A 288,358-nucleotide genomic window follows, 5' to 3' on the forward strand; every position below is an offset into this window, starting at 1 on the left:
CCTTATCCTCCTCCTCCGTCGTCCTACTGTAACTCACACTCCCTCCACCGCGACAGACGATCTTCTTTCACCCGTACCTTTTATTTGCTCTTGAAAATAGGCTGATGAAAATAATACCGGCAAGCACAAGTGCCTATACATACACCCTTGTACGGCGCGTTTACGCTAGTGGTATGGGCGTCTTGGAACAAAAAAAGGTGCCCGTGGATTTCTCGTCCTTTTTTTTCGCGTCTCGGTGGGAGAGCTGAATTAATGCCCGATGAGTTTCGTTGGCCGATGAAAAGAACGCCTCTGGGGACTTTTCTGGCCATATAGGTGGCGAAACTTGGCTAACCCGCGAGCACATTACTTATACACTATTTTATTTTTCTCCTTGTTGCTACCGTCGGCGGTTCGGAAAGTTAAAGGCGTTAAAAGCACATAACGGCCGTTGCACAAGGGAGCTTTCGAAAGTTGCGTTCCAGCTAAAGGTGTGCGTACCCGGTAATTTTGTTTAATTTTTTTTTTTTGTTTTTTTTTTTTCAGAGACGCGCTTTTTAATTACTAGTATAGATAAGAGGGACGCGGTGTCGAGGATAAATCGTGTGTTTTGACGGCGCCTTGCACGTGGTATATAAATCATTTTGTAACAAGTGCTGATGATCATTGAACGGGTAATAGAATATAATTGTACGGAGGGTCATGGGAGAAAAAAAAAAGTTTTTTATTGTATGGAAAATTGTTTTCTCTCTGAATTTTCATTGGGATGTCAATAATTGCCGGTGTTAGATGCAGGAGATCGTCTGGGACAACGTTGTTCGTCAGTGGTCTTTCTACCCTGCTTTAAATCAATTTCGTTCAATTACAATGGATAAGACGTATAGCCTTTCGATTTCTCTCGAAGAATAAATAAATAAAACATCGTTTCGCGCTAAAATTGCCGATTCCATTTCTCAGCAGTTGGCTGGTGCAAACCATCAGCCGGATCGAGGCTCGATCGGCGAGGGATGCTGTTAAAACAATATTTTTCACTCGTGATTGCCGTTGAATTTTCGCTCGCTCGCACGCTCGAGTAAAACAATAAGTATACAATGTGTACGGGAGCGTTTCGTAACTCGCACAGTGTGTACTTATGCTTGCTTACAGTGTTGCGAAATGAGCAGCTAACGCCCGACAAGCGCGTAGCCACTATGGTACATTATATGTATTTTTTTTTTTCTCTTTCTTTCTTTATTATTGCCAATGAACTCATTTGAGAAGCGCAGCGCAGTTTACGCGTTACCAGTGCTGTGGCTGTGTGTGTATTGTATTATCTATCTGAGAGACCTTGCGCGTGTGTACGTATGCCGTGCTTACGTGACTAAGAGCTGGTGCTCCGCTGTGCGCGCAGTTACAAGGAAATTGCGTCTCGGTGTTGTCCGCCTCTGTGTATCAAAGCTGAAACTTTAACAATTCCTTGAGGAATTTTTATTTTGTCTTGACAGAAATCGTTCGGTCGCCGAGTCATTGCTTGGGCAAAATTTTTTTTCTGTCGCAGATTTTGTACATTTTGTTTGTTACTGTACAATTTTGTTAAATTTATTTTTATTGAAACAACCAAAGACTGTTATTTTTTCTATGAATGTACAGATTTATTGAAAAAAAAGCATGTGCCAAAAAAAACCGAGCAGTTCTTGAAATTTCAAACGAGTTACCTTAACTGAATGAACTACTGTGTCAATTATCACGATTAACAGCGTCCATCGCCCTCAGCCGAGAGAAAGAAAGAAAAAACAGAAAAAACAGTGGTACATATCTACTCGATGTACGCGAAAAAAAACAGAGAGAGAGAGACCCGCAAAAAAAAGCCTAGCCCATAAGCTATATTGAAATTTTTAGAGCCTCGGGGCACCCACTCTCTCTCCGAACAAACGTTTGCACGCGAGAAAAAAAAATACTACATCGAACCCCGAGTCAATATCCATACCGTCGTTATAGAGCGCGAGTGAAAAAAAAAAAAAAAATGAAAATACGCGAATGCGCGAAAAAAGGGCGCACGAGACCATACACCATACGAATGAAAGGAAGAAAAAAAAACAGGAACAAAAATTGGAAAAAAAAAGGGAAAAAACAATATTTGTCGAGACGCAATGCGCTAAAAGCCAGAGAGAAAGGGAAGGGGATGAGGGAGCGCCGGGCGAATTAATAGTCCTAAAATGACCTAGAAAAATCTCACGGAGCTGCGCTTGCGCGCCCCACCCCCCTCCCTCTTATACGATAACGTCTGGCACCCTCTCCGGATCGACGCGCAAAGCTCCAACCACCACCACCAGGATCAAACGGGCCCATCCCCTTTAAACCCCATACAGAGAGGGAGAGGTCCTGTACGCGTCCCAGTCTCCAGAGATATTCCCCGGCTCTCTTTCATCACGGTATTATTCCAGAGCGCGTCGCCAAGCGAGTGCGGCGACGACGCCGATAATGCCGGCACAGAGGAGGAGAAGGAGGATAAAAAAAGAAAAAAAAGAAAAGACCGAGCGAGCTCTACTCCTATCGTTTTACAATCGCTGAAACGCAGCTCACGCGTGCGCGCCCCCTCGGCAAGCGAGCGACCTTACGGCGCGCGGGTTTTCAGGCTTTTAAAACGAGCTCTTAATTTTTGCGCTGCACACATACTGTACACCGCCAGCGGCGACTACTCGGCCGCGACTGCATTCCGCGTCCTCGCCACCACCTATACTTTCCGTTCCTTGCACTCTCTCTCTCTCTCGTCGCGCACGCACTCGAGTACGTATATCCTTACCCGCGCATTATACGTCACAAAGTAGGCATAAAATCACCGCGGCACCTACACACACGCACACATGTATGTTAAAACCAAGAGAGCGGGGTTACACGCGTGCAGCGACACATCACACGGTGCACAAGGGCGCGCTTCATTCGTTCAAATCGACAGTGTATTGTAGCTGGTGCAGGATGATACCACGTTATATACATATACATGGAGCGCGTTATTCAATGACAACAAGCGGGCGATGTAGCCTTTTCTTCTCCCCCCACCCCCCTCCCCTGGTCTCTAGCGCTTGCGAGCGCTAATATATGACGTAATCCAGGCCATCGTAGTCTATTAGCGCGACGCGCTCGTTATGGGTAAACATCAGCCGCGTTGAAGCTGCCCCCGACCGACCGCGTATATTATATATATACACGGCGACGAGTGTGTTTGTATACGCGGGCTGAAGCACATACGCGTCGACGGCGCGTGTAACGCGGCTTTCGCCGGTGGAGAGAGGGGGAGGGGGGGGGAGAGCGAGTCGGAGAATCATATACACAGCGGGCCAATCTGAAAACTGTTGTTTCAAAAGCCGGTGGCGGCGGACGCGCGCGCATAAGCTCGGCCATGCTGGGGGGGTTGCGGAGGGTTGGCCTACCTAATGTGTGTTTGCCAAAGTGTCACAGAGGGGTGATCGCGGTGGTGGTGACAGAGTACCAATACACCAATGCCACATTATACACCATGTCTGTATACGCGTATGATACGCTCCGGTTGGCGCGCTCTGTCCCGTAAGGTTGTGACGTATGCACTGGTGTATATATATATGTACACACGAGCGCGCGTGACACAAAGAGGGACGCCTACATTACAATATAAGCTCGGGCACAAAGAGACGCGCGTGTATACACACGGAGATCAAGCATATACATGTATATATATTATATGGCCAGCCAAGGGCTTGGAGTTCTGTAACCTATCACTAAACGAGCCGAAAAGGTGCTTGTAGCCTTGTCTAACGCGTAAAACCTTCTTTTTTTTTTGTGCCGTCTCTTTTGCTCCCGTGTATAGCCTGTTGATCGTTGGCGAGGGTGGTAAAATGCTGGAAGGGAGAAACGGAGCACCGGAGGGGTATTGGATTTTGTACGATGTATATGGTTGGCGACCAATGGACGGGCCGAGAGAAAGAGATATTTGATTTGACATTTGTTTATGCATGGGTAAATTGATAGGGCGACACGGGCAACAACATTTTGGCACGCCGGCACGTGCATTTACAAGGAATACATGGTATCACATGAGTTTTTGAGCTTGCAAGCACGAGAGCCTTTCTTTTAATACCTCGTGTGTGTGTGTGTGTGTGTGTGTGTGTGTGTGTGTGTGTGTGTAGGGCATACGAAAGTGTTGTACCTCATACTGCGGCAGGGTCATGATTAATGTTTCCGAATGGACCACTACGCGTATGCTTTTGTTAGAGCAATCTAAAAATTTTACGGCCACCGTACGTTGGATTTATTGTTTCTTTAGTCTTGATAAACTTTTTTTTTTTTCCTATATAATAATTTGTTAGGAATGAAATGAAAAATATTTTTGAATCGATACGTCAAAGCTATTCATGATTTTTCAGTCTCGATAAAATCATTCATTAAAGAGGACTAAAGTGTCACTAAAAATAAGGCCTCTAAATGTTCATCTGGATTCAGAATAACAAAGCACCCAAGAGTATTTCTCTAAAAGCACAACATTTTTAGATTCAGTCATTTAACAACTTTATGTTTAAAACCATCAAGTCAGTACCCTGAGGTTTTGTCTTATGACCTTAGAATCAACAAATGCAACCTCAACATTAACCAATGATAAGGTCTTATAATTTACCTCAAAAGACATACATAACCTCATAATGTAAGCTCTTACCTCTAGGAGCCATTAAATTTATAAATCCAAGTCCTTATTACCCCAACCACTTGGTACCCTTAAAACCTTTTCAAATCTATCACTCTAAGATATAAGATTATTAATTTCAGTAAGCTTTAAAAATATTACCACCCATGTCTAAAATCCAACCCTTTGTTGTAAGATTGTCAAATACCTTAACTTCGTTACATAAGTAATTAACGGTCAGAACCCATAGGTTGTTTCCTATTAAAAAAAACATCGGAATGAGTGAATATAAGCTCCTAAAACCTATCGACTCTTCATAGAGCTTGCAGAAAGATGTTTAACTTTGAAGAGCACACATTGATTCCAAGGGTTTTAAGCGTTTAGGAGAAAACAGAGTGAGGTTAAAAAGCTTGAACGGTGAGGTTTTGAGATTTAAAGGATTTCTGTTTGTAATGGATTTCTGGATTCAACAAGCGGTATATTCATTAAATGTTGTTTCGAGCCAATTGAGTAATTTGTTTAGTTCTACAGAAAGAATTTTCAGGTGCTACATAGATCCTGACGCTAGGGTTTCAATTGATACAGGCTAATATCGCCCAACGTGCAATTTCTGGAGTCTGTGTAATTAATCGTACCACCTAAATTCATACAAATTAATGTATTACACTTGATTGGACTCTTGCAAATTATTCCGTATGAACAACGTGCAAACAATGCAAAAAAAAAAAAAAAAAAAAAAACCTATTACAGACAAAAAAAAGTAGCAAATCTACGATGAGCGTGATAATTAAAACGAGCAGGGTTAATTACTCCCCGACAATACCCCGTCGCGTTCGGGAAGACCGCCACGTTACGTTATCCATCACACTTCAAATCGTTAATCTGCGCGCGCTCAACATTGCGCACGTTTCATTTGTCCCTCCTTCTCTCGCGATAAAAACTCGGGCAGCCACCCCCCCCCCTTAAGTACGTATACATTGTGCGGTGTGATCGCACACAATGCGTGCACATACATTTATAACCCAGTGCGCATATGATTTTTAATACAGAGCTTTTCGATTAGCTGTACATCGAGTCCGTAGCATACGTACCAGGGAACTCACATGGACGCGCACTCGGATCGGGTGGTAGGCGCGCATGGATAATCAATAATTTCGACTTAAATTATTATCATCATCATCTGATCGAGCGCCGGAGCCAAAACGAGTAGTAAATCGAAATTGCTAGAAACACTACGTATAATAGTAGAGGGGAGTTGAGTATGGTACCATCACCACCACCACCACCATTGCTACTACCAAAGGGTAGATGGAGGAGGGTAAGGGGGTTGGGAAATACAATGCGCGTGTGTTACGTACGTATACACAAGTACGTATATAGGAAGGCAAGCATACTGTAGACGGCGTGTATTCGGGTCTCGTGGTGTTGGTACGTATTGATCCACTGCGGGGGTCTCCCGGGTGTTACGCGCACCGCGGTACTGCGCCTCTGCCATACACGTATACCCCATTACTACTGATGGTGTATATATACATATATACACACTTGTATACCTATATACGCACACGGAAAGCGGAGCAGAGTGTGTATGTATGGTAGTCGGTACGGTGTGTATATGATGTATATATATAGCGCTAGAGCTGTACACACGTTCGCTTGCTCTCTTGTATGTACATCTCGTCACACCACCGACTGACCGACCATCCATCCATCCATCCATCCCCCCTAATACACGCTGGTAGCGCGAGAAGTGACTCTCGGACTACGGATCAAGGGTATGCTTGTGTGTGTGTGTGTGGACGTATATACTATATACATATGGTATTAGCAGGCAGAGGCTAAGCACGGGGTGGAGGAGAGAGAGAGATAGAGAGAGAGAACGGGCCGTGGTTGGTCCACACGGGGCGAGAATCACGTTGTATATAGCCTACAAGGGAGATGCGACTGCTGTGGCGCGCTTCACGAGCTCATAGGTGGGGGCGGACTGAAGGGAAGGGTGACGCCGAGTGGGAGTAGTCCGTAAATTCGGAAGGGATGATGTTGTGTGTTGCGTTGCTTCTGTATACCACCGGAGTAGCGGGAGAGGGGGGTCGTCCGCCGTAGAGAAAAGTAGAGTAAAGTGTATATATATGTATGGGGTGGTAGAGAGGGGTGGGGTGGGGGGAGGAAGGGTGGACGGAGTCGATGACGAAATGAGACGAGGGCGAGAGCCGCGTATTATATTGTTAGCGGGCCACGCTGCGCGTACATACGCGCTCGCTCGCCGGGAGACAGATGTGCACTTACACGCGCCGATCTGATATAATTGATATGCTTTCCATCCCCCGTATACTCTATCGCTCTCTCCCCGTATAACCTTCTTTTTTTCCTCTCTCTCTATCACTTCTCTATGCCTCTATAAATACATATACATATATCCCAATGCGTAAGCACACAAGTGTACGTGTGTACCCCACCGCCGCTTATTGGAGATTTATTTGATAAAGCTCTTTCTTTGCTCCTTTTCTTCTTCTCCTCTTTATTTTTAACATACAGAGCCAAAGAGACGACGAGGGGTAGCACGAGCTACTCTACTTTGGGCGATCGATTTGGCCGGTAATTAACGTCGCTATATTATATGCTCACCAGTCATCAGCCAGTCAACGCAACATCACTGCTGCCTCTCGGGCTTGTAATGCGGTTTGTGCTTTCGTTTGCACTCGAATTTATTAAAGCGATTTGCGTAATCAATAGGCAGGCCAAGGAGGAGGGTAGTCCTGGATATATATACACATGTATGTATATACGTATTTGTACGTGAGTACGGGGGGGAGAGAGCTCCGCGATGGAAATTTGTACATCAAAACTCGATTCGCGCTGCTCTCTCCCTTCCTCGCGTTGGGTGTAGTTGGGTGCCGTTGAGTCGAGAGAGGGTTAGAGCACGCGGGGCGCGGATGCCCGATTAATTTGCAATAGGAATTACTTTTCTACGAGGAGGAGACGGCCCAACATCCGCCGCCCCGGTATCTTTCCCTGCTTTTGGCTGATGGCGTTTTGGCCGAGCGTGAAATATGACTTGATTGCTCGTTTTGTTCTACAATTGTTTGCGTGCGTGCATGTGTTGTGGGGATGTTTTGGACGAGTGATGGGATTTCTTTCACAACTTTTTTTTTTTTTTTTTTTTTTTTCTTTTTCTTGATTCTATCGTACAAGGTTTAGATTGTTTATATGAGTATGATGTTAAAGTTTCAAATGAAAAATAAAGTTACACGTACCGGAAGATGATGCAGGATTTTGAAATGTAGCGATGTTGATCATTCTTGTTTCACCAATTATAAGTAGCACTAACCTGAAAATTATATCATTTATTGTTGTATTTTATTTTAATAAGTAAAGCATGCTTCTTTTTTTTCAAATCATTGCAATTGAAGAATTTTGTTGTCGAGAGTAGCAATATGTAATAATTCGAAAAAAAGCATTTAAATAGTAAAAATAAAAGCTTAAAAAAATCTATACACAATAAAAAATGTAGGAGCTTTCAGCTGATAATCAAGAATATTCTACTATCTCGAATAATATTAATTTGTGTAATAATATATTGAGCTCATACTATGGTACATTTATACAGCACCAACGTGGCTCTATCGATTTCGGTTTTTCATTTAATTGAGTCAAAGTAACTATAGTTTCGAGGCAGCTTTTTGTTTTCATTGAAATTTATATGACTATGCAGAAATAGTTAATAAACTTGTGCCCCACTTTCTGATTGTATTTGGCAAAATATCTCATGCGGTCCACTATAGGTTTACTTGTAAATTAGTTTACACATTTAAAACAACGCCATATAAACTCGAGCATACTATTCAATATGAATCAATGTGAAATTCATAGTAATCAAAATTATTATTGTCATAAGTACTATATGTTTGACTGAAATTGTTGTTTGAATTACATGTTCAGATTAAACAGTAACCACACACACAAAGTTTCGTTTTATATCTATTGTTACAAATAAGAAATGCTTGTACATGTATTGAAATCGGTGTAAAAAATTTTCATCTCATTGTGCGTGCAAGTCGCAAAGAGATATTAAATACATGTGCACACATGTACACAAATATATTAATTATAGTGCTTATTTTCTAATAAATACGTATATATCACGTTATCTTGATCACGAGAACAACTAAACAATCTCTTGGTTGGTACATAATTTCGAAATCATGCATCATCAGAATACAGGCTTTTAAAAAAAAAATCAGTTGAAGTTATTTCATAAACGTTTTCATTATTTAATTATGGTGGTGAGCAAGCTTGGGAAATTTACTCATATTAAAACAATAATTAAACGAATAGTGATCTTCCACTCAGCAGTTGCCAATTTTTTTCATTCACGTTTCATAACTACACCGCACCTAAGCTACATCAATTTTATGTACATATATTAAATACATTAAAAATATGTATGCTATCAATAATGATAACAGAAAAGATACAATAAACGTTGGTTTTTCATTATGAGCAAAGCTGTCGGGATGACGCAGGATGTTATTTTTAATCGAACGACTCTCACTGTAACGCATTTGGTTAATTGGAAAATTAATAGAGCGGCAATACAGCCAAACAATTGAGTACACACTTCTCTCATTCGCATACAACTCTCATTAGTATTTTATTAACCAGAGAGGATTTCGTACATAGACGTGTAATCACAATAATGATAGAAAAAATAACAAATAGTGGTATAGTGTGTGCCAAAACTTTTACTTTTGCATTTAAGATATCACGGAACATTTCATAACAACAAAAGTATGATAATTTTACATGATACTGCCAATTTTTTACAAATCTAGTTTGATTCCCTAATACTAGTTCCAAATGTTTTTAACAATTTTTAGACTTTTTGCATTAAGGTCATAAAAAATAACTACTAAAAAAAAATTTATACAATTTTCTTTTTTACTTTTACCTTACTATACAATGTTAATACCAGAAAAAATTTTATAAAACTCTATGAAAAAATTTTTTGCAGCTAAAAAATCATTAGATTTTGTTATCACCATTAGTTTTGTGATCATTAGTTTTATATTTAATGAAATTTATGAAATTAATAAAATAGTGACACAATTATTTACTCTCAATAAGTTTATAAATAAAAAAAAAGTATAAAGAGATTTATCCTTTTTTCTTTTATTGAGCTGCAAATTATAGCTTCTTTACCTAAAGCATCTAAAACACATAATTTTTTCCATTTTTTAATGGCTATTGATGGCTTAGCAAAAAAAACTAATTTTAAAAATTATAAATTCACAAAAGCTGTAGGTTAACTTTATTGTGAGAATGTTTGTTCATTTATTATTCATACAAAAATACGTCATAATTTCAATAAAATTTATTTTTTATCATAATGATTTCTGTAATTGCATGATGGTGTTTGTACAAAAACATTTTAAAACAAGTGGCCAGATTTATTTATTACATTAAACTTATAGACGATTTTATCATAACAAAAATAATTATTTAATATTGCAAAGTTAATGATTTTTTTTACAAATTAAATTAAATTTCATACATAAAATTGTACAAAATGTTTTTGTTATTAATTTATTTTGTAGTTTTTTGACTTTTTGTATTTTAAGGAATAAAAGTAATTATGCTGTTAAAGTAAAAATATTCATAAAATTATCATCCTTTAAAGTTCTAAAACTTATTGACTCTATGTGTACCTTTATGTTAAATAAGAACATGACCGGAAATAAATTCCTTTCATTAGCTCAATTGTGATATTTTTTCACGTATAATTAAAATTTTTATGTTATAACGAAAAAAAACTGCTTTCTTCCGCATTATAAATATTTTTTTCTGACTACTATAGGACTCTACTACTACAAAAACAATTTTTTTTCGATAATAAATATTTTTGTCTGACTACTTTAGGACTATACTACTACCAAAATAATTTTTTTTTCATTATAAATATTTTTGTCTGACTATTATAGGACTATACTATTACCAAAATAATTTTTCTTTATAATTATGTTTGTCTGACTACTAGAGGACTATACTACTACCAACATGTTTTTTTCATCATAAATGTTTTTGTCTGACTATTGTAGGACTATACTACTACCAAAATAATTTTTTCTTTGTAAATATTTTTGTCTGACTACTAGAGGACTGTACTACTACCAAATTTTTTTTTTTTTTTAAAGGGAGGGTTTTTATTTGTTCAAAATTGGATACACACAAACTACTGTGATGTTAATTTTAAATATCATATCTAAAAATCTGACATTCCCCCTTAAAAAAAAAAAAAAAAAAATAAGTTCACGATTAATACGTAATTATACTTTACACCCAAATGAAAGGTTTAAATGCTCCGGTAGAGCAATTGTACGCAAAAATAAAACATATACAGCAGAAAAACTGACTTGTCATAATCATTAATGTTATATTAGATAAATTTTTCCATCCCTATGTTCACGCAGCCCATCAGATCCATTACGCTACCTATGCATAAAATCTACAACCCACACCGTCTCAATTATACCATTGCGCGCATGTGAACTCATCAAAGTTAATCATTAAACAAAACTCAAGAGAGTGAGAGAGAGAGAGAGATTCAGCCCTGGCCTGCGGCTCGAAAATAGTACATGCATACCCTCGGTGGGGAGTGCGCTGTGTATAGCGCGCATGCAGTCGAGAGAGAATCTAGGTACTGCAGCAGCAGCAGCTCTCGATATCATTCGCTATTCAGCTCGCGCGAGAGGAAAGATCGTGCAAGAACAGCTAGCCTCGAGCTGCCTCTCCCCCCCCCCCTCACGAACTGCAGCAGAACAGGTACTTGCGCTTTGCACTCGCGTACTCCGCGGCAAAGCAAGGCGCTTCTAATATTTAGTATCGAATGAATTTTGAGTGCCCCTTTCCCCCTTTGTCTCGGGAAAATTTTCGTGTTTTTCAAGGAGAACAGCGGGTCACTTTCGCCCAAGGCTCTTCGCACGGACTCCTATACGAGATATTAAAATTTCGTCCTAATTCACAAGCAAAGCGCTGCTCTCGCAAGCTCGCCACGACTCTGCTTTACCCGTGCTATTTTTGAAATGAAAATCGAGCCGGAAAATCAACTGGTACAGTGGCTACCTTCTTGCGCAATAGTCCGCGGTCGTCGCGTTCCGCGTCCCCCTTTCCCCCCGCCGGTGATTGCCAAGACATTAATAAAAGATATTAATAAATACCATTACGGCCGATCTCGCCAAGTTATTAATAAATTCTATTATTGCCGAGATGTTTGTTTGCAAAATAAGACGCAAGTGCGACTTTAAGTGATTTCCAAACTCGAGTGGACGCGGGCTGGCCGATGATATTTGTGTCAGTGGTGGATTAACTCGCGCGAGCGCGCTGCACTTTGGGGGAAGCCTCGTAACGCGAATCGCTTAAAGTTGCACTTTTCCCACGGAACGATTTAATATTTAATATCATCGGCGCTCCATCCGCTTTAACAAATTTAAAGAGAAGGGGCTCGGATGGTATTTAAATCACACGCGAAAACACCCTCGATTTTCCCCGCACCCATGCAGTATATATACGCGCTCCGTTTCAACTTTCAATAATTATAAATATTATCAAAGGGATGAAAAATTTTCAGCAAAGAGTCACTACTCGCCTTTTCCAAACGTCAAGCTGAATCATCAGCGATCCACAATTTTTAACTTTATTAGCAAATCACAACGGCCCAACTTTTGGTTTTTAATTGAACGCTTTTGCGATGAATATGTTCTTGGTAGAAGTTTTTTTTTCCCCCTCTCGCCCAGCAAGAAGCGTTGGGCCGAGAAAATATAAAAACTTCCGAGCAGGCTTCCAACAAGTTTCGAGAGTACGCACCCTACATTACAAGTGCACGGACAGCAAGGCACGGTGGAAGGGGAAAAAAAGCCGGACGATAAGGAAGAGAGGAGAAAAAAAAAGGGAGTAAGAAAAATAATGAAACAAGTTTGCGATAAAGTTGGAAACGACAATTAGCAGGGAAAAAACGATATCGCGCCAAGTCGTACACACCCGAGCGGACCCTCGTTTCTGCGTCTACCCCAATACTTACCTAAACCACTTGCTATCGAAAGCCAAACCCTTTCGCATTCCAGAGCGTAAAAGTTGGCGACTCGTTTTTTCTGGCACAAATCAAAACATTGCATCCTCATTCACTGCAGGGAGCAATTCCTTTGTTTAGGCTCTCGCGGAAGAAAAGCGCGGCGCAACCTGTATAGTCGCAGGTCGGAGTCGAAATAAGTATCAAAAAGAGAGGCCGCAAGTATAAGTACCCGTAGGTATATAATATGCATGAAAAGCATGCAAGGCAACAGCTATAAAGAGAGACGAGGCGAGGAGGAGCACAGAGTGTTTCGGTGCGCAGGAGGAAGGAGAGGAGAGTCAGCGCAGCCTCCGGTACGGGTCAAGCGAGCGCATCGTTGCAGCCGGAGTGGAACGTGCACCTCTCTGCTCCTTGCCTCTCTCTCCGTTGGATATGGTAGCAGGCGCGCGTGTCATAATTCAGCGGGGAGAGCAAGAGGAGGAGGAGGAAGAGGGCGTCGAAGGCCTCTTCGCAGGTCATCGATACACAAACGCGAAGCACTGAATATGCGCCCGCGGCCGTCGCCCGTTATCGACCGATAGATCGATAATCCAGAAGAGGAGGGGAAGGACAACAGGCCCACGTCTTCGGGCGCGCGCTTGCGCCTTTCGAGAGGAGGAAGTGGAAGAGGAGTGGGGCGCGAGGCGCACGCGCCCAACAACCGTTTTTCTGCCTCCTCCTCCCATTACTCCTCTTTCTCTCTCTCTCTCTCTCTCCTCCTCCTCCTGTTCGCTGATGCCTGCCAAATAAGTGCCACACTTGCTCTTTTGCCCCTCTTTCTCCATCTGCCAGTTTGCTCGCTCCGTTCCTCCACGTTATTATTTCCTTGTCCTCACGATCGAGGACCTCTCGACGCTTAAATTCATCCTCTCAAAATTCTCGATTACGGATGCGCCTGCGACTGACCATTCAACCCCGCAGCAATGGTTTCGTCCCTTATAGTGCCGTAACTGTACGCAAATACGCATCTCATCTGTATACACAGGATACTCCGTGACACTTGTGCAGCTTTTGACTTTCGAGTCCATGTATCCATCGCTGCAACCTCGTATAGGTGTGCACACGCCACCCCCGCTGCCGGGGATGCCGAGCGCGCCCCGACGACGCGACACCAATGGGCCAACACCATAAGGTCAAATTAACTCGAGCGTCTCCATGACAACAACGAGCCTGCACCTACACCCACCAGTTTATACATACACACGTACAGGCAAACACCCCGTCCCTCCGGCAGAGTAACCCCGCGGGTCGATACCGCAGCGAACTTGAATTACGCAGTCATTGGGCCTCCTCCTCTCTCGGCTCCTTTCTTCGAAACCAAGCCACCCCCGCGCTTGGGCTTTTCTATTATTCCCTCCTTCTTCTGGAAAATCCGCTCGTCATCGCACCGTATATCGCTTGTATCACCCACGCACACAGACTCAGTTCACCCAGATATCCATTCGGAAGAGAGGGGCGCGCGCGCACACACGCCAATACCGCGGGAGCTGTATATATATATACCCACAGCCGCAAACTCATCTCATTATGTCCACGTACACACACATACGTATGTAGGTGAGTCCAAAGGACTCGAGCGCGATGCTGCAGCGCGCAGGCTCGCGAAGCGCCCGAGTACTTTGTACACGTATAGCATGTTCAAGGAATAAGAAGAAGGAGAAAAAAGCACGGAGCGGTGCAGCGTGTCTATATATACATGCGGCGAGGAACGAGGAAGAGAAAGGAGAGAGAGAGAGAGAGGAACGCGTGGCACGCCGCGAAGGAGGGACAGAGAGGGACGGATCGCAGGTGTATTTGTGTGTAGGTATATATATATATAATGCGCGTGCATCGGTGTGACGGGGCACGACGCTATCGGGGGCGCCGAAAGGGCACGCGGCGCCGCCGGCTGCACGTATCACCGGCCGGCTACAACAACGACGCTAATATGCGCCGAGGGCCAGTTTTTTTTTTCTTCGCCGTGCAGCCTGCACGAAGCTCCTTTTTTTTCCCTTCCTCCTCCTCCTCCTCCTTCTTTTCGTTCATAGAGGATTATACGCCGAAAAAAGACAGCGGGCAGGTGTATGTATAGGCGCGTGCCCCGAGTGGATGCATCTGCATTACGTGTTTGCTTTAAAACGCGTACGTGGGCACAGGTGTAAAACGTGCACTCGTATGTATACATGTATATACATATATGAGCGTTCGGCAAAAGGAAACCGGACGTCGTCGACGTAGCTGCGGCCAGACGTCTTTCTCTCCTCGTACACACACGCGCGCGCGCTCTCGGAAATTATGACACGAGGCTCTCCTCTTTCTCGTTGGCGAGGCGCGCGCGACTTTCTCGGGACGAAATTTGTCTCGGGCGCGCGCCAAACCGAGTATATAGCCACTCCAGCTGGCCGGGGGAGGAGGAGGAGATTGTTACGAGATATAGCCGTTTGTTTGTGTATGCGGGGGCCTTGTTTCTCTCTCTCTCTCTCTCTCTCGGACACGCGTATTGAGCGCGCTGAGAAAGTCATTTTGTATTTCACCGTGTATATATATACCTGTACACCGGGGAATGGAATGCTTTTGTAATGTGCCCCCCTCCCCCCTCCCTATATTTTTCTCTCGCTCGTTTAACGCTACGTTGCGTTTTTCAGCTCCTTTTCTTTTTTCGTCCGTATATACCGGTGCCGTTGTCCTTTGGGTTTTTAAAAGGTTGCCGGATGATCGATCGGCCGGACCGCGAAATTTTCGCTCGCTTTCTTTGTGTACAACGCGGTGTTTGCAAATTAAACGCGAATTGGAAACCAGAGGGGTGGGGAGTTTTATTATTTAGAGCGAATCTTAATACGTTTCGAAAGAGCGAAATCGACCTCGTTAAGCCGAGCGGGAACTCCTCCTTGCCATCGGCGGCTGGTGCCGCTGAAAAAGTAACAACGCCGCCGGATCGATCATTGTTTCGGGCTGTTAAATGTTGATGATCTTTTGTTTGCGGGCCGCTCCGTAGCTCGACTTTGGTGAAAATCCCACTTTGTTTCTCTTGTGGGTTCGTGCATGGGTCGTCGGAGTGGGCATTTTTCGCCATTTATTCCGTTAAAATTACTGGTACAGGCCTCATATCGATTGAAAAGGGAGGAAAAGTAATCAAGTTGGTCGCTCGTCGTAAATAACAAAGCCAAAATTAGGGAGAAACAAATGACGTGCGAGGCGAATCGAGAGGAGAATCAATTTAAAAGGGTCACGCTCGATTTGACGGGTTTTTCAATTAACCGACTCCATTTCTCACGGGGACTCGTTTCTTGGATTACTTATTAGCTCTCTTTGCGTTACTCGCGTCATTGAGGTCACAACAGAGGAAAATAAGAAAAGAAAAAAAAGATGTTTCTCTTCTCTCTCCCCCTCTTACTCTCGAGTAAGCATCGATGTGTGTAGGTAAATTAAAATTACCATTTTACATTTTTTTTTTATACTTTGAAAATGAAAATATTTTACGCTGTTTTGCTTGGCTAAAGATGTTCTAAAACTGCACAAAGAAGCATTATTTTTAACAAAATAAAACGTTCTTTCTTATTTATTCATTGATTTTATTACGATATGAGCATAAATCAACGAATACACCCATTGTAATATAGTTAAAGCTTCACAATGCGGCCATCACAGGTGATAATTAGCTCTCCGGGGGGGGGGAAATAAATTTACGGCGCACTCCGGAAACTAATTTCCCAAAGTAAGTCGAGGCGCACATCACTCCCACCGCGTCTGGATAAACGTATGGTAGTGGATTCGCAAAATTCGCTCGTAAAACATTGAAATATTTAAGCAAAGGCATCGCGTCGTCTTTACAAGGATTCTCTTAAAGGGATGGTACCATCACCCGAGCCTTTAAGAGCTATCTCCCTACCGTACGCGGAGCAGACGCTGATGCGCAATCCGATCTGCGCAAGTATTGACGTTACCCTTTAGCTGATTGGTTTTTTTTGGACGCGATCATTTAGAACGAGTCTCTTACCCTATACTTGAAGCTTTCATGATAAAACTTTATTAACGACTGACGAAGGATCGGACCCGCGAGGACCTTTTTGCTCTGCTCGCTGTGCTATATAGTCGTCGTTTGCAGGTTCATGGAAGTTTATCATTTTATGCCTTATATAATGATTAATTAAATTTTCACGGATCCAAGGCTAATTGTATTGAGCACCGATACATTTATCTTGGATAATTTTCTTTTCTCTGAAAGTAACAATTTTTTTCGGTTGATAATCAATGATTACATTTTGAAGAAAGTTAAGCTTGCTTTCACGTGAAACCAACATTGTTAATCAGGTAAATTTTAATACCACCTCGGTATACCCAATCGCTAGATATTGAGCAAACGAAATCAATTTATCGATGAATTTTATAAATCCAACATAACGTAAAAAAACAACAAATTAACTAAATTTAACTCTTAGCCCATAGTATGACGATCAAACGCAGCCCCAAAGAGCCCATCGATAACAAGAATAAAAAAAAAAATAGAAAAGAAAAGAGGCTCAAACGAGCATTCGTCTCTGATTGTGTACCCAAATCACAAAGCTGTAAGGGGCTACGGGGAGCAAATGAAATTACAATAGCGACAAAGGCATCATACACACACGTATACATACACGCGGCCATCAAAAGCAAACTGTACAGCAAGGAGGAAAAGAAAAGGCCGCACAAACGAATTTTCACTTATTACGTCATTCTGGTGCTCAGCTACCCTAAAATCATGATCCCCCCCTTCCCTATGGCTACGCTCGTCCCGAGCCCATCGCCCCTGTCTCTCATCCCGCCCACCGCCGCCCATCTGCGTGTGTTGTTTCTCTCTCGAGAGCCCGCGCGCGCGAAACTCGGCCAACACCAACGCCAGACAAGTACCGAGTTAGCGGAGATGCGAAGGAGCAGTGGGATGGGGTGGAGATACTCCAAGGCACAAAACAACCCCCCAACCACCCACTCCGTACAGTAGTAGTAGTTTTCACCCCCACCCCCACCTCTCTCGAGCGCCCATCTGATTTGGCCGAGGCTCCTTTACGGGTAACCTAAGCTCCCGAAGGATGTGTTGCTCGGGTCGCGCCATCCCTTCTATACCTCGCCTTCCTTATTCAACAACCCCCCCCCCCACCGAGTATACATAAAACAGGCGCGCGCGTGTGGGAGAGGGTCTCCTTCTGGTGTTATTACTACCCCCTCGCGGCGACTACTAGTTCCGTTGAAAGTATACGGACGGGGCCATGCACAAAGGTGGCCGCGGAAAATCTGTATGTGGATAGACAGAGAGGGTTGCACCCTCTTGGACGAGAAATGTAAGGAAAGCTTTCCTCGGAGGTGAGTGGGTGGGCGCACAGGCTGGGTGGATGGTTGGTTGAGGTAGCCAGGGAAAACCCGATGAAGCGAGAGTAAGATATGCCAGTGGATGTGTGCGCGTGTGTATATTTATGCACCATACAGGTATATAGGCAGGCTGTCCATACAACGGTATAGAGGCCAGAATACCTCAGCTCGATAGGTATATATGTGTAATATACGCAGTGAGGAGGAGAAGGGCGGCTGGAGGAGAGAAAAGGACGACTCCGAACGCGAGGACATTGGCCAGGAGAGGTCGAGCGCGCGTGGGTGCTCTCGTACTTTGTACACATGTATACATGCATACGTATATATAATATATAAATATATGTATTATGTACACACGTGTACGTACGAGGAGTATCAGCAGCCCCAGCAACCTCTCCTCTTTCCCTCCTTCTCCTACCTATACACGGTGCCAGACGCACGAGACTCCCTATACCATATCCTCCTCCTCCCGCCCTTTCCTTTACCACCTTCCAGCACGGCTCGCTCATATAAATACACACATACGCTAATGGCATAATATACACATGCAACATACCTACGTGTGTATACGCATATATATGTATCTCATTTGATATTCCCTTGTACTACCACCACCACCGCGTCGATCTTTCGTCTCCCTCGCTTCGTTTCGATCCTCTCCAACAGTTCTCTCTCACTCCTCCTGCGGGAGTGATAGTGGTACTGGATATACAGGTATACACCACTTCCTTACATATCCTTCGTGCCGTTCGTCCTCCTCCCACCCCCTTGGCAGGCAGCTTCTTATTCCCTAATGCTCCTTCCTCTCGTTCGCTCTCCTTTGCTTCTTCCTTTCTCACCTCACGGCGATTCATACCCCTGCGCCCACCCCGCGGAGTTTCGTCCTTTGGCCATCTCTATCTGCTCACCCACTGGAAGTATATATACCGATACTATCGCTACAACAACGGCAACTACTACTCTCTCTCTATATATATATATATATATATATATATATATATATATATACCTACGCTGCTGTTGCTGCAGCCACTACGCGCAACCCTGCTCTGTACCTACAGGCACATACTTACAACCTCGGCCTCGCTAGGATAACGATCGGGTAATAGGAGCGTGTATTGGTGGCGGTAGCGGCAGAGTGCAAGGTGGGATGCTCTCTTTCTCTCTCTCTCTCTCTCTCTGCTTATACGCACAGGTACACGATAGTGTTTGTGTGTGCTCAACCTCCTCCTGTTTCTCATCCCCTTGTCGCTCTTCTGTCTCGCGTATGGACACTCTCCGGGTGCATGTGGAGCGTCGACCGAACGAACTAAGGAGCAAAAGGGAAAGAGAGCGAGAGAGAGCGTGTATATATATATATATATACACATACACACACATATATAGTAGTAGTAGAGAGAGAGAAGAGAGCGAGATGGATCGCAAAGCGAGAGAGGTGGCGTGTGTGCGCGCGCCCGTCCGCCCGCCTGCCCACCCGCTCGCCTCATGTATGTATATACATATACGACCTACATATATCACAAATCGAGGGCACTATGCCGACGACGTTGTATGGATGGAGAGAGAGGCTGCTCTCTCTCCCGCTCGCACTCGTTTGCGCTGATGCGACTGTATGGTAGAATTATTATTATTATTATTTTTTTTTTATTATTATTGTATATGAGGCTGATGATGCCGAGGCAAAGAGGGGCGGGAGGCTGGTATTTAGTGTATGTGTATATTCCGTGCACGCATATTATGTGTACATAATAGAGCACAATCGGCACGAGCTCTTCTCTTCTCTTTCTCTCTCGCGGTTCCGATCATGTTATTATATTGTACGTATGTGTTGGAGCGCGAGGGTGCCATTATTGTGGCCGGGGCGAAACTTGGACACTGTCCGTCTGTATATGTCTGTTTTTGCCTCTGTGTATATAAATACACGAAAACAGCAGAGAAGATATTGTAGACTCTTTGGTAAATGCTCGTAATTTTTTTTTTTTTTTTCCTCGAGCGACCGTCTGACTTTCAGTGATGGAGAATACCAGTGTCCCACCTCTCCGCCTCAGGGGCCTTCGGCAGCCTTCTATCTTTCGCTCGTTCGTTCCTCCTTGGCTCCTTTTTTTTTCTTTTTTTTTTCTTTTCTCTCACTTTATTCGCTTTGACCCTTTCTTTCTCTTTCTCTCGAGGGGTGAGTTGGCTGCCCAACGCCACGCTATACCGTCCTCCCCCCCCTGACACCCTTGGTTACTCGTCGGCTATGGTCGTCAGTTTGGAGACGAAGGGTGTCCCTTCTCCGTCTCACTTTCCGAGACCTATCTTCGCAGACGACTTCGCGGCTATATGCTGATCGATATTACAAGCATTGGCTGTATACCCTCTAAGCCCTTGTGTACTCTCGGTCCCTCTCTTAGGGCTATACACGCACTCTCTCTCTCTCTCTCTCTCTCTCTCAGACTCCCTTCACTCTAGAGAATACAAGCTATTCTCCGTCTTACTACCGCTATTACTCTTCCTTCTCTCTCTCTCTCTTTCTCAGCTTCTCTTCTTTTGGCTTAATTCTCGGCGCGCGCTGATGCTCATACTCTATAACTTTAACTTTGCAAAGAACATTTCGAGCCGGCTGGCTGGCTGGCTCTTCTGGCTGTTTTAAGCCGGCGTTGTTTAATTACCAACGACTTCGGGGGATGTTTAAATATTTTTTGCTCGTACCATCATTTTCAAATGAAGATATATGTTTTGTAAGATATTTTGTATATTAACGGCAAAATGATTAATTGAAAAATAAATAAATAAATGAAATTTCATTTGCATACACTGTTACATATTACTGAAATAAAAAGTGTAACTAAACATCAGTCATTTTCACAATTTTATTTTGATTACCTGAAACATCTTATATTAATAATCAAAGTAATGGACAGCTCCAAGAAACTGAAACGTCATAAAATTTTTTTTTGCTGCTATTCTTTATTTATTTCTTTTTTTTTTTTTTTTATAATAATAATCAATTAGAAATGTATCATAAACAATAATGTTTCGAATGAAAAAAGATTATGCTTTCATATGATCTAAAAAGTTTTTAAGATGCATATATGAATCCAAAATGTTTATTTATAATGAAATAAAAATGAAAATATGATATGATTCTTTTTTTTAACATCTCCAGTTTTGTTGTATTCACATGTCTATTATTAGTATATTTTCAAATTTTTTAATAGTAACATAAAATACATTTATATTAAAATTTTCAAGTAAAAGAATGCTGTGCACATTAAAATTTATAAAATAAAATACATTCACAAAATATTGGTGTTACAAAAAACTATCAAAAAATTATTTAATAAAATTATTAAAATATACAGTTTAATCATATAAGAATAATTTTATACAATTCTTTTAACTATTAACGAATGAAATGGTTTTAGCGGTACGAATAAAATAAACGTGTTTCTACGAAATAAAATAGAGATAATAAAAAAACTCTTTAAAAAATTAAATATTTCTTATTATAATTTAACTACCTATTCTTCAAATTAGTTTGAATCACTTATTCTTTAGTGAAGATGAATAAAAACAGATACTTTTTTAAATTTCGTAAAATCTAAATATTAACCAATTATTTATAATTAAGGAAAAATAAAACTTTATTATTTACACATTTTTTTATATAATTCATGTAATATAATTTTATGTGTAATGCTCGATATAAAATTTATACGTTACAACATTACCATTAATATTGAAATATTAATATTGATATAATATTTTATTATATTAAATGTTAATATAATTTAGTAATTAAATCATAAATTTGTATTACTTTTTTTTTATCCAGTATAAATAAATTCGCGTTTATTTTTTAATTCACGGACTGAAAAATTAAAAAGATTAAAAATGTTGTAAACATCGAATAACACTTGAAATTATTTTAAGTTAATTTTTCATGTTAAGAAGCAGCATAAAATTAAGTTATTGTGAACAAAATATTAACATAATTTTAGAGTAATGTACTTTCATTATGAAATAAAGAAAACTTATTCACATCATGTTATCTTAATATTCGAATCTTTTATCCATTGCAAAAGATCCCAAATAAATATTACAACAAAAATAAATTATTTTTCTTTAAGCTCAGTATTTTTTTTTTTTTTTTTTTTTTTTTTTCAATAAAACTCAACCACCAGAAAGACAGATTCTCAAATTCAGTTATAAAGATAATATTCTCAAGGGTTGAACCCCATATAGACAAATCTTTGAGATCGTTGAAATATGAAGATATTTTGTGCGTTTAAAAATTTTCCCACATTCTCAATGGCAATTTGATTTAATGTACCGTTTTTTTTTCTATTCAAAATGTTAAGCACTCTTGTGAAACAGGCAAGCCTACAAAGTAAAAAAGTGGTGTCTGGTAAGTGTACACCGAATCAATGAACCGGGCGACTTAATGTGACCTTCCAAGTGTGACATTCTTCAAGAAATGCCAGCCCACGTATATTATATTATACACTAGCCTCTACGAAAATTTTTTAACCTTCCATCAGTTCAGTACCATGAGATAATTAAAATTTTGCAATTCAACTATAGATCGATGTCAAAAGCTTCAATCGAATTCGTAAAGCTAAATTCAGCTCACTTGCTAAGCCCAACACGTAAAATTAAGACACATAGGTATCATTACTTGAAAGGGAAGCTGTACTCGATGACAAGTTAATAGAATATTAATTATCAAACAATGGAAACATGAAAAAAAAAAAGAAAAGAAAAGAAAATTAACAAAAGAAGGATGCAAGCTTCATTAAGAAGATTAAAACCCACGAAAGCCTTTGGAGCTCGATTTTGTTCTCCTTCCACGGGGGATACGTCTGAAAGAGCTTCCAGCGAATCCGAGCTTTCTCTCGACCCGCGAGCTCTCATCACGAGAGAGTACACACGTACGCGCAGCCACGAAAAAATTTCCATTCCATCAGGGATAAAAATTGTGCTTCGCGGAAGGGTCCCCGCATAAAAGCGCGCGTGTATATACATATAGCAGCGGAGGACTGAAAAATTACCGTATACGGACAGAGAGGAGGAGGAGGAGGAGGAGTGAGGGAAAGAGCTTGCACGTGGCGCGACTTTTTGAGCATCATCGCTCGAGCCTGCACGCATATAAACGCCTATTTTCAACCTCTCGGCGCCAAAGTCGACGTCGGCTCGTCGGTCGGGCTGCGGATCGACAGGCTGGTGATGCTACGTTCCGTTGTTATGTGCGTGAGTCCCGAGCACAGACGAGAATACAAAGACGGGGAGGGGGTGAAAAAAATATAGCGCGCGGGGTGAAAAAAGGACACGGCGCGCCGGTGGCTGGCGAAAAAAAGTATTATGGAAAAAGAAAAGGCAAGACTCGAGGAGAGAGAAAGACAGCCTGGTACACGTACATGATACCCGGTGTATACTGCATGGATATCTCTGCAGCTGCATCGAGTGTGTGTGTGTGTGTGTGTGCACATTAGGTCCGAAAGGCGAATTCCGGCTTTGCACGGCCCCCGTCGCCCCATCGCAGAATAAAAGAAACGAGAGCGTCAAGGTGAAGAACACAAGACGACTAAGTGTGTGTCCCACGCACGTATATAAGCTGCTGGTGCTGCTACTCTCTTCCCTTCTTTTCTCCTCATATCGTCCGCTCGTTCTTCTTTTTTTTTTTTTTTTCTTTTTTTTTCTTTCCGTCTCTTTCTGCCGCTGTATATCGCTCGCGCGCTTTCGTGTATTATATTATTATACATATAACAACAGGCGTGTATATATAATAATTGAGAGCACGCGCGCGTGCGCACCTCGCCGGCTGAATTGAATTTCGTTGGCGCGAGCTGCTGCAGGTGAGTCCAGGTGCGCGAGAGCTGCAATCATATATTTTTATATACCTATATATACATTAGCGTGTCTCCCTTTTCTTCTCCTCCTCTTCTTCTTCTTCTTCTTCCCGTACTTTGTTCGCAAGAAGAACCAATGCACTATTACACACGCACGCGCGCAACCAAACGGCTCGTGTTGCCGTGTAGTTATATGCGTGACGTTAAATGAAGATTTCTCCCTCCTGCTCCTCCGTTCTTCCTTCGATGCCTCTTCTGTGTGCTAACCGTGACTATACATGCATATATTGCTCGGTATAATATATAGCCCCCACTGTCGCACAATATGTATACGTGCATGCCGGAGTGTGGTCACTTACATGCACTCCCTTTTCCATCTCTCTTTCGTGTCTGCATCATGCATATACATGTGTATATAAATGTAGGGGCGGTAACGCGGCGTATGTATACATACACACTATGTATATGTTGTTGGCTTGGCTCCCTTTCTTTTCGCTCCTTCTCTCTCTTTCTGTCGAGACTCGTCGTCTTTGAACTTGACTGCACCCAAAAACCGGCTTGACGAATTTTGCCTGTAACAATGCCCGTTCCACCTTTTACGAGGCACAAAACTCTCGCGTTTTGACTTTTTTTTCTTCCTTCTCCTTCTTCTTTTGCACACTACTTATACGTGCTTCTGATGCAAAGGCGAGGAGAGAGAGAGAGAGAGAGAGAGAGGACTAAAAGGCCGTACAATGCAGCGTCGAGTTTTTAAAATCATCAGCGCAGATTATTATTCTTTGGATAGAGATTTACTAAGATTAACTGGTCTATGCTGCGTGTACCGGTCGCATTAACAGGGATGAGAGGTAAGTCGAACGATTTGTTAAGATCTCTTATCTGAAAGCAACACAATTTCGAGGATTTCGAGGACTTAGCCTTATAAACTCGTGTGTTTACACGTGTGTTTGAGTATGTGGCACGTGTGTTAACAAAGCAATAATTATAAACAGAGATTTGAATCTGTATACACGGATACCAAGCTGTCAATAAGTGGACTTTATTGTCTGGTGTATAGTTATTACTTTTCTTTTCTTTTTCTTTTTTTTTTTACTTAATGAAGATATTAACTTGAAAAAAAAATTCAATGAAAACAAGAATTTGACACATATATACGTTAGGTGAGCTTTTCAAGTACAACAACTTCGTAAAATGAACATTTAAAATGCATTAACTCAGCCTGGCAAGCCCAGTATTTAAAAATCCTATAACCTTATGACATAAAAACTACAATTGGATACATAGTATACTTTTAAAAACAAATCACGCTTCTAAAACCTTTGAATAGATATTAACTTGTTAAAAAATAAGTTTTTTAACCTTATAACCCTAAAAAAATGTTACAACTGGATAACCCGAGTTATAAGAAACTTTTTGTTCAACAAAAAATATTCGTTGATAATCAATGGCGAACAAATTTTGTATGCTATCTCACAGTAAGTATTCCTCTTTAAAATGTTCCAGGATTAGTGTGAGTTAACAATGAGTTAACGATGACGTAGACTCTTAACTAACCAAGTTGGAACATCGACGCTAATACTTATCGTCAAGTCAATAACGTACAAAATAGTGTTAATTGTAAGATCGAAGTGGGTAATAGAAAATTATTGATTATGGATTTGTCTCAGTCTAATCCATGCTGATGAATGTCAGTATAAAACAAAATTAAGATATAGAGGAGACTATGTATTACAGAACATCAAAACTATTTAGGGTACTAATTGTAATTAGATGGTATAAAGTGACTAGTTAGCGATAGCTAAATTTATGAATAAGATATATACTCAAAGACTTCCAGTTAAGAACAATACATTTTCGGAAGGCATGGAAAAAGGCGTAAAATATGATGTGCAAGACATGTGGCACAATTGAGGAATAAAGAGGAACACATTAACACTGGAAGCCATTCGAAGAAACAAGAAAACAGATACAAAAAACGGATTAAATACAGATTTGAGCGCTACTAAATTATTTACAACGTCTAGGATTTAAAAAAAAAGTATTCTACTTACGGTCCTTCGAAGTGAACATATTCGTTTATGTTGACAATATAATTATGAAAACTACTATAACTGGACGAAATAACGAATAACATGCATAGAAGATTATGGTGACACAATCGCATAATCAGTTCCTTTATATTGCAAAGCTCAATAATAGCATTGGGGATGTGGGAGTTACCAACTGTTGTTCAGAGGTAAATAGGAAAAAAATTTGCAACACCAACTCTGCGTATAGCCGTACTCGTAGCACATGGACATATAGTTATGGAATAAGTCAAAAAATGATTTATCTATGATTCAACAGACTAAAATAAAGTCCCTGCAAATTATGAGTTTGGAATCGTAGTACAATACATAGCAGCTTTAATAGTTTGCAAGTCCCTTCCACGCTGGTTACTGATACAAACAGTCACTTAGTGGTAACATAGATAGGAATTATGGATAAATGCGGACTCCCTTTTGCTACCACAATATCGTCACCCCTTTGTATGAAACCGTCAGATTATCTCCCGTGAAGTCTATAAATACTAGCTATTATTAACGTTAGTTTCGAGTCAGTTGTGTGTTTCCTTAACCATATTTCAGCAAAGATAACTATCTTTGGAATATGGTTCCAACTACATAGATTGACGATCAATATCATTTACTATTTGGACACTGATCTTAAGTTTAAATGATACCTACAACGATTATTCTTATATTTTCTTGATGACAGAAAATAATATCAGATTCCTCCTTACTAATAGTGAACTTGCACTGTTATAATTTTTAGTGTTTTCATTAAAATAACCATTCTCACTATGTTAATGAACAGCTGCAATAAACTTGGCTACATTCTCCTACTGTATCTTAGTTTTATCAGAAGTTACCTTACAATCTATGGCTATTAACTATGGTTTTCAAGTTGTACAAGTTAAATTAAATAATTTTAATAGTAGATGAAGCCGTAGTTACTTTTCTAATTGAACCGGCTACTTACTCTAATCCAACATGTATGTAAGGAATAGTCAACTTTTATATTTCATTCTTCTCTGCCCACTTGGCGTCAGGAAACAACTGTATACGAATCTTGAAAATGCAGACTTTACCTTGATCATAGTTCCATAGAGTTTACATTTTGACTTACGTACTTTGATGTTATCAACTGGCTTTTGTTATCCTGGCTACTATGGAGAAATGATTACGCTTTATGATTCAGTTATCCAGAAACTTAAGTTGGTCATCATGTTCCATTATAATATTAATTTAGTAATTGTACTAGTTCAACTGTGCTGGAATACGCCATTTTGAATCAAATAGCAATAAAGGTAATCAAACCAGTTCTGACAATCTGAGGATCAAAGACACGAAGGCATTTCTCTTTCCATACTCGTCTTTCTTCCAATTTTCAAATGTTTTTAAACGCATACATATAAAAAAAAATTATTTTCAATAATATAGAGAATGGAGAAATCGTCTTGAAGTGGTGGTACTTATGTAACCAGAATTAGATGGTATTACACGACAAGTCAATATTTCTTTGCATCAATTGAATTGTAAGAGCTTCTATAACACAGTTTAGAGTCTGTAATGTTATCACAAATCCAAATATTATTAATATTCCATCCATATATTTTAACTAAATAAAACACGTTTTATGGGTGCGTAGCTTAAGGTCTGAAAAATCTATTGCCAATTAACTAATTAATTCTACACGCTACTACAAAAACCGGTTTCCATTGTAACACGTACAAAAAAGGGAAGCGGCACATAATATACACAGTGTATAAAGTTAAACGCTTGTGGCAGATGAGAAAGTAATGTTTCAAAAACCCTCAACCCACAGAGAGATACCATCATCATCGCTGTGTAACTATGAAATGGAACAATGAAGAAGGAGAAAGGGAGGATTAATTGTTCCTTTCGAATGCATTGGTTGCTTTACACGCTTGTGACAACGTTGATTTAAATGTGTGCAAACGTAAAGACACCTCGGTACGGTATTATCGTCATTTCGGCATTACACATGAGTACGCAAACGTATTTATAACCGTGCAATATAGTTCTAATTTTTGCCACCATCTTCCAACCGTAATTAATTAAAATCTCGAAGCCAAGTATAGCTGCTAGACGGGGAGACCTATTTAAAATTCAGCCGATCTCGATGGATTTGGCGCACGCCTGCGCAGCAATGACAAATGCTCATCCGACTAATCGCCACCTTTCAGTGTTTGCTTTTTTTTTTTTTTTTTCTTTGTAGATAGATGGTTGTCACTACGCACATTCATGTATAGACATTAGTTCGTATGAATAACACAACTGCTGCTACGGCTGTGCTTGCAAGCACACGGTACGCAAGATACGTGATGCACCAAGAAGAAGAGTACGTATGAAGTAGTGAGGGAAGGGGGGAGTGAAATTCAAAGGAGAGAGAGAGAGAGAGAGAGCATTCTCTTATCTAAAGGAGTTTCTGTAAATCAGGTACGCAGGGCCGTGTGTGGACTAACCAAGCCGGCGCAGACAGACAGGAGAACGGAGCTATACAGCAGAGAAGACACGAGTATGAGAAAAGTAAGGGAGAAGGAGAGAAAAGGTAAGCGACAGATCGTAACAAGGACGACCGATACTTATCTTTCTCTCTTATTCGCGTGCACCCTGTGTGTGTGTGTGTGTCCCGACTACTATATAACAACGGAAGAGCCCGACTGCTGGCTGAGCATTGGTGACTATTTTACATTTATACCTGTACATACGTCCCTGTACTATACACATGCCATTATTATCTGGCAACGTCGCAGCTGCGGTAGCGGCTCTCGGAGGAGAGCTCCATGTCTGGGTGGCTGCAGCCATGCTATTGCCATGCTCTGCTCCGCGCGCCAGCCAGTAGCCTGTCCCTTTGCAGTTCTGTCTTTCTCCCTCCATCCGCAGACAGACTGCCTGCTGACTCGCACGCGCACCGGCACCGAGGAGGGGATATCGCGCACGAGGCGCGACGGAGACGGATCCCGCCTGAGGACGCGCGCCAAAGCAGGACAAACAGGTAGAGTGGAAGAGGGGAAATGGTCGACGAGGACGGCGTGGGTTTCGAGGTCTGGTGGTGGGGGTGAGGTCGGCCGCGAGAAGGAGCGAAAATTAGAGGCTGCAGGCACGAGAGCTGAGTGAGATAGGGATGGAGCGAGGAAGGGAGGGAGGAGGGTGACCGATCGACTGTACGTGCAAAAGAGGAAGAGGGGGAAAAAAAAGGAATAGCTGGATAGGTATATACGTTCGCTCGGAGATGAAAGACAGAGAGGGAAAGAGGAAGAAGTAGGAGAGTAGGGGAAGCAAAACGAGCGAAAAAGAGCGCGGACGAGGAAGAAGAGAGAACGAAAAGAGCGAGGTAGGGGGGGGGGGGTGGAGAAAACTGACTGCTCCTTGTACATGCGGAAAGTGTATCGCGGGATACGGGAGTGGGTATACCCATAAGTATAAGAGAGGCCAAGAAGAGGATGCCAAAGGAGCGGCAGTAAAGGAGCAGAGGAAGAGGAGGTGGAGGGCGAGATGTGTACATACATAATGCACGTACGGGTCGGGTGTATACGTGCTCATAGTTCGTGTACGCTCCCACGGGCATGTCTTGTGGTAGTGTTGGTGATAGTATTAGTAATATTAATAGTAGTAGGTAGCATATCCACTCCTCCCTTCTTCCTCTAGCACCCACTATACGACTCCTACGCAGAGCAGCGTAATATATGTGTATACGCGCTGTCGTTTCACCTCCTCCAACTCTTGCTTCTGCCAACGTTGCTGCAATGCACGCAAGTATATCGCCACTATACGGTATATATAGTGCGCCGAGCGTACTACTTAACTTAATTATCGGCAATGATCTCTTTCTCACTCTCTTGCCCCCTCTCTCTCTCTCTCTATATATTTTTTTTTCTTACCATATACACAGTGGCCACGGCCACCGATGTACTAGGGTGAGCGCATGCAGAGGACCTGAGAGCGGAGGAGCGCGTGCGCCTTGCGAGAGCGAGCGCGTGGCCTTTTTCGATTATACGTGTTTTTTGACGTCGCACACGCGCGAGATTTTCGATCCGCTCCCTCTCTCTCCCTCCCTATGCTGCCTTTTTCTTCCCTTTTGTCGCCCGGTGGCAACGACAACCAAAGCCTAAACGCAGGAAGAGTACGAACGTGGGTTTTGAATAAGAGTAATGAGTAGCTTTTTTTTTTTTTTTTTTTTTTTTTTCCTTTGAAAAATTGAAAACAATGTTTCAGAGGCACGCACACATGGTAATTTAATTTATTTTCAGAGCAAAGCAGGTAATAACGAAGTAAGCTCTCGTGTTGTTTCGAGTAATGCGAAAATCGTTAATTGGGCTCGAGCAGGAGGAAAAGGGCGAGAGAATTGCTGGCATAAAATACGTCCACGCCAACACGTTCCGCAAGTCTTTCGCATAGCCAAGTACCCATGCACACGCGCATAAACATGGTACACTTTGGTTAGCACAATATGCAGCAACGGACCATACACATATACTACTGTAGTAACGTTATAGTAACTGTATATACGTGTAGACGCTTGCACCGAGAAAAAGACGGACGAACTGATAAAAAAAGGCAAGAGCAAAGGATCCAAGGGGTTGCTGCTGCTGCCGTGCAAGTAAACTGAAAGTGGGATAGGGATGGAAAAAGAGTCACGGCAGCGGCATATATATATAATAAAAAAAAAAAAAAAAAAAAAAAAAAAAAAAAAAAAAAAAAAGCAACGAGCCAGCAAAGTTAGGGGGATGGTGTAAGGCAAAAGGGGTAAAACGAAGCGGCTTCCCCCGAATAAGAGATAGAGGTGAGAGCGAGAAAGCAAAAGAGCGCAAAAAAAAGAGCCAAAAGAGTAAGAGATCCAGACGCGGGGGTGGGTGGCCCAGAGGAAAGGGAGAGGGTGGGAGTAGGAGGGGTGGGAAAAAAAGGAGCAGCGGAAAGAAATAAGAAAGAAATGGGGGGAAAAGCCAAAAGAGAAAGAGAGAGAGACGCGAGTTACATAGACCCCAGGAGGGCGAAAAGAGAGAGAGAGAGAGAGTCGAGTGGTCCTTCACCCACACGAAAAGGGCGCTACGACCTCCCTCGCTCCCTCCTTTATACCACCGACGCAATGTGTCTCGGGGTTCTGTCTATGGGCACCGTGCCACGCTCCCTCCAACCCACCCCTTCTATGCAAATACACGCATACGTACACCTTCTACTCTTTCTATCTGTCCCTCATCCTCCCTTGGGCGCACAGTCGTCGTCCTCGCAATCATCTCTCTCTCTCTCTCTCTCTCTATCCTGTATCTCACTCCTCCGCATAAACTTTGTTCTCTTTCTCTCCCCCGCGCTCCTTGCCTTGCCCCCCACCACACCACCGCCATTACCACCACCAGAGCTCCTCTTCCCTTCCCCTCCTCCTCTTCCACAGGAGCAGCAGAGTAGCAGCAGCCACGCCGGCGGCAGCGTTATATAGCTCTCGTAGCCGTCGTCGTCGTCGGTGGCGGCAGCGTGCGCTCTTTTACCTCCTCTCCTCCACGCTCTTATATCCTACATTGCTTGCGTTTTGCAGTCCTCCACGGATATCATCATCGTATACACTTTACCTTCGCATATACATACAAACACATAAACACGCAAAAGTGTATCGTAAAGGAGAGAATTCGCGAGCGAGACCACCCCCCCCCTTTTCTCTCTCTCTTGCTCGCTTACGCAGACTACTTACTTGCTTTCTTTCTTTCTCGGGCTCCTCTCGTTCGTTATTCTTTTTTTTTTCCCACTCCTTGTCTCTCTCTCTCTCTCACTTGAGCCCCTTTTCGTTCCAGAAAGCCGCTATACGCCGAGCGACGATCAAACGTCGGATTCTTTGTCAGTCGGGACGAGGAAGGCCGGAGGAGAGGCAGGGTATATCTCTCCCGGAGAGCTACAAATGTTGAAATGTGCTCGCGCGATCTCCTCCTCCTCCTTCTTTTCTCTTTTCACTCGTACGTATATATATACACTTTTACGCGCTCCTCCCGGCCTCTCGCGTATACTCTGCGCATTCGGAGAATTTTCTGGATGCCTGCACCGATGCTCGTGCGTGGTTTTTCATTTTTTTCCCCTCCTCGGCCCCTTCCTCTGTTCTCGTACTTTTTTTTTTTTTTTTTTTTTATTGGGAAAAAAAATTTTCACTCCCTAATGATCCTTTGTACGGGAGTAGCACACGGTCCGGGGATCGGTTGTTGGCTTCTTTTACAGGCTCTTGAGAGACGCGTTAAGCGATGCTTCACAGATGACTGGAGCGTTTAAATGTCCTGAACACTCGTGGAGCATAAAAGCAAACACACTCATCCTCTTTCCCTTCTGTTTTTACATTTTTTTCAATAAACGTTCCTTACGCATCATCTTATATACACGGTCTCGTAAACAATTACAGGAAAATATACGCGTTTCCATAATTACAATGCACGCGTGTAACCGGTTCATTGCGCCATAACGATCGATCGATCGAGGGCTTTGGATGATAATAGTTTCGTCATCAGTATATATTAGCGTAACAACCGCATTATTATCCACCAAGTGAGTATGCATAATGTTATCGGTAAAACGAATCGTTCGTTCATCGTCGTGTCTGTACTGCGGACAGCGTTTTTCTTTCGGTTGGATAAGGTAGAAACCTTCAAGTTGGTGCTCCTGGTCACCTCAAACTGTTACTCAGTCTTAATACGCGAAGCAAAGTCAAAGACATAAATTTCAATATTTAGTAAACAGACAAAAAAAATGTTACCAAAAGGCAATAAAAAAAAAAACTCATGTTGTGACAAAATCTGCATTTGCAATAATAATAATAATAATAATAATCATCATCATCATCATCATCATCGTCGTCGAAACAAGCATAAAAACATACAAAATGCGCAAAGATAACGTCAACAAGAGCCCGTCTTTGGTACCGTATCTGTTTATTTTTTTTTATTTTTATGTTCCGTCCTCCGAAAAAAGAAAAAAAAAAAATCAATTTACATTTTTCAACAGTAGTAACGACGAGTCCTATACCAGCGGACACAAAAAAACCTCCACTTCGATTTGTTTAATATACCCATTTAAAGAGAGCTCCTTCTCCCCATAAATACCAAAGATTAAAATCTTGAACACACTTACATACGGACACACACACATACATGTCGGTACACAAGAGCGTGTGTAAAACATAACAGGACAGCAAGGAAAGAAAAAGAAAGAAAAAAAGAAAATACCAAAGAGGGCAATATATATAATACACGTATATATACGTATGTATGGTAGAAAGAGAGAGAGAGAGAGAGAGGACGTATAAACGTATATACGCAGAAAGAGCGCGCGGACAGCGGAACAATCGCATTTTCAAATTAGAATACGTTTCCAGCGACTTGTGTGTATGTGTGTGTACGTGTACAGCCACCTACTATCCTCGAAATCTCTCCTCCGTTTGCCCTCACCGTTCGTTCATCCGTCCGTCTCTGCTTTATTCTCACACTCGTTCTCCCATCGGTTTCTCCGTGCGTTTCACCCTCCCTCCTCTCTGTCTCTCTCTCTCTCTCTCTCTCTCTCTCTCTCTCTCTCTCTCTCTCTCGGTGTACCTCAATTTTTCTGTTGATACATCCTTTGCTCCTCTCTTGGAGTTTGTTCGCCCCCGCGCGAGGCGCGCGTCGTCGGGCTTTTTATCCGCTCTTTCACCAAGTACATACATACATGGAGACAACCTCAGGAGAGAAGAAGAGGACACACACAGACACACACACACGAGGAAGGGAAAGGGAGATGGCGAGCGCGGATTTATTTAGAAATTATGCAGCTCCCCGCGTCCCGGGGACATTCCTTCGATCCTTTTTCCCTTCGCGTTTAGTTATCCAGAGCCAGGATGGGAAAAAGAACCTGTATAAAAGAGCACACACTGGGAGAGAGAGAGAGAGAGAGATGGTAGGTGGGGGAGGAGAGCCCGTTGTTTTCCATTTGAATTTCTGAGAGAGCGCGCCCGCCGCCGAGTTATATTCGAGATTATCTTCCGTGTATGGAAGTCCCTCTCTCTCTCTCTCTCTCTCCCTTCGTATCTCGGACGGTGGTTGAGTTACCTAGCTCTTTCTCTCCTCGCGGGGTTACGGGAGTTTTCTTCCTTGGGAGAATTGGTTAATGACAAGAGAGTGGTGGTACACGTGTGTGTGTGTGTACATGCACACCTACTGCCTGGCGCGCATAACGTGTACTACTTTGTTTTGTATAGAGAGAGAGAGAGAGAGAGAGAGAGAACGGCGGCACAGAATTGTCAGGCGAAAGTTCTACAAATAATTTCCTCCTACTCCTCAAGCTGTATGTATATCTATACGTGTACCGATATACTCCTTGTGCTCCTATATATACACGACACGGAGTCGGTACAGACGTGTACTTACAGCCAGCCGGAGAGCGATCGCCTATTTTACTCTCGCGCGGTAAAAGTTTTTTCGTTTTACTGCCCGTTTCCCCAACCCCCACCCTTGTAACTCTCTCTCTCTCTCTCTCTGTGTATAGATCTGTCTGTCTGTCTGTCTGTCCGTCTCGGTGTGCGAGCTGGACGCGCGTAAGTAGGTGTACACGTAAGCCTGGAAAATGGGTGGGATGTAGCGCCAAAGTGTATATATATGTATTTTACCAGTCGCTCCGGCGCGAACGGGTGAGAGGAAAATTTTTGCGGCGCTCGGTCTCTCGTGGGAAAAGTCATCGGCTCGCCCGAAAAATCTCGGGGCCCCTGCCAAACGCGACGACGCCGACGTAAAAACGAGCACACGCTGCACATGTATATATATATATAGGTCCGGGGTGAAGCGAGGGTGCCCGACTCTCGTATCCGCTTTTCCTTCCCCCTGAGGAATTTTCAGCTCCTCTTTCCCAGAAAGGTCTTCCTTCTTCCTTCCGTTCTTTGCCCATTTTTTTTTCTCTCTCTCTCTCTCTTTTTTTCCATTTTTATTTTTTCTCCCGTCTTTTATTGCGTTTCGTGTTTTTGCGCGACTATAAAACATCTGCGACGCAGACTTTTTCTAAAAAAAAAAAAAAATCGATGGGCTTTCTTCGTCGCAGCTGATTTTTTCCCTATGGTTTTAAAGACAGAGGCTGTCCCATAACCATCACTGCCATTGAAATTTCAGATAAGGAAAACTGTTGCGAAATGAATCAAGATTTCCGCTAAACTTTGCGCTACGGGAACGTCGAAAAATTGCCGCAGCAGCAGCCGGAAAAGAAAACCGGGTGGGAGGTAGATACGGAGGAGGGCTCTCCCCTCAACTTTCGATTCATGCGATGGATGAAAGTTTAGACCCGAGATCAAAAATAATTATCCCCTTGGCAAAAGCCAATGCGACGTATAAGTGTATGATTGCCTACTGTATGCTAAAAAAAAAAAAAAAAAAGGTCGAAGAAAAAAGAAGAAAAGATAGATTACCAGGAAAAATTAAAGGATTTGTCGCTGTGCATGCGATGCACAAGTGTATACACATATTTATAGACTATAGTGAGCGAGCAGAGAAGAGAGAGAGTAGAGAGGCATTATTAACTATGCAGTTACAATTTGAAGTTTCGAGAACGCGCGCGGCGCTCTCTGACCGTGGCGCCATCAGGACATTCGGGATCGACTTTGCAGAGCCTCCCCCTCCGTATCCTCCGACCCTCCGCCACCCTTGTCTATGTACACGTTGCACACTTGTACACGGATATGCCCACGCGAGCATATATAATATGCACCTTCTCGCTCTGATCGTCGATAAGCAAGGACCCGCTGCTGCGCAAAGTGCGTCGTTCTCTCCCTCTACAGCTATATGCAACACTCCCCTGTGTGTGTGTGTACGAACAGCGCGGCAGAGGATCTCATTTGAATTTTTCGCCGTCGTGCGCTTGTATCACTTTCAACTCCGCGTCACCGACATAAGAATGAATTTTCGGACGTGATGCGATTTTTTCTTTCCCTGCTGCCTCGTAAGAAAGGCAAGTATATTATAATATACTCCTTATTCCACACACCCTCTGCACCATCAAGGAAATAAAATATAACACATGCGGTGATGTACGACTGTATGGGGGTTGAAAAATTGATGCGTCGTGATATTGCGCGATAATTTTTAATATTTTTCTTCTTTTCATCCAACTTTTGTTGTTCAATGGATGTAAAGGATCGGTATTGCCTCAGAAATGTGGTTCTCTTGGGGTACGACATAAGTTGAGAATGTTACGAAACTGACACACATTGATCTTTGTTTCTCCAGGAACACGTCTACATTTTTTCAGATTTTTCGACCATCCAGTTTTTTCACAACTAAGCATCGAGAGTTTAATTTTGAGGAAAGCAAAGATAGAGATTTTTATATGAAATCTTGTATATTATGGAATATATCGTTTTTATGAAATTTCTCGTGCAGAAGGTAAAAATACTTGATTGCAAACAGCCCCAAACAAATTACCAAAAATACTGACTATCATAAAAATTTAATAGATATAATAACTAAAGAAGTAGAATTAAAATGAAATTAGTAATTTTTAGCCTGCGTCTGCTGATAAAAATAATTATTACCACATTCGTACACATAATTTGGAAGGATGTTGTATCCAAATGCTAAAAAAAAATCTTATACTAATGATAGAAATAGCTTGAAAAATTGGCAAATCTGTACTGTAAATTTTTTTAAATAATTTAAGTAAAAATGAAACCGTGCAAAAATCAGGTGTATACCTACATGTATAATTAACAGTACAGTTCATGTAAAGCAGTATAGATTGGAAAAATGTAGATCTTTCGTTAATAAGTTATCATAAACAAAATATTCTTAAATAAAACAAGTAAAACTAACGCTATGTCTTATATTTATTTGAATGCAATTGAGTGTTTGATACTATGGTCTTCAAATTTTACACGACGCTACTGAAGGTAAATAAAAAGTCCCATCAGAAACAGTAAAAGTCAATAATAGTGTATAGTAATATCGTTAAGTCAAATATGTTTCAGTTGGTAAACCTCTTCGTCTGAGAAAGGTACAATGTAAAGGTACGATTGAAAAGTGAGAGCGTAAATATTAAATATAACACCTGTGACGTTCATTTTGTTAATTTTTTAAATTGACATTAACTTCAAGAAACTTCAACGAAAAGTAGGAATCTTACTAATAACATAACATAATTTTTTTTCCAGGTATTTTCAAATAATTGATTGGAACTGCAATGAACAAAATGGAAATCAACATTTTGAATGCAAAAAAAGTGCTACCAATGAAATTTCTATTCCGTGTTGTTATTTACCAATAACAATAAAGTTTATGATATTTATTTAACCACGATACAAATAGTCATGTAACTCAATAGCTGTAACAATTGTATAGGTCAAGTAGCACAATATTTTAGTGCCTTCGAGGAAAAAATACGTAAAATACAAGAATATATGATGTTCTCGCATGTAGGTATCGGATTGAGCAGTGAAACTGATTTATTAATACATTGGTTAGCAAACAGTTTCAGTGAGAAATTTCATCAAGTAGAGAGATAGTTGTTAGTTTTTAAAATTTTGGGGTCCAAGGCAAAGGTGTTAAAAATTGATTATAATTTGAAAAGAATATAAGGGAGCTTTACAGTTTGATTTTGCCGTAAAAAAGCTTTTGCAATTAAATTTTTATCTTAAAACTTTTGTATTGCGACGACAGGTTCGGTAAAACATTATGAAACATAAAGCCAATGTTCGTCTTGTTGTGGTGGCTTTTGCGACGCAAAAACAGAGGAGAAAGTGCGTCTTCGTTTGTGGAAACGCCTAGATTAGAATTTGAAAGTTTCTTTTCTTTTCAGGTTTATTGTTAAACCACGTGAGGCGCATTTTATGAAACATCATATATACTACGAAGTTTATTATTAAGAAAATAAGAATATCGTTTTATATATTATATCGGCAGTGCTTATATTTTTAATCATGAATGTAATGATCGACGAATTGAAACAAACAAGTTCAATCATGAGAAATTGTCGTATTTTTTTCTCACAAAGTAATGTAAGCATAAAACGTAGTAAAATTACAATAAATTGCCATCTTTCGATTAAACTTGATTGAAAATTACAAACATTACTCTTCAAACCACCCCCTTCTAAATGAGAAAAAAATAATAATATCCTTACTCTTTTAACTGCTATCGAAAAAAACCACGTACTTTTCCACGAACCCAAAATAAAATCAAGATAACGTGGTACAATAACCGATAGGAACACACTAAATCGCCCACCCACAAGAGCTGCGCCGTACTCCGAAGCACTTGCTTCCCAGATCCAAAGCCGATTTTTCTTATGCATTACAGCGCCCGTGCGTCACACGCTCGACACGGTACATGAATTTTATAAAACAAATTTGAAGGACGCGCACGGAACTTTGCCGTCTTCCCCCCCTCCAACGTTAATCCATTCGCAAACGTACTCAATCCTCACTCGCGCTCGCCGCTTGACCTCCATTTCAATTAAATCCCATAATTTTTCGCAAAATCACCAAACGTGAAAAAAAAAAAAAAAAAAAAAAAAAACAAATCCTTTCTTTGATCCTCATCGAATTCGATCCTCGTTTGCGCTACGACAAAATCCCCAAGACCGTAAATTATCATCGACAGGGCGTTTTTTTCCTTCATTCCTGTAATGGATGTATACGTGCAAAAATAACAAAATGAGTCAGTCGCTGACACGAGGAGGTAGAGAGGAGGCGCGCATGCATACCTTGGCGCTAATGGTATCATCCTAAGAGGACGACAACGTCGACGTAGAAGGTGCGAGAGAGGCAAGTGGCCTCGTATGGAAATCCTGCGTCGTTGTCGCACTCCGCTGAGGGCATCGTACAGTACGTGCATATAATAATATACGTACGTATGTGTATGAAACACACGAGAGAAACAGACAATGCCGTTCGAAGGCGCAAATCACCTCGCGAAACGGTACATATGCGAGAGAGAGAGAGAGAGAGAGAAAGAGCGCCTCGTCCTCGAAATCACCCGAGCCCGTCAAAACGAAAACGACCAAGAAGAGCAAAAAACAACGACAACAACAACAACAAACCAAGAAATGAGAGAAAGAGAGAGAGAGAGAGAGAAAAAAAAAAAGACGGAACGAAAAAATGATTTCAGCGCACCTACATATTACGGCTTGCGCGCGTACACGTTATACCCATACACAGGAGGAGGAGGAGGAGGAGGAGGAGGAGGAGAGTATAGTAGCAAGTATACACGCGCATCTGACCCAGTTAGCCGAGCGTAAAAAATCTCTCGAAACTCGGTTCTCCGCTGTATACTCTACTACTCTCTGCTACACTATACTTACTATGTATGAGGGAAAAAAAAAAAAAACAGAGATAGCACACACATATATACAAAGTAGGCTCTTTCTGTCTCTGTACCTACGTAAGTACATACGTACGTATGTGTATACGTATATTATTCTTTTTTCGCTTGGCGAAAAGTTCCAAGAGAAACAAAGTCCTTTGGCCTCCGTTGTCGTCGTCGCGTATACATGTACATACTTACTCGCTGCACCCGCACTCTCGCGAGAGGAGCCTTACAACATCAGCAGCATCTCGCAGTATTTACACATACAGATGCATACTTATCTCTCTTTCTGTGTGACTCTCCCATGTATTTTTTAAAGTCAGTATGTAAGTATAGTAGCCTGAACTGCTACGACAATGACAATACGATCGGCACTCCGGTATGTGTACTGGATACATAATTATTTATATTTATATATATACGTATGTATGTACATCTAGCTCAACCGTATATACGTTCTCGGTGTATACATCCATTTGGGTGCTCATATATATACACGCGTGCAAATAAATACACCTACACGCACCGGCAGCATCGGCAGCATCAGGAGCTTCTCTTACAACGTGTGCACGCGGAGGCAGAAAACGACTTTAAGTATTAACGAAGAGGAGGCGTCGCAGGGGGGTGGGGTAGGCAAAAGATGCGGTGGAAGAGAGGTGGAACGGGAGGCGGAGGAGAGGAAGAATAAGAGCAAGAGCAAATTGAGGAGGTCGACCTCAGTGCCGTTTGTGTATATGTACGTGTGTAAGCAACTCTGTGCAGCATGCACGTGTAGGGTATGTATGTATGTATGCGTATATGTATTATCTGATATCTCTCCGCAAGCTTACGGTGTCTCCTTCGTCTCTTTCTCTCGGCGAGTGTGGCTCTGTGCGAGCAATGTGTACACACACACACAAGCCTATATGGTATGGGTATGTATGTTCTCTCTCTCTCTCTCTCTCTCTCTCTCTCTCTCTCTCGTGCTCTTGCGAGTCAACTCGAGTCACAATAATGTGCTCGGGACTCGGAGCAAAGTACAGCAACAGGATCAGCAGAAGCGGAGTGAGTGTAAGTGTATATAAGAGACAACGACTCGTGAGGAATCCGCGAAGAGTAGGAGGAGAAGGGGAGGCCTGGCAAAAGGAGGAAGAGCAGGAGAGAAAAGGAGGAACAAGTGGCTGCTCGCGAGTAAAGAGGAGGAGAAGGAGGGAATCTCCGCAGAGAGAGAGACTAGTGCTGCTTATGCGCTTACCTTTCTCTCTCTCTCTCGTCGCGAGCGGCTGATCTAGCAGTACCTACACTATACACACACGTGAGCGCGCGCGGAGAAGGAGGCAGAGAGAGAGAGAGAGAGAGAGCAACGAGCAAAGAACGCAAGAGAATGAGTGGAAGGATGAGCAGGAGGATAAGGATAAAAGAAGGAGGATGCTCTCTCTCTCGCATTACCTCACTATGGTGCGCGAGGTCAATGCCACTGCGGAGAGCAGCAGAACGGCAGCGTGCCCTCCGCCGCGAGGCGTTTCTGTCGCGCTCTGCATCTCCGGTGCAACGTGTCCTTATACTCATACTTTTTCTCCTCCACCTCCTGCTCCTTTGCACGACATGGACGGGGAGAGAGAGCCTCGTCTCCTCCCGTACACCCTCACCCGGGGGGAGGGGGGCTGATCCGAAAGACTCGAATTTTCGCGCTCCCTGTATACCTGCAGCGCGCAGGCTCCCTTTACCCTTGGCACACGCGAGTTCAGCCCGCCTGCCGGGGGAGAGAAGATCCTCGGAGGGAGAGAGAACTTGGCTCCGGTGCAGGCGCTTCCTATGTACATGGGATACACTTGCAGAGCCGTGGCAGCACACCACCTCCTCGTCTCTCTCCCCCTGTCATCGGCTCGTGGGAGAACGAGGGGGAGAGAGAGAGATACTTTAACGATTTGCGTACGGCGGCGCGCCGGCACGCGGAGGCCTCCTTTGCTCTCTCTCTCTCTCTCTCTCTCCTCCGCACTTGGCTCCACGGCTTCTCTTATCGGGCTTCCTTCACCCTCGCGTTCCTTCTCCTCTTGGCGGCGTCGCTGCGACCGCCGCAGACGACGACGTTGTCGTCGTTCTTGTTGTTATGCTCATGTACACGTCCCCCCCCCCTCTCTCTACTGCACGGCACTTGCACGCCTTTGGGGGAGAGATAACCCGTATATATACACATGTATACCTATGTACGGTCTTGAATGTATACACACATGCAGGGACTGATGGGAGCAAAGTGCGGGGGAGAGAGAGAAAGAGATAGTTTGTACAACGTAGCCTCTTGAGGGAGGAATCGATCGGTTTTTTCGCATTTACAAAATGTACGCGGCATTAGTTTATTATTGGGCCCGTCTTGCATTGGCTGCGGGTGTTTGGCAAGAGGATGGAAAACATCGGCTCGTCGGAGTGGCTAATTTGTGGGAAAAAAAAATATATATATATATATATATATATATATATATATATATATACATATGTGTACATGAGAATAAAAGGCATCGAGTATTGAGAGGTGGGTCGCGGGAGGGAGGATGAATGTATATATTAAAACGTGCCGCAATCGCGGCCTGGTGTTGCGCAAGTGGGGCAAGGTGAGCTCACTTGATTGCGCTTTGATTTTTTTTTTTTTTTTTCTTTTTTTCTTATATCTCTCTGTCTTTCTTTCTTGCTGTCTGATTTTCGAGCCTTTTGCGTATCGAAAAGCCTTCGAGTGAAACTAATCGGCTTTGTTGTACGTGTTTCGATGCAAAAATCAAGCTCGTTTAAAAAAAAAAATCGAGAAGGTTCACGATACAAGTACCGCGGGACCCTCGCAAAGAGGATCTTTTTCTGTACTATTATTAGGCCCGGAGTGTCGAGTGCCGACGACGACGAAAAATTCATCTGGAAGCGAGAGTGGTCGACTTGAAAGAAACGCAGCTCAAGGGAGGGAAGAAAAAAAAAAAAAAAAAAAAACCACGCGCGGGGAGAAGAAAGTACGAAATAAATACGCGCATATGAGAATATGTTTCAAGTGGAAATAGAACATTGCTATGGGCGCGGAGGACTGCATGAGTAAGAAAACAGAGAGTTTATGGCCAACGGAGATGGATACGCAGCAGGCAGCCGGGGATCTTTTTTTTTTTTTTTTTTTTTTTCTTTCCCTCCTTCCCTGCCTTCGGTTATTCTGAAATAGAGGCAACGAGGGACTATTTATACCACGTTTTATTCGGCACGTAGCCTCTGCACACGTGTGATTTCGTGAAATTAACCGGGGGCCCATGCGGTAATGGAGCCTTTACTTGACGGGCAAGTGCGATCGTAACATTGGCGAGCTGGACGCGCGGGATGGAGTTGCCAAAGGGGAGGGGGGAGGTATAGGGAACGATGTTTTCAAAGCACAAAGTGGAGAACCGATGTTGTACTCGCGTTGTTCGAATCAACATTGGTTGAGTGGTTGTGCATGTGTGTGTGTGTGTAGGGGTTGTTAAATAATTCAATGAGACGACGATGACGAGGGAAGCGAACGAGTTTGTTTTTTTGTTTTGTACATTGATTACTCGCAGAAGGGTCGAATTAGCCTTTATCTCTCACAAAAAATCTCTCCTGTTCATGCTCGTTTGGAAGGGTTTTTTTGTTTTCGAACTGGACTTCCGATGCCTAGTAATGCCTCCAATATGCATACATTTCGAGGTAAGATCTTATCTGGGCAAGTGTCTATTAGGACTCCCTTGTTTAGCATCCAAAATAGATTTTGATGGAAAAACAAGGATTTCGTGTGGACGACTTGGAAACAAAACGAGAGTAAATAAAATTGCGATGTTTATTATTGTGCGGTTCACCAGCCAAAGGTACATTACGTTCGCAGGTAAGTGTACAACGTGATCATAATAATTGTGAAACAAGTCAGGAATTTTATCGACAAATATTTACTTAGAAAGTGAACGGCCCAACTGTGGGGAACGTAAAAGTGCGCCGGCGGTGGTGGTGGTGGTGGTGGTATTGGCCATCGGTAAGGGTATACGGCTGGAGCTCCGTTTGGAAAATTATATCCTTTAAAGCGCGACGTATAAAATAATTTCACCAACTCGTGCATGTACACACGTATACATATAATATAAGTTTGTGAAACGAGGAACTACTTATTCTCCGGGATGCTTGATTCGGACAACGGCACATGCGCTTACGTGCATGTACACACACACACACACACACACACACACACACACACACAAACACAGAGAGAAAAGAGAGCGAGCGCGGGTCGGCGATTAGCTTTCCTCGCGAGCAGCGCGGAGGGAGCCCATGCTCGCGAGCGAGCGAGAGAGACCACTTTTCTTATCAGCGACTCCAGCTTGGAATGGGAAAAGAAACGCGTCAACTACTCCGATATGTACGTGTGTACGTATAAAAGGAGCTAATACAGTCTTTACAAATAGTCCACTGTCTCTGGCTGCTTATGATACACACAGAGTTATGTGTGCCCCCGTATGTATATATATATATTTCCCTTCCTTCTCCGTTTGCCTGCACGACAGTGCGGCGTGTCAAAATGGTAATGATTCATTTTGTTCTTGAAAATTTTCTTTGTTTCGTAACACGTGTATTTCGTAATGGATTGTGTTACGTGTTATACTCCAAAGTGAATTGAACTCTTGGATTGCACGATTTCTTGTTTTTTAAAACTAATTGTTGTTATTATTATTTTTTTTAATATAAACAATATGTATCAGAGTAAAAAACAATAAAATTCCAAACGTGCAGATGGACAGAAAAAATGCGACTCCAACGAGGAAGATGATAATAACACCGTGTCTGTGTATGTGCAGACCAGTAGATACAGACCCGTCTTACCACACTCGGCATGTATCTACTTGGTGGACGCGCGGCGTCACATCGGCTTGCTGGCTTGGAATCGCAGTATTTTTACGTACTTTTTGAAACATTGCTGGACTAAAACTATTTTAGAAACCAGTTAACCGTAGTATAAGTTAGAAAAAAAGCCTTTATTTATTTTATATTATATCAATAAAACGAAACGAAAAAAAAAAAAAAAAAAACAAACAAACAAACATGCCTTGTCTTTTGAAATCAACAAAAAAGTATTAATATATCTTTGCTCAGTTATAAACTTATTAGTTTTTAACTATAAAAATCATAATATGACTGTGTTATTTGTAAAATTATACAACCAATTGGTTCGGGTATTTCTTCGTTACAACAAAAAAACAAAAAAAGGGTATGAATGAAGTGCAAAATATCGCAAGTAAAAATAAAGTCGCAAATAAATATCTGTAGAAGGTGCAGAATCCAAATGTTTATACAAGATTTATAACTTTACGAAATTTTTATCGCAATGATCTTCAATAATTTTCCTCGTGTTATCGAAAATAAAAATCAAAATGAAAAAAAAAAAAAAAAAAAAATTCCCTAATTAATTTTCTCATCAATTGTTGCCTTGTTGTGCATACATTTTTGGGAAAAAGTACAAAACACTCGGCAAGACAATTGAGGTAATGACACACGTGATAATCAGCCCGAAGAAAATCAATACGCACATTTTCTGTGCTTTACTCGAGTATAAGCTGAAAAAATAATGAGCTCTCGTCGACATGCAAGTCGATAAAAATAATTTTTCGAAGGTGAAAAATCAATGACGCGCTCACTAGAGGCCGATAAGGAGACCGTGTTTCCGCTATGGGTCGATACGGAAAAAAAAAATTTTTTATTTGACTTCTGATAACGTGAGTTAAATTTCTAGATAATATTCGAGTCACACATGTGTACTGGAAGCAGTGCACGATTTTTTTTTTTTTTTTGTTAATCCGAACAACGAAATCACCACATTCTCCGAAAAAGGAAAAATTATTTTTCACCAAAGAATGTGATAAGTATGGTGATTAAGCCTTTCCCCGTATCGTAACAGCTTGTTGATATTTGCCAATGATTTACAGTCAATTGCCGTGAAAAAAGTCAACTGCACGGGCGATTACGGAGAGCTTTTCTGTGTATATACCCAGAGCTTTGTGCACACAGCGCGATCCGATAATGCCGAAGCGCATGCGTCTTGGCTTCCATTGTACGTATACCTATGTAGTAGGTGGATAACATATATACACACACGTGTATTTACATATAGTACAATGCTCACTCCGCTTGACTCTTGTAAGCGGCGATCGATGTGATTTCGCGACTTGTTATGATTTTTTAATCATGTTGGAAAAGTGCTGGAAAAAATTTTTTCTTACACCAGGCACGTACGGGTGCCAGTTTGTCTTCACAGCGAAGGGTTATTCTTACGTACGGACTGTACTTTATATTTATAGAAGCTATATAGCCCGCGCGCGTCACAAAAGGCTCGGGAGATTTCGAGACGCAGTTTTGTCTCTTCCTGTTTGGATTTGTATTTCTCGTTTGGCTTGGGGGAAAGTACGCATTATGTTTATCATCACTCGAATTTATATCATCGCATCTTTTGTTTACACACCACGCTTTATTTACGACTCGCACAAAAAAAAATTACGGTCTTTGGTCGTATTTTTTGTGGTTTTTTCTCATTCAATCATACAGTATGATGGCAAAGAGCACTGAATTCGAGAAATTCATGATGTTTACTTTAAGGTCAAATACGATTATTATGTGATAGTATCAATAATAATATGAATTATAATAATAACAATAATGACGATGATAATAATGAAAGTGAACTGGTATTTTATGCGTTAATTAAATAATAATATGATCTGTCAAAGATAACAATTGCCATCTACTACACTGCACTTCCTTGAAAACTATACTTCTTTAGGAGCACAAAAAAAAACTACTGTACAGCATCAAACAATGATAATTTTATCAAAACAATAATCATTTTGTTGATTATAGTACAAAATATGAATTCTGAAACATTACCCGGTTTCTCGATGAGTCACACAAATTTTTTTTAATCCAACCAACCTTTGATATCGAAAATGTGACCGACATGAGGCAAGCGACGAACACCCCCACTTTACCGCGTCCGTCGATGTATCTACATATTTTATATCAGCTTTATTTTCTTTATCTGCATTCGTGAACGTGTTTCTTAAACTTGCGCAAGAACTTCCGCATTGCTGCAACAGCTCCAAAAGTGTTAATCAAGTGTAAAATATCTTGACTGAATTTTACAAGACCACCTAATTACGAACATTTTTCTCTTCTTCTGTAACCTATTCTCTGATTATTCAACGTTTTACCAACATAATAATAAAATTTTCCATTATCTACATGCCCATCAGCGAGAAATAAAATCAATGCGTGGCTGTTTGGTAATAAATTAATTGTTATGTGCTGTTGCCGTGTTCTTTTTTCTTTGAATACAATTTTTTAGAAAAATCAAAAATTTTTAAACTTTGAGAATCTAAATTTTTCAATTTTATTTTTTAAGCTATAATCGCAAGAAAAAAAATTTAAAAAAAACCTTTACGTTCGAGATAACACTCACCACATGACTAAAACCAGAATTGAGCTTTGAATAAGTAATCGTTTTGTATATGAGCAATTCCACAAAAATTATTCGTTTTATGATTCTAAAAAAAAAAAAAATAATTAACATTTTTTATGCTTTTATGATTGATCTTATTGACTTTTACTATAACTTTATACTTAATCATAAACAATGTCTGACCTAAAATGACAGCTTAGGTGCAACTTTTGATCTAAATACTATTTTTCGACTCTAAAAAGCTCATTTGTAAGCACTTTTTGCACATTTTGTTTGAATTTTTTAAATATGTTCAACAAGCCTTTTTCAAAAAATTATTTTTAACAAGCAAGATTTCGTATCAATAATCAATTAGCTCTTACAGGTGGATTATCAGTAAAAAACATTAGATACGTCTTTTATTAGCCTTCCCATGGACACATTGGCACCGATAAAGCACATTAAAGTCAAGGAGTAGGGAATGCATGACGTCACGGTTGCTGGAAATTTCTATCAGCACAATGACAATCGTGAAGTTACGCATTCTCCACACCCGAACTTTTTATCTGTTCTATTTTCGTCAATTTTTATCCTAAGAAAAAAAAAAAAAAATGCGTGTACAATATTTTTTGGTTATCCGCCACGCCTTATAAACCCAAAGAAAGTAAAAAAATCTTGTTTACGTATCAAGCAAATTTAAAAAGGGTCCTAGAAGTATGTGTCACGGGGCTGTTTAGGATACAACCACGATTATTTTTATTCATCACATTGTATCAGGAGCAAAATAAAATTCGTTCTCGAGACATAAAAAAAATCAATTTAAGTTTTGAATAGATTTTAGACTACGTCCCAAAATAAACATTCAATATATTTTTCTTACTCAAACTATAAGCGAAATAAGCAAACTCACAGACGAAATTTAAAATTGGGTCACGTTGTACGTATCCCGATTAATTGCCAGAAAGACCCGCTCGTGTTTGGAATGAAACGCATGATAATGAAAATTTTCCGATCGATGTAAAAATGATAACGGAATGACGAAACGGCGCAGAATATGCTCGAATTTCAATTGCAGACGAGTTTTACAGAGAAATTGTTCATTTGACTGCTACTTCAATATCGATTTTGGGAACGCGTATTTTTAGGTACACTCAAGGATGACGTTTAGAAGACTTGAACTTTGAAGCTTTTAATCAAATTTTTACATAACTATGAAAAAAAAAAAAAAATATATATATATATATATATATATATATATATATATATATATATCAATTGACAACAAAGACGTTCACGAGTTACAATTTAGCTTTCCCTTGAAACTAGGTCACACACAAAAATCAAAGCGAAAAATGCTGGCCGATCGAATCGAGAGAGCAGAGGTAAGTGGATTTTCCGACTCGGCAAAAACAAAGCCCACGGCAAAAATTTCTCCACCTCGGAGGGAGGGAAACAAGGATAAAAGTCAATAAACCATTGGTGGTCATATCATGTACGTTCTCCGGGCCCATTGCAAAGCGGCATAAGCAGCGGGAACAGAGGCGAGCCTCCCCCCCCCGTTTCAGACCTACAAACACCGTACGGCGAGCGACAAAAATCAATGCTCCTCGCGACGAGGAGGAGGTTGCTGCACACAAACCCGTGCACGGAGGAGGCGCGCCTTTAGAACTTTCTCGCATTATTAAACACACACACACACACACACGAGAAAGACGGAGAATGAGAGAGAACACGAGGCGAGTCCCACGACTCACTCACTCGCGGGAGAGTTGAGCAGGTAGAGAAAGATACTTGCATCGGCATCCGCAGTAGCGTATACACACACACACACTCACACACACACATATATGTATATCAGATACTTTATCGGCAGCAGTATACGTACACTACCGATTCTCGATCGGCGCGTTCCTTCCGCATACGTATACATTATACGAGCGTACCCCTTTGCTCTCACGACGTATGCACGTACATGCGACGAGGTGAAATATACACACATATACACACACGAAGAGGCAAAAGGGGTGTTGGTGGTTAATATTATTAGGCGTAGAGGTGATGGCCTTTAAAATAAGTTGCTACTCAGGGGGGGGGGGCGGGTGGGGAGGGCGTCATTGGCGCGCTTGAATTCTTAAAATAATGCGTACCAGCGGCAGTGCGCGCGCGCTCGTTGCTTCGGGGAAATATAGGTGCCCCCAGATCATTGGCCTCCGCGGGCGATTTCTCTCGCTCTCCTCCTCCTCCTCCTCCTCTGTTTTATCCTCACACGCGCGCACGTACACACGTATACGTGAGCCTCCTCCTCCTCCTCCTCCTCCTCTCTTACTCATGAACGAACGGGTACACCCGAGTGTAAGCACACACACGAGATATAGAGAGGCGTAAGAGATCAACGCTATACATGGGTAGCGCGCGAACGCGCGTACTTATATACGCGTACGGCACATCAGCGGTCGAGCAAAGCGCTCATGTATATATATATACATATACGTGTACATATATTTATCCAATAATACACACGTATACGTACGCGCACCCGGCTATTTTCGAAGTTATTTCGCGGCCTCTCGTGCACTTACCCGAAATACACCATGCGCGGCATAGCCGGGCGTCCAAGCGACGACGGCCGAGAGTACACACATGGAAATTACAGGCACCCACGGCGCCGTTATTGTAACGCTACTGTAAGGTACACCCATGCTCTCTCTCTCTCTCTCTCTCTCTATCTCCTCTTACTCTGTCAACATTGTGTATACAAACTCATCGTTTCTTCGCCTATAGGTACATGTACATTTATCTCGTTCCACCAGCCAAGTATACGTTGCCTCTCGATCTCCGCGCTATCGTGCTTTTCGGCGCTACACCCGCGACGCCCCTTATCCAAGAGAAATCGAGGGTTGCTCACAGCTCTCTTTTTCACCCCCCACGCAATGGACACGTGGATGAGCCTCCCCGACGCTAAAGGACGTGGCGGAGGAATAAGAAGAAAAAACCATATATAGAAGCCAAAGGCGCTGTACACTCGTGTGTATACCTTGTGTACGGACCGAGTGGAAGGCAAGGGAGGGGGGTGGGGGAGAAAGTGAGACATTGAAAGATAGCGGGAGGAAGCGGGAAGTGGAAAGGCAAGCCAGCGGCGTACAGAGGGGTTGATATGTATTTATAGCCAACCCCAAATAGAGCCGTCGATGCTTACGCACAGCTTCCAGCGGACCAACTTGACTCTCGCTCTCCCCCCACCCCCCTCCTGCTAAGATCGGCCGTATGTATTATATACACGTATATGTGTGTCTGCGGAGGGGGTGAGGGACTGTCCTCCTCGTCGTCGTTGTTTGGAATTTTCTATGATTAGAACGGACCGAGTATTTTCTTCCTTCCTCTCCATCCTTTTTCTCTTTATTTTACATTATCTTTTTTTTTTTTTTTTTTTTTTTCCCCACATCTCTCCCGATTTCTCGGTACACATGTACACGTGTAGACTAGCGAGCTTCCAGACGTACCCACATACACAAGACAATAACGCGCGATTCCTCTCCTTCTCTTTGTGCTCCGTTTTCCGCGCGGCGATGTTTGCGCATGTAGAAGTCGACGCACCGCGCGTCGAAGATATAATTGTAGCGCTGATTAAACACTTTGTAAAAATAAGTTGGCTCGGCCGAGCTCCGGGTGTTGATAAATCTTTGTCGCGACCCGTGACTGGTTTATAATTAATAACCTCCCCCTCACAACTCAGTGAGATGCTGTTTTTCCGATGATGACAGGACTCCTGTTTAGTTGTTGTTGTTCAATTTTTCAGTGCTTTTAGAAAGTCGGGAAATTTTTCGAGGGAGTCTTTCGCCTTATGATGAATATTCATGCCTTTCGGAAAATCTGCAGAGATACGAGACAATTAAAGAGCTGCTTTTTACCCCCTACCGTTCCCTCAAATCTCTCTTTCTCTCGCGAGAAAGAATCAGAGTTGAGTAACACAACTTTCCATCAAAATCTTCAAACTATTTCATTGCGTGTGCGAAAGCAGTCTTGTAACTGCTGCTGATTCGAATTTTTTTTTTTTTTTCCGGTGCGAGTAAACATTCGGTGCTTGTGAGAAAAATCTTGTATTCAGCATTTCAAAAGTATACGTATAAGTGCATCCATGATATCCTAAGTTTTCCTTTGCAGTGAAAGAGCTTGCAAGCTCATTTTTGTGAAATCCGCTTTAGAGGCTTTAGGTTTGAGTATAAAAATAGTATTTGGCACCTTGAGAGGTATCAACTACGAAATTAAATATACATTCGCTCATGCACGTATGGATTCTTTTGCGTGTTCACAAAAGTGACGGATTATTGTTATTTGTCGGCGAATTCCAACTGATCTGATGTTTACATTTATCGAGGCGAATTTTGAATTAATTTCCCGGACTTTTTAATAATTTAACGAGCCTGTCAGCATCGACTAATTTTACCCCGTCGTAATGAGAAATGGCCACGACACGGCGATACACAAACATACACGCTAAGAAGCCCCCGGCAGCAAAAGAGCGGTATTTAAAGAATTACGCGTGTCAAAATATGGATCGTACAATTTCTTAAAAAGCTCGAGGAAAAATTTGCCAAAAGTTTCCCCCGGTTACTTTCCAACTCGGGACGGTATATTATTTTCCAGCGCGCGCGCATAAATACTCCTTAGCCGCGTTGCTGTTGAAATTTATGAAGTAATACCTCGAGGATGTTGGCAATGCAGAAAATTCAGCTGCCACTTCCCCCCCCCCTTCCACCCCCGAGCGGAATCGTGATCGATGGAGCTTATCGTAAATAAAATTTCTGATTATTTCAAGTGAAAAAAGTATCTTTCCATTATACTTATGCTCTCGACAAAGCGACCGCTGCTGTAGGTCTCGTACGCGTGTACGTGGTCGTTTCACACGTACACGCGCGCTGGCACGGCTTTAAAATTCTTCGAATTGGTAAGTGATTTTTCAACAGATGTGTTCGAGTACTGTGTAATGCGTTTGTGTGACGAGGCGCGCCGGAACTCGTAATGATCTAAACAGCCATGGTGTGGCTTTGCCTTCAGCTCGAACCCAAATACTTTATTAAGTCCGACAAGAGGGACATATATAGATGGATGAGCTGATAAGCTTGTACGTTATACTATGGCGCACTGTGCATGTACACACAGTCCATCAGAAAATACTGAAATTTCGTGCCTCCACTGTACACGTATGTATGCGAGTGTGCTCTATACTACCTATTTATGTAGAACTCGGGCTAAATGAGGTCAAACGCTATCTTCATTTGCACATAAATTTCGCGTCTCCGTGAGCTTCCTCCTCCTCTATACCTTTAACGTGTATTGGTGGCAGAGATTGTAAAGAGCCTAGAGTGTGTTCGTTGTGAGCCTAAAAAAAGAACGCGATAGCCTGGCCGTACTTATCGGGGAACTACATTTTTGTGTTTTATTAATCATTCGAAGCGCGTTTTTGTTCAAAAAGGATAAGGCTAAATATTGTACATCCTTTTATTTTTATTACTACAAAAAGTCATGCTGGGTAGAGGAAAAAAAAAAAAAAAAGAAAAGCCAATTCAAATGAAACATTAATACGATGACAATGGGTATTATGTTCTATGGACAGATCGACGGAAATCAAGCGGGAGTCAAGTACGAGAAGCCCACAAAAAGAAGTCACGAAGATAGAGGGGCAGGGAGAAAAGGACGGAATTTCCACGTGCGATCGATCAGCTCGGTAATGGCTCGCGTCAATCTTCAAATTAACCGGCAAATGAAACCCAAACTTTTCTCCCCCCGCCCCTCACCTCCACGCATCGATGATGTACACACACAGAAAGTGAGAGAGGGACGACCCACAAAAACACGCGAGAAAATCAGCCCCCCGAGAGATAGCGGCGAATACACGTTTAGGAGCAGGGAACGAGAGAGAAAAATCGAATCCTTTGTCTCTTGCCCCTCTCGACTTTTTCCATCGACTGTATAATAAACACACGCATATTCTTTCTTTCACACACACACGCGCGCGACACGTCACCCTTTGTCACCATGAGCATCTTTTTCCCTTTCTCCCCTAAATGTGTACGATGTATATATATACACACACTATACGTGTAGGGTTCCTTGCTCCATCTCGAGCTTTAACTCTCGCGCGCACGTATACATGTATACCCACAAGCAGAGTCATCATAAGTTGCCGTCATCTTTTTTTCCCTTCCTCCTCTTACACGGAGTCGGAGGGGTTTCGGTGCATCGTTTACATTCGTGAAAATGCTTTGAATAAATTACATTGAGCGCTCCATGTGTGCCCCCTACCTATACACGAGCTCTCGAGAAAGCGAGAGAGAGAGAGAGAGAGAGAGAGAGAGAGAGAGAGAGACAGACAGAGAGGAAAGAAAGCTCATTCGCTCGCTCGCAAGTACTATATAACATTGCGCAGGTAGGCAGGCAAGTATATATATATATGCCTTGACGATGGAATGCATCAGAGAGCTGCGAGAGAGTGCTGCTGTGCGGGTGGGGTGTTCTCTACACACGTACGGACGGTCTGTCGGTCGCTCGGTGGACTGTCTGCTGGCCGACACCGAAAACGGGTGTGGTGGGGGGATAAGGCACGCGAGGGGAAGTAGCGAGCTGCAAGTTTATAGACAGAGATATATACGTGTATACATGCAAGTAGACAGACATATACGGAGGAGTGGGGGGTGCAGGTGGGAGAAAGAGAGAGAAGGAGGGGAGGGCGACATCATTGTAGAAATTCCTTGCCGAAGTGGAGAGAGAGAGAGAGAGAGAGAGAGAGAGAGAGAGCACAGGCACGGAAACGCGCGAGGTTATATAGCTCGCTCGCGCTCACTTGGTGCAGCAGCTAACTGCTTCTGCGTGTGTGGGTGTCAGGCTTGACTCTCTCACTGTGCTCGCTCGCGCTTAGTCGTACGTGCGCCTCGTTATAGGTATATATGCGCTTGCGTGCCTCTGTAGAAGCGTATGCACGCGTATATATATGTATGTATGTATGTATGTATGTATGTTACACACAGAGTGAGAAAGCTTTCGCGTATGCGAAATCCTTTTTCCTCTTTACTGTTCCTTCTACCATTCGTCGGCTTCTCTTATACCTACTTGCCCTTCTCGGTATACATAATGCTTCTACATGCTTGCACGGCTGTGTGTTAATACGTATCTGTATGCGCACTTAAAGGACCGTGCTCCGATGGTCGGGGGCCGACAACAGCCGAGCGTTACCGAAAGCTTCTCGTGTTACATTATAGGTATAATGTCAGACACACGTATACACGTATACGTACACCACCCGGTGCGTGTTTTCTTTCTTATTTTTCGTTCTACCCTACACCCATCTGTCCGCACGGACACTACCCCACCCCCACCCTACCTACGCGACCTCGGTGCGCTATATAGAGTACAGCGACGACGGCGACGTCGACAGCACCCACAGGCAAGTAGTAGGAGGCACCGTCTACGTCATCATCGTTGTCGCGGCGTCTTTCGCCTATATAGACCCGAAGGGAGCTTTCCGTCGATGACGACAGACGCGAAGAGGCAAAAAGGAGAGCGCGGCGGTATAGAGCTTGCGCTCCTCCGGAGCAACATATATAATACATGTTTTCGTCGTGTACACTATACGCCTACATACACGTGCATAATACATACACATTATATCCGCTCGCAAATGAGTATAAGGTATTATAAACACAAGTAAAATGGACAGAGAGAGAGAGAGAGAGAGAGAAAGAGAGAGAGAGATGATGCGATAGCGCAATCTGGCAACAGTGGCGGCTGCCGTTGCACACAGGCTATATAACCGATATATATTGTGGCCATGGTGGATTGAATGGAGGGGAACTCGCTCAGGTCAAACTTTTCTCCCCCACCCACCTCGCCTGTTTGCTGCCTCTCTCGTGTGTTGTGTCGGTTTCGACGTGACCCCTCTCTCTATCCGCCGCTCTCACCCCACGTCTGCCATTTCTCTCTCTCTCTCTCTCTTTGCGCGTGCAACCAGCCTATATATATGTATAAACACTCTCTGTCCTGATCCCCCCCCCAACCCCCACCCTGTTTCTCCTTTGATCCCCACCAGCCCGTTTTCTCGGTGCGCGCTAGCTGCACTGTAGCTGGCTCTCTTGCTCCCGTCACACGTATGTATGTATGTATGTGTACAAGCTGGTGTGTGCCGCTGTGTGTTACTGCACTCGGGAGCGAGTAAAGCGAGCGAGAGCGGTGTATAAACGCGCAAACGAGGAAGACCGAGAGGAGATAAAAGTAACACACGACGACGACGACGAAGACTACGAGGCAAAAGAGTTACTGCTGCAGAGGGTACTCGGGGGAGGAGAGGGGAGGGAAACGGTACCTCTATTACTACTACTAGCTACGACTACTATTGCTGCTACACTACCCAACAGATGAGAAAGAAAAAAAAGCGACCAAGTAAACAGCATAGTGGTAGATGTGGGGGTGGGGAGTTTTAAAAAGATGAATATAACTGGAGGGGAGAGAGGGAGACATTTCTGGCCCAAAATCAGAAAATCTCTCTCTGCCCCCCATTCACTGCGCCATGCAACTACACCTCCTCTCTTAACTTCCTTCCTCTCTTTCTAAAGAAAATGCGGACAATAAGCTGCACAGAGTAAAGCATACACTAAAAGTATCCTAAGTAGGTATACGGATACACAAGGTACAGCAACACGGACAGTTTGAGCGAGAGAGAGAAGGGTGGTGAAGGGAGCGTGTTGAGGCGCACGTCGGTCTCGCAGCGCAGCAACTGTATGCCAGCCATGCTCTTCTCACCCCCTGGTAGTCCTCACCACCACGATGTTGCCACCGCCATCTTCTCCTCTCCCTCTCTCTCGACTCCTTACAAGGGGTATAGGTATACATGAGTATATGCAACAAACAACCCCCGACCCCGTACAATAGTCGCTCACCCTTTCGTCGCGATCGCTGTTGTACGAATTATATGGATGAGAGGGAGAGAGAGAGAGATATATATAGTAAAGCCATAAAACATATAGAGGGAGGGAGAGGGAGATTGATAAAAAGGGGAGGGGGTGTATAGCGTGCCGCGAAAGACTCTGTCGCGACTTTGTCAGCGCGCGAGTAATGCGCGTTTGGACTGTCTATAGTGCGTGCGTGGTACGAGTAAGAAAAGGAGGAGAAAGGAGGGAGGGAGAGAGAGAAGAAACCAATGCGTGCGTCTTTACTCCTACGCGTGACTGGCAGCTTTTTCTCTCCTTCTCCATCCGTTCTTTTGTTGGCGCGTATATATTATGTACGCGCTGTTTACGCGCATTAAGTATAAGTTATTTCAATTCGTTGATTCGATTGTACTAAAGAGCGCGTGATAAGACTCAAAGAGTAGGCTAATTTGACGACTATTTCTTCTGCTTCTCCTCTTTGGTGTTTTTTTTTCTTTTTTTTTCGTTTTGTTTGTTTTTGTGACTCATCGTGATTGATGATGATGATGATAAGAATTTTCTTTTTGGGAAATCATTAGATTCAAATGTATCTTTATGAGTGTACTGTCTATTAAAGAAAAAAACCTTTACTTCAATAAAAATTCTCTCACTGAATTCTAGCTATTTTACACTATTTGGATTGTGGCTGAATTCTACAAACCAAAATATAAATCTGTCTTGGATATCGCAGGAAAGTTAATAAACTACGAAAACCCAAAAAATTAAAGAAATATACTGAAAAAAAAAAGTTGTATTGCCTTCTACTTTAATAATCTATAGTTCACTTGTTACGTTGGTCGGGTGCTCGAAGATAACTTGACCCTTGACCGCAATCCATTAGAGTGAGCAGAATTCAAATTATGAACTAGTTTTATTGGTAAGCATGAAATCACGCTGTGTTTAGTAATGTGATCACTTATTTGTTTATGTATAATTACAACTTAAAAATATTAACACAATATTGTTACGCATATTTAAAAAATCAAGTATTGTCAACACAGAATTAGTTTTTTACGTTTCGAAAATACAAATATTCATCGTCATACTTTAATGCCTACTGTAAAAAATTCTCAGAGCAATTTTGAAAAAATGTGTAGCATCGCGTAAAACATGCATCTATTATAGGCTGTTAGCTTACAGTTTAGTAAACATATTTTATAAATGATCAACAATATAACTAACCACGGCACCATTATAAATATTTTGATTTAAACTGATTAAATGCTATTGGATCAATCGTGTCATCAGATAACCCGGGTTGAAAGTTATATCGTTGGTAACATTATTTTAGGTCAGTCATACACTTGTATCGATAATGTTGGCATTTAAAACCTTATAACCCTGCAAAGTAAGTTTTCGCATTAGTATCTCACAATACAAGCTTAACATTTTTATAACCCAAGTTGGTAACCCAATCTAAAAAATCGGTAATCCTCAAGTAAATAAACTTAAAAATTACCAGAAGCCCTAATGATAGCCTTAAAAACATACTTTGTATTGTCAACTGTTGCTAATAAAACCCCACAACTCTACCTTCGCAATAAATAATCTAAAATCTAATAACATGAGCTATAAAAAACCTTAAAAATTCATAACTTTAACTAAGAAATGTCATAAACCTTGTGATATATGGATTCAGAATTTGTAAATACTCATTACATCACTTTCCGGAATCCTTAAAACATAAAACCTGTAAAATTAAATAGTTTTGTTGTTGTATCAGTTTTTCAATTTTACGATGTGACATATGTAGATATCATACATCAACGACGAAAAATTTTATAACCTAGCTTTGTTATAATACAAGCATTTTTAACATTTTCTCGTTTTAACAAAAGTTTTCAATTCGTACAACATGATCATCTAAAGTATAGAATTAAAGGTGCTTTGTATCATGAATTTTAAAATACCACAAGATTGAATATGATCTAAAAATATTTCGTGTCCACACGCTCTTTACCTACGTTAATGTAAACTCTGAAACTTAATCCATTTGCACTAAGCTACAAAATTGTCAATCATCAACCTTAATAATATAAACTTTAAAACGTCACAAAACTGTAGTATGATACACTTTTGATCGAAATGTAATCTTTCAATATTTTTAAATATCTTATAATCTTACAACTGTACCCAATGAGATCCCATTTCTATCTCAATTGATTAAATGTTCATTTTACTTGTAGTAATTTTCTGAGATATAGAAAAGAATGTTGAAAGTACTAGTCACTGATGCCCAAAAGTTCAATGAAGTTCTTTTAGCTGTCAATAAATTTTATGATGTTTAATGTGTAGAAAGTTGCAGATTAATCTTCTATAACTTATTACCACTTTTCTTATTCCTTGCACTCGGCTCGCCTCGGTTACCCTCTGTCAAATTATTCCAATTCAGTGAAGCTGTATTAGGATTACCTCAGCCAAACCATCATTATATCATAGCAATCCATCATCAGATTTGATTTTAACACATCTCTGCTCAGAGCTACTAGATATATTTGCTCTCCAAGTAGCAGAGCACATAATCACCATTTTTATAAAAAAGAACTTCTTGTATGTGGGATTTAAATTTAAATAAAACTTTGTACTAGGGTTCATGCATTAACCTTTCGTATTATATTATTAAAATAATTATAATAAAAGACAAGCAAAGTCTATGATATTAACAAAATATTTTTTAAGATTAGCTTAAAATTATACACTGTTTTATTTAAACTTTGGGATTCAACTTTAACTTCCATATACCAATGGATAATTTTATATTATTGGAGATGGTCAAGATACAAGAACTAGAAGTACATTAGATATATTGGGCAATAATTCAATAGACCAGTTCAAACTTTTCTAAGGTGCATCTTTTTATGATGCATTCTATCCTTCTGCGATATAAAAACGCTATAATACTGCTTCTACAGGTTGTGCAACATAACCTATATTTATTCTCAAATTTAATCTTCTTTTTAATACTTGTAACCATAGTTAACATGTGTATGGACCAAATAAAATAAATAAATTTTAAATTATACATAATTATTCAGACATAAATCCAAACCACATTAATAGAGCTGTAAAAAGATTATTTAAACATAAAAATGTATAACACTGATTTTATTTTTTCAAAACCCTTATGGAAGAAATGCGTTGAAATGAATTACATAAAAATAATTCCACAGGATGGTGAATTAATTTTGTTGGAATTCTTCATTTTTAATGAACAAAATTCATTTAAATGAAAATCAGGCCGTAAAAATTATGAAACCTCTGCTACAACATTGATATTAAATGGAGTAGGCAAACAATAGCGGACCAAGAAGCAGTACACAGCAGAGGTGAAAAAACTCCTTGGAAGACATGAGCCCAAGAGGGCCCATTGACTAAGGAGGACCCATCGTTTTAGGCAACGGTGGCAGCAGATGTGTGTTTTCAAAGTTTCCTGGCAAGCGACAAATTGAAAAGAAAGGAAAATTTGTCTGCTCTCCTGCGCAACTCAACAACGGGCCCCTTCTTTTTTTTTTATTTTCCGTTCTCTGCTACACACATGGAGAAGCCTCGCGTGGTAGAATCGCCGGTCGAATGACTACGTTAGGCATAGAGACCTTCGGTCCGTATAAAACGGCTTATGGGTATATATGGCGTGTGCATATACCCACAGGGTCATCATCTCTTTCTATACAGGCTGTATGTTTGTCGAAAAGTGGTCTGGCACGCGTGTGTGTGCCGGGGCCTTATACGTCTCTAATACCAAGAAGGACGCTGATGTTGCCTCTCTTTAAATGGACTACCTTATGCTCGCAGGTAGGGAGAAGCAATATATAATATGTATACACTGCGTGTCTTGCTAAAGCGAAGGAGAGCATCGTCGTTGCCACCGACGCAGATCGTTCCTCTATATTATTCTATGTACCGATCCTTTCTTAGACGCATCTTCTTTATTCTTTTTTTTTCTTCTCTCTCTCTCTCTCTCTCTCTCTCTTTCCTCTCTGTCTTTCTTTTTCTCCAGCCTTTTTCTTTTGCTATAACATACCATTAGCTACCCCTGCCCTGAAATGTGGCCTGTTAGATGGGCTCGTCTTTCCATTCGCTCTTCCAAGTTTTTATCGAAATATGTGTTCTAGAAAATACACAGGAGAGAAAAAAAGGAGAGGAATCTACAAGCTACAACTGCATACACATGCAGAATACACTAAATCTTTCTAGCGGTGACGAAGGAGAATGAAACGTCACCCAACAATGGACGTTTTCTCGTATTAATAGGCATTTTAAGAAGCTAGACCGACTACCGAGATATGGATTACTTTTGGTCGATTTTCATCAGTCGCAGATTGAAACTAGATTTGTGTATTATTATAACTATTATTCGTGTTACACGATTCTCATCGCTATGTAGATTTTCTTTCCGAACAAAAAAGTTCCAGTTTCTCTTGTACCAAAAGAGTATAAGCCGTGAAATAATAATGTGTATTTTCTGTTTGCCTATAGGCTTTACTGTAATGGTATGTAGTTATGATTATTGTACCCTTTTTTTCCTTAGGTACACTTATTAACTCTCCTTCATATGAAGCTTCTTATTTGCTTTGCAGACAATAAAACAGCCGTAAAATTTAGTAGCACCATAATTACCGCATAAAGAAACACATCGATCAGTTTATTTTGTTTGTTTGCTTTGTTTTCAATACGAATTAGAAATGAGCAAGAACAATGTCAAGCAGTATATGACATTTGTTGACAGACGATTGCAAGATAGTGTTATCAGCAAATTAATAAGTAAAGATTTGCACCCTTTTCCACCCCTTGAGAGAATCCAGCTCACTTTCGAAAATCCCGACAAAAGTGCATTCCAACAGGTGAACAATCGATGCTTTCCGCTGCTACAGCTCACGAAATCCGAATTATCTTTTGAAGCTTCCAGAAAAGCTCATCGAGAGCTTTTTCGGATGTGCTCGCGTACACGTAGGCGCGCACACGCACAAACACACATACAACCCCCATCAGACAAAAAAGGGGGAAAGAAAGGAACATCCTGCCCCTCCAATCTCTCTTCGACTCCATCAAGGAGAGAAGAAGAAAAAAAAGCGAAGCCGACCCGCTTTCGTCAACTGCGACGCGCGGATGGCTTATAATACTACTGCGCACTTTGAACAAGAGAACGAGAAAGAAAAAAAAAAGAGGGTGCGACTGGAGAAAGAAAATGAGACTGACGAGCAGAGGGAGGGAGAGAGAGCGATTTTCGTGCCCAATACGCGTTGTCTCGTTGTATGTATGTATAAACCACTGCTACGCGAGAGGCCAAATTCTAAATCGATCTATCCCCATGTACACGTATACAAGAAAAGATAGAAAGAAAGAGAGTGTTTTTTTTCTCTCTTTCTCTCTCTGTCTGTCGGTGTGTGGCGCTCACGCGATAATAGAGCCGTGTTGTGGGTGCGATAGCCAGGCGACGAGCCAGACTTTTCGCCAGTACACGTGTACACACACGTATGTACACTTATATGCACAAACTCTCTATCTCGCTCTCTTGTGTAGTGAGTCAGAAGCGTGGGAGGGGTGTATATACACATAGAGGGAGAGAGTGAGTGAGTGAGAGAAAATGCAATGATTTCGGAAATTCCCCTATCGTTTGTAGCAGCAGAGTCACCCAAAGCCTTCGATGGAACTGCTATAATACGTACAAACATGGTAGCACTGTATTTTAGAAGACATAATGAATCTTTAAATGTTAATTATATTTTTTACCAGAATCTTTACCAGAATTCGTTTTAATATCTAAAAGTGGAGTGGGATTTGATTACATTCGAGTACAGGTTATGTAAGATTTTAATCTGGACTGTTCAGACTTGTTCGAACCTGTTCGAACAACTCCGGGAGCATGGATATTCATTTTTAGCGAGTACTACATTGGACAATTGCAGAAATAATCTATTTTACCACAACTACTGAGGATAACTGGACGAAAAAAATATTTCCGCATCAAAAAAACGTTCTGGCTCTGATATCTTATAAATTTCAACAGCTAGACCATGAGAAACATATATCACAACCCACAATAGGGTAAAATGTCATAGTTTTGAAAAACGTCATGAAAGACTGAAAATTCATCTACGAAGCGTAAATAAATTTCACATATTCTCCTTGTGTAACATACTTTTATTTTCAAGTCACTTTTACCAATAAATCGGTGTATGTATCCTCGATAATAATAATAATAAAAACAAATAAATAATAATGATAATAATAAAAACAGTACATCGTAGATAAATGCATAATAGAAGTCATGGAGGAGAGCGGCACGCGATTGTGGAACATATGTATACAATACAAAGGTAGTAAGTAAGTATTATAGTATTAACGAAATCGGGAGAGGTGGGAGGGGGGGGAGAAGAGAGTGGACGGACGGTGGTCGATTGGTTAGAGGGGGGTGGAGGAGGTAAAATAATTTCGATCGTAGGAGTGAGGGGGGGAGGGAGAGACACGAGAGAAAGAGAGCAAAACAGCTAGACACGGTGGTGGCGGAGCAGCGACGCGCTGGCGGCGGCCGACTCCTCGACAATAAGTCTCGGGGCTTGTTGCTGCTGCCAAATGATGGACTAAAGGACGCGAGCGTTCGCACTTTATATATGTATATTCTCCTCTCTTTACTTGGTTCAGCATCAGTAGCCGATGCCGGCACAAGCGACCGACCGTTGGGGTATAAATAAAGGTCTGCTCTCTCTCTCTCTCTCTCTCTCTCTTTCCGTGCGTGTGAGTCGTACGTACGTACATGGACGGACGGATGGATGGATGTACGAAACACACACAGCCAAACCCAAGGAAGGAAGGGAAGAGGAAGAAGGGTGGACGAGAAAAGAGAGGCAGGGAGGAGAGGCGAGGTCGAGAAAGAGAGAAGGAGCCTTCTGTATTATAAAGAGGGGAAGAAAATACTTGAGCAAAGCTGGTAAAGAGAGTGCGAGAGAGAGGGGATGGGGGGGGGGGGCCGGATTCCACCCAAGAGAGGAAAGAAACACCGCCGCCAGCGGCACCGCCACCACCGCCGCCGTCGTGTCGTGCCGAGAGCGCGAGCGCGTGTGCCTACGGAGAAAGAGGATATACCGTATATAACGCACACCTTCTGCTGCTGCCTGCACCACCGACGAGGATAGCAGAGGACCTTTCGCGCCGCTCTCTTTCTACGTGTACCCCCATAGACATGTATGCATACGCGCCCCCAAACTCGCCACACTCACAGCCACATCGACCATACATATGGACGTGTCCACATGCATCTGGGCGTCCGTCTCCCTCGTGCGGTTCGTGTTACACACGTCTCTCTCTCTCTTTCTCCTTCCCTCTTGTTCTTTGCTTCTCGCTCGTTTTGCTCGTCTCGTCTCTTTTAACTTGTGGAGCGCGCATCTGTCTCTGTTCGCTCCCTTTGGTGGGTAGCCCACTGCGACCAGCCCCCATTAGCTCATCCCTCTCTTATGGCCGTGCAGCGCTATACACTGCTCCGTTTTGGAGCACACTATATATACCCCCTCTGTCTCTGGCTGGCTTGCACGTGCGCCCGCGCACACGTCACACGACGAACAGCAGTGCCAGCAGTGGAGCAAGAGAGAGAGAGAGAGAGATAAACGCCAAGCGTGGGATCGAAACAAGGAAGGTTGTCGCCGACGACGTCCCCGTCATTGGCGTGTGCCTGAGCGAGATGGATGCTCAAAAGGTGGTGGTACAATGTGGCCGAGGGAGGGAGAAACGGAGCGGCAGAGAAAAAGGAGAGCGAGGGCGAGAGAGACAGGCGGAGCTGGTGAAATAGCGGGTGCGACGAGGAGGCCGACGATGCCACCTATACCTATACCGCACTCAACACTGCCGTGGCACACGGCTACACGTATACGTGTCTGTGTCTCTCAGCCGATGCCCGTTCTCTCTCTCTCTCTCTCTCTCTCTCTCTCTCTTGTTTCCACTATACATGCCAAACATACGCTACTTATACCCACACTCCGAGAGAGTGTATACCTATATCCTTTACGACGCAGGGAGAAAGAGAGGGTGACGAGGGGGTTACAGAGTCCAAGTAGTGCAAGCGAGATAGAGTCGTACAGCCGGTGGGGGTAGTGGTGTACACAGAGAGGAATATATAAGTGAGGGAGAGAGAGAGAGAGAAGTGAAACGCGCGCGTTTTGACGTTTCTTCCGGCCACCAGTCCGATGAAGCGCCGCACGTTCATCCGCGGAGAGCAAAGCGGTAGGCCGTCAATCGGCCTGCGAATCCGACGACGGCCGAGCGCGCGGAGCCAGAGCAAGCCAGCCAGCTAGCGGCTCACACGCTGCTCGTCGCTCAGCCGAGACGGGACGCACGAGGAGACGCGCATCGCGTACTCTCTGTCCGTGTGTATGCTAACGCGTCCAACTCCAACGCGTATTATACATCCCCGAGTACACGCGACTCGATTTTTCGTTGCACGTGATACATTTTTTTCCGATTGGTAAATCAACCACTCATTCTTTGTACTTTTTTTGTTTTTTTGTTTTTCGTTTTTTTCATTGAAAAGAAGAAGGAAAGAAAAAAACCAATTATATATATTGTTTTTTTCCTCTTCCCATACAATTTTCAAGTGCCGCGAAAGTTTGCAAGATTTTTTGGGGTGCAAAGGTATTGTTTGTCCACGTGATATCGCCACCCTTGTTTTGGCCGACTCCAAAACGCGTGATGACAATTGTGTACTTGTGTGATTGTTTTGTTTTGTTCCACCTTGTTTCCCTCATGTGAAGCACATAGACGGCAAACTTGATTGTACGAGTACTGTGCGGTGAATTAAAAGGTTCCAACAAAGTGACAGTTTTCATCAGTTAGTTGATCGTTCCTTCGATAGCAAGGACTAGTGCTACGGATGTACACGGTACAAATTGTGTGCACGAGGGATGAAACCAAGTGTGCGATGATTGTTCGGTCCGATGAAACGTGACATTGTGAGTTAAGAGCCCGTGAGTTCCGCGAGTAGGTGAAAGAAGGAAAGGCAGAAAAGAGAGATTGGCGCGCGATTGGTGTTGAAATAATAAGGTGACCGTGGGCACATACGTATACATGTGTACACACGTATGTACGTACGTTGTATTTATAATGTAATGCAAAGCAGCGGTAATGGACAGACAGACGGAGCTGTGAGGCATTATCATCGGGGCCGGCGTGTGCGTGCGTGTGTTACAGCCACACGATTTCTCCTTTTTTTGGTGCGCGTAAAAAAGACGCGACAACGTCGATTGTAGAAAAAAAAAAAAAAAAAAAAAAAGAAGAAGAGGAGAAGAAGAAGGAAACAACGCGACGATGATCATGACGACGACGATGACGATCGCCAGTAGTACCTTTACCACCTCCGTCAACTTATTAAGTAGAAGTAGCAGCCGCGGCAGAAGTAACGCGCAGACGGCGGCCTCGCTGCTGTATTAGTAAAGAGAGAGAGACACGCTCTCTCTCTCTCTCTCTCGCTTGGCCTTTTTTTTTCTCTCCTCGTATATTTTATAATACACACCATAACTACTCATCGTAGTCGTGTGTATAGCGCACTACAAGGAAAAAAAGAAGAAAAAAAAGGAAAGAAAAATCTTGAAGCATCCTTCTTTTGAATTCTCTCCCCATCTCTCCTCGGTCTACAAGTGTACATATACATATACATACATATAAGACACATAAAAGCGTGGTGGCCGCGACTAGGCTGGCTCTCTTTTGTGTCAATGACTTTTGGATTACGAGAGAGGAGCGGCTCCGCGGCTGCCGCATCTAGGCATCATCATCATCATCATCGGCTAATACAACAACAGCAGGAGCAACTACACCTACTATTACCATTACTACATCGCTTCGCCGTTGTCGTCTTTGACATTATTGCAGACGAGAGAAAGGAACGAGCTGTTGACGACAAACTCGCCGCAAGTTGATTTCACCGGTAAGTACCTTGTTTGCACACACTCCTCTTTCATTATTATTTACAATCGTTTACAAAGGACTGGTGCAACTTTTTTTTTTTTTTTTTTTTTTCCCCATTTTTTTCGCTGCTCGAGACTGGGTCGGGAGTTTAAGTTTCCCGCGAGAGCAGAGCACCGCGGCCTGCGTGTATAATGTGCATGTAGGGGAACCGGAGGCTGGTTGTATGTGAGCGCTGCTGCTGCGGAGAGATGCGTTGACCCCTCAGTCAGATGTTTCGACTTGCTATTTATATGTATGAGGCGCTGTGCCTGATACTCGCTTGATCTTATTGCCTCTGGGTTTTTTTGTTTTTTAATTTTTTTTTTTTTTTTTTTTTTTTTTTTTTTTTCTTTTGAAATTTCCCTTTTTGGGGGATTTTTTGTTGTTTCGTTTAATTTTGCACTCGAACGTGCATATTGTTTTTGAGAACAAGGTCACAGGTGATAGTGTTGTTTTTCCGATTTTTGCACAATAAAGCGTTATTTGGTTGACTTTGTTTATTTTTTATTATTTTTTTTTTTTCATTATTTCAATTTTTACCATTAATACCCAATATGGAGGTGGACTTGGTTGACCGGCACCACAAGTAATTTATTTTTTACGAGAATAGCAGGGGGAACTAGAAATATTGTAACAATTTTGCTCCGAAATAGCTTTTACGAGATTATTCCACAAGCAAAATGCCCCCGAGACTTTCTATTCTATATTCGGCTTTTGCCAAAATCCAATGGTTGATCATTCTATTATCCCTTTCCAACGTGCGAGCATCAGCAGTAGCGCGTACTCGTATACACTTGATGGGTCGGTTTTTACGATTGGTAAATTAGAAAAGAAAAAAAAATTTCGAAAGTTTATGTAGATTCATTTGGCCTTTTTTTTTTCTTTTGCTTTTCGTTTGATTTCAAAATAAGTGAGGTCAATACCTGTACGCTCTACGCAGCTCTTTTTCGTTTGTACCCGGCATAAATCATCGCATCGGGAAACGGTTATTAATACACCTTCGAGGAGCGCGATAAAACTGTGTTTCGCTCATTTGAATTAGTAAAATCAAACGATGGAATTACAAAATTAAGCCTTTTACACACAAAAAACTGTTATTAAAATAATCGAGAAAACTATAAACACGTACTTACGCATGTTTATACTAAAACAATCTGTCAAAACAGTATAAACATGGTAATTCAACAGAAAAGAGCGATACAAATTACTTCTAAATTATTATCCGTATTGTCAACATATAAGTAGGGAAGCGCAAATGCAGTGAGACGGTCGTAAAATCGGGCGTTCGTAAAGTGCGACGTTGGCGGCTTTATCTCTAGGAAAAAAATTTACAATATCTCCTCTTTATCTGAGAGAGAGAGAGAGAGAAAAAAATTCGTGGTGTACGCGCTGCGAGTTGCGCAAACAGAAGAAAACTTAATTTCTACCCAGAGAGAGAGAGCCGAAACTTTTTCCCTCGTTCCATGTGCATCGGAGAGCGCACTGCGCAACGCCGTCATAAAAATCTCGGTGCCAGTCGGGCGCAAAAATTAACGTCATGTGCAAGTGTACATCAGCAGATAAAGCGAAAACAATGAGGAAGGAGAAAAAAAAACAACAAAAGATAAAATTGAAAAATACGTGAATCGATCGTGCAAAAGCATCGACTCTTTTCTCCGTTTTAACAAGTAAACATGCAAAAGTCCTTGCGAATTCTCTCTGCTTGCTCGCCACATTGGCCTCAACGTACACCATATTAAATTTATGTGCGCGCGTATAATATACGTGTGCACGCGAACGAGAGCTCAAAAACTCAATGACGAGGCTACTATACGACGACTACAATACACACTCTCGACTACGACAACAAACACTCGATTCTTGGGTAACCCCGGGTTAAAAGAGCGGCCGATACTTAACAAATGCGTGCTCGCTGCTACAGCCGAAATTGCGCTTCGTTAAAAAGCCTTCGATACCCAAGTACATATATATCCACACAAGTCGCCGAAAAAAAGCGTAAACTCGTGTACATACCTACCTACTCGCGTACGCATACCTACATGTACACGCTTGAAAAGAAAAAAAAAAAAAAAAAAAAAAAAAGAGACACATGGACGCCCGTACACCCGTTCGCTTTTATAAACCTTGATTGCGAAACTTTGGCTCGCGGCTTTTGCTACATTACAACGTGCTAAAGATTGTATACAAGAGGGCGAGAGAAAGAAGGAAAAGCCGTCGTCGTCGCCTGAACTACTACAACACACATTACGCAGAGACTCTTGCAGTTTTTCCTCCTCTCCTCTCTAGGGGGGGGGGGGGGCATCAACCGCGTCAAGCCAGCTTTCTTGACACCAGACACGTAATATAACAAGCCAAAGACACCTAAAATCGCCGCGCATTAGAAACAGGAGGAGGGGGGGTACAGCCAATAGTGATGGCCTATAATGGTCTTTAAATCGTAGCACATAAAGCTTATACCAGGGGGTAGGGGGGGGGGGTTCTTATGCAACACATCAGCTTGGCTAACTCTCGGGGGAGGGGGGAGATGTATAATACTCGCGAGAGGTCTCTCGCGGAAATGCTGCTGGTGCGCTGCCGTGTACTCGACGCTGCAACTATTGTAATGGTCAGTGGGCGAGCGAGCGGGTTACCTGATAACGCGCGCGTGCCACGCGCGTCATTTCGCGGCTGTAGCGCGCGAGCTAAGAAACAAATGCGTAAAAAGAGGTATAGGTACGTTAAAGCTGTTTTGTTGGCGGCAGAAGCACCGCGGTGATACGGCCGCTCGTTGGTGCTCTCTTACATGATTTTTCGTCCCCTTCTACTCCTCTGTTTTTTGTTTTTGTCGCTCGGTTGTTTGCCGGAAAGAAAAAATGAGACGTTGTTTTTTTTGTTGGCAAAATTGTTGGGTTATTAATTTTGTTTTACGCGCACCGTTGAGACGACGTATACCAGAGTACGGAGAACTGTCAGCGGTTTTTGTTTTTTTACTTTTCAGCACTCGAGTCGATGGTCCAACCATTAAAAAGTTAATTCTGTTGCCATAGATTTTATTTATTAAGAAAAAAGATACTTTTGGTAAATTGGTACAGTAGTCTTTTGATGTTGACTGCCATAAAAATCTTACAAGTCACACACGAGACACATCGGAATCTGATGCTGTACGTAAATTCATTTGAATGACGTTGGTCCAACGGACTCGTCATTAATGAGTACTACAAGTTAAATTTAAATGGTTAAAAGATCGGTTGAAATATGAAATAGTTAGAAATTGGTACGCAAAATCTATGAAATTATTGTTGATTTAAAAAATTGTAAAACATATACTCGCAGTAACGCACACGACTAAATACCTCAGAAAAATACGGATATTGGACTAGGTCAATTTGCAAGATTGAAATCGTGAGTTTTTAAAACAGTACCTGCAGTTGCTTTTTTGCAAAATTTTGTAAATTTCATGGAGTAACCTTTTCTGATTAATTCTAAATTGTCAATTCATCTGATAAACACGAAATTAATTATTGTTGAAAAAAAAAATGTATTACTCTATTCTACATGTAGATTGGTTGTTTTTAATAAAAATTCTAAAAAGCTAAAAAAATATATTTCAAAAATTAGTCTTAGAAGAAAAACAATTGAAAATATAAGAAAAATATGAAAACTTGATGAGTAGAAAGATAAATAGAGAATATTAAAATGGATTTAATGTGTTACAAAAAATATAGTGGTATTTTTAGTTTGTGTATTTTCCCATTTTTTGTATGGAATTTTATTTTTGACCTTTCAAACGTCCGTAATAAATTTTTTAGAATATTCTTTTTTTTATAGTGCAAGTTTTGAGTTGACGTTTGTTATGATTCAGAAGCGATCAAAAAACTGATGTTAAAATTGTCACTGAATAATAAATTTTATTTTATTTATTGATTTTTTTTGCAATTCAAAATAATAACTTTCATACAAGGTTTTTATCTTGATGGATCAACTTCAGAATTTTTTTAACATAGAATAGTTAGTCAATTACAGTAGTTTGCGAATACTCACTGAAGGTGGCTACATAACATTTAAGAATGAGAAAAATGACAGCAGATAAACTGATGACAGCTTAGCGAACGCACGTGTATGACGCATGAGCAGGTATTACGTATTGGCAGTGTTGTCAAGTTTACTGTCTCAGTATCGTACATAACTAATAAATTAATAAATTTTAATGAGATAGTCAGGAAAAGATACTTTTTTTTCTTATGTATATTGTTTAGAGATTTTTTTGCTACTTATTACGTAAAGTTGTTTAAGAATTCTTTGCAAAAGAAAAAAAAAAAAATAGGCTAGTCCTCATTGAACGTTGAAAAAATTACATTGTAATCTCTTTGTAATTTATATTAATTAAATAATTCTGGACCACTTTAATTATTATGAGAATTTTTCAACTTTAATTTATTTAGTTAATTTTTTCTTCTAAACAAGAGATTCTCTAACGAAAGATATTAACAAAATTTATAAATATACTAAAAACGTATTCTATCATAGCTGAAAACATTGATAAATGTACCTCAATACGAACAGGAATGTGGAGTAAGAACAAGAGCTTAAGAATTTAAGGTGTGTACACAACTTAGTGGAAAGCGTTCTTCTCGAATTTAATGGCACATTTACAGGCCCTGATACATTTGACGCTGTATCGTAAATATTGATATACATTGAAAATTCAGTATCCACTGGAAGATAATAAATAATATGTTTTGTAAATTACAGTCTATTTGTGAGGAATTTTCTGAAATTAAATCAAATATGTACATAAATCGTGATTTTTTTACGATCAGCCTTTGTTATAGTATAAATCTATTTTTGCAAAATACGTCAATTATTCATTGTAGGCAGCAGATTTGATAAAAAAGGTAAATATCTGCAATTACCTTGCAGTATTTGTCAAACGTAATAATACCTATTGCAATATTTAGAATAATTCTTACTCTATAAAATCTTAATGAAATACACGTCAAAAGGATGCAATAAATATATCGTAGGCGCACAGTATTTTTTATATGGTGATTCGAAGAAATCCAACTTTTGTAATGCTTTCATCACGTTTGATTTATGTGCATTAGAAACATTTTCAAATAAATTAAATGCGTATAATAGGATGATAAGCATGTAAGTGTAGGTCTAAGGCTGCATACTTTCGTTCTTTTGCATAACACTTCTTTAATTGTTTTAGAATAATCTTTAGAGCAGTTTTGCGTAACCCAATAACGTTTTTATATATTAAAGGAAAATAATATACAACTTAAATTTAATAGTTAATATTGTTGATGAGTGACTCTGAGATCAACATTGTTGATATTGATATTCATTTAACCTTACCAAATTCGTAAATACAGATGTGTTGATGATGCGAAGAGCCGTACGTTGTTTGTATTATTTATAATAATAATTAGTAAATATTAACTACGGGTGCAAGTAAACAGTATTATACTGAAATTTTACAAGATAATATTAATATATTATAATAATACTCAGAATACTCATAAAAACATATAATTAAGTGTTTGTAAAAATATGTTGTATGAGATGATTATATGGACATATTTAAATTTTGATCCATATCTGTAAATTTCCATGAATATTCATAACTTTCGCTAAAAAAAAATTAATCAACAAGTTTGTCACCTTAGTTTTTGAGAATATTGGTTTTTATAAAAAATTATCGTATGACTACCAGCGAGACTATCAGTATCAAAGTGATGTACGTCCATAAAGATCCACATTAAATAATGATTTTCCTACTGCTAGTTATCGTGATTAATATTGATTTCTGTCGTAAAATGAATTTTCTAGACCAGGACATGAAACAAAATTTTTAATTTACTTTTACCAAAGACCTTTTTTTCCTTACAAAAGTGTTTTCAGTCTTGTACACCCGCAAAATAAAACGAAGAAAAATATTCATCATACGCGATAGTTCAATACATCACATATACATTATGCTAATTTGTGTAGAGAATTTTTCAGAAGTGAATAATCCTTTAACCTTGTAACATTTTATAAAAAAAAAAATAAAAAAAAAAAAAAAAAACTTATAGATCGTATCTGCATGCTGGTAATATATTTCTCGAGTGCATGTACGCGTATACATGTATCTGTTTGTATTCATCGTAACTCATATTATTTTCTCCCTCCGTTGGCAAAATACTTAATCTGAAAAACCACCGAAAGTACATTAAATATTTGATGATGAAAAAAAAAAAAAAAAAAAAAAAACAAAGATCAAGGTTAAGAAAAAGCAGTATGTAAGAGATAAAAACAAATCATTAAATAAACAAAGAAGAATCGAGACAGACCTTGCGTCGATATGTCGTTACGTATCCTGCGGAGAGAAGGTCTCCTATAAAAATCAGCACAAACTTTTCAGCGCCTCGAATTACGTAACGATTATTCTCATTGTTCTCGCCGCTTGTGAGCAACATACATATAGTTTATAATTTTTTTCTTTTCCGTCGTCAATGTTCCAATGAGGATCGATTATTCGTGATTTTTTTTTTTTTCGAGAGGTCGCAGTGGTGAAAATATAAAATAAATCATCAAAGCGAGCCCATGCGCGGCACAAGTGCTTCGGAAGTACAAGTTCAAGAGAGACAGCGAAGCGAGAGAGGGAAGTGAACAGGGGGGGGGGGAACGTGGAATAAGAATGAGAGAAAAAAAAGGCAGGAACGGAAGAAGGTAAAAAAGAGAACGCCGGGTGAGAGAGGAAGGACGAGGCGCAGGTAAAAATGGAGTGCACATATGTATATATATATATATATATTAAATGGGAGAAGGAAGAAGGAGAGCCCGTCGATGTATCGGTACACGAAAGCGTGAGAAATCCGAGCGAGCTCATATATACCTCTACTCCTGTATATTATTACACGTATAGCGTACACGACCGAGTCCACAGTAGTGGCGACTACATGTGCCTTATAACGTATATATACACACGGAGGCTGTCGGCGCGATATAGAGAAGAAAAAAAAATCGAGTACGCGCGTTCAAGTGTGTATGGGAACACACGTATAGTTACAAGCACGAAAACGACGCGACACTGGCTCTCCTCTTGTTCATAAGGGCGATATTGTTCCTCTCCCATCGGAACTGTATACGGTCGGCGTCCAGGATACCGTTATCGCTTAACGGGCGATAAGATTACAGTTTTGCGTAATGCCAGCGCGCTGACATCATTACTAATACACGCGTGACTGTATATAATATACGGTTTCTCTCTCTCTCTCTCTCTCTATCCCCCTCTCTGGAGATGTACGTAGGATTCACTCGTTTTCAATTTGTACACCAGCGCGAGAGACGTCGGAAAAATTCAAGGTGAAAGGCGAACGTTTTTTTTTGTCACTGCTGATAAAAAAAAAACATAATTGTCTTGCGATAAACGTCCATTACTATTTCGACTCGTGTACTTCACGCATATGTACGTGCACTCGTGGGTGCATATGCTTCTCGCATCCGATCGCCGCGAGGCACGCGCGAGCGCACGAGCGTTTCGGCCTTTTTTTTTTTTTTTTTGCTTTTACACGTACGATGGACACGAGTGTGTGTGCAAGTCTGTATACATCGAGCGAAAAGTATGACGGGGAGAGAATTGGTGTCTGGCTGACGAACGAGGACGAAAAAACGAGAGGAGGAAAGAAAGAAATTAACGGATCGTCTGCGACGACGGCGACCTGATAATTTTCTATTTCCAACGCGATGGTGTGTAGAAAAAGTCTGGGAGGCCTCGATCGAGGTTGCCCAAAAGACAAAGCGCAGCTACAACACGACACGGGATTTTTTTTTTTTTTTAAATGATGAGCGCAGGCAACCGAGCGAGCGAGAAGAGGCGTTCCGGTTCTCCTTTTCTCTCTCTCTCTCTCTCTCGAATAAGAATGCAGACTGAAACATTCGATGATGAAGTTTTTTCAAGGCTGAGCGCGCCTCGAGCCACACTATATAGTGCTGCTGTCTGCGTATATGTATATACTTGTGTGTATGTGCGAGTGCGCACACATACCCGTTGCTTGCCACACGCAAGTGTCTGCGGACGTAGTGTGTACCTGTGGTGGTGGCGGTCCGTCCGTCTGTATAATATGCAAATGGCGAGCGAGAACACAACAATAGCTCTCTCGCAATCGTGCGAAATTCACTACTCATGAGTCTCTCCGCTGCCGAAGGAACGATCTTTTCATAAACTCTTTTTTCTCTCCCCCTCTCTCCCTCCCTATGTACACGGCTTATTACTCGTTTTTTCGCTTCGATTTGTATCACACGTACACGTATACGTCGAAGGGTATGATTTTTTTTTTTTTTTTTTCCCCTGGCGCGATTGATTTACGGGAACGGGTATTCGGCCGAGGAAAGAGTGCCGATAAAACTACACTCAACTCGGAAGGAGTTTTTTCAATTCTTTTTTTTTTTTTGTTTTATTTTTTTATATATAAAAAAAAAAAAGCAGCTCCCACTGAAATTAATTCATCACTCGTCAACAACAACAACAACAACTAGCGAATAACAAAGAGGGAGGAGACGAAAAAAAAGAAAAAAAGAAGAGTCTCGCTTCTTCGCGTTCTTGACGAAAGTCCTCCGGACGACCTCGCGGGGAGCCGAGATAAATTTTTTTCCAAAGAAACCAGCAGCAGCCGCGGACGCAGAAGTAAGCAAACAGACACCCAGACGGACAATACTTGCACAAATAAACGTATCCGTGAACACTAAGCACCCAAAGATCGGATGAAAAACATTTTTACACGTATATTTGCTTTAAAATGGGTGAATCGGCCGTACGATTTGGTGTAACCGTGATGATACCTAGTCGTCCCATCCCGCAACGAGTATATATATGTATGTATGGACATACGAGAGATAAGCAGCAGCGGCGGGGCGAATGGAACGAAAAAGAGAAAAAGAAAAGCTCGCTCGCATCATTCGAGAGCATCAATTAAACCCAATCAATCCGGATTATCCTCGGGTCCGAGTCCCCGAGCTTCATTGTTTATTTCCTCATTAGCCTCGACGCGCGGGCGCAGCTATTAACTATACACAACACACATTATACACTCGAATCATGGCGATGGCTGTCGTATTGTTTTTATATAATCATCGTCATGTTCCGCTGTCGCGGACGCGTATATGTATTAAAACATGTCTTTTTTTTCTCCGCACAAGATAATAATATTACTTTGGCTGTTGGACGTATTAACGAGAGATACATTTTCCTGAGCTCGCAATTCGTTACGCGATATAGCGAGTACCTATATACACGGCTGATCGCTAAGAGTCATACTTTGAGGAAAACATTGATTCTCGATTGCATACAAGCTCTTTTCTTTTTTTTCCTTTTATTTTTCTTTTTTTTTTCGTTCCGATGTACGCGTGTGAGCGTGTACGTACATTGATGTATGTATAATGCATGAGCCTCTATCTTGGCCTCGAGCTCCGCGCGACATTCAGGCGCTCGCCGGACTTGCGCGAAAGAAGTTTACGAGCGAGGAGGAGGATACGCGCTTTAAGCCGATATGGTGATGCTTGCATGGTGCCTATGGAAGGAAGGAAGGAAGGAAGGAAAGAACGAGGGAGACGCAGAAGAAATAGGGATAAAACTTTTGCCCGTGTTATATAAGCGTCGCGAAACCATTTTGCTGCTGTAATATGTATGATGCGCTACTGCTACTGTTGTTGTTGCTGCTGCTCGTGTCCCTTTTTTCGACTATAGACAGGACGATGCAATCATTTTACGAGCGATTATGATTTGCAAACACTTGGCCTTTCATTGTAGAATGTCATCGTACACGCGATGTGTTGGCTGGAAATCAATACGATGGCAAGCACTTTGATTGATAAGCCAAGTTTACCTTGGTACTTGTGTGTTGTATTATAGGTATAATTTTTTTTTTTTTTTTTTTCCAAAATAACGAAATTATTTTTTTCAACATCATTAACTGTTGGCAATTAGATTCAATTGTTACGTTAAGCACAGTTTTATAGTAATGATAATTGGCAGGAGAAGTGGGCATATATATAAGGTGTGGAAATACGCTCAGTCATTATTGTACGCTCTGTAAAGTCTACCTATCGTTCAAAACGTTAAATGCGCCTTCGACGATCGCACTCTGTATGTGTTATTGCCGTGAACCTGCACTGCTATTACACTGGTATACTTTACTACCACCACCACCACCACCACCACTACTACTACTTCTACAACCTGTTGTTTTTCTGCGCCTTTTTTGTACCGCCTGTGTATATAATCGGCTTTGAGACGGTGCTTGAGCACGAGCACCCACAAAAGGACATGATACTTTCCTGTTTTACCGACGCTAATGAGATATCTTTATATTTAAATTATCCAGCAAACGTGAGCTTCGTGTTTTTTCTTCGTATTTTTCACTTCAGCGAATCTTTTTCAGTTTTTTTTTCTTTTCATTTCTTTTTTTTATTTTTTTTTTTTTAATTTTTTATTTATTTTGTATGTTACAAACAAACTGTTACCTTTGCGAAAAATCGTATGTTTTCAGTATATACTACATAAATTATGCATTTTTCAACTTGGCCTTGAGACGTCAAATAAAGTAGCAAGATGCTATAAAAATGATTTTTATCTCGCTTTTTATAGTTTGAAACATTAGAACAACGTTGCAGCATGGTATAAAAATTGCAATTTTTCAAACCACTACAACTAATGTACGTTTTTAAAAAAATGTACTTAAAAAACTACGATTACTTATTTTCAAAAGTTTAAACGAATGTAATCATTATTATTTATTACTAAAAAAGAGTGTATTTTAAAAACAATTCATAAAAAAAATTGGATAAGAGTTAATGCAAGTATAAATTTGTTTTTTGAAAAACAACTGTAAATTATTAATAAAATTACTTGGAATTAAAAAGTACTTTCTTTCATTTATATTTTATAAAAATTTTATTCATACAGATTAGTTGTTTGGTTAATTATTGTCAGGTACTTATTAAGCAGTATCTTTTTCTTTTTTCAAAACTTGCAATCAACAAACAATTTTCATGGAAACGTCTTAGAAATACGTTTTACGGTATAAAGTATCGAGATATGCTATTTAAAAAGTTAACGCTTTGTTCTATTGTGTATATTTTTACTGACATACGTTATTCAAAATTTATCGAAAATATTAAACACGGAAATTTTTTTTTACATTTTACTTATTCTTAACGATACTTATTTATTTTTAAAATAAAATATAGTTCAATTACTAATTTTAGTATTAGTTAACAATATTGATACGAAAATTTTAAAAGTAATCTAAACTATTTCATGGTAAAAGACTAAAAAAATGCATGCGATTCCGATGATATCTAGTTAAAATACTTTAAAATAACTTGTATTTAAAAAATAAATATTTAAAAAACAAATAGGTTCTGTAAGTAAAGAAAAAAAATTCTTCATGTATGTATATACATGTACATGTACGTTAAAATTGTAGTTAAAATGAATGATTCAAAGGATTATTGGATGAAGCTTAATGCATCTTCAAGAGAGCAAAAAACAATATCGAGAATAAAAAAAAAAAAAAAGAAAAAAAAAAGAAAGTAAAGCCACCAGCGCTTTCACAATCGTACACGATTCCGGTGAAGCTTAATTTACTTATCGCGATAATGGAAAATCACGTGATGGCTCGTCAGTGTGCGATTGCGTGTATACAAACGAGCCAACACACGCGCAGCAAAAAGTCAGCCAGTCAATAATTTTTTCGCGATACGATTCGGAATCCCTTCGTGTTCAACGATTTTCACGAAGCACATTGAATGACATCATCGTGTGCTAACAACATCAGCAGTGGATTCAAGTAGGTATATGCTAACTTGGGTATCGTCACGAATCGCGCTGCTGGTTTCGTTTGAAATAAAAATTAAAAAAAAAGGAGAGAAAAAAAGAGCCTTAAAACCAACTGACGCAACTGACAGTAGTATAGTCCTTATCTCATGAGTGTTGCTTTTATCGAAAAGCTCGTCCATATACACGTATTCTTGGCTGACGTGGATGAAAAGAAAAAAAAATCCCCAGCTACTTAAAACCGTATACTATTTGACGCAGGAAAGAAAAAAAAAAAAAAAAAAAAAAAAAGAAGTAATGAAAAATTACACGTATCGAACGCCACACGGATAGAGACTATATACGAGTGAAAATCGCTTGAATTTTATTTATCCAGACACGCTGCCATGCTTTTCTGCACTGCTTACGGTATAACGTGTATAAACGATCAAGCCTGATGATTGTCGCTGCATAACTTAATGAATGGGCTCCCTATATCCTTCGTCCCCCTCTTCACTCTCTCTCTCTCTCTCTCTTCTTCTTTTGGTGCGTTCATTTATGCAAATATACATGCGCACACAGACACGTGCAGTAGGTTTACACAAACACACAGAACAGAGCTTTCGAGAAGAAAAATCGAGTGCGTGGAAGTAAGTACAGACACACACGCGCACACGAATATGCTGCAAGCCAAAGTGGAAACGCGCACACGCACATGTACTGTCATTTACGCCACAGCGTATACGCACTTGGCTAAACAGGCAAGCAAAAAAAAAAAAAAAAAAAAAAAAGATAGACAGAGAGAGAGAGAGAGAGAGAGGTGGCGTACATACACCATTGTTGCGTGCTGGGCGGGCTTGTATAGTTGACGAAATATTGACATCTAAGAATAGAAAGCTATACATCGTATATGGGGTCGGTGCTGCACCGCTGCGTATATGTATGTATGTATGTATGTATGTATGTATGTATGTATGTATGTGTACGTGAATCAGAGTACGAGCGACACACAGTAAAGAGAGAACGCGTGTAAGAAGGGACGAGAAGAAGAAGAAAAAAAAAAAGTCGAGCGGGATGAATATTGAGAGGGAGAGAAGAGAACGAACGAGGGAACATTTATGCATGTACATAATATACCCTTACAGCCCAAGTTTGCAAGAGAGAGAGAGAGAGAGAAAGGTTTTTCTAACCGAGCAGTAAGGGGGATGATGCCAGGCTAGGACGACGACGAGGACGGGGGATGGATGGATGGATGTGTGTGTGTAATTTACGCGGTGCGAAGGTTAGGTCGATTGTCGATGGGAATCGTGAAGCATATATATTACATTATACACATGTACGCTGCCGCATGTCAAGGGGTACACACACATAGGAAGTCTCATTCTCTCTTCGTACACTGTGAAGATGACGTCAGCCCGTTTGGGGTGAATTTCTCCCTGTCTCTCCTTATGCACACACGTATACGATCTTTCTCTCGTGTCGATTCTCTATAAGTATATGCCTCATATAGTTGGCTTTTGGTACGCGCGTACAAGCGTTAAATGAATCTTCCTTGATGGTGATAAAAAACACTTTGACCCTACACGTGTACAATATAATACATTCGTACAAAGGACTGTACATACAATACATACTGTGACACGTCGAGTGGTGTATATAGTGTCGTATGTATACAGTGGACGCGCCGAAGGGAGTCAATACTCATCCGCGTTATTGCTCCTCCTCGTCCTATACACCATTCTATCGTTTCTTTCTTTTATTGCCGTTGTTATTATCATCAACGTCACTCTCGACGCACGAGGACTCGAGCGCGTGGGCGTCGGTCTATAATATTATAGTACAGCGGCAGCAACGTGCAGGGGGGGCCGAGGGTTGAGATCCGCCACGCAGCAACGAAGTGTATAATACTTGCGTCACGACTACCGGGGGAGGCAACGCGTATACGTAAAACACCACCTATACCCCGACCGTAGCGCGTCATCCTTGTATTACGTGGTGGGTTGGAGATCCTCGTGAGTCCTTTTACATGTATACAGGGTGATAGTGTTTCGAGGCTTGCCAACTGTTGTGTATAAGAAAGTTATGGATTGTGTGTACCTTCCGTGGGAGGATCATACTCTGGTAAAATCGAGAAATCGGTGTATGGAAATTCCAAGTGATGCAAGCAAAGATTTTTAATATTTGTGACCCGAGAGGGGTCCAATGATGGTCCAACCAAAGCGACCGACAACAGAAAGAATATTTTCACGAACTGTGTATACGGTTTGGCATGTGTGAGTTGCACTATGCGATTAAATAATGTCAGCTATCGAAAACTATTTCGTGCGTTTCGTCAGGCAGTTATTTGCTTTTTTATTTTATTTAACGAGATGAAAAATTGCCGAGCAAAAATAGAATACCTGATGAAGTGACAAAAAACGAAAACAAGATAAATCGATTGACAATCATGTATTTCAATTTTTATTTCATTTTCAATGGGCACCTGTGCTTTTTGTACTTAAAAAATCAAACCCTTTTCAGCTGTAAGGCCAACATGCACCTGAATTTTGGTAAAAAATCTCATTTTTGGTTTTTTTTGTTCAATCAAGGTAAATTTCGATTAAGAAAAATAAAATAAAATTGAAGACTAACTGACAAGCGACGAATATCTCGGCACAGTTTCATAAAAGACAGCCTAAGTAAACACAGATACCACAAAACGGGTACTGTAAGCATCGGTACTACACACACAGAAAAAAAAAAAAAAAAAAAAAAAAAAAGAGTGATTCTTTTGTAACCCTTTTGATCCCATCCACGAATCCTTTCACGCTCGATGCACATTAAGCAAGCCGTGGTAACAACTAGGTATATACCAACAACGTATACGTATGCAATGCTTTCAATATAATACATGTATATGTATGCCTGTGTAATAAGACATAAGCGCCGAATCTTAACTTTCTATTAATACACCGCTGCTCAGTGTTTCTCATGGCAAACATTTCCTATTGTGCTTTTGAAAATTTTTCGGGAGGCTTTCCCATCCAGGGATTTTCCTTTGACTCTTTCTCTCACACAACGTTTTCTCGAATCTTCGGTGTGCCCTCTATTAGCCTTCCGTATTATATATACCAGCACCACACGTTTAACACGCCAGTCATTGCAACGGAAGTAGAGAAGGTTTTTTTTTCCTTCACAGAAAGAGAGAGAGAGAGAGAAAAAAAAAAGATTCAATACTCAACAAAAGACGCACAAAACGGATATCCCATCAACGGAATGAAGAATCGAGGGGTTCAGTAAGAGGAAGCAAAAAAAAAAAGAAAGAAATTCTTTCAACGTATGTCGGTCATTTACTTTGTTTAATAAAAGTGTGTGCTTAAACAAATTTTTTTTTTTTTTTTTTTAAATCAATTTATCGAATCGAGAGGCGCAACAAAAGGCAGAACAATCATACAAATAGCACCATCGGATCTCGCGGCTAATTTATATGGGAGCACGCGATGAATTCCTCTTGTGTTGACAGTAGCAATATTTGGTTAGTCGGGAAGGTCAAACTCGAGAGATTTGCCGGGGATTCCTCACTTGCGGACTTGCAAATAAGCACCCCTCCTTTTTCCGACTCGATCGTGCTCGATCCCCTTTAATGCAAACCATCCCCTCTTTCTGTTTAAAACTACTTCAATTTATACGAATCATTCGCACAATGAAGAGAAAAAAAAAAAAAAAAAAAAAAAAGACAGAATCGACACGAAAATCCACTTTTCCCGCAAAACGCAGATCAAAAAATTTCCGAAAAAAAAGCTCTTCACTCGAACGAAAAACCTTTTAACAATTCCATCCAACCCCCTTTTTTTCATTTGCAACAAAAAAAAAAAAAATAATAATAAAATAAAATAAAATTCGACGTATCATAAATACCGCACGTATCCACCTCTCTCACTTCGAAACGTCAATGTCGAAAAAGCTAGGGGGGGGGAGTGAGGTGGGGAGATGCTCGCGATTCCCATAAACGCCCGTGTCCGCATATATGATTATACGCAAAACACAAGAGATTTTTCGTGTACGCGTTTCGACCTACACAAGTACATAAAAGCGCGTTACACGGTATATACATATGGTGTGAGATACGTCGTCACAAAAAAAAAAAAAAAAAAAAAAAAAATACACATGGAGAGAAGAGGTGGAAGAATGGGGTGTGGGGTGAGGAGAGTTTCGATCGTCATATTACATATACATAAAAGCATTGTGCGGGAGCAGAGGCAAGGCAGTACAGTGGTGCAGAGCGTGCAACGACGGCGACGACGAAGTATAAATATAAATATATATACACACACACATATAAGCTGCAGCAAGGAGTCTCGAAGCAAGCGAACGAACGAACGAACGAGCGAGCAAAAGCATCAGCGCGCCCGTGTGTGTGAATAGCGAGCACGTGCTTTTCCCACAGAAAGGCAATGAGGGCTTCGATGAGCGTTAGACTAACTCTCTCTCGCTCGCTCTTTGGCTACCTTTTGCTCTCTCCCTCTCTCGTTATGTCTGTGTGTATGGGTACGTTGGTGCCATATTCACCGCAGGTACCATATAATACGTAAGTATATATAGGTACAAATGGTACGATATGCATTGTGCACACTTGAACAGGTATAAACACACATTAGCCGCGACTACGTTGCCCCGAGAGTTTGGCGCGATGGCTGCAGTAGCGACGCGCTAATATTCGAGGGATGGAGTCGGCTCCTTGAGCCGATATATGTACGGTGCAGGGACACGTAAACGGCGAAGTTACTGCACACGCTGCGGGAGAGAAGGAGGGAAAAAAAAAAAAAAAAAAATGAGAGTGAAAATCGGGAGAGATCGGCGACGCCACCGATGCTGGTTCGGCCCCAGCCAGGGAGAGAGCGAGAAAGTGAGCCAGGCTGTACCTTATATACCACGCCGTGCATGTATATTGGTATACCAACACGCAAACACACGGAGAGCGCCTTTGGTTTTGAAAGTAATTTTCTAGTGGCATTCTTATGAAATGGAGCTCTCTCGCGTACCTATACGTGTCCTCTCCTCTTTTTTTTTTTTTTTTTTTTTTTTTTTTTCCTTTCCAGGTCTCTCTTTTTCTACTCCCGCAGCGATCTCCGTTGTTGCCACGGTCGCGTCGCTGCTTTTGTCGTCTAGGTATGATTTTTCGGGTCCCTCGCCGGATACATGTATACATCGCGTTAAAAATCATCTACCAGCGCCGTTGTTTGTACAGATTCAACGTATACCGGATGGTCGTTATCCTCTAATAAACCGAGCGTTTGTATATCCCCACACCCACACACCCGCAAGACGATATAGATGAGCGAGTGACAGAGTTTTCATTCTAATTAAACATGGACTTTCTCCACCGGCGAATAAAATATTGTGTGTGTGTGTGTATGTGGCGCGTGTTTCTGCGGAATTGTAACAGATTTCTACCTCGGCCCCCTTGTCTCTCTGCCTATACATGTATACATGCACCCGGGGCGCTCCGCCTTTATTATCAAGTGGCACGGTGTATCGTGAATTTTAATTCATTTCGTTTGGCGGATCTTTGCTTTTACCTCTTTTTTTTTTTTTTTTTTCTACCAAAGGCTCTTTTTTACCGTGTCAGGCCGGTGAAAGCTACCGGGCAAATTGACGGCAGTGCATTTATCATCATCATTATTATTACACGAATCGATGTAACGGCGGTTAAACATATTTGCTAAGTGTAAGTGTATGGTATAGATACGCGAAAAACGAGCGTGACGAGTGACGAGTGTGTTGCAGGCGAGAGGACACCGAGGAAGCAAAGAAGCCGGCGCGCGTGCACGTGCGAAAAGGGAGAAAGAGAGAGAGAGGGGGGGTAGTAGAGTGGGGAGAAAAGGGTCGAATGAACGAAGGGAGCCTTTGAAGAGGGAGAGAGAGAGAGAGAGAGAGAGGCGGAAACGGAGCGTAAGGGCTGAAAAGTTGCGGGTAGGAAGGGAGAACAGCCGAGCAAAAGAGAACGCATCGTATATACGAGTAGTGTATGAGGGATCGAGACGTGTACGCGATGTATATAGGTGCAGATATCGCACCGCAGGGGGGCTCCTTTTCTCACATGTATACGTACAGTATATATTATAAGGGGTACATGTATACCTGCATGCATGGGTACGTGTACACTTACCTTATAACGGTAATTCCCAACAGCGTTTACAAATCCAGTGAGGCCCTTTACGTGGTTTATGTGAGCGAGCGCTCGCCGAAACGGCCCAAAATTTGCGTTCGAAAGAGAAAGTCCGAAAATCTCACGCATTTCAGTGTTACATATATTTTATGTACGCCTACCTATGTTCATGTTCCCTCGAATATGAATTGTATGGGCCGTTTGGCTTGGGTGTAAAAGAAGCGGGTTTTCCACTTTGTATATATTTCGCGCATTGCCGTCACAATGGGTCCCGAGAAGGAGAAGAGATCATTGTGGTCGCGGTGCGTGATAATCGAGCGAATGAAAGGAAATCGCGCACGGGGACATCACCTGGGGCTTTATTTTAAGGGGGCTCCTACGACTACTGCTGAGGTCAAAGACAAACAAAAAATAAAGTTTTGCTTTTCAATAAACAAATGTGTCTGAAAATCATTATGATATTTTTAATAACGTATGAAGTGGGAAAAATGATATTTATGTGTGTAGTTTAACTTTGTACGAAAAATTAATTATTGTTTTGACCAGTCTAGTGCATACGAGGGTACACCACCAGACCAGACCACCTGTGTTGGTGTAGTATAGCGATGTAATATATAGGTATATGGTATATATATATGTCATAAACAAGTACGTCTGCTACTGACCTCCCGGACACTATTTATTTATTTCCATCACAAATATCTCGCTAAAATGGTCCTTTATCCACAATTTTTAATACAGCATATTACAGAGGAAGACTTCATCTACAAAACGTATATATTCAGTCTGCTGGGACATTTAATTTAGGTTTATTATAAACGAAAACAAATTATTTTTCACGCTGCCCCATAGGAACACGTGCTAATAGTTACAACTTTGAGCTCGGATTTCTCAAAATTTTGACCCATTCGAAATATAATTTAGACCACCATTAAATTCAGTAGACTTTTATTTACAAGAAATAACATATCTCTGTTTGGGGACTTTCGTGAAGGAGCCCCCTTAAGAAAGTTAAAAGGTGCATTTTTCACTGTTCGCGTATGTGCAGAAACCAATATTTGACTTCTGCACATGTGCAGATGACCAAAATACGGTTAAAAGTGCACGCTTGACTTTTCCAAGATAAAGCCCCTGGTCGTAAATTTCCGGGGGGATCGGTGAAATCGAGTGATGTACATTGGAGGGAAAGAGCTGGTTAGCCGTTGTTTGTATATTGAAGCCCAATGGGTGTGATGTACTTGTGGTCGATGTCAACAGTAAACACGGGAATAAAGGAGGCCTCTCTGGTCTGGAAAGACCTCTCACCTCGTTAGAGGAACAAAAGAGAAACGGCACTTTGTAAAGACTGGCATACATTCCTCCTCCCCCCCCTAAAAGTATGAGTAGGAACGAAACCGATTTTCATTTCTTTCTTTTTTTGTCTTTTTTTTTACATATTGTATAAATTAATGACATTTAAAATGTCAATGCAGGAGCAATGATGTGGTTTTCAAGGGAAAACAACAAGGGGGGGGGGGAAGCAAAACGATCCATCTTTCTTTCTCGCCAAAAGGTGAAATTACAATTTTAACGGTGTATCCGCCACATAATGCGCACAATACGTATGTATATATTGTAATGTACTCGCGGATAGCTAAGGAGAAAGAGAGGAGGCAGCATTGGTATATGTGTGGTGTCTCACATCTCTCGCGCTTCAGGCTCAACTCGCCAGGTGGCCAAGCCCCTCATAGTTCGCTCCCGTCAAGTGGCGAAATTCCCGCACGATTAGTATATAAGCGCGATCGAGATAGTCTAAGCCCACACCCCTTCTGTGTCAGTTTCTAAAGACTAAGGCAGGGAGCACGTCATCAGCCTTACTGATGAGTCCTGGCGTGCTCTCGGGACGAAACACCTTTTTTCTCTCTTATAGACGACCTCTTCGATCTCTATATTGATGTGGTGTCTCACATCTCTCGCGCTTCAGGCTCAACTCGCCAGGTGGCCAAGCCCCTCATAGTTCGCTCCCGTCAAGTGGCGAAATTCCCGCACGATTAGTATATAAGCGCGATCGAGATAGTCTAAGCCCACACCCCTTCTGTGTCAGTTTCTAAAGACTAAGGCAGGGAGCACGTCATCAGCCTTACTGATGAGTCCTGGCGTGCTCTCGGGACGAAACACCTTTTTTCTCTCTTATAGACGACCTCTTCGATCTCTATATTGGCGATCCTACCCTTTGAACCTACACTCTCGCGCATCTCCGCATCTTCCACGCCGGGTACACGCTAACGCAGCTAATCCCCACACGATTCGCTCATCGCACGAACCCATTCACGCACGACGGCAACTTGCCCCGCACCACACGATTGCACTCATCGCACGAACTCGTTTACGCACGGCGGCAACGCGCCCCGCATCTCTCGCAACGGAGCGTGGAAGACCCGGAGATCCAACGAGACTTTCTTCTCAACATCTTTCTCCCTCTCATGCCTTCACACCCTCGACTTTCATATCGTCACTTCCTCCCGGTTACACCATCGTCGTGACTAGGCGGGGAGTGATGTGGTGTCTCACATCTCTCGCGCTTCAGGCTCAACTCGCCAGGTGGCCAAGCCCCTCATAGTTCGCTCCCGTCAAGTGGCGAAATTCCCGCACGATTAGTATATAAGCGCGATCGAGATAGTCTAAGCCCACACCCCTTCTGTGTCAGTTTCTAAAGACTAAGGCAGGGAGCACGTCATCAGCCTTACTGATGAGTCCTGGCGTGCTCTCGGGACGAAACACCTTTTTTCTCTCTTATAGACGACCTCTTCGATCTCTATATATGTATATGGTACTTACGCGCGTCGTGGAGCTTAAAAAAGAAAAAGGGGGGGAGGAGGAGAGGCTATGCGCATGCATGGATACATACTTTGCAACAGAGAGAGAGAGAGATACATTGAATACATGTGAGCAGCAGAGAGGGGGAGAGATCAGACCCCGGAATACCACAAGGCATACACGTATATACCATATACAAAAGACACGGACAAATGCGAGGCAAGTTGCGCCGCGGCCTTCTCAGGAACTGCGCGCGGGGGCCCTATGATACCATGCACTACTCGTTCGGGTAGGTGCTTGACACCCCCCCCCCCCTTCCCTATTCGCAATTCGCGGAGTCGCGTGTGCACAAGCACAGTGAACACACACACGCACACACACACAGGGGGAGAGAGAGATAAGTTACGAGAGAGTGAAGGGAAAGCCTCGCTAAAGTCCGCGAGTCGGCTCTCTTGTTCCTAATATACATGTGCTCGGTTTGCTTGCTTACCGCGGAAAAGAGATGCCGATTGATTCTAGGAATTTCGGACGAGTCAATAACCATCTATTATCATCTTGGTTTCTTTTTTTTTCATGATTTTTGATTCAAACTCCCCTTGGATATATTGGGCCTTATGCTTGTCTCAAAGCTCTACAGACCTCGTTGCCTTGGAATCCAAAGACATGCACTATTCGAATTGAATACTCTACTGGTATACACTTGTTGGTAAAATGTGAGGGTGTAGCTTAGTCGCAAGCATAAAATGTACAGACCAAATATATTTGTCAGAGAAAACTCGATACTAGAGAGTATCAATTAATTTTTTCAAGAAATCTAGGGTGACTTTCTAGAAATCAAGCTTATGAACTAATTTTTATCCAAAGCTAGAAAATCAGCAATCTAACCATAATGACTTACATCTAACTAATTACGTAACATATCGTAAGGAAAACATATTTCAGCACAATATATAAGTTAGAGGAAGTAATAAGTGGGCGCATTTGTTTTTGTGTTTCCAGATAAAAATGGCACACCAAACGTACATGGGTTACAACCCGCGCGGCCCAATGGCGGGCATGAGCCCCATGGGAATGGGCACAAACTACCCGAGCATGGGTCCAGTAAATCCTATGGTTTCGTCCATGACGTCTTCTATAAACACCATGCAAAACCAAACAATGATGGGCATGAGCGGTGGAGCTGGGACAGCTCCGTCCGCTAATATCACAGGCATGAGCGGCATGCCGGGCGTTGCTCCTCTCAACTCCATGAATTCCAGTTTAAACATGATGTCGTCCATGTCTACGGCTGGTCACAAAATGACCATGCAGGTCAGTACGCATACATTATAGGCAAAAAATCAACGGCTAATCAAATTAACAACTGACACTTTGGTTTTCCTAAACAACAGCAATTTTTTATTTAAACGCATTTATATACACACAAATATGTATCTACATTAACACTAAACAAACAGTTGTACAGTGATGGCGAAAAAAAAAAAAAAAAAAAAAATCCCCGATACCTCAATTTCCAGTCACAGCAACAAGCGTACACCAGTCACGGGAGACGAGCCTCCCCTTACCCGAACGCCTCGATGCACATGTCGCAGAGACGCATGCAACAGCAAACCAGCCAGCAACAAATGCCGTACGGCACCGTGAACCCTGCATCGGCGATGGGCCACACGGGCTACGGCGCCATGACCGCTGCTGGGCAACAGTATGCCACGACTGCCTACTCGGCGACCCCGGCTGGCCGGCCCAGTCCCTACCAGACGGCCCAGCCCCAGCAAATGACGCAGCACTCGGTGGAGTTACAGCGTCAGCAACAACAACAGTACCAGCAACAGCAGCAGCATCTCGCGATGCAGCAGCAACAGCAGATGGGGGTCGGCATGCCCGCGACGGGCTACGGGGCGACCACGGCCTCGACGATGATGCGCAACGTCGGTGGGGTCAGGCATCAGCAGCAGCAGCAGCAGCCGCAGCAGCAACAGCCGTCCCAGTCCCAGATGCTGACGCACCAGCAGCAGTTGCAGCAACAGACGATGGCCCCAGGTTACGGGGCCATGTCCAACCAGGCTAGTCAGTACTACGGCGGTCAGGCGCCCACGATCAACCCTGGCAGTAACGTGAACAGTATCGCCGGCAACGTGACGAGTAACATGAGCGCCCTTAGCGGTAACATTAACGTCAACGTCAACGTCAACATGGGCAGCCAGCACATGCACCACCAGCAAGGCATGGCTGGTATGCAGCACCAACAGCAGCAGCAAGTCATCGGCAGCATGCCATCCCAGCAGCAGGGTATCGTGACGATGCAACCTCAGCAGCAGACCCTCGCGAGTAGCATCCAGCAACAGCAGCAGCAACTGACGGGAGTCGTACCGCAGAACAATCCGGCAGTGATGGCGGCAAGCGCAGTGGCACAGTACCACCAGCAGCAACAGCAACAGCCGCAGCAGCAACAGCAGCAGCAGCAACAACAACAACAACAGCAGCAGCAGCAGCAGCAGCAACAGACCCCGGGCACAGCTGGGGGTTACGGGCAGGGCGCCTCGCCCTACGCGATGAACAACGGGCAGTATCAGCCCGACAACTCGCCATTGAGATCTGCCGCCAATGTTCAGGCCAGTGGCAACCAGATGAACTATCAGCACAGTCCGATACCTGGGAACCCGACGCCCCCGTTGACACCCGCCTCCAACATGCCACCCTACGTCAGTCCGAACGGCGACGGCAAGCACGGCTTCAACGACATTAAGCCCATAATGCCAAGTGAGTAGTCCATTATACGCGCACCTTTTTCCGTCCACATTGTAGTCTACGTGCGGTATAATGGGTGCAGTTTTGTCAGGAAAGTAAAAAATATTTTTGTCCAGGCGTGGTTGAGGTTGTCGTCGCAACGGGTGCGTTAAAGGTCCACACAAATTGCACCAGCGGACGTATAATGTTGCCCTGTGTAAACCTAACGCCCCGAGTGTGTTTTCTTTCTTCCCTTTCTTCCTTTGGAAGTTATTCGCAAGCGAACGAGCTGCACGGGGATCGCTAATAAATCATCCGTTTTGTCGGGCCCGTCATTAACGTGGACAATACATCAACGCTCGGGTGGGTGCCGACACAACGCGCGTTTTCGATATTTATGACCACCGAAGGACGACTTTCTCTTCTGCGTTTTTTTTTCTTCTTCTTCTTCCTTCCTTCCTCGTTGGAGATTTTTTTTTCCCCCCGGAACGTCACTTGAAACGAATTGTTTGAAAATTTCGTCTAGCAACGTTTTTGTCCATTCTCGGAAGGACAAATATGGTAGCGTTTCTCCCGAGCGTTTTCGTGAGTCGTCCCTCGAGTGCGGAGTCTGGCTCTTCGGAAGGGAATATTTTAAGAATTTTCCTGCTACTATATTTAACGCTGCCGGCGCACGTGTGGATACTATTCTATATAAAGAATTTTTACGGAGATTCCGGAGATCGTGGGCCGGGGATGTATTAGTCATGACTCTGTTTAAAGAGGAAACCGAAAAACCGGCTTACCCCCTTCCAAGTATCGCGAGCATTATTCGATACAGTATTGTTTCCAAAATGTTATATCAACGTGTTTTGGACTCGTCTTTGTTTAAATCAATTGGGTTTGATCGGATTGACAGCAAAAGAGTCAACCGAACTGGAAAAGAAAAAGATCCTCCCTCTACACCCACTTGTCAACTCTGTCGCCAAGAACTTGAATGTCATCATTTTCAAAAAGCCGAGATGTTCACGCCCAAAAATTTGAGCGTCGCCTTATGCAGCATTTGTGACACTTTTTTCCCCGAAATGATGAATTCTTCAAATTTCGAAGATTTTACAAGGTTTCTCGGTTTTCAACTCTCAAGTAATCTCGAACGCGTAAAGAATAAAACGATCCGAAAAAAATCAAATACAACCATGATAAATATCATTAATCAAAAACCCCACTGACACATGACGATAAAAAAAGTGTCGAAAGTATAAAAAAAAATCCCGTATTCCCATTCGCAGAAGAGGACGAGCTGCGACTAACATTCCCCGTGCGAGACGGCATCCTCCTGCAGCCGTTCCGCCTCGAGCACAACCTGGCCGTGAGCAACCACGTGTTCCACCTGAAGCAGATGGTCCACCACACCCTCACTTGGCGGTCGGACCTCGAGCTCCAGCTGAAGTGTTTCCACCACGAGGACCGAACGATGAACACGAATTGGCCAGCGAGCGTGCAGATATCGGTCAACGCGACGCCCCTTGTCATCGACCGCGGCGAGAACAAGACATCCCACAAACCACTGTACCTGAAAGACATCTGCACGCCCGGGCGCAACACCATACAGATCACCGTTGCCGCGTGCTGTTGCGTGAGTACATCACAACCCTTACGTGGATCTCATTCCAAATCGTCCCTCATTCTTCGACTCGACAATAACAACTGCGATGCTTTCCAAAAAAACAGTCGCACCTCTTCGTCCTACAACTGGTTCACCGACCCACGGTGCACAGTGTACTGCAGGGACTGTTGCGCAAACGCTTGCTCCCGGCCGACGTTAGCGTGGCTAAGATCAAGAGGAACTTCAACAGCTCTCTGACCGTCAACGGAATCCCGGCGGAAAAGGACGTTGTCGAGCAAACCTCCATCAAGGTAAGTTCACGTTGGTACAAGATCCCACGATCGTCATCCCCTTTTTTTTTTGCCGGTACCCCAAAAAGAGCTTTCGTGGAGAATAAGATGGAGATGAAGAGGTGCTGTTTACGTATTTTTCAGATATCGCTCAAGTGCCCGATCACGTACAAGCGAATCTCGCTGCCGGCGAGGGGCCAGGACTGCAAGCACATACAGTGCTTCGATCTGGAATCGTATCTCCAGCTAAACTGCGATCGAGGCAGCTGGAGGTGTCCAGTGTGCTCGTGAGTACACCATCACTAATCGAATAGCTTATACCTCAATGAGACAATAGTTAAGATGAAACGATGATTTTTTTTTTCCCCCAATGACAGTAAACCCGCCCAGTTGGAGGGTCTCGAGATAGACCAGTACATATGGGGCATACTGAGCAACACGAACACGCCAGACATCGAGGAAATAACGATAGACTCCTCAGCCAATTGGAAGCCGAAAAAGGTGGACGAGGAAAATGGCAACGAGTGCAAGTCGCGATTGACGAAGGCCATGTCACCAGGCAGTACGAATCTGCCGCCCATGAACAGCTGGATCGACGCGAACCAAATGAGCCCTTACATGGTACCCGACATGAATAGCATCGTCAGTGGCTCGATGGTCAACGGAAGTACGTCGCAGCAGCAACAGCAACAGCAACAACAACAACAACAACAACAACAACAACAACAAAGCCAACAACAGCAGCAACAACAACAAGCATACGCGCACAGGAATCCAGGAACGCCTTCGTCGGGGCAAGGAACCAACAGCGGTAGCATGAGCGGTGACCTCGCAAGCTTGACCGGACAGCCCGGACAGAACGACTTTGGGACGAACAGCGGGATGCAGCACCTCGGCGAGCACAGCTCGCTCGACCATCTAGCCGGCATCGATAAATCGCTCCACGATCAGGTGTGTATTTTGCCGTCACTGCTCTGGTCTGTTTCAATGTTAGGCGATAATGTATGGCCGAGAAGTGGGACAAGGATTCGCATCGGTTTCTTCATCATCTCCTCCACCGCTTCTTCTCGATCGCGTTTATTTTCGACGCGCTTGTATTTTTGCTCTATTTATCTTCGATCCGAGCTTTTCGACTTTTCACTTTACTGAGGTGTCGGGACTTGAAATCGACCGCTGTGCTGCACATCCTCGGTATTTCGTTGACGATCGGCTTCATTCGTCACAAATAATCTAAATTAACATTCCCTCGAAGTTCGAAGCTCGATGTAATATTAAACGCTTAGCTGCTAGTGCGCTAAAACGATCTTACAAATCGAGCAACCTCTCTCTCTCTCTCTCTCTCTCTATAAATATACATATAGATATGGACTTGTATGTCGAGCTCGAGTTGGATAGAGAGGGAGAGAGAGATAAAACTAGGTTTATTAGAGTTTTCATCGGAATCGCACGTTCCCTACGAGAATAACCCGATATAATAATAGAGACGAGAGGAGGAGGAGGAGCGGCTTCGAGTGCGTCTCGTTTCGGACTCGCGCGAATAGACGCACACTGCATGTGCGAGGGTAGAGGGGGGTGGTGTGGTCTTTCTAAAATTGCACGTCTGCTAATGCACGCCTCGGCTTTTCTCTCTGCCCGCAACAACCAACAGATGCCCCACACGCCGCACACGCCCCACACGCCGGGCAACACGGGCGGCAACAGCGGGCCCCCAAGCGTCGCGGCCTCCTCGGTGGCGCAAGACACGAGTGGCAACAACCTAAACACGTCGACGGGCAGCAGTGCCGTCAACACGACCGGGGCCTCGGTACCCGACGCCTCCGACATCATCGGCACCGAGCTCAGCTTCGACCCCACAACGGTCATTGGCGACGGGGATGCCGGCCAGGAGGCCCTTAACGTACGTATTTCATTACACACACAACCCAATATCGATATCTCGATCGATTGCGATTATCGAAAATCGAATGACCATTCGTTTTTTCATCCTGCAGCTCTTGCCAGACAACGTTGTCGACCCGATGGAGCTGCTTTCGTACTTGGATCCGCCCGACTTGAACACACCGCCGAGCAGCGGCGCGAGCAGCGGCAATCCACCCTCGAACGACGACTTTTTCAACCTCTTCGAGTAAGACACCTCGATTGGGCGACGATCGATAGATCGATCGAGCAATCACACGAGAGAGCCAATCATAAACGGTCACAACGATACTACGATGCAGTCGACGTTGTGATCTTGATGCGGTATCACGTAAAAATATCTGCATGTATGCGCTGAGCGCGCAAGTGCACGTGTACGTGTATATTTATGCACACGTTTCGAATCGATGCGACAAGGGCGCATCGGGCGAATAAAGTCCCCGCGAAGGCCTCGCACCTCGGCCCGTCGTCGCAGCTGCGACACACGAGTACACGTATAACATGTTTATATCGTACACTACGGCAGGGGAGCGAGACAAACGCCCTCTTACAAGTATACATGTATATCTAATCGTAAGTAGGTGGTGTACACCTATATACGTACATGGGTACGTGTGTGTAAGCGCGCGCGGGTGAGCGTATACGTATAGATACGTGTGCATATTGCGGGTGTCGGGAATCTCGAAACTTGAATTTTTTTCCAAATGTTCCTAATATGTAATGCGCGAGAGGCGATGTGAATCGATGTTTCATGAAATGCCGCAGCTGCTAGCGCGCCCACAGGGAGAGAGAGGTGGCACAGGCGCGCGCCTTCCTAATTAAAAAAGAAAAAGAAAAGAGAAACGATTAATGATATTAAGCGTATAATTATGGCGAACGAAATGATTTTGAGGGTGTCGGAAGGGGAGAAACGAGCAATAACGTGCAAATTATCGATACGGATGTACGAGATAATGCTGGCGAAGAAGAAGAAAGTTTAGATTAAAAAAAAATAAATAAATAAAAATATGAAGTATAATAGTAATTATTATAGTAGTAATAATGATAATGATTATGATATAAAGAAGAAAAAAAACTTGTAGCGAAGTAAGTCGACGGCAATTTTGGGGCTTCGAAACGAAACGAGCGAGGCTCCGGTTTGTTCGTCGTTGTGTATTTTATCGCCCGGCCTATACATACATACATATATTTACTCACGCAAGGGGCGTTCGTAAATACTTATGTTACAGACGAGTAAGGTAAAAATCTGCATCATTTGCTCGGAAAATACGCGCGTTTTGTCATAGAAACGTTTTAACGAAAACTCGAGATGAGTCTTTTTTAATTCCAAACGAGAGACACGCGGATCCACGCTCAGTTTGGTGAATCTATTTTAACGCTAATGATGAAAAAAAAAAAAAAAAAAAAAAAAAAAAACAAGATTGTACGCTATAGCTTAAAAAAAAAAAAAAAGAGTACGAGATATCTCGATGAGCGTGTGGTCAACCATTGTACCGTCTGTACGTATATAATCTACGAACGCCTTCTGGATCGCGTGTATCGAGAGAAAGAAAGAGACGGCCGCAGGCTGTATTTCCGAGCAACAATTTTACACTATTTCACATACGTACACACACATACACATATGTTACACACGTACATGAATAATAGCCGTTTCGAGACGACGAAGGACGTTGCGATGTATCCCTTCCCTCCCGCCGCCGCACATGTCAGAAACGGTACAAAGCGACACACTTAGCTCTAATAAATTGCATTAAGACTAATGAGGATTACCATTGTGTCGCGACGAGGCACGCAGAACGCGAGGATTGATACGAACGAAAAGAGAAGAGAGAGAGAGAGAGAGAAAAAACTGAGGGATAAAATTTTGAAAAGTACAATAGCGTGCAATTAGAAGAAAAAAAAAAAAAAACATTTTTTGTTAGCATCACCCACACAAGATACGGGTATAATATACATACACACGAGTGTGCGAGCCACTGCGCACGAGCATTGGAGAACAATGGTAGTATATCTCTGCTTCTATAAATGCAAGTCTATATTACTATCGAGAGTCGAAGGAGAGGATGGCAACGGAAAGATGGAATTGGAGGAGGAGGAAAACTAGGGTGTTTGGTGCATATAAACACGCGTGCACACACATGGTTACGCTGTATTTATAGTCAAAGTGCGGCATTGGTGGGAGCTTTCAAGGAACCCGATTATACTTACACGTGAAGCCGTTCGGATCTTTTAACTCTGCACGGCTCTCCTTTTCGGTGGGATTTAAAAACTTTCGTTAGCATCTGCTCCGAGAACATTTCCATGCGTACTTTTCTTCGTTACCGAACATTTTTCTAAAGGGGCAATTTTTCAGCATTTAACACAAATAACTTTTGTTTTCTTCTGATGCTTTAAAAAAAAAAAAAAAAAGATAAAATAGTAGAAAAAAAATAAATAAAGATTCGAGCGGCCCATATGACAGGTCCTTGAAAGCTCGTCGAGGGGTGAATTAGCGATGAGCAAGTGATTGACGTAAAATTTAGTTTTTGTAGCGTCGGTGGACGAATAAAAAAACGGAAGAGAAAAAAATGTCATGCAGAAACAACGCAAAGTGCAAAAGGTGAGCGAGATAATATAACGAGGTACAGGCGGTAGTGTGGGCACAACAACGTGTGACGCGAGGCAGCACTTTGGCGTAGCGTGCGACTGCAATTACGTAAGCCGAAAACGTTAATAACAAGAGCGTAATAACGTCACGAAGGAAGGAGCGCAAATTGCCATTTTCGATTTTGCGCGCGTGCAGAGAGAAGTACGCGATATAGTGTGGTGGAAGAAAAGAAGAAAAAAAAAAATTATAAATAAAAAAACAACGAAAAACATTTGTGTGCACGTAAAGGTGGGAAGGGAAATCGTCTGCGTGTATGATACCTCACGTGAGTCTAAGCACTGCCACTGTGTCATGCTAAAATTTTGACAAACAGTGTTTTTAACTTTTAATGAAAATATACATATACAAATAATTAAAAAAAAAGAAAAACAGTGACATATATTTAAAAAAAATATATATATATATACATACAAAGTCTATATATATAATATAATGCACTATTTCATACACATATACACACTTACACTAAACATGATACGTAAACCTGCTTAGCCTAGTTAGATGTGCAGGTCGATTAAAGATTAAAGAGAAATATAATAAATGAAATCAAATAATTAAACCTTTATAAATACATAAACGGTTATAAGCAAAGAGGATATTGATAGAGGCAAAGGGCCGAGAGGATTTCAAGAGCAGCAAACTCTCTTACTTCGTGGCAAATTAGCTGATGATCATTTCACAGTCTCCGAGATTGCAAAAAGCCAAAGAAACGCGTAACGACGAGTAAAATAAAAAAAAAGTAATCAAAACAAGTTGCGCAAAATAATGGAAAAACTGAGAAAACCCTACTATATGACGATCTTTGTTTTTCTTTTAAATTGTAAGCTCCCAAGAAAAAAAAAATTTTTTTTTAAGTAAAAAAACACACACACCATGTGAGAAAAGTAACCCTCGGCTACTCGTCCTGGCGCGTTTCTCGCGGACTTTTTACCGGAGATTCTTAGACACTACGTATATACGCAAATTTTATAAAAGATTGTATGTAAATAAATTAAAATAAATAAGAAAATTATACGTGATATGTCATATAACAATAATGCGAATAAAGCGTGAAATATAAAAGCGAAAAAGTGAAATACATAAGGCGAGTATTGTAACGTGTAGATGTAATAACGTCGTGACGAGAGCACGGAAGTATATATGAAAACAAAAAATCGACGTGGAAAACACACCGCGGACGATTACATAGATATATAGAGATATATATATGTATACATATGGTAAAAACATGCCTCTGAGTTTCTATTGGCGGCAGAATAGGACGAAGAAAAATAATCATAAACGATGATGTTACTTTAGTAACGTGTATATCTAGTTTAAGCAAGAAGAAAAAAAAAAGTATTGTAAATATTAATTATTTGTACATATGAAAAATTACATTAAATATTATTAAAAGAAGTGTCAGCTATAAGTTTATCGACGAGAAAAAAAATTTTTTTTTTTGGTGTTACTGTCCTTACAAATTTTATTTCCGTTTTTTATCTTATACAAACGTACGTATTATTGTGTGTAAGCACACTGAAAGAAAAAAAAATTTTTGCGCGACTATCGTTTTTTTGTAAAGCAGGTTCTTTCCTCTAGAGTAAATTAAAAACTTATTTGTTTGAGTCTGTGCTGTCAAGATTATTTGAAAATAATTTTTTTTTTTTTTTATTTATTAACGTTAGAGAAATTCAGGAACATTTGCTAAAAAAAAAAAAAAAGTAAATAAATAAAAGAAAAACCAAATCCTAAATAAAAGTACATTAGTGAATTATCCCACACAGATACATACACTCGCAGTAAATTATAGAAGTGAATTTAATCTATAAATAAACCCTTAAAATGTATTTATATATTGTAGTTAATTTCATGAATTTACTAACATGAAACCGCAACATAAAGATCCTTAAGATACAAAGTGTCAGCGAGCGTTCGAGTTCAAATATTAAAAGCGAAAATAGTATTACCGCTCGTTCGCTCAGTGACGTTCCTTGAATCCTTTTTTTACACACTTATATAAGAAATTTATCGTAAAAGTTTCTTTTGTATTCGATTTGTACATGTAAATTAATTTGGAAAAAAAGTGTTAATTTTTTTTTTTTTTTATGCATAACTTCACTTTTACGTTAGATTTAACGAAATGTATAAATGTAAAATATATTTTTATTTTGTATTATATTAAAACTAATAAGTTATCTAGATTCATCGAATTCTTTATTCGTTCATTCAAAAGTATGTTTCGTTGAACAAAGTCTCCAAAGTTCAAGATGAAATCACAAATTTCAGTAGAAATTTGCAAAAAATTTTCTCGACGTTCGTTCAAGTCAATAAAATCGAAAGAAAGTATTTACATTATTTTTATTACTTTAATCAAAAATCAATTATGTAATATACATATTTCACTGTTATTAAAGTATTTAAATATAATACCATAAGAAATTGTTTTATTTTTTTAAACATACCTAAAAATATTATAATCAAAAACCTAGTCTAGTTCATTAAGTTGAATAAAATTTTTTTCGATAATCGATAAAATCAGTCTACTCTTGGAGGTTCGTAAGAAGTCAAGTAATTACCAGAACTTTCTCAACTGGTTGCTCATTTTTTCCTGAGCTGAGCAACTTTGAAATCGGCTACTAGATCGCAGTGGCTTTTTCCTTTTTTTTCCCTACAGCATATATATAGGTTTCCTTGTATTGGTATGATTGCGACGTAACTGCAGTCAAAGACAGCTTCCGCTTCTCATTGCACAGCGGAAAACGTGCACCGAAGAATGGATTATCTAACAATGTGCACGTAAAGCTTTCGAAAGAACCATTAGTAATTGAAAACAAGGAAATTGCTGTCTTGGAAGGAAGTGCTTTTTTAAAAAAGTCAGCAGACAGTAGGGTGTGATTATTTCCAATAGTTCTGAAGTTGAATCAATTATTCAGAAAACAATTTTCTTTGTTAAAAATATCACATTTAGTTTAACTCAAATATCGGGCGGTACTATTCCTTGGCGATCGGATGGGTAAAAGAGATGCTCAATTTTTTTGTTTTGTTTAATAATTTTATTATTTGTACACTCACCGTACCTTCTTGATAGTAATTTATCGCATTAAAATATGAGGAACGACCATAACCATAAAATAAAAATATAACGATAAACAAATATCATATTAACAACTATTGAACAATGTTAAAATCATATTTTATGTTTATTCATCATAAAAAAATTTAAGACTTCAAACTTCGCGGTTGGCGAATCAAGGTACGGCGAGTGTATGAGTCAATAAAGAAATTTATTTGTGTCATTACGATAATTTATTCACGGTCGATAAGATACCGACAACAACTATGTTTGAAAACTGTACTACCATGCTTGGATGATAAGGTAGGTGATTGTGTTTGCTGGTAAGGCTGTTTTTTGAATTTTGTTTACCATAACCTAAAATTTTGTACATACAAACGTTCGACTTACGTTCTCTTCAAATAGTAAGTAATGTCTTATTAGGTGTTAATAATATAAAACAATTCGTATCAAATATTATTATTCACAATGTTTGGAAAGGAAGCAATCAAGTTGATCAACGAATTGGAACAAACTCAAGAACTAAAACCCTTCAATGTGAGTGCTCACTTTTATCTCTTGTACCCAAAGCCTAATACTACTAAATAACACAATTGAGATACATTCAACTTTTTAGGAAGCTGTATTCAAACAAGTTTTAGAAGAAATTCAGTCTCTTTATGAGGATAACTTGAAAGATGTGTAAGTAGTTTTTTCAAAGCTACATTAAAATAATATCAACTTGATTCCCTACTATTCAAATAATTATTTCAGAGAAGATCTTAATGTAACGCAAGAAGAAAGACCCAGAAACACTTTAGTAGTTAGGCATTATGCTATAAATCGAAACAAACGATGTTTGCTGGCATATCTGTATCACAGGGTGAGGCGATTGCGACAAGTGCGATGGGAGTTGGGTAGTATCTTACCTACTGAAATTGGTGCAAACCTTATCAATCCAGAGGTTCAGTGGTTTCAAGCATATAATAAGTCCCTTGCAACTTTTATGAAGTCTATTGGAGAAGAAGGACTAAATATCGTAAATAACGTTGTGCCACCCAAGTCATTGTACATAGAGGTAATTTTTTTAAATACTAAAGTTGAAGCATGCATTTTATAGTGGCAATATTAACAATATTTGTATTCAATTCAGGTTCGATGCTTACAAAATTATGGGAAGTTTGAATTTGATGATGGACAAGTTGTAAACTTGAAACAAAACACTTGTCATTTACTACCTAGGGCTGGATGTGAAGCATTAATCAGACAAGGAGTTCTGGAGCATATTGGTACATAATGTAGTGTAGAATCAGCATACTACTGTAAAAATTTGTATAAACTATCTTTGTATAAGTCTCATACTTAATTTAAGTTAAAGAGTTTTTTCTTGTATGATAAGAACTTGATCAAGTCAAATAAAAAGTAAAAGCATTTTTTATTGTGTGAGAAATTATCGCTTGTATGAAAGATATCAATTTTACAAATAAACAAGAAAAATGCTTGTAAACTAATTTACTATAAATTTTTGCAAGGAAGTTTATAATAAAAGAATATTGAAATATTAAAAATTTCAATGAAAGTATTTTAATTCCCGAATCCAATGTTATTTCGGGTTTTATGTTATCATAAGACTTGGAGGATACTTTAATGGTAAGTGAGACGTTGCTTCAAGAGAAGAAAAATTGATAAGGATAAAAATATTATCTTGCAGCATGGGAGCATTGCAACATATTGTATACATAGTAACCGTTACAAAATTTTAAAATAAATCACAGGGTTAAGAACAAATAGCTTTTTGTTTATATGTTAACCAAGATACACAATAAGATAATTAATTATCATAGCATAAAAAATTTTAGGAAAAATTTCATTTCACCTACTATGCCTGTATAATTTAATATTACCATGTGTCAATTCAAAAGTACGAAAAAAAAGGCTCGCATGGAACAAGTAAAAATTCTGTGTATTTTTATAATTGGATAGCTATTTCCAATCTGCACAATAATATATTTGTACATTATAATTTGTTTATTTCAACAATAAAATTTCAACCCCAAAATTTTCTACTTAATAACGATGATATATTAAGAATACGTTCAAACCGATTTAAAAAGATTACATAAACATATACTTACGTAGTGATCAATATAACTTTAATCGTTAAATTCTTATAGATATTTTGATTGTTTAAAATGAAGAAATAGGTAATAACATGAATAACACACCTGGCACACTGGACGACGACTGCATCAGGTAGCCCGTTGGACGTCTTTCTCCTGTTCCAGTAGTAGCTTCACGTGTAGTATCGCATGTCTTTGGATTCTGGCAAGGCTCTCTCGGCAATGAAGAAAGAAACTCGTACTATAACCTTAAAACGTACAACTTCGGTCTAATTACGAATTCAGCTCGACACGGGAAAAAACAACCTCAAAAGCATTTTCAAACCTGTTTCAAGTAACTCAAGTAGTCGAGTATCCCCATGTCTGCCGAGTTTTTCCTCCTTGACGATGATCCGGACAAAATATCTGTTGCGAAAAATATCTGCGCAGGAGAAATGGTATAGAGTTAAACATCAAACGATATAAAACAACATAACATGAGTATAGCCTTACCTATGCTTATACTTGCTCGAAGCTGCAAAAAACCCGAATATTTTGTTGATGTACCGCGGACAACAATGATCCTCAGGGCTTTTGAAAAACCGTGCGGTGCGCTACCGCGGACCGGTGTATAACGTACATATATCTATAGATATACTGTGTGCTTGACAATGTCCGCGGCGCGCAGTGAGCGGATGTATGGGAGGGAGAGGGAGAGAGGGAGGAGAAAGAAAGGAAAACGCGACCGCGGCGAATCGAACGTCAAATAAGTATCCGCCAGCCCGCTTGCCCACCACCGTCAGTTGCGAGCGAGATGTTCGAAAGCGAACAGTGCTCCGTCCCAGTTATTTAGTGTAGTCTATTCGTTAACTTGCACTTGAGGTTTTTTCAAGTTCGAAGCTTGTGCTGTTGTTTATTAATGGAATTGTTGAGTCCTTCTTTAAACATTGTCTACATGCACTGAAGATAATATCACAATTTGGTCCGTTTTCCTTTGTTACTTCAACAATTATATGTATACACCGAGAAAAGAACCGAGCCATCTGCTGCCCTCGACAGGCTTGGTGCATTGATTTTTCGCAACTACGAGAGTTGCAGCTGTACTATAGTTTGTTTATAAATACACATTGTGTTTGTTCGATCGTCAAATTCGAAAATGTGGCAACAACAGCATCAGGTAGACCAGAAGTATGAGGACAACAAGCACGGCATGGAATCTACGTCGGGAGGAGACTCTGGCTTCATTTCCGGCAGCTGTATTTGCAGCTCCGAGCTCTCCTCGACGTCCCTGTTCGAGGACATACAGTCAACAAGTAAGGACATGCGGTTGACTTCGGTCGAGTTGCCAAAATTTTCGGATTTCGGATTGGTTGATTATTGCTATCTCAGCGAAAGCTTCGACCACTTGTCTTTGAACCATAATGATTCGTTGGTATCCGGGACAGCGTGTGGTTCTTTGGACAATCAACAGGAATCTTGGCAGCTTCATTACACGCAGAACGACGATGGAGATACGTAAGTGAACGTTTTGTTTATCTAACGAATCAAGCCAACGTAATGATAGTTTAATCCAATTTTAATTTTTTCGCCGCATTTGTATGGCATTAACACATATATAAATATGTATATATATATATACCACACGCGAGTACAAATGTGAACTTGATGTATCGTTGGGAAAAACCCAGAGATAAAAGAATGATGCAACCAACTTGAGACGAAATATAATAATTTGCTTTATAATTGCGACCCTATCTTTGTTGTGAATTCAATATTTGTTATTTTTCTTGATAAAGTAATAATTTATTTGTTTGCAATATAGCTTGGATAGTGATAACCGTCCCCTCCCCTTTTTTTTTGTTTTCAGGCTGTTGCACACAGCAGTCATACAAGGCTTTTTTGAAGCCACTCTCAGTTTAATAAACATAGCACCACACCCTGATCTCTTGGACATATTAAACGACGATTGTCAGGCAGCTCTGCATCTGGCAGTGATAACGAATCAGCCAAAGATCGTGAGGAGTCTCGTTCTTGCTGGTGCCAATATGTCGATCAAAAACTACCAAGGCAACACAGCCCTTCATCTGGCATGCATCTCTGGCAGCCTGGACTGTGCTAAAGCTCTAACGGAACCAGTTGCAGCGTACGAACAGAATTTGTTTTCAACTCGGAGATTGTCAGCTATTCCTCAAAACTTGGAGCAAAGAAACTATCATGGTGAGTGAAAAAAAATTCATTAAGATAATTTTTAACTCACGGACGTTTGTAAATCATACTTGGGACATACTCCATCCACTAAAACTGAACAATTTTTAATTGCCTCGTGTAAAACTGAGCACGAAATGGTACAGGAGGCGATTTATTTTTTGGTTTTCCCATTCATTCGTTTGTACTCACACGATCCCAGGTGAAATCGAATTTTGGGTATTTCCAAGCGCAACACACGTGACTTTCTCATACAGGCGTGCTATTTCTTGATTTAAAAACACGGGGAAGGGCACAGGTGACGAGTCTCCGAACGTGACAAACCGACGTGACTCTGATGGTTTTCGCTTCAGTAAAGATCAGTCATCTCAATTGAACCAAATACGTTTCACGCACGTGCACCCGCGCTTTGAAATGAAATCGCAACTAAGAGCGTATAAAGAAAAAAGTAAAAATACCGACCCCATCGACGTCAACGCGCCGGAAAAAAAGAAATCGTCACATTCCTTTTCAACTGCCAAGGTCAACGGTCGACGAACGCGAGTTGCACCCAACGACGCTTTTCCTCTCGGCTCGGCCTCCTTTTTTCCCCCTCCATCTGCTCATATGTCCATCAAGGCACTACGGTAAACAGCATCCGACGGCAAAACCCGGGATTCCGGAATCTCTGTCCACGTCATTGACGAAAATATTCACGACAGGCTCCCACGGAAAAACCACACTATCGAAATGACTCGATGCACACGCGAGGTTTTATTTAAAAAGAAAAGCGTTGTATTTATCAAAGGTAAACGACATAACATGAGACGAAAGCACGCGCTAAAATTCTCTAGCAAAAAGCATCACGAGCGGGTCAGCACTTGCGCTTGGGTTTGCGCTTGGCCTTGCACTTGGAAGCCTTCTTCGGCCGGCGTTTCTTGCACGACCTCGAGGCGCTGCGGTGCTTCCTCTTGGCCTTCTTCCTCTTGCCGCTTCGGCCGCACTTGCGCTTCATCTTCATCTGCTCCTTCTTCGCGAGCTTGCAGTACGGCTCCTTGTCCTTGGGTGCCATGGCGTTCCAGCACTTGGCCGCCTTTTTGGCCATCTCGGAGACCTTGCCGCACGGGTTCCCGTACCACATCTCCAGGAAAAAGATGATGAACGGGTTGCGGGACTTGGGGGTTTTTCGCTTGCGCGACGACTTCCTGCCGGCGCGCTTGCACTTGCTCGCCTTGCGCGGGCTCTTGCCGCACGCCTCCGACGCCTCCTTCTTGGGCACGTCGGGCCCGCATCCCGGCTGCTGCTGCTTCTCCGGGGCCTTGGACGGGCACTCGGGCTTCTTGGCCGGGCACGCCGCGGAGTTTGGCCTCGGCCGCTTCCCACCGCATATATTGTTCAGGATACCGTCAGCCGGCTGCTGCTCCTGCGGCTGGCGACCCTCGCAGCTTGGCTCGCGACCTCGGCTGCTGACTCTGCAAGGAGGGCGAGTGGTTACTCACGAGGCTTGTGTACAGCTTACGCAAAGTAACGGGTTCTCGAGAGAGTGGAAAAAACACCGCTCGCGATCGAAGGTTAAGGAATATCGTTACCTGCGGGGAGAGGATCCGCTGTAGGGCCGCTTGCGGTTTTCCATGTTTTTTGTTTCTTTCTTTGTACGAATAAACTGTACAATTTTAACGGGCTCTTGCGAAAATTTTGATGTCACGCGGAACGCTACCGGTTAATCCATACGATTATTGGAGCTGGGACGAAAATTTTCAACGGCAAAACAAAGGCGGGCCGGCGATGTCTGGCGGCTTTTCGAGGAGCCGCGAGGCGTGAAGTTGAACCGTTCCTATCGGCGATTGCTGTGTTTTCTTGTTTTTTTTTTTTTTTTTTTTTTTTTTTTTTTTTTTTTTTTTTTTTTTTTTTTTTTTTTTTTTTTTCCCCTTCGAATGCGAAAGTCGCCTTTCTCAATGGCCCATTGTTTCTAAACCCAGTACGCCCGCGTGTGTACATATACAGTGGACAGAGAAAAGAATCAAAAGTGACTTTCGGGATTCCCCGTGTACTCACTACGCGACATTCGAAAGTTGACCGCACGCGCGCCGCCTGGCACATGGTGTAAATGACATCATGAAAAAAAAAAAAAGTTTGCGTGGGGGAGGGGGAAATCCGTTACGGTACATTACTTTTTCTTTTTATTGAAAATCCAATCGCCTTTTTCCAGATTGACGTGCGCGTTTTTTTTAATCGATTCGATCTAATCGAAACGAGACGTGTGATTAGTGAACGAAAGTTTCATCATTATAGGTACACCTACCCACTTTCGAGGTAAAAAAGCCGCTTATTAATCGATTTTCGTTTTTGTCTTCTTCTTTTATCATTTTTGAGTTTTTATAGTTGATGCAACGTCGTACATTGAGTGCTTGAGCAATATTTCACAAGATTGTACGATGTGCGTATGATATTGTACACACGTGCACGTGTCTACGAGAGGCTATAATGAAATTGGCGGAAATCCCAGAGAATATATATACCGACTGGAAATCTACTTTTTTTCTTCTTCTTCTTCTTCTTTCTCAACTAATGAATTTATCGATGATGTCAGGTATAAAAAATTTCAAGATAACGCGTAAAAAGTATCTTTTCGTGCGATTGCCTCCGACGTTCACTTATATCACATGCTTTTTTTGAATTTTGCAATGATTTTGAATTGATGTGTATTAGGTGTGTAAATGCAAAATTGCCCGTCAACTTAATTCACGGGCTATATCTATGCCAAATCGCTCATTAATCCAAACAACACATCGTCAAAGCGTGTGTACACATATTATATGATTCCCTGATAATCATCTTGACACAAAAATGTATACAGTGTGTGTTTTGAAAATGCAAATTAACGATCCGTAGCGTGAAAATCCGATTGACTCGCGTCGAGTTGTACGTTTGATTGATATCGCAGCCGAGTGTATGCAAATCCTAACGATTTATTAGGTTCGACAAATTTCTCCCCTTGCGCGTTCCATCGCCGTTACTCAATCGTTCGATCAAAGTGAAATTCGACGCGCAGGAGGGAGATGGGGAAAAAAAAATTCCCAACTCGCCCAAGCAAATATTATTCTAATGCGCATGGGAAAAAGAAAAGAAGAAAAAAAAAAAAAAAAAAAAAAAAACACCTTGAAACAAAGTCACCGCGGCCGATTTCGCCAAGTATACACAAGCACAGTCAATATCCTCTTTCCTTTTTGTCCCGCAAAAGACCGGATAAACCCAGCGACCTCCATGAAAACGACCGTAAAAAAAAAAAAATCCAGCCCGCCCGTCTGGCGCAAGAACACATACACACACCCACCCACTGGCGCAAAAAAACCCACAATCATCATCAATAACACGGGGGCACCCAAACACACACGACAAATAAGAAAAACAAAAAATAATAAAAAAAAGTGCCGCTGACTAACCAACGGGTTTCCCGTTTCTTTTTTTTTTTCTCTTCCCCCGTCTGCTTCCAGGCGAGACGTGCCTGCACTTGGCCGCCTCCCACAACCACGTGGACCTGGTGAGGCTGCTGGTTCGACTAGGCGCCGACATCGAGGCCCAAGAGTCCCTCGCCGGCCGGACGGCCCTCCACTTGGCCCTGGAGCACAGCCACCTCGGGGTCATTTGTTACCTGCTCCGCGAGTGCCGGCCCCAACTGGACGCGGCAACCTACTCGGGCTGCACGGCTTACCAGATCGCCAGATGCGTCGACGAAAATTTGGCCCTCGAGCTCGTCAGGATGGGCGCCGAGCCCGCGGGGCTCGATGACTTCAGGGAATCTGCCGTTGGACACTTTGGCGCCACCGCCATGGCTCAATGACCGGACCGCGACGGCAGTGCCTCGGTGTAGTCCTGCAAAGCTCTCATTTTATCATCATTTTATCATCATCACTACTTTTATTGTTATTCCCTTGCAACAGTCGCTATACAGAGCTACGAAGTCGAGTAGTGATACGGCTTCCGAGGGCCACAGTTGTTGTTACAAAATGATGCAGGCTCGGTCGATGGTAGCGCGTACGCATGCGATGAGTATCGATCGGCGTTGGCGTGTGTTATGTAATGTATATGCATTTTGTATTTTGGCTTGGCCACCGAAGCCCGTCCCGATTGTTTGTTACGTGCCCCCTCTCCCCCCCCCCGCTACACCAACTTTTTGCGCGGATATGAAATCTTGAAGACCCCACGTGCGAGCAGAACTACACCGCGCACGTAATAGTGTACGGCTTTTTCTTTTCTCTCTTTTTTCTTTTTTTTTTTTTTTTTTTTTTTTGTTGTTTGAGTTGGGTCGAGTGCGCGCGTTTATTTTAGATTCCCGTGAGGTGTGCGCGCTAACGCTGAAAAAACCCGCGAGTCGGCTTTTAACTCGCTCTTTCGGAAAGGAGCCGGAGCTAGTCTTTTGCGTCACAATTATTTATAAGCGCGGGCCGAAATATTCAAAGTGATACTACGACGACTTCTTCTTCGCCTCGTCGCATTTTTTTTTTTTTTTTTTTTTTTTTCCTTTCCTTTCATTAAATCGAGTTTTTTGTCAGCGCGTGTCTTTGGTTGAAAGAAGAAAAGTTACACGCAGTATCGTAGAATAGCGTTTAGAAATAAAAAAAAAATCTTATCTATTACCATACGAAAGATTTAGATAGTTTTATTGAATTCTGTAAATATTACACGTAAGTAGATAACTCGATGAACATTCGGTAGACGAATCGAATGAAAGTTACACGAGTTTGCACTAGCCAATTGAATTTTTTCCTGCTAAGCTGAGGCACCTGACTGTAGCTGCGATGAATTGGGAAAAAAAAAAAAAAAAAAAGCTAATTAAATCGAGACATGAAAGAGTGTAGTGATCGAATTATCATGGCATGTACGACAAAAGCAGTTTTACTCCATCGCGATCCATTGTTGTTATAGAGCGAGTTATATCATCGTATATGTTCCTATAAAATCGATGCGAGATGTTTAATTGGCATATAGTGACGATCTACGAATCCAAATTTATCGTGATACTCAAATCACAAAAAAAGTACTGAGTAGTTTGTAAGCTTAATTTTAATTTGTACAGATTGTCATTATTTTTTTATTATGCTAAATGTAGTTATTGAATTTATTTGAAAAATAAATATTCAATACGAAAATTACACACGTCGTTTGGATTTTGATTTATTAAATGTATACATGTATGTACATCCTGCATGGCAACCAATTGATTCAATTTTATGCTAAGGTTCACAAACATACACTTATACCTATATTGATATAAACGTTGTCAGTGAAGCGGAAATTCCACATTTGGTGTCAAATCGTATTAATGATGGTAAGTTAATCACACGTATTAGTTGTGTGGACTGGTCACTGCTGGCATCATCGGCGGGAAACAAGGCTCAAGTCAAGGACTTGGCTATCTTTGAAATATTTTTATGGACTGTTGTTATTTCATGACGATTGGCTAGTTTTCTATGATTCGAATCGTGTTCCATGACTAATATTTTCATCTACCGTTTAGCTCATTGTGTCTAGTGAGCCAACCAAAGGAGAAAAGAAAAAAAAACCTCATTTTTCTTTAAAACGAGTCGATCGTAATTTATTCTTCGAAGCGTAGAAATTACTTTCTGCGGTTGGGGGAAAAAAAACGAAAAAAACTGACTTTGATCGAGCGAAAGATAAAACAAATTTATCATTTCGGAGTAGCGTGCATGGCGCCAGTGTTCGAAAAACAATTAGAGTAAATCCAAACATCATTGTTTATACGTATGTATATTTAACGCGTGTTTGTGCTGCATGTGCGCATTGAATTTCTAACTGTCGGAAATACCCGCCGCGAGCGAGCGCGTCCATTATTATTAGGGAAAAACCGTACAGTGCTCGTAACAATTTCCGTCGCGATTTTCAGTACGCACTTGTTTTTTTTTTTTTTTTTTTTTGTTTTTTTCCACGATTGGACACGCCCGTACGTCGTTTAACAAATATAGGGTATAATTTTGAAAATTATTAGATGGAGACTAGATCTTGAGTCATTTGAAAGCGTAAACACGGAACAATGTGTCCATCGGACGCGGATATAATTGTTGTTGCGACAGGAAACGAGGTACAGTGATGTTATTTGAGTAAATAATTATTTTGTTTCGAAAAAACGTGTGATTAATGTTTGCAATATACATATTTTTTTTTTTTTTTTACTCCAAAATATGCAAGATTTTTCGAAACAAAGTCACACCGACCTACATTTTATGCCCGTTTTCGTACGCTGCGTCGCTTATTTCGATAACGATGAAAACCCCAAGGGGAAATACCAATTTATACCAATGTATCTTCTGCAGCGCGAAGAGAATAGTAATTTCGGCTGTATGTACTTTCTTCTTTAGGCTTAAAAGTATATTACGTTGGAAAAATAATGCATTCGTACGAGCAACGGGAACTTTCTAGGGGACATTTCAAATTAACACTGCACTACTACTTGACCATCGTAAAGAAAAAAAGTCTCACTTTGCGATGAAATAAACTTTGGAGCAATTTACAATTTTAACGACTTCAAATTCTCCACTCAAACAGGCACTGTTCGTCGTCGACGAGTCAACGAACATTCAAATGTTCCCGCGCTTAAGCCCAAACTAACCAACGGAACGGACATCGGAACGCCCAATGTTCAAGATGTTCCAACCCAACATGCCTACATTTTGCCTACCCACAATTCCCTGGCAGTGAAGTTGTGCTATCAACACCGAGAATGTCAAGAAGCCGCTTTCTGCACTTAATCTTGACGACTCTAAAGTCTGTGAACGCGTGAACTCATAACCGCGTGCAGTGTGCAGTGTTATAAGCTCGTTTATGTGTGTTAAACGAGAGCCCATCTCGCACGTACGTAATGTTGTAATCTACTTGGAAAAACCTTTTTTTTTCATCACCCATACTCATTGATATGTTGACTGTGTCAGTGTGTCTCTGTCCCAAGTGCGTGTGTACAGTGTAAGTGCGATAAAAAATTGGCGCCTGCAATGTCTGCATGTTTTATTTTTTTAGTGAATAAGAACACAACATAGTTATAAGCGCACATGCTATCGTTTAAAAAACGATCGAGTAAAACGACACAAAGTGTAGGTACATTCATATACACTTTGTTGTCGTCGTGTGCAGTTGTGGTGTGGTGCACGAGGAAGTAGAGGGAAATATGTTTTCTCATCATTATCGTCGTGATTTTTTTTCTTTTCATGTACCTATGTTTGGTTTAATACTTAGTATCTCTAGGTATAGATGCTCTACGTCGTCTGACACTTGTGATTCGCTATATCCACGACTCTCTCCTCCATCCCTTCTCCAATTCTCCTAGCTATAGCTCCGTCTCGACCGTCTCCCATACTTACTTACTAATTATAGATACTCCTATATCTTCTTCTATCTCCTCTCTAACTCCTTCGTCTCTTATCAACGATTGAAGTTGGTGGGCATACTGGGCACGGAGCCACATCCTGCATCGTCATCGTGTGATACTTACACTTGTGCTTACGTTAATGTGACGTTTTCATTTTGTTAGTCAAATTGTTGATTTTTTCATAATTTTACAATGCTTCAAGTACTACTACCGAATGGTAAATAACTGTACATAGAAGTAGACTTCATTATTTACAATGTAACCAATAGACCTCGTGCCTGTGTATGCGTGCGTGAGTGTGTGTGCTTTACGTGTGTATGAATGTGAGAGCTTGGAGTATACCTAGAGTTTAATGGGTGCTCGACAGCAATATGAATTAATATTGAACATGATTGCCCTTTGAATTCTACATAATTTTACTACCAAGTACGTGAGGGTCGATTTTCTCATTACACTGTTTTTTCGTCGAGTGAAAGCCCCACCATTTCTTGTGCCCCAGATAGCTTTTCACCACATCTGTTCATCTCTCTCTCTCTCTCTCCTCTTTCCTTCCCTTCTCCAGTCTAAAAACTTTATGAAAAAGTCGTCGCTTTCTAGGTGTCCAATCCATACGACATTGCACTATGTAACATTACAGGTGAAAACTGCTTGCGCAGAAAAGGAGAAAAGTGGCATTAGATCAACAAAATGTGGCGGCAACCAACATACAATGACCAGGTGGATGGAGCAGCAAGCAAGGACAAGCAAATTGAGGATTCTCAGGGTGACTCTGGATTCATATCCAGTGGGAATCTGCTCAGCTCTCAGTTAAGCATAGACTCCGAGGAGGAGGAACTCAACAGAGATGATGCCAAGGTCGCTCCGGAGCCTGTTGATGCTACCAAAAGTGGATTGGATCTTGGTTTGGACATCGATTTGAATAAGTTGTCTTTGAAGGATGTTGCTACTAGCAATCAGTCCGACAGTGGTATTATAAACATTGAATCTGAAGATTTGATTTCTGGAGAATTACAGAATCTTAAAGTTGATGACGAATTTGAACTGATTAAGAATGTGAATGTACCACAATGGCAACTCTATTATGCTCAAGATAACGATGGTGACACGTGAGTACTTTTGTTACTTGTAGAAATTGAAATCCTGGTTTTTTTTCTAGTTTTCCATTGTTTTTGCCTATTTCAGTTAATCGATCAAGATTCATCAATCAGCTTAATGAAACAAAACATTTTGCTTGCTTTTCACAGACAACTGCATCTTTCTATAATACAAGAATTTACAGAGGCAATCAACTACTTGATTGACATAGCTCCCCATCCTTGCTTACTCGATCTTCAAAACGACAACTGGGACTCTGCTCTGCACCTAGCAGTCCTTACAAATCAAGAAAACATTGTGCGCAAGCTTATATTATCTGGAGCTGACCCCATGGTTCGTAACTTTCAAGGAAATACACCGCTTCATCTCGCCTGTGATAGGGGCAGTTTGAGCTGTGTCAAAGCTTTAACGTGTCCGTTGACTCAGTTTGAAAAGTCCACATTAGGAGACAAACTACCAGCATCCATACCTCAAAATTTACAGATGAGAAATTATAATGGTGAGTCAGTAAAATTTATTTCACTTTACTACGTTGTCAAAGAATTTTTGGATTAGGTCCATGAATCTTAATGTACTCATGAGGGAACTTGAAAAATATTCATAAGCATTACAATGCATTAGAATGAATGTTCATTTATTTATTCGTGACACGATATGCTTTTATCAGCAAAGATCGACACCTCATTGCGTGCATTTCGGGGAATCTCGATGTTCAATTCATTTTGATAAGATTTTTGAAAAATACTCGTGTTATCTTAAATTTATCATATTATTGTATATAATCATGCATTAATGGTGACAAAAGACACTCTAGTTTCATGTAGCTCTCAAAACGAACAATTTTGCAAAATTGTTATTTTTCTAGAAAAAAGAAAAAAAAGTAACTCAACCAAGAGATATTCTACAGTTAAACTAACATTAACAAGCACAAAACATCTGTCGATTTCAAGTTAAGCCTTTCTCAAACATCGTACATGCGAAATAAAGACAAGCTTTGAGTCAAGAGCGAACGAGGAAAAAGAAAAATATGATACGAATACTCGATAGCCATCGAAAAATTAATTCAATCGCTCAAACGGCGCTACTTCTGTACCTCATAGCGGCTTTTATCGCTCCTTATTTCTCGACACATACTGTACACTAGAGCGAGGCGCACTGTGGGGGTACACTTAATCTCATCGAGATAACTATTTACGAGAAAAAGTCGGCTGCCCTTTTTTTGCAAATTTTCCTCACAAACGAGTACTCATCATTGCACCTCATCGGATCGCAATATGTTTTTGTACAGATATGAGGCTCGATGATGCAGACGCCAAGCGGTTAATACACCAGCCGCTTTGTTTACCGCTCGTTACATTTAGATTGGCTTTTAAATACATGCGCCCTTTGTGATTAATCATTTGTTTTCCATGTCAATATGATTTCGTGTCGAGTTGAAAACAAAAAATTGATGAATATGCGCGCTGATAGGTTGGAACAAAAGAAATTTGTATTAAAATGGAAACAAAGGTATCGATTGAAAAATAAGAATCCCTTCCATGATACTTATTTCAACAGAAGTAGGTACAGTTTGGAGAATTAACTCACGGCTGTAGTATTTCCCAAATAGGTCAGTGGCCGCATTAGAATTAAATAAATTTACCTTGTTAATTAACGATCAATAATAGAATTCTCGACTGTCATAAATACAAAAGCAATTGTAAATATTTGTGGGCGTGATCACTTGGCTATTAACATTGTACAGCTGGATTAATAATACAAATATAATCGTAAATTCCAAAGTACTTACACCCGAACATGTAAAATAACAATCTATTTGACAATTAAGCTGCTCGAACAACGATACACCTTATCGCGTGTCAACGATCAAACGTGATCCACCTACCTCGTACAAATATACAAATGTGACGAATCTAAATTTTTTTTTTTTTTTTTTTGCACTCGTGTGAATCGCGATACAAGCAGTGCTAAAAAAGGCAAAAAAAAATAACCAAGCGATATCAATGTAAGCGTCCAAACAATCCATTCATTTCACGAAATCGGCTGAAATGAGAATAATTTGCACGTGTGTAATCGCGAGCCTCGATAAAATTTATCAAATTCCGTGATGGAGAACCACGTCAACGTGATGAGAGAATGTACTCGATAAATGAGAGCAGGTACTCGATAAGAGAATATATATACAAATAAATGGTAGCGTGATGGTAATAATAATAATTCGGACGGCAGACAAATGCTCGTTGTTGTGGTAGGAGAAGGTACGTGCAATACACACCTCCCAACTCGAAGTTTCCTATACACGAAGGCCAACCGAGCGATAAAACGTTCCCGAGGCGCAAAATTTTAAAAATAGCCCGCAACGTTACAACCGTCTAACGCTTCTTTTCTAACAAACAAGCAAAAAACTTACAAAAAATTATCTTTTTTCTAACAGCAATTTTTCCCCGTCAGATCAAACAATCAAGTGTATGAAAACTAGAAAAAAAAAAAAAATGTAAGAAAAAAGGACAAAAAGGGGGAGACGTAGAGAAAGCTCGCTTGTAAAACATAGAAGCCGGCGATTTTCGTCCAACCTTGTAATTCCCACGTGATGTCATCCCGTGGAAGCGCTATGCTTGCTCACGGTTCTAATAGGCTTCGGCGTGTTTGCGCCCGTGCGTGGAGGAGTCTCGGGAAGACGCGCAATTTTCTCGCCCGTCGAGTCGGCGGGTAGTCCGGCCATTAATCCTTGGAGGTGGCGTCAGCTCGGGATACACGCGGGACCAATGTGGAAAGAAAGTATAGCGCCATTGGATTTCGTCACTTGTGCGAGAAGAAAAGAAATGCGGATCATCGAGTGTATACATCTTATATGGTCGCTACGTCTCCTCACCGGTGATGCTCTCATCGCCGCAATTATGCAAAGGTGCGGGGTGCATGCGCTTGATGCGTCATTTGTTTTCGCTATACACCCGATAAATCTATTTCATTCATGTACCAATGAACTCTCGGATCGTTTATGTGCGAGACAAAAGAGAGAGAAAGAAAAGAAGAAGAAAGAAAAAAAAAACTGGATTTATTGTGTTATAATTGCTCACGGCCGATGTGTACGGTTTCGAACAATGTTTACCGATCCTTCCTGTATCGTTAATCTGTCATCGACCGATAGGTGTGCCTGTTTGGAAAGGCCACCGTGAAAAATCGATAACTTTCCGGAAATCCCTCGCTTCTCGTTAACTGCACGCTCACACGTATGCACACAGACGCTCTCCAGAGACTTGCCAAGTGTCAAAGACTCCTTCTTACCATTACGCGGCAGATGCGTGCACTCGTATAATTAACGAGCTTTCCTCTCTCTGTGTGTGTGTGTGTGTGTGTGTGCGCGTGCGTGTGTGTGCAAGTATATGGCACAGCACATTTACGATAAATACGGGATCTCTGACTTACAGAGCTGTCCATGCCGAGAGAGAATGTAATCGCTCACAGGCGCCGAGCCTCTTTCGCGTTCTCTTGGCTGATGGGAATTCCCCGGCCGTATCTTCTCTCTCTCTCTCCTATTCTCTTTCCCGCACCGCATTCTCTTCGCAGCTTTCGAAATTTCGATGTTTTTACCTGTATAATATGTATACATGTATATGGTGCCGGGAAACAAGTGTGACTGTAACATGGTGCTTATGGTGCTCCACTTTTTTGTTTCTTCGCTCTTTGCTCGCTGCTCGGCTGTTGTATGCAAATTATTTCGTTTTATTTATTTACTTTTGTTTTGCGAGGACTACAATGATGGTGGAAGTGATTTCGCTTGGTTTACCTTGTCTATATGTACATACGTTTGTGTGCAAATTTGGATGGGAACCGTGTGATTTCCGGGCAAATTCGTATCGATGGTAAATTACAAATTTTTCATGACTTTCGATTTTTTTGGTGACGTTCCGAGAGAGTCGAGGTTTGTCTTAGGTTTGCCCTTTCCATCACTGAGAATCGTCCCTTGTTTAGCCAGAGTTGGGCGAAAGTTAAGCCGACGATTTTGTCGTAAAAATTGTATAGAAATCGTTATGCCGTTTAGTCATTATATTTTTGTAGTTTAAAAATAATCGCAAGAGTCACTTTCCGATTGCAAACAATATCCGCAAAGTCTGTTACGATCGCAATTTTCCATGTATACTTGCCAATGGCACGTTTTGCAAAAATCCGACTTGACTTGAAATTTTAACTATCGTATGTAAGTAAATATATTGTGATCAAGACGTAGCGGTACAGGCACGTTGTTCTTCCGTATACGTAATGTGGCTCGAGGCACTGGGCTATAATGAAAAAAAAAAAAAAAAAAAAAAAAAAAAAGATCGTTATGCTTTTTAGTTCACAGCCTTGGGAAAAACCTATTTTTTTTTTTTTTTGTCATCCCATATCTACGCTGCGCTCAACTTGCGACATTATTATCGTTCTCGCCGCGTTTGGTTCTGCTGTGCACTATCGACCATGTGTTCTTTTAGAAACAAATGCCGACTACTACGACTTTCGACGACGACGCAAACAAAGCGAAAAGTTTTTACCAACTGTGCGGAAAACAAAAAATACACTTTAACGAGATGATGAAAAAAAACTGTTTACAAATCGGTTGCAGTTTTTTTCCGATCGAACGTTAATGTGACTCGTAATTAACGTTCCAAGTGAATCGAAAATGCAAGTCTGATTCACAAATTGGAAAAAGCGAATCGTAAGTAAAACATTAACGATCCAAAGATAAAGCTATCGATTGATAATTTTTAAAATACAAGTCACTTTGTGACAAAGATCGTTAAATAACCGTATTAGAAAGTAAATCTCATTAACGATCGGCCCGATTAAATCACCGATTCGGTTGACAATGCGTGCCATCCGAGCGAGGAATGAACATCGTTATAATCCCATTTGAACGATCGTGCTCAACGTGTGCACTTAATCTTCCGATTAAAAAAAAAAACATAATTATGTTAATCGAAAAAGAAAAGGAAAAAATTTCCATTAGGAATCGGCTTGACGTAATGGATCGTGTGCCCGAGTCGAAAGTACACCCCAATGGATTCTCTCTCTCTGTTTCCCGTCACGGTAAATTAGCGAGTTTTCGCACTTTCATTGTTTTCACGACGAAGCATCCCCTTTAATGACCAATTAACTCTCGCTTACTCGGATCGAGCGGGTAGGTGTACCCACTTAGAGATAAGCCGACCGTAAATTTGGAGATCCTCCATTTACCCAAAAACGATACACCAAAATACCAAACGTAAGCTAAAATCCGTGAGAGAGGGGGAGGGGAAGCAGACACCACGAGCAGCTGACGCCGAAGGGGACACAAAAAAAAGGAAGGAAGGAGTCGCTAAATTATTCCCATCGGACCGCAAAAAAGCGGTAAATCCACAGCGAGTTTCAAAACTTGGTTTACAGAAAGTGGGTGGGAATGAGCGCAAGGGGGAGGGGGGGAGAGAGAGAAGAGAATTTTACTGAATGGCAGCAGAGTTGGGAGAAACCGAAAGCCTTTCGTAAAATCCAGATGCGCCCAACAAAAGGCACTCCGGAGACTATATACGGGGGGGATAAATGTATGGCAGCAAGGAGGAGAAGGAGGAGGAGGAGGAGGAAGAAAAAAAAAGGAAGCCTTAATCTCGGGGAATTCCCTTGCACCAGCACGTACCTACACACATACTATCGGAGGAGACGAAGAAAAAGCCATCAGGGGTGTATATATTTACAAGACGCGGGGGAGAAGGAACCAAAGGACGGCCGGAAGTCTACTTTTATCTCAACTCTCTCCCGTGCTTGTATAATAATTATGTACGTGACTTTTCCATGTGTATGCGCTACTAGTGCGCGTATAAGGTGTATCGTACAATTGCGCTCATGAGAGGCTCGTAATGATAACTCTCGTCTGGGCGAACGTGATGTAGGTACGTACCAAAAGAAGGAACCAAATGATGGCGCATCGGCTATTATGGTGCGAATCTTCCTTTTTTCCCCACTTGCAAGTGGGTCTCGGTATATTTGTACATGTAGTCTAGTCGGTGTCTCGTCGGTAGGTTTCTATATAAAAACCCCCTGGTGTGTGCTCTCTACATAGACATGATATTCACGCGAGTGACGAGCATTCGTAATATCACGCGACCGTCTCGATACATCGTATAGGTACACGTTGCGTGCAGGTCGCGACAGTTTCCTCGGTCTTATTGTACAAAAAATCAAGTAGAAATACGCAAAAGAATTTTGCAAGGAATTTTGAAATGCTGGTGATAATGGAAGCAAAAAAATTTGATGATTCACCTCGTACACGTGCTTGTAGCGTATTAGATGCCATAAATATTTTTATTTTTTGTTTTATATGGCCTGGCTTAAGATAAGACATCTCCAAAAAGGTATTTCCAATCCATCGGCCAATGTTGTAAAGTTGTCCCGTAACCGTAGACCTATAGTGAATATTTTTTACTCTCAAATGTTGCTCATACGTTTGCTCTTTGAACTTCATCCCCGCCCGATCTGAATCACAGAATTGTTTGTTCTCGTGGTATGACCCTCGTCACACATGGGGGTATGTATAAATAAACATTAAATTCCAGTCCCCCGTACCATGTAATTTTCGAAAGACCACGACTTGTATATGTATATAAACGCGGTGCACAAAATAATTTTATGTGCACATATAAGTATACGCGCGTGGGCGTGTGCGCGAGAGCTGGAGCATCGTACACACATGTGCTACATACACGCGCTTACATGTATATATACGTTTATAACGTGCACCTGGCTATTCGCAGCTGGCGGCCTCGGGAAAAACCCCGGCCTGCGGCGTCGACGAAGGGGGAGCTCCTCCTCCTCCTCCTTTCCGAAGCCTCGCACGCAATGCAAGACGCCACGTGTACGGAGCACACGATATACCGATGTACGTACCTACATAGATAGATACCCATCTGTACCCGCGTATGGAATACGCGTACTCATTAAAAAAAACAGCCCGATTTCTCGTCCGTCCTTTTTTTTTTTTTTTTTGTACCGCGATCGGAAATACTTGATTTCGGGCTGACGCCGAGCGTCCTCGTTGGCGGAAAAATCGCTACACGGATCTGTAAATGCCGTGGCCGTCGTCTATGGTTCCCGCCTGTATGTTATACGGGTATTATTTCTGTATTCGATGTTACCATTGAACGTATCGATTGGCACGTTGGGGGGGGGGGCTTGTGGGTAGCGTCGCTGTACAGTTAGGTCGGATTGGACAATTTTTTTTTTTTCGTAAATTTTTCCGAGAGCGAGACTGTGGTTTTTGCAAAAGGAAACGCGAAAAATACCATTTTACGTTCGATGGATTTTTCACTCTCGTCATTGTTCGTTGTTGGTCGTTTTTGTCGCGACGACGTGTTGGGATTTTGTTTTTTTATTTTACGAGCAACACAAGGTATTTGATGCCAATGACGTTGTTTTTTTGTTGCACTTCCTCCGTGTTGTATATTTTTACGACTTTGATCGCGTTGTTGGCGGGAATATATCGATTTGCCGACCAAAAATAAACGAAGGGAAGCATGTGTATCCATTTCAATTGATTGTCCTTGTAAAGAGGACACCTTTTGTTCAATACTTTTAAAAAAATAAATAAACAAAGCGCTCTACAGCGAGGTGGAGTATACACGTTGTCGAGGAAAGCGTAGGGTGAACGTACCCGCAAGGATGGAATACAGGGGGGGAAAAAAAATGAATAACGCGTAACAAACCGAAACGTCTCCTCGCGTGGGTACAATATTATTTTTACCGACAACTATGCTGCTGTTATTATCTCTCGGTGCATTGTAAACGAAAATCATTCCCCCAACGCTGGTAAACGAACAGAGAAAACAAATAATCCCAACGCTCGGTCGGGTCCTCGTTTGCGGACGGATTTCCCGAAATCAAAAATAAAAAGGCAATCACGTAAGTATATGTATACCCTCGAGACACAGAAAGCCCGGAAAAACTCGCGTCGCAAGCGCATCTAAATATAATACACCGCGCGTTGATCGTCAAAATGGGAATACAGCACGCTCGACGTGATAAATAAGAAACAAGAGGAGTAGCGACGCGCGAGCGCCAATAATCGCCCGCTGCAGCCGGTTGGTATGTATAGTAAACCACGCCCGAGACGTGTGTCGGGACGGTTATATACACGCGAGGGGTGGGGCCGTCGCGACTATTTAATTTTAGGCACAGCGCGTGCCTTTGATCGGAGTTGGACCACCGGCCAAAGCCCCTCCGCAACGCCGGTGATTCATCCGCGTGTCTACCATTGCCCCGATGGCCCTTACCGCTCTGGCTTTTTTTCTTCCTCTTCGTCAGCTGACTGTGGTGGTGCTTCTTCCAAAGGACGAGCTCACCCACGCGAATCCATCACCAGAAAGTTCCGCGCGCACCCGTCAACTTTCGTAATCAGGTCGATTACATCTTATCGTCAATGACACTGGGTCAACGACTCGGTGGAAACTGACGGTTTTTCTTCTTCTTTTTTTGGGGGAGGGGGGGTAGGGGGAAGTCGGAGAGATAAAAATCTTATCGGGTGTTTGCACATATACGTGGTGGTTTCGCTTTTGTTTTATGGGTGGTGGTCTGGAATGCTTTCTCAAGCACTGCGAACCCATAAGTGACCCACTTGATTTTTACACGTTTATTATTGAAATGTTCAGCAGTAGATGTGTGAAAATTGTTACAGCGAAAAGTGGGTGGGATTCTCTTGAGAGCTAATGGTTTTTCGTCCAGGGAGGATGAGGTAAATTTTTTCCCCCTCGATGGCGACGTCGAGACATCGTCTCACACTTTTCACCGAAAAAGTATATAAACTCGAGATCGTTCTGGAAGCTGCAGAGCTCGTACCTGAAAACCCGTGTCGTTCGGAGGAAAGACTACCATGACGAGTCTTTTTTTTTTTTTTCACCTTTTCGGCGTTGTTTTCTCTTGGCCAAACGAGCCCTGGTTTAACGTTTGGAGGGAGGGAAAGCGGATTTGCGAGTTCTATTCTCGGACGAACACGAATAGATGTTTCACCTATACATGTAAACTCACACGTTCCGAACATCATTCAGGATTTCGAGGCATACCAGCTGTACAATAGTGAATGGATTATTCCGCGCGGCTCGAGAGAAATGACGAACTTGGTATGCGCCTTTTGTTATAAATAAACGGCTTTGATTTTAACGCAACGGCAAACTATGAGTAACGCGTCGTTACTTGAATTGTATATTTTATGATGTCGAGAGTACTAATTGTTACAGTATGCAGCACTGCGATGATGAATATCTCCTTTATGTAATAAGAATGAGTCGTGTGCTTGTCTTGAGAGAGAGAGAGAGAAATAGTCACACAAGTGCATTGTTCCTGTGGCAATGCATATGAAGTTATGTTGAAATTCTTGGTCACGGGAAAATTTTATTTTCTCCCGTTTATTATGATAATTTGACGGGGAATTTCATTGAATCACATTTTGAAAAGAAACGCATCTGACACTGTCCAAAAAAACTCATCCCGATGGCTCAACGTGACTTTATTTGAATTTATTTTGTTTCTACAACGGTAAATCAATTGTTTGATCTCTAGAAGCCCGTCTTCATTGATCTCTTCTTTTCTACAGTACAAGATTTCATAATGTGAATGTATTAACAATTAAGAAATTCTTCACTTGGGACATTGTTTTTTTTTCCAATGTAAAAAATGTAACAAAGCATTCGTAATAAAAATTAACTACTAGAGGTTATTTAGTAAAATATTAAAATCAACCTCCCGAAATTTCATCCAAATCCTTTTTCTCAGGGAAATTCCCTGTCACATGCAAACATAAACATCAAAACTTTCAAAAGCGTCACTCGTCACGCGTATATATTATAATTTGTATCTCTCAAATACTACAAAAAGAAAGAAAAGGCTGAGTATTCCTGAAATTTTGCATTTTCCTTTAATTTTTCGTTTCAGGGCTGATGTGCATCCATTTGGCGACGAAAAAGGGCCACACCGACGTAATCCGGCATCTAACGAGCGTGGGTGCCGACGTGAACGGCTTCGAGGGACTGGCCGGCTACACAGCCCTGCACCTGGCCATCAGCCGTGGCTCGCGGGAGACTGCCCTGTTTCTGGTGCGGGAGTGCCGGGCCAAGCTCGACAGCAAGACCTACGCCGGTCGCACGGCTTACGGACTAGTCCGGCGTAGCGACCCCAAGCTCGCTGCCGATCTGCTCAGGCTTGGCACCAAACCGTCCCAGCCGCTCGATCTTTCCAGCGACAGCGAGATGGAGGAGGACGAGGAGGACGAGGATGGCGACGTCGAGGCGCGGGACGAGTATCGCGAAGTCATGAAGAAGCTGAACGTTTCGTCGCCCCTTGTCATGTGAGCTCGATGTATGTAGAGACGTGATTTTGTACTTCTTTTATCTTTTGGGACAGACGCTTATCGATTTCGTATCTCGAAACTCCGTTCGTTTCTGGGGAAAAAACCCATCGAGTTGCGTGATGTCGCCTAGGGGGTGGGCGGGGGAGAGATTGTTTGAGTGGGTGAAATTGTGTCATCGAATTGCGCGATAAGCTTCGTCAATCGGAGGAATTCCCTCGATATTTTGGTTATACAAAGTCGTCGGTTGGATAACGCGGCCGTGATGACTCCAGTTTAGTATGTTTGACGACGACAAATTTTAGAGAGTGCATCACCTGTTCTCTTACGTATAAGTAATATTACAAGTCGAGGGATTGTTGTTGATTTTTCTGTCTGCAAGAAGAAAAGAAAAAGTCGAACCGGATGAATACTTTGCATGGAAAGAGGAATTAAATAATTGTTAATGAAAACTTTTGCAAAAAAAAAAAAATAAAAAATAAAAAATATATTAAACGTCAAATTTTCTATTGTGATGATATTTTTTGAATGTTAAAATGTTATATTGCGAATTTGTACATAACAAAAAAGAATTATATATAAATATATATATATATATTGAGTATCTTCTGCTTTATATTTAAATATTTAAATTTTAATATTTTTAATAAAATAAAAATGTGTGGTGTTACTTAATGAAGTTTTTAAGAATAAAATTACATGTACACTCATTTACGTGATTTTGGACACTAACAAATTCAAGACGCAGTATGCCTTATGAAATATCTAAAAAAAAAAAAAAAAAAAAAAAAAAAAATTATATGGCAAAACTATTTTTACTTACCGTTTGAAGTTACTTCATAAATGGGCCATAAAATTGAATACACGTTTAAACATGTGAATTTTAATTTTGTATAATTTAGAAAATGCCCTACACAAAAATGTCATCAGTTTTTATAGTCCTAAGTATGTATGGTGGTAAACATAGGATTTAATTATAAAATTTAATGCATCGAATACAAATATATTTACTACAATTTTCTACAATTTTTATAACATGAATACTTTGTAGAAATATCAGGGTAAACAAATATCTTGATTCATTAGCATTCAATGTTCAGTTCTTTTTGTAAATCAACGAATACTATTTGTACTTTAATAAGTAAATACACACTGGCTTCTCAAGCCATCATCTAAAAGTGCGATGTGTTGGAATAAGTAAGCTTCTGAACTATTTGCTTCCAACATCATTTTAAAGTCTGGGTTTTTCACCTAGTTTATAATTACGTTTCCAACATATTATTTTTAACCATTCGTCTAACCTGCTTGATTCAAAAAAAAAACCCCAACGCTTTTTTTACCGATTAGATCCAATATGAATTCATTCTTTCTAATCTTTTGTATGAAAGAAACAATAATTTTACGACCCGTTTATCTATTACAGACCGACTCATGTGTATAACTTTTTCAACTTTAGAGATTTTTTTTCCACGTCTTGCACACCGTTCATTGTAACCGTAATATATGCTATTAGTTTACTTTTTCCTTATTTAAATCACATGGAAACAGAAATTCAAAGTTGGGCTGAAATACGTTCTGCGTTTAGAGTAGGCAATAATTTCAGATGAGAAAAAAATAGTAGTTGAGGGAGGTCATGGAAGCCGTATTAGACATTAATCACATTATACGAAACGATGTGATAAATATATTCTCGTTTGCGTCCACTGTGGCATTTAAGATCATTAACAAGGCTGACATCGTGTAAATACGCGATCGGATGGCAGAGGTTGGACCTGATTCGATTGATGATGAATTTATCTCCTCCACTTTGATTTGTGCCACGATTTATTCATGTATTCTGTAAAGAATTATTAGTCAAACGTCGAGACTCCGAAAAGTGTGTTTGGGTTATACCCACTGTCATCAAATTCTGACGGATTTCTGGCCTTCTCGGTCCTAACGAACTCCCACAGCCCAGTTAACTCAGGGTTTATTATGCTCAAGACGATCGCATCAATTGCAATTCCAATACCCAAACAGAGTATATTTTTTAAATAATCATGATTCTTTCGATTTTCAATTACTGTAGTCCTGGACTCAAATCCAACCAAGAAAAATTTCGAAATTGTTCAGACAACTGAGCTATGGACGCTCTGTACCTATCCTCTATACCAACTATTAATAAAATTTGATACATACGTGATACACGTTTCAATCGTTGAAAAATGAAATAAAGTGTGAAAAGGAAATAAAGGTTGGGTGGTGTTAATTTGAAAAGTTAGTACTTACCTTATTGATAGTGTCAATTGCAAATAGCAGAATAAATAAACTGCATTAACTTTGTTATTTTCTTAAAAAACAAAGACATTTGACGATCCATAAATTATGAGGACTCCACTGAAATATCAAAAAATCGTTAGTTGTATGGCCAAACCCTGAAAAAATTTAATCTTTAAATTTAATTGAATAAATTCATATGAATGTACAAGTGATGAAATGCACTGATGGCTATGGAAACACCATCGGATTAAACTGCTACTTTTATGTTGGTGTAACAAAAATATGTGTTGTCAATTGTTGTAAAACAAAATTTTTTTTCTTGCTATTATGGTGTAGTCAACTCTAGTGAGAAGTATTTACACTGTGTTGTAAAAAAAAATTGAACGTGACAACGCAGAGTTTGTTTCAACCATTTCCGTTATTAGTTTTTAACGTTGTTTTATCGAATGTATTCAAATCGTACAATCTGTGCTCAATATATATACACCAAGTCTAAATGCATAAATTTTACAAGTAATTAATGACAAATTAAAGTATACAGAAATTTTCGTCATGAATTTCATAAACAAAAGTGAAAAAATCGTTGCAAAATGTTGAATGTTAAACGTACACTCTACACAATTGATGTGTAAAAACAAAAAAAAAAAAATTTTTCTCAATAATATACGTGTAATATCGGCAACGATGTAGCCGCGAGATTGTCTCGGCGGATTATGTAAATATATGGAGCAAGGACCTCGCTGCTGTGTTATTTCGGTACTTGGAGGTCCCAAATGGCGCTCTCGTCGAGCCGTACCGACGTGACGCGTCTCTTCCAAGTAGCCGTGCGAAAATTATCTCTTTCCTTTATTCTTGTATACTTAAACTTTTCTCTTTCGCTGTAAGTTCGTCTAGACTCCGTATATATATATGCTCGAAAAAGGGATGAAAAAGCAAATTACCACCGGATGTGAACTGTCTCCTGCGTATGTGTGTACCGAAAATAGACGATGTGCACAGCTGTGTGTGGGCAAAGTTCCAGAGTTAGCGAATCATGCCCAAAGGAATGTCCAAGATTTTAATGACCATGTGGACACATAAACCAAGTGACGTCGTATTTCATGGCTTACCTTACGATCTTTTACGATTGCGCGGAGTATAGATTTTATCATTATTATTATTATTATTATTATTATTATCATTATCATAACTTGTATAGAATCTCTAACTTTACATGGTAAATTTGGTCGATTTGTTGCTTTTCATGTAACGTCTCCGCTTTTATCGCAGTATGGTTTTGCATGAAACATACATATTAATATTTTTAAACAATATCATTTTTTGTAAGTTTCTTTAAACTCTCATGTGTTGACAACATAGTGGAAACAGGAAAATTCCAATGACTCATTCTTCTCACCGCTTCGACATATTCGAATATTAATACCACTATATCTACTTCCCAATTATCATACCTCAATTATAAAGTAATGTTAAGGTTAATTTTAAGTATATATATATATATATATATATATATATATATTTGAAACTGTTTTTCTACGTGATCAATTATTGTATAAAACACAGTTTACTTGTAAATCAAAATGTATAGGTACGCAATTTTTACACAAGTATCATATTTAATAAAAACAAATTTGTTATTTAACTCGTGTGTTAAAGTTCATTTGATCAAACTACGTTTTCTTCGGAGCTAAAATAAGTGGCAATGAACTTGAAAATAAATTTATTTTGTATTATGGTGAGAGAAAAAAAAACTGAAATGTTCCAAGGTGTTTTGACAGGTTTGTACAATGATATCTGACGTGTCACATAACGCTGTTGTTTTGGTAAATAATTATACGAAAAATATAACTCATCGAAACTATTTCTGTTTCTCCCGGGAATAACACGGCGTGCGCCGATTAAGCAACTTATCGCGCATATCTCCCCCCACCGACCTACCTATACCGTTGTTAAAAAAAAATCTGCGCGTAATTTTTAAAACATACTCAACGTGTTGTGATGACACGCCCGTGGGTACACCGAAACTTTCGTCGTTTCAACGATACACAGATGACAACAAAAAATCGTAATTACCGCTTGTTCCAGAACACCCAACATCTGACAAAGTTTGTGGCAGTATTTACGTAATTATATACAATGATTGAAAAAAACCGTTCCGGCTCGGGATACTCCAGTTTTTCATTTGTATAACATTTAATCACCAATGGTGCATTGGAAGCGCAAAGATGCCGGGAGGAAACGTGTGTGCTCGGGGGATTCAACAGAAATAATCAATACTATTACGTAAATTGTTTTTGAGGATAAAAAGACCATGACCAATTTTTAATTCCTTTCATAACCCACTTTTTACCTCCAAAAGCGTATTTCCCCTTTCTCATCGGTTAACACGTCTTACAAATAGATTTTCAGGAACAGCAAAAAAACCAAATTCTCATGAAACATTTGCGCTCTTTGGCTGATTTTTTTTTTTTTTTTTTTTTTTTTTTTTATGTTAGTTCCTCCATTTGTTTTAATTGTTAACAAAAAATTAAAATTTCGTCAAACATGCATAAATAAAATTTTTAAATACCAAAAGAAAAAAACAAACAAACAAACAAACAAAAAACGACTTAAGGAAAGATTCAGTCATTTTTAAAAATTAAGAAAATGAATGACGACTTGTTTACCCGATTTAGACGCTATCTGACAAATTAAATTAGAATACCGCGTAAACATAGCTTTTTTGTTTTTATTAACAAATCGAATGACGCTTGGACCAAAATGCCGATTCTGTTTGCACCGAGAATCTCGGTCTCGTCTCATCCACGGACGTAAATTTCGCGATGACGAAAAAAATTATGCTGATTAGAAAAGAAAGAGTTTGGTTGATCTATTATTTAAAGTTTCCCGTCAACGCGGTACCGGACTAATTTCAAACGGACACACGTGCGCACAGACTAAACGCTCGATCCTCCCATCTCTGTTACCTTGTCGGCGCTACTCTCGTGCGTAGGTATTTCTTATCTAAACCTACGCAAGCGAGTCTCGAAAAAGTTCCCGTCGTCTTGACTAGCAATACCGTCCGCCGCAGATTCGTTTGGGAAAAACCACGTGAAGATTATCTTTGCGATAAATCACTTGCATTTTTACCCCTCGAAACTTTAAAACAGCATTTTTTGTATAGCTGACATGCGCACATGTTATTAAAATAAGCAAACAAATAAACAAACAAAAATCACGAAAACAATGCGAGTTAAAAAGTGCAAAGCTCGTACACTCTATTGTATACTCGATCGTATCTGACCGCGTGACCGCTTTGACGAATCCTTGAGCTCGATTTATTTTTCAATCGTTTACTCGATAACAATCGTCGTCGGGACCTCGCAAATTACCCGTGACTTTGTACAATAGTGTGGGCGGGAAAAACCATTTACTATTCAAATTAACCGATAATGCCTATACACAACCACATGGCACTTTGAGGTTGATTCGTAATTTAAGGCACAATGGCGTAGGCTATAGTATTACCTGTATACACTGGCAATATTCAGGCGGCAATTTTTATGCGTGCAAAACTTGGGATGAGGACAACGAACGATTAATGAAATCCACAGGGGCGATGTCGAAACCATTGAATCAGACAAGGAGTCAACGCTTCCAAGTAGAAAATATCAAACTGTGATTTATTGGCATTGTATATAACATGTTGTTATTACGGCTCGTACAATACTTTTCTTTCGATAAATTCTTTCTTGGCCGAAATTTTAACAAACTCAACTGGCATTCATTGTTTGTATTTGAAGATAATGCAACTAAAGTAGTGAATAGTTTATTTATGATACGTCACATGGTAAATATGGCGGTGTTTGAAAAAGTGTTACGATAATAAGCTTGTTGGATGACGATAAGTGAAGTTTGTCCGATAGAAAAAAAAACCCCGGATAATTGTGATGTAAAATCAAGCTATTAAAATAACTAAAATGTCATCACGATTTGAAGGCCAGTAATATATGCGTAGCTCGAAAAGGTCAGGATTTTTCTCTCTTTGTTTTTATAAAAAGTTTTGTACATTATTTTCTTAAGCCAATGTAGTTTTTTTATAATTTCGTTTAGGTTAATCAAACTCAAGTCAATCCATAATTTTTACCCATTTGTTCTGATTTGCCCGTGTTTCCACCCTCCAATACATAATTAATTTCGCACAAATTTTTTTCAATCCATTGATTAGCCATTGGATTAAAAAGGACAATATGACTGAGGAATTCAAGGGTCCAATGAATCGAGATTTTAAAATTATAATTAATTTGGAAATTGGTATGATCATTAGTAAATAATAAATTATTTAAATTTAAAAATAATTATAATTCATAAGAATATTATTACTGAAAAATTTTAGATAAAAAAAAAACTATTTGTTCAACAAATCAGTGCATTCTCCCAGGTTTTTAGAACTTTTTCAATAGTTTAAACTATTTTACAAACGAATGGTGTTTCGTATACACTCGTTCGTCCATACAATAAAATATAATGTACGTGATGATATAAATAAACGTGTTTGTGTGTTTGGAATTTTCCGTTTTCCCTTTGTCCTCTTGTTCCCCTCGTCTGCAACGGGAAAAACAAAACTATAATTCTTACGTAAACATGTATAAAATGAATTGGTGTATCGATCGGAATTCGTGTTAATAATTTATCAAAACGTCGTTAAATTATATAAATGCTAGTCGTATTGTCCAAATAGAGGCCAAACCGAGAGAACAGTAGTCCATTAGATACGTGAAAGTATTTTTGTTAAGATATAAGAAAAACACAATAGACGACGAGTATCTCGTTATTCAGAATTCCCAAGTAAACTAACATCAAAAAACCCAGATAAGAATGTATATATTTTTATTTTTTCAAAACAAAGACTCGTTTCGATGGCTCCTAATTAGTCACTCAAATCATACCAACAAGCACACCATACACCCCTACTTCAATCTGATTGATCGATCTAATGTTCCACCCACGCGACGCTTGGATACAAAAATATACAGATAAACGTAAAAAAGGAGCGTTAAATCATTGAGAGCTATTGACAATTTCAACGGTACGGACCGGCGTTAAAACCAAAGTAGAGGATAGAAAAAAAAAAATCCACCCCAAGCCCCGAAGGTCAATACTTCCCCCGGAGAGCTTTGGGAATCCCCGAGCTACTAAATTTTACGACCCTATAGCTCGAGAAACCCATAAAAAGCGAAGGAGGGGGGGGGAAACGGGCCGAGTAACTTTTGATATATCCGTGCGTGTGTGCTTTTCTATGTACGATCGAAGAGCTTGCAATCAGGACCCTCTCTCACTCGGAAGGAAGGGGAGAAAGTTAGAAGGGGCAAGGGGACCCGCTTTCTCGTCCGCTTGGTCGGCAGAACGGCATCATCATCGCCGTCGCCGCAGCTTATACGTTGTATATACACACGCATCAATCGGTACCAAAGAGAGAGAGAGAGAGAGAGAGAGAGAGAGAGAGAGAAAAGAAGAGGGAGGGAAAAATGAAAGAAAGAAGGCGCGCGCCCCGAGTCTCGTGGCTCCGAAAAAACGCTCAGTCGGCTCGGTGTTGCCGAGACATCGAGTGACATCTGCTCGGCAGAGACAAGCCTCTCCGGTGTATAATACATATATATATATATGACACTTGTCCATCCCTTCTCAGTCCCAAGCGAACGATCGCGGCTCCTGGGAGCTTTTTCGAGGAATGCTTCACACCCGAGACAACTTTGGCCGGTGATCGTTTTGGAGTGAAGTCGTACAAGCTCGCGACATGCTGATCAAGGATGGAGCAGAACCTACGGGGAAGGAGGCAGACTCGGGCTTCTTGTCGGCCAACAGCGGGGGCAGCTCGACGAAGGGCCACGATCGGCAAGACGTGGACGCTGGCTGTTGCTGCGATTCGGGAGCTTCGCGAAGAAGCTGCGCGGAGGCAGGGCTTGCGTGCGATGATTCGCTCAAACTGACCTACGAATTCTTCTATCGCCAGGATAACGAGGGTGACACGTAAGTTCAGACAATTTTTGTTTGCTCTTTAAACTGCTTTTGGCTTGAAATACGAGGTCCTTTATTCGTACAAACAGGAGAGGGAGATTAGCTCAAGTTTTTGCATGAAACATTGGTTTTTTTGTAATATGAACACAAGTGCTCATTGAGTTTTGGTTCTTACATTGAATCGTTAGTTGTATCGAATTTTATTACTCTTTTTTCTACTCAACGTACATTCATTGATAATATTTCAATATTTTTCAAATAAAACGGGAAGATAAAAATGTATCAGGAAGCAAAGAAAATTCAGGAGTTCATTGACACACCAATCGATAACCGTCTCGCACTCTGCAATATACTTTTGCCTCTTGGTTTGGTAGCACGAAAACTGACCTAACGCAACTTCTCCCTCGACCTACATTTGATGCTATACTCATGAGTGTAAGATAACACAACGTGCATACTCTGTCTGTAGCCAGGGCGTAGATGTTTTTTTTTTTTTTTTTTTTTTTTTTTCCCCTATAATTTACTATTCCGAAAGGAAGCAATTAGTTACGCCATAAACCACATCCGACGAATACAGTAGTTGTAATGAAACAAACAAACGCCCAAATACTACTTGCCGTTCTCTTTAACGTCAAAAAAACGTTAACCGATTTCAACCGATCCCATAAAAAAACTAAACCGAACGCACCTCGAAACCCCCAGCCGACTGCACGCGGTGATATCCCTCGGCCTGCTGGAAGCCACGTGCTGGCTGATCGACATGGCCCCGCACCCCTGCTTGCTGGACATACGGAACGACGACGGCCTTACGGCCCTACACCTCGCGGTGATGGCCGGGGAGGCCCTGATCGTCCGGAGGCTCGTTCTTTCCGGCGCCGACAAGCAACTCCGCACCACTGCCGGCAACACGGCCCTGCACTTGGCTTGCCTCCGCGGCGATATTCGCTGTGCCAAAGCCCTCACCGACCAACCGTTTATCGACGAGGAGCGCCGTTTGCTCGCTAACCGCGGCAGATCGGCGCGGGCGGTGGTCGACAACGGCGAACTGGAGCTCAGGAATTACAATGGTGAGCCATGTTTGTTTTTTTTTTTTTTTTTTTTTTTTTTTTTTTTTTTTCCAAGTCGGGGTCCATTAGAGGACATTGGACGACAGAGTCGAATGATGTAATAAACGTGTACGGGCGATGGGAAACGTCGAGAGCTCTCGGCTGAGGAAAAACCGATTGGACGAGCACAGGTTTTTCCAAAGAGGAAGCAGAAACGCGCGTTAACGACACCCAGGCGCTTACGCACCTATACCGCTCGTATGAACTATTGGACGCGGTAAAAGTGTCGTCTCGTTGAATGGCGGATTAGCGGCACAATGAGCGTTTAGAGGGCACACTTGCCTTTTACATCGTGATTTACCGACCCGTGGAACAATGGGAATTTATTACAGGGGCGGGGGGAGGGGGATTAATGGGCCACGAAAAATTTTCAAGGCGAAAAAACAATGCGGCGTCTCGTTCAACTTCGGAAGTTGAAAAGGTGATTAAGATTAACGCGTCCGAGAAAAAAAGCCCACTGTATATAAACACAGCTACCTTTAAGCCCGTGCGCCGATCGTATAGCCATTCCAACTTGTAAAAACGACAGATTAACAAAACCGGGGAATTCCCTCGCGGTGCAGTCTTTTTCAAAAAATCTATCTTTGAACGATGACTGTGCCCCGCTCAAAATTTTGTCCTCCAACTTCCTCCGTTCATATTGGAACGGATCGGTAACCCGATCGATCTATTTTCGATCCACGAAGATCAAGAGTTATCGCTGGCCAAACGATGTTCCTTAACTCGGAAATAAATGGCAAAATCAACAATCACTGCGAAATGAAGGAAACAAAAGTGCAGTGTACACCTGGTACCGATTTTAATTTCGGCGAAATCGTCCGGGTAAAAATCCGCGTAATACATGTTACGTCGGAAAAGAGGAGAAAATTCATACTGCACGGATATATACACAAATGTCACAAAATTTCTCGTAGTCGAGTTGACGCGGGAGTCGGCGAATAGACACGATATACGTATACGCACGTATATTGTATATACTGTATACACAAACATTAGCCATAGGGGGGCAAGTTGTACAGTAGAGCGCGTTGCACTCTCGCTCGCTCCATCACTCTCTGGGAAAACCCAGTCCCGCCGATGAGCGGAGGAGTTGGCATAGCGGTCTTGTGTGTATATATACTTATGTGGGAGCGACAGCAGACGTTCTAGAAAGGCTCTCTTGTTACATTGGGGCACATACATCATCAATTTTTTTTTTTTTTTTTTTTCTTTTTTTTTTTCGTAGAAAAAATTTAGGGAATCTTTGGTTTCAAAGATTTGTTTGAAAGGTCTCTTATAACACGTCAAGGACGGGGAATTTTTTTTTTTTCGAGCGCTCGGGTGATGTATGGAGGCATACACACATGACAGTCCACAGGTGAAATATGAATTATATATGATGGTGCATATTTTTTTTTCCTCAAGCTCGAGCGAGATCGTAATTTTTATTTTCAATCCACTCCGACTACGCGTACGTGCCTACTTTTAACGCGCGGCTCTTTTGACGCGAACACTCACAACGACAATAACAATGTAAACCGGGTTCATACTGCCGAGGACTCGTTAATCAACTCAATACGGCTGGACGCACTGGCCGAACCAATTCAGGTCAGATCTAACGTAAACGATTGACGATAAAAAAGAAAAAACTCGCTCATGGTATTTAATGTACAAAAAAAAAAAAAAAAAAAAAAAAAACCATACACGTGTCATGGTTGTCGTGCCTGCTTGTAAATCAAAATATTTCCTGATAAGATAACGACAGCTCGAGAAATTTGTTGTTCATGCTAATTGGGCAAAGATCAAAGCTCTACAAAAAGTCAGCGCGTCGCGAGGGGAACTCCTTCTCGAAAAACAGGATTCCTCAGCCCCGTGGAGCATATAAGATGTACAAAGAGAGAGGAATGACGGTTGGCATTCTTTTGATTCCAGGTGAAACGTGTCTGCACGTCGCGGCGTCGCAAGGCCACTCGGAGCTCGTCCGGCACCTGCTGCACTTGGGGGCGAACGTTGGCGCCCGCGAGGGACTCCGAGGTCTGACCGCCTTGCACTTGGCGATCGAGAGGAGCCACTTCGACGTGGTCCGACTGCTGGTGATCGAACGGCCGTTTTGCATCGACACCGTCACCTACGCCGGGTTGACGACCCACCAGATAGCCAACAGCTCCGACCGGCGTTTGGCCGATAACCTGGCGTTGCTGCAACGGTCGTACAACGCTGCAGGCAACCTAGAAGATATGGACGTGGAAAAGGAGCTCGCGGCGTTCGCGGGTATGAGGGTACGGTGCCTGGCGACTTGAGCGACCGCTGTGTGTTTTTTTGTTCCGTCCGGAAGCTATAATGTAGTCATTTGGGTCTCGGTATCGTTTCATTGTAAATAAGAAGGGCGTTGGTTCAATTGGTTCGAAGAACCCACGCGAAAAGGAGGCATCGAGTTTTTTTTGTACCACCAGGTCTCGGGAAGAGATTGCACGCATTGAATTTCTTTGGATGCCTCCTTCGGTATTTATGTTGGTCACGATTGACTTCGTCACGTGCTGGACTAAAATGGACTTTTTGTATTTGCATGTGCAGCGTGCAGTGTGAGGATTTATTCTACTGTTTACTAGGGTACCCAAAATTGTTGAATTGTAATAATTATAGAGCGACCTAACGTCATCGTTTAACCCGAAGCTTGTGTCACCTCGTGATTCGAGTTTCTAAAAATAGTGCGTTATATTCGTGATTAACGTGGAATGAAAAATTTAAATAAAAACATGTGAAGGATATATTTAGTAAACCGGAAATAAGCGGCTTTACTTTGGTGAATTTTTTTTCCCCTTATCATTTAATCGCGTTCGTCGAGCCAAAACATGTTTTTATTTCAGTAGAGACTCGTTGTTTTAGAACTTTAAATTATTGAAAATTTGTAGAAAATTGTAACTTAGACTGATTGTTCATTTATTAGCCAATTGAATGAAAATAAATCGTTTTCATTACTCTGTGGGTATGCGCGCACCTATTACGGGCTATGAAATAATCGTAGATAATTATTGCATGTTGAATTGTGTATCATGTGTAATTCGTCTCGTCAGTGTAAATAGAAGTATCATCATAAGGAATGTAGCCCAAATTAAGTAAAATAGTTATAAATTTTAAACTACGTGATTAATGATTGATAGTCATCTTGTGTTATTCCACTTTACTCCAAAAATTGCAGAATGAAGAAAAAAACGATGATGTAGTTTAGATTTTAAGTATGAAAAAATAAAATGTTAAATGCATTGATCAAATTAAAATTATCATATAAATTGAAATGTAGTTCATGTATTTATCCAATGCTTTTAAAAAATTTAAGTTTTCTCTATCAAAAGTATTATACAAAACTAGGAATGAATTTCATGAATTGGCAAGAGTGTTTGAAGTTAACATTTGCAATAACTTTATTGTTTATCTTCAATGAAGTAACTAACATTTACTCGTAAGGATTTACGGGTTGTATCATGGGTTAACACATGACGATAACATCGCACGACCACCTTCTATTTTATCATTCGTAAAACTTTAACTTTTCCTATATACCCGTTATACATGATTTTCTATTAAACTTATTAATGTGTATTCAAAGTTATAGTCTATAAACAATTGATGTTTATTTGAAAAAAAGAAAAAAAAAAACAGCATTTATCTGTTAAAAATTTTCTTGTTTTTTTACCGACTGAGTCTTATATCGCGCATATCCCTTGAAAATTCTCAACAAAAACACTTTCCGGTACTCGTTAAAAAATTATTTTTTATTCTTAATGTTGGAATTATTAAAAAAGGATTTATAACCGTGGATATTTTATAGTACGATGCGGTTTGACATGCAATGGAATCCGTGTTAAATGCAACTTTAATCAACCCATTGTTATACCCTCTACATATTTGTTTCTCGCGATCAATACCTCCGTCACTCCATGCACATGTGCCCATCGTACCCTATACTACCATGTTCGTATAGGTAAGTATTGTTCATAAGAGCCGCTCGGAGCAACGCGATTCAAAGCAGATGAAAACGATACCCATACACATAGGTATGCTATTCGAAACAATTCTCGTTAGCTTCTGATGGTTTTACGAAAAAATTAGGGGAAGCCAAGAAAAAAATGTGTAGATGCATGGCGTTTGTTGAGTCCATTCTCATGTCAATTTTAAAATATTTTACTCCCGTAAAACAATCGTGTACATGTAATTATATCCGTGAGAAACATTTTTTCTACAAATGAATTTTATCTAAATAAAATACACCCGATGTAAATCAAATGCTACAGCGACGCTGACTTTTGCCCAATATTTGACAACTTTCGTTATTTGTTTGTAACCCGTATGTCAAGTCGTATTTAAATATACGCAATAGTGTTCATAAATGTCTCTTTAAGATCAGTGAATTATAACGTATATAAAAAACAGGTATATCTTTGTTTAATAAACAAGTATAAATTTATGTCACTCATAAAATGACAAATTTGAAGTGAAGGTATTTTCGTTGCTCGTCAGATAAATTTTACGTGCGCTTTTGCACTCTGCACTCTCAAATTCAACTCAACTCAACTCAACTCCTCTGCAGTCTGCAGTGGATATTTAAAAATCAGCGCCATCTTGCGAGGCTGATTCTGAATTATGTTAAAAAGTAAAAGTCAGCAAACTTTCGAGTCTTTCGACCATTCGCGGCCAACGCTGGTTTTCCCGTTTTCCCGCCAGACAGCGCCAGCTGTGAAATACCCGAAAAAATAGGTGGCAACTTTGAATTCCAAGAATACATGCGCGCTTGATAAATATTAACATATGTGCGTATACTTACGCATGCCATATGCATCAAGCACTTGCACGAAGCAACAATAGTATATAAAATAAAATAGGAATTTTTAAGTAAACGAGACACGTAAGTAATGTGTAAAACTCAAGCATCGAGCTGATGATGGGACGAGCATTGTGATCTTTCGTTCTTGCACACGTGTAATATGTGTCCCTCTAACGACGCGCGTTTTTCGTCAAAACATTAAAAATTGTGGGTTTTTTCCGTTTTTGAATTATTTGTTGTTGACGTTTTGATCGTTTGATATTTTTCGATTAAACGAGTTGCGAAAATTCGATTTCGATTAAACGCGTTGTTATACAGGTCACCTCGCGTGGTTGGATAAGATTCGTTGTTATTGTATGCAAGATTTAAAAATTTTCACACGTGTTGATGAAAGAGAGAGAGAGAGAGAGACCTGTTTGTCTTGATTTTTGTCATTTGTTATATGTAAATGAAATAACCAGTTGATTAAAATCAGATAATTGAGGACATGGGTGTTGTGTATATTCATCTATAATAGGTATACTTTTGTAGCATATCGAGTAGCAATTTTGTATTAAATTCAATAACTCATATTAATTTTAAAATAAATGAATAATTAAAGAAACAACTAGTAAAAAAGCTGCTGTTAGTATGCGTGTGTGTGTTGACATGTTACGTACACGGTTGTACATTGTACGCGGATGGGAACGAATATTGGATTTTTATGTTCCGATTTAACTGCGCTTTATTTAACTACACACCATCTTCGAAAATATTTGTACATTAAAACGTAGGACAAATCATCCTCTCGCGTTCGAATTGCATAGTTATACTTTTTCTTTTTTTCTTCTTTCCTCCCTTTCATCGTCACATCATATTGTTATTTTGTTATCATTATTAATATTCATATGATTAATTTTTCTTCAATCATGCATGCAGCTATGGTACAATGGTATCGTAACCGCAATGTCTCATCACCCGTTTTTTTTTTTCCTCTCATCTTTGAATTTCACAATCTATTTGTTTCTTCTCGTTCCTCGAAAATTTTCATAACTTCGTTTTCATCGTTACCTCTTTTTTATCCATTCGTTTTTTAAAATTTGTTATTCACCAAATATAATATGTTTGTATAAATTCATCGATTGATTTGCGCCGTAATATGTTAATAATAGTAATAATATTTGATCCGAAAGGGATATATCGTATATAGGAGTAGAGTCATCGCTTCGGAGCACACGTCGGCGGAGGCAAACTAGCACAAATTGGGAACAATACAAAACATAGGTGTACAAACAAACGCCTGGGACGAATTTTCGTTTCAACTTTATCAACATTGTGATCAATACTGGAGAGCGCTTGGCTTGTCGTACTTTGCATTTGTTGCTTGTACAGCACTTGTGTAGCATACATGCGTATAGAAAAAATAAAAAGTATTTAAAAAACATCCTTTAACTCGGACGTGGTCGAGAGAAAAATCAAGCAGTTCTCTCAGTCACGCTCGGAAAAGAAAAGAGGCTTGATTTTTTTTTACCAACGTACGTATAATTGGCGCTCCTATATAGGTACGACGCTTTTGCTGTCAAAGTATGTAATTTGTTTAACTGTTTTGTAGTAAAAATAAAAATTCGTCGGACGCTCGAGGAGGTTGCGCGCGCGCGTGTTAACGCTATCGATTGAATAAAATTGAAGATAAAAAGGAGAATAGAATAGAGATGAAAAAAAAAAAAAAAAAATGCTTTGCTCTGCTATTACTACATGTACTTTAAATTATAATTCGCGCAGTTATTCTCCGGTATATATATTTCTTTCTTGCCGCTCATTTGTTAAAAATTTATATACCTTCTTAACTACGTTAGAGGAACACCATCTAATTACGCTTTTACATTTATAACTGAAACAAACGCTCCAAACAACGGAGAGTTCCTGTGTTCGTGTATGGGGACTTGTAAAATTATTGGGTTTTTTTTTCAGTAGAACTGTATACCTTTTTTTCATCATACTTCTTTTTTCAAAAAATCAGCATTTCGTGTAATTTTCACCATTTTAATTCATATTTTCATACGTTCATATCATTGTGTCGCTGTTACTTGATCATTACTTAATTTTTACACATTGCGATATCGATGGATAAGTTTGTATCATCAGTACAATCACAATCAACAAGTAAAGTATACATCGAAGTGATTAAGATTTTCCTTGTAAGTCTTAGGCAATGAAAAACAGAAAAACAAGGTATAAGGTGCCTACCATGTGAAGTGTCAGTTCGTGTTCGCGCGCTATTATCTCATTTTTCGTTTAAATACAACTATTTTTTTTATTTATTTCATTTATATAAATTGCATAATTTAATACATCATGTCCATTTGTTGCGACTTCGCTGATGGATCGTGTTATTTCATCGAATCATTCCCTTCACGCGATTATGACGCAACACTATCCCAAATCGTCTGTAAGGGTGTTTAATATAACAACTTTGTATTTCTTTTCTTTTTCTTTTTTTTTTTTTTTTTAATACGTTTACATTTATTAGAGCATTAATAATAAAATTGTTCCTTATTCCATAAACTTTATACATTCTATGTATAATTATTATGCAATATTTAAGTCGAACATTATTCATACACTACCCAAGCGCGAGCACGCACTTTTGGTGACAGTTTTAAATTTGGTGGTCAGCAGATAGGCACGAGCATAAAATTTATATTTCTAAAAGTTGTGAAAAAAAAAAAAAAAAAAAAAAATTACCAATGGTAAATAAAAAATATGTATTTGTTAGTGTTGTATATCGACCGCTTGTCATTTTATATTTTCTTATTTCAAGAAAACATTATAAAATTTTTCGTGTTACATGATGTATATTGTTACAAAAACGCACCACCAACTATCTTCCTGTCTGCTGGCATATCACCACCGTCGAATTGATTTATTTGCGGTTCGCACGTGGCGTGACAGCGTACGCATGCGTTTATTCATTTTCATTCATATTATTTCCAATTGTATAATTAATTACATACAATATTATGAAGCCGCGATACAACTTGGCCACTTACAATAAACGAAAAGAGAAGAACGATTTTTCTGAGGAAAAAAGAAAGACTCAGTCACGCGCGCACTAGGTGAGAGACATTCGTTGAAACTACAAACGCAAAAATGATTTTCAAATGTAAAAAAAAATCATCACCCACAAATGTTCATTTTACACTATTTAAATACAATATAGTTTTTTTTCTTACATCTTAAATAAGTTTTTATTTATAAAACTGTTCCGGAGAAAAAAAGCCAGATGACGACAAATACCAAATTTTTTTTATCCTCCCGAAGTTGCGTTCGACGAGCTGTCTTGGACAAAAAGAAAACAATAGATCCGCCGTAGACGGAGGGTCGACGAAAAATGCAGGAGTCCAAGATTTTTTTTTTCCACATATACGTGTATTTTTTTTTTTTTTTTTTGTAAAATATAGACATACAAATGATGATGAGGTAAACATGTGCATTGATAATTGCCTTGTTATTTGTTCAAATATTTCTGCTACCATTGCTTCGTCCGTTCGTAAAAAAGAAGGTGTTTCGCAAGCAGGTAGCAGTCGTCCAGGAAAAAATAAATGACAAAGTAGACATTTTACAGTTTTGAAAGAAGGAAAGGGCTGCGTGACATAGCAAACACAGTGACAAAGTCTGCTATGTTTTTCACGATCTGCTTTTTTTCTGTTTTATTTATTTTGTTTCCTGATGTGTATTACTGATTAGGCGAACTAATAGCTTTTTCTTTATCCGTCAAACGACCTAGCAAGTATTTGGTGATTGCTAGGTGGCCAGAATTGCGTAGGTGCCGAGACCGACGAAGGAATAGGGCATTAGTGGATAGGATTAGCATGTTGTTACTGTTGCTGCTGCTGGTGCTACTGCTACAAGTACTACAACTACTGTTGATGACGAAATCTCCAATGACTATTATCTGCTTTTAGTTGATCTCCTTGCTAAGTAGTGAAATTTCGCTTCTCTATAAGGTGGATAATGTGGAGGATGAATGGTCGATAAAATGTGTCGGCCCAACGCAACTCCAGCAAGGCGTCAGCTGTTGATGTTGCTGCTGCTTTTGTTGTTGTTGTTTGTTTGTTGTTGTTGATGTTATTTTAATGAAGAGATTGCAGAGATCGGGAGGATTTAGCCGATGGTTGTCGTCAACGACGCTGGTGTGCTACTCAAACCGCTCAATATGAGAGTAAGTGTTTTGCTCGTGATTACTACCGACAACATCGACGTAGACGAACAGCGACGACGAAGTTGCAGACACACCGTCGGGCTTCCTCCACCTCTCTTTTTCCTTACACGCGCCTCTTCTTTCCTTCATTATGCGGCTTCCTCGGGATCCTCATCATCATCTTCATGTTGGTCATCGCCTTCGTCATCGTCATCATCTTCATCTGGAAAGAAAAGAGGTTCAACGTTAGGTATCATAACGTTTTCATTCTTGTTCGTTCGAAACTCACGCGACACAATTTAATTGGTTTAAAATGACCACGTGGTCTCTTAGGTACGAGTAACTCAAACTTATTGCATAGAGGATTTGAATGTATTGCAAGTTAGTCATTAAAAATTGTCCGTCAAAAAATGGACATTGGTACTTTGTGCCAACGATAGTGAGTTTCTTTTGTGAAGCAATGAAACAAATACTTACTATCGTCTAATTCTTCTTCGGGCACGTCTTCTTCCTCCTCATCTTCGTCTTCGTCATCTTCTCCGTCAACATTGTCTTCCAGATCGTCGCCTTCATCGGTCACCACTTTGTTATCGTCATTGTCGGCGCCGTTCTCCTCTTTATCTTTCTTTTGTTTCTTGGACAGGTCTTCCTTGTCCTGTAACCAAAAACGCAAGGTGATTTTAGTATTTTTCAACCATTTACAAATATTATATAGATAAATGAAAGTAAAAATATTGTTTAAAATCTATGACAATCGGTCCTTTTTGTTTACTAATACGATAATTTATTTTTTAGCTTTAACTGTGAGTCGGAGTGAAATCGGAACCGTTAGCCATTGCCAAGTGTTTTCTTTGGTCCCCTCCATTCCACCATAAAAATCACGCCCAGAAGACTATCTACTCATCCTTGTTAGATACGATAATGACGGTATAGGAAAAAAGATTCCCACGGCAAATAAGGGGAGGTCAAAGGGATGCCGGAGGATAGGGTTACCGTGTCCCCTAGTAAGTATACGTTCATATTCATCATGATAATCGCGGTTTGCAGTTGTCCAGTGAATTATAAAAAAAAGCTCTCTTATGATGACTGAACCCGTACTACTAACGATTTCGCCCTCAAGGTATTTATAAAAACTTGATTTTGTACTCCTAGCCGGCTGGTCGAAAAAATCAAAGCCACAGGAAGATCTTCAAGAAAGAAAAGAAGGAAACTATGTGTACGGAGGAACGTGAAAACGCACGCGGAGCAACTGCGCGGTTGGTACGCCTGTAAAAAAAGTACGAGCGGAGGGAAATCACGGAAGAAAAGGGCTCGCTGTATGAGGCCGGCTTTCAGTATAGGCGATGCCAATCCTGCATAATGCCACAAGAGCCGGCCTCCTCTTCGTTCTCGCATCAAAAAGGAAGTAGCAAGTAGGTATGGTAGTAAGTACAACACCCGGCGCAAGCGCACACAAGGCTCATTGCAGCGTTTGTACAACTGTACTAAACCTCTACTACTGCACACGTATGGTCTCTCTCTCTCTCTCTCTCCTGCATGTATCTTTCTTCTTGTGGAGCAAGAAGCTAGGTCAACGACTAGTATACTGGCAATGGAGAGAGAGAAAGAGAGAGGTGAAAGGGAGAGGGCGATCAAGACGAGCGAGGAGGGCACGTATAGAAGTTGCATGGGACAGCGCGGTCGGGGAAGTGCAGAGGGCGTAAAGCTGCTCGAGGAACGGAACGCAATGGTCTGCCTTGACGTGTATCGTGTGTATAGGGGATATATACATGCGTGTATAATGGCATAGGAGAAGAAGAAGGTACATTCAAGTCAATGCACCCTCAGTTGGGAGAGTGGGGAGGGAGAGATATCAAATGAGAGCGTGTTACCGATCTTTTGCAGAGCTACGTGATTATTGCAGCTGAGATGAAGCGGAGCCATTTTTTTTTTTTGTATACATTTTCCAAACTAGATTTAAGTGTAGGGTATACTTATGTATAGAAAATACAACAGTCATTCAAGCAATGAGTTGGTATAGTGTAATAATAGGGACGGGAAGAGGATGTATTGTTCCTTTCGAGGAACGCGTGGAACGGAGGGGGAGGAAAAACGCCGGGCGTCATGCTTGCGCGCGCTTTTAGCCGGCATTGCCGTATCGTCCGAACGAACGAGAGAACCAGGTGTATATGGGTATACGTTGGGAGAAAGGCGTGTTTGCGCCGAAAAGGAAACAATTCGTTTCTCTCTCTCTGCATCATGTTCTTATGCGGGTGGTTCCCCCCTGCCCCACAACGAAATATTATACCGCCCACGCTTCCCGTTTCTTCTGCGATTTTTCTATTCTTACTCCCTTGCACTTGTCATTTCGACATTTGTCACCGTGTTTTCGATGTGTTATGTTGTGTTTCATCATCGTACAACTCTCTGCGCGATGGGTGAGAATTTCAATGCAACAGTCCGTCGGTCTGCTACATTCGTGCATATTGATTTTTCCATCGAAGCAGGGGGTGAATGGCTTCGGTGAAATGACCTACTACCCCGTTTAGAAGATGAATCTTTTGCCACATGGAACTGGACCAATGAATTTACCAAAAAAACTATCGGGAATTTCGAACGAACGAATCTTTTGAATGAATATTGGGGGGTAGAAACGTTAGAGTAGAGTATAATAGAAAGAACATTCGGGAGGAGTCGTTTTTTGGTTCAAAGTTGATAAAAAAAAAAAATAAATAAATCGCGAGAATCGAATGGCCGCGCGCGAAGGGCCTCAACGGAAGGCTGCACGCGGACATAAATGAGAGACACCGGCGAGGAAGGAACGCGAGAAAAGAGAGAGAAAGAGGTGCCTCGGCGACGGTGGCGTCGCCGCTTGACAACGAGCATAATATATACCTACACGCGCTCCCCATGTTGTACATACAAATAAGGCACGTAACGTAAAGTTTAACCATCCCTTTTGCGCCAGTATATATAGATAAGTATTTTCCCTACGTTATGTGATTCTGTTTTCGCTCAATTTTCATGATACAAGTACCAGCGCGAGCCACTGCCAATAACAAGATCCCCCGCCAGCAGACAACCCGTTCGCTCGATCTATTATCTGTGTGGTGGCACTTACGAAAAAAAAAAAAAAAAAAAAAAAAAAAAGAAAAATGAAAAGAGGAGCACGAGAGACAGGACGGATGGAAATGTGGAGAAGAATGTAGAGAAAAATGTGGCCCCCGCTTGCATGTATAGACGTATATAATATGTACTAGCGCCGGTGTCGCTAGTGTCGCTACCGATCGATTCCTGGCACGCATGTATAGAAAACGCGTGTACGTCAAACTATACGTGTACAAATCGAAAGGGGGGAAAAAAAGGTGAAGATGATCGCGAGTCACCGCGGAGGCGTCATTTATTAACGATTGAGGTCAAGCCGATCGATTTTCATCGTTATCCCTTTCCGACTCCCCGAGCACTCTCGACGTACTTTTCGCGGAAAATCGAAAAGACACAAGTTGGTATATGCGTGCGTGTGCGTTTTGGAGCCGCATCTTTTCCCGCCGCGCTCGCAAGTACAAAAAACGTGTGTAAAGATTCCAAGGTTCAACACATATATCCATACGTACGATAAAAAAAATTACGAAAGCGGCGCGCGCACCCCAAATACACGCGTATAAAATTCGAGGCGCACATAATACATATCAGACTGCTCCAGGGAACATGGCCGTTTCCACAAATATCACGTAACCGGCCGAGAGCTACCGTCACGTCGGCTCTCGTGCCCATGCAGCTGCCGCCTCCGAAAGGTATAACATACTTTTTTTACGAGAAGACGCGGGTATATTACGTCGAGGTATGGTGTTTCTCTCTGCGCGAAGGAAAGCCCCGAGTCGATGTAATTTCGGAGCGCGATTATTGATGTTGGATGAACGAGGGGTTGTCTGCAAGTATACGGGGAGGCTAAAAATAGTACATGCTAACGTAAGAATCAAATGTTTATGATCACGGGGTCGGCGTTACGAGAGCGATTAGGAAGGATGGATTATCGTACGCAGCATCGTTGCAGGGTTATTGTACATGACGATCGTCACCAAACGCGAGAGCTCCCTCCCCCTTGTATATTCATATGTATAATGTATCGGCGAAGCTTGTTGAGTACCTACATTTTTATAAATAAAAATACGGTGCACATCTGTAGTCAGAGGCGCCTCTCTCACTATATCGATTCAAAGGGAACGAGAAGGAAAGCGACAGAGAGGATCCCTCATTCTCTCTCTCCCCGGCACATCGTCCACGTGACGCGCGCGCGCGTTTCGTCTCTCGCTCATATTTCTCTCTTTTTCGCTCGCCTTCGGTTATATTATATACCGCTCTTTCGGATCGACCGGCAGATTTCGGAGGGAAAAAGGATAGAGTAAGAGCCGGTGGTGGTACTGCTGCTGCGCCGGCTCGTTTAGCGCCTTCTGCCACCTTTCCCCCTTATAGATTCTTAAAAGCCGTACCGTACACGAAAAGGCGCATCAACTAATCATCATTATCATTATCATCCCTTTCGTATGAGACCGTAATTTTGCGTTGCTTTCACCCTCCCTCACTCGATCCCTCGTGAAAAAAGTAGGGGGCGAAACAGTCAAGTGGAAAAAAAAAAATATTGTTATCTCGAAGCTTCGCGTTGACTACAACGTTGTCGTGGGTGCCTCTGCGCGTACATGGTTGAACTGCATTGGATGACGGCATGTTACAAGCATCTGGGAAAGAGAGGAAAACGAGAGAGATGTACTCCAAGTTATAAGAATGAGAGAGTGCGAGTGAGACACGTCGACATGGCGTCCACGAATAAGTGAGAGAAAAGGATAAAAACCAGCGGTGGCTGTGCTTCTTCGAGTTTCATAAACAATTATTAACTCGCTGGAGGAGAAGGAGGAAGTCGAGAAGAGACGCTCTTTTTTACTTTTTCTTTCACGTTCCGAGCCCCCTCGCGGGCACCTGCACCTCTCCATGAGAATCCAAGTTTGGTCATCTCAAATGTACTCCTCGTAGATTGATAATGAAAAAATACCAATGAGCTGCGACAACGTAGAGTAAACACTCATTTGGGAAAGAAACGTAATTAGTGATAATAGAAGTGCAATCATCGCAGACCTACATGATAACAGATTAAGTTGAGCGCGGAGAAGGAGGGGGATCACCAGCACAAAAGTATAGTGCATATACCGAGCGAGGCGATGAAGTGTATATTAAGCGAGTAAGCGCGCGCGTATATACCGACGCGCCGCACTTCCATCTCGCTCGTGTACTCGCGCTTCAATATGGGTATGTTGGTACGTGCGTATATTCTCATACGTATACGCAATACTATCGTACCTACAAGCCGCGCCATAGTCGGCCATAATGGACGTACGGACAAAAAGTCCATTGAGCCGAGTGCCATTATAACAGCTTGTCGGCCCTTCAAAGGGCCCTTAAAAAATGCGCGGGAGGCCTCCACCTTTCCTCCAAACCCCTGGGTCTTACACAGCCGCGTGCACAACGTACCCATACCATTTCGTTCCCCCGGCATATGAGATCGAAGGACACGCGCTTTCTCCGCTCGCTCGGTCCTTCTCGCACCAAAGCGACTCCCCCATTGACAGCAGCGGAAGAATAAACATGGCGGCGTCCCTGGCTCATCTCTAGGGGACAAACGCGCGCGCTTTCCAAAGCACGCTTGCGCCATTAGTAGCCACTTCGGGTACTTTGGATCGATCGTCGTTCCCATTTTACGACCAAAGGTAATTAAACTTGCGTAAACAAACATTGAAAACCCGATAAATGCATGGTAATAGCGTTTCGGAGTTTCGGAGCAGCGGCGCCGGGATTGAGCACATGGCGGTGCAGCGCGTCGCTCTTACCGACCTCGCCGCCGCTGCTCCGAAACTCCGAACGCTCGATCGCTAAAAACGCCGCCTCCTCTTCCCCTACGCGACGTAAATATCACAAAACGAGACTATAACTATATACTACATCTCCTTCTGCTGCTGCTGCTGTTGCGAGATGATTCGTAAGAATCGTGAATGAAAAAAAGGAAAAATCGATGACACGGAGCGCGGAATTGAAGAGGCAGCTTAAAAGGCGCTTCGTCTCTTTCTATTTCTCTCGCACCGGCCACGAGAGCGTGGAAAACATGTCCGCCCGCGACTCGCGTGGCACCCGGTGCAGCGTGCGCTCGACAAAACAGGCGCAGCAACACCGGCACCACGGAGTCACTGGCCCAGCCGATCGTTAGCGACACAACGAGCACCACGTTAGGGAGAAACAGCACTCGCGCGTCCCCGAAGCCGAGCGAGACGAACCTCATGGCGCTCGGCGCGCCATTTTTTCAGCCCGACGCTGAGCCATGGAGGACTCGCGCGCGCGCGCGCGCGCTCCGTGATATCAAGTGCCCCGAGTCGAGAAAGTACGCCCCCGCGCGCAAAGTAAACACACAAACGCGAGGATGACACACGCGGTGATCGGCAAGGAATCGAACTCCGGTGAGGAAAACGGGCCGACGTGCCAGCCCATCCGCGAGAAAATGGAGTCTATACGCTACATACGGCATATAGATGCCGGCCGGCGGCGGTGGCGGCGCACGCCGTCCACGGGGTGTCGAGCACCATAATGTGCCGTGCAGACGACGACTGCGACGACTCCGATTTCTCGACACGTACACTTTGAACGCGAGTCAAAGGCCGAACGGTAAGCGAAGCGCCATCAACTTGTACGTAATAATTGTAAGCGTATATGAGCGATAAAAACTCACCTCTGCCGCCCTCTTGATGCCTTTGATTTCACACTTGTCGCTCACGTTGTTGGTCTTGGCGTTCTCCGTCACCTTCTCGACGGCTACATCGCTCTTCTCGGTGGTACTCATTTTGAGTATGTGTGTGTGGGTTTTGTTTTGAATAAGTTATTCAACTATATTGTAAGCGTGCTGTCCGACGGGCAGAACGGAGCACACTGAGACTACTGAGGGTATATAAAGTATATATACTGAGAGCTGCTGCAGAAGACCAACTCGCAAGGGTCTGAGAATATATTATTATTGTTATATATGCTGCACGGAGAAAAATGAGATCGATCACCGAGCTGATCTTGCGCGAGACTGCGAGCGAGCTTCTGACGGGTTGGCCCCTCTACCGTACGTAGGTCGGTTCACCGCTGCCGCTGTTCCATTCTATCCGTCAACTCTTGGTCGCTCCGTCGCTCGTCTCTCTCTCTCTCTCTCTCCCCTTACGTGCAATGTGTCCTCCCCCCAACCGTTCGTCCGACTCTCCCTTCTCTCCGACGACTCCGATTTTTGTTCCTGTGTACGTGCCCCGTGTACACACGTCCGTGTGCCCACTCACACGCGCAAGCTAAGACTATAGGTAGTATATACATATATATATATATATATATATATTATATATACTGGTGAAGTCGCTCGAGGTCCATAGGTTGGATGTATGTACCCTATATACAACCAACCTTTACCGTAGCGTTGGCTTCAGGCTTCCGGCGAACGGCTCATCAGGGTGTATGGGTGCAACGAGGACAGATAGTCATACATGTGGGGGAAGGAGAGGAGGCAAGGTGCGGACCGTTGGGGCTGGTATATACGCCAGAGTAGGGGAGGTTAATTCATTCTGGGGATGCAGAACTTTCGCTCGAGTATATCCAGCGGGGCTATAGGGGAACCTGCAAGGGGATCGTACCCGGCTCCATGGACTCGGCGTCGACGCTTTCTGTTGTGGCCTCGTCTCCACTGCGTACCTACGATGTTGCGCTATTTTTCCTTTCCGTCCTTTTCCTCCTTAACTCGAACATCGGCATCGGTGACTTTTCAGCGCTACGTTCTCTACGCATGCGACGTAGGATCAACGGTATCTGGTTCACACAGTCAGCGAAAAACATCTCAAAAAAAAAAACGAGATTTTCGTTGTTTTATTACGTAGGCATTCGCATCTGCATTTCATCCCCTTGTGACTCCGAAATTCATTTTGGAGCCCTATGGCCTGTTCTGCACGCGGTATTTGGAATTTCGAGGGTAACCAGATGTGGCATTAAATGTTGATTATTTTTCATCCGAGTGGGTGCGTTATCGAGCGTAGCCAGGCTATTGCAACTTTGTTCTTTGAACTTTCTCGTTGAAGAAATATGGACACGACGTTCAAAGTGCAAACTTGCCGGCTGAACCTATGGTTCATGTATGAACATAGGGCGCCGACCTCGTTAACGTGGCCAGTGTCATACTACTATAGCTCCACTTTTTATTTTCCAAAATTAAGTGTATTGCAAAGTCGTTAATAAGAATTTTCCGATGAAAATTTATTAAACTGTGCACCAATTTGATTGCACATTCGTTTGGATTGATTTCACGGGTACAAATCATAAGCGCACAGATAAGTGGAGAAGTAGCATTGACGTAAGCGAGGACAACTTTATGCGTTCCAGGCCTAGAGTAGTAAGCAGGAAAGAGCGAGAAAACGGGCGAAAGAAGGACGGGAGAGAGAGAGAGCAGATATAGACGATGGCACACATGCAGAACTGGTCAGAAGCGGTGCTTACGTGCGTGTAAGCTTTGGAAGTATTGGTGAGTGTGAGCTTGAGCTTGTGGTCGTGCAAGTTGTGCGTATGAACAACAGAGCTCGAGGGTTCCTCCGAGCCGAGTTCTCGAGTACGAGAAAGAGAGTACGCACGAGCTCGAATCACTAGAGTGCGGCTGTGTAACAAGGGAGCGACGTTGCCGATTGTGCGACGCTGATGGCGTTCTTCTGCCGGCCGGTGGACATATATTATACTTTAGAACGGGCTTTGGCGCGAAATTCGAATTTTTACTTTCTTTACGCTGTGCGTTCGCAAAGTATGACCAGTTTATGTCTGCGTTGCTTTAGACACTTCGAGATTTTTCCCCACAGATGAGTCTTATGATTACAGTAATGCGTTATTTTGCATTTGTAGCGAATTTATTCGAGGACTCTCGTATGACCGGAAGTTATGAAATTCCGTGAGATCAGGAACGCAGTGGGTTTTCAATGTATAATACGAGCCACATGTGTGGGTCGAATGAGTGACTAAGAATGTTTTATTAATAAACGTGATATTCGCTTGGTTCCATGATACCTCAATTTTGCGAGGAAGAGTTACCAATCGAATGGATCCACATTGCACTTACAATGTAAAGCATAACTTTCATGGAAACTTTTCTCAAGTTGCACAAAATTGCAAAACCTTACAAACATCCATGGGTGTGAAAAAGTTTCGTCGTAATCACGTTATCTGGAATCAGCACTAACGAGCATACATTCTGTATGAACGAATTGATTTGGTTTTAAGCACCACATTATTTATCGAAACCATGTGTACCAATAATGATAACAAAGCGATTATTTGTTATCCAAGTAAAGAGTAATCAATCGAAATTTCATAAAAATTGGTCTTGCGTAGGGTAACGAAGTAATAAAATGTTTCTTTCGTTTGATAAATTCACGGAAATAGCCAGACTCCCCCAATAATAAATGGAGGGGCCGGAAAAGTAAAATTTCCAATGACGAATCTGTCGCAGTCACTCATCGGCCCATCGGCCCATACCTGGTGTGCCCACACCACACGTATACACGACTACAAAGCATACAGTGGCCTAGGAGGCCATCAGAGAAAATGTCGGCTATCTTGGAAAAGTACACAGTGGCAACGTCGCCCGTGTCACTTGTGATGCACATGTACAGTTGTTCTCATCCTCCATGTTACCCGAGCATACTACAGAGTGGATGTAGACATTGTAGACCTTTATGCGCACGTTTCAAACAGGTCGGCCGACCGACCGCCATACACCAATCTCTCCAATGTTCTTCGCGCACCCGTTCCCCTCTGGGTATCTGTCTCTTTCTCTCTCTCTCTCGCTCCCGTGCGGGTCCGCGTCGTACACGGCTTTGTTCGTGAGCGAAGATGGCGCGCCTTTGAACACCGATAAACGCGAGGCGTCGTCGTCGTCGTCGTTTCATCGTCATCATGCGAGAGGACGAAAAACTTGACGAGCTTTTGGCTCGCGCTGCTGATAAGTGGGCGCGTACGGGTAAGCACGCGCTTGTGTGCTCCAACGGATGAGAGGAAAAAGGATATACTTACAGGGGAAAGAAAAAAAAAGAAACCAAATGAGCGACTATGGAGGAAAAAATGCCGGCTATCTATAGCATAAGCGCGCTTCTCGTGTGACACGGTCGCGCGACGGAGAAGGAAGATTTTCTGATGACCTTGCGCCCGGTATCATTGCGTAGTTTTTTTTTTTTTTCTTTTTTTTCACGCCACTTGCACGCGAACATCGAGCCGTGGTGGTTACAATGGCGGGAAAAATCGGTAGCTCTGATCGCATAAGGATTGCCAGGGTCGCTTCCGGGTTTACCCCACCGATGAGGTCGACGTATGCAGGGGTGTGGGAAAGAACGAGGGAGCGGGTGATAAGCCGAGTGATTGTCTGTTAATGTAAACGCGCGACGACAAAAACGTTGACTCGAAGAGTAACGGGTTCTTATTTTGGAACAGCGTACAGCACAAATCCGAGATGTAACACAGGTAATGCCGCCGTATAGTGAACGTTAAGGCAATGCCTATTGCACGATTATTTTCTCGTTCGTAGTAAGTATATACGTTTCGGATCAGCTTTCACGAGGAAACAAGCATGGCGGTGCGTTAAAATGAAATGTAATCCAAAAAGCTCTCGCAAGCTCGGATTGGGAATTATTATGGAAACGACCGCGAGGTGGCAGTCTCGAGCTTAGTATGACCATGACGTGATTTGAAGTTTTATAACGAAATGGTAGTAGCAGATCTGGGTCATATCTTAGGTATGTACCAACCTCCTATAGCGTTGATCTAGGACCACCGACGGTTCATGAACAACTATGGATTTGCTGGTTCTTATGTACGTGTAAACTCGACTGATGATATTGCGCATTTATCTGAGATGCCATTTTGGAACATACCGTTCCCAAATAGGATCTGAAGTGTAAATATATATTACAACGTCATCCGAAAACTACGCATCGTGCATGAAATACGAGTGCTTTTTTCCCGCGCGCAAGGTTGAAAAAAAAAAAAAAAATCCAATGTAGTCATCGAGTGAAAAAAGCCGGCTAATACGGACGGACTTGTAAAGGAGGAAAGAGGATGGCTTACTCACGATTTGCTTCCTATGCAATATACAATTTTTAGATTTTTATTGTGTATATGCTCTACATTATATCGCTACACACACTTCTCTAGATGCGTGTATGTATGCGCGTAGGTTTCACTAGATATACCGCGTCTGATATTTCAACCCAATATTATGTAAGTATGGTAACGTGTAGTGTCCATTATCCATCAGTAATATCTGTATATCCTTAATTGCTCACGTTGCATAATATATACTTATAGGTATCGCGGTTAAAATCATATATTGTGTGTATGTATGTTATACACACTGTACGTTTATGTGTACAAATGTATAAACGTGCAATGCGAGATTATGGAGTCAAATGGCATTTCCCGTTGCAGGAAAGTAAAGAGCGATTGTCTTAGTCTCTCTTCGCTGCAGCGTAATAAAAGAGGAAGAGATGAAAAATATATAGCCGCAGTGGGTGAAAGAGGGGGCCGCCACGGGAGAGGTAATGCAAAATCGAGTCTATATATGTATATATGTGTGTGTATGCGTGTATATATATTGTAGCGTCGCTGTAGTTTTCCGCACTTTTTCTCGATGCGCATGTCTATACTTATACCTTTGAAATATTAGTAGCTGAGGCACACGACGAATCGTGCCAGGATTTTTGTTTGATCGCGTGCATACGGTACGATGATTTTTTTTTTTTTTTTTTTTTTTTGTAGGCAATTACGACAAGAATCATGGGAATAAACACGAAAATGATTCAAAAAAAAAAAAACGTGTTTAGCTTGCGCAAGCCCATCATAATTTTTATGAAAATTTCAAAAACAAAAATCTGATTATAGAAGAAATAAAGAACATCCATGGCAAGCAATTATGCCTCGTTCAATCATGGATTGTAAGTAAACAAGTACTTATATCTAAGACCGTAACAGTGTCCCAGGAAGCTCGACCCACACCCACGCGATGCGCAAGGCATACTATAATATTACGAGGAAATTGTATTGAACTGCAGAGCAAAACGTTGCAAGTTTTTTCGGGGATGAAAAATGGCCATTTATAAAGCCCAGGTGCATCGATTATGATAAACGCTTCTAACTGCAGACGAAGACGTATGGGTTAAATCATTTGATTTTACGCGAAATTTTACGTGCGCGGCCTCTCCATCTTCAACAAGTTGCCTAACGGCACCTCTTTTAAATTCTTTCATCGTTATTATATATACCATTGATTTTGCTTGCTCAGAACTTTGATGTCATATACAATTCGGTATAATATACACCTCCCTCCAAGTGCCATATATAAGCACCACCGCCGTCTTTTCCGTGCGCTAGAATTGCAGGTACTTTATGGTCTCTTTCTCTCTCACTCTGTTTCTCTTCTATTCTGTCTCGTTATTCGTTGCTCTCTGCACACAATCCGCGCGTGCTTTCTATTCCAACAAATATATGTGAAAAATTACGCAAAAAAGAGGAAAAAAAACTTGTAGGAGCCCAAAAATGTGTATTTGACACGTGATCATGCTCTAGTGTGTAGCCACCTTCATTCATTTTTCTTCCTGTACCATTTTAACTCAATGAAAAACATTTTACAACGAGCGAGTAAGTCTTGTTACTTTTTATTTTCGAGCCTTTAAATGTTTCAAAAATATGGATTGGAACCTTTTTTAAATTTTTAAAATAATAACTAGCGTTCGCGTATGCCTCATCTGGACTTGAAAAAATCTTCTTTTTTTTTTAGCGGAAAATATATTCAACTCGCGTTTGTTTATGGCACCCAGTGTGTGTTATATGGTGATGCCCCTGCTTCCGAGACAAATGATAATAGAGAAGATCATCGGGGTAACAAAATTAGCCGATGTTAGCCGCGCGCACGTAATTATTATTCCTATTACTCGAAGAGAAAAAGGCACACTGCACAGGACGATGCCGTTGGGAGCGCACTTGAGAGCACGTAATCTTTATTATCCGGCAAACGGACGAGTCCAAAGAGTATAGTGAAAAGAGAAAATTTTCCATTGAAATAGAAAGCCTGCCTGTGTGGGGCGCTCACGCGTTTGAGCATCAGCTTTTATTATCGATCGGATCGCAAACTTGCTGATTTCCCACGTTGTCGTGTAAAGGGTATATACTTAGTATGAGGAACGTGCGCGAGGAGCTTTGCGTTCGGGAGCTCTATTTTACTTCAGGTAGCCCAAATACAACACTATACGAACTACCTGTTTTTCAAGCATATGCATGTTTCGAGAAATTACCCGTACAGTAAAATAATTACATCTCCACGTCTCTAGTGGTATTTGTATGATCGTTGTTTATATTGTCAAATGCAACAAAAAGACTACTTTTACATGCATCACTGTATACAGTATAATTAAGGACAACTTTTTTTAAATAAAGTCGCGCTACTCTCGCGCACGCGCCGTATAGCTTTCTTTAGTTCCATTAACAGCAAGGTGTCAGTAGTGTCGCGTAACTCGACTTCCCCCCCTTGCCGCTGCCCGTGAAAACATCCTCGATAACGTGAGAGAAGGAGCGTGGTTTACGTTTCCCTTCTCTTTTGGCACGTCCAAGATGGTGAGTGAACAATTACCGGAAGAAAGGTCTTCCTATTATCTGATGTAATCAACAACATCGTACGATGTCTGTTAACGAAATCGCGATATTTCGCGAGATATGGTGGCCCATCGTCTCGAGACCGGCAACGTTTTCGCGTCTTCCGTGAGCTTTGAGTGCTTGTGACATTGGCTGAATGTTAACCTATAATTTTTCCTCGATCTATTATTATTATTATATATACGTGCGTGTTTGTTTATTAGTGCTTCTTGTTAGATCACTTATTTTTCAGAGATTTCTGAATTACACGAATTTATTAATTACAAATTTTCGGTTTCCAATTTGACAGTTGATGTGTGGTGTTTCAGGGAATGTAAACATTACATCTGAACTTGCTTTTCAGGTGAATGTACCGAAGCAGAGGCGCACTTTCTGCAAGAAGTGCAAGGTGCACAAACCACACAAAGTGACCCAGTACAAAAAAGGCAAGGAAAGGAGGTTCTCACAAGGTAGAAGACGTTATAACAGGAAGCAACAGGGATATGGTGGACAGACAAAACCCATCGCCCGCAAGAAGGTATGACAATTGATTTTATTGTATTCAGTTATGTTTTTCTATGTACAAAACCACTGTAGATGGTAGATCTTGGTCTTTATCCACGTCGTTGAAGATGAAAAGTACATTCGTCAATTACTAGTCTTGCTCTCTCTCTCTCTACTCAAATTCTTTTAACAATTTTTTAGTTCTTTCTGCCCTTCTATTCAAACAGTTCAATAGAATTGAATAAATTAAACATCAATACTGTTAACGTCACATTAGTACAATAAACTATTTTATTTTTTTACCTACAGTCATACCCTTAATCATATGTTAAGTGGGTTAATTGTCAAGTAATGGCATTTATTATTTAAAAACAATAAACCTTCAAATTAGTATATAATTCATTACCCACCAACATAATCTTAAGAACAGGAATTATATTCTTATTAATTGATAACAAGTTGTCTCAAATTTTTTGTGTTATATAGCTGTTATCAAATTACATTCACATGATGTTAAAATTTCAAACATTTTAATCATTCTACGATTTTCTTTTTCATAGGCCAAAACCACCAAGAAAATTGTATTAAGGATGGAGTGCACTGAATGCAAGTACAGAAAACAGATTCCTCTCAAGCGTTGCAAGCACTTCGAGCTTGGTGGTGACAAGAAGAGGAAGGTATGTCAACAATCTATTATTAAATCACTGCAACCTGTATCAATACTTCCACTAAGTTACATAAAATCAATTTTTTTACTTTTCAGGGCCAGATGATTCAGTTCTAAGAAGTTTTTATTGTTTAAGGAACTGTATTTAATATAAAAACAAAATAAATCCTAGAAGATTTGTAAAATTCTTTTTTATTCTTAACATCTGTACAAAATGAAAATACATACACAAAACTTACAATTAAGTTTTTTTAATCACACGAGTTTGCATCTGTCTCAGTAGATTTTGGTTTAGCAACCAATTTATGTGGATTACTACAGGAAAAAAAAATAAGTAAACTCTACAGTAACATCAAATGAATAATTTAAAAACAAAATCAAAGAGTCTTACTCTAACACTGATGAATCCAACCCTTCTTGCTCCATTTTTAACTTGATAGCTTGTTTAGGTACGCCAAAATGAATCATTTTGAAGTACTTGGCATATTGTGGATCTGCACTTACTGGTTGAGTTTCAGTCTCTTCAACTGGAGGTTTGTCAGGAACTTGATTATCAGGTTCATCGGTTTCTCCCTTAGTTTCTACAGTTTTAACTTCTTCACGGTTGGTCTTAGTCTCGTTGACATTGCCGTCTGTAGTTTGCTCACCCTCGGCATCAGGAATGGTTGATAACTGTTCAAGTACAACGAAAATTTGAAACTTTGGCTTCTTGCAGTAGTATCAAACTAATTTTCTTACCCTAGCTTCTAAGATTGCCAATGTAGCTTCGACTTTTTGTATTTTGTTTTCAAATTCGAAAAGCTTTTCTTCACACGAAAGTGCAAATTTATTCAAATAGGTTACTGTATGAGCGATAAAATGATTCATAAAAGCTATTGTTCTCTTTTGGTTGATTGGTGGGATCTAAAAACAAATTTATTTCCTTAATGGACTTTACGCCGTAAATAGATGATGGACCAGGTTATTTTCGTAACAACAATAATTCCTAAAAAGGAATACTAACCTTTGTGTAATCAACTGTTGGTTCGATGATTGGGATATTAAAGTCACTCATATTACTAAAGCCTTATTCTGGCTTCTCTTCTGTCAAGTATTCGACGAAACAGGTGACAACAAATCATTGCAAAAATGAAAAAACACTCAGGTAGTAATACACATACGTCATTTCCTTGGTTTACTAAATATCAAAATATCAATTATTACAACTATTGTCTAGCATTAGTGCCACCTAGTGTGGCCAATTCCACACTAAAAATAAACGTTTTCATTTTGGTTGAAATGTGACGTCACAATACGGTAACGTGATCGTCAAATTTCGTAACGAAAAAATGTAAATCAGTGCCATCTAGTGATATTTTTCTTCTCAATTCTCAGCAATCTGGCAATCTCAACTTTTTTCAAAAAGTCGGCAGCCGGCTCCAAACCAAATTTTTTTCCTATACCAGACCAGTCGATGAGGATGGTGCGCAATTATTACAGTCAACATAGTAGGGAACGCATTTATCTATTGTAAAATATATAGGGTTTCATCTGAGCCACGAGTTTTCTCTTGAATAATCACCCGCTAGATGTCACTGATTGATTATTGGTAGAGTATATATATAGGTATTAAGAAATATATAGGTACATTCGCCATTTTTGTCAAGCATGTGTGAGTGTGATGTGTACTGTACATACACTGTAGAATCATACATTTTTTGTCTCTTTCTTTCCCTGCGCGTGTATTTATATACATATATAGGTCCACAGGTTAACTTAACGTGCAGGTTTAAAGAAAAACATCTGCCTATTTTTCTTGTTCCAAGTCCGTCCATCGATTATTTATTGTATGTTATTTTGAAGACAAATTGTGTTTCGTTGCAAAATATTGACAGAAGCTGTGATAACTACAGGATGGACTCGATGCCGCCTTTGGAAACGGTTTACCAGGCCATCCACACCCTGTACAATGATGATCCCAACCGTGGGGAAAAAGAAAAGGCTGATCTATGGCTGAGGGAGTTGCAAAAATCCGTGAGTATTCGATTATTTTTTATTTGGTGTGGTATTCTGATAACGATAAGTAATCATTCGTTAGCTTTCGTTTGTTTGTTTTTGACGTAATGTCACAATAAAATTTGATTCTTGACCAAATGTCATAACCTGCAAAATTGACTGCTAGGGATTATTTTTATGTCTTTTAGTTAATTATAAATAAAATATTTGTTAAATCTGATTATTTGCTTCTCAGTATATTGTTGTATGATGCTTACCCCTAAAGAATGAAGAAATTTTATTGTAATTGTACTATTTGTTATTGTTATAAATATCTTCATAATACGTAGTGGTATGAACCACAAAGATTTAAATGTACAATGCAAAATATAACAATCAATATTCCTACGAAATCCATCATAATAGAGATCAGTATAACTAGTTTATTTTGCATAATGTTGATATAAGTGATTACCCATCTATGAGTATACAATTCTTTATGACTTAAAGTAATCAAAATGTTTTAAAAATTCATCTTGTAGGTATGGGCATGGAAAATTTCAGATGAAATGCTTCAACAAAAAAAGGATATGCAGTCATGCTTTTTTGCAGCTCAAACTATGAGATCGAAAATTCAGCACTGTTTCCAAGAACTTCCTGCAGAATCTCATATTTCTCTCAGAGACTCACTATTGAACCATATATCACAAATTAACAAAAATACAAATACACGGATAGTGACTCAGGTTGGTAAAATTATAAAAAAATGTTTGTTACATATTATTGTTTTATTTTATTATTTTTTGATTGCAGCTGTCTGCTGCACTGGCCGATTTGATACTACAAATGGCAACTTGGGAACATCCAATTAGAGATTTATTTGAAAAATTCGGTAATGATCCTGAATATCAATGGACACTTTTAGAAATTTTAACAGTTTTGCCTGAAGAAATGGACCCTAGGTATCTAAGACTAGGAGAAAACAGAAGAAAAGAAATTATTAAACATTTCGAATTTTACTGTGACATAGTTTTACAATATTTAGTAAGCATGATATTTTTTTTCCATTATAAAAGCTGTTAAAATTTGGTTGAAGTAAATAACTATTATCTTTTCTTTAAGATTGAATGTCCAAAAAAGGATCAAGATGTTCTTACTTACAGTAAAATCTTGAGGTGTTGTACAACCTGGCTAGAAATTAAAGCAATATCAGTAACTGCTCCACTGTTCCCACACATTATAACCTTAGTATTTGAAGTAAAATAAATTTTATAGCTACTCATAGTAATTACTCAAAATTTTTCCTACAAATGACTCATTTACATATATTTCTAGATTTTGCAAAATAACGGGACAGGATCAGATTTACATAAAGATGCCGCTGATTGCATGATCAAGACACTTCAAATACTAGCAACTGATACTTTACTAAAGAGAGATGTCAACACAGGAGATCCAATTTTACCATTACAGCACTTACAACTTGAACTCTTTAATAAAATCGTGAACTTGGAGCAATCTTATCACATGTCTGTTGCTCATGAAGATATGAACAAGTCAGTTTTTAAATATTATTTAACAATTAATGAGTATTATAGTTAAAAGTAATAATCCAACTTGTATTTTAGATCAATAAATTACTGCCACATTTTTACTACATTATCAGACACGTTTTTAGAAACAATCATAAATGGCAGCTTAAACGGAAGACAACATTATGCTATCAAGGCTCTAGATTTTGCGCTAATGTGCGTAGGGCATTACGATTATGAGGTAGGTTTAAAAAAATTTTTACAAATAACATACTATATTACTTATTAATCCGTTATGTTATTCAGGTAGCACATATTACATTTGAACTTTGGTACAATCTTTCAGAAATAATATACCAAAGAGAAAATGATGAACTTTCCATTGTTTTCAAGCCACACATAGAAAGGCTCATCAGTTCTCTTTGCAGACATTGTCAAATGGAACCAGATTATGTAAATATTCAAAATTTGATTCAACAGAATTTTTACTTGATGTGTCCTTACTCATTTTTTGTTATTTTTCAGCTGGGTCTACTTGAAGAAGGTGAAGGATTTGCAGAATTTAGGAGGGCTGTTGACGAACTAATTAGAGATGTAGTTTTTATTGTCGGAAGTAGTCATTGTTTTAGACAAATGTTTAATACTTTGACTGCTGGGGCTCAAGGTGAGCCAGCCTGGGAAGTAACAGAAGCTGCACTGTTCATAATGAAAGCAGTAGCTAAAAACATATTACCGTGAGTTCTTTGGCTTGGCTTTAAATTTCATTGATTTATTAGTATTGAATTATATTATTTTTAGTGAAGAAAACGACGTTGTGCCAAAAGTTGTAGAAGCTATCTTAAATTTACCTGACAATACACACATAGCAGTCAAACACACCAGCATTCTCTTATTAGGTGAACTTTGCGAATGGGTTGATAGACATCCACAAACTTTAGGTGTGTATAGACTCGTACACATGCACAAATAATATGAAAAATCAGAAAAATTTGCGTGGCTAACCAATGTGTTGATCATTTTGTTTTTAGAGGCAATATTAAATTTTTTACTCAGCTGTCTATCTCAAAAAGGACTGGGAGGTGCGGCATCTAATGCGTTACACAATATTTGTACATCATGTTCAAAGCATATGGTGTCACATTTTCCCGGATTATTACAAATAGCTAAATCCATTGATAGTTTTGATATAAGTAATGATGCAGCCATTGGTATTCTGAAAGGTAAGTTGATAAAGAGTTTTGTTGCCGTGGTTTTTTTTTTTTTTTTTTTTTCATTGAATATTTATCTAATGTTTAAAATGTAGGTGTTCTTAGAATTTTAAATGCACTGCCTTGTGCCGAAATTGTCAAGTACATGAAGGAACTTTGCTGGTTCCAAGCTAAACCATTGAGTGAATTATTAGAATACAGAATAACTGTGAAAAAAGGCACTAAAACAGATCCAGTTATATGGCTCGATCGGCTAGCTGCAATTTTCAGGAATACAAATCCAATACTTGATGAAAATGTGCATCCTTGTACAGAAGCTGCAGGTGAAGTAAGTGTACCATATAGAAGCTTTAGCGCAAACATCCAAACACCCAAATAAGGAAAAAACTACATTTTAATGAGTTACTTCTGTTATAATCCTGATGTTTTTTTTAGATTTGGCCAGTTTTATCCAATACCTTTTCTCTTCACCAGCACGACATACGAATTATGGAAAGGTGTTGTCGATGCACAAGATTTATGATTCGATGTCTTGGACAATATTCTGCATTTCTTTTGGACAGCTTAGTGAAACAGGTTAATAAAGTTGCATTATTACATGCATGGTTTTGACAATAATGGTGTGAAATTTCTAATTTTGTTTTAAACACTTTTATTACAGATTATTGAATTGTACACAATACATCAACACAGTTGCTATTTGTATTTAGGTTCTATATTAGTTGATGAATTTGGTTTAGACATAGATTATGTTTCTGGCTTACTGGGAATGTTGGAAGCATTTATCAATCCAGCATTTACATTACTCCAACAAACAGATGGTCTTGTCAATCATCCTGACACAGTTGATGATTTATTCCGACTTTGTACCAGGTAATCACAAAATTAAAATTATCTATCTACTCAATATATCATACTATACTTTTTGTTTTAGATTTCTTCAAACTTCTCCTGTACCTTTCTTACATGCCTCTATGATAAACAACATATTAGACTGTGCGTTATTGGCTTGTAGTGTAGATCATAAAGAAGCAAATGCTTCAGTCATGAAATTCTTTTCTGACCTGATTCGTTGTGGAAGTTGTTATGAAGTAAGTTAATTATCACTCATTGATTTTTTTTTGTATACAACATTTGGCATATTAACATTTATCATATTTTAGAATAGATCAGACTTTACAATAAGGCGGCAATTGATTGAAAACATTTTACGCGAAAAAGGGCAGACTCTAGTTACAACACTTATTCACGCTGCCGTTTTTTCATTATCTTCTTCTGCTTTACAAGATATTGCTAATATTATTGTCGAATTAAGTCTAGCCAGTAAAGAGGTACGTCAAAAAAAAAAAACAATTATTGTTCTCTCTTGAATACGTTTTACATATATTTTTATTGTACAACGATTTTTTTCAGCATATGTCTGCCTGGTTACATCAAGCCATTACCCAAATGCCTACTCAAAATGCAGGTGGTAGTCAAACAGCTAAACCAGAACAGCTTATGGAATTTTACAATGCTGTCACGACGTAATTATCATACATTACCTACTTGTTTATTTATTTTTTCTTTTTTTTTTAATAGTAACTTGCAAAATATGTATCTATAAAATGAACTGCAAAATTATCAATAAATTTATTTATTTATTTACAGAGCAGACAGTTCAAGGATAGTGGAACGTGCATTAAAGAAATTTACACGCCTGTATCATTGAATCATAAGAAAGTCAAAGAATATTTTTATATCAACTATTTTCGACGTGCAGTAAGATAGATGTAAGGTGGAATTAAAATATCATCTCGTAGACAACAAAATTCATTTTAAAGAAAAAATAGACGATTTTCCAATTTTATTCAGTTAAGGGAATCATGAATCCCTTGTACCTTGGTTTTATTTTTTACTGTTCAATGTGATAATTTAAAACAAATCTGTACAATGAAGAGTAGTGTATTTTATATTTATAAAGAATATGTGATGTCAGATCACAATGCGTGTATTATATAAACGTAAAAAAGTATACAAACAATTGTTTGTCGGTGTACATTAATACTGTGATGGTTAGCATATATTGATTGAATATGCTATCGTCAAGTTACTGATGATAAATGTTTCAATTTTTTTTTCTTGTAAATCATGAACAAACAAATCAATTTTTATAATCGTTTATAAGTTGCAAATGTCTTTATAGTCCTTTTGGAAACTCGCTCTTAAGGGTAAATGATGTGTATTGTAAATATGAGGAATAAAAAATCTTTTTTACTAAGTAGAACAAAATTTAATTATTCATCTATGAAAAGCTCGTGTGTATGCAAATCTTAATTTTTCAATTTTAATAGATGTATACATCACAGCCAACCACTTTCACTACAAATTATATTAAAGGGCTCAACTTTCCAAAACAACCATAGATACGATAAGTATACGGATATTAGAATCAGCATGTTGAGCTGCAAGATGAAATTTTATAATTCAAAAATATGATTTTTATACGGATAAAATTTTCATCCATGGACTCGCAGTTTGTTGTACATTTGTACAGTAAACTTTTAATCCTTCTAATTTATTTTTTGGTATTTCAAATACTTCATTTCATCAATGACAACCCAAAAATTTATAACACCGTAGCTCGTGTTTTATTTGTATAACTAGCTTTCGTTGTATAAATTATACGCTTGAGCCGGCATTAAAGAAATAGAGATGTGGTTGCGTGTTGAGGGAACACACGTGCACTCACCAACGTCACAGTTATGCTCTAGAGAGATCGTATAGTATAAGTAGAATCAGAAGGGTCTTTTTTTGAGTCTTTAAATGTTTATTAGCAATCGTAATGTATACATATTGCCAGACTAAGTATATTTATACTTTTGGAGGTCAATTATCGGAAACAAGATAAATAGTAAACTTGCCGCAAATAGCAAAGACAATGTCAACTTTTTAATGTCTATCCTTAAGATTAGTTGCGGCTGGTTTATAATTAATGACATGGCTCTACTGTAAGTTGTTCAGTTGTAATAATTATTTGGATCAGCGCCATCTAGCGTTGGGGATTTTTGAACTAAAAAGTGGCCCTAAACTTTTGACCCACAGCATTAGCGCTTAAAGCCCTTTAGCCAACTATAAACCAGCCGCAACTCATCTTGTAGCTATAAAATAAAAAAATAACAGTACATGTGTTTTTGGCGGCAAGTTAACAATCTATCTTTTGCACGAAAATTTATCTTCAAAAATAGAAATACATAGGAAGCCAATTTTTGGTAGAAAATAGATTGTTAACTTGCCGCCAAAAACACATGTATTGTTATTTTTTTATTTTATAGCTACAAGATAAGTTGCGGCTGGTTTATAACTGATTAAGTGGCTCTATAGGGCTAAACTGCCTAAAGCTCTCCTTCAGAATTTCAGAAGCAATTTTTGGCCAAAAAAATCACAACCGCTAGATGGCGCTGATCCAAATAATTATTACTAATACTTATAGTAGAGCCATTTAGTCAATTACAAACCAGCCGCAACTGATCGCATAGACACAAAATATAAAACAAACGTTGTCTGTGCTATTTGCGGCAAGTTTACAACTTATTTTTTACTTGAAAATCGACCTATTAACGTATAATTATTCTACTCATCTCATATGGCTTATAAAATCAACCATTTTTACAAAATCACAACACTTTAGACCTTTTACCATTAACTCGTTGAAGCACAGCCCTTTAACTTTATAGTTCAAATAAACAGTAAACTTATATAACATGTCCATAGCAAAATTTGAGGTACAGAAATCTTGAATAACGATCAAAAAAATACGCAAATTAATTAGTCTAGAAGAGACAACTGAAAAAAAAGGCCTAAGTATGGAAGGAGCACAGTAACACGAAGAGTTTCCTAAGAATGGAGCATTGGATCTCTCTAAATAAAAAATACATTTATTACAGAGAAGTAAATTGTAAGTATTATGAATAAACAAAGATATTAGGCCTATTTTTTCAGTTGTCTCTTCTAGACTAATTAATTTGTGTATTTTTTTGATCGTTATTCAAGATTTCTGTACCTCAAATTTTGCTATGGACATGTTATATAAGTTTACTGTTTATTTGAACTATAAAGTTAAAGGGCTGTGCTTCAACGAGTTAATGGTAAAAGGTCTAAAGTGTTGTGATTTTGTAAAAATGGTTGATTTTATAAGCCATATGAGATGAGTAGAATATTTATACGTTAATAGGTCGATTTTCAAGTAAAAAATAAGTTGTAAACTTGCCGCAAATAGCACAGACAACGTTTGTTTTATATTTTATGCCTATGTGATCAGTTGCGGCTGGTTTGTAATTGACTAAATGGCTCTATTATAAGTATTGGTAATAATTATTTGGATCAGCGCCATCTAGCGGTATTTTTTTTTTCGCCAAAAGTGGCCTCTAAAATTCTGAAACCGAGCATTAGCGCTTAGAGCCATTTAACCCATTATAAACCAGCCGCAACTTATTTCGTAGCTACAAAATAAAAAAATAACAATACATGTGTTTTTGGCGGCAAGTTAACAATCTATTTTCTATCAAAAAATTGACGTCCTATGTATTTATACTTTTGAAGATAAATTTTTGAGTAAAAGATAGATTGTTAAATTGCCGCCAAAAACACTTGTACTGTTATTTTTTCATTTTATAGCTACTAGATGAGATGCGGCTGGTTTATAATTGCCTAAATGGCTCTAAGCGCCAATGCTGTGGGTCAAAAGTTTAGGGCCACTTTTTAGTTCAAAAATCCCCAACGCTAGATGGCGCTGATCCAAATAATTATTACAACTGAACAACTTACAGTAGAGCCATGTCATCAATTATAAACCAGCCGCAACTAATTTTTAGGATAGACAATAAAAAGTTGACATGATTAGTGCTGTTTGCGGCAAGTTTACAATTTAATTTTCACCTGCAAATTGACCTCCAAAACCTTAAATATTCTATTTATCTTATAAGATATACATGGCTTGTAAAATCGACTACTTAGTACCTTAGTAGTGATTACTATAAGTACTACTATTTTACTATTACTACTAGTAACGATTTTTGTTTACACAAGGGTGTCTTATGTAGGGGGGCGGGGCAAGGATCAAGATGACTATTGCATTGCACACGCGTTTAATTGATTGACAAGAGATATCTTACGTTTTATTTAACCTGTTGTTATTATCTAAAGTAACGTGTTTGAATGAAGCAAATATAATATTAGTATAATGGTTTTGCGTAGCTCTGTGAAAAATAATGTTGATGGGTATCTCTGCATGCCATAGCAAACGTTTACTTCAAACTAAACATACTTATTTAAGCACTACTGTTGTGATGATAATTAGGAAATGAAAAATATCACGAGGTACCACACACGAATTAATGTACTTGGAAAGAATGCAATGAAATTATATTAATAAAATTCAAGAATGTTTTATTTTATGAAAAGTTCATGATTTCAAGTAGTATGTCTTAAGGAAGTTACTAAGTTTTAGTCGTATAAATGTGTGTCGAGGGAAGTTACAGCTACTTAAGAAGCTATATATTTACTACAAATATTAAATTATCTTCCGATATTAGTGAGAATTACATATATGACAGGTACGTGTGTACACTTGTTACCAAAAAAAACTACAAGAAACTTATACAAGCTTGGGATCATCATCCATCAACATGTTTTCTTTGATTTTTTTCTAGAATTTGAGAAATCGTGCGTGTTATCATCGGGTATATTTAACTTCAATGAGTTGAACTTTTTCCCTTATATTAATTCATGCATATATACTATCGATTACATGGCTCTACTCTAATTATTACAGTTTACAGTATAGCCATGTAATCAATTATAAACCAGCCACAACGTATTTGGGACACATAAAGTAAAGATTTGACGTTGTCTGTGCTATTTGCGGCAAGTTTACAATTTATTTTATACCCAAAAATCTACCTCCAAAAGTATGAATGTATAAGTCAATTTTTTGGTAAAAATAGGTTGTAAACTTGCCGCAAACAAACAACGTTGATGTTATGTATTATGTCTATGAGATTACTTGCGGCTGGTTTATAATCAATTACATGGCTCTATACTGTAAATTGTAATGATTATTTAGATCAGCGTCATCTAGCGTTGCGGATTTCTGAACTAAAAAGTGGCCCTAAACTTTTGAACCAGAGCTTTAGCGCTTAGAGCCTCTTTGCCTATTATAAACCAGCCGCAACTTGTCTTGTAGCTATAAAATAAAAAAATAACAATATATGTGTTTTTGGCGGCAAGTTTACAATCTATCTTTTACTAGAAAATTCATCTTTAAAAGTATAAATACATAGGACGTCGATTTTTTGGTAAAAAATAGATTGTTAACTTGCCGTCAAAAACACATATATTGTTATTTTTTCATTTTATAGCTACGAAATGAGTTGCGGCTGGTTTATAGTTGGCTAAATGGCTCTAAGCGCTAATGCTGTGGGTCAAAAGTTTAGGGCCACTTTTTAGTTCAAAAATCCGAAACGCTAGATGGCGCTGATCCAAATAATTATTACTATCTGTAGTAGGGCCGTGCAATCAATTATAAACCAGCCGCAACTAATTTTGTAGACAGAAAATAAAAATTTGACATGAGTAGTGCTATTTGCGGCAAGTTTACAATTCATTTAAATTTTTATTTGAAAATCTACCTTCAAAATTATAGATATTCTACTTATATGGTTTAAATCACCATATGGCATTACTTAGAAGTGATTATTATAATTACTACACATAACTTCACGTATATATCTTACACCGTGCTCTCTTTACAAAAATGATAAAATCAGAGGCTGTCAGAGATGAGTACTCATGACTTATGAGGGAGCCTGGACATGAGAGACTTGCACTTGCAGGTTCAGATGAGATCGCCGTACGCCCCTGTGAGTGCGAGAGAGAGAACATATAATTCTTGCATCTCTCTCGCACTCGCACGGGCTTAAGGCGATCTGACCTGAACGTGCAAGTGCACTTGCATGCAAGTCTCCCATGTACTTACAGGCTCCCTGAGTCATGAGTCATTAAGCTTTACGCGCTTTCGTGCATTCGTCGTACGTCCGTACGTGTTTTTGTGCACTCATACTTGCTCTTGTGCGTGCTTGTGCGTTTTTATGCAGATGTCGTGACCGGGCTTTTGATAGTCTTGCGAGTACAACTGTACAATAGGATTGTACTTATTTGCATTTTTTAATTTGTAAGTTTGTTTGTTTCGTTGCAAAATAAATATTGACGAAAGCTGTGATAAATACAGAATGGATTTGATGCCACCTTTGGAAATGGTTTATCAGGCCATCCATACCCTGTACAATGATCCTCATAGTGAAGAAAAAGAGGAGGCTGATGTATGGCTCAGGGAACTGCAAAAATCCGTAAGTATTCTATTATTTTAAGTGAGTGTGGGACCACTTACGGTAATGATAATTAATAAATGTCAATAAAATTGAAGTTTGTCTTACGGCATAACCTCCAAAATGTACATTCTACAGTGGATTATTTTTCGTATTACTTACTTGGTTGATTGTTATTTGAAAATTTTTAGTTTCCTTAGTTGACAGATAAAAATTAATTCAATACAACGATTATATGTGCGTTATTAGAATTACATTGCATAATTAATGTTGTATGAAATTCTTGAATTTAATTTTTATTTCTATTTTAAAATTACATTTATCTACTACTTAATTTAAAAAACAATTTTCTAAGCAAGGATATAAATATTTTGTGATGTAGGTATGGTCATGGAAAATTTCAGACGAAATGCTTCAGCAACAAAAGGATATGCAGTCATGTTATTTTGCGTCTCAAACCATCAAATCAAAAATTCGAAATTGTTTTCAAGAACTTCCTGCAGAATCTCATATTTCTCTTAGAGACTCGCTATTGAACCATATATCACAAATCAATAAAAATACAGATGTAGTTATTGTTACACAGGTTTGTCTAAAGAAACAATTTTATATACCCAATAAATAACCTTTGTAGGACTTACTAAGCTAGTCATACTTCATGATTTTCTTCTATTTGACTTCATATAGTCGAAAGAATTCCAGAATTTTCGAGTTTGTTTAAGTAAACCAAATAATATGTAGGATTTTTCTTTAATTACAGCTGTCTACTGCATTGGCCGATTTGATACTGCAAATGGCAACTTGGGAACACCCAATAAGAGATCTATTTGAAAAGTTTGGTAATGATCCTGAACACCAATGGACTCTGTTAGAAATTCTTAAAGTCTTACCTGAAGAGATGAACCCTAGATATCTTAGGCTAGGAGAAAATAGAAGGGAAGAAATTACCAAACATTTCGAATTCTATGGTGATTTGGTCTTGCAATATTTGGTAAATAAGTTAAATTTTCTAGGACAATTTTTTACGGAACCAGTTCAGACTACAGGAATGAATATCTAATAATTTTTTTTTCTTTTAAGATTAAATGTTCAGAAAAAGATCAAAATCTTCTTACTTACAGTAAGATCCTAAAGTGTTGTACATCCTGGATAAAAATTAAAGCAATATCAATAACTGCTCCACTGTTTCCTCAATTTACAGCATTAGTTTTTGAAGTATAATCATTTATTCAGCTACTTACTCAACCTCTCAACATTTTTGATAAAAATGACTCATTAACATATATTTTTAGATTTTGCAAAATAATGTGACAGGGTCAGATTTACATAAAGATGCTGCTGATTTCGTGATTAAGACACTGCAAATATTAGCAATTAATAGTTCATTAATGATAGATATCAACACAGGGGATCCGATTGTACCATTACAAAAGTTGCAGCTTGATCTTTTTACCAGGATTGTAAATTTAGAACAATCTTATAACATGTCTGTTGCTCATGAAGATATAAACAAGTAAATTTTCAAATACATTTTTTTTTCTGAAAATATAAGGCCCAATAACGCTCCAAATGGTATTTTTAGGTCAATGAACTACTGTCAGATTTTCATTGCCTTATCAGATGCAATTTTAAAAACAATTGTAAATGGAAGTTTAAATGGAAAACAACATTTTGTTCTTAAAGCTCTAGATTTCGTTCTAATGTGTGTTGGCCATTACGATTATGAAGTAGGTTTAAAAGAATTTTCATACAAATGACATACTTTATTTTTTAATAATTTCAAATTATGTTATCTAGGTAGCACTTAATACATTTGAAGTTTGGTACAATCTTTCAGAAATTATGTATCAAACAGAAAATGATGAACTTTTCATTGTTTTCAAGCCACATATAGATAAACTCATTAGCGCTCTTTGCAAACATTGTCAAATGGAGTCAGATCATGTAAATATACGAAAATCAATTCAACATTTTTTTTAACAACAAATATATTAATGTGTATTAATTTTCAGTTGGGTGTACTTGAAGAAAATGAAGAATTTGTAGAATTTAGAAGCGCTGTTGAGGACTTGATAAAAGACGTAATCTTTATTGTTGGTAGTAGTCACTGTTTTAGGCAAATGTTTAATGTCTTAATGGATGGATCCCAAGGTGAGCCAGCTTGGGAAGTAACAGAAGCTGCGTTGTTTGTAATGAAAGCAGTAGCAAAGAACATACTACCGTAAGTTTTACGAGTTGCTTCTAATCCGACATGAGATGCATTAAATGATTTTTTTTTTTTTTTTTAGTGAAGAAAATGATGTTGTACCAAAGGTCGTGGAAGCTATTTTAAATTTATCTGACAAGACACACATAGCAGTCAAACACACTAGCATTCTTTTATTAGGTGAACTTTGCGAATGGGTTCAAGTTCATCCCCAAACTCTAGGTATGTATAGCCTATGTGCACATTGTAAGTTTAATATGATAATGTATAAAGGAGGAAACAAATTATTCTTTCGTGAGGTAATGAAAGTGATATTTTTTTAATTTTTAGAGGCCATACTAAATTTTTTACTCAACTGCTTGACTCAAAAAGGATTAGAAGGAGCGGCATCAAATGCTTTACAGAGTATTTGTACAATGTGTTCAAATCATATGGTGTCACATTTTCCCGGATTATTACTAATAGCTAAATCTATAAATACTTTTGAAATTAGTAATCGTGCAGCTATTAGTATCCTTCAAGGTACAGTATTCAAAAATACTTTTTATCGATTGTTCTTTTGATGAAACTGTTTGTGCCATACCTGATAATTATGTATTCAGGTGTCTTAAACATTTTGAGCAGACTGCCTAATTCCGTTGTTGCTCAATATGTGAAAGAACTTTGTTGGTGTCAAGCAAAGCCATTGAACGAGTTGATAGAATGTAGGATGGTTGTTGAGAAAGATACAAAAACAGATCCAGTTATATGGCTCGATAGGTTGGCTGTAATTTTTAGGAATGCAAATCCAATACTTGAAGAAAATGTGCATCCTTGTACAGAAGCTGCTGGAGAGGTAAGTGAATACAATAAGTATTCTTTTCGTTGTTTCATTCCATTTTAACAGTAATATTTTATCTTCAGATGTGGCCAGTCTTGTCAAACACTCTTGCTTTTTACCAGCATGATATTCGAATTATGGAAAGGTGTTGTCGATGCATAAGATTTATGATTCGATGTCTTGGACAACATTCTGCATTTCTTCTGGATACCCTAGTGAAACAGGTTAATAAAGTTAATGCATAATTTCGGTAATGAAAGAGTGAAACACTCTAATGATGTTTTAAATAAAAACTTTTTATTGCAGATTATTGAGTTGTACACAATACATCATCATAGCTGCTATTTGTATTTAGGTTCTATACTAGTTGATGAATTCGGTTTGGATGTCAACTACGTTTCTGGCTTACTGGGAATGTTGGAAGCATTTATCGGTCCGGCATTTACATTACTCCAACAAACAGATGGTCTTGTCAATCATCCTGACACAGTTGATGATTTATTCCGACTTTGTACCAGGTAATCACAAAAATTATAAGTGATCAATTCAGCATCTTATACTAAACGATTCTTATATCTTTTAGATTTCTTCAAACTTCGCCTGTTCCTTTTTTACGTGCTCCCATGATAAATGATATATTAGATTGTGCGTTATTAGCTTGCAGTATCCATCATAAAGAAGCTAATGCTTCAGTTATGAAATTCTTTTTTGACCTCATTCGTTGTGTTACTTGTTGCGAAGTAAGTTCTAATTCAACCAAATATGTACACTTCAAACACAAAAATCTTATAACATTTTCTATGGTTTTAGAATGGATCAGACCTTACAGTAAGGCGGCAATTGATTGAAAATATTTTACGTGAAAAAGGACCGGCTCTAGTTACAACACTGATTAATTCTGCCGTTTTTCATTTACCATATTATACTTTATCAGACATTTCTAATATCATTCTTGAATTAAGGTTAATTAGTGAAGAGGTAAATATTATGAAACATTATTATAAATTTTTTTTTATTTAATTCTGTGCTACACGGTAAAATTTACGTCAATATGTTTTCAGTTTCAATCTTGGGTACATCAAGCCATAAATCAAATGCCTACTAAAAACGCTGGTGGAAGTGAGACATATAAACCAGAACAGCTAATGGAGTTTTACACTACCATCACAACGTGAGTAATTACCTCAATTTATGGACTTTTTTTGATAAGGCTTCTCAAACGTTCTTTGTTACTTGTTGTAAATGATGATCGTGAAAAATACACTTGGTTTATTTTTTTCATACTTTCAGGGCAGAGAGTTCAAACGCAGTCAAACGTTCACTTCTAAATTTTATACGTTTGTATAATTAAGCATGGAAAAAATAAGATTTTTCTTATTTTAAGTATGTTTGACGTAAAGTAAAACGGTCATGTGAGTCATAATCACTTTTTGTGAATAAGAAGAGTATTAAAATGACGAGAAGAAAATGTTTTTTAATTTTAATAAAAATGTAATATTTTGTAAGTCTTGCTTTTTTCACTACCCTATAATTTTTATAAAATTTTTCACAAGTGATATAATTACTCCTAACCAGAAATTACATTTATTCAAGTTTTATGAATAGCATTATTAATCAATACACTTTTTGCTCTGGAGTTTTTCTAAAAACTTAAAGAAAATAAAACTCAATAAATTAATTTTTATTTTCTACATTAGAATTCATATTTCTAGTCTTACAGGCATTTGAAAGAAAATTTACTCAGTGTATTTGCGTATGACGATGATGAGAAGCTAATATTTAATAAGTTTTTTTAGGACATAAAATTTATACAAAACGCGTCGATTAATGTTCGAAAAACTGTAGCCGCTTATACGTTTCTATCAGAAAGTTTTTGATTATTGGAAATGAACGTAATTAAATAAAAATATTTTCAAAATTATAATGAAGATATAATAAAATTATAATCAAATTTTTTTTTGAATAACGACTCTTTTTGTTCTAAGTGATAAAGTAGGTAGTGTTTATTTATCATTTGTTGCCAGTAATTTCTTATAAGAAAACTTACTCAAATGTTACTAGCCTCGTAGTTAGATAATATATCTATTTTTTTGTAATGTGTGGTAATCAGAGTTTAATTCTTTCTTTTATCGGAATTTATCCACTTTATTAGAATAATTTTTTTAATGCGCGCGCTTTTAGCCACATTTAATGCGCATTTTCATAAAATGTTGCCTTTTTTTCTTTTCAAGCATGGAAACCTACCCTTAGATATCAACGAGTTATTCACCTGTTCGCACCTTCTTCGCCGTAAGTATTATTTCTTTCAACTGTTCGACAATGAATTTACATCTGATAGCAGCGTGGGTGTATTTTCATTAGATGGAATCTCATGGAGGAAACAATTGTAAAAGCAAGTGTGAACATGTAGTACTTCTTTATTTGCATCCAAAAGAGTGGCAGGTGGTGTCCGTTTTTGAGGTTATGCAATTTCCCTCGCGGCCGGCTTCTTCTTTGTCCGAGAGTTCATGTGCCTCTTTTTGGTGACTTTTCTCGACACATCCGTCCATGGCACGTCAGCATCAAGGTTCGTAAATTTTATTATTTTTTCTATATTTAATTGGTTACATAACACATATTTTCGTTCTTACGTAAGTCGTTTTTTTCCTTGCCTGGTAGACATTCTTTATGCAGCCATAAAATAAAAATTATCTACGAGTAGATGCATTGAGGGTGTATTGAATGCTAAATATTTTTTTCAACAACTTTTTTTTATTAACATGTAAGTACTGGTCCATACACAGCCAGAATACAGTCTCGAATGAGCCTTACTTGATATTGATTTTGTGATGGAAGACTGATGCAACATAGCATTCAAATTTGAAGTTTACTGTATAGTTTTTAAAATGTCAAACCATTAAGTTAATTGTTGTATTCTACTATCCAACGAATGATTTATCAGAATACAAGTTATTTTGCATGTTGCTGATTAATTGTAAAGCGATAGTTTCATACCGTTCCAATGCAGTTACACTGCTGAATTTTTCTTTGTTTGAGAAATTACTTATGAAACTTGATCCAATTATGGTATTTGATCGTACTGCCTAACTGCTCTTTAAAAGTATGAATTTTTCCTTACAATAATTGGTATAATCATTAGATAATTAATAATAAATTGTATTACTGTAATCAATACAATTTATTTCTGATTGTTTCTAATGATTCGCTATGAACAAAAATGTATGTAAATTAATACTCAAATAGCTTTGTTTTGAAACTGAATACTCATCCAATGGAAACCTGATCCGTCCCATTCATCTCAAAAGTATTTCTTCAAAGCGCCCACAACAATAATTTGACCCAAGTCTGTAGTCATCACTATCCAATGTATGTGATACTTGGGTGCTGCAGCCATAAAACCTGCATCCCGCATGTATAAGGTACAGGCTCGTCCCGACTCAGTGGTACTTGTATGTATAACACACCAATACTAAGTACGCGCATTCCCTTCTTTCCGGTCGTCCGTAAACTTTTTGTTGAAAGATGGGAAAGAAGACGTCTTGCACCTATACAAAGAAAGCAACCCGAAAAAAAAAGAGCAAAGGTCTGCGCGATGACTAACAGGATTAAGCTCGAGTCGTGTATGGGCATATAATTATGAAAGCCTCTCCCCTTGAAAAATGCACTCTTGGCCCGTCTCTTTTTCTTTTTTTTAATTTTTTTGTGGAACGATAGTACTTATAAGCATGGAGCTCCCTTTTTTTTAAATGTATCTCGAATACGTATCCTCTCCGGGCATTCCCTCGGCTCCAGGACATTGCCGACGATCCGCAGGCTTGAGTCATCCACGTGAGTCAGTTTTAACAACGTCGGGCCACTTCGAGCGGGCGGTTGTTGACACCTCGTACATATACATATATGTATACACTTAACGTAGAGTAATATCGGTTTCCAACAAAGGAATTTCGCCCGGTGCGTTGCACCGACTCGCCGCTGACTGTCGTTGTTCGCTTCGGTTTAGTCAGGAAAGGAGGTTTTTTTTTTTTTTATTCCAGTGGGAGGGTGACAGGTATGTGAAGAGTGGCATGTTTAACTGAGAAATTTTGTACTCATCTTTCGTTGAATAATGGAACAATTGCTTTTATCATTTGTTTATATAAAAAATTACTCTAATCATTATATTGTGTTCAAGTACATTATATCTCTTATTATGTATACATATACTTAGTAACGTATACATATACTCACTTGAACTTTCGAAACTGCTCTTTGACAAATGGAAGTTACTCACCGTCAACAGTATTGTTTGCATTGCTGTATGATTATAATTAACAATACCTCCAAAAAATTTATCATTTGCTTAGGAAGAAAAATGTCGCAGTAATTTTGTTTATGATAAAGTTAGAGTAATTTTAAAACACAGTGACCGTGTGACTAATGTTAATTTTTTTTCTTCTGTTGACTAATTTTTATAGATAGTACAAATCACCAAGTAAGTTCACTGTTATTTACTCTATTGGAGGACTTTATTTATTTTTCAAATGTTACCATGACTTTTCTCTTGTAAGTTCCAATATCTTACTGATTACGAATCTTTTATAAAATTTAGTTCTCCATGGCTTTTATCATTATGCCAATATTGGCTTCAACTCAACGATTTCGAAGAAGAAAAAAAAAGGCAAAAATTAAAAGTTCATTGGCACTACTCACATACTTCAAAGTCAGACAAAGAGACACGAGCTTGGGTCATGCGAATTCGCGAGAGGGAGAAAAAAAATTAACAGCCAACCACAAATTGCAGCAGCCCGACCAGATGCTCCGCAGAGCCCCTCTTGTCCTTCAGACACTCGTTAACTTGTCGAATTCAATCGACGGCACTATTGACAGTTTTTTCAACGCTCCAAGCAAAGCGACACCGTGGCATTTTCAGTCTTACCATTCACCGTAAAAGGAGAAAATATCGTTTCTCGAGACATTATTTTCACAGTGCAAATTCACTTCATCGCTCCATTATGAAGATTTTTCTCGGGAGCCGATTATACCTTGTCGCGATAAAAATTGTTCGTTCGCGATATTCGTATACCCGAGCGTTAAATAATTGCTCAACCCTTGAAAACGACTCGCGCGGACCACTCTATCGGATTAATATGTCGCAGCGCGCCGGAAAAACACCCTCGAAAAAAAAAAAAAAAAAAAAACAATTTATCTCTCAAAAACAACGCACTTTAATCGATTCCACCACGGTTTGTATTACATATAGCCTGCCACTTGACGCTATCGCTATACAGGAGCCATCGAGCCCCCAAATAAAACGCTGCCCTGTGCTGAAGGAAAAAAAAAAAAAATAAAAAAAAAGTGAAAAAACAACACGGGGAGGGAAAAAAAAAAGAAACAAGTCGCGTGTCGCCGGTGACTCCCCCCTCGCCCCTTCACATATCGACCAATTGTCATCAACCGATCGGCCGCGTACGACACCGCGATGTGTATCCACGGCTTCATGTACATATAGCATCGGTTATAGATCCGTCGCGTCGCGCATATATATATACATACGTATATCTATACGAGAAGCATCAGCAACAACCCCCTGATGGTATATATAATATACGTATAGCAGAGTATGTGTGTACGCGAGAGCGTTGCCGGGCAACCAGACAGTCAGACTCTGCGTCTACCGATCTTTCTCTCCTCCGCAGCCGAGCGAAATCCTGCTGGTGTGAGAGAAGAGAGAGGGAGAGAGGATGTGCGCGTCTCTGGTGTACGGCCAGGCGAGCAGTACTCCCCGAGGGGGTGAAGGACCCAGGGTTGAAGCGAAAGAGGCGCAGACACACGCGAGAGGAGGGTGGGATATGGGGGTACATGTGTGTACAGAGATACGCTCCGAGTAGATACATTGTATCGTGGAGGCGAGGGGGCTTGGGGGCCCGTGGTGTTAGGATGAGAATCGAGAGCTGATGGGGTACTGGTGCAGAGGGAATTGATAGAAGTGAGGGGTTCGATGTGAGTTTGGTTCCCGATTATTATAGGATAAACCATAAATTAGGGGCATCGGAGTAGCTTTACCAAATGCTCAAAGTGATGATAAACTATCTCTTTTTCTCCTTGAGCTCTTTGTCCCCTGTGTATAATGCACTTGTTTTCAAAGTACCGAACAAATTTAACATGCACATTGGAGAGGTTGGATAAAGACTCCCGATTTAACAGGAAGAGATATACATACTGTGCTACAGACTAGTCGGTCATTCTACATTTTTCGGATCAAAACCAATATTAAGTTAAAAAAAAATATGGAAAAAACGAAAATTCTCCGTACTTAGAATTCAATACACTATTTTTAAAACAATGGTGTCATTAGTTGTTGACGTATATTGCTCTTCGAAACAACAACTTGAAAACATGTAAAAGTTCATCTTTTTGAATGATACAATATTTTTTTATTTTATTTTTTTAATTGTATCCATTCGACCAATTAATTGATGATCAATTACCATAGGTGGTAAAAGTAGCGAGAGATAGTTGAGGGGTAGAATAGAATGTCCGATAAATAAATGCTCGCGAGCGTATTAGCTCGATTGAGGTAGATTACCGGGTGCATATAGATTTCTCCAAGGGGGAAGGGCAAATAATAGAGACAGCGAGAGGGAGAGAAGAACAAGAGACCAAAGAAGAGGAGGATGTATGCGTGACAAAAGAGGCCTTGCCTATATAAAAGAGGGGTTACCTGTAATCTTGGTGCACTGGAGGAATTGCAGTGCTACGTTGGTAGCGTGCATCAGCAACGGGACAAAAAAAAAAAAAAAAAAAAAAAAAAAAAAAAAAAAAAAAAAGAAGAAGAAGAAGACATACAGGAAAAAGGTAGTGCGGTGGTGTGCTTGGTTGTATTTAGAGTGTGTGACTACGTGAAGAGGCGAGGTCAGTTATCTGACTTTACCGCCACGCCCGGCCGTAAGTGTAAGTACATCAGCAGCTCTATGCGTGTGTATATTGTGGTGTGTACACTAGCACTTTCTGCCGCATTGCACTGTTTTTGATACTACCTAGGTATACATATATAAGGTGCAGTATCACATGTACACCCGCCACTGCATCACATACCTGTACCCAGCTTCTCTTCTTCTTCTTACTTCCTTATAACTTTGGCGCAAAAAAAACTCTTTTCTCTATATTAGCACGTCGCCCTTTTTTTCTTCCTCGTACTTTCTCACTCTCTGTGTGTATGTGCGTTTGCACGAGCTTTCGTTCGATTTTCCAATTTCGTACGTTTTTCTAAGGCTCTACGTACAGACATTACCTACCTCCGTACTACGTATGGATTTTACTCCAGCAGGATAGGCCGGCTCGTAAAATTTCCTTTCACGTTTTCTTCCCCGTGCGAGTGTATGCAGGGCTGGATTTTCCTCCGCTCGCCGAGAGGAGCTTGCACGCGCGCCAAATGCCCTCTCCCTTTTATCTGCAGACAGTGCAAGAGCTCCCTTTTGCGTGCGAGCACGGCTGTTTTTTTTTTTTTTTTTTTTTTTTTTTTTTATTTATTTATTTTTTTTTTTTTGTGGTTGGCGACCGAGTTCTAGTCGCGCTCCTTCAAAAGGGGGCTCGTTCGTTTCTCGTATCGAGAATTTTAATGGCTCGATATAGGCTGTTCAGAATTGATTCGTCGATGATTATACCGATGCATGCAACGGTTCGCTACATAGGTAAAAATAAAAACTGAATTAAATGTGGCGTAGGCTAATAAAAAGGATGCGTTTTCTTCACATCCAAACAAGGTTTGAGTGTACGAACAGGTAGTGGTGTAGGTCAAGAAACTTGTGCACGGGTGAAACAAGTGCTAGTGTAGTATACAATACATGTAAATACGCGCGATGCGAATAGGTACGGTTTTTACAATGCGTTACTCTTCGTGCATGCGTATACACGAATTGCGTGTGAAAGAGTAAAAGAGATAGGGAACGAGTTGGCGTCGTCTTTCCCCCTCGACGACAACTCTCATGTATAATATATGTATACGCATTGTGTAACAAGCCTCGTTTTACAACGCGATAGTGTTGGCGCGCGAAAGTCACAAAGAAGAGAAAAAAACAATGCGATTTCTAATACATTACGCACAACTCGAGAGATACGAGAACGCTAATTTAATTAATTGACATTTGCGAAATTTATACTTACAGGTATACCTAAAATGTGTTTTTTTTTTAAGGATCTCCCTTTGGGATTAAAAGTATGCGAGTAAAGTTCTTACTTTAAAATGGTGACTTCATGGTGTACGTATACACAAGTTCAATTTATTTTAAAAACAAACAAGTTTTTAATTTACCAATTGAACCAAATATTACATGTCTTGTACTCGATCGATGATTTTTAATTTTCTGAGCCTGTAAAAATTAATCATTAATATGACTTATTGTTTGATAAGCCTTATAATAAACAATCTTTATTTATTTATTTGTGTATAAAAGTATCGTACAGCGATCATATATTATGTTAAGAGTAGTTTCATCTCCAAGTGATCGATAATTTACCACTTTTAGTGATCCATTGTAAAATACATTTTTTTTTCTTCTTTCTTAAACGTTCTCATACTTTCAATTGCTCCCAAGCAAAGTATAAATGTGTTAGCGAAATTTGAGCAGAATAATCGACATCGAAATAGAAAAAAAATTTGTAAGAATTGTCCTTGATAAACGGACATAAAAGTTAAATAAAAGCTTGAAAAACAAAAAAAAAATAATAATAATAAAATTCTTTTTTTTTTTTTTGCAGAAATGATTCAAAATGATAAAACTTGATTATACACACGTGAAGAGTTAACTACACACGTACAGCTGGGGTTTACGTTTTTTTTTCTTCTTTTTTTTTCACCGACGAAGCAGTCATATTATTATATGAGAGTAAAAATGTATGACCTTCTTGCGAACGAGTCTTTCCAAAAACAATTATGTATAGAAACAAAGGGAGAAAGAGAGAGATCATAAACCACGAGCAAACCAAACAACGTGGAACCACTGTCAGTATATATATTATAGGTGGGTCATCGAATTTTTTCAAGGCTATATACATATATATGCGTACACCAGCTTCAAACACTCCCTCTTGCGTGTCCAAAATAGTTTTGGAACCAATCCATCTCTTTATCTTGTTCTCGTTGAATCGTTATACGTAAGTACACCGTCACAATGGCACTCTCGCTCGCTCAATCGCACAAAACAAAGTAGACACATCATATATATATATATATACCGTCGTTGTGTGTTTCACAGAAAATTCCAATTTTCAGCGGAACCGTCATTATCCATTGTCGGACCTCATTGTTGCAATAATACCTATATACACCGATTCCCTGTTCTTCTCTCATTCATTTATATACCTATACTGTTCGAAAACAGCAATTACACGCACGTCCAGTCGCCGCCTAATAGTTTGCATCCGCGTTAACCGCATTTTATATACACACAATCAACCTCGTCCAACGTGCGTGTAGGTATACCTGCCTACTCATTACGCGTTACAACCATTTCAGATGGTAATGCTAGAAATTCTGCCGCGAGCCGTCTTTTTCCCTCTGCTGCACGGCTCCTTCCATCGGCCATTAATTCAACTTTACTATATCTGCAGAAACTCTGTCTCTGTAGTATATAGTCGCGCAGCAGCAGAGCTCGTTTTCATAAACATAAACAATTGATTCAACACGCAGCTGCGTAGATCAGATTATATATTAATTTGTGCTCTCTGGGGCTACTCGTGTTTTCAAACTTTATATTATTATCTCTTGGACGTAGCCCACAACGAATCAATGAAACCAAAGAAATACACAATTCCCACGTAACGATGTAGCTATTGGAAAATTTTCATCCAAGGATTACGTCAATTTACACGCGTATAGGAACATCGTCTTCGCGCGTAAAATTTTATAAACATTCCGGGTAATTCCAAGAAAACTCGTGTCTCGTTTCGCACGCGCGCGTATAAACGCCGTTAACGAGGCGGGCCGCTGAGATTTAATTGACCACAAATAGTAGCCAATTAAAAACAATTCGCTCGGCGCTTTCCTCGTCAAAATTGCAATTTAAATACGCGTCCGCCACAGCCACGACTCGGGGTGGAGAGGAGAGAAAAAAAGGTCCCTGGATATGGGCCGTTAAGCGCGGCTATCGGTTGTCTCCGGTGCAGCTCGTCCAAGCGTCGTTAGCACAGGACCGGCCGAAAAAAGTCGCCGACATCTGGCCCCTTCCTTTTTTCCTCTTCCCACCTCCTCTCCCAGCCACCGTCTCGGCCTTTGTTTCCCGGCAGAATTTCCTCCCCCCACCGCCCGTCCATCTACTTTCCACGCACTTGTACCCACAGTCTGACTGAAAGGGGGAGCGTTACACCACGAGATATGGATGGTCCGGTACACATCATCGGCAAAGAGTATACATATATATATAATATCCTCTCCACCGGCTTTGTCAAAACCACCCACTGGCCCGCCTTTGTTGTACACGTAGCCGTGCATAGGTACCTTTTTTCCCTCTCTCTTCTTATTCCATCTCGACTTCTCTCGGTTTCATCCTTCGTCGTTGTCGTAGCGAAGAAAAGAAAAAAGTTGGGAAGAAAGAGCACTGGCCATCTGGCTCTTTTGAGAGCTCGAGAGCGCACATACGAGTTATTGGCAGTCGTCGGGGATCGGTGCCAATTTTCGCTCCCTCCCGCTGCAGCAAAAGTCCAACGTTGCTAGTGTAGAGTTGCGTGCTTGCTTCTGCCCACTGATGTAGGAATTGTATGTATTATTGTAGCGGCAGCACAGGTATATTGCCCATATTGCGGACGTTACATCGTGTCGTATGTGTATACCCATGATTGGTTCTGGTTTTGGTTGTGTACCATCGTCCATGTGTCCATTATCGAACATGTCTAGTGTGCTGTACCTTACGAGTGCTTCATTATATTGAGTATAGGCTCCAATAGAAAGTAATTATTGCAAAAAATGTTGTTTTTTTCACTTGAAGTTTATAAATTTTCATTAAATCCTAGAAACCTGTAACAGTGTAATTACATACACAATCTCGATTTACAGCGTTACCTACGTGTAATTATTGTACGACTGAGTATTAATTTCAATTAACACGAGAAGGAGGAGAAGGAAAACCATCGACTGAATAAATAACTGTTATGGTGTATATACGTACCCGATTCCAAGTATACCTTTTCCTATTGACGCCAACACCTGAACATTATTATTAGTAAGTAGCTGTACGTTATTCTCCGAGTCAAACGATTGTGTACCGTGTACCTCTACGAGTCGCCCCTTGTTGCCTGTCGTCGGTCTTATCAAAAATACATGCGTTACCGCAAACACGTAGTCTCTCCCCTCGTCTTCTTGCGTGCACAGAGCTAGCGTTTGTCGCGACACCCACGCGACTACTTATACGACGACGTTCACTTTAAGCTCGATATCTCTTTCTCTCTACGGTGAAAGAGATCAATACCTGATGGGTAGTACCATGTGTACACGAGCAGTTGGATAATTCAACGGCGACGACAACACCGACGACGTCTTTGCTCAACGAAAGATTTCTACCTGTCTTTTTTCATTGTTATCCCGGATTCAGATTACTTTTGTAGATCGAAAAGCAACAGTAACTTGATTAATTACTATTTTTTTTCGACAATTTACAGCGCGTAAATAGAAAAATAGCCAAACCACTCCAACCATGGCCATTCTCCTTACGAGGACAAGATACAATCCAAGGGGTGCATTCGACGTTTCACTTATTTCCACGTCCCACTCGAGCCAAAGTCCGCAATAACAAACGCAAAGAGCAAAGGAGGAGATCCCATCGGTCTCTTTGCACCAAGGGTTCCCAGCCTATATATCCACCGAGAGCGAGCGGAGAGATTACTCGGGCGCTTCCAAGTTTTCCCGAGCAGGTATTACGTGTAGGTGCTGTACGACGCCGCAGTCACGGCAACGAGATAATGAGAGCCACAGAAGGGGCACTACGTCTTCCTACGCTTGTGTATCTATCTCTGCTTCACCCCGTTGTTATTCACACTCGCTTGCTAGCCCCTTTAATATAAGTACACCTGGCGGGTGTGCAAGTCCACACGCTATGTATACGTACGAATGGAGAAGGGAATATAAAATACATAGAGCGGGAGGGGGGTGAGGCGTAATCGGACTGCCCTTTTCCGTGCGCCCCTTTCTCGTTACACACGCTGTCGCGAGTCGATGCGCCCTTATCGCGCTCCCCTGCACGTATACTCGCCTCGCGTGTACCGGCCGCTGGAGGTGCTGCGCTCCTTTGAAATTCCCTTTTCCTCTTCGCTATTTTTAGATTATTTTTCCTTTTTTTTTTTTTGTCATTGCATCCCATGGTTTGAAAATATATACGTTTACCATGGGTACAATTATTTATTTCGATCGATAATGCAGCAGTTGACGATTCTCCCACTGATCTGTTTCACTATATTAATCATTCGATTTTTCTTTCTGCGCAGGTTTTCGTAGTGGGGCTCGAGTTGTGGTTGCATCATCATGACTCCGTCGACGAGCGCACCTATATATACGGTAAGACCCCCATACATTAAATTTACTTTGGTTCTAATTATTGAAAGATGCATCTAACAAATTTTTACCATGTCATTTTCCATCTGACGTAAGTACAAAATTATGTATTAAAAATTGTTTTCTATAACATAAAAAAATTAAAATTTTCAATGTATGTGCAAAAAAAATCCTGCAGTTTGTCACGGTGTATGATTAACCACGCATTCAAACACTTCTTTTAATTATCTCGTGACAATTGTAACACTCCGTTTCGTGTATATACATATACACCCTTAGCCGGTAAAAATGAAACATTCGCACGAGACGACGAGAGGAGCACGGTACCCCCACGGTGCATGTATATATACATATGCACGTGTGAAATAAATTTATCTCGAAGCCTCGTGAGTGTTGGAGCATGTGCACGAGCGTAAATTATTTTTGGCACCACCACTAGCAGCGACGACGACGAGGCGACAGATTCTCCGACCGTTATACATGTACCCCATACATGTGTGCTGCACCAACTGACCGATTGTATCCGTATATGTGTACACGAAACAGACAATCAATGTACATTGTTAAGTATAATATTGTATTATGTGTCGCATATACGTCTCTAATAATGTGCAGTTTTTCTCTGAATCTTTTATCCCCCTTGGAATTCGCGCAGAGTGACCGCTTGTGTGCAAAGAGGTGGGTAATAGGTGACTCTCTCTCTCTCTCTCTCTCTTTCTCTCTCTCGTGACTGCTGTCTTTTCGCGAAAGAGAAGGAAATAAAAAGGGGAGGGGGTGGTTTATCCAGGAAATGCCGACGAGGTATTTGCCATTTTCCTCGGCCGGCCTTGCAATCGAGCCTTATCAATTTCACGCAGACCACGGGCTCTCCGGTTGTGCACTCCCGACGCTCTCTCGAGTGTCTATTATTTTCTCGCAGGTCGCACGTGTACGAGATTAACGTTGGGTAGAAATCGGCGGCTCGCAATTGATGTGTTTTTTTTTTTTTTTTTTTTTTTTTTCCAGTGTATATAAAAATATTCGAACAATCGGTTGCTCGTGTATTTACTGTACTGAAAAATTCATGTCATCGAGTGTTTTTTGTCTCTCTTTATTCTTGTTTCCTACGTAACATTAATATCGATTTTTCTATAAGTTAATGCCATGTTTCCGCATTGCATGGATTCCGTTCCAAGAGATTATACCACATTTGCAGGAGAATTTGAATAACGGGTTCATAAAAATCTACCAAATATGTAATTAAAGAAAGTTGGAAAGTTTCCCTTTTTTACGTCTCTTTCGTCGTAAAATCCTCGTTTTTACTGCCTTGGGTTTTTCCTTGCAAAAAAGTCGATCGCCGAGAAAAAAAAACTGGCAAGAGAGAAAGAGTGAAATAAAGAAATAGCGCAACCATTTTTAATATCGACCAACTCCAAGACAATGGGTTGCTTTTGTGTATAAACATACCGTTACCATGCGTTTCCGCGTTAAAAAATATAACGCCTCATCAGAAAAACAACAAAACGCGTCTCGCGTGCTGGAAAAGTCAATGAACAGTCGTACGTTGCGCGCGTGCGAGATATTTAAAACTTTTCGAAAATACTTTTTCCTCTCGTTTCGTTTCGTCTCGTTTCTCACATTTTTCTCTCTTTGGTACACTACATGTATGTATTTATATTAAGCAGCAAATCTATACCTATATACAATATGCGGGTTACACGCGAAATTTTGTATCTCCCCGCAGTCCCCTTCCTTCGCTATCTCTTTCTTTCCTGCATTTACTTACTTTATAAATTTGCATATTTGGCAAAGTTCGTGCTTACAGACACGCGTGTGGCTTTAGAAACTCCCCTGGTTACGGTGAAAAATTTACGCCGGCTGTAACGCATTTTCAAACAGATAAGCGCATATTTATGTGCATGAGTATATATGTATATCGAAATCGATCGAAAAGTACGTAGGTACGTATCTGTAACGTAATAGCAGCAGCTTTGGCATTTAAAATGTAGACTAGATTTTTGATTTAACAATGACGATAAAAATGTATCCTTTGATTGTGTGTACCGTACAGGGGTACAATCCTGGCTGTAACTCGTCAGGCCTGTTGACCTCACATTATTCTGCCATCTTGATGATCTACCTTATGTTTTCCTCGTTTCAAATGTTTTCGCAACCTATGTATACCTCTAAATACTGGTTAAATAAAAAAACATAATCTCAAATGCCCTTATAGATGGCATAAATGCAACCCTGTGCGTCATGAGAAACGCATCGGCCTATTTGGCACGCAAAACGTATAAATAGATGCGAGTGTAAAATGTAGTGTAGCAATGCGCGCATCCATCATTAACGATTACTTTTCTTCTTCCTCGCGAGGAATCTTTTTGGAACAACTTTTTCGGTCCGCATATATTTTTCTTCCTCCCTACGACATCTTCGTGCACCCTCCCGCATCGCCTGTGCTATATACTTATGAGCTCCTTACGTAGGTATAATAATAATAATAATAATAATACACGTAGTAAAAGACGCAGTCAACCGATCATGATCTCCGCTTATTATATACACATACATATGTACCTACAATGCCTTGGCAGCAACGACCCTTCCGGAGACTATGCCTGCATTCTCTACAGGTTATAGGTATACACACTGCATTGAGTGAGTATAGGTGGGTTCGACGCACCTGCACGTACATTAAACCTACAGTAGAGAGAGAGAGAGAGGAAAAGTTTTTCCACTTTCCCGTCGTCCCTGTTAGAATTTGATGCTATACTGATGCTGTTGATATAAAGCTCTGCGGAATCAATTGAAACGATACATTTGCATTGGCTTTGCCTTCTCTGTTACATTATGTAGTGCATATTATGTTACGCATTAATTTACCAGAATCTCTTTACGTGTGTCTTATATTAGTATATATTGGTCCGTATACCTAATATACATGTGAAATCTCACTCCGCTAACAGCCTCGTGCTGATGATTTAATTTTGTAGGTAAAAGTGTATACGCATAGAGTTCGACTTTTTACAAGTATACATACATATTATGTGATATATTTTCGCTCTACTCAATTTTGCCAACACCGTAACCACTTGTAGGTATATATATATATATATTTATATAGACGAGGCAACAATTATCGTTCCGTTGCCGCGAAAATCGATACGACTGCTACGGGGTGGTGCAGCCATGGCTCTTTGTGAATATCTGCGGTAATGAGTTACACGCTATAACCCATAGGTATGCTAGTAGCTTTCTCGATTCATTACGTTAGAATATCAGGTAGAAAAAAAAAAATAATAATGAATAAGAAAGAAAGTAAGAAATTCCAAAGTACAAAGTAACACAATAAATTGCACAGTCGGGTCGCATCATAGGGCTGAAATCTGGCCTAATCCGCCTTGCGGTAGATAAAGTGCGGCCGTTCTCGGGGCGTTGGAGTAGCACCAGGAGGAGGAGAAGAAGCACGCAGAGGCAGGGAGGAAAAAAAAAAAAAAAAAATTAGCTGCGTACACGCGCGCGCAGACAACACGTAGCTGATGCAGCTCCCTCGCCGTCGTCGTGGCCGGGTGAAGGACCCGGTTGTCTCGCTCGCTTTTTCCCTCCTCCTCCTCCGTCGGCACTTCCTCTTCTTCTTCTTCTTTCGCTCTGCCTCCTCAATTCCCATCTCTTCGTGAGCGGCAGCTTCGATCCTCTTGTTATTATTATTTTTTTGCCCCCCCCCCTCTCCCTCTCTCGTCCCGAGGAGCACAAAAGAAGAGCTAATTTGGGTTTTTTTTCGCCTCATTTTTCGTTCTTCCTTTGGTCTCTCGCGCACGTGTAACGATACCGTACCTTTCCTTTCGTTAACACTTTCTCGGCTTGCAAACTTATCTTCCACTGTAGCAACCCAGAAACGCTACTGGACCACCTCGAGGATATGTATACTCGATTTTTCTTCTTTACATCTCGAGGGTGCGATAAAATCAGTGCACGTTTAATCTCGTGTTTGAGGTGATTAGACTACGTAAATATTTTTTTGTTTTCTATCTACAGAATACTTGAAAAAAAAATATCTTGACCTTGGTGTTGTTTTGTACGAAGGCCGATGCGTAATTTGAGACAAGTTTTGCCCCGGACACTTTATTGTCCGAGTCACAAGTGAAGACGGTTAATTAAACGGGGGATATAATTAATTTTCGCGACCTCTCATTCTTTCGAACTCGAGAGTATAGTGATTGCAAAACAACGTTGTTTACGGGTATATAGGTAATATCGTTTTTTCTTTTTCTGCGCGGCTATATACGGTTATTGCCATGAGAAAGTATTGCTCGAAAGATACACTCCATCCGGGCTTAATTGCTTTCTCATATTGTTCACGAGCTGAAAGTACTGATTCCCCCCCCCCCTATCTTCCAGTGTTAGCCTTAGTATATATTATGTTTATAGCATTTAAATTAAGGACCATACTCGTGTTTTGGTTTCTCGTAAAATGATTATTTACTCGATGATACGTGTCACTATTTTAAGCTTTCCTTTTCGATAACATTAGTCATTGGTATAAATGTGTGAAAGCTTCTTGATTAGGTGCAATAAATGTAAGAAACGTTTGAAACAAAAAATTTCATGTAACCGGTCAACTTTCACGTTTCAATAAGAAATAAAATAAAACAATGATTTTTGAACAAATGAAAATAAAATTATTCTATCTGGTAATTCATTGAAGAAAATATTTTTTTTTTCTCTTAATCAAAAAGGCTTTTAAAAAAATGTGTCACGTGTTAAACGTACGAATTTCTTCATGATTCTGTGACATTAAGAGTCTCGGTCTAGAAGGTGTGCCTTGGAAAAAAAAAAAAAAAAAAAAAAACAGCTACAGCGTTCAATATTAATAAAACCACACGCACGACAGCAGCTCCGTTCTATTTTAAGAACTCCACGTTCAAGTACAAATGCTCATTACATAAAGGCTGCGACGCGATTAGATTTCAGGCCCACATGTACAACACACGTCCATCGCTCGTTCGTTGCTGTAAAAGAGTTCAACGACCCCCTCTTGGGTATATAATACCCCGTGTTACCGCCCATGCCCGTCTGTTTGGCTCTTCTATATACACACACGCTCGGCCAAAGTCAAACGATTGAATAACTATTTTATTGCCTTTTTCGATCTCGTATAATATACAGCAGTGTGTAAGTATGTATATATAATTTTCTGCCGCAGGCGTACAAGTAACGAAGCGCGGTGAAGTGATATTTCACGTTGGGCTGTGCGATCTCATTAGCATCTCACGAATGGAGCGACGGCTATTAAAATGACAATAATCAAAACAAATTTTGTCCAGTGCCATCAATAACGAAGGGAAGGTGACGTTTCTGTGCTTTTTGAGATAAAGACACATTCATGAGATCATGTGTTGGTTGTATCCATACGTAACTATACTTGATTGAGATGGAAAAAGAAACAGCGTCGATCCCCCAGTTGTTGTTGTTACCACGTCGATCGAAAAGTAATATTTCGACGATGATTTATACGAGTGGTTTTAATTTAATTACTGAAATTCCGGCAGAAGCATCATCGAACCACGTATATAATGTGCCCGGCAGCAATGAACTCCTTAAACTTTGGAAAATTTATCGATCCCTTTTTTTTCGTACAGCTCTTGTGCGTAATAGCATGCACTTTTACACGTATACATGTATACATGAGCGAAGCACTTGGCCCCATTTTTGCGTGGCAATGGCGCAGTTGGCAATTAAAAAAAAAAATCTCAATTCACGCACGTGGCCATTACATTTTACATGCACACGCGCATCGATCGCAGTGCTCGTTTGGCAAAAGCTGTACTTTCCTCCGGTGCGCGATTTTAGCAAAAACCCAAAGAATAATAGAAGCAAGGAAGGAAGGGGAAAAAAAGCCCATGCATGCTCTGCAATTTTGCAAATCGTTCTGCTGCTGAAACTCCAGGCTTTTGCGAAGAAAAGAAAGCCTTGGTTTCATCAGTCGTTCGTATACAGGCACAGGTATAAAAACAGGGGCAAAGGTGCCAGGTGATGGTGCCGCGCACGCCAGCTGAGAGCTCTGCTGCTGTTGCTGCTGCTGATACGCGCAATGTAACGTGTATAAGTACCTACGTGGCATATCGCCCGATTGAATCTCACTTGTACTGCAAGCCATTAATGCGCCTTGATATTTAGTTCCTCCATTGTACCGTTCACGTATATGTATATCATCATATATAGCTTCCCGACGAAGCAGTACATGCGCGCTGGTACAAGAGCCGCGAACAAGTCGTCACACCTCGTCTCTCTCTTGTTTGTTTTTTTTTTCTTTCTTCGTGTGCAAGTTGGTCTCGCCTCGTTTTTTAATTAAAAGCCACGCTGTGACTGTAATGGGCGCCACTATCTTACAAGACTATGACGCTCGACTCGCGTCCCTCTCATCGATTTTTTTTTTTTTTTTTTTTTTTCCGTGTCAGATCTTCGCGCGAGTAACTCGAGTTTGGTAGATTCCAAAGCATACACATACTTACCCGTACCATAATGTAGCCGCGCTGCGTGTGGCGTGGAAAATTGATGTTATCGCCAGGTGGCAATATTTTTCTTTCCCTCCTCCTTTTTCTGTCGTTTGCGAATGGAAGATTATTTCACAAAGCCGGATAGGGGCTGTCCATTACTCGAATGGAAATTCTTTTTTTGTTTTTTCCCCCAACAGCTGCAAACAGCTAAATTTCATTTAAGCATATGCTTATTGCTTTTTTACTCATAATCAACTTTTTGGGGATTTTTTCTTGGAGAGATCAGGGGCGCGTTGGAAAACTTCTTTTGGCAGAGCATCTGCTTTCAAAGAAAAATACTAGAACACGCTTTGTCTTGCAACAATTGTAGTTAGGTAGGTACCAAAGACGTGGCTAAAACAAAGAGCAATCAGAGTACAGCCGTCAGGTGTAACCCTCGGCTGCCGCGCATAAACGCATGAAGCATGTGTGCGAGCACCCGAAGGACGGACGATGATGCGTGCGGCACTCTCGTGTAATATAGGCAGCGGAGATGGAAACTCTCCCTTTTTTTTCAATATTTTTTTTTTTTATTCCGTACCAGTACGCGCGCGCGTCCTTCCCCACCGCGTATAGGTGTGCTACACATCGATGCGTGCTCCCGCAGAAACTCGGAGCATCGTGGAGCAGGACGACACGAGAGAACACGAGAAGGAGAGAGAGCCAAGACAAAGGATTTCTTTGTCCCCCAGCTCCTTCTTCTTTCGGGGTGCACCGCCGTGTGTGAGAAAGAAGAGCGACCCTCTTTCTTCATATAGTATATTGGCAAATTTTATTGTATACCTATACGCGCACGTTTGGCGAAAAATCTCGTGGTGGTATTAAAACTGTAGGTACTTAATATAAAATATACACGTCGGCAAAAACAGATGCGCAATATCATGTATACGTCGTCTGTATCCATATAATACAGTAGCTCCGTACATTACGAGCCGAGGCTGCTGCTGATTCCCTATTAGCGTGCCCGCGGAGGAAGAAGGAGATGCGTATATAATATAACACGAAGAGCCAAAAGGAGGATAATGAACTTGCCGTTTATTGTGCGACGCGCTATAGGATCCGAAACGACGCGCCGGCCGGTTCATTCGCCTCGGCGTTTGTACACGCCAACACCACCGACTTCAATAACCATGCATACGGCTACTGCTCGTGTTTACTGGCTGCTCTCTGTGTGAGGGAGTTTATATTACATCCGTATGGAGGACTGATGGGATTTTTTCGCGTGTCGTAGCTGATGATTGTGGTACATGGGCGTGTAAGTGGGTATAAATGAACATCCGGGGACTTTTGACACCGCATCGACACAAGAGAGTTTTCTCTAGTCTTCCTTTTCAATTTTTCGTTCTCTATCGATTTTAATTATCATTGCTCGGGGGCTTAGTTCAGCGAGAGAACTACAGCTGCCCGAGCAAGAGATTAGAGTCGTCGTACTTGTGCCGTTTCTTTTGACATTATTCGTGTTTGTTTTCATTTGGCTGAGCTGCGCGAGTGATGTGCCATTTTGTTAATGAGACAGGATCTTCGGGTGTGCTCGTCAATTGTAAACATTCAAGGATTTTTTTTTTTATTTTCAGTTATTTTGAATCCTGGACAAATTCAATTATTTCCATCTAATGTGAAGTTATATTTGAAACAAAAAAAAGTCATCCATTTGGGTTTCGGAAAAGTCTTACGTATGACCTTCTCACAGCTCGCATCTACCATATTCGTCATCCTCAAATAAGTTAACGAAAATCGATGAGACGAAATGAAAATGTTTGCATGTATACCGATACTCGGTTCACTTAGAACTAGTATAGTAATCGTAAAAATACCATATTAACGGTATGTTTGCTGAGTAAATTAGTATATTTATACTGAGTATCCAGTGGGGATGATAAAGTAATGAATGCTGATACTGTGTTAATTATGCACCATGTCAATTAGCATCTGCCTACGTATAAATACCAAATGGATAAATTTATTATGGAATCCTTTTAGTTAGTATACCTGTGTTACGTCGGCGCAACGTACTATTCGAGCCTAAGCTTTCGCTTAATAGCTCGGGACTCACCTCCCACCGCGTAGGTGGGACGCGGGGTTAAAGGGAACTCGCGATCTGACTTTGACACACTAATATCGTGGTGAGTATTTGCTTTAATCCGATTGGTCCTTGTTATTCTGATGGTATTACTACTGCGGAGAGCAATGGTTTACGCGTGGCTAATTTAATATTCCCGGTGACCGACGGATACCAATACTATGGCGAGTAATGGCGTTCGCGCAAAAAGAAACACTTGATAGGAAGAAAGAACTTTAGAAATTTAATAACTTGCCACTTACTTTTATTTAAAGGGTAAAAATTGGTACAGGCGTAGAACCAGCGTAGACAGAAACCGCGCTCGAAGAAGATCAAGTGGCAGTAGAGGCGGACTCTGGTTACCAGTTGATCGTTCGAAGGTGACAAACGAAATTCGACTAGATCCTCGCTTCGCAGTAGACTGGGTTGTAGCAGAGGCGGACTCTTATTACTCAGTTCACTTTGAAGGGCTATCGTCGAGCCGAGTCGAGTCGAGTCGAACTCCGAACTGATTTTCCTCTGAGCCTCCGGGCCTTTTTATTGCGAGAAGCGGACCTCTGTCACGCGCTGGCTCGAAAAACGCAGGAAAACTTGCCGGGGGAAAATTTTGAAGAAAAGACAATAGCCAAAAATCTAATTGGCTGAAACTGCTCTAGTTTAGCCACTCAGAAATTGGCACATTTCACATCCGGCTTGTTATCCTCTATGCGTCAAGAGAAGGGAAGGTGATTCACTTACTCATGCCCTTCCTTTCTCTTTTACATCAAAAGTTACAAGATTTTATCATAACTTAATATTAACATTAAGATGTGGTATTATCATTATTAACAAATAGTAACCTTTGTTCACCCATTCAATCGAGCCCAATGCAAAAAGAGCGGTGAAAATTGCTTAATATTTAGGTTTGATTGAATAGATGTTCAGCATCTCATGATATTAATAATAGTCTTAGTAGTAGTTAATTTTAGATATTAATAACTATAATAATTGCTAGATTTTCTGCTAGTTACACTGAGCATTGGTCGGACTAATAAATAATCAGGAATGATTAATTAGCAACAGCGGTTTCTGTGGTTAAAACACGTATATCTATAGAAACAGTAGTGGGGTGCTCGTTGCGAACTATTAGATTGTTAACTTACTTAGATTTACCGATGGTTTCCATTCATTGTTAATTGTAAATGTATTTCAAAATGTTAGTAGCATTTGGTCAACTATGATTTTCTCTGCTTGTCGTAGGAGAGCAAGTCGGCTCGGGGTGCCCTGGGGAATCGGGAATTTCGTTACCCGTGTTGGGGGCAAGAGTGCGGACTCTCTCTCGACATCTCTACGTCAGCAAAAAGGGGAAGTGCCATGACTTTCCCATTGTCCTTTACATTTGAAACAGTGACAGTTTTTAACAAAATTACAATTTGGGCTATTGCAGTATGTTTATGAAATTGTTAACGCGATACAAAAGAGTTGTACAGCAAACCATGAGCCTGCGAACATGAATGGTAAAAATCGGATAATTCTTTGAAAGTCAATAAGATTGCTTTCGTAGGTTTATGTAATATTGTTGCTGGCTAATGGTGTACAAGTTGTATTAGCCATATGTAATAATTCTAGCATTTGCTAATATTCTCACTTAGTCTATGGGTCTTAACTCCAAGTTATCCTAGTTTTTAACATCGCGTCTCTTAAACTCAATCTATATATATATACTAATATCTAATATTAAACTTCAGCGCAGCTGTTCCCAGTTGAAATATTGCATCAATTGATTTTCATAATTATTTCGTTTTTACTTTGCTCGTTGTTTCCGGTTAGCATAGGCCCTCGTGCATGTGCATGAATCATAGTTGGTTATCGTGCTGCAGCTACGAGTAACTTGCAGGTGATTCATGCCTCTTTTCGGATGCACGAGGTTCCTTGCTCGAATTGCTTTTAAATCTACATGGAGATTTCCTTACGAATGAGCGGGGAAAAAATTATTGGTAATTTTTAATTTACCGACATTTTACACCTGCATACTAAATAATACGATACGATGTCTATTATGTATAATAATGAGAACCTCAACTGACGATGAGTAAATAATCCACCTGCAACAAATTAATGTGTATGTGCCATGCGAATTAGAAAATTGTACCTATAAGTACATTAAATGTAAATTGCTTGTGTTGTTTAGGTATGTGTACACCTTTTTGCTTGACCATGCCATTTAATCGTGGGAAACGTTTGTTTGGTAACTAAAATCAATGCGTTTTGCATGTATATTCCCGTTCCTTGGTATATATTGATTTCTCTTTAAGCATGGCCATTTCTTAAATTAAGGTCATGAGAAATCTCTGAAATTTTTTATCGAATTTCTCGAAATCCCGGAAATAAAAACTGTTATTGTACGTGAAAAATCTTATTCTTAAAATATAATATTTGTTACGCAAACAATGTCTCGTTCGAAATTAGTACATGCATTTTTATTTCAACTAAACGTGTATTGCAAGCTCTATGAATAATTCATCAATAAATAATTACAATGTAATTATACTGTACTCAGGTATTTTATCTCGCGTTAGCAATTTCTACCTCAGAGAATTTTCGCCATAATATACAATATACCAAGTGAGCCATGCATTTATCTAAAAAAAAACATGTAGTCTTCAGTGATTTTTTTTTTACCACGCGTATGATGAACCTTAAAAAAGATATCAATATTAAATTCATTCTCCATTGTTCTCTGGAGAGGGATGGAGAAAAAAAAGTTTCGCCCTAACTTTTTGTCTCTGTAAAAGTCGTGCAGGTTTGTTCTTACACCACTATCGTGTGCTGTTACCTTGCATCTAAAAGTTGCGAAACCACGTGATTGATATGTTCTCTCTCCAAACTCGGAAAAATTGCATTACGTCACCTCGTACAGTAGACGCTTACGTCCAAACTATAACGTGCCAGAGGTACAGTTTATATAGACCGAGATACGTTTTATAGGTATAAGTGTACACCGCGGTCCAGTTGAACTTTTTTCATCTAAGGCTTACCACGTACACGTTACATATTATGCGGGGAGCACGCTATTTTATCGATAAAAATTACAAGACACATTATTTCTTTTTGCTTATCCTAAGTGTTTTAAGATACATACCTACTGTATGATTTTCTTAATTATGTCCTCACTTGATGTACAATGATTAGGTATCTTGAAATTTTTATTTTCTACAGGGGATACACATTGAATAATATTTCCACAATTGAGAATTACCTTTTATAAAAGTCCCACCCATTTATAGCCCCTCCGAAATCTTATGGATTTTTCTACACATGATAGAATTCATGCTAAACCCTTTAAGTTTTGTGAACAAAATTCATGATAATAAAATCCTTTGAAAAATTAAAAACTTGTGCCCTATAACAACCAAACGCACATGTATGTATATAGACACAAAACGAGCACTCGCTTCCTTAAGAGACGAGAGAAGTCGATCATTAATTCTTTTAACGCGATGAATCACGATTTCACAAACAAAGCTCGCTTTTCGTCGTCGAGTTGACAAAGAGGCGCGTCGTCGCTCTTCGCACGAGAGTCACACCCGTCCCCCGGGATGATGGGACTTAAACGACTCTGTATAAAGTTTACACGATCCGACACAGAAGAGTAAGAAAGGAAAAAAAAACCCTCATCCTTCACATGCAATGATCCTACCCGCAGCACCGTAAAAATCACAATAAATTCCCGCTCGTCAAACGCGTCGTTACAATATATTGCTCTTCTTCGATCGAGCGTCACTTTCAACGCACCAGGCGACCCCAGCAAGTTATCATCGTCATCTTTTCGGGTCGAATAAGCTTGTACTTGTGATGATTTTGTGGCCGCATTTGCAAGCCCGATGTATACATCTGACGAACTTCGACTTAGTTTTGTCCCCTAAGTCGTTTATTGTTTTTACCCTCGTCGTTTCATATACTATGTTGCACGTCTCTTTTCTACATGTGTACGACTCTCGTAACGTACATGCTTGCTCACACGTTGTTGTAGGTGCACTATCTGTGTGAGAAATAGAAAGTTTTGTTCTTGACATAAATAACTCTTGTACTGTACCTACAAGGTAAGGTCTTGAAAAATAAAGAAATAAAAACAAAATGAAAAACGTCTTTTCAACTTTACCTGAGCTGCAGCTTTTTCAAATACCTCGATACTTGGGTTTTAAAGGTATTCTTGAATTTACCACGTGTCTCGAATTTTCGTAAAATTTGGCTGCTCAGGTGCAAAGTGACAATTTCCACGTCAAACAAACCGTTAAAGTGACCAATACTTTGGCCAATAAACGATTGCCTTAGGATGCTTCAGAGCGCAAAACTCTTTTCTCATGGATTTTCGATGCGATGCTGATATTGTGGTACCTATGCACTAATTTTTTGCTAAGTAAAATTGCACGATTCGATTGAACTTATAGTTAAATGGTTGACAACTGTAATATTGTAATTTACTCATTGCTTATAAAACGTTGATTATTTGCAGTTTTCCCGTGGTCAACAAAAATATTATGTACGTACGACCAGTTACAAAAACACATTTCGCGCCCACAGATGTATTCAATAACCAGACAAAAAACCTGTTCGCCAAAAAGCAGATCGGTTAGCTCGGAAATAAAAAAAAAAAAACCTTTGCGGATCCTCATACTCGCCATTAGTCTCCTCCACCCGAACGGTCCATCTCCCGTAAATCTCCCGCAAAAACCCTCTCATCTGCATACCCCCGAAATCCCAAACTAACAAAAACGACCGGAAAGCCCGAAATTCGCACCTTTGGCTCTTCTTCTCTCGAGTGCGCTCATAAACGCTCACTTACGACCACATCCGTACGAACCTAATTAACATCATATCAGCGAACGACTGTAAATAATATTCCTCCTCTCGAGGGTAAATACAGCCTACTCGTGTATAGATTAGGCGATGGGGCTTCCGGTTGAAATGGTACCGATACACACACACACACAATTGCAGGGTACCAGGGTACCATATGATATATATATATAGGCGCTTGGGCTCCAATACCCACATATTCATATTGCGTACGCGCGCTCTCGTGCTCCGATGGTGCGGCTCCCCACCAGGGTATGTATTATATACAACAGTGGGAGAGCCTCCTCGGTCCGCTGCTGACGGCGCAAGCTCGCTCACTCGGGCCCCGGCTTTTGCTCGCTCCGCACCGCGCAGTCGACGGTTAGCAGCGCCGGTGGACGCACGACGACGATCTCTCTTATATTATACGCATCGGTTTATAAAGAAAGCATCATCGCGTGAGTCACTACCGTATAGGTAACCTTACGAGGTGGTGGTCGTGTTGCTCGGTGGTGGTGGTTGAGTAGTCGCGGGTTTCGCGGAACGGGCGTCGACGATCAGCGGCCAGTTCCCTGCCGGCTCTTCGCGAGCCATGTCGTGCCTTCGCTCTCTCGGTACTTTGAGCCTTACTCTTTTTTCCTTTTTTTTTTTTTTCCTCTCCAGTTTTGCCGATCATTTTCCGATTTTTCTCCGCGTTTTCGCAGCTTTAGCTTAAACAAAATTACACTCGGGCACTCGATAAACCTTCTCTGTCGAGTTTCACGTGGCGACCTGCCGCAGAGAATTCGCCATTTTTTCCTGCTCGCCCGGCCACGCGCGCATCCGGTCCCTCCCTCGTCTCGATTCTCCTTTTCTTTATACTCTTCTTTTTCAGCGCCGTTCTCCGTTTCGCAATTTTTTTTTTCGACTATAAAATCTTCTCCTCGTTTCGTTGATAGAGACAGGTAACGAGGCAGAAACAGCCAAGTGTTGTACGTGGTCGAGGCGCACGCGGTAATTTCGGAGTCGAAGAGCTACGTCTCCTGCCACCATCACCCGCAGTAAGTACGAAATTTATTGGGTGACACGCGCGTTTTCACGGGCTTGTCCGGAGAGTGCCACCAATTGTTACAATAGCCGAGACAAATAGGATGCAAGACTCCGAAAAGTTTCTCCGGCACGACCGTGTGAATCTGCAACCTCGAAAGGAGAGGGTCCTCGTGACAACGTATAATGCGTACACGTATTACATATTGCAAACGGCATTTCGAACCAAAGGAAGACAGGAGAAGAAATTGTGCGCGACCGGCAAGAGAAAGAGAGAGAAAAAAAAAGATGGCTCCTTCTACCCTAACCTCGCCGTTCAACAGCTGTAAGTTTCCATACACGCGCGCGTTGTGCGTAGGTATGTACGCGCCGCAGCCACCCCTTGGAAGTATTAAGTACATACTGTGGAGGAAAAATAACGGAGCACGTGCTGGAGCTCCGAAAGGTAACGTGGAAATTCTTACTTTTCCAAGCTCGACTCACTCGCATACCGAAGCTACTTATCTTTTTTCTTTTCTTTTTTTTTTTTTTTATCTTATCGGCTCATTTATCGATTCATTAGCAATAATTGAAAAATAAGCATGCTAGCATACGCGGCTTATGTCGACCGCATACAGGCTAGCCGTTTGCAATTCGAGCGAGTGCTTTTCTCTCTTTCTCGTTTTTGTTTGCTCTCCTCAAAAATCAGCACGAAATGGCTGGCTCTTCGCACGCGTTTCGAGTATATACATGTATATTACCCCGAGAGCCGGCAATTGCTTTCCATTAAAATTAATTCGGGTTTCCATTTTCAACGCCAAGAAGACAGTTCCTTCCTACCTCCAAGCCCTTTCCGAAAGTCCGTCGTACGCGAATGTATTATTTTTAGTCTTTTTCTGCGTGCAATTATATTTTTTCCTTCTCTCCCGACGCCCCTCCTCGTCTTCTTCTACGCTTGCTTTTTTTTTTCGCTCGGGCGTGCCGTTGCGAAAGCTCGCGACATGTGGCACCGCTTTTTTTTTTCCTCTCCCAGCTTGTACGTAGCCTTTGCATGCGCATGTCGCGGTTAGGAATACATATATGCGCAGTTTAATCGCTCGTAATCTTTTTTTTTTTTTTTTTTTTTCACCTCCAATTGTTCGATCGAAATTTCGAGCCAACTAGTTGTTTGTTCAATTTTTTCCTCAATTCCTTTGGTTGTTTTTACACTAGCTTGAATAAATTACAAGCAGGGGGTCGGAAGGGAGGGGAAACGCGTTAAAACAACTTTTTTTTTTTTTTTTAAAGGAGCAGTGGTTATAATTTGACGAAACGCAGTCTAAAAACACGCTGGTGAAAAAAAAATTATGTTTAAATACGGATGACGCTCGCACGGCGTGTTATCCCCAATTTTTTGTCGCGTCTGTCAATTTTTTTTTTTTTTTGTCTTTTGTTGATAAATGAGACGAGTGGAGCCTGTTCGGCGTTGCATTAGCTTAAAAAACGTCCAAGGCTCGAGTATTCAAATAACCATAATTTTTACTCTTGTCCTTCTAGGATATATTACCTAATCATTTTGGATTTGTCTGTACTTTTTTTTTTTTTTTTTTTCAAAAGATTCTTTAAAAAAAACCATCTCGGCAAAAAATCACATTCTCTGTTTACCCATCTTCCTTTTCTTCTTCATCCTGACAGTAGTTTTAAGAGTAAATAAAAGAAATCCACGCAATTTATTATTGTTTTTCGCAATCTGTTCTCTACGCTTATGATACCCGTATATTTGCATGAAAAAAAATAAAAAGTAAGATCCCCCTTTCCCTAGGAAAAAAAAAAACGCGCGTCCACGCGTAAAACCATCTATGGACCAAACCAACCCCTCGAGCAATCGGTAACGTACAACGTACCCCTGCACAATCGAGCGACACGTAACGTTTTACCACACAATACGCGTACTCCCAACACGCATTGGGTATACGTTTACCTCTTGTACACACGTGCGGATCGCGCGTAAAAAGCACGCAGCAGCCATCTCCACACGCGTACATCCCTTGCGAAAAGTCGAGCCGGCGCCCCGTATATATAATACGTACGTGTACGCATATATTACACTCTCCACGGTTGTTGGTGAGTCCGCCATAGAAAAAAAGAGAGAGGAGACCGGCGTGATGTAATGACTCTCGCAACGCGTCCCAATTGTACCATCTGTCGCCGCGCTGCTACCATTATAATATATATACACCAGTGGCAAAAGACGTTGTTCTCTCTCTTTGCTCTTTCTTTTCTTTCCATTCTGCTGTGCGCATATTTACTGTCTTCTGCGTAGCTAACGTATTTATACGGCGGAAAGGGAGAAAATATTGCGATCTCGTCGTCGAGTAAAAAGATCGCGTGTCTTAGAGAGAGAGAGGTCGGATGGGATGGTATAGGTGGACTCTGGTAGCGCAAACCGTGTCGATCGATCTTATTGTCAACCCATAAAACAAATCCACAAATTCCCAAACGCTCCGCGTCACCTTTCGGGACGAAAAATGGCCTTTAAACGACAAAAAAAACAGAGAGGTACGCTCAGGAGGCGGCAATTATGGCCGAGCGTCGATATGTACACTCGCGAGCGCAGGTTCTTTTTTATTTCCCTCCCCTGCAATGCTCTCGCGTCTCGGCATTGCGCCATACTCGGACTCTCCCTCCTCCGGCCGTCCTCGTCGCCGGAGCTCGTGCTCCCAATGAAACACCTTTCCAAGTATCGAGAAAGTGGGTTATTTCCGTCGCGAGGAAAATGTATTGCGCAACCCCGCGTCCCGTACCTGTACACGTACACATCGTACGCGTGAATTCACACTAGAAACTCCGTTTTTGAGGAGGCTGTAATAAGACAAATTGGTTAACTCATTGTTCGAGCAAGGAGTTTCAATTTTTTTTTTTCCCAAATTTATCGGCAGAGAACTGTCTAAAAAAATCGGGCATGCAATCGTAAAGGACTCATAAGAGGAGAATCTCACTGATGCATGTGTACAAATGAATCGGAAGAGTATCGTCCATTAACTTGAGCAAAGTTTAGTCGCTTCGGGTCGAGTTGCGCGAGATGTTCAAAAACAAATTTACGTGCACCCGTTAAAGAAAAAAAAGTCCAGTCTTGCGTTATAATCCCGCACAATAACCTACGTGGATCGAAGGGGTACATCTTTAACTCCGAATGCACATTGTTTTCTCTCGCCTCGACGACACGTCGTATCTCACCGAGGCCCATCTCTTTCGCGGCGGCAGCAGAGGGGAAAAAAAAAAAAAAAAAGAAGAATTCATGTCCCAGCGACGACGCCGATCGTAAAGAAAGGAAAGACACCGGGGAATCCCCACGAGGAACAAATGAGAATAAATTACCACCGCGTATCCGTCGCGAGAAAGAGAGAGGCAGGGGGGTAGAACGAGGGCGAGGTAAAAGAGTATCATCGGGAATGCTGTATACGTAAGAAAGGAAAGAAGGAAAAAAGTAAGTTCGATCCGGCGCGTCTCAACGGAAATCTTTTCATTCGGCTCCTCCTTTTTCCTCCAACACCGAGCACTGTAACCTTGACGGTCGTGTGCATACATAAACCCCAACACTGTATTATTGCGAGAACGAAGGCTCTCTCTGAAGACACGCATGTGTGGCACATGTATAAGCCCGAGACGGATATGAGGAGTGCAGCGATGGGCAATAAACCCGCTGAATAATTTGCACAAGCTGCTCTTCCTCCCCAGGGTGGCCACGCGGCGTCGTTGCAATAAGTTATCGGCGATAAAGTCGCTCCACTGCCACGTTAATTTATTCGACGCCACCCTCCCTCTCTCGTGTATATATTGTACGCGTTGTTTTTCTCGAAGAAACAAAGAAGACCTAGGATCGCCACTACTGTATACGTATACCTATACACGCGAGATATCTGGAAGCTCATCGTTAAAGAGCTTTGCAATTGATGTCATTATAGACGAACTTTACTCTCGCCCTGTCGTGGCTTCTATTTAAACGACTATTACCACCACCACCACGCTGATTCAAGACATATATATTTATATAAGTACACTTAGAGGTACGGTTGAAAGGGAGGATTTATTAAATTTATGGCAACACAGTCGCGCAAATTGTTCGCTCGTTACCGCGCTCTTATCTGCTATACGGGAGGGAGAAAAAAAAAGCTACACGGCAGTGTAGCATCGAATAGCGCATTCCGTGATGCACTTGAGGCGCGAGTTTATTGAAATCTACCCCGTGATCGCGCTAATTGAAATCTCGTCGTGGGCTGATCGTATCGCTTTTAATTAACGACTTTTATGTGTGCTTGTTACACCTTACACCTCCACTTTCAACGTATAATTATATACGCGTGTGATTCGCATACTTTTGTACACGCAAGTTTTGTTAAAACAAGTCCAGCTCGGCTTGCCATTTGAAATTACAAAAAGCCACGGGTAGGTATATCATCCACGTTGCGCCACACGCTCGACTGCATAATGTGGATGAGTTTTCTACACGCGCGTGACATATATTTTATAGCGCGAGTCCTCCCTGCGTTTCATTGGGATACGCACGTTGTTCTTTTTCGCCGTTGTCCCACGCTCGATCGCAGCTCTTGGAATCTCGAGTGCTGGTACGGTGGTTGAAAAAAAATACAGAAGCACGTTCGCGTTCGTTCGGAAAAGCGCGCGTCGAGCGTTAGTTTGCGCAAGATTTTCCAACCTATTCGCTTTTCAAATGCAATTACTCCGCAAGTGCTCGCTTGATCTTTTTTTGTTGTTGTTGTTGTCCGTGTGCTCTTTTCTACCGGTGATTTTTCACCTGTCGATCGCACGCGCGTGTCGTGGAAGAAAAAAAAAAAGAAACAACCTTTCTAAGCGGCGCAGTGCATTTTTCGAGGACGCTGCAGCCGTCGGTCTTGGGTTTTTCATTCTCCTTCTTCCATGCAGGGAAAACCGAGAGAGGTCAAAATAAAACAGGCATTGGACAAGCTGTGGAAGAGAGAGAGAAGGAGGGATAAAACGTGTAGCTCCGAGATGAATTAACGTCGAAAAGCTTGGAAATAAGGGACCACCTGGAAGAAGGTGGAAATTTGGGAGATCCCATAGCGCATGGACACATTACATCCAGCTTACTTTGACAACCATCACCAATTAAAACTACCTCGCATTTGCGCAACGATAAATAAACCCACGGCTTTGCTTGTAGCTTGGGTTGTTGGTCGCCTACTATACATCAAGTGGCCATTGCCATACGCTTGGATGTATCGCTGGACAGGTTAGTCGCGAGGGGAAGAGTACATGGAAACACGCGCCGTGTACGGAGATCGTTCTCCTCTTGTCGTCACCTTGACCTGGAAAAGCGTGTGTACTGTACCGGTCGCGGATACTGTGCTCCTGTTTCGAGAGATCTTCCAATGCTGCCTGTGTGTCCCCTCGCAACTCACGCGATCTTTGAGCTCTCCCATTTGTGGTGAAATTCGTGCGCGTTTTGCGAAGCTTTGTTCATTTATCACGTGTTGTTGCAAATAAATATATATAGATGTACGTGATACACACTCGTGCGTGCCGGTATTGAAAAAAATTGATTCGATACTCGGTCGAGAGTGTCCGCCCTGATTTCCATTGCCACGAGTGTAGTCGCTTGACTCGGTTTTTCCCGCCTATACGTATCTTCATGTATACATACGGGCTCTGTAGAAAAAAAAAAAAAAAAAAAAAAAAGAAGAGTTCACGATGACTAGTCGTGTCGTCCGATAAGCCTATACTGGTTTGTTTCTTTTTTTTTCCTCCCATTTTTAAGCTCCGCACGTGGCGATGAGTTTTCATTGCGCCAGCGCGAGGTGGATGACCTGGTTACTGTCACGCCGGCACGCCTCTAATAGTTCCTAAGCATGTGGACGTGTGCTATCTGCGGATTGATGCTCGATAAGTCGTTGTTGGTTCGTGCGGTGCTTTTAAGTTAATTTTGTTGGAAAATTGGTTTATTTTTTTTCTTCTTTTCAGCACGTGTTGAACATTCTTTCTATCAACACGACGTGCCTTTCGATTACTCGAGGCTCGTTTGGACAAATAATTTTCTTCTGATTTGAATGAGTAAAATTAACGCGTTAAAATTGCCTCCGATACACAAGCTGATGTACAATTAACAATCGCGTTACAGAAGGACCCTTACGTGAACATAATATATATAGAAACAACTCCAGAAAATCGGAAATTCCCTCGGTCGTAAAAGAAAAATTCCTATAACGTTAACGCGTGTAGAGACCCAACGGTCCCCGATAAATCTCTGGAATCCCGCGGGCGAGCACAAAGTTAATTTACGAGTCAAATTAATCTCAATGATGAAGAGTAACGCCCACTCGTGTAATCTGTGTTGAACACTGATTTCTGGTAAAGAAAAAAAAAACGATATCGAGAGCTGGTCGGAAAACTAGTATGGGTGTCGACCGTTTCAAGTCAGTAAAAACCCAACTGACGTGCTCGTCAGTGTTCATATATACCAACTGGAGTGGATTGATGCGTATCGTGTACACGTGAGAGGAGGGTGAAAAATTACGAAGGGCAGCTGCGTTAATGGAGTGAGACGTTTTTTTTTTTTTTTTCGTTGATAATCACAAGATGGGCGTTTTCCCCCCTGATATTGTTGGCGATTAAGAGCGAGTGCGTACGTTATATTATACACGTGGGCTTGATTTCGGGCCGCGTGAAAAATCGTTCTTTAATAACGTGATTGATGCCCATCGTTTACACTTATTGGCTATTACGTTCCGAATACCACAACAACGCTGATTCGTCCAAGTGAGGGGCCTGTTGCTTTTAATTTATCAATGCAATTCGTCGCTTGTATTAAAAAAAAATTTTATTGTATAAAAAAAAAAAAAAGAAAATCTAATTCTCAATTCAATCGGTATCTGTGTGCACGAGTACGCGCGAATTCGTCTCTCATTAAAGATGAAATACCGCCTTAACTGATTCATTATTTTTGCATCTCTCGTAATGCACGTCTAATAAGCTCCAGAAAGCCGAACTCCTCCTTCGCGCCTCGCTTCACGGCCGACTCCCCGCCTACTCGAAAGACGGAAAATGCCCTCGGAGCACAAAACCCGTTCCCCGCAATCTCACCCCAAAAATCGTCTGACTTTCCTCTCGTCTCGCGCTTCACCTTCCCCCCCACCGTAGACCCCAAAAAAGCTCTACTTTATCCAGTATGTTCAAAGATCACGTGTTTAACGCAACACCTACAACTCGCTCGGCCGGTCCCCGGTCGTTCTCGTCTCGGCGCACACGAGATCTCTCGCAGCCGCGGCCAGACAGCCGGTACGACATAAGCCTGTTGCTAAGCGCTCCCCCTTCTTTAGCTCCTTTTCTCTTTGCCGGTCGGTCGGTCGGTCGGATGGTCGTCGTCACCGGCATCGCGCTCTGCTCTGGGCCCCTTTTACAATATACGTGTATACACAGCGTGTGCAGAAAGAGTAGCTTGTATATCCGCACAAACACACACACACGCGTGCCCCGCCTCGTCGACTCTCTCTCTCTCCCGCCCTCGACCTCGGGCTTCGCCTTCCCCCGCTGTGCCGATACACCTCCGCCCGCCGGTGCCCTCCTCCTCCTCCTCCTTTTACTTTTGCACAATATCTCTCTTTCCGTTTCTGTTCGTCCATTAACGCGCGGGGCCCACCGCGCACACGAGCGAGCCGTATATACCTACTTGTAAAAATGTTGGAGAGGCCCCCCGAGACTCGCCGCAGCTCGTATCAACCGTCAGTATAGTCGAATCGCGCGCGTCTCGCTGCGATATCATCATACCCTAGTGTCCATAGTACTCGCGATGCTCTGCAATTTTCCCTTTTTTTTTCAACCGCGCAAAGTTAAATCAACCCCGATCTAATTTAATTGTTTTCGCCGTCGTTTCTTAATAATACGTCGAGCGCGTCGTGCTCTCTGTGAGAGAATTCATTGTGCAACGGATGTATCGGGGAAAGAAATACTTAAGGACGGTCGAAAACTTGAAAATCATTCAGCAAAAGCCAAAAAAAAAAGTTATGCGTTAGTGCAAGGGTGCAAGTTACACACAAGTTTGTGGGATGGTCGAGTTGCGCTTCTTTTCGCAATCCCCCCAAAAAATAAATTGTACTTGTTCAGTACTGTACGTTGTAAGGCGTTTATCGGTAATTTCTGTGGTATCCCGTCACTTTTCTCGTTGCTAGGATTTTATTTTGAGATTTGAATAAAGTAAAAAGAAAAAAAAAAAAAAAAAAGCTAAGCCTCGCGAATTAGAGCAACAAAAATCAGAGTATCGTAAGGGAAAAAAATTCCATCCATCGCTCTTTGTGCGTCCAATGTGAGCGAATAAAAGCTCCCCTCGAGTCGCTCGATCTTGACATTAACCCTGGTTAAGGGCTGCCGGTTAGGGGGGGGGATCAGACCTCCACTTTTCACGTCTGATGCGTGGCCTTGCCCCATTCGCCGGTACAAGTACACACACGCGCACCCTCGTCTCGCGACACTGAAAAAAAAAACCAGCTTGCTCCATGCGTACGAGAGAGACCGTTGAACCATCAAGTAGACACGGGGGAGAGACTTTCTTCCCCCTACCCCCCGTGTATGTTCGGAGCGGTTGTCCCTAACCCCTCGCAATCTCCGACGCCCCTTACGTTCGTCCCCTGCTCTCGTAGACGCGCGTACGGGTCTGCGAATAAATAGTCGCGCGACGCGTCTTTTTCTCCCAAGGTCATCGTCTCTGCCGAGCCGCGTACGGATGAAGAAAGAGCACGCGAGGATCGATCAAGCGGGGAGGAGAACAAAAAAAGCTGGAGGGTAAAGTAGGGACGGTTGGACGGGCCGTTTGCGCGAAAAGGGGACGCTCCGCGAGTTCATTCGCCCCTCGTGTGCTTTTTACGGGTGCAGGTCTCTTTACTGAATCAGCACTGAATTCGCAATGATTATCAATAACTTGGATTTTTGGGATTTTGTTCGATCGCGTGAACAATGGTACCGAAACCTTTTTCACCAACTTTATAGAAGGTACGTAATCCGTACGTGCAATGTGCAACATTAAAAAAACAAAAAATTCAACATCTATAATACCCTCTTTCGTGCGAAATGAAATTTTTCCTTGTGCAAATTTAAAATTTGGTACTTAAACTCCCGCAAATGGTCAATCTGAGCGTACTTACTTTTGTTACTCGTTGGTTAGATATGGAGGAGTGATACAACGACTGCGATTTAGTTGTGACCCGACGAGTTTTTTTTTTGTGGAGATGGTGGTTTAGGTTTCATTTTTCGGAGGAGGATCTCTGATTACAGTGAAGATACGACTTGAGTGTACCCATCAAAAATAACGAATCAACTTTATTTTCCATCCAAAAACGTCCCCCTGAAAAAAATAAGAGCCCCAACGAGGTATACGTCCTCAGGTCCAATTTGTTTATTCAGCTCGTACGGAGGGGGGAGGATGCAGGTATCACCCAAGAATCGATGCTCGCGATAGCGAAAATGTATCCCCACACCGCGACCGCGTGCGTTTATCAACCGGACGAGGAATTTATTTATCACCTCGCGCGGATCTCCCGCTACGTGGATTAAAATAGCGTATATATTTCTCCGAAGTGCTGCTTGAAGCAAAATAATTTCTGCGAAAAGAGGATATTAATTATAATTAACGAACGAGACAAAGAGGGATGTTCCTTTTTTTTCCGAATTTTTAACGAATCGAAGATACTTTGACGATACTCGAGCTTGATTGCAAGCCCAATTATAAACCCTCCAGCGTATAAACATACACAATTAATTTGTAAAACCACATGTACCAAGATGTACGTAAACGAAGTTTGCGATAGTCGTAGTAGTAGTAGTTATATTAGTACAGCGGAGCTGAAGTGCAACAACCTTTACGTAACTTGTGCACGTAGTGGCACGGCAGCTGCAGTCGTCTGTCGAGCAAGTTTAAATCCAACACCGATTACGCGGAAACTTTCTTCGTCCGGCCGCTGGCTCGTCGTCCGTCGACTTGTGCACATTCCACTCGAGGAATTCCACGGGAGATTATGTGTGTTATGATAGAGCCACTCCTTTTTGTTTGTTTTACAGGTTTATTTTCAATTGAATTATATACAAAGTTTTCAGCCCTACAAGCGGAAAATTACACTTAGTTTGCTAACTAACTTTAAAAAAAAAAAAAGCGCATAAAAGTGCGGAAAAAAACTGGTGCAAAGCGTGCAATGACAGATAAAAGCGAGACAGCTTGTGGGTCTCGAGCGCGATAAGTGGGCGAATCGAGCGAGTGTCGATAGAGAAAGAAAAGACCAGCATCTAAGGTTCCCGAAGATCGAGCTACTCGGCGTCTGAAATTCGCAGTTTCTGCATCTTGGGTTTTTTTACATAATATGTACTTGTAGCTTCTGATGATACGAGAATACGGGAGAGGATAATGCGCTTGTCTCTCTTGCGGTGCGAGAAAAGAGCTTTCGGTCGAATGGAACTCGTAATTATTGCCCTACAGCAAGCGATACTTGCAGGGACTACGATAACCGAAATTCCTAGTGAGGTCGGAGATGTTTCGATGCATTTTTTTTTTTACTTGGGTGCGATTTGCGCGAGTAAGGATTTGCGAAGCTACAACAAATTTTCATTAAATGCGCAAATAAGAATCTGTTCAATCACAGAGCACTTCATTGAGTGGGCTTCGTTTTAAGCTATATATTGAAAAAATTCTCGTTTCTACTGAAAACTTGAGTTACGTGTACACTAGAGCTGCAGTTTTTCCAAGACCTGCAATCGTTTCAAAAGCATCGATTTTCGATGAAAAATTTTAATCTCACGGAGCGTAGATAAATTTAATGACAAAAAAATGTTTTCCATCGCTCGTTCCACTTGTAGAATTTCACAACGTATGGATACCGAGCCGCACAATCCGCGATATCTTGGACTTTGTCGCGTCTGCAGGACAATGTCGTTCGACCCACATATCAAGATCCACTCGAGTCTCGAGCGAACCATCGGGAATCATCCAACTCCAGCATTTATTTTTTCTGTTCTCACCAGCTTGTATCCATCGAGTTAACGATCACACGCCACCATACCGATCTCCGGGGACAAGCGATACGTGTACCTACATCGCACTCAGAGACCTTTTAAAACTCGTCGCGTCGCCCGTATATAAAACATACCGTATACGTACGTGTGCCTACTCATTTTCCCAAGAGAAGTAACCCACATAGTGTGTGTGTGTATATATATATAAATTCATACACCCATGCCTCGGACGTGATTAAAACCTCCTCGAGCAATTCGATCCAGTGAGCAGCTCTTCTCTTGCGTGTGGTGGACAATAGCGAACGGAAATGGCGCGAATGAACGCGATGACGTCAAATACGTTCGAGGGAGCGGGACATGATGGAAAGGGGTGGGGGCTCCTTCCCCTTCTTCTTTTTTAAATCTTTTTTTCATCGTCTGCCTTTTTTCTTCTCGTCCCACTTACCTATACTACATTTTTTTTTTTTTTTTTTTTTTTTTTCTTTTCTTTCTTCGTGCAGCCACGAGCACGTTATGGTTTATTTCTCAAGCGCGTATACGTGTCTCGTAGTTAAGATAAATTCCCTGCCCCTCCGTTTTTTTGTGTCCGTCTGCCGATGATGACGCGCCACCGGATATACATGTACCCGCTGCCTCGTGTACAATATATTGTTTCGTCGATTTATGTAGGCATCACGATTTCTCGAGTAAAATATGATAAAAATTTCATCGTGTGAGATTTTGAAACTAAACTTTTGTTTTCTACGAACTCGAGCTTTACCGTAACTGTGATGAAGAACGAAAAATATATCGAGCTTGGAAATTATTTTTTTTATTTGCTTCGATCGTAACTTTTAATACGTTTGCCTTACAAAAAAAACAATAAATCATCCTTACAAGCTTTAGCTGTTTCGCAGACGTCACACGGACCATAAAACGCGTCATTAGCATGCGGTTATCAGACTGGCGCGTTTCTCCCCCTATTTTGCGTCTCTCCATCACCGGCACGGCATTGGTGCCGACAAAAAAAAAAAAAAAGAAGAAAAAAAAACTTTTGTCGTCAAATCCTCTTATAAAATTCAATGTACAAGAACCATCGTCACCGCTTCGACACACGCACGTCAACGACGACGGATCACGCCCTTTATATCGCGTGGTCTCGCAACCATGGGCGGCTCTCCTTTTTTTTTTTTTTTTTTTTTTTTCACTCTCCCCCTGCTTCCCCCCACCCCTTATAACGTAATACACTCACGCACGTCCTGTCTGCGCGTCCGCCTAATGTACGAAATCCCACTTTATCGCTCTCAACCTGTATATATATATGCAGGGTACGTATACAACCCAAAGTCTCTACCCGTACGACTCCTACCTCCCCCCTCCCCCTTTCGCCTCGTCTGCCCCCTTTTCCACTTGATCCCCCTTCCTGCGCCGTCCACACACACGCACTTCTCGTTGTCTCTTGGCTTACTTAGCGCGTCTGCTAGCCTTGGAGCCGGTTTCGCACAGCCCGACTTCGGCGTCCTTGAAATTCGTGAGAGATCGAAGAACAATCATCGACGACCGTGTACAAGCGCGCAACGCATCCCTCGCTCGCTCTCCTTTTTTTATTTCATCCTTTGCGTCCCCTTGTCTTTTTTTTTTTTTTTTTTTTTTTTCTGCAGCGTGTCTAGGAGTCGTTCCCCATTGCACGCCGTCGCGACGACCTCGCTAACAAAGGCACCCCCACCCCCCCGTGTGTATGTTCCAAGCCCATTTCGGTGTCTAGCTCTTCTTAAAGGGGATGTTCTGGAAGGTTTTCCCTTTTTTTTCTGCGATGGAAATTTCCAAAAGAATCGAAGGGACTTATTATTTTGTGAAAAAAAATTACTACTTGAAATCGATTGTTTGCTCGAGACGGAAATATCATTGTGGGTAAAACGTTGAGAAACTGTGCATGCTAATAGTGTATACATTTATCTTGAAAAAAAAAAAAAGTATTCGTGTACAATCGTGATTTAGATACAAAAATATAAATTGCCAGCATCTAAACGGTACACACTTAGTCATCGGTAGTCGACGGCGATTAGAGCCGAGAACAGCCAAAGGCGTCGAACTCCGATAAATGTGCTCTGATGGTTCTCAACTTTCACACCAAATCTACATTGAGATAAGGGACCTGATGCGCTTGGCTCATCTTTTGTCATCGCGGTGTATGTGCGTGCAGGGTTGCTCAAGAGACGCTACCCTAACACTGTGCTTTTTTTTTTTATTGAGAAATTCTCCTTTGTGCCGTCAAAACGGACGATTAGCTGATAAATCTCAATGTCGGCGTTATCGAAAAATCGTAAGCGCAGTTATTTTTAGCTATCTGTATGCTCACTGCGGGTTTTTTTTTTTTTTTTTTTTTTTTTTTTTTAACATTTAACCTGCGTAAGATGGTTAAACGTTAAAACGCGATTACTCTCGTTCGATAAATTGCTGGAGATACCGAGCGTCTCCGTGCGGCGTGAAACGTCATCTTTAACATCGACTCTCGACGACCCCTTATCTCCGTGGGCCGCTTCTCTCTCATACGACGAAGCTTGACTCGCGCGATGGGGCTAACGAAAGGTCGATCGGGCGAATCTCGACCCCCCAGACGCGCACCAGACTCCCCGGCTGTTATGGAAAAACTATTTATAATCCGCCTCCGGCCAGATGCGAGCGGTGCGTGATTTATGTACGCGTTGCGGTCTCTTACTTGGTTCCACGAGCGATAAGAAATATTTTTTTTGCAAGTACGCCCACGTGCACCCGCTACAAATTTTGTGCTTATTTTGTTTTCCGCGCAATATTTATCTCGCATGGCTTTAACAAAAAGCATCGTGCCAAAAAAGTAAGTCGAGAAACGATGTCGCTCCGATTTTGTCGACCTGTCCCCGTCGAAAAGCTCCTCTATTGTCCGGATAACGCGGCGTCAGCTCTCTATTTGGAGGCTCGGCTGACCCTCTTTTTTTCAAGCTCTCTTCCACCTCAGCTGCATCCCTTCTTACCCATTTTTTCTCCCATACCTACTCTTTCTCTCCGAGTCGTATTTTTCAACAAAAAGAAAGCTGCACGCGTTTGCCGAATCCTGAGAGCTCGGACTGTACCACGTACCTAAAGACGTACTGCACTGCGGTGTGTGCCAAAAATAGTTGAAGCATCGATCACTGGGGTCCAGAGCCCTATTTGCACGTATATATGTAGCACACACGCCCCGTGCGCTTGATTTCCTGCCAATTTTACCTCCGACCCGTTGTGACTTTACCACGCCTCCCTTGCGCGGCTAGTTCGACAGGCACGTCTCTTAGCTCGGCAGAATGGCCGATGTGACCTGTTTATAAGAGAAGGAGTTTTCTTCCGCAGTGTTGGGTTTTTATTGTTTTTCGCTCTGTATACACAAGAAGACTCTGGACCAGTAGCTTTACCCCGATATCTACTTGAAGAACGAATCGGTCGTTCCTCTCTTTTCCACTGGGACATACACCCAAGTGTTTACAAGTGACAACACCTGTCCGGAAGATCAGTCGTAAAATCCGATACATAATGTAGCAAATAACAAATTAGGAGCATTCATAAAATATTGTGCATCGGTGGTTTTCACTCGTTTTCCAAGCCAAGTGAAACTTTTACCTACGACCGAGTATTTCTTAAAAACTCGGTTAATCGGTATACCATTGTGAAACCTCACGTACATATACCAAAGTTACACTTGGGGAGCAAAAGAAAGCCAAGAAACGTGGAAAAACACGACGATCCTAAGGCTCGTCGTATAAATGCGACGTAGCTGCCGGCTCCTTTATGATATACTTATCTCAACGTGTCGACTAGCGCTTACTCTCGCCCGTGTATTTATAGTGTACGTGCAGCACGAAAGCGTCTCAGCAGCGGCCGATAAGATCCTCGTCTTATCCCTCTTCGAGTCTTGCCGTCGACACCAGATACGCGCAGCGACGGTACATCGGTTACCCTGTCGTAGTCCCGAGACGCTTGCCCGCGTGGTGGAAGTGTGCTGCTGCGGGCCAGACGGGCAATAACGCTTCCGGCCCTCCTCGAACATCGTTGTCGTCGCTGACGTTTTTTCGTTGCGGTAACGTCGGGTGTTTGCTGCTTATCTCTTCCATCCTTTTTTTTTCTTTCTTTCTTTCTTCTCCAAACGATTGTTCTGCAGGACGTTGCTGGCATAGAAAGTTTGACTGAAAGCAGGCTTGATATGACGTACGTGGCGGTAAGCCTTGAATTAAGTTTTTTTAAAAATTGTCTATGAAATGTAAGCTTTCAGCTTAATTGTGGCATCTTCTTTTTTCTTTTTCATCATGTGGCTTGAATGCCCGTTCCTTTGTTCTTACAATTGTTTCAGCGCTGCTATACTTTTATTTTAAATTTCTTCATTTTTTCAAAAGTTGATCGAACGAGTGGATACTTAGCCTTACTATTTTCTTGAATGGTACAAAATAATTGCTTGATTGTTACTTAAAAATCTTAGTATGTTACGTGACTTGACAAAAAGTCTGCACATGAATGAAAACTCTTTGTAATCTCGTCATTACTACTTCACTCAGAAATGTAAAATCACCATTTAAAAAATTAATTAATCAATCAATCAAAAATTAATTTAAAATTCAGCTTACACCTATAAAAGCACGATTACACGTAACTTCACTATCGATTAAAAGCCGCTTACTACCAATTCGTGGTCAGCTCCGCGTACAACTTCGCAATTCCCCCCTGTGATTCGCAAACCCTTCGTATCCGTTCGTGTATATAGTCTCCGTTCAATTCTGTAACAAACCCAAACGCACGTATAGAACCCCAAAGGGCAAAAATGTCCGAGAGCGTCAGTGGAAGTTTTGCGCCCGGCAGGCATATCAGACCGCTCGAGCGCTCCTTCGTAAAAGCGACTCGTCTTTCGTCCCAAGGACCCTTTCTCTCTCCTTCTCCTTTTATCCTGTGTTAATGTATATATATGTATATCTGTATACATATAGAGAGAGAGAAAGCCCGTCCCCATCATCCCCCGTGTTCTCGGAATATCCACTGCTGCCGGGATTACATTGGCGGCTCGTCGCCGTCCCAGACGCCCACAAGAGTCTGCCCCCGGCAACCTTGCGCCGTCGCTCCTACATGTGTTTAGCTCTTTCCCTCTACCTTTCTTGCGCGCGATATATCTACGAAAGATCCATCGGTCTAGCCCACGCAAAAGCCAAGTTCGCGGAACAACACGAAGCGGGATCAGCTCTGCAGTCGCTCGCCTCGGTGAAATTTATTCGGCTGCAGAAAGAGCGTGGGACGAGCAGTTACTTTGGTGATTAGCACGCCAACTAATACACCTTAATTTGATAAGCCCCGGGGGAAATAATATCATCCGTTCTTCCTTTCGGGGTAATATCTCCTTTCCTCCTTGTTTCTGGCTCGATTTTATTATATATACTGCTCTCTTTTACGATGCATCGTTTCTCCTTTATTTCTTTATTGCGCCAAAAGTGGATTTATGGTCTACAACTTTTAACTGGAAAGAGGTTTGTCTGCCAACAAAGTCAATTTTTCAGTTTTTTTTTTTTTTTTTTTTTTTTTTTTTTTTCCTCTTTGTGACGTGAAAAAATTTATTAAAATCTGCGAGCATATTTTTGCTGTATTGTTTATTTTCCACGTATTGTTCGGTGCAGTTAGTTACGTAAATACGGTTACAGTGAATAATTATTTCCACGAGCGGAAAGTTATAACTGAATTGTTACGTTGTAAAAGCATTCTCTTTATACCTTTGTACTCCTTTCGTACGTGTCGATGTTATCGATGGCCATGTTGTTAAAAAACGTCGACGTTGACCGAGTGGCGCGCTTTTTTGTTATCAGCAAAAATCAACAAGGCCTCAGTTGTACCTCGGTTGTACCAATATGGTTGACGAATTTACGAAAGTGTCTTGTAGCCTACGTTTAAGCTTTTACATGATACTCACCGTGTAATTTTTTTTTTTTTTTTTTTCCAATCAAAGAAAACTTGACAAGACAAAAAACATTACCCTAATGGACCTTTCTATCTAAATACTCGGGTGCGGAGGATGATATTTTAATTTTATTTTTACGTCTTCAGGCATGTGTCGCTGTATAAAATGTTGTGTAGGCGATTTACTTTGATTTTAGCTCGCTGCAACACAAAGTGTGCATTGGTCACGATCAATAAATGAATATAGTTCAGGTCCCTGTATCTTATCGTTGAGCTATTGTTATTATCGTCATTACTGCAACCTTGTCCGAATGCCGAGTTCAGAAAAATTCCAGCGCATCAATCACCACCTACTTTTTTTCCCCGCTATCTATTGGAATTTCCAAAAATGACGGCCACTCGATAATTTTCCATTTATTATCCCACTAATAACCCCCCCGTTTGCGAGTGTCCCTTTCCTGAAAAACTTTCTAAAAGTTCCTCAACTATGAATCATCTTTTCGACAGATTTCAGAGAGATGGATGCTGCTGACACGTCCTTCCAGACAATGAGCCCTTCGTGCAGATGCTATACCTGGAAGATCACATTTGGCCCTCGAAGCCAATAGGATGCTCCTTCGGCCCACACTGTCGTGGAAACTCATGCTGCTGTATAAATATTATTTTGTCAGGGATTAGGGACGATGCACGTTGTACTCAAGCTCGTAAAATCTTGTGCATACGGGCCACAGTTTTCAAATAAATCTACGCGGCTGCTGATTTTAAAATGCAACTGTTTCAGTTTGGTAAGCTTATGCCGACGGGCAAAACTCGTTCCACGATCGTTGCCGAGGAAAAAGAAGCTCGAGATGAGCCGCACGGAAGACGGCGTGAGTCCGCAGAAGAGAAGAAAAAAAAAGAGAGAGAGGACGTGGAAGATTTTGGAAATACCAGTTTTGCAACGCGCGCTACTCCGGTACTATCGGCTGTGTTTTATTTTAAATAGTCAGGTACCTGAAGTAGCGCGCGCTGCGACTGGACGCTCGTCGTTGCCGTCAACTCGGCCGTCAATGTCGGATGGAAAAGTGTTTGTTCGCGAATCGATCGAGATAAGCGTATTGTCAACAGGTAAGGGGTTACAGCAGTGGTAATAATAAATATATATCACTGCAAGCGAAGAAGAAAGACATTGGAGGCTGCATGTTAATTGTACTTCATCAGGTGCTCTGGTGGTTTTGATACCCGGCGCCTGTTGGAGCGCAATTCATATGATTGTGCCTTACCAAACGTTCAAGGACGCAGCTGGAAAGTGGATCTGCGTTCGGAATTCATCGAGACAACTGCCCATGTAGATTTTTTTTTTCTGTAGAAAAATAACGAAATACAAGGAATGTCTCTATTAGTAATTGTTTAACAAAAAAAAACATGTATATTCAAAAAAATATTTTATGAAATATACACATAAATAATTATACTTCTTACTTTTTAATATCACATATACACTAACCAACCATGTGAATAATTTATTTTTTTATGTTTTTCCTTATTTAATATAGCTTGTAAGGAATAGCAATACCAAGTTGTGTACAAACATCGTTGTACATAATATATTTAGCGTTTTATTACATCTATACCAACTAGTTTTACAAAAAATTACTGTGAAAATATGCACGTACAATAAAGTTGTAACGTGACTGGATAATACATGAAAAGTCGGAAGATTTGTGCACTTGTTTGTTTATTTTTCAGCTAAAGTATCAATGCTGTTATGATTTATCTAAAACTAGATCCAATCGAACAAAACCATCTGTCAGTGCGGAGTTGACTTTCTAATTCGATTACTTATATGGAACACAGCTTCACTTTAATATTTATGTACTGGCGTAAATACAAGTTTGGTAGTTTTTCTATTAGCAAATAAAATTTTAGTGTAGGAGAAATTTCTGCTTGATTTTCACTAACACGATTTATAGCACTCAATAAATAATTTATCACTGTACGCATTGAAAATTTGTACGAGTTACGCGAGAAACTTTCTGTAGCATTTTTTCCATGTCTTTAATCACAAAAGCGTGTGCAATTAATTAATGTGCCATGATCGCTTTTGGTATGCAAACGCAACGAATGGGTAAGCTGCACTTGAAACACTCGAGGTGAATTTCAATTATAACGCCTTGGAGAAATACTTGTTCCTATATCAGTGGAAACTGCACACGATACCCACACTCTAGGGCGTACTTACCTACACATAGAAGTGCAAGTTGCAGCCAATCTCTCGTGCAGTGGAAGCAGCCCTCAACGAGTAATGAGATAACAACGTTAAGTTACTTGAGGTCGCGTGGCGACGATGGGTACACAAACTGCGTATAGTGCACAAGCGGAAGAGGGAGAGAATATATTACATGGAGAGAATTGCTCTCTTCTGGTGACTATCTTCACTGCATGTGTATACGTATACTACAAGTCTAGTGGGTGGGTGAAACGAGATCACGTGGTGCAGTGGGTCAAACGTCGATGAGGAGGTTACACATGCCGTAAATAACTCGATTACGCGATTGTTCTGTGGAGAGAATGGGATAAAAAAAATGTGACTTGGACAAAGTAGTAATAAGCATTTGAACAAAATAAAATACCAATTTATTTGACGGGAAATGATACGTTTTTCAACCAAATTGTATTTTTAATCATTTTAAATAATATTGCAACTATTTCAAATGCAGGACTTTCAAAATACGTCCTGGTAAATTAAAAAAATTGTAAATAATAGATGTACTTAAATATTAATTGTTTTGTTTAACGAAACTGCAGTTGGTGAAAGTATTTATAATAGTTGAATCGAGTGCAAATAAATATTTTATTCCGAATATTACGATATGAAAAAAAAAATGTACGTAATAATTTATTTCAAATATTTTTAATAAATTAAAATTGAGAAAGTTTACATTTTCAAATTGTACATGTATCATAAGATACCAGAAATTTGTCTGCTTGTCAACAGGATGTATTCATTAATGAACGCATCATTGTGTGACACGAATACGCGACTTTGTAATTCTCTAAATTGCTGTTGGCTTCATAAGCCAATGTCTAAACGACGAAATGAATACCTAAATGAATATTTGCCAGCCAAAAAACTTAAATTGAAATTAAAATTAAATGTTTGGAATTTTTCAAATTTTATCCACCTCTATTTACAAACTGTAACGAGAGTAATAAAAGGGTTCATGTGAAGAAAAAAAAAAAAAGAATAATCAATTTGTTACTGGTTTATAATGTTTTATTTGTTTTATTTTTTACAGATTAAACTAATTTAAAACATTAGAAGGTTTCGTCTGTATAATCTACTAGTAATAAACGTAATACTGTCATTGATCATCAATTACGCATCTGTCATTATTATTCCGTTGTATCTAAAACTTTTCGAAATCGAATGTAGACACGTGAACATGAAAAAAATTGTTTATTCGCTAAACGAATTTATATGCAGTTTACGTTTTGCACTTACTATTATTGAGGTTTTAAAGGCATCCGACCAAGAATAACAAAGCCCTTCAGTCATTACGAGATTTTAAAAACAGCTCTGTGAATTATATGTCAACTACAAAGAGTATACCTATGAATGGAAAATGTAATAAAAAATTTACCACAGACATGGTACATCTGCAGCATAAAAAAAAATTCTTTATTAAAAATCAATCTGTAAGTTGTCTCCTATTACAATAATCATGTAACTTTATTAAATAAAAATTAATCTTTAAAAATATTTTGTTTTTATTAATGAATCACACTTTTGTCAAATCAATCGCCCATACAAAAAGCTAATACACACGACAGTCCAGGTACATTATTTTTACGAAGCCTACTGTTACAACCTTTCTCTTCGAAGTACAAAGCGGACGGGCAACTTTTTTCCGCCTGCGATTACTCACTGCAAGTTCTCGCGTTACTCTTCCGAGTCTGGACGGCACATCCAATGGCCGGAGGCGCGGAGGAGGGGAAGCGGTTCGTATTTCTACTTATTCCAAAAGTAAAGAGACTCCAAGCGACGCGGGCACATGCATAGCATACGGAGATCTTGTTACGCCGTTTATCGTCTCGTTTGCATGTGTTTCACGTTGGGTGAAGCCCCGCAAATGTCTTTATAAGTATTTGATGAAATTAAATTGAACATCTAGCGAAGGAAGAGTATTATTTCAGTATTTTTAATTCCTAAGCTCGGAGGAATGTTTTGGTTTTGCGATAAAAATCTTAAAGTGGTTTATACAAAAGTTTTGTTGTGCCAGTATTACAAATCAGTTCTAAAAACGTATAATCCTTCTACTTACCGTGTCTTAAATGCGTTGACAATTGAACTTTAATAGTTTCGTTGATTTCGAGTAAGAAAGAATTTTTTCTTCCCAGTGAGTAGACTTCTCGAAGTTCATTGTAACTGACTAAATTAAAATTTTAAAAATTTGTCAAATGTATTTACACAAAAAAATCTGTATTACATATGTATGAAAATGAAAAAAAAAAAAAAATTTACAAATCATTGAAATTGGTTAGTCAATTTTTTTTCTAGTAAAAAAATATTTATTGAAATTAAAACATTACGTGTTTATTAAAAGGGAAATTTCCGGAAGTCTACTTGTCAGCAATAAATATGTCAAACAAAGGGATTGACTTTTATGATAAATCCACAGACTCTATAATACATACCGTGGTGTGGAGTAGATGTTTACGTACGTTACGAAAATAACGTTGACATGGTTATTATTGAATTCTGCGATACGAAAAGTGATTAATTTTTTCTGCTGATCTTTTATCATTTATTAATGTAATATCAAGGTCAGTGTTTTGTGATATGATGGTTAATAATAACTTTGTTCAATGGTATACATTTTTCATGTGAAGAATAAGAATTTTTCAAATAATAAAAAATCAATTATTAGTTATTATTATAAAAAATAATTTATTTTCTACTTAATTTACAAAAAAGATCGTAAGTAAGGACAACTAAGGAATTTTGAAAAACGAGATATATCTGATTTTCATTCTTTTAAAAAAATGTATTTTCATACAATTTCCTATTTTTTTTTTCAATATATATATCTTTACAATATAAATAATATTTGACATTTTATTATTAAATCATAAAGAAAACTTATTTATACATTTATAAAACTAAATTAAAAATACATCGAGCTCTGGCTTTACATTTACATGAGGTAAAAAAGTGCTAAGAAAAATTAGCACTATTTTTGTAATTGTGGACCTAAAAAATGTATGTATAAACTAATGAAATGGTAAAATATAGGTAGAAACAACGAACCATGTAAGAATTCATCGTTGTCATTACTAAATCTTTTTTTTCCATCATTGCTATTACAATTTTATATTGCTAAATATAGATTTATTTCAGTAGCAAATTACGTACATGTTTTTATCGACTAAAAATATACATTTATATTACACGAAAATGTTGATGTTTGTACTTAACGATCGTCTCTTTCCTGAAAGATTTCTTTGAATGATTCTTCCAATCTTACGACTTCACAACCTTAAAAAAAAAAAAAATTCTACACTAAACATTAATCTTTCAGTCGATGATCAACATTATACACTTTACAAAAAATTAAATTAGGATACCATGATTTGTTTCAATGAGACGAAATATACGCTAGTTGAAAAATTTACAATACCTCGATTAACACAGTCAGTGGAAGAAAATTTTATCATGCTACGAATCGACCTGCTTCCACAAGTACACAAAATTATGAAAATTAATGTTTAAACCGAAGCTAAAAAGAGAGCTAATATGTTTTTTGTATTTCATGTAAAATTAACGGTAAAAATTGTTGGAAATAAAAGTTGATTGTTAAGTTTTCATTGTCTTAAGAATACTTGTAAAAATTAATAAAGTTCATTTTGATTACTAATCTAAAACATTAAAATACTTTTTATTACAAAAATGTACACAATGAAAACAAAAATAAAAATATCAATTAGTTGACTATTTAGTTTCGGTTTACAATCATCGAGCTACGATGAGTATCTCTTTACTTTGTGCAAAAAATGTTTCACATTCGTCACAAGTTTATCAATCACATAGTTGACACGATAATTTTCATTGCTATTAAAGATTTTATAAAATAAAAAGTATATAAATATTTGTTTCATATTATCTTTAATAAAGTAAAAATTCATGTTTTTAGCACACGATTTCATAGACCTAGAAGCCAATTTTGTTTTAACTCTTTAAAAAGAAGAAACATCACTATAACAGTTAACAGCATTGCAATATGTATTATTTATACTTTGTATACAACTCTATGAGATTTATGTACACAACTTTTCTAAAACAACAATGCCCTAATTTTTTGGAGCAAAACTCTATGAAAGGTTTGTTCTTAAAAATATTTTATACACTTCCTCTGTTCTTCCAAGTTTCAACACTTAGTGCAATAAAGTTCTGATTAAAGCTTGAACTAAAGTTGTACTATCACATTAATTTACAGGAATGCTTAAATAAATAGAAGCAGTGGAAAAAATAAAAATTTATCCGACACCGTTGATGAACAAAAAAAAATAAAATAAAAAAAAAATAAATTGAGAATTTTACTCCAAAAAACAAAAGGATAATCGAGCATTTTTGATTATTGCCTAAAAATAAAAATTTTTTATCATTATTTTTAGTTAGTCGTAGCTTTACAAGTTTTTCGAAGTAGTAAAAAGTTGGCTGCCTCGAATAGCTCGATACGAAATGTACAATTATTTACGGAACATTCATTGAATATTCCCTTGCGCTATTTACAATACAAATGGTACAGTTTTGCTTTACCCGACTGAGGTGAAATTTCACTCGATTATTTTCAACAAGCGATCGTACGGGGTAAATAATTCCAATGATACAAATTCTTACGCGTTAAAAAACTCCCAAACAATCGTCAAAAAATATTCAACAGTATATATCCTCGAAAAATTTATAAAAACATCTTCCGAAACGAAATACCATATATACACGTATGTACAAGTTTAAAAAACAAATAAAAAAAAAAAAAGGAAAAAAAAAAGGAAAAAAAAAACAAATACTGATAAACTTTGAATCAGCGCGAGTTTATCGCTCGCGGGCCATATGAAAAATTTCATCCAGCCAAGCACGAGGATAATAATAATAATAATAATAATAATAATAATAATAATAATAATAATAATAAAAAACTCGCTCAAATCCAAAGCGTCAATATTTACATCCTCGCCCTCAAGTTGAAACTTCACTCTCAGGGACGGTCGTATACAACACGCCGTCGCGTGCGGTAAAGCCCTCCGCCGTAAAAGACCTCGCGAATCTATAATCTCACTGGAAATTGGCCAGTCTCGCTTAAACAGGTAACAGTCTTCTTATCGAGGCGTGATCCGCCGATCTCTTCCCCCTCACCCCTGTAGGGGGAAAAAAAAGTACTACCCATCCGAACCCCTCAACGACGCTGCAGATATAGACGAGCATATGGAAGGAAGTGCGTAGGAATAAGTAACGGATGAGAGTGACGTACTCATCATAATTATTAATAATATATATACATAACACTGTACACACAGCAACGTACCTATAACGTGCGCAAGGGGGTGGACGGGGGCTCGGGGGGGTATTTTGTGTTGTTCGGTGTGAAATCTGCTCGTCCCCGATTTCACACCGGCACTACCGTTTGCGGCTACGTAGCCGGGTTTTCTGCTGCTGCAACGATCGAGTCGTCGACTCGGAGGAAGTGGCCGCGCCAACGGAGGAGGAGGAGGAGAAGAAGGGCGGCTCGGTGCAACTCGAGGGCCGATGGCCGTCCGGAGGACTTCAGCTCGAGGCAGAGGGCGTCTTGGGCGGCTGGAAGGGCTGCCACTTCAGGCACTCTGGATCGATCTCCTTGTAGTCGGCGCTCCGCCGCCTCACCCGCTCCTTGTACTCGTCGATCATATCCTGATGATCAGTCGTTTTTTTTTTTTTGTTTCATACGCGCTATTAATTTTTTTTTCCTCCCCCCACAACGATTACTTTCTAGGACTTTTTTTTTCTACAAGGGTTCTTCCATACGGTTTATTTGTTTTCGTTTCAACTTTTCAGCCGTGTTATGCTTTCGTGCAATCAATGTGACTTTAATGAGGGGCGGAAAATTATACATCGTGGAACGAGGAGCAGTGGTATTTTATTATCGATTAAAAATTCAATGCATGCACATGACATACACGCGATAAATTGGAGTAAATATAAACACGTCAATCCTCGTATGAATTCAATTCAAATGCCTCCAATGGAAATATTTGGGGATCAAAGACTTTTTTACTTTCAAGTAAAATACAATTAAAAAAAAAAAAACATGCATCATATAATGTATATAGAAAAGGGCACAAGTGCGAGCGGGAGACGCGCGAGACAGGGTCCGATAAGGAGATTAATGACGCAAGAAGAGCGTACCTGTTTCTTAAGTATAATGTGCTTGCCCTTCCAGTACTTCATCATTCCCAAGGCTTGTAGCGTGCTCACTATGTCGGACGAGTCGATAGCCATCTCTTTGCTAATATCTGTGAAGCATATTCACACGCTGTGTCATTATTATGTAACGAACAAATATAATGTCGGACGAGAAATTCCGAATCGTCCGCGAGTATATATGTATATATTTCCTCGGTATATGGTACAAAGACGAACCTTTGATGGATATCTCCTTGCCGCCAAAGTTGCAGAGGTACTGCAGCAGCACGTCCTTCCAGTAGCTCCGATACGATATCAGCCCGAGGTCCGACAATGGCTTTTCCGGCGAGCCTATTTTGTTCTCCACCCTCGTGAGCAGGTAGCCTGGAAAAAGAAAAAGGACGCAAGCGTCATGTCATGTACCACTTGGTTTCAAATAACAGCTAGCTGCTGCACTCGAGTTTGCGTGTATGTATATATTATGCCTCGGGAAGAGAGAAATAAAACAAAAACAAAAAAGAAAAAGTTGGGGAAGCTCATACACCTCCGAGAGCATTTGATTGATAAAGGGAGGCGAGATCTGCCTCTGGCCCTGAGGGATCGGCAGATTGATACGATCTTTGAAAAATCGAGATTAACTTTCCCTGGGGAGAAAAAAGAGCCGGTATCGTCTCTGACAAGCTGTACTCGTAGTCGATCGGATGATATCGCGAAAGGCCGTCGCGAGTCGAGGAGGGACACGCTCGATTCACCGTCAAATCGAGTGTCGAAAGCGATACACCAGCGTGGGCTCACCTGAACCGGTGACCGGTTGAGCGATCGTTCCAGCTGGCTTCTCTCTCTCTCTCTCTCGTTTTCTTCGAGCAAATTATTGACAGACGAACGAGAGCGTGCGCGCGTTACATGCACGAGTACAGGATAGGCACGGGAGTGATAGCTAGTTACAATATCATGCCTCGAGAGGCATATGTATACATTCTCGTGTACGCATATTATTCCGGCTGCCTCTGGCATTACGCGAGATCGCTCGCGTTATTTATACCTTGTTTTATCATTCCTCGTTGTTGTACGAGCGTTTCACTTTGTCGAGTCATGAAATTACAGTCTCTCTCTCTCTCTCTCTCTCTCTCTCTCTCTCTCTCTCTCTCTGTGGGGTGAGAAATGTTTTTATTGGCTCGAATATCGCCGATGCGGCAGCAGCACCGTAGTTGCGGCTCGTAGGTTTTTGTGCACCGTAACGGTGACTCGCCGATGCTTATTTTTAGCCACCGGACCTCCTTGATGTTGCGAGCGCGAGATAACGACGTTTAATTTCCTCGCGTCTGTCGCAAGGTGCTCCGAACAATGGAAGTCGACTTTTCGTGGGGGGCGATGGAAAAATGTGAGTGGGTGTTTAAGGAATACGCGGAAGTGGATGGCGATGATTTGGAGAGGAACTTCCACTCGGTTTGTGACGCAAGCGTTGTTTGTTACAAAAGCTCGTCCCACTGACGCTCGGAGAGGTAAATAATAGTATATGTAACATGGCAAGTCAAATCGAGTCAACTGCACGCCTACTGCAACTGCGCTTGTCCACGATGTTTAACTAACTATTGTATTCAATGAATGGTCGATCGAATTAATGGACGAATTTCTTGGATGATGTGTGTTTTGCCACAGTTTTTGTAAAACGTACAAAAATAGTTTTCATCATCGGAAAAGAATTATTAACTCGGATTAAAAAAAAAACAACAAACAAACCTTTAATTCAACCAAAAGTATGAAAATATAATAAATTTTGAAAATATATACTCTTACTGAAGTAATAATTGATTGGGATTGACCTGCTCTGATTATTTGTCTTTGCGGGTGATTTTTGCACACAATAAAAGTTCATGCAAAAACACAGTCAACAATCTTCTTACTCCCTATTGAAAAAAAAAAAAAAAAACCAACATGGTAAAATGATTCTTCATAGCAAAAAATTTACAAGAGCCATGGTATCGCGAGTGATTTGAGCAAAGGCTACACGAAGCTTGTCCAAACGCGCTCAAACAACAGGACACTCCCCTGTCGCGGTCCTCCCAAACCGACACCTCAGCGCCATACGGTGCTCCCAACTCCTCGAGCCCAGACGGCTTGATTTTTCTTGTTTTTTTTTCGGCGCACCGTAATTTTCCCTTCTCTCTCTCTCTCTCTCGGATAGTCGGTCAAAAATCGGCTGGTTTCGTACATGCTACATCCGCCCTCGGAGCTCCGGACCCTCTCCGTCGCAGGGTGGGAGTAGCAAGGACTCGATGAAAGGGAGGCAGCAACCCCTGACCGCGCGATCCAGGCCCGCCAGCCAGCCGGGTTCAACGAACCCACCACCGGCAGCAGCAGCCTCCCCCGCTTATATGTGTATACACGTAGTGCCGCCAGTGCAGGGAAAGAGAGAGAGAGAGAGAGAGAGGTACGCAGCCAGTGTCTCGCCGAGGCCAGGGACGAGGGCAGACACGGAGGGGCGGCTGCTGCTGTCGACTGCGGAGGGATGCGTACATTATTATATACACGTATACGCCGAGTTTGGCTGTACCGCGTACCTATACATGTATATATGCATACGGCCAAATTAAACGACCCGAAAAACAAAATCGATGCCGTTCAAACGAATGCGGATGCTACCGCCAAGGATTATGTTTCCGCCCCTGTGGACGTGTGCGCGCGCGAAGTGATACGGGAGGGGGAGAGGAGGGGTGCACTCGCGTAATCGGCTCGCGTTTTTGTTTCATCGCCAGCTCGGTTGTTGGCTGTATATCTGTTTGGTGGATGGGAGAGAAGCAATGACTGGATTTTTTTTTTTTTCCCAATCCGCGGATTGATTCCGATGCGGTAAGGCTTTTTTCTAAGTTTTCGAACCATCGAACGAGTATTGAAGTTTAGAGAGAGAGAGAGCGGCTGCAGGAGGTGTCTTTGTTCATTTTCATGTTTAGTGCTGTCCCCTCTTTTTTTTATTATTGGAACTATCGTGTATGGATGCAATTATTGGTATACATAAATACCGCTCGTCTCGCAAATGCGTACGCAAATGAATCTCATTAAATATCGAGTCCCAATTTTAATTTTAATTTGGACTCATGGTACAGGTAGAAGCATTGATTCGCCAATAGTAACTTCGATGTATTTCCAGCTGCCATACCATTGCGGCAGCACCGATATTTAACTTTGATATTTATCGTTAAAGAGTTGGATTTCAGTGCGTCGTAGGTATGGAAGTCATCGCCATGGGATTTCTGATCTTTGTAATTGCCCTTCGAAGGATGTATATATATACATGTTGAGTCACGTTGCCCATAAAGCGCAAGTCAAACACGTAGCGCGAAATTGGTAGCGAAATTGCACGAGTTCCGCCGCCGTCGTCATCTCGAGCTGTGGGTACACAATAAATCACTTTGAGCAAGTTGTGTATCCCCTCAACAACGAACGATGATTACGATCTATAACGGATGCTCATTAAAGGTTGTACCTGATATATACGTCATAACGTATGAGTATACGTTACGTGAATCTCGTTTTACATGTTTTTTTTTTTTTTTTTTTTTTAATTTTATAAGACACATTGAACGGAATTTCTCATGAAGCAATCAAAACGACGAAAGATAATTTGATTGACGCCGGTTGTTTTCATTAAATTTTTTCACGTGCGAATGACGTACAGAGTGGTGCAAAACAATATGTCGCATTGGTGCCAGAAAATAAACGTCAAGCGCAGCGACGATAACGAACAACCAAGTACGCGATTCACGAGAGTCACGAGACCGAAAATAAATAAATCAGCACCCCGGCGTACGAATTACACCCACAGGGGCGCACAATAAACGAGTAAACTGTATATTATGATGCTCCGCGCAAAAAATAAAATTCGAATTCAAACGCGTCGTCGTATCGCACTATGTTCATCCGATCGACCGAAGCGTACATACGCGCGGGAATTTAAGCGCATCCCTGGTGCAACAGCCTGCGTAAGCGGATTCCCAAAAATTTTTCGAAAACACGCGGCGATACCGTGACGCGCCGGTAGCACCGGAGCACCAGACAATGAAAAGTCTTATCCTCCCGCGGAAGCCCTTCCGGGCGCACATCACCGCAGCCGGCGAATAATTTTCCGCGAAAATCCGCGAAGGGTTGGAGGGGAGCACTTCACTCGCCCATACGTGTATCCCTGCACGCGCGTAGGGGGAGGAGGAAGCGCCAGCTGAACAGACCCGTATGCTCCTCGAGCGATTACTCTGACAAGGGCGCGCATTCACCGCCGTACAGCGCACGATGGCAGGGGAGGGTATAGCGGTGATGGCAGGGCTCCCGCGCGACGCCCTTTTCCTCCTCTGCAGCAGTGGCGGCCAACCCTCCCGGTGCTCATCCTCCTCCCGCGATCTCGAGGGTTCGTTGGCCCAGGGCGTATACATAGTATACACACCGGCGCTGTTGAAATACCGCGTTCGCGAAGCTCATCCTGCGATTGTGTGAGTACTGGCTATGGAATTGTTCATCCGGAAATGTACGTAAAGTGTGTGGCTGCGAGGGATGTACGTCTAACGCTGAGCGTGGGGGGGGGGGGCGATCTTTTTCTCTTTCCGTTTCACGGGGAACTGAAAAATAAGGTCATAATTTTCGATCATTTGGCAGGTTTACCGTAATTTACTCGATTCTTGGGGTATCGGAGAGTTTTTTTTTTTTTTTTTTTTTTTTTTTTAACCATAAAACTCTTGCATAATCCATTTGGGTGTGACAAAGAGCAATCCTCCAGCATCGTAGATTCGTATTCCAACGAATAACCGCAGTCGCCTCGAGGGCCTCATTTGGACTCATTCCAGATATTCCCGTTATTCCTTCCGTCCGGACTTTTTTATTATTACACTGTGCCATTTCAATTATTTGCAAAAATTAATCCAAAAAAAAGTAAAAAAAAATTGAAATTGAAAAGTCATAATCCCACCCTTGGGATGGAAAAAGGAAAAAAGAGAAAAGTCACGTTAAGCCCATACAATAAAAAATACCCTCGATCGGCCGTCCGCGTTAACCATTGAATAATACACGCCCGATAGAGAGGGATCCACGAAGCTGGAACGCACTAAATAATTCACGCGTACCCACGCAAAATACGAGCCCGGACTTTCGGCGCATACGAATATATGTACATATCATCCCCTATAAATATACACGGTACTGGCGGCTGGGCCCATTTTTCCTCCCCCTTGGCGCACCGGTGGGCCAACCGAGCGAGCCCGCGGAGAAAGAAGCGGAGGTGGAAGGAAGACGACCCGGTCGTAGAGATGCTACACACACAACATTGCAGCACGAGGGAGGGAGGGAGGCTGGCGCGGCCCTGCCAACCCTCGGCGAGGTCACGGGAGGTCACGCCATTGCCATCCCTGCAGCCGCGGCACTCGATCCGAGCTATACGCTGCCGCAGTAGCGCCGGCTGGGCCGATCGATGCGGCGAGACGCCGGGCGTCGCACTTTCCGCTAACTACTCGGTTCTGCTGCTGCTGACGCCCCCTCCGCCAGCCGGTAGTATCGGCAACCCATGGGTGGGGAGGGAGTAAGCACGCCAAAGCTCCGCGTATTATATATATACGTATACACTGCGGGCCGAAGCTTTTGCGCTAAGCTCGCGCATCGACTGGACTGATTTATCGTATACTGCTGCAACGTCAGATTGATAGGAAAAATAAAAAAAAACATCTTTTTTTTTTTTTTTTTGAGCACTTGGATTTTTTTGGTTTTCTCTTTAGAACTGCAAGCTCCGTTGTCTCCTCTCTGTTACACCGGGGAAAAGTATCCATTGCTCTGCTGTGTATGACATTGTCATCGGTTGAGGGTAGAAAAAAAAAAAAAAAAAAAAAAAAAAAAAAAAAAAAGGACAATGGAGGAAAGACAAGGACTGGAGGGGGGGGGAAAGATGACGAGGGGAAACGCATGCGTGTGCCTGCCAGTCATCGGGGCTTGTATACGAAAGAAAAAATAGGTGGGAGAGGGAAAAAACGAGCCATCGAGGAAAGTCACAGCGGGAGGAATCTGCGAAGACGGATATAGGCGCGGACGAGGGGATCCTCGCCAACTCCTATATACGCTGAGCTTGGAAAGCTCGAAAAGAGAGACGGTCTCGTGAAGGTATACCTGCACAAACAGGAGGAGAAGGACGAAGCGCCACCGGCTGGAAGGGTGTAGAGAGGGAAGATTAAAATAGAGGCTGCACGGGTGGGTGGGACGTACACGAAAAATCCACACTCTGGGCACGCATTGTACTGCGGCATGCGTGGGGGTGGCTGGTGAGTGCCTCCTCTCTGCGCTACCCGTTACTGTGTTCACGGCGTATGTGTACGGGTACCACTGTGCACCATATACGTACGACGATCGATACCACCACCGGTGCTACTCTGGCTCTCGGCGGCATCAATGAAAATGACGTCAGCCATAGGGAAGGAGCTGCCACATATACTCTGCTACGGTAAAAATCGCGCGTTTTAATTATTCCACGGGAAATGGGGTTGATGGGAGGGAGGGAAGCTCTCTTTCTGCCGCTCTTACATTCGACACGGCCTATTTAAGCTCCCTTCCTCCTCCTCCTCTTCTCTTTTGCTGCTGAGTCTCTGAAAATGGGTAGGTGTATATCGTACAGCGACGAGGAGGAGAGGCTGATGCGGCAAACACCAACGAGGAAGGGGTGGCCGTTGCACTGCTCCATTATTCTGCTCTCTGCTCCCTTACCGCTCCTACCATCGTACACAGTGTATGTCTCTATGACTGCAGTGCATTCTCTCTCTCTCTCTCTCTCTCTCTCTCTCTCTTCTCTGTACTTTATTTCGCGCATAAACAAACGACCGACTGGCTTCTCAATAAAGAAGGAGACCTCTCCCTTTGCACTCGAGGCGCGATATTAGCCTGGGTGGGTGCTGTGTGACATATACGTATAACCGTCAGAGCTCGTGTAAATAGCGGCATCAAATGAGAGAGCAATTTGCCTTTGTGACGCCTTACCGCTGCTGGTGCCTCCTTAACCTACTTGTGTGTACCCTCTGAGTGCTCTACGATGACGTCGTTATTGCTCTCCTCCCCCCTCCTTTTTTTTTATTGGTTTTAGCAAGTTTTATGTTTTTTGTTCCAAGTGAGATTTTATTTCGTTCTTCCTTCCCAGGCAAGGGATTAAGTGGAATTTTTGTCTCTATGGGGGATGGGTTATTGTGGCATTGTCTTGGAGCTTTTCTTTTTTTTTTTTTAACCTGTGATTATGACAATTCGGGTTATCTCTTTCGTCAAACTACTCATTTTTTACGGGGTACGATGCACTCCACCTTTGAGGTGAAATAATGTGATAATCTTTTTGTTGCCCTTGAATTTATCAGGTACTCCAAACTTTTTTATGGCTTGATAAAATGTTTGTTGCAGGTATGGGTATATGCTGCACCGAGAAACCGCAGTAATGAAATCGAAAACGATCGTAACGCTGGGAAAAGTCGAGCCAGCCGTAGTTACAAAGCCTCAAACTTTCGTGCGAAAACGATAGCAGAAGCCACGAGTTTACACACCGGGGGAAAAAAAAAAAACAAAAAAAAAAAAAGAACAATTGTTCGCGGGTAACGACGGCAGCGTGTATTTGTACGTAAGTCAAAAAGTACAGCGAAAGCGAGAAACCGCAGTATGGTCGCAATACGGAGACCGCAAGCGAGCGCCACCGAGCAGCTGCGCGAATTTCCGATGGTGTTCTCCTTTTCTTCTTCGCAACGATTTATCTCTCGTGCGATTTATTTTCGTTTATTTGGACTTTCGCGGTTTATCAAAGTACCGATACTCTGGTTTTAAAACAATTAAAAAATCAAAGTTCTCCCAAACGAAGTTGTCCCAATTAAAAGGTGGTGGCATGAGAAAGGACGATGTCTTTTTTCATCAAAGTTAATTACCCGGAAAAATTGAGGGAATTTTTTTCTTCTTTGTCAGCGTGATGGGGTATTTCACGAATAAAGAGCTTTAATTTCACGTGTCCGTGTTTCGGATGGAAATTATTTATTTTTTGAAAGTGAACGTTACGTTCACTAATTTATCAGTGGATATTTACTGAATGAAGCAGTGATTTTTCGAGCATGTTCACTTTGAATTACTCGGTTTTTCCCTTAAACCAATGAAAAAGGGGTTTTATTCGTCGCTCAAAATATCACGAGATAATGCACGCTTGTATTAATTCACTACAAGATCTCGAGGCAGCAGCTGCTAAAAAACCACCTCGCAATAACTACTATCCACGTCAATTGGATTAAAAACATCAACGAGCTCCGAATACTTACTGAAGTCGATGAGCAGTCGGCCGTAGCCTTTCCTCTGGTACGGCGGCAAAGTGAGTATACACGAAACATTGTAGTTGTTGTTGGAACTTTTTTCCTGGAACAGATGAGAAAAAATAACGTGAATTAACAAAAGAAGAGAAAAAAAAAATTTTAAAGGTGACTGAGCCGTGCAGGTTATTGTGTTCAACTAATTGTTTGAGTACAGGCGTTTGGTTTAATTTTGTGACAATAAAATAACAAGAGTGTTATTTCAGAAACAAAAAATTTAGTTCATGACATTGAAAGTGCCTTCGAAAAACTGAGTTTCGCTGTGATTAACGTAATTTATACAGAAGGCATCGCTGGATACCTTTGGTGAATTCATCTCGTGTCTCGAATCAAATCAAGTTCAATGAGATTCACCATCTCTACCGACTGAGCTGCGTCAGTCGACACTCTTAAGAACCCAAAAACTATCACTTATTGTACTACGATGACGTGTTATTTGATTATATTTTTTAATCATCTTTCGTAGAACATGCATTGATCGAACTAACGCATGTTTTACACGTACAGTACCTATTTTCGTAAATGAAAAAAAAATTAATCAACCACGAATCCTGCCTCGATCGAGAATGGGTAAATGTTCCTTCCATCATACCAGAGACTCGTCCTCCTACTTGCGAGTATACGGATATTCGCACTCTTTGATACAATTTTACAATTTCACACCAAGCATGTAACGAAGATAATGAGCATGCGTGAGCCCAAGTGCTGCGCATCGTTCGCAATTAAAGCGCGCCCGTCTCAATTTTCCCCAGCATCGTCAACGAGACGCGAGAGTCGTAAATTTTTCGGCCTCTGCCGCAGAGAACACGGCTCTTCGATCTCGACTCTCTTTCTTCTTAGCTTCACTCTCTCGTTTTGCTCTTTCAATAAAAGGTTTGCTATTCGTGGCACACCCGGTATTTCCGGCAGAGCATCGTCGGAGAGAGGAGCCCGAGAACGCGTGTTCGAAAACGAGATGGAGAGAGATAGAGAGCGAACGAGCAAGCAGAGAGAAAAATAGTTGTTGCTAACTGCCTCCTCGAGTGTAGGGCAATGCCTGAAGGACAAACCACCAAAGTCTGGTGTATATAGTCACGAGATTCTCTCTCTCTCTCTTCTCTCCCCCTCGAGCTCGCCCGTATACGTTAAATAGTCGCGTGTAATGGAGTGTTGCAGACTACAATGTTGATTTGCTCACGGATTTTTTGTCGCTGCCGCAGAGGAAAGAGATTAACACCCACGTACCATTTGCCATTATCCAGGATTCATCTTGAAATATTCAATGCGTGGGTGTACAAGGCGATTAATTTCGATTGATACGTCGGAAATCCGAGATCCTACCTAAGCCCCATCGTACACGCAGAATTGAAATGAAAAAAAAAAAAAAAAAAAAAAAAAAAATTCACTGCCAGGATTAGTTACCGGCAAACGATGGAATTCGTGCAAAATTCAACTTCGTCGCGACTCCCTTTCATCATCACCCACTAATGGACGCCCACGCAGCAGCCCCTCTCTCCCGGTGGTGCACGTGCCCTCTTTAAAGCCCACTAATAAGAACCACACACCGTCCATTCGCAAATCCAATCTGCGGCCCAGTTAGCAAAGATGAAAAACCCGTGGGGCGCTGGGTCGAGCGGACTCGCCCCTGGCACACGTATTACCAATACTTATACGAGTAAGCGTTGGCAAAAATTACGTGTAGAAGACGAGTTGGAGGAGAACGAGGAGGAGGGCGTGCGAGCGCGACGACCTTGGGACCGCACCGTATACCAGCGCGTATTGTGCGTATATATAGCACGGCAAAGGAGTAGTCTACGGACCCACTGGCTGCAGGCTAGGCCGTTGTCGGCGGGAGCAAGCACATATACGTATACAGCCAGCGAGCATACACGCGTCGCCCCTGACGGGAAATACCCCGGTGTACGCTCGAGACTCTCCTTCTTTTCGTTCGCTCCGTGGCTCTGCGTGTCCTTTGTACCTGTACGTGTGCATGTATGTACACACATTAGCACTCTGTCGATTTGTTCGAAAGGATACATATCGACGATGCTCCGGCCGATTCCGTGAATAACATCGAGCTCCGATATAACATATCGTGCGGAGGGAAGAGCGAATCGCCCGTTCCGATCTGTATATACTTATGCCGTGTAGTGCGAGAGTTTCCTCATCGTCAGGCCCGAGAGACGAATCGAAGCGCCGAGGTTTATATTTAGCCGCGGCGGAAATTCTTTCGTCTCGAGCGCTCTCTCTTTGGTCTCTCTCTTTTTTTTTTTTTTTTTTTTTTTTTTTAATCGCGAAATTTGGCAAGGATTTTCAAGTCAAGCGTGTACCAGTCTAATTAAAAAGACATCTTAGGAGCTCCAGTGGAAAAACCAGGACTAAGCAGGCGCCTTGGGCGTCTGTACAGAAAAAAAAAAAAAAAAAAAAAAAAAAAAAATGTATACTTATGCATACGCTGAAAAGACGCAAAACTACGTAATTTGAGCGTAAATTTGTTACGGCCCGTGATCTCTGAAACCTTGACGACCCTCGAAGGAATCATGTCAGAAGTTACGTGAAAAATCAATTGCCGGAAACAGTGAAGCCCCCCCAACGCGTATCCCCTTCCAGCCCCTGAAAAAGTACCTCCAATCCATACGCACGCCCGACCGGAAACGGCCACGCTGACCTGCGTCCCATGTATATACTCTCAAGTATGCCTACTCTCGAAATTTTTTTTTTTTTTTTTTTTTTTTTTCATGTATTTACTCTTACAGGGAGGGAGTAGGGTGTGCGCGAAATTGAGTCCTTTCACAATGAGCTCCTCGCCTCGTTACTGCGGACGTGCACACTGCGTACGGCTAATGTGCAGCACGCTCGTCGAAATGAATAGACGCCGGGAACTTTAACAGCACATGTATACATTATATTTTATTATATTATATCCTGGACGAGAAGGAGCATATATAATATACGTATACGTACGAAGAGTCGTCGTCGCGAGGAGGAGGAGGAGGGAAAGAAAGAGAGAGAGAGAGCACAGACACACACGCTTGGCCGTCGCTGCAGGCTGGATGGCTAGCATTCCTTTGATCATTGTTATTATGGGCTTTTGAAAATTATACGAGAGCAGCAGATAGTGGCTGCGGTTTCTTTTGCCTGCGGACTAGGAATTCGCATTTTTTTCGCCTCGCAGCAACAATCAGACGAACGCGGAGCCTTTTTTTTCGCAGCTCATGCAAACTAGACGATTATTGCGTACGTATATAGTTTGTTGGAATTTGATTTTTTTTTTTTTTTTTTTTTTTTTTCATATATATTTAATATGTTGGACGTATGAAGCCGAGAAAAGATGAACTTACATTGTGGATATTAAATTCGATTTAAAACGAGCTTTGGGCTCTGTGCTCCGGGCTGATTGTAGTACTGCAACATTTTCGTGCTCTGAAAAGGTGTATCAAACGTATCAAGAACGAGAAAAATCGGGACGAGCATTTTCAATTGGGAAAAAGGCAACCAGAGCATACAGTACGCGTATCTCGTTTAAAAAGACTTTGTACGTCAAATCATCTCGAGGAATCACGAGCGAGACGACAAGAAACAGAGGCGAGTCAGTTGTAAACGGAGCCACTATGCACCTCCGTGACGCGCGTAAGTCGATCGGAATTTGTTCGCCCACCACGCGCCGATTAGCGAATATGCTGTAGCTCCTACACAATTCGCACACACACACACACACGTCTTATCCTTACGATTTGCTCGCTCGAGTGTCCTCTGTATGTCTGTCTGTCTGGCGGACTTGTGTGTGCATAATTGTATATATGTATGCCCCGGTCAAAGCTTACATATCGCCGGAGACACCGATTTCACGCCCAATATGTAGTAAGACACTTAACGAGTCGAATAAACATCGAGCCTGTCTGTCGTCTCTATGTGGGTATATACATTATCGTGCGAGACAGTTAGTTTTTTTTTGTCTAGAGCGTTGACGATTGCCTTTTCCGCTTGTATTGAAAGATCAACCGATTTTTCAAAAATCGTTATCAATACATCAAGTCGATAATTACCGCGAGATAATATTTATCATTTTAATGCTTGTGTGATGTGTAAATTTCGTATAAAGTTTGGCCATCCAATGAAAGATATTTTTGGTGTACAATCGGTCGATTGTAGGGAGGACTATTGGAATGGCTAAAGGAGAGTTTTTCTTTTTTAAAAATTGCAACGCAACATAGAAGCTCCTAGACAGCTTCAACGTTACCGTCAGAAAACCGGTAATCCCAAAAACACCGGGCCTATCCACGCTCTCTCTCGTTCCTTCACTTTGCAAATGAGTGTTTGGCATCGAAAAAAAAAAAAAAATTAAGAAGCTTTTCTTCGTCGAAAGAGACACGGGAGGAAAAAATCGAGAGACCCGTTGTACCTCCCACGTCGCGTATATATATCATACCGGCTCCTCGAAACCGTGTATTTACCATAAAGTTTCGGCGTATTTTTCCTCCCAATGATCTCGAATGCCGCCAATAATCCAGTATCCCAAAAAGAAGTTGCGAGCCGACTTTAGTGTCTCTACAGTATCAATTTGATCGTTCCGTCGGTGACACACGTATTATTGTATACAGTACGTTGTGAGATCGATGCAGCTAAACCTCATGGATTTCATCAATGCAACACATAAGATCGATAATTCTGGATATTTCACGTGTGCTATTATCAACAGAAAAGTGAGGTGACTGCCCTGATATATACATGTTGTATTGTTTCATGATTGGACTTTTTCGACCGTTGTTATCTTATAAAAAAACTTGAGTTACGAGCATTGTTTCACGTTTTTGATCGACTAATTGGTAAAGTAAGATAAGAAAAAACATTAAGCAAACACAATCTTCAACAGAACGAAACGAGTACCGAGTATTGAGAGTTAGAAAAAAAAGGCACAAGTTTAGCAGACAAAAAGGGGGAAATACAATAGTTTAAGTTCTTTAGTGCTTTAATATTGTAAATTACAATAAACTCTTTTGCCTGATTAAAGCTTTTTTTTGCTTCCTCATTTGAGAGAAAAAACAATGGACGTTTCTACAACAACGACAAAGTTCATTATGATCGTGAGATTATTTATCGATTTACAACATTAAAAAGAGTTTTAGATTCACGCTGATCTTTAAAAAAGCCACCTTTTAGCGCAATGAAAAAAAATCCCAATAGTGCCCGCGGTTGGCGGGGGCATCGCCCGCTCTCTCCCACGCCACTCTGCCGCCCACAACTTTTACCTCGTGGAAATGGTGCAAGAACGATCGTCGATTCGAATCGGACGTGTTTTCTCGCGTTTAGGCCTGCAAAGGCGACTCTCTATCGCGAAACGGCTCTTTTTTTTACATACACACAGAGCAATTCGGAGGGCTTGGAAGTGGGAAGAAAGGAAATCACAATGGCGCAACACCGACAAGTGAGATTGGCTATTTTAAGACAGCCGCGCGGTGACTCCGCACAGTCGATACGTACACGCTCGAATACGACGCGTACGGAATTGAGATCTAAAAATAGTTTATTGGGCGCACAATGATTTTTGAGTCTGGAAATTTATGCAGTGAGCGTACACGTACACCGAATAAACCTCATCGGATGTACAGTCCTACACGTGAGTTTCTCAATCAATTGAAAACGATTGAATATCAGAGGAGGGGGGAGGGGGAGGGGCTGGCTAATATTATATAATTTAAAGAATAAAGAAGAGAGATGGAGGAAAAGGAAGTTTTTTTTCTTTAAAAGTCTCGAGAGCACGTGATTACCTCACGAGTGGCGGCACTATACTATGTGTATACACTCTACAGAGATGAAGCACCTACCGTACTATATGCTAAAGCTTTTTGGTGTATAATTTACGTGGTTATATACTGCAGGGCTACAGCTCAAGAGGACGGGCCTAAGTAATGCCCGCAGCTCGAAATTAGCGAACGAGCCAGCAACGCCGTTATATTATCCGCTGCCATTGTCCCTTTCGTACGCGTATTATACGACTGCATCGTAGAAAATATATGAAAAATTGATATTAAGAACTAACTAGTTTTTTTTTTTTTGAAAGATTAGTTGGAAATAAACACCCAAAATCTGATAATGCCTTTACTATTTAAAGAAAATGCTTAATAATATTGTTACTATAAATAGAAATCTTTAAAGCTCAATCAACTTTGCACCGTATAATAGCTGGCGTTTGTCATGCAAAGACATTATAAAAGATTTTTTTACCTTTCAGATGTACAATATGCATCTTTGACATGTAAATCGTAAGAAAATACGGAAACCTGAAAGTTATCCAAGATTTTATTGGCTGCTGAGCTTTTAAGTTTTGTTTAATGAAGATTGCTTATTTATTTCAGTTTTTTATTTATTTATTCATTTATTTTTTTTTTTACCTATTAAGTGCTATTTTGTGTTCAAATATGTTTTGAGCATTTATTTGCTCATGTATTATAATATATAACTCATCGAGTTTGAAAATTTTTCAGTCGCTTAATGACATTGCGAAACGAAAGTACTGTTAAAACTGAAAATTCTTCTTTGAAATGATAATCAAGTTATTACAAAACTAATAATTTATTTTGTTTTATTTGTATTTGTTCCTGATACATAATAGAATGGTACTTTAAACCAATAGCTACTCTACGTTTGTAACCTTGTCTCCAGGAATTTGTAATCACAACTCCTTACTGAAAAATTTTTTTAAGAAATACAGCCACTGAGACTCGTATCGGTACAGGTACTTTTGCATCGTTGACCTCGCGTAAGCGCAGGGGCTAATAAGAGACCGAAGCACGAGAGAGAGAGAGAGAGAGAGAGACATACCTATACCCATCGGTCTCTCAACAACTGGACTCGACTGCAACAACTGCAAGGTAGGGTATACACCACATGGGCAGTGCATGGCGACGGTCACGTCTATATTTAGATGCACCGGAGTTTCCCCTTCGCTGCGCCTGTTGTTACTTTCTTTATGCCTCGAACAAAGCGCACGCGTGTAAGTATACAGCTACCCACAAGGTGCACGGAGAGGTCTCGCTGCGAGCTAGCTCCAGCGAATTCCAATTGTGTACATATGTGAAAAAAAAAAAAAAAAATAGAGAGGGAGGAAGAGATAAGCCCTTTCGTGCCATTTTATACCAGACAGGGAAGACACATACGCAGATTTTTTTCACGGCTACACGCGAGATGTACACACACCGCGGAAAGACACAGGCACCCAAACCAGGGAATGATTAGGAATTGAGTTGGTAAGTACTGAGATTGGGTCTCTCGGTAGTTTTAAGTTGATACTGTGCTCCGAAAATACTCCGTTAATTTTACGAAAAACCACTTCGATCGAAATTCAGATTAAAAGGGAAAAAGCACTCGATCATCCCTCGGAGCACTGCTCGAAAACCGAGCTTTAACATTATTTACGCCAACGAGATGAAAAAAAAAAAAAAGAAAAAAAATGTATAAAAGAGGATAAAAAAAGGTAATAAAGCGCAGTGTATAACAAGCGTTATTTATTCCGGTAGCGCTGTCGGACAAAAACGCTCTCGTGAACACTAGGCACTCGTATCAACCCTCATGACAGACCCGACACCCCTTTTCCTCCCTTACTTCGCGTACACATGCAGGTAACAATGCATCACCTCCCCCCCTCCCCATACACATGTTGTATACGAGTTGTTCTACGAAAATCCATCCGTTAAGTACGTGAGGATGAAAAAATTTAAATAGAGTACATTTTGTGCTTTGATTTGGCTTCCTTCTGTAGGCGTTTTCTCACACTATCGGCAGAGCTATCCTCAAAAACACGATGATTTTTTTTTTGTTACTACACTTTTCTGAGCTTATTTAATAATCAGGAGAATCGTGATCGCGTCCCCCTCCCCAAAAAAAACGTTCACGCTCTTTTCGACTGTTTGAGAAAAATCAATGATCACAATAGTGACAACCGTATACCGAACGATTTTCCGTGGAACTGCTCCTATGCACGCGAGGAGATAAAAAAAAACCCATACACATGTAGGTGGGCGAATGTTGAAAACGCACACCCATGAGCACGCAAAATCGACGCGCTCGGCAGTATATGGTTACCTATTACACGTACCTATACGATATACGGGGGCTCGCCTGTATAATTGAGCGGTCGGGCGCGATCGCTCGGGCTCCTTCTCTTTGGAAAAAAGTGTTATTATCGAGGGAGAGAAAAAAAAAAAAAAAAAAAAAAGGATGGATACTGCAGAAGAGAACGGGGCGCGCATCGACTTCCGGGAAGGTGGTAAGGTTTTATTTTCCTCTCTCGAGGCTGGGCGCATCCGCGAACGCCGCGAGTGGCCTTCGCGAAAAAAAAAAAAAAAAAAAAAAAACAAGTCACCGGTGCGGTTTTTCCTCAAACGCGCAACTTGTCGTCGAGCAACAACTCGCTCAACTCGTTTCTCTCTTTCTCCCTGGTGCTCCGTTTTCTGCAACACCGAGCTGGTTTTCGCTTTTGAGAAAGTACGCACTATATAATGCACGCACGTTTCCTTCGCGGGGAACATGCGTGGGCATATACATATATACGCGATATTGCTTGTCAACGCATTTATCATTCGCGCGGCAGCTGCTTACGCGAACTCTTTCCTCCCTCCCCTCCTGCATGTATATAAATATCGCGATCGATTCGCTCGTCATCTCGCGAGCCGATTGTTGTTAATTACTTCGAGGTGGGAGAGTAGGTGACTGGTCGATATTAATTTATCATCGATTGATTTTTCGGAAACGAAGGAAAAAAAACAACAAGACGATTGTTCGACTCGACGCCTCTTGTGATCAGATTGGTGTTGTTCGCGAGACAACGACCATCGATCACATTTCCACGCTTTCTCTGCGTTCCGTTTGACCAAAAAAAAAAGCGAGCTTGAAATTTTCAAAAAATCTAGTTTATTGCTCACTACGATGCATGAAAAATTACTTCACCTTTACGGCTCATTGAACGCTCGAGGACTAAAAAACAACTCCAGTTAAGAAAAAAAAAAAAAAAAAAAAGTAACAACATTCGCGTCGTCCTAATTTGCACGTTAAGTACACAAACACTGGGGGAAGAAAAAAACCTCCTTGAGAGCAGCCGCGTCGGCCCGAATTCAATTACGTGTGGAGCACCTCCCCGGCAGACGCGAACCACCCGTACCGCCGTAATTACTCGTCTCTCTTCGTCGCGAGATAAAGAAAGGCAAATAGAAAAAAAAGGGGCAGTCGTTACGCGAGAAAGAAGAAGAAAAAAAAAAGAGTTGATCTCGAGAGAGATGGGCGCTAAAGTGCTAGAGCATACGTCATTTCCACCCCGTACCCACACGCTCGATACAACTCGTCAATGTTACGTATCGCATAGTGTAATACACGCTGGGATTCTAAAAAACATCTGTATGAAACACCATGTACGAGGACAGACGGTTGGGGCTACGATCTGCGTCCATGAGCGCTGTGCGGAAGGGCGTCGAGGCGCGTGTAATTGGGGCCCTCGCGAGGCACCGCGAAAAATGGAGCCGCTACCTTTTTGTCAAAAAAAAAAAAAAAAAAAAAAAAAGATAGAGCCTGTAGCTGCTGCACACGGAGCGAGAGAGAAAGGAAGAGAGAAAAAAAGGTACACCGATACACGCATGCGGATGCTTTCGGTGGCGTGTACACATACACGGGGGAGGAGGAAGTACAGGACACGCGGAAGAAGGAAAGGGGGGTGGGGGCTGGTGTTGCAAAAAGGGTGCCGGTGGCGCGCATTTGGGATTCGGTCGTGTGAATATACAGGACTGTCTGGCATCGATCGGCTTGGCTCGTGCACCGGCAGGAGTAAAGCGAGGCAACAGACCTCGAGCCTGTGCACGGCGGGGGAGGAGCGAGCGGGGGGAAAGGGGTTTCGCGAGTTGAGGAGAGCCCACCCTCCACCGGCGCGTAGTATCGACGACCTCCAGGCGGCTCTTTTTCTCTCTGCGGATGCTGTCTTTTTTTTTTTTTTTTTTACTTCTCTCTCTTTTGTTCAACTTCCGCGTCTCGTTCCAACCCCTCTTTACTCCAGATAGCGTACCTAATAACGTGTCTCTCTTCTCTGCGGGCAATTTTACTTTCTCTTTGTGAATAGGCGCGCGATTGCGCATCGCTTATTGTTTCAATGTTGAATTTGTTGGTTTGAGTTGAGCGCGTCGAGGTGTTGCTGCCGACTCTTTCGCAATAATTAGAGCCAACCTTGACGAAAAAAAAAAAAAAAAAAAAAAAAAAAAAAAAAAAAAAAAAAAAAAAAAAACAATTAGGTATCCTCAGGAGTTAACTGTGCTGTGAATATTTTACCTACTCTTTAAGGTGGTAATGCCTCACTGTGAAATCATTTTTGATTAACTCGTTTTTTTTTTTTTACATTATCCCATTGGACGAAAGAATTTAAAAAACTTTTCACTCAGACATTTTATTATTTTAAAATATTGTTTAAAAAAAAGCTACACACTATTGATTCGTGATCAGCTTTATATGTTATATAAATACCAAACAACAAAGTCACACGCGTTTGCATTACCCTCGAGCACCTCTCACGGGTGTTTTATTTATTTATTTATTTTTTTTGTCTTCCACACCCATTCATTCCACCCTTGCTCCTCCGCCCCAACCTTGAACCCTCATCCCCTCGTAACACACTTCAGTATCAAAATAAGCTCATCATCCTTCGCCAAAACAACTAGCAGCACAACAATTCGCAAGGCTAGTGTGTGCAATTACACAAACGCGTCCTAATTAAACCAAGGCCATTCACAGTTTGAATTAATACGGAAAACTCGTCAAAACTCGCTACACCCACCCCACCCTCTCTTCCGCGCCGCAGCACAATACGCCGTCCTGCCGCGACACACTGCAGCCGCTGACGCCCTTTGCTTTTCCCCTCGTCTGACTCCGAGCAGCTCGTCCTTTCCCCGCTCCACGCTTTCGCGGAGCGCCAACAGCGGGGAAGCTACGGCTTTCCGCAAACTGCCTCTCCCTCCCTCTTTCTGCCAACAGCAACTCTTGGATGCCAGAAGGGGCATTTTTTAAGGAAAATCGCATCCCTTTTTCCTCTCCTTGGCTTTTTACCTCTTACACACACCCTTACGTGAGTATACATCTACATTTTCTTTTTTTTTTTTTCCTTCCTTTTCCTCATTTCCCGTATACGTTTTCCAACCACCAACACCATTACCATCCCCGTACACGTATTATATCCCTGTCCCAGCTCCCGAGGGTGGACTTTATTTTTTCCCGTCCGCCGCCTTATCCCGGTGCTCTCGGGATCTTTACGACCCCCCCCCCCCGACCAAGCCTCTCCTCCTCTATTTTCTTCCACCCACCCCGGCTCCGTTCTTTATTCATTTCGTTCTTCCTCCTCCTCCTCGTCTGCGACTCTCCGAGAGCTTGCAAGCTCGCCTCGGGCGCTCGTAAGAGCCAGCCGGCTGTAATTTCGTTTCGCAACCCTGCTCTCCCTCCCTCCCGTCGTTGTTATATCATGCGCTTATAAGCACACCCGTACATAGGTATATACGCGCGTGCTTTGGTTTTTCCTTTGTCGAGGCCATCAGAAGCCGTGGGAGCCAAAGTCGCGGTTGGTTTGATACACCGAGGGAGCGCCGCTAAGGTCAAGGGTAGTGTCGGGGCTCTATCTTATGGTTACTTTTGTCGCAGACGAGGAGGGTGGCCCGAGGAATACAACGTATAGGTATAAGTAATGCGTTTGGGAAATTGTTTGTAGTGGCGAGTACAGTGAAAAAGAAATGCTCGCAGGGGGAATTCAGCTGGTATACTCGTTCGTGGGGTGGTTCTGGTACAATTGCGTTGGTCATCGGAATTCCCAGATTTATTTGCCAGGATTTGACAATACGACTTTCTTTTTTTTTTTTTTTTTTTTTTTTTTTTTTTTTTTTTTTGTATTATTTATAAAGCCTTTTTTAATCGAAAGTTGATTGGCTTCGAGTTGGTCTGCCGAAATTGGGATAATAATATTATTATCAGCTGATAATGATGAAACACGAGAAGATTAAAAAATATTTAAAAAAGTGATTGGTTTCCTCTTCCAAAATGTATAAGTATAAGACAAAATACAGCTTTTATTCGCAGAAAATGGCACCTAACTATTTCCACCAAGATATGTTAAAATGACTAATAAATAAATCTCAATCTAAACAACAACCTCGCATCTTTTCACACACGTAACGTAAAGGCATACCATTAAAATTCAGATAATATTCCCACGCAAGATAACACCGTAAATTCCGAGCGTCGCCTATACGCCGAGCATTTCGTACGAGACACAAAGCCGAAAAAAAAAAAAAAAAAAAAAAAAAAGAGACGGCAGCGCGCAACAATCAGCCATACGCTCGCTACTCCCCGTGAATTTCCCTATACACTCCCTCCTTCTCGCCTCCGGCGATTCCACACGCATAATATACACAACCGCGCACGCCACCGCTCATCACCAATCTTTTCCGGCACTGTTCATCTTCCTCGCTCCCGGTATACCAACAACAATCATAACACGCGGCCCCTCCTCGCCCCCGCGTCTAGTCCGCGTGGGCTCATGCATTATTCACCCCCTCCCCCACCAACGCAATCCGCAGAGAGAGAGAAAGGTAGATTCCACGCGTTAATAGGGGATGTTAGGCAAATGAGCCGGGCCTAGTCGCACCCCCGCTATATGCGTGTATAAGGACCAAAGTGCAGGGGCGGAGGCAACTCGCGCAACAGGGCTCGCCGGACAAAAGCTAACGCCCCGCGACTTGTGTACGCTCGGTTTTTCACGTCAGGTGTGAAAAAAAAATGCTCACCAAACGCTCCAAGAGGAACAATTTTTCGTAGATAATTTCCCAGGCACAATACAGTCGGTGTACAGAAGAGAGGGACAGCATAATATAGTAATTAGTACAGAGTTGCCATAGAGAGGCTACAAGAGGGGGAAGGGGCTTTTGGGGTCCTTCGGCGATTTTCACGGTCCTCGAGCCCATATAGTGCGCTCGGGTTCACGTTCACGCAGATATACGCCTCGGTGGCTTCTGCTGGGTATGTATATAATACACGTGTGGGCTATGGATCCACCTATACGTAAATATATATATGTACCTAACGCACGATTCGCTGGATATACGTCTACGGTGTATAAGCTATCCCAGGGTATATGCGCGTGTGTAGTGCGTATGGCGGGGCCACAGGGGACAGGATCGATGTCTCTTGGCGCCTCAGCTTCCCTCTGCACCCGAATATACCCGATATAACTGACTACCTATCGTCTTTGCCGGGGAAACGAGAGATGGGCGCGTACACGTATACACGAGAGTCCCTCTGCCCCCATAGGAGGAAGCGAGCCGTGAGGGGCAGATGAGGGTCTGTATGTACGTATATACCTACGCCACCGACGCCCGTTGGAGTTTTCCCATGGCAAACCGTGCACCAACCCTCCCCCTTCTCTTTTGTCACTTTTCGCTATTCCACACCTATGGGGTATGCCCATAGAGCCCCCCTCTCTCCTCTCGTATTGTACTCTGTATGGGGGTGTCGGGCGACCTCGCACTTTTCACTATTTTTTTTTTTTTTTCTTATCTTATTACACTTTGCATCACCCTCGTATTTCCCTCTCTCTCTCCTTTAGTTCCGCAGTGCTAAGCGTACGGCGGTGGCTCTTTTCCTTTGTTTGGCTCACTATGACGCTCCGGGCGGAGCTCTGATTGATTCGATCAAAGTAGTTATACGGACGCGATAAGGGGAGTTATTGAAATTTCGACGGTGACGATGGTGGTGTTCAATGCACCCACAGTGGATTATTAAATGAATTTTTTTTTTTTCTCAATTTAAATTTTCAAGTAAACCACGTAGATAATTAAATAAAACTGATATTGTATATATGTATACGTGTTACGCGGAACGAGCGGATGATGATTTAATTTGATACGTCCGAGTAACGCGATGACGACAATCCGAGCGTTTAAATCAGTCGACGCGAAGTGTACGTATCATATTATGATATACACCTGCTCCCGAACGCACGGTTGAACACAACACGGAGGGTCCCGGATCCACCCTCCCTCCGTAATCAGATCACATCATTATTATCTCTGCCTCTCTACCCCCGCAGCTCACTTAATTTTGCTCGACAAAAGAAACAATTGTTCGTTTTAAAGTGTTGATGGGAGAATTAAAAACCACTATAGTCCCTTGATCCTTTACCTTATCGATTGTTATTTTCGAAAATGTTTATGTTGGTCGACATGGATATGTTTAAAAAAAATTGTTTTTTTTTCATCATTGTTTAAAGCTAAGCTCATTGCGTACCGATCGAGATTGTTAGACCAATTGGAACTTGTGTTTTCGATAAGTAAGCTATGATGTAAGCCAATTGGGTATCTGCAGCATCGATATAGGTATATTTAACGTGAAATTCACACTACCCTTACTTTGTATCATATTATACTCGGATATCATATTCGGATCGGCAACGCACATTTCCTGTAAACGATCTCAATTGAGGGGAACAAAGGAGTCCCGTCGTTGGCTTCATCGGCGATCGTTCGATTCCCATTGCCACGCGAAGCTTATTTATATTTTCCCGGGAGGAACTTTTGTTTTTGCGAGTCAACGGAACAAAGTGACTTGGTCGGGAGCCTCGACCGCGCGGGGTAATTGAAAAGCGCTCTGTATAATGTAGCCAAGAGGGAAGGGGCACTGGTTTTTCTTCCAAGTCTTGATGCGCGGTTGGATGACAATGCCACGAGGGAGGATCGTTTGAAGATTTGGGGCTTTCTTGGTTAATGCCATTACATTACAAGGATCGTATACTTTCCATTAAAATCCATTTGGTTATAATATGGTGGGTACCTAATCATCTTCAGTATTCGATGGGTGTGGGAAATATGTAGAAGAAAAGGAAAATCGATTCACATACAAGTGGTGCTAATAAAAGAAAAATGAATGGCATTTTTTTGTTCATCAAAGGGGGGAAATGTTTCAATTGATGCTTACAAGTAGTGCGAATGGCGCACGACGATGCTCTTAGATCGATGTACGCAAATGAACACTTGAGACTCAGATTAATAAAACAATGGCGCCAAGAAAAAAAAAAAAAAAGTGTATTATACCAGATGGAGAGACAGAAGGAGGGGGGGAATAAAGTCAAATGTTCTGCTCGTTTCGCACCGCGAGCGCGGAAATATTAGTTTCTCCGGGTGGGCCGAGAAAATTATGATCAACCGTCATCAGCGACGCCGAGAGACGAGCCAGCGGCATGAGGGACACGGCGGCAAAGAAGAGGAGTCATTTCGAATTCCGGAAGAGGAAAATCCACGTCACGTTTTTTCCTCCCCCCGCTCGGGTTGAGCGCTCGCTTCGGGAAAGTTAGACGGCCTCTCCTTCGCCGACAACGATGGGGAAAAAGAAGAAGCAGACGAGGGGCAGAAAGGAGAGTGGGGGAGGCGTCGTCGGTGTCCCCCGGGACGTCCTCCTCCTTTTCCTCCGTAGACCCGGAGGCGTAGCCCCGACCTCGAGTTTTCAGGGCCGGGCTCTTCCCTCCATTCCGTTGGAGGAGACTGGGAAAAGCGCCGGCTTTGTCGAGGAAAAACGACGTTATACAGAGGATAAGCATGGCGCGAACCGAGGAAAATTGACAGCCACCGCATGGGCCTTGAAATAACGAATAGATCCACTCGAGAGGATTGACTGGGAGAGAGCTGGTATCTTGTGACTACGACGAGCTTCTCTGCGCGCAATATCACTGATTTTAAATAATTCCTATCGAAGAAATTGGCAGGGACTGACCACGAACGAAAATTCAAACTCTTTAGCTTACTTACATATAGTTTTAAGCAGCTCAAAAGCTTGAAAAAAACCGTTTGTTTTCAAACAACCCGGTGTACCAACTAATCGAACCAATTATCGAGCAGGTCGGGCAGCACCTTTGTGTATAGATGTATACGGCACTAAAAGTCAGGTGTCCCTTCAAAAATGGTGGGAAAGAGAGAGAGAGAGAGAGAGAGAGCCTCCGCTCCCCTAGTTAGCCGGTGCATGCAGGTCAGCCGTTGAAAATTGAGTCAAAACGAAGGAGGGCAGATAAGTCGGTAAAAAAGCAAGCAAGTGCTTCCGCCCTCAAAATTTCTTGTCCCCCCCCCCCCCCGGTCATAGGCTTAATGCTTGAAAATTTCAAAGGCCCTGGGCGTACGGCGTAACCACTAGCATACATATAAGGCGGACGCCTCCCTCCGTGTGTATTGTACGATGTACGGGAGGTTGGGTTGAAATGCCGTGCACCACCACCACCACCACCACGCCTAAGCCGGGGAAATGATAACGACCACCCCCGCCGCAGTGCCGGCGACTACTGCTTTGGGGTGGCGTGCACGTCGCACTGCGCTACTATACGCCACTGTCTCTCACTCCGCGGCGAAGGTTCGACGACCCCGCGGTGGTGTACTATACGCCCTTCGCTCCCTCTCTGCTGCAGCGATCCCTCCTCGGTCGGCGGCCTCCCCGAGAACGGTGGCGGCAGCAGCGGGAGCTCCGATTCGCGGGAGGTCGATCCTCACCGCAGCCCCGGTGCCACTGGCTGTGCACAGAGAGAGAGAGAGAGAGTACCGCCGATACCGGCTGGCGGTGGTGGTCCTATCGGGGGGGTGGCTGCCGGTGGAGTCTAGCCAGGGTCGGGGTCGTTGAACGTCGATAAAGATTTTGACTCGACAATGCCGCAGGAAGTACCGGCAGCGCCACTACCCCTCCTCCTCTTTCCCTCTTGATGCTGCGGCAAAGCCTCTCCGCCCTTCTCGCGAGCCGAAGCTCTATACTGACGCGCTTTTCCGCGCTTCGATTTTTCGGCATCCGCGCCTCCGTGTGCTCGTTTGTCTTTGGACCCTGTACTGATTTTTTATTTTTACAGGGAGGAGGGAAGCTGGTTTCCGCATCGGTTGCCTGCACTCCGGCGCATGGGCTAATTTTTGCGTCACTTGGGTGCACTATCACGTGTATTTATACGTGGTACGCGTTCGGAGAATTTGGTCGCGTGGCTGAAATCGTTTTTCTGGAGGGTGGAGGAAAAAAATAATAAACGCGGGGCACAACACTCCCTTACAATTGGATGACAGATCTCGTGGGGCATTTGTTCTCGAGGTGATTAAAATTCGAGTTTTTTATTTTTTTTTATTTTATCCTCGGACGATTTGTTTATAGGGGAGAGAGTCGAGTAAAAGAGTACTACGATCACTACGTGTTATTTGTCCAACACCTGTATGAAATGTTTTCAAGAGGACCATAAAAGCAGTAAATACAAAATTTTTAATGTATGATGTAAACGAGTCCCAATTGAACCGTCAAGGGATTGGAAAAAAAAAAAAAATTAGGCGACATTAAACGATTGCTTTGCTACGTTAGGACGACTCTGTAAATAACAAAACTTTTACGTATTGTCTTTTCAGATCTACTTAAAACTTTTGCATTAAACACTTTAGTTGTAGAACTTTTTCTGTATATATACATACCATAGCTTGGCAAAACGTTAATTTCTCTTCCCTAACTGCATGAAAAACCTTCTTTTTGTTTCCCCTCACCAATTTTGTACTTTTACACCTTGGCTCGAGAGAATAATTTATTTGGTTGAATTATTAAACAAAAAATGCGTATCTGTACGGGGTCTCATGGTGGTTACGCACGCACGGCCGTCGGCGTGACGCAATTCGCTGACGCGCGGGATAATTTTACAGGTAAATACAAGTATATATATATCCAATGCCATTAAAATTAATCCCGTGCAACACTTGACGTTTTCGAATGAATATTCAAGATCTCCGATACACGCGTATAAGTACATGTAAACACGGGTAGACGTATTATATCGAAGTCAATTAATGCAACAGAGTTACCATACACTACAATGGGACATACCGCGTGTAAACCGTGTATTTCCGTTTTCACACTCGGTTCATGCATATTCAGAGGTAAAAATGATGTTCGATTCAAGCCGAACGAATAAAGTGTTTCGTCAAACAATGTTTTAAAGCTAATGTTGCATCTACTTTTATAAATCGTCGCTTGCAAATATTTTCAAATTTCATTTCTCACAATGAGATGCTTCGATTAATTTTATGCTTTTTTGTACTCTCATTTCAAAGCGCTTCAAATAATACGGGTCATTTGCCAACAACAAGCAGTTTTTGGTGATAATAAAACTAAAGTGTGCACGCATCAACGACTAAAATAAAAGTCATGACTGCGGAATCGTCAAAAGTGTTGAATTCAATAAATAATTTACCTAGAAGTAAAAAAAAAAAAAAAGTCGAGATAGAGCCAAACCAATAACATATACTTTCGAAAAAACATTAGCAACGAGGACCACCGAGCGCGTAGCGCGCCCGCATCATCGCGCCAATTAATCTCCGAAGCACGAAACGCATCCCCGGCCGAGATTCCAAGATACCTCCGACGCACGAAAATCTCAACAGTCGCTCATCGTCATAAACGCACCGCGCATCGGGCAATTAACCGTCCCTTCCATCCGTTGGAATGTTAATGAAGACCAAAACTCCCCCTCCCCACCCGCACGCCGTCACGGACTGCAGTTTCTCTCCTTTGACGCGCTTGAAAAGCATTATGTATATATATATTTGCTCGCGAATCGCGCGATTCGTCATTATACTTCCCCTCCACTTTCGAAGCTGTAACGGCTTCGCCGTACTTATACATACTTGTAATAGTCCATGCAAGGAAAAAAAAAAAAGAAAAACAAGCTGTAAATGCTCGGCTGCGGGCTGAGCGTCTGGGGGCATTAATGCCATTCACCGGTGGCTTTATAGCGTCCCGGTATCTGTATGTATGCGTACACCCGACAAGCTGCTACTGGGTGTTACGTAGGTGTCTACTTACTTCTCGTGATCGCGTGTGTACGCGGAACGTAATTGCATTTAAGACCGAAGGGCTTCTACGGGTGATTTGTACCGCGAGGCTCTCGTCGAGAGATGTGCATTTCCAACCTTTCGTTCAAATGATCGTGCCCAGTACATCGGAATTCAGCGCCCGTTGATCTAACTAACGCCAATGTGGTACATGATTTTTTTCCCGATGCAGCGTTGGGTCGACAAATCATGTGTCGCAGTGTGGAGGAGCGAGCCAATATTGGAGCAAGAGCAGAGGCCGCTCTGGGCATCCACCGATCGCCTGCACACACGCCTTCCCTGTGGCACACGCGCGTCGCATGGCTGTACCGAGTACCCATACACAGAGGGTTTACATTGCGAGTTGTTGCGTATGTTTGCTCGAAGACGACAACGACAATATTCCGTCCCGCTCGGTAGAGTTTGGATGGAAAATACGGCTTGTATGAGTATACACTGTATATTATACAACACAGCTACGTCCACTGTAGTTACTACATGTCTTTGATGTACCTGAATAGACTAACACGAGTCAAATGTTTGTCCGCTCTCTTTGTGCGTATGCATAATATGCGCACTTGGAAGTAATTACAAGCTCGTGTGTATGTGGTCTATACACTCTCTGGGCGATTTCCCAAGTCTTGGACAATGTGATTTGGATTTGATTTGTACCTGCTGCTAATAGCGGGTATAAGTGTCCGGGAGCGCAACGAGATGCTAATTATTGACTGATACATCAACAATCTATATCGAAAGCAAATGACTTCAGTGAAAGCTACGGCTCCTTTTTTTCTTCTGAAGTCGTAGAAGATTGAACGTGACGAGTGTGATTGATTGAATGTACAGTTGATAAGACATTTTTGAATTACTGACCAGAGAGAAAGAGATGGTTATTATCATACCATCAGATTGTACTCATTCACTAAAACCACTAATGTGGTTTACGTTTGACAACAGCGTGTTTATAATTATTTTATAAATATTGATACGCATGACTTTTGAATCTGATCCATAATTGTGATTTTTCGGTTCTGTAGATAACTCAGTTAGTTATCGTGACAAATAGTTTTAAACATTTGCAGAATAAAAATAAAATTAACAAGTTAACAAAAAATTTGGATGAAAAATCACATTCTTCATCCAAATGCATAGTTTTCGACTTACCTTGCTAAAATAACCGACAATATGGCAACCTTCCGAATCGTTGATTGTCATAACATAGAAAAGAAATGGCTCCACATCATAGTACAATGTTTTGTGGTCCAGAAAAAATTTGGCTAAAAGGCAAAGATTTTGGCAGTACTGTTTGTATCTTCGACCATCCACTTCCCAGACACCAATTTTTTCTTTCCTAATGTTTAAATATCATTGCAAATTGTTATTTTACAACAGAGATTGTAAAAATTCGATCAAGATTGTTATTATTCATACCTGTACACTTCGTGACCAGGTGGATGCCTCCAGACACATTTTTCTCGATGCCGCCTCAAAACTTGTCTACTTTTGGCATACCTCAGACAATATTCACATAAATAAAGCTTTGGTGCACTACTGTATTCCTCAGGATACGGACTTTGGTACCAGACTGCCATTTTATATTTTCCCATTTCTACTATTTGCGTACTCAGACCATTGTTCCTTCGTTCTAACTCTTTCATGTCTTCTAGTTCAAATTCTTTCAAGTCTTTTTCCTATTAATAAACAATATTCATTAATTCATCATGCACACAGCACTAGCACTATTACTTGAGAGGGTAATTTATCTTACTATTTTTTCACTAGCGGCAGCTTGAGCCTCTAAAAACAATTTGAGATCGTAATCCGTCGTCAAACTACCAAGATTGGGCTGCCGAGTTTTGTCAATCCCCTGAATTTCGTTCTTATTATCAGACTCATTGCCGTCCGTGATAGGATCTTTGAACTTGCCTCGCATTTCTTTTATTCTTGTTTGATAACTTCGTTGCTCGTTCGTTTGGTGCCCAATGCCTTTTGGCGATTTCTTTCCCATGCCAATTATCATTCGTTTCCTCTCGTCATCTCGCCTTTTTCTTTCTTTATAAAACTCTCTGCAATGTGCAATAAAATTAAATTAACTGATACACATTAATTGAACAAACAGTACACTCTACACGTCTAAAGGGAGAAAGTAATAAAGTCCCAGATCGCATGTTATCTAAGCATTTTTTACTCTCGTCCTTGGTGAGTATGTGTTTTTTCATGTCTCAGCAGACGGGAATGTTCACCTCCCGACTGCTGGCACAAACAAAAAAATCTAACAAAGTAACTTACATGCACTCCTGGGGGGTACTATTATGATACAGGGGACAGCCTTCCAACGTAAAATGGGAATCGTATCTTCCAGAAAGATGTCCACGAGAGTCACATGCTGATGCCAGTGGACATTCCTTGTCTTTCCCTGAATGCGTTCTACTGCTGGAACTTTGGCCTTTGGTGGGAATATCACCACTAACAGATCTAGTCATTGCCAATTCCAATTGACGGGATGTCAAACCAAGTGCAGATCGTTTATTTGGCGATTTTGTAATATTCACTTTAGTATCAACTAAAAGTAAGCCTAGTGTTAATCAATTGTTTTGTTTTATACATACATAACTAAAACAAAAATTTAATCAACTATAGTTGTTACCAGTATCCGAATCAGTATCACTTGCAATAATGGCCTTTGTCAGTGGCTGCGTTTTATTTCCTTTTTTTGGTTGACCTTTTCTCTTCCCCCTTATTACTGAAGTACTTTTTTCAACATGGTTTTCCACATCTTTGTCAGTATCTACATCCTCACTATCTTCTTCAATTTGTATTGTATCTAATAACAAACGGAATGACGAATCTTATGAGTGTTATTCAGTGTTTGACTTTAAACAGCGGTCAAAAAGAAATAATTGCTTTAAATTAATATTTTGATGGAATGAGAATGACTTATTTTATACTTAAATAAAACAAAATTGATTTTAATGTATTTACTTGGTCGTTTGATTTTTTGCGGTTTCACTGTAGCCACTGAAGTTGCAGCCCTTTTTGTTGCATTTCTTACAGGAGCAGGTCTGGGAGGTGGTCCTTTCTTTTTCGACTGTAGTTGAGGATTCCCTTCACTATCCGAAGAATCTGATTCAGAACTACTGTCTGATGTGGCCGTAGATCCTGATGCAGATGCAGAACTTTTGGAACTTGCCGAACTTTCAGATTTGGCTATTTGTTTCGTTATTAAACCTAAATTGACAAATATATTATTCGTTATTTAGATGTAAACAGCAGACTGCATGATGAAAAAAACTACTATAGAATCGACTTACTAGGTCTATTACTAATCAAAGATCGTTTTTGTTCATTAGGCTTGACTTTAACTTGCTGTGGCTGAGTTTTAGAAGCATTTACAGAATTACTTGTTGGTTTCACGTTTGTCGTTTTAACAGGTGTATTGCTATCACTTTCACTACTATTTTCAGGACTAAATATACTTTTCTTCTTAAATTTCTTTAGGGCTAGTTCGGATGAAGATTTAGTGCTTTTATCTATCGTTTTCCCAGGTGTCGTGTTGGCTAAAATCAAAACAATTGACATTAAAGTTGGTGGACCCAACACTACAGAAATTTTCAAAACAATCACAGTACTGCAGACATTAAAAATGAACTGTATAAGCTAAAAACCACTTTGAAAAAACAAAAAATCCATCAAGAAAAGTCTTCTTGGCACCTACGATCTGACTCACCAGAAAACTTGTTCACTCTATTCACTGGCTTTACTGGTGAGGCATTTTTATGTTGCAGCACAACTGCAGGACTTGGCTTAGCACCAGTCTTTTGTTGTTTCACCACTGGAGCAACGGTGGCAGTAGCCTTGGGCCTAGCAGGTAGTTTTCTCTTGGTTGGTGATGGTTTTGCCTTACCAGGAGATCCCTCCGACTCAGAGGAATAGACAACAGACCTCGACTTTGTCGCGTTCTTTTCCTTGGTCTTGGTCTCCACTGGTGCTGTATTTGTTTCCGTTTTGCCCTTGACATGGCGAGATGCAGCCACTTGTGCTTTCTTTTTGACCCTGTCTGAGTCAGATGCTTTCTGACTGGCTGCAGAACTACTAGAGTTTTCAGAGTCTGAGGAACTGGATTCACTTCCCGAGCTCGACGAACTGCTGGACGACGAACCAGAGCTACTCGAGGTCGACGACTCTGAGCTCGTGTTCTGCTAGAATGAAATCAAAATGCAATGAAATAAATTGAACAACAATCGGCTTTTAATTGTTTTGTGGCGTAAGTTTTTAAAAAGCTAACCTATAAGAGCTTTGTGTACACTTACTTTTCGCTTGGGAGTCATGTTTACGGTGCTACCTTTGGTGACTACTGACACTCGGGGATGTCATGATAACGTAATCGCCTTCAAAAAATTTTATATTACACATTTATGTCAAAATAATTGACTAAACACTCACATCGTCTTATGCACAAACTATACCACATGAGCTTTAGGATCGTTGACAAATATGAAGCTCGCACTGTATATATGTCAAGCACACACAGCCAAATAATCAATGGTGCTGCCACCTTGGCTCGGCTGAAAAAGGTGCACTCCTACTTGGTCAAATCATGATAAAAAAGAAATGCAAAACTGAACATTTTATTTATCATGACTTATATAAATTATTATGAATTTTGTATATATATATACAAAACGAAAAAAAAAATGTAGATCAGCGCCATCTAGTGATATTTTTCTTCTCAACTTTTTTCAAAAAATCGGCTCTGAACCAAATTTTTTGCCTGCCAGACCATAGTCGATAAGGGTGTTTTGTAGGGCGCGCGTTATTTACTGCAGTCAACATAGTAGGGAACGCACTTACCTATTGTAGAAAACCGGCTATACCGTTTCCTTTGTACCGACTTCTGTCGTATTGGCGACCGCCGGTAAACAGAACCTGTATTACCGGTATATTACAACAGGTAAATGTGTTCCCTCACACTATTTGCATACTATGGTAAAAGGTCCAAAGTATTTTGTAATTTTGTTAATATGGTCGATTTTATATAAGCCAAGATAAGTAGAATATTTATGGTTTTGGAGATTCATTTTCGGATAAAACATAAACAGTAAACAGCACAAACAACGTCAATTTATTATTGTTTATCTATCAAATTAGTTGCGGCTGGTTTATAACTGACTAAATAGCTCTACTATAAGTATTAGTAATAATTATTTGGATCAGCGCCATCTAGCGGTATTTTTTTTTTCGCCAAAAGTGGCCTCTAAAATTCTGAAACCGAGCATTAGCGCTTAGAGCCATTTAACTAATTATAAACCAGCCGCAACTCATCTTGTAGCTATAAAATAAAAAAATAACAATACATGTGTTTTTGGCGGCAATTTAACAATCTATCTTTTACTCGAAAATTTATCTTCAAAAGTATAAATACATAGGACGTCGATTTTTTGATAGAAAATAGATTGTTAACTTGCCGCCAAAAACACATGTAATGTTATTTTTCTATTTTGTAGCTACAAAATAAGTTGCGGCTGGTTTATAATGGGCTAAATGGCTCTAAGCGCTAAAGCACCGACTCAGAATTTTAGAGGCCACTTTTGGCGAAAAAAAAATACCGCTAGATGGCGCTGATCCAAATAATTATTACTAATACTAATGGTAGAGCCATTTAGTCGATTACAAACCAGCCGCAACTAATTTGATAGATAGAAAATAAAAAATTGACGTTGTACGTGTAGTTTGCGGCAAGTTCACTATTTATCTTTTATCCGAATATTTACCATCAAAAGAAATTTGTATCATTAAAATATTTAATGCTCATTGTTGGCCAATATAAATTTATTAATTGCTTGTAGCAGCAAAGAAGAAATTAAAGTGGTAATAAAACCTTGGATAAGAATCGATGGAGTTTTGAATAGGCGTGTTTTGGATCGTATGCTTGGAGCAGTATTATGTTATTGTAGAGAGGCCAGGTTTATCTCTCAGTAGAGTACAAAATCGGTTCTCACCAGTATTGCAACCGTATGACACTAGAGAATTGATGGAGGTATGATGTTTCGAATATTTTATCATGTAAATATTTATCTGGAAATGCTCAAGAGGCAGGTGTATCCAGTCTAGGTACATATGACTAAGTAAGAAGGCCCCGAGCTTACTTGCATACAAGTTAAAAGTATTCAAATATGATTAAACTCATCATCTCTAATACTTAAAAACTTAATTATTACAGATTTTAGTCAAACTTGGTTGTGTTAAAATAATTGTACAAAAAGTCACAAAGGTTACATTATTTTCCAAACCGGGCAAAACTAATTTTAGTAAGTAAATTTTGTAAAACCATATGCCACGCTTAATATATTATGTTTCAAAACATTACAATTTTTTTCATCCAGGTGGTAATCCAATTGTATAGTTGCAAACAGTAATAACTACGTTATTGAGCCAGATACTCTCAGTGTGCATTGAAATTTGGGATGTTCCTAAGCAATAGGTCTTATAACTTCGATTTTCTTTCGTAGCTGTGATTATAATGTACACAACATTATGTCAATAAATGCAATGGAAAGATTATTTTATATTTTTATAAAAATACTTATCAAATAAAAATGTTAAAAAACTCTGACATTGTATGGCTCTACTTGTTTTTTACCTATTTCAATTAACAAAAATCAACACTAAACGTTACACTTAGTAAATACTTAAAAGGATTATAGAATTTTAACATTTTGATAAAAACTTTTCCTGCAAAATCTACCTCTATAAGCATAAACATATAGGAGGGCGATTATCGGGTAAAAGATAAATTGTAAACTTGCCGCAAACAGCACAAACAACGTCAATTTTTTATTGTCTATCTATCAAATTAGTTGCGGCTGGTTTATCATTGACTAAATGGCTCTACTATAAGTATTAGTAATAATTATTTGGATCAGCGCCATCTAGCGTTGGAGATTTTTGAACTAAAAAGTGGCCCTAAACTTTTGACCCACAGCATTAGCGCTTAGAGCCATTTAACCAACTATAAACCAGCCGCAACCTATCTCGTAGCTACAAAATAAAAAAATAACAGTACATGTGTTTTTGGCGGCAAGTTAATAATCTATTTTTTACTCGAAAATTTATCTTCAAAAGTATAAATACATAGGACGTCGATTTTTTGGTAGAAAATAGATTGTTAACTTGCCGCCAAAAACACATGTATTGTTATTTTACTATTTTATAGCTACAAAATAAGTTGCGGCTGGTTTATAATGGGCTAAATGGCTCTAAGCGCTAATGCTCGGTTTCAGAATTTTAGAGGCCACTTTTGGCGAAAAAAAAATACCGCTAGATGGCGCTGATCCAAATAATTATTACCAATAATTATAGTAGAGCCATTTAGTTAATTACAAACCAGCCGCAACTGATCGCATAGATATAAAATATAAAACAAACGTTGTTTGTGCTATTTGCGGCAAGCTTACAACTAATTTTTTACTTGAAAATCGACCTATTAAAGTATAAATATTCAACTCATCTCATATGGCTTATAAAATCAACCATTTTTACAAAATCACTACACTTTAGACCTTTTACCATTAACTCATTGAAGCACAGCCCTGTAACTTTATAGTTCAAATAAACAGTAAACTTATATAACATGTCCATAGCAAAATTTGTGTTACAGAAATCTTGAATAACGATCAAACAAATACGCAAATTAATTAGTCTAGAAGAGACAACTAAAAAAATAGGCCTAACTATGAAAGAAGCACAGTCACACTATCATAAGATTTTATCCATAAGATTGGAGCATTGGATCTCACTAAATAAAAAATACATTTATTACAGAGAAGTAAATTGTAAGTATTATAAATAAACAAAGAATCCAACCTTATCTGATTAAGTAAGATCTAATGCTCCATTCTTAGGAGACTCTTCGTGTGACTGTGCTCCTTCCATACTTAGGCCTTTTTTTTCAGTTGTCTCTTTTAGACTCTAAAATCCAATCTTAGGAGACTCATAGTGTGACTGTGCTTCTTTCATAGTTAGGCCTATTTTTTTAGTTGTCTCTTCTAGACTAATTAATTTGCGTATTTGTTTGATCGTTGTTCAAGATTTCTGTAACACAAATTTTGCTATGGACATGTAATATAAGTTTACTGTTTATTGGAACTATTAAGTTAAAGGGCTGTGCTTCAATGAGTTAATGGTAAAAGGTCTAAAGTGTTGTGATTTTGTAAAAATGGTTGATTTTATAAGCCATATGAGATGAGTTGAATATTTATACTTTAATAGGTCGATTTTCAAGTAAAAAATTAGTTGTAAACTTGCCGCAAATAGCACAGACAACGTTTGTTTTATATTTTGTGTCTATGCGATCAGTTGCGGCTGGTTTGTAATTGACTAAATGGCTCTACTATAAGTATTAGTAATAATTATTTGGATCAGCGCCATCTAGCGGTTGTGATTTTTTTGGCCAAAAATTGCTTCTGAAATTCTGAAGGAGAGCTTTAGGCAGTTTAGCCCTATAGAGCCACTTAATCAGTTATAAACCAGCCGCAACTTATCTTGTAGCTATAAAATAAAAAAATAACAATACATGTGTTTTTGGCGGCAAGTTAACAATCTATTTTCTACCGAAAAATCGACGTCCTATGTATTTATACTTTTGAAGATAAATTTTCGAGTAAAAAATAGATTATTAACTTGCCGCCAAAAACACATGTACTGTTATTTTTTTATTTTGTAGCTACGAGATAGGTTGCGGCTGGTTTATAGTTGGTTAAATGGCTTTAAGCGCTAATGCTGTGGGTCAAAAGTTTAGGGCCACTTTTTAGTTCAAAAATCTCCAACGCTAGATGGCGCTGATCCAAATAATTATTACTAATACTTATAGTAGAGCCATTTAGTCAATGATAAACCAGCCGCAACTAATTTGATAGATAGACAATAAAAAATTGACGTTGTTTGTGCTGTTTGCGTCAAGTTTACTGTTTATGTTTTATCCAAAAATCCAGACTATTCATATACACTACCTAGGATAAAAATAATTTAATTGCTGAAAGTGTGTGCACGATCTTACTCTGATAAGTTTTAATATTATAACTAATAAATATAATAATTACTACAATTTTTTAAGTTAGCAGTCTCATTGTAGGGTGATGGAAATTGTTTTATGCATACGTTTTTGGATGATAAATAAACAAGAGTAGTAGTTTTATATTAATTTCTTTAATCATTCAATGTTGCTTGTCACAGCCAATTTTGATTGTGTTCTTTTAACACTTGCATATTTTGCACATAGCAACATACTATCAAAGATCCTTATTCATCGTGTGTATCTATAGTATGTACTGTATACACAGTTTTTTCATTTTGTATATATAAAACAGGTAACTGTATACCACCACTGGTATGAAATAAATAATAAATTTTACAATGATTAACAATGTTAAAACAGTATGACATTAACTTTTAATATATGGTAAAATCACATTTGTCCTGCAGTAGTTCAGTTGTAACCATTAGGATTTTTTTGCTGCCAGTTCCATGTGTCTGCACCTACAATTATATTTAAATAATTGATATTTTTTAATAATACCATTAGTAATGAATTGATAAAAGAGTCTGTATTAAGCTAATTTGTATAAGCTTACACATGTCATCAATATTCTTGACTGCAACCCAATCCAGCAATTTTTTTGCTAAGCTTGCATCAGAGTAACTAGAAGCAATATCACCCGATCTTCTGTCAACAATTTTATATGGAATTTTTTTGCCCGAAGCCTTTTCAAAAGCATTTATTACTTCAAGCACTGAATAACCGTTTCCACTTCCAAGATTAATTGCTTGAAAACCAAGAGGATTTTTCGTTTTCTGATAAATGAGTGCTTTTACATGGCCTGATGCTAGATCTAAAATGTGGATGTAGTCTCTAACTCCTGAAAACAAAAGTAAAACAATATTTTTTTTTATTCAACTTGATCACTGTAGGTAAAATATATATATATATATATATATATATTACTCATACCAGTTCCATCAGGAGTTTCATAGTCTTTGCCATAAACGGATAGAAACTCTCTTTTTCCCACAGAAACTTGAGCGATGAATGGCATTAAATTGTTAGGAATTCCATTTGGATCCTCTCCAATTTGGCCTGATTGATGGGCTCCTACTGGATTGAAATATCGCAGAGATATAACTGACCATGCCTAGACAAGTATTGTAATTGTAAAATTAAGTCATCTCACTGATAATAAAAGTTAAAAATCAAGCAGACATCATTCATACCTTATCTGAACTGCACAAGTCCTTCAAAATTTCTTCTACCATAAATTTAGTTTTTCCGTAAGGATTAGTGCAATTGCCAGTTTCCATTTCTTCTGTTAAGGGCAATTTTTTGGGCACACCATAAACAGTAGCACTGCTTGAATAAATGATTCGTTTGAGATTATTTTCTCTCATAACTTCGAGCAAATTTAATGTCCCAGCAACATTGACTTTGTAGTATTCCAGTGGTATTGTGCATGATTCTCCAACAGCTTTCAAGGCAGCAAAATGAATGACGCAAAAGAATTTGTGCTACAAGTTTAAAAATGTATTGAAGTAATATTTAGATGCCATACTGACAAATATATAAAATCTATTTTAATTACCTTTTGAAAAATGTCATTCAGTGATTTTTTATTTGTTATATCACAGTCAATAAAGATGACTTGCTTGTTTGCCAATTTCTCAACTCGTAGTATACATTCTGGTTTTTCATGTCCTTTGCCTAAAATGTACATGGAAATATTTTTCATTGAATAGTTAAAAGTTGTATGATACCAATTGAAGCAAAACAATGTAATATATATTTAATCTATAATATATTATTGACTACTGAAATGAGCTATATACATATATTTTTTTTATTACCTCTGAAAGCATTACTCAGATTATCAATAACCACCACCTGAAAATCAGCATTAAGTAGTTCCAGAACAGTATGTGAACCAATATAACCAGCACCTCCTGTTACCAGAATATTTCTTGTCTCATCTGCCATTTCTATGACACTTTCAGTCGTAGCTTATCACTATTGAATAATTGATTAGGTGTTAAAAAATATTAGTTGCTATATATATTTACAAGTGTTAGTTACTACATTCAATACATAAGTTATGAATTTATCAACTGTTAAACTTTTTTTAAGGTAAAATAAGAAAGAAATAATCAAATATTAAGTTAACAAATACCAGCTTAGGTAGTTAGTGAGCGAGAGAAGTGATAAAATTATTATGAGCTCATAAATTACACAGAGCAACTCTTTACCAAAGAACGAGGAAATAGATAAGCAGAAAAAGTATGACAAACCTCGCACAGTGAGATCCACTGATATACTAACTCTTGTTCTTATCTAAAAACTTAACGAGGCACGCGGATGTGATGTCGACCACGGAACTATTTTCGTGTCAGGGCATAAAATTACACATTATCGTGAGTATACGTAGTTTGAAGTCGTTAGTCGTTAGCCAATTGAGAACCAGATACATTAACGATGATTCGTTGATAATGCTCATATAATACTCATAATGAAAATTGTTGTTTAAAAATAACCACGCATTGGTGCCTATATAAAGATTCAAGTTCGGTAAGACGCACTAGTGGTACGATTAGACATTGATGACGATGGAAAACAAGACAAATGCAGTTGTTGCTCTCGATTTTCGTGATTTTCCTGAAACTCACGGTTCTTGTCTGATAAGCCACTTTTTTGTACAATATTGTGTGACATCTGGTCCATTTTCAAGTTTTACATAAACATATATGTAGTTAAAAAATTGAAAGATATAACAATAAATCCGAGCGTTACATATATTATAATATTATTTATACATTAAAATACTTATGCTTCTGCTATGTAGTAATTTTCCATGTCGTCTGCTACTTTGCTATCGAATAACAAGTCAAGGTCGACCTTTACTATCGATTAGCAACTCTATTTTGATGCCATCATCGATCTATCGAGATAATTTGAAGTTTGAAGCCAGCCGTTATCCCGCAAATCCCAAGCCTGACAGGGCGCAAGATGTAAACAATGAGCGAAAGTGTGTAAATATAAATGCGAATGATAATTGCAAGGACATTTACGTGATGCTGAAGACGTAAGGATGGGCGAAAAAATAACGACAGTGCCGTACTGTAAGTGCTGAAGTTAGAATTGTTGAATGAGTACGCGGTAGGGTTATGTTCGTGTATCTTTATTTAATGTAATTTTTTTTCCGTTTTTTCCTAACGTTAGTATATTTTTATAGTTTTCTATGTTAAAGATTGAAGCAGCCTATCGATGCAGCTGCCAATATCGATGAAAAGAAAAAATTCGGCATGCTGGAGCTGAGTAGAATGTGTTTGTTTGCAGCAGGGGAGCTTCCCCCCTTTAAAAAAAGGGGTGCAGCGTCACCCCTTTCTCCATAAAAAAGGGTGACTGTTAAAAGGGTTGCCTCACTGCACAAGTATTGGCTGTGCCTTTTTTACTTCATAGGGAATGTATATACCTTTACTAACAGTATTTTTCAAAATACAATTAGCACATGTGAGTATTGTGTTGAAGTTTAGTTGAAATTTGACATAAAAATTTATTTTTAACTCTATTTTATAACAAAGTTTGTTAATAGGTACCATAGTCTAATAGAACATCCAAAAGGACAATTTTTTTACTGGCCTCCAGGCAAAATACAAGGGCCCACCCCTTTTACCAAGGGATTTAGATGAGAAGTAAGGGAACGGAGAACATTGGCTCAACGGAGATGGAGATTGTGGGTTTGCATCTCTGTCCCGCCACCCTGAGAGTAGCTCTTCGGCTAGAGAGCAGCCAATAGCAGCTTCATGCTCTATATAGGATTCTATGTCAGTTGGAGTCTTCGTCTACAGGGTAAAAACCAGGAGGGTGCTTTAGTTATACGGAGACCTCCATAGGCTTTGCTTCGGTGGCACACTTGTCAATTATTATTAGATTTTTGAAGGGTGTTCCTATATGAGCAGTAAATCATTGATATGATTATCTTATTTCTTAATTTTTTGTAAAAAATGTGCAGTATTAAATTTTTTTTGTGAAAATATAGTGAAGTACAGTGAATTAGACATCCTTATGATTTAAATTTTTAATTACTCTTATAAACTTATTCAATTATTACAAGTTCTATCAAGTATTAACAATTTATTTATGTACTTGATTACATAAACTACACTTTAAATGAATTTTCAAAGAGATTTTCATTGATTGAAATAAATATGTTTGTGCTCAACAAAATAATCAAATTCACGTATATTAGACACACCCCTTTTTTAAGGGGAGACTAGCAGAGATGGTTGACCCTTTATTCTCTTGTTACTTGAAAAGTTTTCATTTTTTGCATTTGAGATCATAGTAGATATCTTTCATGAATTATAGTTGAGGGTAACTTGAATGGTTTATCATAATCAAATACAAAAGCGTTTAATTTAATATTCGTCGGTGATTTCATTTAACTTCAAAACGAGAGTGGGGTGAAAGTAAAAAAGGGTAGACTGTATTACGCTTTTCTTCCCCTTTGGTATACACACAGCTACAAGTATCCAATGGGTGGAGCATCTTTTCCCTCCCATTTTGCATCTTTAAGAGCTGAAAACTCAACAGTCTGTCTGCAGCTTCCCAATACAACACTACATCTTTTTTTTTTCAATCCTTATGTCACAGTTAATTTTTTCAAGATTAATAGCATTTATTTTTCTTTACCTTGTAATAAAGTGAGTTTTTACTTTTATTTTAGTGTGAAAAGTACTGAAAACTGCTAATGAGGGAAGAAGGAATGATGGAATTTATTTTCACTTTTGTCCTACCAGGTAACTATATCATGTGTTCTATTTGTTACTATTCCTTTATTTGTTTAAGTCGTATGATGTCTTGTTACTTAAATAGTTTATAGTGATGAAAATTTGTATTTGAAAGGCAATATAATTTTATAAATTTGATTTACAAAGATATTTGCGGTTTTGTCACATTCCTATCCTCTGTTTTCAGTGTTACTCAAAAAATGATTTCACTATTCATAGTATCTAGTATTCATATTTGTACACAAAAAAAATTTTGAGTTTATTTCTAAGACTTAATGAATTACGAAAAAAATTGGCATGAAAAAGAAACGAAATTTTTGTTACTACAATGTTATACGTCCGAAGTTTACATCATACTTTTGTGTAGAATAGTGCCATCAAATTTTTATCACGTCATGTTTAACATATGTTTACGATTTGTCTGTTTGCAAAGTAAATTATGATTTTTTATGGAATAAGAACATTTTTTGCGTTTAAATTCATTCAGACCGCTTTTTTTTTGGGAAATAAATTTTTTTTTTCATATGCATCTTTTACGCAAGATAAATATTTGCAGGATAGTATTAAAAATAGTTTAGAGCAACAACTATAATTTTCGTTGAAAATTAAAAACATCGTTAAATGTGCAAAAATTTTTGTTTTCTTTGCAATGAAAGTACATCGCTTTCCTAAAAATCAAAACGGATTTTTACGTATTATTTACATATTTTTGTGCAACGATTAAGGAATAAAACAAGGTTTACTAAATTCAATTAGGGTAGAAATAAAAATTTCGACAAACACGTCATTAAGTTGTTCGCACAATTGATCGTATTTATAAGTAAAATTTATAAGAAAAAAAACTTTTTTCCTCACACCAAAATACACTTCTTTGACACGTGTTTGATAAGATTAGCATGAAATATTTGATCATTTCAATGTAAGGCTACACGACACTACACTCAGACTTTGACAGTTGTTTTATCGATTTTTACACACTTAAAAAAAATTTTTTTTCCCCAAGTACAGTGCATTCTTTTAGTTAAAAATTTTTTCCTATGTCAATATTCACAATGTGATGTTGACAAAAATTTCTTCGTTTTTTGGCAGCTAAATGCAATACACTTTAGATATTAAAGTTTCTTGTAAAGTATATGTAAATTACAATATTTAAGTACTTTTTCAAATACTTTGACTCTTTTTTTACTGAATTTTATTTCGTTTATACTGTAATGCATTAATTGTAGCTGAAAAAAATTTTTTTAGGCACTATGTTATAAATATTACTTAACAAAATTTTTTTTAGAATATACAATTAGTAAAATTTTATGCAGAAAAGTATATTTAAAAAAAATTAAAAAAGTATCCGTGCTTAAGTCTAACTATACTTAGAAAGTTATAGAACCACTTTAGAAAGGGTGTTTTTTGAAACTGTTTTTTTTTTTTTTCAAATATCTTGAGTGGATTGAATTTTGTGAATTTATTTTAGATGAAATAAAAAAAAAAAAAAATTGGAGTTAATGCCAATGAAGTAACATTTGCTCAAAAGTATATTTACTGGTACGTACGTTCCACTGATAATAATTTTTTATTAAGAAAGTATTTAAATATTGGGCATTTTGTCTCGGTGATTTAATTGATACTGAAGTTTATCATTAAAAATTTTTTGGCACAATTCCACGTTTTATCATAGGAACGCCACTTCTTCTTCAAGCCAATCTCATAACCATCACATGGTGTTCTCACCATCCAATTGGTGTCGCCACATGGTACGTTTTAATCGTGCTACAAATACTTATAACAACTTCAAGTGCAAATTAAATATTGTCTGATGAAAATGAGATTCGACTAAATAATTCGCGAGAAAAATGCGGGTATAATTTATTTACTTTGCATACGAAAGTTTGCCAACATATACATTTAAAATCACATCTGAGTCTGTGTGATAAAAAATCTTTGACCGTAAACACTTAGGGACATTTTTAAAAATATACAAGAAAAAAAATTCTAACATACAGTTTGAAAAACGAAATGTGAGCTTCCCATCACTTTACGCGCAACATAAGTATACACAAAGAGAATCTCCTTACTCGCTGGTCGAGTCGAAAGGCGTTTGTAGACATCAAGCTGCTTCAAAGCTCCCCGAAATTGTGGGCTTTGTAGGGTTTGCTTTGCGTTTCGAGTATAGATACACGTAAAAATCTACAAAAAACCACGAGATAAATGTAATTGAAATTTGAAGCAAAAATTTTTGCCTGGTAGATTTGAGATTCCATCTCACGCAAGCGGACATTTTTTGAAGCTTAGTCTGTCAAATTTCGTTTGCCCAGAGGCACACTTTATATTTTCGTTCAGAAATAAAGTTAGTAACGAGTGGCTACTTGAAAAAAAAAAAAAAAAAAAAAATATGTTCAGAGAAAATTATGCCTCTAGTAACAGAAGTTAAAGCTCCTGCTTGAAAAAATCGCAACCAAAAGCGCTTAAATTTGATCTCTGGTGGATTCGCGATTGTTTGCGTGGATTTTGCCATATATGTACGTAATTCGCAGTCGGTAAAATTCTCAAAGGGACGATAGACGATAGACTCGAGCGTACAAGAGCAAGAGAGAGAGAGAGAGGGAGAACAACCTTTTCTCGCACCAAATGAACATGCTCGCCCGCACAACGTGTTTGCATTTCCATTTCCCTCGAGGGGAGCTTTGCACAGGCCGGGAAAAAGAGAAACGAAAGCCGTCAATGGCTTACATGGTCGCGTGCAATTTCAAAAAGCCGATTTCAATTCCGACGCTTTCCTCTTCTCGAGCGAGAAATCTCCTCTTTCTTTACCTATTTCCTGATATACGGCCCGGGGAAACAAGACCCACTTCGCATTTTAGCACCGCTTGGTTCTTCAACAAATTTTTGCTCCCCTCCGTTTGTAATAATAAAGCATAAAAAAAAAAAAAAAAAAAAATTTCCCATCCTATCGAAAGAACGCTTGAGAGTACAGCGATGCCGAAAGCTCGATACAAATTTTTATCCGGCGAGTTTGGCGAAACGAGCGAAAGGAGCTTTCCGCGCAAGAGAGGAGGGAAAAAGAACGCGCCACCATCACGGAGCATCGTATATACAATAGCCAAAGGGCGGGGGCGAAAATCACGAAGCCCGGAAGCGGAAAGGAAGCCCGGGCTCGTTGCGTCGGTCTCACACGCGAGTTTCTCCCCTTCGCCCGTAATCTTCTTCTTTTACATCTCTCGGCTATTCGCGTAAAAATAAAAAAATAAACAACGCCCACCGCTTCTACACACGCGCAACAACGTTGCTTCGCCAAAACAAGCGTGCTTTTTCCCAAACGCACGTAATGTATGTATACACGCTCGCGTATACCTAATGGAGAGGAGATGAAAGAAGTTGTTGGGAGGGTCCGCCACGCTGATTAGTATTCCGGCCGCGCACCGACGAGCTTTCAGCCTCAAAGCTCTCCGGTCTGGCGTGCATAACGCGCTGAAAGGGAATATACGTGGCTCGGCTCTTTTCGTTGATGGGTGTACATGTACACGTGAACCTTCTGCGACGTGGAAAGTCGTCGCGGTGCGAGTCGGTGATTTCTTTGGGCTCTTTCAACTGGGAAAGATCATTCATCAACCAGAAGTAAAGGACTTTGAACTTACCCTAAACGGATGCAATACGAATTTTACGAAATGAAAAAATTCGTGTTCCATCGGAAAGTTAAGTCGACAATAAGGGGGGTTGTATAGGCGACAGGTCGATTTTAACGTTAGTCAAAATAACCCTTGGAGAGATAAACCGGCCAACTTTTACGTCCCCGTACGCGTATATATACACACATTCGTTCCTCGGCCGGGAGTTTGTTCGCCGTGAGCACAGCTGCGTGTTGTATATACTTACTACAGCAGGACTCCTCTCTTTACGAGCTCTCGTAGATTCTCCTTCTGTTATCTCGTGCTGTGCGTGCACCATGCGTTGTTTATTTATACGCTTTTACGTAAAAACAGGGACTCTATGAATTTTATTTTATGAGCTCCTCTGCGATAACAAGTTTTGATATCACGTTATAGATGGGGAATAATCAAGTATACTAGACTATTGTCGTTTGAAGATAAGGTTTTTAATATGAGTCAAGGCTTAAAACGTGTGATTGGTCACAAAAACAAATAAATTAAAAGAAAAAAAAAAAAAAAAAAAAAAAAGAAAATAATTAACTCTTACTGTTACTGTTTACGAGCTTTAACTTTAACAAATGTAGTGCTAAATTGCTGATACGATAATTAGTTTTTAATTTAATTCATTTATTAACAAAAAATCTGATTTCGGTACGTAAGGGTAAACTAAATATTTTATTGCAAAGTATTCACGAGAACTAACTATGGACACCCATATGGAAATTCATATGATTACAACGAATTCCATAGATTCATAGATATTAATATTTTAAAATCCAGTGCATTTTAATGATACTTTTAGCCTAAAAAAGTGATATCCAAACACCCAATTGTTATAAAAGTTAAAAGCATCCGCGCTGCAGTATTATGAGTTAAACTTTATCATAAGAGTACATAACGCAACACACTCGCATCGGTCTTCCAGGATGACGATGTCACTTAGGTTCATAAATATACGTGTATCTACCAACAGCTGGAGGTCCCCCCATCATCAGAAGCGATGGATGAAAAGAGACAGCAAAAAATGCACGGGCGCGCATAGGTCGTTGGCTCTCGGGGTAATCGAGGGCTGTATTTACTCCCTCCCTCCTGACACGTCCAACGAGCGATATCGCACTAGCGAGAAACCCCTTTCATCCACCCACCCACACGTACCCATAGGTAATGCCTCCGATGGTCCATCGGTACAACGTAGCAGTAAAGAGAGCGCACATGTATAAACATATAGAACCAGTGGTCCCAGGGATCGGGTGATTGATCGTCGTCTAGAGCGCGGCGACGTTTTCCACCCCTGTTTTTTCGTGTCCCCTCCTGTCTCCGTGGATGATGCTATGGAAACCCTTTCGCAGTTTCGCGGATCAGTCACGCGGAATCGGGATCGGCGTTGGAGGGTCACGGGTGAAAAGAAAAGACGACATGCACCACGTGTATACATATACCTACCCCGATCGGATGATTTTTCGGAGAAAAATTACAGGGATCGTGAGTCGGTGTATTCTGTTGTTTTCTTTGCTCTTGGAGACACAAGTTTTTTTGTTTTCGCTTCCCCTGTACACCTAACACTGTTTCGCGCGTCATGACATACAACACTGCGTAAGATTTAAATTATCGCCAAGGATTATGATACATAGGTATACATGATATACAATATATGACATCTCGTGGTTTCGCGCGATACATCGGGCACACACACACCCCAACTCCCCTTCGAACCCTTAGGAAGTAAGACGGTGACCGCACAGCGGCAGCACCAGTGTTAACTTTTATATCTTATATCCATTAGAAGTTCCATTTGGCCCTCGCTGGCAACCTGTCATTTCCAAGGCTGACGAGTTATATACTACACACGTATACACCCACAAAACCAACAAAGTCACTGATATATCCTGTATATCATAGAAAAAGAGAGAGAGAGAGAGAGAGTTTTAGTACTCCATCGCTCCTTCTCGTTTGTACACATATGGAGAGGAGAAAGAGTGTGGGCTGCGATAGAAAGAGCCGCGACAAAGTGGCTTTCCCGATATACTTATACCCAAGACCGCTGATGCTGGCTGGTCTATTAGCGAAACTTGGTTGCGAGGGAGAGAGAAAGAGTGAGAGAGAGAGAGAAAAAAAGGGGAGAAGGATGCCGAGAGATAGGACTAAGTTCATTTCACCCGCTGCGCCTCGTTTGTTCGTTTCTGATGTAGTTACTCCTCGAGTGAGTTTTAGGATTCGGTGTATAAATAATATGCTCTGGTAATTTTATCCACAATATTGGCAAAAAAATCATCATCAGAACTGAAATATTTTGCACTGTCCTTTACAAGGGGATCTCTGTACTTTTTGGAAAAAAAATTCGATGAGTTCCGGTAATTGGCAAACAATGGGATGTCACAGGCTGTTGTAGTTGATAAAAACGGGTGTTACTAAAATGAAAATTCGTTACGATTCGGTGCTTCACGTAAAAAAGTGGCAGTGATAAAAACTCACCCTTGAAGCACTGTCAAAGCAAATTTTTTCTTTAACCAAAACTTTTTGCCCAATCAAAGCTCTCTATCGTCTATTAGCTGATAATCTGTATAGCAGTGACGAGAAAGTTCAGAAAAACGTAAAAATTATTCCCACAATTACTAACAGATTCAACTCGACCAATGATTACACGATCGATATAAAAAAAAAAAAAAAAAAACGGTAAAAAACTCCTCCAGAATTGGAAGAAAAAGTCCGCAAAGCAAATTAGTTTGGAATCCATAAATGGATAAAATCCATCCCTCGAAAATCGCAAACCCAAGTGGGTCGAAGGAAAGACACCGGATACGATGATATAAATAAATCGCGCCCGCACACCCGCCGCTTTTACGATTTTTCTATAAAAAGCTCGTGGATTCAAACGTACGGTTATTGGAAGCTGACGGAGTAAGATCGAAGGGTAGGGAAGGGGGGTGGGGGGAGATCTCTCAAGAGGGAAATTCTCGAGCGGCGGCTGAGGCAGAAGAAGCTCTCTTCCATAGCCTGAATAATGAAAGACGGCTCTTTGGGTGTATTCGTCGAAAGTCTTTCTGGCCGAGGGCCACTTCACCGACGATTTTTCCTCGCTCGTTTCTTTATGCAGGAGCAGCTCCGGGCCACCCTCCCCCCCCCACCCTCACCTCTCCCTGTATACTTTAGCATCGGGGATCGGAATATTTCGAACGGAAGGGAAAAGATGCGCGATGCCAATCGAGACAGAAGTGCTTGGGAAGTTGCTGATCTTGTTTGACAGGGAAAGAAGAAGAAGAAGAAGGGGATGAGGAGAAAGAGCAATGGGGGATTAGATTGGGTTCGTTGTTCGAGTCTTGCGAAAGCACTTTCGTTGAAAATGGTCATTTTGTTTACAAATCGCTGGATTGTTTATAATTTTTCCATATCAACAATACCCAACGATGGCTAATGGATTTACGATCGAGGAAACAATTTTTTTTTTCCTCCTACTTCCCAATGTTTTTTATAAAATTTCACAATAATGTAATCCTGATTGCAAGAATAGTGCTCACTTGATGCAAAATGAAAACGTAGTACTGCGACCATTTTAAATTTGAGGGAAATAAAAAAAAAAGTTACTTCTTCACCACAAATCTAAATTTTCTTTTACCTCGCATTTGTGGGTGTGTATATCGATTATCGTATTCTGCCAGGAGGTTCATAAATTTGGATCGAGTGGAAGTGCACACGTGTGGGAGGAGGAATTGCTTTTGAAGGATTTGTTATTTATTCAGGTGACGGGTTCGAGGGCGCGGAATGAGCACACACACCTTCTTTTCTATATGTACCTACCGATCGAGATGCGAAAATCATACATATACGTGGACGTGTTTGCGCTAGTAAGTTACACGTAACACACCGCGCTCGACTTGACTCGAGAAAAGGAAACGTCAGAGAAACGCGGCCGCGTCCTCCGGGACTTGGTAATACTTTCAAACGGGCTTTTCTACTTTTTTTTTTTTTTTTTCATTTTCCTCTTTCCTTTCTGAACACACTGGCCCGAATGATCTTCAATGGATAAACACACACGGATATTTAACAAATAGCGCCCCATTTTGGACGCTTTTGACTTTCCATCATCTTTCTGGCCTACTGTTTATACTGGAAAAACAAAAGAAAAGAAAAAAAAAAGACGCAGCCCGGAGATCGTGAATTTTCATACATGCTAGATTTCTCGCGGAAAAACCGATCCACGCTCGTGCGTGCACGTACGCGTTCATTAATCAAGTAATCACCGACGTCCAGGAGGTAAAGTTTTTCCGCTGCTGGGACGTACATGTAATAAATAACCAGTCCAAAAACTTTCTTGGACTCGGGCGGTTCCTTCCCTTCGCTTCTTCATCCTTTTTCTCCAGCTGCGTACGTATACATACGTAGTACGTATTAATTAAATATGAGCGTAGCGACGCTGTCCCTGTGAGCTCTAAGGGGCGTCGGATGGGGCAAATGCAATGTAATTAATGTAAGGAAAGCTCGTCGTCTTTTGACGCGCGTGTGGATGTATGCGCTTTAGCTCGAGGGTGGAAAAGCGAGAGAGACGAAGATATACACTTGCAAAGGAAGAGGGCGAAGACGGAAGGCGATGCTGTTATATAGTTGGTGGGTCGATTATTCGCGTCGCGCACGTGTGTGTGTGTGTTGGGACGCTTTGATTTACGGCCAGATGCTGATGAGGAGGAACTTTTGTTTTCCGGATATTATACGGGAATTAATACTTTTGTTTCGCAGTTTTTGTATTTTTTTTCAAATACAATTGTTTATTGGGCTAGAAACTCGCAACAATTTTTTCCTGCATACCGTAAACGCAACGGATCGGATTATTTTATATTCCTTGATTTTCCTCTTTATTTTAAAAAAAATTTTTCGAAGCCAACAACAAAATCGTACGACACTTTCCACTGCCACAAATCGCGCTCTCCGGTGCCCAAATCATCTCCACCGAGGTTGATTTATGCATTGTTTTTCCGTGCACACTCGCATGTAGATTGAAAAGTTCCAGTCGGCACACGCGCTAGCGTTCTTCTCTCGCCCCGTGCGCCCACACGTGTATATGTATATATGTAAGTGTACGTACGAGGGGGTCGAAATTTTCGCCTGTTCACATGTAAACACCCACGCTCGCGCGTACATGTGCACGGATGGAGGGTCCGCAGCGTGCGTTACGGGCCATAAAGCATTGCCACGAAGCGAAAAACGCCGCACACGCTCGAGCTGCTTATTTTATTTGTTGAGAGGATCTGGTCTTGTGCTGTACATAAATATAGGTGTAGGCGTGTGTATGAGTGTGCTGACCAGATGCACGCTGGGGGTGGTGTACCTTTACGTGAACGGACGGGTTCGTAGGGGTCGTATGGCGGAGGCTTGTTTACTGTCTTTCGATGCGATGTTACTTTCGTATTTTGTACGATTACATATCTAGTTTCACTTATTGTATACCAATAAATAACAAAAATTACTAAAGATCAAATTTTCTAAAATTACTTTATTACACGTACGTTGAATTGCAGTCAGGGTTGGATTATTTTTAAGTGAATCGAGCTTTCACCCCTTAAATGCGGCCAAAGAACTAGACTTGGTATTGGCAATTGCGTGTAATAATATTCGACTCGACAGCAAGAATGAAGAACTTTATTTTTATCCTTTAGTCATGTTTCCAATAAATTTCACGCTATTGGCGATTGGGAGTTTTTCTGATTTAAAACATATTGCAGTCGTCGTGACAAACTTTATTAATAATCGAAAGATGATAAAGTTGTTTTTTTGTTAAATTGAAAAAAAAAGAATCACGTACACTAGCTCCAAGAAGTACGATAATTTGGTTCAAGTATAAAAAAGGCGATGACTCGAGCAAAAAGTATAAAAAAACAAAATAGCTCCATCAACAAAAAAATACGTTTATCTTTTAATTGAATTATGTAGCTGCGAGTACAATCTCGCTAATTACTATAACTTGATAAATTGTCACGTGTTAAAAATAGCCATGACCTGATTAGATTCTAGACAATTGTATTTTTACTGGTTTCCGATTTTTTTACATTTACAAACAAATTACTGTTTTTCGAGCAACTTTCAATTCAACGGTGCCATTGTCCTTTGATTCTCTTTACCCTCGCATTTTCAACTTTGGTGCGTAAAAGCGCTCCACCAAAATCGATACCCCAGGATACGCAAAGCCCCGAGAGCTGGAAAGAAAAATGTCAGCCAGCAAACGGATAGGGACGCGCGTGTAATATGAAGATAAGGTGTCCCCTGCGTCCGTACCACCCCCTATGGCTCTCAATCGGGGATTATGTTACTATCTAAGCGCCCGCTCGCACACGTCCATACTTACCGGGACCCTCTTTTTTTTTTTTTTTTTTACCAAAGACGGGCGCTTTTTCCCTTAAATTATGCAACGATCCGGTCACTCCTGACACCTGTCAAAGTGTCTTGGGGATCGAGCCAATTTCACCAAGACGACTGGCTCGTAATGCTGACTCTGCTTATTCCGCGGTAAGGCGTTTGGTGAATTGCAAATTTACATTTTATCGTAAAAAAACAACGTAACGAAAACATCGTGATCACGTGTATGAGTCGTTTCTGTATCATGGGATGTAAAAAAAAAAAAAAAAAAAAAAAAAAAGAAAAGTTTTACGCGAGTATAAAGCGAGCATAAACATTAGCAGACGCGTGGATCCAATCTCAAAAAAACGCACAAGTGTAAAATAAAATTGCTTCGAGGGAAGTATACACATCCCCGTAATAATTCCTACCCTTCGCTATGTCCTTTCGGGTAGGACGGCACTGGCCAAGTGTACATGAGATATATACCGGTGCCATGTTATTTTTAAGGGGGGTGACTCGAGGACCTTTATTTCACGCAGCAAATGCGCGCTCAGCAGCGTTGTATATATGGCGCCGGGCTCATTGTAATGGCCAGCGGGGAGTGAGTGGTGACTCCGAGGGAGCTATTTTTCCCCACTGGAAGGAAGAGGTTGTTCTTCACGCCTGTGGTTTTAAAGTTATCGAGCTTTTGTTTTTTTGACAAATATTGTTACAACTTCCAACGTAAGGCGTGGGTATACATTGTTTTTCCATTTTCATTGCAACGGCAAAGTTGTTGGGCATAAAAATGTTCCATAAACGTATTATTTTTTGGGACTTTCTCGTTGTACCGAGTCCATCAATAATACACCGATGAATAATGCATGGAATTGAAAAGCTAGAATAAAAACCGAGAAAAGTGCTTTTTTATGTATACATCCCCGACGAATGGGGACAATAAATTTTAATTCATATACAAATCGTGCCAAGAGGGTGAACTGAATTTTTCCATTTTTTTCCCTTCATCGCACGCGATTCTCCACCACGTGTGCCCATACACAGGGACGCGTTTACTTGTGTTTTTTCTCGACGCGTAAAATCCGTCACGCGTTTCACAACCACCCCTCGAGAGTATATATACACTAAGGCGCGCGCCCTTCCTTTTTTCCTCTCATTTGAGATGGCTGGGTAAAAGAAATTCTGGTCGGGAACTTTACACGGGCGTCATAAGCCAGTTCACTTAATTTAAAGATCATGAAGGCAGAAGCTGAATATATACATATTTTTTTTCTCGAGGGTTGACGCCCCAACCCTCCTTCTCGGTAGCTCGATTTTACAATCTAAGCGTTCCGCTTTACAGTTCATTTCTCTTGCGGCTTTCGCGTGGCTTGTCCGCGATTTTATTTCTTTTCATCCGGAAATAAATCAAAACGGCCGATCTTTCCACCGAAAATTTACAAGTGGCTTATTACCGTCTGTTTGAATGACCATTTTGAATATTATATATCTTTACTTGGTCATTTTCTTGTTGATCGGTAATCACACGTGTTAATCGTAGGGTGGAAAGATAAATTTTCAATCCGTGAGTGACGCAACTCTGAGTTGGAGTCTTGATGCACCTCTACGTTAATACAATAGAAATGTGACGATACAACTGAAAAGAGTTTCATCTCCATTTGTACATAATGATGAAAAATGGTATTAATCAAAAAGGGACATTTCATCAATACATGCACACTTTTTTTTTTTTTTTTTTTTTTTTTTTTTTTTTCAACAAATAATTTCAAAAATTCTCGATAAAAAGTCGAGCAGAGCTTCAAGCGAGTACAAGGCGTAGCCCCGAGAGCAAATATAAATTTGGCTTCCACATAAGTTTTTCTTATAATCTTAATCGAGTCATTTCGCACTGCGTATGTAGAAATAGAGAGAGAGAGAAGCATCTGCTGGCAAATTGTCGAGCTCTCGCGAGAGGTTCCGCCGGCATCGGCAGCTCTCTTGGGTAAATACGGCAGCAGAAGAGAAAGAGGGGAAGTATTCGTCTCGCGACTGCCTATATTTATCCCTACACGATAAAGGACGACTGTCGTCTTCTCCACTCGAGGGAGAAAAAGAGGAGAGGGGGTGGGGGGTGTAATCTGCGATTCAAAGCGAGCGATCCATCTTGCGACTTGCCTGGGATTCAATCGCCGGAATTTGTTTGCGAAATCAGTCCCACGGGATATAACTCCTCGATGATGCACCTCTAGTCTGCTCTCGTTCGGGCATTGTACGCAACTCCCTCCACCTTACCTCTTCTTTGGCTCCATGTGTTTTCAGCTTATCAAACTAATGAGCTTGAATTGGGGATAAAGTAAAACAAAGATAGTTGATTTTTTTTTTTTTCCTTTGGTCAATTTATCTTTTGTACTTTGGCAGTGTACGATGTACGTAAAAATAGCCGACGATCCGATAAGACAACGTCAATCATATCTAAAAGTATTTAAAGTCTAGCAATCGTATGGTCGGCAGTTGCCATTTTTTGTCTTGAATATTATCTCTAAATTTTATCTAGTGGTATTTTTTTATCCATCTAGTCATTTGACCAGCGAAATACTTACTTACAAAATCTTTAAAACCACCAAATAACAATACAAATCGTTCTTCTATATGAATTTTCACGATTGAACAATTTTTCATCAGAAACATCGATTTTACTCGATAAAATCCCGTAAGATCCTTTAAACGGGGCCAAGTCCACGTGTCGAAAAATAAAGGAGGGCTTACACGATCGATAGTCAGGGGTATATATATTTATCAGCATGACGTCAGTCAGCCTGACGAGAAAAATCCCCAGCATCAGTGGTATCGTAGCTCCAAGAACGAATGCAAAATCCTCTTTTCCCTCGTTCCTGCATAATGCCGGGGCTCCTAATAAGATCGTTTATATTTATATTCAACGCCAGGGTGGACGACGGGCTTTTATAGCGTCCCCGTGAGTATTGGCAAGAAGGAGGAGGGTGGGGGGGCGAAATGTATTCCTCCCTTTTCTACTCGGATAAGGCTTTTCTAGCACGAGACGACCATGATGTGCCATGCCTTACGAGGACAGAACGCGTCGTCTGGGATAAGTGGATGCCGCTATCTGAGCGAGAATAAGGGAGGAGAGAGTGGCTTTGGGGGAGCTCTTTGCATAGGAATACGATTTCCGGGCGCTTTCTTTCGTGAAACGCGTGAATTTTCGTATATAGGTGCCGTAAAATGGACACGATTCAACCATTTTTTTCTTTTGCTATCAAAATATTGTCACTCGAATTTATACATACATTTACAAAATTCATTGCTGCAATCATAGTACAACTTTGAGAAATATCTAATACATATGTTTCGTGGTTTCTCTTAGGTTTACAACTTTTGTATAAAGAGAAAACTTTTGAAAAGATGTAAGATAGTTCCGGAAAAATCTCATTCCGAGTCATGACTGCCACAGTCCGGGATACCTTATCTAATAAAAAAAACAGGACTGAAGAAAATGTTAGTATTTTACCAACAAATTTATTTTTACATTGTGTTAAGACGCCTAAGCAACGCGCAATGATAACAAAAGTTTTCTGATTCATGTCTGGTCATATCTAGTAAAGATGATAGTTGAAAACCGCTCGTTAAAAACAAAGCAATTTTCAATTCACGATAAGTTACTGCAGTTATAACAGTACATGCATAGAGTAAATTGGAACGTTCTTGAACTTTGTACGTTGGAACTTGAGTAGTTTATTCCTATTAGAGGGGATAAATTGGAAAAAGCTGATGTACCGGACGATAAGATGAATCAATGACCAACATTTAACGACGCGGATGAGTAAGCGATTAAAGCATTAGATATTTTAATAAAAGAACAGTATTCATTGTGGAATCATCAGAGACCTATTAAAGGGGTCAAGTAATACATTTGAGACAAGTTTTAAAGAAGAACTTTGAAAAATGATTTGTTTCTCAGTCGTTACAGATTTTTTAAAAGTCTTTACAGTACTTCTGGTGATTAAAGGTAAGTAATTAATGAATACTCATTTTAACCATAAACAATCATCTTTACTTGAAGATCTGTTATCGAAAAATGTTCTAAGTCTCAGATTTGTTTTAAAGCGTACAAATTTTATTGTATGCGTCAAAGTTTTTCGACTATCAGCCAAACTAACCTGATATAGCATTCCACCGAAATTTAGTCCACGAGGCTTTGTGCTAAGATTTCAATGTATATCTTCTGGGCATTAAGTTCTCAAAGTGTACATAGTTATGAAAGAAGGTGTTGATTTAAATGTAACTTTGTACGGATTTGTGTAGTTACTAAAGATTGGGTATACCTAGAGGTAGGATTGGCCAAGTCTGGAACTATCTAGGTCTAGGATCCTATCCATAGGTTTGAGGAGGATAATAATAAGGAGATAATAACTCCAAAGTTACAATACAATAGTATTGTAACTTTGGATATCGAATGGATATGCCTTTTAGGCATCTAATATACGGTTACAACGACGTATTTGATGACCAGGGCATCGACTCTGCTTAATTAACAGTTCTGTGTAGAACATCACCTTTAGATCGTGTTCGTGGACAATTTACTTAAATTTATTGTTTGGCTTTAGATATTGTGACACGGTCATTAGTAACTAACTGTACCTAACCATTTTTTTAATGACAGAAAGATACACATTCGTAATGGCTTGGCAAAATGTTGTGGGCTAAATTTGGTCAAGCATTGGCTGAACTGAATTTTTCAAATTTCTATGCACATGAAAAGATATATTAAAAAATTTTTTAACCTTTGCATTAAATAAGCTGTCAACTCGGATCAAGACTCGGATTATAAGGAAGAGTATTCATACTATCTAGCTGTCGTAAAAGTTATAAATAATACGTTGGGCGAAGTTTATTGTGCTGGTGCACTTATTAAAAAAAACTTTGCTCTAACAAGAGCTGAATGCAGACCTTACGAGTCAAATCAGTTGCATGTTGCATTCCATCTCTTAAGCTTGGATCAGCAAGATGTACAATTTATCAGAATCAAGCAGTTTATAATTCACGATCAATACAGACAAGAGTAAGATATTTACTTGTAAAGAAACATATGATTTACAATAAGTTCAGTCCATATCACTAACCTGCAATTATATTTTTTCAGTGGTAAGTCCTCCGAGTACGATATAGCTATTGTGCAGTTGGACCAATGTTTGACGATTAACAAATCCATAAATTTAATTAATTTACCTGCATCGGAAGGAATCATTTATGACCCTGAGGAAAATGCTATGGTACACGAGCAAGAGTACAAGAGAATTTTCCGCTATTGCGTATTACCAACATTTCAATCGGTTTACATCATGGAAAACATGAGGTGTAATCTATTGTTAAAGGCATACAAAAAGATTGCTTATTCGGATACAGTGCAATTTTGTATCACCGGTTCTGCACACAGATCTGAAATTTTGGTAAACAATATAAGTAGCTATTTATGTTTATAATGTTTGTTTAAAAAGACCATTTACAATTGCTTTTGTTCTATAGGATATTCCTTATAGTATTGTAACTACAAAAGATGGTAACAATACTGTGTTAGTTGGACTTCATTCTAAAAAAAAAAAGTACGTAAAAGTTTCGTTGTTCGTTAGTTGGATAAACGATAAAATCAATAATGGTTCACTCGTAGAAGATCCTATCCAAGGTTGGTATTCGTTGTTTCAACTATACATTCTGCTATTAAAATTTTCATAGTAGTAAATATATTTGATGATGATTGTCGTTGTAGCAGACAAAAATGGCGGAATCACAGAACAGGTAAAACCATTGGGTAATACCATAGAGAATTCAGACTCCGGAGTAAACAATAAGAAGAAAGATTGCTCCTGGTTTCCCATGTTGACAATGATGAAATTACTGTGCAATAACTAAATTTATACTCATACGGAATAAAAATCTGATTTAAAAGTTAATCGAGAGATATTTATTGAATGGACGTACGTTTATGTACCTTTTCGTTTATTTAAATGTAATGTTTAAAAATTTTAGTGTGACGTGCATGTTAAATTTTATTTACTCGGTTGTGCTGAATTTGGTTGACACGATTCAGTATAAAAAATTTGTTAAATATCGTAAAAAGCCCGTGTGAAAAAACTAAATTTCGTGAATTTACATTCAATCAGGTATGCATGTTAATAAATAAATTTACATGTATTTTTATACTTATCCATTTAATACTTGAATTATTTGTTAGAAGAAAAAAAGTATATTTCCATTGAGTTTGATTGCAAAACAAAGATAAATTACTAGATAGTTATATGAATATACAGTTTAAAAACAATGTGATTTTTATTGGAAACATTTTTAAACGGTGCTTTTCACTGTAACTTTTTAAAAGTACGTCTTGATTGTGTTATTTACAATCATTACACAACAGGACTTTATTTGTTGTATTCTCAATCGTTGTCAGTCTTTATTGTCAGATTATCGAAAAAACTGCAAACAACTGCAAAAAAAAAAAAAAAAACTTACCTCCAATCAACAAATATTAAAAACAAGGTACTTTTTAAACATGGAGCTCAGTGTCGTTACCATCATGGAAAGCTCTAAGAGGGGATTCCCAAAGCCCGAAAACTTCCACGTCGTGCTCGCTTGGTCTACATATATATATACACATACTGGTAGTATGGAGGGTGGCTCGCTTTGCCTTTCGGTCGAGATCCCCGAGTTCGCTTTTCTCTTCGGCTCCAGTGAGAAGACGAGGGAGAGAGAACGGCAGGGAAAATTATTGCTCTTCTTATACATTCGTCGTCGGGTCGGACGGTCGGCCGAACGATGGAGGGCGAATAATTCGATCTCGGCGAATTCAAGCGAAATCGAAGGCGACGCGAGGACGCTTTGGGTAGTGTGTACATGTATACGCGCGCCCACAGCACCGAAAGACTTTTCTTAGGGAGGGTGGAGGAGAGAGATGGATGAGCCGAACGCATAGGAAAGTGGCTTTATTATTCGGCGGGGAGAAAGTTTTCCTTCCCGATAGATTGGCCGTCAGCGTCCATTGCGTCCAAGTTTTCTTGTACCACTGCGTTTATAATGTGGCTCTTCTCTTGAATCAACGTATCTATCTTCATAGCCATACTATATTTCGTATAAAAATTTCAGTCAAGTGTTGTGCTCCGTGAAATGAACTACTCACTTTATACCTACATGATAAAGTACGAGCGGTAAGGAGAGAAAGAAAGAAAATGAAGAAAAAAAGGGGGGCCTCCTTTGGGCATACAGAGCGAAAAGCGAGTCGCCAGTCGGGCGGTACGTTTTTCGTCAATGCAGACAAGAGAAGAGCGACTCCACGTGGACCAAGGCACTGTTCCGTCGCTGCATCACGTACGAGGGCGTGTATATTTTTCATTTTGCCCGTACGTTATCGAGGGTGCGAGTTACAAATGGACGAGGTTTGGCGAGGGATGCGTGCATGAATAAAAGCAAAACTTTATTTTCTTGCTTCGTACAGTGTTGGGGATCAAATAGTACACGATCCCTTTCGATATTCACTTTCAAAGAGCTTGCGCCACCGGGAGCGATTTAAGCGATCGCTGATACCTGACGAACCTGTAGCCCTGAGTGAGCTGTGCCCCCAAGTTGACCGTGTGGCACGCGAAGAGCAACATGTTTCTGGGCACAACTTTGACGGAGAACCTCAGAAATACCATGGAGTAGCACGTCAGAGCTGCAAACGAGAAATTAAACATTTTACGTGTCCACGATTGGTTTTGACAATTATCTTGTATATATTTTACCAAGTGTCATCTTTCCACTGATGAATTTAGGATCTTTTTGCGTGTCGGATATGGCAGCGATCGGAATCATCCAGTTGCAAAGCGGTCCCCAAAAGTGCGTGCTGCAGCGTCACAACGTAATCAAATAACTCATGTCGATTAAAATGATGATATGGCTAAAAGTCATTACGAACCTCATGAAGTAATCTTTGGTCTCCTTTTTGGCAAAAAATTGCTTCGCTCGACTAGCCATTCTCGGCTTTTCTCGTTCCAAACCAAAAGTCACGTATATATATCACAAGATTATAAATATTCTATTTTGTTTTTCTTTGCACTCAAGAAAATGTAACATCACACGGTATATGGTGTTTTCAATTTCATCGATCCGATCAATCGCCTGTCATTGTGACTTTTTTCCGGAGCATCGGTATGCGACAGCCTTCATATGTATACTTGTACACGTATCTCAGAGGGGGGGGGGATGAAGCAAGAGTACAGATATATCTTGACACGATTCTCACGCGATGCTGCTCGGCTGCGATAAGGAGTCGTTATCTTCCAGAGCCAACAATCGCGGCTTAGTTCCTCGGCCGCTTCTCATCGAAATACCAACTTGCGACTCTTTCAGCGTAGTTCCGACACTAATGTACAAATAAGCCTTTAATCGATGAAAAAAAAAAAAAAAAAAAAAAAAACTCAACTACAGTCTTACACAACAGCACTGAATTAGAGCCGTCGAGGCAACAAATTAAGCAAAACACCGGGGCAAGTGAGTTTGTAATTACAAAGCAGTCCGGACCGAAGAGAGCACGTAGATGGACTAGAAACGCGAGAGAGAGAGAGAGAGAGGAAAAAAAAGCAAGTCCCGAGTTCCGCACCGAAGAGACGCTCTCGAAGACTGCGCGCCCGTCTCTCGCCCGATCGATCCTCATTTCCACATTCCCTCCACTCTCGGGCATTTGCATAACCCGACTCTCGGGCAAACGCAATCGCAGCGCGAGCCAAGGCTGTTTGTAATAATTTATACATTCACCGAGCCCCGGGGGAGAGGAAAATCAGCCGTGGACGCTCTCGTACGGTCAACGATAATGATAACTAGACAAATGCATTATTTATACTCGCGGAGACAAACTCGAATATTGTGATTCCTTTTTTTTTTTTTTTTTCCCCTTCTCTCACAAGGTTGTTTGTCAGTAACGATGCCCTCCCGTTTCAACGTGAGCGTGAATACATTTGGTATGAAAAGTCTGCCAAAATTATCGACTGTGAGAACCTATACTAATCGCCCGTACAAAGCGAATCAGTTTCCAACGCGTCAGCGTCATATTTTGCGTTTCACGTATTACGTATATATATGGAGAAGCGCCTCTCCGCAGTTATCGTACTCGCGTGCATATACATTTCTTTTTTTTTTTTTGCTCCAGTACATCTTCCCCCACAGGGGGTCCATCAGTCACGTCGTTGTGACGGATTTACATACAACAGTTTACACGCGTAATTTATCAGAAGCCTGCCACCCCCTACCCCCCCCTCCCTCTCTCTCTGCGAAAACATATACGCACTCAGCCAAAGTACATAGCCCGGTATACATGTTTTTTTAGCAGCCCCCCCTTCATCCACACGACTAAGCGCGTCTCATTACGAATGCGCAGGTTATTATTTCGCGCGTATAATATTTATGGCCCCATAAATGCCGTTTTTATGCATGCACGGATATACAGCGTGAGCGCGGGGGTCGTCAATGGCTTAAGAAGGGTGGACAGGGAGGGGAGGGGGGGGGGTTGGTCGCCGAGTATAAAAGGGATCCCCGGGAGCGAAGCGCATGCGCGTAAAAGTCCCGCTAAGGGGTGGTATTATTGATCCGACCGAGGGGTGGAGGGACGAAAAGCCTCTCCTTTCTCTCGGCGTCTCTCTTGAATCGCGTGCCGTTAGCTAGGCCCCGCGTACGAGCATACCGTTCCGATTTGGGTGAGCACCTCATCTGCCAACTGTTTAATTTACTTTGCGTCTTTTTGCTTTTGTCATAGGTATTTCATACGTGTGGATAAGCAGGTGAATGTGGGGCTCTCTGGGGGATGATAAAAAAATTGATGGATTTTTTTTAAACGATTGCCATAATCGTCATGAAAGACGTTACAATCTTTGGTTTGTCTGTTTTGGATTCTCTCCGACGAGACCTGGTGGTGTAAAAGCATCAATACTCCTTTGATCGGCAAAAAACACGCATGAATCGCGAAATAAAAGTCACCCCGTGGTTTTTCCCTATAGCTGGACTCCAAAAATCCACTGAAATTAAAGCATTCCCAAAGTACAAAAGTATAAGAGACGTGCTCAAGCTCCTCACCGCCTCCTCTTCCCCCATCCATGCAGTAGTATTATACATACATGAGCACAGAGCTCATCCAGCGGTAGACTTTCTCACAACCCCCGCGTCCCCCGGCATGTATATATGCATTCGTTCGTGCCGTGTGCTCTTCTTTCGTACGATATCGGTTTTTCCTTCGTTCGCAAAACAAATCCTCGCCTCTGTATACGCTGCTCTCCCCGTTCTATTGTGTGTGGGTATATATGTATATGTACCTACAGAGTCCTTTTTCTCCTAGCCACTGTATACACGTCCTGCGTCCACCATCATCATCCCCCATCAACGCGCGTACACGGGGCCACTCAAGGGTATTGCCTCGTCTACACATATACATATAAATTGGATACGCTTGCGAGTGTGTGTACATATGTAAAGAAGATTCGATTGGACATGCGCATGGATACGCATAATATAAGCGTGAGCGCGGAATCGAGCTGAGGTGGTTGCAGTGACATTTTTCTTATGTACGCGTTATGGTGAAAAAAAGAAGAGAAAAATAAAGCGAGCGCAAGCCGACGCCTGGGAAAAAGCACGAGGGTATGCGCGCAAGGTTGCCGTTGTGGAGCGGTGCAGGCGCCAAGTGGATGGATCTTTCACGTATAGGGGATACTGGAGGGACAGGTGTCTTTCTTTTTACAAGATTAAAGAAAAAAAGTGTGACTTTGCAACAAAAAAAATGCTGTTGCAAACATAAAGCGGACTATTCACTCGGACTTGAATTTACGCTTGTAATAGTGTCAGGGACGATCGGCTTTCCGAAATTCGATGATCCCGGTTCGGCTTGCGTGTACGCGTACACGTGGGGGCGTTAGGCTTTGAAATTCCAGGGGACGCTGCCTCACGTGCGGCCTTTGATGTCCGTGTCTTATGTACGCTTACACACGTGACTCTGAGGCGCCACTGTAGAACTTTTTTCTTAACTTCTGTATCGCGAGACGCGAGCGATCCTGCGTGAATTTTGCTACGCAGGACGCATACTTGATCCTTTGACTACAGATTTTTTTTTTTTTTTGGTTCATCTCAATTTTGCCCATGTACGGCTCTTTTCGCAAAATCATTGCGTCTTTGGAAACGGATCGAGTTGTTTGATCCTGTCGTAAGGATCGATGAGTTGTATAGCTGTTGGGCTGAAGAATGTAACGTTTCGAAAGATAAAAAGTAATTTTGGATTTTCCACCCGTACTTTGTCCCTTGCCGTACCCAGCATCAGCCCTTTTTCCCTTGTCTCCTTCGTGCAGGGCTTCGACTGTATAAGTGTGCGTATAGAGAAAAATCCAACACAGCCGTTCCTGCGTAGCCCCAATTGTACAAAGCTTCGTCGCGCGGGACATTGCATGTGTATATGCTCGCGTAAAAAGAGGGAGCAACCCTCTTTGGCGCTTCGAAATGGAGGAAAGGTCCGGAGCGCCACTCGTTTCACGCGTTGGACGGCTTTTGACGGCACGCACGACGAGCATTACTTGCCACTCGAAACTGCTCTGTAATTGCGCCTACAACCTTTTTTTTTTTTTTTTTTTTTTTTTTTTTTTCACGTGCGAGAAAACAACTTTTTATTGCCATTGCCTATGTACGTGAAATGATAATTTTCTACAATTTCTGGAATCCGTTCAACGTACCTGTAAAATTATCATGCAAACAATTGAAAAATTAACATGTTAACCGTACGAATTTTTGCCTCTTCCTCGGGTTCGGCGGCGCTTCTCAAGCACCGATTCCACCACAATCGGCCGTCCCTGCGCTCCCGCTCATTTCCTCCCCTGCATTCCACGCGCGCTTTGCACGAAAATGCAAATAAGCGCACAGCCGCACCGGTTACGAGTCCCCTAACTCTCTGCTCGCGGTTGCTTTATATTTATGCACTCGCGCCGAGGACGGAGTAATTGTTTCCACGGGGAGACAAGCGGGCCCTCGCCTTTTCGATGCCGCGCGCGAGGTAAACTCGATCGCTCGTTGGGGGAATATCCCTCCTTTTGGCTTCCTCTCGATCCGTCAAGCTGTCCCTCTTCTTTTTTCGCGCTTCCTCGCCGCCAGATGCGGTGGCCTTTTAATTGCCCGCGAGCGCGCAGGATTCGCCGAGATTTGTCTTCTACAATCATCAAAGAAGCTCGTCTTGGTGGCGTCGTAGTGAAATATTTACAATAGGTTTTATAAAGGTTTTCATTGTTTTCACCGTTGTACGTTAAATCGACGTGTTTCTGGGAAAAATGAGGGTTTCGTTCTTTATTTTTCGTGATGAAATTATCAATATCCATATGCAAAGTGAATTTTTACTTACATTTTCTCAGTCGTTGCTTGGAATTTCAAAGAAGCTCTATTGTCGGTGTCGTAAACGAAGAATATTTAGTTAGGAATCGCTTTTTGCAGGAACTGATTAAATTCAAGAAATATAATTAGGATAAAGAATTAATGATTCAAGACAGTATTAATGAGCCAAGGGATGATGTGGCAAAGCCAGGATGATATTTATATTCTCGATAACATTCAAGAATATAATACGATATCATTAAGATCCAGTAAAAAATTTAATTGTTATCTAGACTATCTGTTTGAAAAATGTAATTAGATTATCTGGAGGCAATTTAAATTACCTTCGAAGTAGAAACAATTGTACTTTGTACAAATAATACCTCGAATAATCTGTCGATGAATAAATTTTAAAAATTTTCAATAAAATAATGATCAATTATTTTAGGGACACAACTTTGATTAGGTTATTAGAAACAGAAGCAGTACCATTCTCAAACTCAAAACCGAGACAGCACCATCTTTTTTCCTACCAAGGTGCGGGAAATGTACGATACATCATCTCTGCGAGGAGAAAAAAAAAAGGTTGTAAAAACTGTAACTTTTAGTACCGAGACAAATACAAATTGTTCTCATGTTACGCGGCGTATTATCAATCTTTCACGCGCAACTGCGACAAAAGAAGGAAAAACTAAAAATACGCGTCGCTTCCCCGCATCCGTGTAAATTTTTTTTCTCCGCGTCTCCTTTATCCCGTGACACGCGGATACATTATACATCCGCGGTGGTTTCGTGCACTCAATTTCGGAGCACTTTCCCCGACGATCCTCTCAAAACGTAGCGCAAGAATAAAAATAACGGTGTGGCTCGTACGGTAGCAACGTTAAACCAAACGTAGGAAACCGAGGAACAGCCACCCCGTATTGCTAACAGTGTGACGAGAAGATAATTCACCAAAGATGCTCGAGTAGAAAAACCAACGATAGTATACCTACGAAAAAAGGTACCAATCAGCGATTTTAGGAGCAAGACGAAGCCCCTCGTACCCTAGAAGGAAATTTGCATGGGCACCCTCGCGCTCGATGAACCGGAAAAAAAAAAAAAAGAAAAAAAAAACGACCTGTCAAACACACTATACGCTACCATGCAGCGATAAAAGTAAGCTCGGTCGAAGCGCATTCGGACACATTACCATCGACACGCGCTAGCGTTCGCTTAAACATCGGTCCTCCATTTACTTCTCCAAAAAGTGCATCCCGACAAAAGGAGAGCCATTATTCCAGTCCATAAAGCGATTCGCTGAGCGAGCGCTGCGAGAACGCTTGTATGTATGGATACGTACTCGGGTGGTTTAGCATTCGAAGCTCGTACGCCGGAAGGACGCTGCGCGCAAGCTTCGGACTCACCGGAAAGACACGGGAAGAGATGGAGAGTCGTGTTGGATGGGGGTTTTTTTTAAGAGCTTTGTATGCGCAGTCGAAGGATATTTTTTTTTTTTTTTTTTTTTTTTCTTTGGTTGTTGAGATCGTAACGTGTTAATATTAGAAAAGGTACGATGGATCAAACGACATCATCAAAATGTACAGTGATTTAAAAATCTCATGGTCCTTAACTTTTTTTCGCTCACCTATTTGTCCTCTACCCTGCGTCCACCTCGTGTACGCACGTGGATCTCGTACGTGCAAAAACCTCGATTTTCCGTGAAAGTAATCATAATATGTATGAGCCAGCCACTACTTTGGATTAAACAGGAGCGAAGGTGGCGGGGAGGAATATTATACGTGTGTAGAGAACAACAGACCCGGAGAGGGACAGGAGCACGAGGAGAGGGAGGGGAGTGCAAACCGCGCCCACGGAGGAGAGGGGCCAGTCGGTTTTCTCAGCCGGTTTCGCGAGATATGCTCCGGAGCTTACGTGCACGAGCTTTTCTCAGAAGCGGGTATAATTCATTAGGCGAAAAAACCCCCGTAATTACGCGTTTTTTCAATCACCCGACGCGCCGGAGACGCCACTCGTTTGCTCATCCTTTGCCTCCTGATCCTTTTGTTTGACATGAAAAAAAGTTGCGAAATTACCGATCTTCGTCCCCTCATGGTATGGCTCCGCATCAAAATGACCATTGGTTTAATCGATCGATCATACCTGTCGGATAATTGCTCCTCTACCAAGGAACCTCGGAAAATACATCTCGTTCGTCATAACCATGCGATTGGCCGATTTTTTTTTTTTTTTTTTTTTTTTTTTGGCGAAAAATCGGGTATGCGCATATGGAAGAGCGCGTCAAAATAAACGAATGGGAAGTGGAAGCTGAGCAAAAGGTATTTTCTCGGGCTCTGGTGGAAAAATTTCCACACGGGGCGTCAGCGCGCTATACAACTCTCACGCAGTGAAGGCAGTCAGGAGGAAGGCATGTGCGGGGGACGGTGGAGGTTCGAAAAACGCATCGCACCCCCATACATATGGAGCTCTCGGGGAGTCCGGGGTGGCTGCGAGCGAATAATATCAGCGCGCACGTAGGATGTATTTTTCCTTTGGCCTCGGCTTGAATTATTATACGATTCATGTTTCGGATTGACTCACAAAATACAAAAGCGGAAGAAGAAAGAGAGAGAGAAATGTTATTGTACGCCGACGGGGGATCACATCACGAGGCGGCGATGGCTCTAGTTGCCCCGCGTATATATATATATATATATAAATATGTGTATGCCACGATACGGCTCTCGAGGCATAGCTCTCGTGTATGTGTTTTTGCAGACTCCTTTCCTCGTATAATTTCCCGTTGACGGTATACGAGTATAATGATTACGAGGGTAAAGGGCTGGAGGGATTTTTCAA

General features: G+C 40.6%; 13 protein-coding genes and 2 long non-coding RNA genes across 21 annotated transcripts; 9 read left to right on the forward strand and 6 right to left on the reverse strand.

Annotated features, from left to right (window-relative positions):
- Positions 1–7,877: 7,877 nt before the first annotated feature.
- LOC149374966 (uncharacterized) lies at positions 7,878–101,148 on the reverse strand. The gene is made up of 4 exons (XR_016292972.1): positions 101,088–101,148; positions 100,921–101,016; positions 100,701–100,843; positions 7,878–7,940 (listed from the first exon to the last, which is right to left on the reverse strand). It is a non-coding gene; the product is annotated as an uncharacterized LOC149374966 (long non-coding RNA).
- tna (Zinc finger MIZ domain-containing protein tonalli) lies at positions 63,859–96,291 on the forward strand. 2 transcript variants are annotated; one of them, XM_014363745.2, is made up of 9 exons: positions 63,859–65,526; positions 87,272–87,583; positions 87,790–89,032; positions 90,268–90,614; positions 90,710–90,895; positions 90,995–91,161; positions 91,252–91,825; positions 92,523–92,771; positions 92,866–96,291. In XM_014363745.2, the coding sequence occupies exons 2-9, from the start codon at positions 87,278–87,280 to the stop codon at positions 93,001–93,003; spliced, it is 3,210 nt and encodes a 1,069-aa protein (XP_014219231.2). In that variant the 5' UTR covers positions 63,859–65,526; positions 87,272–87,277; the 3' UTR covers positions 93,004–96,291. The 2 variants fall into 2 exon arrangements, with proteins under 2 accessions (XP_014219231.2, XP_014219232.2); XM_014363746.2 differs by having other exon boundaries at positions 91,019–91,161.
- LOC106647393 (DNA replication complex GINS protein PSF1) lies at positions 98,882–100,108 on the forward strand. The gene is made up of 4 exons (XM_014363748.2): positions 98,882–99,033; positions 99,113–99,177; positions 99,250–99,553; positions 99,629–100,108. The coding sequence occupies exons 1-4, from the start codon at positions 98,965–98,967 to the stop codon at positions 99,770–99,772; spliced, it is 582 nt and encodes a 193-aa protein (XP_014219234.2). The 5' UTR covers positions 98,882–98,964; the 3' UTR covers positions 99,773–100,108.
- A 275-nt stretch (positions 101,149–101,423) lies between the features above and the next one.
- LOC106647392 (NF-kappa-B inhibitor cactus-like) lies at positions 101,424–106,634 on the forward strand. The gene is made up of 3 exons (XM_014363747.2): positions 101,424–102,089; positions 102,442–102,791; positions 106,253–106,634. Exons 1-3 carry the CDS (start codon positions 101,731–101,733, stop codon positions 106,597–106,599), a joined length of 1,056 nt encoding a protein of 351 aa, XP_014219233.2. The 5' UTR covers positions 101,424–101,730; the 3' UTR covers positions 106,600–106,634.
- Positions 106,635–109,478: 2,844 nt separating this feature from the next.
- On the forward strand, positions 109,479–122,177 carry LOC106647317 (NF-kappa-B inhibitor cactus). 2 transcript variants are annotated; one of them, XM_014363642.3, is made up of 4 exons: positions 109,479–109,628; positions 110,777–111,245; positions 111,384–111,733; positions 121,165–122,177. In XM_014363642.3, exons 2-4 carry the CDS (start codon positions 110,827–110,829, stop codon positions 121,578–121,580), a joined length of 1,185 nt encoding a protein of 394 aa, XP_014219128.2. In that variant the 5' UTR covers positions 109,479–109,628; positions 110,777–110,826; the 3' UTR covers positions 121,581–122,177. The 2 variants fall into 2 exon arrangements, with proteins under 2 accessions (XP_014219128.2, XP_014219129.2); XM_014363643.3 differs by lacking the exon at positions 109,479–109,628 and adding an exon at positions 110,175–110,356.
- A 7,249-nt stretch (positions 122,178–129,426) lies between these two features.
- On the forward strand, positions 129,427–134,125 carry LOC106647258 (NF-kappa-B inhibitor cactus-like). The gene is made up of 3 exons (XM_014363567.2): positions 129,427–129,844; positions 130,535–130,899; positions 132,850–134,125. The coding sequence occupies exons 1-3, from the start codon at positions 129,612–129,614 to the stop codon at positions 133,215–133,217; spliced, it is 966 nt and encodes a 321-aa protein (XP_014219053.2). The 5' UTR covers positions 129,427–129,611; the 3' UTR covers positions 133,218–134,125.
- Positions 134,126–139,975: 5,850 nt separating this feature from the next.
- Positions 139,976–147,011, reverse strand: LOC106647304 (uncharacterized). Its single transcript, XM_014363624.3, has 3 exons — positions 146,668–147,011; positions 140,397–140,574; positions 139,976–140,142 (listed from the first exon to the last, which is right to left on the reverse strand). Exons 1-3 carry the CDS (start codon positions 146,776–146,778, stop codon positions 140,069–140,071), a joined length of 363 nt encoding a protein of 120 aa, XP_014219110.2. The 5' UTR covers positions 146,779–147,011; the 3' UTR covers positions 139,976–140,068.
- Positions 147,012–153,643: 6,632 nt separating this feature from the next.
- On the forward strand, positions 153,644–155,032 carry RpL36A (ribosomal protein L36A). The gene is made up of 4 exons (XM_014363668.2): positions 153,644–153,746; positions 153,985–154,158; positions 154,685–154,801; positions 154,888–155,032. The coding sequence occupies exons 1-4, from the start codon at positions 153,702–153,704 to the stop codon at positions 154,906–154,908; spliced, it is 357 nt and encodes a 118-aa protein (XP_014219154.1). The 5' UTR covers positions 153,644–153,701; the 3' UTR covers positions 154,909–155,032.
- On the reverse strand, positions 154,968–155,974 carry CCDC53 (Coiled-coil domain containing 53). 2 transcript variants are annotated; one of them, XM_089590969.1, is made up of 4 exons: positions 155,795–155,974; positions 155,530–155,694; positions 155,183–155,463; positions 154,968–155,106 (listed from the first exon to the last, which is right to left on the reverse strand). In XM_089590969.1, exons 1-4 carry the CDS (start codon positions 155,843–155,845, stop codon positions 155,043–155,045), a joined length of 561 nt encoding a protein of 186 aa, XP_089447095.1. In that variant the 5' UTR covers positions 155,846–155,974; the 3' UTR covers positions 154,968–155,042. The 2 variants fall into 2 exon arrangements, with proteins under 2 accessions (XP_089447095.1, XP_014219198.2); XM_014363712.2 differs by lacking the exon at positions 154,968–155,106 and having other exon boundaries at positions 155,179–155,463.
- Positions 155,975–156,545: 571 nt separating this feature from the next.
- On the forward strand, positions 156,546–161,737 carry Tnpo-SR (transportin 3). The gene is made up of 17 exons (XM_089590981.1): positions 156,546–156,804; positions 157,308–157,511; positions 157,579–157,809; positions 157,888–158,022; positions 158,101–158,321; positions 158,394–158,538; positions 158,604–158,750; positions 158,823–159,031; positions 159,096–159,235; positions 159,326–159,517; positions 159,601–159,833; positions 159,941–160,081; positions 160,167–160,378; positions 160,440–160,596; positions 160,669–160,836; positions 160,919–161,031; positions 161,156–161,737. Exons 1-17 carry the CDS (start codon positions 156,685–156,687, stop codon positions 161,214–161,216), a joined length of 2,829 nt encoding a protein of 942 aa, XP_089447107.1. The 5' UTR covers positions 156,546–156,684; the 3' UTR covers positions 161,217–161,737.
- A 4,847-nt stretch (positions 161,738–166,584) lies between these two features.
- On the forward strand, positions 166,585–171,378 carry LOC106647344 (transportin-3-like). 2 transcript variants are annotated; one of them, XM_089590952.1, is made up of 18 exons: positions 166,585–166,691; positions 166,773–166,890; positions 167,252–167,455; positions 167,630–167,860; positions 167,950–168,084; positions 168,162–168,382; positions 168,452–168,596; positions 168,667–168,813; positions 168,882–169,090; positions 169,158–169,297; positions 169,406–169,597; positions 169,678–169,910; positions 169,979–170,119; positions 170,202–170,413; positions 170,479–170,635; positions 170,706–170,873; positions 170,957–171,066; positions 171,186–171,378. In XM_089590952.1, exons 2-18 carry the CDS (start codon positions 166,774–166,776, stop codon positions 171,244–171,246), a joined length of 2,823 nt encoding a protein of 940 aa, XP_089447078.1. In that variant the 5' UTR covers positions 166,585–166,691; position 166,773; the 3' UTR covers positions 171,247–171,378. The 2 variants fall into 2 exon arrangements, with proteins under 2 accessions (XP_089447078.1, XP_089447079.1); XM_089590953.1 differs by lacking the exon at positions 166,585–166,691 and adding an exon at positions 166,703–166,715.
- Positions 171,379–220,931: 49,553 nt separating this feature from the next.
- On the reverse strand, positions 220,932–253,828 carry chm (lysine acetyltransferase chameau). 2 transcript variants are annotated; one of them, XM_089590906.1, is made up of 13 exons: positions 253,679–253,828; positions 253,096–253,564; positions 252,680–252,925; positions 252,351–252,596; positions 252,016–252,192; positions 251,658–251,931; positions 251,137–251,434; positions 250,800–251,059; positions 250,533–250,719; positions 230,464–230,557; positions 222,401–222,547; positions 222,167–222,273; positions 220,932–221,671 (listed from the first exon to the last, which is right to left on the reverse strand). In XM_089590906.1, exons 1-13 carry the CDS (start codon positions 253,694–253,696, stop codon positions 221,549–221,551), a joined length of 2,646 nt encoding a protein of 881 aa, XP_089447032.1. In that variant the 5' UTR covers positions 253,697–253,828; the 3' UTR covers positions 220,932–221,548. The 2 variants fall into 2 exon arrangements, with proteins under 2 accessions (XP_089447032.1, XP_089447031.1); XM_089590905.1 differs by having other exon boundaries at positions 253,096–253,567.
- Positions 253,829–258,565: 4,737 nt separating this feature from the next.
- Positions 258,566–261,173, reverse strand: Gale (UDP-galactose 4'-epimerase). 2 transcript variants are annotated; one of them, XM_014363663.2, is made up of 7 exons: positions 260,700–261,173; positions 260,262–260,421; positions 260,000–260,118; positions 259,635–259,925; positions 259,375–259,555; positions 258,998–259,282; positions 258,566–258,902 (listed from the first exon to the last, which is right to left on the reverse strand). In XM_014363663.2, the coding sequence occupies exons 2-7, from the start codon at positions 260,389–260,391 to the stop codon at positions 258,853–258,855; spliced, it is 1,056 nt and encodes a 351-aa protein (XP_014219149.2). In that variant the 5' UTR covers positions 260,392–260,421; positions 260,700–261,173; the 3' UTR covers positions 258,566–258,852. The 2 variants fall into 2 exon arrangements, with proteins under 2 accessions (XP_014219149.2, XP_014219151.2); XM_014363665.2 differs by lacking the exon at positions 260,700–261,173 and adding an exon at positions 260,582–260,599.
- An 80-nt stretch (positions 261,174–261,253) lies between these two features.
- On the forward strand, positions 261,254–262,642 carry LOC149374967 (uncharacterized). The gene is made up of 3 exons (XR_016292967.1): positions 261,254–261,564; positions 261,641–261,918; positions 262,001–262,642. It is a non-coding gene; the product is annotated as an uncharacterized LOC149374967 (long non-coding RNA).
- A 17,970-nt stretch (positions 262,643–280,612) lies between these two features.
- Positions 280,613–281,751, reverse strand: LOC106647356 (mitochondrial pyruvate carrier 1-like). The gene is made up of 4 exons (XM_014363697.2): positions 281,624–281,751; positions 281,106–281,552; positions 280,933–281,033; positions 280,613–280,862 (listed from the first exon to the last, which is right to left on the reverse strand). Exons 2-4 carry the CDS (start codon positions 281,162–281,164, stop codon positions 280,690–280,692), a joined length of 333 nt encoding a protein of 110 aa, XP_014219183.2. The 5' UTR covers positions 281,165–281,552; positions 281,624–281,751; the 3' UTR covers positions 280,613–280,689.
- Positions 281,752–288,358: the final 6,607 nt, after the last annotated feature.

This window comes from Copidosoma floridanum, unplaced genomic scaffold (genome assembly GCF_036245765.1).
Source record: "Copidosoma floridanum isolate Cflo_tuat_1 unplaced genomic scaffold, Cflo_Japanese_pri ptg000013l, whole genome shotgun sequence".
In the NCBI taxonomy this organism is placed as follows: domain Eukaryota; kingdom Metazoa; phylum Arthropoda; class Insecta; order Hymenoptera; family Encyrtidae; genus Copidosoma; species Copidosoma floridanum.

Excerpts from the sequence above, each read along its gene's own strand:
- tna (XM_014363745.2), top strand. The coding sequence starts at position 87,278 with ATGGCACACCAAACGTACATGGGTTACAACCCGCGCGGCCCAATGGCG. Across the intron at positions 87,584-87,789 it reads GTCACAAAATGACCATGCAG|TCACAGCAACAAGCGTACAC; the intron begins GTCAGTACGCAT and ends CTCAATTTCCAG. Across the intron at positions 91,826-92,522 it reads ATAAATCGCTCCACGATCAG|ATGCCCCACACGCCGCACAC; the intron begins GTGTGTATTTTG and ends AACAACCAACAG.
- LOC106647393 (XM_014363748.2), top strand. The coding sequence starts at position 98,965 with ATGTTTGGAAAGGAAGCAATCAAGTTGATCAACGAATTGGAACAAACT. Across the intron at positions 99,178-99,249 it reads GAGGATAACTTGAAAGATGT|AGAAGATCTTAATGTAACGC; the intron begins GTAAGTAGTTTT and ends TAATTATTTCAG. Across the intron at positions 99,554-99,628 it reads CCAAGTCATTGTACATAGAG|GTTCGATGCTTACAAAATTA; the intron begins GTAATTTTTTTA and ends TATTCAATTCAG.
- LOC106647392 (XM_014363747.2), top strand. The coding sequence starts at position 101,731 with ATGTGGCAACAACAGCATCAGGTAGACCAGAAGTATGAGGACAACAAG. Across the intron at positions 102,090-102,441 it reads CAGAACGACGATGGAGATAC|GCTGTTGCACACAGCAGTCA; the intron begins GTAAGTGAACGT and ends TTTTGTTTTCAG. Across the intron at positions 102,792-106,252 it reads GGAGCAAAGAAACTATCATG|GCGAGACGTGCCTGCACTTG; the intron begins GTGAGTGAAAAA and ends GTCTGCTTCCAG.
- LOC106647317 (XM_014363642.3), top strand. The coding sequence starts at position 110,827 with ATGTGGCGGCAACCAACATACAATGACCAGGTGGATGGAGCAGCAAGC. Across the intron at positions 111,246-111,383 it reads CAAGATAACGATGGTGACAC|ACAACTGCATCTTTCTATAA; the intron begins GTGAGTACTTTT and ends TGCTTTTCACAG. Across the intron at positions 111,734-121,164 it reads ACAGATGAGAAATTATAATG|GGCTGATGTGCATCCATTTG; the intron begins GTGAGTCAGTAA and ends TTTTCGTTTCAG.
- LOC106647258 (XM_014363567.2), top strand. The coding sequence starts at position 129,612 with ATGCTGATCAAGGATGGAGCAGAACCTACGGGGAAGGAGGCAGACTCG. Across the intron at positions 129,845-130,534 it reads CAGGATAACGAGGGTGACAC|CCGACTGCACGCGGTGATAT; the intron begins GTAAGTTCAGAC and ends CGAAACCCCCAG. Across the intron at positions 130,900-132,849 it reads GGAGCTCAGGAATTACAATG|GTGAAACGTGTCTGCACGTC; the intron begins GTGAGCCATGTT and ends TTTTGATTCCAG.
- LOC106647304 (XM_014363624.3), bottom strand. The coding sequence starts at position 146,778 with ATGAGTACCACCGAGAAGAGCGATGTAGCCGTCGAGAAGGTGACGGAG. Across the intron at positions 140,575-146,667 it reads GCATCAAGAGGGCGGCAGAG|GACAAGGAAGACCTGTCCAA; the intron begins GTGAGTTTTTAT and ends TTTTGGTTACAG. Across the intron at positions 140,143-140,396 it reads CGAAGAAGAATTAGACGATA|ATGAAGATGATGACGATGAC; the intron begins GTAAGTATTTGT and ends TTTTCTTTCCAG.
- RpL36A (XM_014363668.2), top strand. The coding sequence starts at position 153,702 with ATGGTGGCCCATCGTCTCGAGACCGGCAACGTTTTCGCGTCTTCC. Across the intron at positions 153,747-153,984 it reads GCAACGTTTTCGCGTCTTCC|GTGAATGTACCGAAGCAGAG; the intron begins GTGAGCTTTGAG and ends CTTGCTTTTCAG. Across the intron at positions 154,802-154,887 it reads GTGGTGACAAGAAGAGGAAG|GGCCAGATGATTCAGTTCTA; the intron begins GTATGTCAACAA and ends TTTACTTTTCAG.
- CCDC53 (XM_089590969.1), bottom strand. The coding sequence starts at position 155,845 with ATGAGTGACTTTAATATCCCAATCATCGAACCAACAGTTGATTACACA. Across the intron at positions 155,695-155,794 it reads CAACAGTTGATTACACAAAG|ATCCCACCAATCAACCAAAA; the intron begins GTTAGTATTCCT and ends ATTTGTTTTTAG. Across the intron at positions 155,107-155,182 it reads TTGGATTCATCAGTGTTAGA|TAATCCACATAAATTGGTTG; the intron begins GTAAGACTCTTT and ends TTTTTCCTGTAG.
- Tnpo-SR (XM_089590981.1), top strand. The coding sequence starts at position 156,685 with ATGGACTCGATGCCGCCTTTGGAAACGGTTTACCAGGCCATCCACACC. Across the intron at positions 158,322-158,393 it reads GCTCATGAAGATATGAACAA|ATCAATAAATTACTGCCACA; the intron begins GTCAGTTTTTAA and ends CTTGTATTTTAG. Across the intron at positions 160,082-160,166 it reads TGGACAGCTTAGTGAAACAG|ATTATTGAATTGTACACAAT; the intron begins GTTAATAAAGTT and ends CTTTTATTACAG.
- LOC106647344 (XM_089590952.1), top strand. The coding sequence starts at position 166,774 with ATGGATTTGATGCCACCTTTGGAAATGGTTTATCAGGCCATCCATACC. Across the intron at positions 169,298-169,405 it reads AGTTCATCCCCAAACTCTAG|AGGCCATACTAAATTTTTTA; the intron begins GTATGTATAGCC and ends TTTAATTTTTAG. Across the intron at positions 171,067-171,185 it reads TTTTACACTACCATCACAAC|GGCAGAGAGTTCAAACGCAG; the intron begins GTGAGTAATTAC and ends TCATACTTTCAG.
- chm (XM_089590905.1), bottom strand. Across the intron at positions 251,435-251,657 it reads AGTACCCCCCAGGAGTGCAT|AGAGTTTTATAAAGAAAGAA; the intron begins GTAAGTTACTTT and ends TGCACATTGCAG. Across the intron at positions 250,720-250,799 it reads CCTGGTCACGAAGTGTACAG|GAAAGAAAAAATTGGTGTCT; the intron begins GTATGAATAATA and ends TTTAAACATTAG.
- Gale (XM_014363663.2), bottom strand. The coding sequence starts at position 260,391 with ATGGCAGATGAGACAAGAAATATTCTGGTAACAGGAGGTGCTGGTTAT. Across the intron at positions 259,283-259,374 it reads TGAAACTCCTGATGGAACTG|GAGTTAGAGACTACATCCAC; the intron begins GTATGAGTAATA and ends TTTTGTTTTCAG. Across the intron at positions 258,903-258,997 it reads CAAGAATATTGATGACATGT|GTGCAGACACATGGAACTGG; the intron begins GTAAGCTTATAC and ends ATATAATTGTAG.
- LOC106647356 (XM_014363697.2), bottom strand. The coding sequence starts at position 281,164 with ATGGCTAGTCGAGCGAAGCAATTTTTTGCCAAAAAGGAGACCAAAGAT. Across the intron at positions 281,034-281,105 it reads ACCAAAGATTACTTCATGAG|CACGCACTTTTGGGGACCGC; the intron begins GTTCGTAATGAC and ends GTGACGCTGCAG. Across the intron at positions 280,863-280,932 it reads CAGTGGAAAGATGACACTTG|CTCTGACGTGCTACTCCATG; the intron begins GTAAAATATATA and ends TCTCGTTTGCAG.